This window comes from Gopherus flavomarginatus, chromosome 2 (assembly GCF_025201925.1).
Source record: "Gopherus flavomarginatus isolate rGopFla2 chromosome 2, rGopFla2.mat.asm, whole genome shotgun sequence".
Classification (NCBI taxonomy): Eukaryota; Metazoa; Chordata; order Testudines; family Testudinidae; genus Gopherus; species Gopherus flavomarginatus.
Window position 1 is genome coordinate 276,653,380 of NC_066618.1, and position 235,298 is coordinate 276,888,677.

The 235,298-nt window shown below is 43.1% G+C and overlaps 2 protein-coding genes across 4 annotated transcripts; one reads left to right on the forward strand and one right to left on the reverse strand.

Annotated features, from left to right (window-relative positions):
• The first annotated feature begins 6,203 nt into the window (after nt 1-6,203).
• Nucleotides 6,204-11,818, forward strand: CCN3 (cellular communication network factor 3). The gene is made up of 5 exons (XM_050941503.1): nt 6,204-6,275; nt 6,356-6,581; nt 7,276-7,527; nt 10,159-10,367; nt 11,176-11,818. The coding sequence occupies exons 1-5, from the start codon at nt 6,204-6,206 to the stop codon at nt 11,467-11,469; spliced, it is 1,053 nt and encodes a 350-aa protein (XP_050797460.1). The 3' UTR covers nt 11,470-11,818.
• An 81,416-nt stretch (nt 11,819-93,234) lies between these two features.
• On the reverse strand, nt 93,235-207,002 carry ENPP2 (ectonucleotide pyrophosphatase/phosphodiesterase 2). 3 transcript variants are annotated; one of them, XM_050940758.1, is made up of 25 exons: nt 206,871-207,002; nt 161,178-161,280; nt 154,588-154,743; nt 150,843-150,968; nt 148,081-148,141; nt 146,393-146,490; nt 145,465-145,544; nt 144,262-144,381; nt 135,488-135,543; nt 130,328-130,393; nt 129,593-129,665; nt 118,860-118,968; nt 115,650-115,775; nt 113,335-113,366; nt 112,417-112,544; nt 107,178-107,265; nt 106,941-107,028; nt 105,176-105,348; nt 104,829-104,877; nt 102,777-102,913; nt 102,111-102,246; nt 100,362-100,439; nt 96,926-97,058; nt 94,845-95,001; nt 93,235-93,834 (listed from the first exon to the last, which is right to left on the reverse strand). In XM_050940758.1, the coding sequence occupies exons 1-25, from the start codon at nt 206,889-206,891 to the stop codon at nt 93,664-93,666; spliced, it is 2,565 nt and encodes an 854-aa protein (XP_050796715.1). In that variant the 5' UTR covers nt 206,892-207,002; the 3' UTR covers nt 93,235-93,663. The 3 variants fall into 3 exon arrangements, with proteins under 3 accessions (XP_050796715.1, XP_050796716.1, XP_050796714.1); XM_050940759.1 differs by lacking the exon at nt 206,871-207,002 and adding an exon at nt 162,735-162,883; XM_050940757.1 differs by lacking the exon at nt 206,871-207,002 and adding an exon at nt 161,580-161,701.
• Nucleotides 207,003-235,298: the final 28,296 nt, after the last annotated feature.

A 235,298-nucleotide genomic window follows, 5' to 3' on the forward strand; every position in this document is an offset into this window, starting at 1 on the left:
GTGTATCAGAGCACAGCTGCTCCGTGTCAGATCCCGCAGAAATGATGAGCTACATGCCATTCACAAGGGGTTCCCCTGCAACAATCCCACTCGTTGCTTCCCTCCTCCCCCAACCTTCCTGGGCTACCGTGGCAGTGTCCCCCCATTTGCATCATGAAGTTATAAAGAATGCAGGAATAAGAAATAGTGACTTGTTATAGTGAGATAAAATGAGGGGGAGGCAGTGTCCCACTGCTATGATAGTCCAGGCAGTACAGAATCTTTTCTTTACACAGGAAAGGGAGGGGGCTGATGGAGCTCAGCCCCCAGTTGCTATGATGAGGACGGTTACCAGCCGTTCTGTACCATCTACTGGGAATGACCAGGAATCATTCCTATTTTCACCCAGGCACCCCCGGCTGACCTCACCTGAGGCAATCCAGGAGCACTCACGGGCTGATGGTGATGACGGCTATCAGTCATATTGTACCGTCTGCCACCAGGGAGGGGAGAGGAGCGGATACTGCTCTTCACTGCTGCAGCATCGCGTCTACCAGCAGCATTCAGTAGACATAGGGTGACACTGAAAAAAGTCAAGAAATTATTTCTTTCCCTTTTCTTTCACGTGGTGGGGGGGAGGGAGTAAATTGACGAGCTATACCCTGAACCACGCTGGACAATGTATTTGAACCTACAGGCACTGGGAACTCAGCCAAGAATGCAAATAGTTTTCGGAGACTGCTGTGGACTGTGGGATAGCTGGAGTCCTCAGTACCCCCTCCCTTCCTCCATGAGCGTCCATTTGATTCTTTGGCTTTCCGTTACGCTTGTCACGCAGCACTGTGTAGCCTGGAGATTTTTTTTCAAACGCTTTGGCATTTCATCTTCTGTAACGGAGCTCTGATAGAACAGATTTGTCTCCCCATACAGCGATCAGATCCAGTATCTCCCGTACGGTCCATGCTGGAGCTCTTTTTGGATTTGGGACTGCATCGCCACCCGTGCTTATCAGAGCTCCATGCTGGGCAAACAGGAAATGTAATTCAAAAGTTCGTGGGGATTTTCCTGTTTACCTGGCCACTGCATCCGAGCTCAGATTGCTATCCAGAGTGGTCACAATGGTGCACTGTGGGATACCACCCAGAGGCCAATACCGTCGATTTGCAGCCACACTAACCCTAATCTGATATGGTAATACCGATTTTAGCGCTACTCCTCTCGTTGGGGAGGAGTACAGAAACCGATTTAAAGAGCCCTTTATATTGATATAAAGGGCCTCGTAGCATGGATGGGTGCGCTGTTAAATAGGTTTAACGCTGCTAAAATCGGTTTAAACGCGTAGTGTAGACCAGGCCTTAGATTGTCATTTAACAAATTTGTTCACCAAAAATGCTTGCTAACAATCCTGAATTCAATTTCAATATTTTTTTTTAAAAATCATAGTTTTTTGCAATGTAGTAGGCGTGTTTGGGAAATGACACCTTTGGTTTTCACTTTTGGGTTCTGAAGCGCCGACGGGCATGATTTGGGGTTATCCCCATTCTGTATCTGGCCTTGGTTTGAAAAAGTTTATAGTTATTCATTTGCTGCTTAGGCATTTTAGCTGCCACCTTTGCTAAAGGTCCACTGAGCTGTGACCTTAATTCTACCATGTACTGGTCTTCGGGGATGCTGTACCCAAGACAGGCTCTTTCAAAATTTTCCAAGAAGGCCTCGGTGTCATCACCTGCCTTGTAGGTGGGAAACTTTCTGTGCTGTGGAGCAATAATTGGCGATGGGTTGTTAGGATTGGCTGGAGTCTGTTGCTTAGCCTTTTCTAATTCCATGGCCTGTTGGTGGGCTTTCCTCTGGAGTTCTATCTGTCTTCTGTGGGCTGCCTCGTCTTCTGCTTGTTTCCTTCGGTGGGCCACCTCTTCTTCTTCTAGTTTTCTTTTGTGTGCTGCCTCTTGGGCTGCCTGTTCTCTTTGGTAGGCTGCCAGTTTGATGCTTTCTTTCTTTTCTTTCAGCTCCACCTCTTTTTGTCTTTTTTCCAGTTGTCGCCTGTGTTCAGCTTTTTTGATTTGTTCTTCGGCCTCCATTTTTGTCTTGGTAGACATGGTTCCTGTTTTCTTGTGTTGGGGTGCCCTCCGGTGTTTATCTTCTGAACTGCAGGTTCTCTGTTGCCTCCTGAAGTCTGCCTAGCAACAGTGCCTTTAGCTAATCTTCAATGTTAAGTAAACCTGAAAAACCACTTTATTTGCATGTATATAGTGCTGGTAATGACTCCTAATGGGAGTGCTATTGCATGACAAAAGACCTGTAACAGCTCCTTAATGGCTTCTTGCTAACATGCAAGCCACAAACTGCCAGAGAGAGCAGAAAAAAAAATTTTCTCTGGTTCCCTTTTAAAACCAACTGTTTCTCTCTGCTAAAAAGCCCTTAGCAGAGAAGAGAAAAATATAATATTCCTACTGGCTTCTGGATTCTGTCTATATCCCAACCGCTGCTACTCATGTCATAACCTTAATCCCAGATTTAGACCTCAGCGTCCAAAATATGGGGGTTAGCATGAAAACCTCCAAGCTTAGTTACCAGCTTGGACCTGGTACTTGCTGCCACCACCCAAAAAATTAGAGTGTTTTGGGGCACTCTGGTCCCCCTGAAAAACCTTTCCTGGGGACCCCAAGACCCAAATCCCTTGAGTCTCACAACCAAGGGAAATAATCCTTTTTCCCTTCCCCCCTCCAGGTGCTCCTGGAGAGATACAGACACAAGCTCTGTGAATCCAAACAGAGTGACTCCCCCTCTCCGTTCCCAGTCCTGGAAACAAAAAGCACTTTCCTCTTCACCCAGAGGGAATGCAAAATCAGGCTAACAAATCCAACACACACAGATCTCCCCTGATTTCTTCCTCCCACCAATTCCCTGGTGAGTACAGACTCAATTTCCCTGAAGTAAAGAAAAACTCCAACAGGTCTTAAAAGAAAGAAAAATACCTACAAATGGTCTCTCTGTATTAAGGTGACGAAATACAGGGTCAATTGCTTAAAAGAATATTGAATAAACAGCCTTATTCAAAAAGAATACAAATCAAAGCACTCCAGCACTTATATTCATGCAAATACCAAAGAAAAGAAACCATATAACTTACTATCTGATCTTTGTCCTTACACTTAGAAACAGAAGACTAGAAAGTAGAAACTACTTCTCCAAAGCTCAGAGAAAGCAGGTAGACAGACAAAGACTCAGACACAAACTTCCCTCCACCCAGAGTTGAAAAAAATCTGGTTTTCTGATTGGTCCTCTGGTCAGGTGCTTCAGGTGAAAGAGACATTAACCTTTAGCTATCTGTTTATAACACAGGCCTTAGATTGTCATTTAACAAATTTGTTCACCAAAAATGCTTGCTAACAATCCTGAATTCAATTTCAATATTTTTTTTTTAAAAATCAATATCTTAGCCAAAAACAGAAAATTAAGTTGTTGACAATTATTTGTCACAAGTTTGGTATGGGGAAGGGAGTGGACCAGTTTTCATCAGAGAAACAAAAAATGTTGACTGACTTTCCTATAGCCCTGTTACTGCTAAATAGAGCCCTCCAACAACTGTAATATGCTCATCTTCTTACTAGTGTATAGAGCAGGGGTCGGCAACCTACAGCACATGTGCCAAAGGTGGCACACGAGCTGATTTTTGATGGCACACAGCGGCGGGCTGAGCGGCTCAGCTTGCTGCTGCTCTGGGGTTCCGGCTGCTGCCCCATTGCCACCTCGGGTCCCGGCTGCTGGCCCCACTCAGCACCCACTCCTGGCCTGTGGACCTCCAAGGAACGCCAGGCTGGCAGTGGGCTGAGCAGGCCGGCAGCTGATACCCTGGCTGAGCCACTCAACCTGCTGTCAGCCTGGGGTTCCATTCACTCAGCTGGTAGCGGGCTGAGCGGGACTACATTCAACGAAATAGGAAAACAAGAGCAACTAATGACAAAGTGCAAGAACCTAGAGCAGTGATCCCCAACCTTTTTCGTCTGGTGGGCCAGTACGCAGGTGCACTGAGAGGCCCGTGTGGGCGCTATGGCACCCGCAGGCACCACATTGGGGACCCCTGACCTAGAGAGCCTCCTGAAGCACGGCGATCATTTTGATTTAAATGGACTTGAACTGTACGAAGAATTGAGTACACGGTCATCAATGTTGCCACATGCAAAATCAGTGATGGACATTGTACAGTTTACTCATACCAGCAAACTTGTTGACATATATCCTAATGTGTATGTTGCCACTCGTATTCTACTGACAATTCCTGTAACAGTAGCATCAGGAGAACGGAGTTTCTCAAAACTAAAGCTCATTAGAAACTATCTTCGCTCTACAAGGAGTCAGGAACACTTGACTAGTCTTGCTATTCTTGCAATCAGACAAGACATCACTTTGTCTTTGTCATACGATGACATTCTTACTGGCCAAAAAAGCCAGAAAGATTACTTTAAATTAAAAACTAATCCTTGTTTCAATACCTCTTCATAGAAATTTCCAATACTATGCTGACAAATTAAAAAAATTATATTATTTGCATCATTCTGTCAAATCAGAATTTTTTCTATAGGGCTACTTGTTTAGTGCTAGTGCATCAGCATTACAGTGTGCTTAACTAAGTTAAACTGGTTTTAATAACATGCATGTGGCAAGTTTTCCAATAGTGTCAGCTTAAATTTGTGTTGCTAAGAGCAAGACAGGCACAGGGGCACCAGTTTAATAATCCTGCCTAGGGCACCATAAATCCCAAGGAGGGCCCTGCTTAGATACCATGGTGATGGGAGTAGTGTATTAGCTGGAACAGAACAGAAAACAGACAGGAGTCCAGCTTCCCAACAGAAAATACTGAGCCCAGATAAGCAACGAAGTAACTTTCATTTGACAAATGGATAAACATTAGGCTTCTCACAGATCTCCTGGGGCCTTCCTAGGACTGATCCAAGGAGCATAGCTGTTGCCAACTCTCATGATTTTGTCATGAGTCTTATAAGTGTTTTGCTTAAAGCCCCAGCTCCTGGAGTCAAGTGGATATGTGATGATTGCAGCCTTCATTCATAAATGAAAAGTAACTTTTCTAGTTCTGGTGGCTGGGAAGAACGTCAAAATGTGACCCCAGTGCACACTCATGACTCAAAAAGGAGAAGGCAAATAAAAAGAAACATGGACTCTATTATTTTTTTTTACATAATCTCATGATTTTAAGGCCAATCATTATTTTTGGTAAGCCTGACTCATGATTTTTTTTGAACATTTGAGGTTAGCAGTATAGTAGGTCATATATGCTACCTAATATTAGCTCCTGCACTGATGCTCTTTGTGCTACTGCAGCAAACAGTCCAGGCTGGAGGAAACAATAGTGCTGATCCTCTCAGAGAGCCCACCCAGTAACCTCTGGGCTAATCATAGGAAATTGCTTATTCCTTATTGAGAACTCTAGCAGCACCCAATAGATGTGACGTGTGCACACATATACAGTGCAAAAGTTAGGATGGTCCTGGAGGGACTTCTGTGCTTTGTGCCACCATCTTCCCCCGGTCCATCTGCTTCATGCCTCAGCTTTGCAGTTGCCAGCGTGAGGAGAATTTTTTGTTTTGTTTCCTGAAACTAGTGGCTGGGAAATTATTCCCTTAAACAACAGACCGACTTCTGAAAGGGCTGAGTCCTGGCCGGAAGGGGGAGGCAGGTACTCATTAAATCCCGGGTCCGTCTAGCAGGCACCTACTTCCAGGTTTTCAGTTAAAGATCTGGATTACTGTATCTGGGCATTTGGCCGCTCTAGAGCGTTAACCCCTAGACAGGCGGCAGACTGCAGACTCAGTGTCCCTCTCCCTGCCCTCCTAGCAACTTCTCTCTCGCAGATACACACGTTCTTCCTCCGTCCCTCCCTCTTTATGCACCTCCGTCACATCCCTACCCGTCCAGCTCAGGCCGCGCATTCCCAGCGCCCCGGCACCAGCTCCTGCCGCTGTCCCCGCACACGCTCAGCTCCCGGCTCCACGCCGCGCCCGGGCTGGGACAGCTGAGGGCCCGAGTCCGATGGTAGGGGAGAGAGGGGTCCAGAACCGGCCCCTGAGCCGAGGATTGGTTCCCTCGCCGCGCCCCGCCCCCGCGCTACCCAATGGGAGGAGGGGGTTTCAGAGGCGCTCTATATAATCGGCTCCAGAGGGCTGCAAGCAGGGAGGCAAACGGAGCCGGGTGGGACTGACAGCAGAATGAGGCCGACACGTGGCTGTGACCGGAGGCAGAGCCTGCCCAGCCTGGGGCTGCTGCTGCTGCTGTGGAAGGCAAGGGCAGGGCCGGGCTGGAGCTGCGGGGAGGGGGCTGCAGGGTGCCCGCTGACTTGGTCTGTGTGTCTGCCCCGCAGGTGAGTGGCCAGCCGCCGCCGTGCCCTCCGCAGTGCGGCGGCCGCCCGTGCCCGGCAGAGCCGCCCAGCTGCGCCCCGGGAGTGCCCGCCGTGCTGGACGGCTGCGCCTGCTGCCTGGTATGCGCCCGGCAGCGCGGGGAGAGCTGCTCCGAGCTGCAGCCCTGCGACCAGGGCAGCGGCCTCTACTGCGACCGCAGCGCCGGGGCCGGGCAGGGCATCTGCGTGGGTAAGTGCGGCTGCGGAGCCTGAGACTGGGTCTTGGGCCAGCTGCAACGGGGCCCGCCTGAGCGCATCGCAGCCAGAGCTGCTGGTCCCGGTGCCAGCCTGGGCTGGGTATGCTCAGTCGGGATGCTTCGGGGCTGGGCGAGGGACATCCGCTCCTAGCTGGGCTCCGCCCAGGGTACCTCGTGGGGGCAGCCAGGCACGCTTCCCTGTTTCCTACACACAGATCGGGGAGCCCCTAGAGATGGGCGTGGCTGCCCCTAACCTGGAGTATGTCACAAGGAGAAAATTTAGCCATGGGGATGCTCAGGCACCAAGGAAATCTGCTGGCTTCCTCCTCAGCTAGGGAAATATCTCCCTCTTCTCCACCTCCATGTATCTTTCTGTGATTTACATTCCTGTTTGCTAACTATATGAGCTACCATGGCACTGCCTACTTTAGATCACTGCTTGGACACCTCTTTCTGGCCTCACCTAGGGATTTCACCACCAAAGCACTGGAGTAGCAGGTGTGGCAGACAAAGTGAGCTCCTCTAAAGTGTAAATGAGGAGAAATCTTTCACCTCAGAACTGCAGTGTCTGTGTTCTGCTATAATAGAGAACATTGTTATTCTTTTAAGGAAGTGGAGCAAACAGTGTCACCTGTGTGTAGTCTTAGTTTTACATGTAACTCATGCACTTTTCCCTCTTTATACCAGTGCTTGAAGGAGACAGCTGTGTGTTTGATGGGGTTATTTATCAGAGTGGGGAGACATTCCAGCCCAGCTGTAAATACCAGTGTGCCTGCAGAGATGGACAGATTGGCTGTGTGCCCCGCTGTAACCTTGACCTGCTGCTCCCTGGTCCTGATTGCCCTTTCCCAAGGAAAACTGAAGTCCCAGGAGAGTGCTGTGAGAAATGGACTTGTGACCCTAAAGAGGAAGTGACCTTGGGCAGTTTTGTGATGGCTGGTGAGCTATTCAGACTAGCTACTGCAGTCAAATTAACCCTGTAATGATTGTGTATTGGAAATGCCTACTTGGTTATCAGACCTAGAACTCTGCTTCCAGTTCTTCTATAAGAAATGCATATAGAACATACAGAAAATAGGAATAAAAGTGGAATTGAAAAAGGCACTTAAAACACCCCCAAAGGACACCAATGCATAGCCATTTTTAACTGTAATTAGCCTCTTAAAACCCGGGCCTGATCCTGCAGACACTACCTATCAGGAACAGCAGTGCCCAATCACTAGTCCCATAAGCACTACACCTGGTAGTGTGTGCAGAGATGGGGCTGGCCTGAGAAATGATTTTATTATGGTAGTGCCTAAGGGCCAACCAAGAAGGGACCCTCACTGTGAGAAGAGTAGCAAATGGTCCCTGCCCTGACAAGCTTGCCATCTAAATAGACGTGGCAGAAACGGGGTGGGGGAAAGAGTAGAACACAAGCATAGCGAACAGTGGGATGGTGGCAAACATCATGTGACTTCTGATTCTTTTGGGGAGGGGGGTTAGCTGGGAAGTGATATCCTGAAAGGAAGGGGGATGAGGAGTAGCTGTGCAGTGAAGCTAAGGTGTAGAGACTGGGAGGAAAACAATTGGCGCAAAGAACCTATCCGTACAGGGCAGAGAAAGTCTGGTCAAAGCCCTCAAAAGCTCTCCAAGGACCAAAGGTCTCTTCTTGGACTGTATCCACCCCTACTTACAGGAGACTTTGGATGGCTTTCTCTCTGCAGTCTTCTCCCAAGGCCACATGGGGGTGGGGCAGGGGACGGGGACAGAGACAGGGAGGGGGAACCAACCACCTGAGTCCTACTGCTCCTAGATCTACAATCTTGCTGGTTTATCTATGAGACTAAGTAACATCAGATACTACAGAAGTCACCTTACCTATACTATATGCTCTTCCTAAAACTTCTGTCCACTGCAAGTGGTAACAATGGTGGAAGATGTGGTATAGACATGGTAGTTAAAATGGCACTAGCTTCCAGCAGCTGTATATGTTCGAGCTCCCATAGCTACAGCTGTTAGCAGCAGCAGGCAACATTAGGGGAAACTACTAGTGTAGATACAGTCAGTCAATGGGTCTGAAAGAACCCTCTCATTCCAAACATTCTCATTCCTCTTGTTGTCACTTGGTCTGGCAGGAAAACTGGGGAAGTCTTCAGCTCAGGTCTCAGGGAACCTGAGGAGCATTTTTAGAAAAATCAAGTACCAGTTGGATTTTCTTTTTTTTTTTTTTTTTTTTAAAGCAGCAGCCATGTACCTTCCCCTCCACCTTTTCTGAAATTATGAATGTTCTTCCTTTTTAAAACTGTAGTTAAACTTACCAGTTCTTTGTAAGGTAAACCTGCAAATCTAGAGGTAAAAGGTAGGCGTTGGGGCCACTGCATGCTGCTTTTCAGTAGGGCCTTGATCCATTCACTTAACACTGCTCAACATCAGCTCATCCATTTGAGAAAGGAAACCATATTTACTGGTTCTTGCCTGGCAAGAATGTTGAGCTCTAGTTACAGTTTAGAACATGCTCTGAAATATCTGATGAAAGGTACCGCATGATGTAAGTACAAAATATTGGCACCTTCATCCTACAATTCCTCATAAGGTTTGCTTTTTGTTGATGACAGGTAGATGCATGGACACTGTCAATATTGGTCCTGGCCTTCCTCCCTCCCTGCCCCCTTTTGCAACTGGAGATATCCCTTAGAAAATCTCCAGTTTTTTTGGAGCCTTGCTTTGCAAGAGAATAGTGGAATAGCTTCTAGCAAGAGTTGTCACAATGATGTAGCCAGTAGGTTTTCACTGGGAATCAAGCCAAGCACTCTTGACTGGCTCAGGAAATGGGTGTTCCAAGGTCACTTGGGCTCACTCTGGTTCTCTTGTATGGTAAAAGAATGTTAGCCTTCACCAAGTAACCATAGAGCTGGTAATATTTGTTTTGCAACTTAACACATACTGTACACGTTTTAGTACAGTGTCATAACAATGATAAGTCTTTGTAAGTACTTCGACTGACATCACTTTTTTAATAATTGACAAGATTGCTTTATTCCCATAGCCATAAAATCATCTAATTTACTTCCACTGCAGTTTACTACAGTTCAATAAAACGTAAGGATTGTCTTGAAATTATTTCATACCTAAATTTTTGACTAATCTGACAAAGAACAAAAGATAAACCTTTTGTAAAACATAGTCATTCACACATGACTTGCAAATCAGCAGTAAAATCCTCGTCACAACTAGCAGTGATGGGGAAGTTGTCACACTGGGCATGGAGACTGAATGATTCTCCCCTCTGGTTTAGGGTTGGGATGCATGGGAAGGGATAGTGTACATAAATTTCTGCACTAAGCAATACCCATTTTGTTGATAAACAGAGGACTTCAGTCTCCAGGGCTGTCAAGTGAGCACCTTTCAAACACCTAAATAACAAATCTCTAGTACTTAAAAGCACTCCAGTAATCCGCTTTAAATTTGCTAAGTCCCATTTCAAAGTCATAAATGTAGAGAATTTATTTTTGTCTCTGTTTGCTATGGACTCTTACAGGAATCCAATATTTTTATTGTAATGGAGTATTTGGGGTTTTTTATTTATAGCATATAGAAAAGAATCAGCTCTTGGAACTGATGCCTCTGACTCGCGTTCCAACTGTATTGAGCAGACAACAGAATGGAGTTCATGTTCCAAAAGCTGTGGAATGGGCTTTTCTACCCGCATTACAAACAGGAATCCTCAATGTGAGATGGTGAAGCAGACACGACTCTGCATGGTGCGACCTTGTGAGAGTGAACAGCTGATTGATAAGGTATGAAACCAAGCACTTGCTAGAGTGAGTTCTTTGTTGCCCTAATTCCTCCTCCTCTTCAAATACAAAATATAATGCTGGCATTTCAAGTGCATTAAACAGACACATGAACAAGCAAAGTTTGCTTTTTCCAAAACATTACAGAAGTTTTATTTGTAGGGAAGTGCTGTCAGTTAACTATGTTCCGGCATCTGTATGTTTCATAGGATTTATTATAATTAGTAACAGTTTTTTAGTTTCTAAACTTCCTGGTGCAACTTTACTGACTTCAGAGGTGTCAAAGGTTTAATGTGGGTGAGGGTTTGGGATTTTTCTTGTACATTTAATTTTCAACAGTGGGCCTGACCACAGAATAAGTATAGGTGGCTTACCAGAGACTTGTGCAATACATGAATTAAGGGGCCTGCTCTGCCTGTCCAGCACTCCTGCTGTGGGCAAGCGGGACATGCCCTGATCCCACTCCCTGGTAGGAGTGCCAGGCAAGCAGAGCAGGGAAAACTCTCATGCCCCGACCTCGCTCCCCAGCAGGAGCGAGTGAGGGGAATTACAGACAGAAGGGGTGGGGATGCGGCCCCATTTGCTCTGGTCCAGGGCCTCACAAAACCCTAATCTGCCTCTGCTAGTAATATGTCCATTGAAGTAACTGGAGTCTGACTGCTGTAGTGCCAATGAAAAGATGAGAAACAGGCCCAAGGTTTCCAAACCTCACAGCAAACTTGCACATTTCTAACTTCCTTCTGTTTTTCCGTCAGTTAGTATTCTAAACTGCCTATATGACGCATTTAATGCCACTTCATGTTTTTCTTAGAAAGGGAAAAAGTGTGTCCGAACAAAGAAGTCATTGAAAGCTGTTCACTTTGAGTACAAGAACTGCACTAGTATACAGACCTATAAACCCCGCTATTGTGGGCTCTGCACTGATGGACGATGCTGCACGCCACACAACACCAAGACAATCAAGGTTGAGTTCCAGTGTCCCCAGAGCAAAGCCTTCAAAAAGCCAATGATGCTGATCACTACCTGTGTCTGTCATAACAGCTGTCCCCAGGACAATGTTTTCTTCCAACTGTTGGAGCCAGTGTTCAGTGGAGTAAAAATATGAAATGCTTAAACCAGGTTACTTTTTAAAAAACTTTAAAATGTTTGAACAGTTTATATGAAACTTAACCCATGATCAGATGAATGTAATATATCCGGTCTCTTTCTAAACTCGTATCATTTCTTTCTGTAGTCAAATAACTCACCCTATACTTTAGGGGAGGAAAAAATGTATTTCACTAACTTGGAGACAGTTCAATTTCCTGGAATATAGTTTCATCTTTAATGTAAAGATGAGTAAGCAAATGACCAATTTCTCTCCTCCTTGGGAAATTATGCCATTGACCTCAGTGGCAACAGGATCAGTGCCCTTTATCATGCATTTATTAAAAAATCCTCTTCCTGCTACTTTATGTAAAAACTTCCATGTTCTTGTCCTCTCAATTTGCATAATGTACTAACTCTGTTTCTACAGAACAGTTCATTACAGTAAGAACAATTTGATTACTATAAAACCCTATTGAAAAGAACATTGTATTTTTGAGGCCATGTGCAGGTAAAAAGTGGCGTATCTGACTTTTTTTTTTTACTGAGAATCAAGTGCCACATGTGGCCCCAAGAATGCTAGAGAAGAGGCATAAGACACAAGGCAGATGAGAGAAACTTCACTCTAATCTCCAGATACTTAATGGCTTCACAAGGAGCCCAGTCCAAATCTTATTGAAGTTGATCATCTAATAATAACTAGTTCTTACAGCACTCTTCAAAGGAAGGTCAGTATTCTTATCCCTAGTTTACAGATAGGGAAACTGAGGCACCGGGCAGTGAAGTGACTTGCCCAAGGTCATCTGGTGCTCAAGCCAGGAATACGACCATGTCTGAATCACTGTCCAGTTCTCTGGCCATTAGACAACCCTGCCTCCCGAGTGTTACAATGTTAGTCTGCAACAGTAAAAGGTTTGTAAATTACTTTAAAGTATTATTACTCTTTCTATAAAACAGAACACAATATATGTGTATATAGAAACTGTATATATTGTAATGTTTCTGTAAATGTCTAAGCATTGAGTAAATAAAACTGAGCTGAAACTTTTTTCTTAGTTATTTTTGTTACTACCAAACTTCCAAAAAAGGAAAAGGCGAAAAGTTGCCGTTAAAATCAGACCCAATTCTTGCGAGGTGCTTGGTACACCTCTAAATCCTAAATCTTTACTGACTAACAGTGAGGTGACACAAATTCTCCATCTCTTCTAGGAACCTGTAAGGGGATAGGTTTAGAATGTATACACCTAACTGACATTGGGAAAGGATTGTGCAGCAAAGAAGAGATGGGATTAGATATACTGTCGTAAGGGTTTTAGTGGCTTTTCTTAATCTGTGACTATTGTCTAACAAGTTAATTTCCAGCAGTTACTGTGGCACACAGTTGTAAGATGCTACAATTTTCTCCTATAATTAAGAAATAACTCTTCCACTGTGGAAGTGTTGCCTTGTAATAGCAACCACTGTATAAATAGACTGCAATGGTAATTACCTATTAAAGAACCATGCTGTGGTAACATCTATGAAACAAAAACATCAGCCAGGACCCCAGAGTGTGGGGTACTGTACAGACACTGTCCCCCAAGGAACTTACAATAGGGAGATTGCATTAATATGGATTTGCATTATTTTGTATACATTGTGTTGAATTTGGTCTTGGGTCATGCAAGCTTTACAATGTGGAGGATATAAACTCCATATCAAAGCACTGAACCATATTCAGACACTTGATTGGCTAAACAGCCCCATCATTATGGGACTACTTCCATGAGTAAAGCTAACTAGGTATGTAGATGCCTTACTCTTATAAAGATCTATCATAAGTTTGAAACTTTCTCATCCAGGTCACCTTGAGGACATTGTTGCAGGACCCTAGTCTTCATTCAACTGAAGCCAGGGGAATTGGGTTGCTTACTCACAGCCTGCATGACTGAATGTACTAGTGCCAACCTACTGATGAAAACATTAATGATCACAAAGAAGCTTAGTGAAACCTTTCACTACAGCTCTTTAAAATTTTATAAGATATAATTTCTTTCATTGCTAAAGCAGGAAAATACTCTCATGTAAATATAATAAAATGCTGTGTGTAGAATCAGCTCAATAAATCTACATTTTGTGGCTTCAGTCTTAATGACTGAGAATGTAGTTCCCTCAAGTTGGAAGCTTGGGCCAAATTCTAGTCTACGTTCTAGCCACTCTACACTGCATGTGGCATAAAGATTCTGTAACACACCCTGTCTGGATTCCCACATTAGAGTTTGTGTAGGAAATGCTATGATTCCTCCCTCTAAGCCCCCAGTACCGAAGTGTGCCAAGATGGGGAGAGCTCAGAGCAGTTTGTGCTTCAGCTACTCAGTTGTGTGTGTTTAGGCTTGTTTATTAAGACCCTAGTACACTTTTAGCACTATGTAAGTTAACAAATTTCTTAAACTTCCTGCAAATTATTACCTTCATCTGTTAATTTGCAGCAGACAAGCCAAGTATTAGGTAGCAAAGTGGTGCAGTTGCCCAGGTGTGTTTTAACTTTAATTCTAAAGTGTTAACTCATGTAAAATTGATTTTAAATATTAAGAAGGAAGGTACTGTACACTTGGGGTCAGGCTTGGGTTAGGAGGGATTACAAGTGTTGGTTACAAGGTTCATAAGATATATATATATATATATATATATATATATATATACGTAGTACATAACCAGCATAGACTCAGATTGGGGTGCAGAAGTTTTTAAAATATCAGTGGATAAGTGATCTCGGGTACATCACCCATAGACTGTATTTAGAGTCCAAGTCAATACTGGTGTAGTGAATAAGCACATAGGTGGGGTGCATCCCTTGGTTCATCAGGGAAGGAAGGAAGTGGGTTATTTCCCTGGCTGGCATTACTCAAGGTGGTACTGGTGGTGTCCCATGATGTGCTCTGTGTATAAGTCTCTGGACCACCTGATGGTGTCTGACACCATGAGCTGTCTCATGAGCCAGGTGTAACATCAGCTCTGCATGCTCTCAGCACTGGCTTTGCGGGGGGGTCCAACATGCCCAGGGCTCCCACGACCAGAGTGTGGATCTGGACCTCGTAGCCCTGGGCTCTCAGGGTGTCAGCCAGCAGGGTGTATTTCAGCTCCTTCTGCGTTTGGGCCTCATGGAAGGCCAGTGACTGTTTTTATATGGCACCATGACATCCACCATTAGAATCTTCTTCTTTTCTGTGTCTAGTACAAGTAATCTGATCCAGTGGTAAATTCTGAGCAGGGAGGTTTCTATGATAACTCCTTCACTTGATTTCTGCAGTTTGACAGAAAGTTTCTTCCCTCCTCTCCTTTTTGAATAAAATTTACTTTATTTTGACATCTTGTTTTGGGATTTTTTGGGGGGAGGGGAAAGGAGAGAGAGGGGTGTGTTGTAGTTTTTTACTTTTGTCTCTTGTGGCATCATTCCTCCCTGGATTTGCTTTCCCTTCACTCTACATTAGTTTGTTCCTTCTAACAAATACTTCCCTGTGGTTTGAGCCTGTTCTGCCAGTTCTTCCAAGCAAAGCATGGGACACTTAGGTGCTCCAGGAATGGAAGTTGGCAGTTCAGTAATTGACATTGTTTATTATGAATCTGTCTGCACAAGGTTGGGCATACCAATTTAACTCTGCAGAAATAGATTTAGTTAAACCAGTGCAATTTGTGTTTGTGGAGACAAGTCCTAAAAGGCCAAATCCTCATTACCTCATTTCTTGGAGCTACCCAATCAAAATTAAATTATTCAAATATATAAGGTGGGACAACATCCAGCAGTCAGAAACTCATTTTTACCTCAAGATTCACAGGTTATCAACTCTGGGCCTCATTCAGTATATTACACTTCTTACACCCCATTGTAACTCCACTGGCGTGAAATTGGAGTAACATGGTGATTCAGGCCAATGGAATTCTGGGTGCCCCTCCTCCACTGACTCACCAGAGCTGCCATATTTAAATTTTGGTACTTAACTCATTCATAGGCAGCAAGGGGTCCCTTATAGCCAATTGCTCACCTAATTGAAAACTTCTAAAATTGGTTGCTTTTTACCATTAAAAATGGTAATAGGAAGGCTATGGTGCAGCTGGACACATGAGTGATGTTAATAGAGCAACAGGCTATCTGACATGGTCTCTCACACAAAATACCACATTAAACAAAGGTGTTTGCAGCGGCCTCTGGGACTTTCTCATCCAGGAGATTTCAGTGGAGCAGCAGGAGCATGCACTGTTTCTCCACTAATCTTGTGCTTGACCTGCTAAGATGGCCTGATGCCATGGCCATATGTTGTCTAAAGATACATTGCATAGAATAAAAGCAGGCTGCCTCTGACTGACCAGTAACTTCATCCTCTCCAACCACAGGCGTGCTCAAATGCTAAGGTAGTAATGGAAATCTTGCATTGGGCACACACACGTTCCCTCAATAGTAGGAGCTTGTCACCATACTTCTGTGTCCTGACCCGCCAAATGCTGCAGTCTCAACCAAGGTGACAGTGCAGATTTCAAGCCAGCACCCAGAAAATTTGAGTGGCAACAGCCTAACACCAGCTGCCTGATCCGCAAAGAGACAAGGTGGGTGAGATAATGGTCTTTTATTGGACCAACTTCAGTTGGTGAAAGAGAGAAGCTTTTGAGCTACACAGAGCTCTTGAAGAAAAAGGTCTCAACCACCTTGTCTCTCTAATGTCCTGAGACCAACAAGGCGACAATTGCACTGATCCATAGAGGACACGTTTAAGCAATTCTTTCTTTGGTGATTTAGGAAGTGAGAAAAAAATCCAAATTTTGTCCTAAAATCACCAAAACAGGGATGCCCTCATACACTGCTATTATAAAACTGTCCGTATTTTCAATAATTTTGTCTACCAAAGAGCAAACATACAAATAGGCTACATTTTTTTTCTCCAGTACATTCTCAGTGGAAGACACACATACTACTTACTCTCTCTTCCTCATTTTCTTCCAGTCACTTACATCTATCCCATGTGATTGTAAGGAAGTACAATAGCTACATCTGGACCCTGACAGAGAACTCCTGGAGACAAATCTCTAATCTCGGTATGTACGGTGGGGTGTTTGCCCCACAAATGCCATGAAACTGTTAGTATGGACCTGAGAAGCCAATTAACCTGCCTGAGTGCACCCGGAGGGTGGGCCAAGCCTACTTAGCGATAAAGTCCAGTCGGAGCGGGAGCTGTTTTTTTTTCCCATAAAGAGCTGGGTGAGCCCAACTGAGGAGACCTAGAGGAGAGAAGAGGAGCTGGAGTGTTCCCTCTTTGGGGAGTTGCCTAAAAGAAGGCCAAGAAGGCCAGGCAAGCCCACAAGCTTCTCCAGGGGTGATCTGAAAACCTAACTGGAGCAAGAGGTCCTGATGCCTCATAGACTTTAAGGCCAAAAGGACCCCTCATGATCAACTAGTCTGACCTCCTGCGCATTGCAGGCCACAGAACCTCATCTACCCACTCCTGTAATAAACACATAATATCTGGCTGAGTTACTGAAATCCTCAAATCATTATTTAAAGACTTCAAGTTTCAGAGAATCCACCATTTACATTAGTTTAAACCTGCAAGTGACCCATGCTTTGTGCTGCAGAGGAAGGCCAAAAGCCCCCAGGGTATTCTGCCAGTCTGACCCAGGGGAAAATTCCCTTCCAATCTGATATGGCGAACAGTTAGACCTTGAACATATCAGCAAGACCTAGAAGCGAGACACCTGGGAAGGAATTCTCTGTAGTAACTCAGAGCCCTCCCCAGCTAGTGTCCTATCACCAGCCACTGGAGATATTTGCTACTAGCAGTCAAAGACTGGCTACATGCCATTGTAGGCAGTCTCATCATACTATCCCCTCCATAAACTCATCAAGCTCAGTCTTCAAGCCAGTTAGGTTTTTTTCCCCCCACGGCTCCCCTTGGAAGGTTGTTCCAGAACTTCACTCCTCTGATGGTTAGAAACATTCATCTAATTTCAAGGCTAAACTTATCAATGGACTTTAGCCTGCCTGAATGAGAGGAGGAGTGCACCAGCCCTTGGTCTGTGGGACTGATCGAGGCCTGGAACACTGGTTAGGCAGGAAGACAGTCGAGAGCAACAGAGGGATGCCTGTGATGAGGTGGCTGCCAGCTGAGCCCAGACAGACTGAAGTTTTGGTTTTGTATATATTTCTGTTGGACTTTGCTAAGGACTCTGTGGCCCCAGAAGAAGCAGGACGCAGCAAAATAGTCTGGCTGGAAGGCCAAGGACACTCCTGCAGCCCAAGTAGGCAAAGAAGGTGAGGGAAACTGAGGCAAAATGTGCTGCAACACCACATCCAGTTGAGGGCAGCAACTTCGCTAAAACATTTTTGATATGTGCACCAATCTCTGTACAAGCTGCTGCTCTGAAGTACTAAGTCATTGCCTCTGTGCCTATGAAGCTCTCCACAAGTTACTAAAGTGAGAATCCTCTCGGTGGGAAAACAACGGTATTTTTTCCCCTTCTGCCAAAAGCAAACATTTTGAGTGAAATTTTGGGGTTGACTTCAAAGGGATCAGGATTTCATCCTATGTGCTTTTTCAGATGTTGCAATACATGATAATAACTGCAGGAATAATAGAACCATTTCCACTCTTCCTTCCCAGCCCAGGCTTTATAGTAAAGCAAGCTTTATTACCTGGGTATTATTATTATTTATATAGTGCTGCAGCTGTGCATGGCAATGTACATCCCATAAATCTAAAGCTAATAGAACAGACTTGTACCCCTCTTCTCTGCTCTGCTAGGTGCTAGGAAGATCCAGAATATGGTTAGTCCTACTTTTAGTTAATTTTTCTCTAAGCAGTCATGAAGAGTTGGTATGTATTGAAGCCTCATGCATTAGCTCAAGTCTCACAGAGCCATTTCCCTGGTCTACACTGGGGGCGGGGGGAGGGGGAATCAATCTAAGTTATGCAGCTTCAGCTACACGAATAACGTAACTGAAGTTGACATACTTAGATCGACTTACTGTGGTGTCTTCACTGTGGTGAGTCGACTGCTGCCACTCCCGTGTCAACTCCACCTGCGCCTCTCACGGAGCTGGAGTACAGGAGTCGATGGGAGAGGGATTGGGGTTGATTTATCATGTCTAGACTAGATGCGATAAATCGATCCCACTGGATCGATCGTTGCCTGCTGATCCGGTGGGTAGTGTAGTCATAGCTATTATGGTTATTCCTACCATTTATATTCAAATATCTAGTGTAGTCATCAACGTCTAAGTTACAATACTTGCTTTGAGATTTAACACAGGGCTGTAAATTAGTGCAAAATTTTTCTCTGAGAGCCACATTAATAATCTCTTAGCTCCAATATTCTGTACTCCAGTAATCTCAACAGCTGGTCTACGGATGTAGAATATCTGAACTGATATCAGTCAAGACACCTGCCACACAGATGTGAGATCAACATTGGCCCATAATATTCAAGGTTTCAGATAAGGTGCTCCTAAGGCTAAGCAATCAACACTTGAACCCCTGTCTTTAAAGGTGCCCCAAGAATACTGGGTCAACCATCTTTAAGTCCCCTTCCCTGCTGTCTGTGGAGGGCCTGGGATCTTTAAAAAAAAATCCACTCACCTGCCAATTGATAGTATCTAGATCTCTCCCTCTGAGGAAAGGAACATCAGACACTTTCTCAGTTCACAATGGATGCATGGACTCCTCACTCCACCACTGCAATACCGAAAGGTGCATTTTAAAAATAATTTCATGAAACTTGAAACAAAACTCAACTGTGTGGAAAATGTGATGCTTATTAATTTGGTAATGCATAAGGACAGTTCTTCAAGCTCTACATACAAAACAGCATGACAACAACCTGATTTCTCATGAGTATATGAATATATACATAGTTATCTGTGTCTATACATTTGGTTGCATTAAAAGATGTGTTTTGATTGTGCCTAATTTGCCAAGTGAATCAGATCACGCCGCATCTGTGATCTGTTTTCATCGTTATTTACCATCCCACCAACCTTTGTGTCATCTGCAAGCTTTGTTGGTAATTATTTTATACTTTCTTCCAGGTCATTACATATTGAAAAACATTCAATAGCATTGTGCCAAGAACCAATCCCTGCTGGAGTTCATTGGAAACACCCTCACTCATTGGTGACTCTGCATTAGATCTATCTGCACACACACATGCATGCGTACACAGACACAAATGAGGGTCTATTGGAAGTTTCATCTTTGACTTCAATAGGAGCAAGGTTGGGCACTAGAAGGTTGAATATCAATTTGGCTTCATATGAACTTTGCCTTAGTAAATCATTGGGCCAATAACCTTGACAAGGCCAATGTATTTTCCTTATTGAATTCAACTAAAGCAGTGTCTAAGGCAGGGGTTCTCAAACTTTTTTTGCTGCTCCTATCCCCTTTGAAAATATTTCGGGCTGTGATGCACTGCCCCCCCCCAAAAAAAAAATTGACCACAAATTACTGTACATACTTATAGGGGCATTAAATGAAGCATGTAATCATTATCCGTGCAGTCAAAGTCTCTGAAGCCTCTCAAAGTGTAAAGCAACAGCCTTCAGGAATAAATAGGTGGACATTTAAGAAACATGTTTTCTGGGGAAAAAAATAGACAACAGGATACAGTTTGGGGAGCTGGAAGCATTTTTCAGTGATTGTGGCAAGAATCATAATGTCCAATTTGTGGTAATAAGCACAATATTGTCCATGGACTGTGGCTTTATACACAACTATATACAAACAAGTCTCTGGAAACGTAAAGTTAGGAGTACTGATGTTTTGATAGGGGTACCTGTCATAAACAGATAGCTAAGGGTTAATGTCTCTTTCACCTGAAGCACCTGACCAGAGGACCAATCAGAAAACCGGATTTTTTCAACTCTGGGTGGAGGGAAGTTGGTGTCTGAGTCTTTTGTCTGCCTGCCTGCTTTCTCTGAGCTTTGGAGAAGTAGTTTCTACTTTCTAGTCTTCTGTTTCTAAGTGTAAGGACAAAGAGATCAGATAGTAAGTTATATGGTTTCTTTTCTTTGGTATTTGCATGAATATAAGTGCTGGAGTGCTTTGATTTGTATTCTTTTTGAATAAGGCTGTTTATTCAATATTCTTTTAAGCAATCGACCCTGTATTGTATCATCTTAATACAGAGAGACCATTGGTATGTATTTTTCTTTCTTTTTTATATAAAGCTTTCTTTTAAGACCTGTTGAAGTTTTTCTTTACTTCAGGGAAATTGAGTCTGTACTCACCAGGGAATTGGTGGGAGGAAGAAATCAAGGGGAGATCTGTGTGTTGGATTGCTAGCCTGATTTTGCATTCCCTCTGGGGGAATAGGAAAGTACTTTTTGTTTCCAGGACTGGAAATAGAGAGGAGGAGTCACTCTGTGTAGTTTCACAGAGCTTGTGTCTGTGTATCTCTCCAGGAGTACCTGGAGGGGGGAAGGGAAAAAGGATTATTTCCCTTTGTTGTGAGACTCAAGGGATTTGGGTCTTGGGGTCCCCAGGGAAGGTTTTTCAGGGGGACCAGAGTGCCCCAAAACACTCTAATTTTTTGGGTGGTGGCAGCAAGTACCAGGTCCAAGCTGGTAACTAAGCTTGGAGGTTTTCATGCTAACCCCCATATTTTGGACGCTAAGGTCCAAATCTGGGACTAAGGTTATGATATGGTGTGCAGCTGGTGGGATCTAGACAGAATCCAGAAGCCAGTAGGAATATTATATTTTTCTTTTCTCTGCTAAGGGCTTTTTAGCAGAGAGAAACAGTTGGTTTTAAAAGGGAACCAGAGAGAATTTTTTTTTCTGCTCTCTCTGGCAGTTTGTGGCTTGCATGTTAAGCGAGAAGCCATTACCAAACTGTTAAGGGTCTTTTGTCATGCAATAGCCCTCCCATTAGGAGGCAAGTACCAGCACTTATATGCATGCAAATAAAGTGGTTTTTCTGGTTTCCTTTCATTGAACATTAGCTAGAGAGAGAAAAGGAAAAAAGCACTGTTGCTAGGCAGACTTCAGGAGGCAACAGAGCCTGCAGTTCAGAAGATAAACACCGGAGGGCACCCCAACACAAGAAAACAGGAACCATGACTTCTAAGGCAAAAATTGAGGCCGAAGAACAAATCAAAGAAGCTGAACACAGGCGAGAGATGGAGATGAAAGAAAAGGAAGAAAGCATGAAACTGGCAGCCTTCCAAAGAGAACAGGCAGCCCAAGAGGCAGCACACAAAAGAAAACTAGAAGAAGAAGAGGTAGCCTACCGAAGGAAACAAGCAGAAGAAGAGTTGGCCCACAGAAGGAAGCAAGAAGAAGAGGAGGCGGCCCACCACCAAGAACTGGAAAAACAACAAAAAGAGAATGAAGAGAAGGAAAAACAGAGAAAACATGAACTGGAGTTGGCAAAAGCTGGGCTGCCTGTGCCAGCCAACCCTAACAACCCGGCGCCAAATATTGCTCCACAGCACAGGAAATTTCCCACCTACAAGGCAGGTGATGACACCGAGGCCTTCTTGGAAAATTTTGAAAGAGCCTGTCTTGGGTACAACATCCCCGAAGACCAGTACATGGTAGAATTGAGGTCACAGCTCAGTGGACCTTTAGCAGAGGTGGCAGCTGAAATGCCTAAGCTGCAAATGAATGACTATAAACTTTTTCAAACCAAGGCCAGATACCGAATGGGGATAACCCCAGATCATGCCCGTCGGCGCTTCAGAACCCAAAAGTGGAAACCAGAGGTGTCATTTCCCAAACACGCCTACTACATTTCAAAAAACTATGAGGCCTGGATAACAGGAAACAACATTCAAACCTTGGAAGAACTGAACCTCCTCATACAAATGGAGCAGTTCTTGGATGGTGTTCCTGAAGACATCACACGGTACATACAAGATGGAAATCCCAAAGATATCGCTGAGGCGGGGGAGATTGGAGCCAAATGGATGGAACTGGCAGAAAGCAAGAAAGCTACTGTCAAGGGGAACGATTACCCCAGGAGGCACACAGACCATAAACCCTACAACCGAGGACAGCCAAAGACCCCACATACCACCCAAGTAAAGCCACAGATACCCTACCCTTCAACCTCACCAGTCTCCAGTAACTCACCTCGGCCCAGTGACCCATCAGATGGAAGATGCTTTAAGTGTAATGAACTGGGACATATCAAGGCCAACTGTCCCAAGAACACCATGCGAGTGCAATTCATTACACCACCATCACACCAAAGATCCCCAGGCCCGGATGCCTCTCAAATACCCTTGGAGCGAAGGGAAAATTTGAGAGTGGGCGGTAAGAAGGTTACTGCGTGGAGAGACACGGGGGCACAAGTGTCAGCTATCCACCAATCCTTCGTTGACCCCAAATTCATCAACCCAAAGGCCAAAGTTACAATTTACCCCTTCATGTCACAAGCTGTAGACTTGCCTACAGCTCAACTGCCTGTCCAGTACAAAGGCTGGTCAGGAATGTGGACTTTTGCAGTCTATGACAATTATCCTATCCCCATGCTACTGGGGGAAGACTTGGCCAACCAGGTGAGGCGGGCCAAGAGAGTGGGAATGGTTACACGTAGCCAAACCAGGCAACCTTCCAGACCCATTCCTGTTCCTGAGCCGTCCACAGAGGCCCCGTCTGTGTTACCAGAGACCCAGACAGAGGTTGTGGACCCGGATTCCATGCCTACCACTGAAACAGCCACAGCATCTCCAGTCCCAGGCCCGGAACTGGAACAGCAACCAGCACCAGCAAGTGCAACTACATCTTCAAACTCAACACCAGAGGGCGCCAGCGAGCCAGAACTGGCAGAAGTAACAGACAGCCATACCCAAAAGGCTCAGCCAGAGCCTGAAATACCCTCAGGTGCACCAGCGGAGAGCGGTTCACCAGCAACGGAAACCACCCCATCACCTACATCGCTTCCAGAGGGACCAAGCCCAAGTCCACAGTCTGAGGAAGAACTGGTGACCCCAGCCTCAAGGGAACAGTTCCAGACTGAGCAGGAAGCGGATGACAGCCTTCAGAAAGCTTGGGCGGCGGCACGGAACACCCCACCGCCTCTCAGCTCTTCTAATCGATCCCGGTTTGTTATAGACCAAGGACTTTTATACAAGGAAATTCTTTCTGGTGGACACCGGGAAGAATGGCAGCCGCAAAAACAGTTGGTGGTTCCAACTAAGTACCGGGGGAAGCTCTTAAGCTTAGCCCATGATCATCCCAGTGGCCATGCTGGGGTGAACAGAACCAAGGACCGGTTGGGGAAGTCCTTCCACTGGGAGGGGATGGGCAAGGACGTTGCCAAGTATGTCCGGTCTTGTGAGGTATGCCAAAGAGTGGGAAAGCCTCAAGACCAGGTCAAGGCCCCTCTCCAGCCACTCCCCATAATTGAGGTCCCATTTCAGCGAGTAGCTGTGGATATTCTGGGCCCTTTCCCAAAAAAGACGCCCAGAGGAAAGCAGTACGTACTGACTTTAGTGGACTTTGCTACCCGATGGCCAGAAGCAGTCGCTCTAGGCAACACCAGGGCTAACACTGTGTGCCTGGCCCTAACAGACATCTTTGCCAGGGTAGGTTGGCCCTCTGACATCCTTACAGATTCAGGGTCTAATTTCCTGGCAGGAACCATGGAAAAACTGTGGGAAACTCATGGGGTGAATCACTTGGTTGCCACCCCGTACCACCATCAAACCAATGGCCTGGTGGAAAGGTTCAATGGAACTTTGGGGGCCATGATACGTAAATTCATCAACGAATTCTCCAATAATTGGGACCTAGTGTTGCAGCAGTTGCTGTTTGCCTACAGGGCTGTACCACATCCCAGTTTAGGGTTTTCACCATTTGAACTTGTGTATGGTCACGAGGTTAAGGGACCATTACAGTTGGTGAAGCAGCAATGGGAGGGGTTTACGCCTTCTCCAGGAACTAACATTCTGGACTTTGTAAGCAACCTACAAAGCACCCTCCGACACTCTTTAGCCCTTGCTAGAGAGAACCTAAAGGATGCTCAAGAAGAGCAAAAGGCCTGGTATGACAGACATGCCAGAGAACGTTCCTTCAAGGTAGGAGACCAGGTTATGGTCTTGAAGGCGCAACAGGCCCATAAAATGGAAGCATCATGGGAAGGGCCATTCACGGTCCAAGAGCGCCTGGGAGCTGTAAACTACCTCATAGCATTTCCCAATTCCTCCCTAAAGCCTAAAGTGTACCATGTTAATTCTCTCAAGCCTTTTTATTCCAGAGACTTACAGGTTTGTCAGTTTACAGTCCAGGGAGATGATGCTGAGTGGCCTGACGGTGTCTACTACGACGGGAAAAAAGACGGTGGCGTGGAAGAGGTGAACCTCTCAACCACCCTGGAACGTTTGCAGCGGCAACAAATCAAGGAGCTGTGCACTAGCTTCTTCCCATTGTTCTCAGCCACCCCAGGACGAACTGAACGGGCATACCACTCCATTGATACAGGTAATGCTCACCCAATCAGAACCCCACCCTACCGAGTGTCTCCTCATGCCCAAGCTGCTATAGAACGGGAGATCCAGAACATGCTACAGATGGGTATAATCCGCCCATCTACCAGTGCATGGGCATCTCCAGTGGTTCTGGTACCCAAACCAGATGGGGAAATACGCTTTTGCGTGGACTACCGTAAGCTAAATGCTGTAACTCGTCCGGACAACTATCCAATGCCACGCACCGATGAGCTATTGGAGAAGTTGGGACGTGCCCAGTTCATCTCTACAATAGACTTAACCAAGGGGTACTGGCAAGTACCGCTAGATGAACCTGCCAAGGAGAGGTCAGCATTCGTCACCCATGCGGGGGTGTATGAATTCAATGTCCTTCCTTTCGGCCTTCGAAATGCACCCGCCACCTTCCAGAGGCTGGTAGATGGTCTACTAGCTGGACTGGGAGAATTTGCAGTTGCCTACCTCGATGATGTGGCCATTTTTTCAGACTCCAGGCCCGAACACCTACTACACCTGGAAAAGGTCTTTGAGCGCATCAGGCAGGCAGGACTAACTGTTAAGGCCAAAAAGTGTCAAATAGGCCAAAACAGAGTGACTTACCTGGGGCACCAGGTGGGTCGAGGAACCATAAACCCCCTACAGGCCAAGGTGGATGCTATCCAAAAGTGGCCTGTCCCACGGTCCAAGAAGCAGGTCCAATCCTTCTTAGGCTTGGCCGGATACTACAGGCGATTTGTACCACACTACAGCCAAATCGCTGCCCCACTGACCGACCTGACCAAAAAGACCCAGCCAAATGCAGTTAAGTGGACTGATGAGTGTCAAAAGGCCTTTACCCAACTTAAGGCAACGCTCATGTCTGACCCTGTGCTCAGGGCCCCGGACTTTGACAAGCCATTCCTAGTAACCACGGATGCATCTGAGCGTGGTATAGGAGCAGTGCTCATGCAGAAAGCAACAGATCACAACTTCCATCCTGTCGTGTTTCTCAGCAAGAAACTGTCTGAGAGGGAAAGTCACTGGTCAGTCAGTGAAAAGGAATGCTATGCCATTGTGTACTCCCTGGAAAAGCTACGCCCATATGTTTGGGGACGGCGGTTCCAACTACAAACTGACCATGCTGCACTAAAGTGGCTTCATACTGCCAAGGGGAACAACAAGAAACTTCTTCGTTGGAGTTTAGCTCTCCAAGATTTTGATTTTGAAATTCAACACATCACAGGAGCTTCTAATAAAGTTGCTGATGCACTCTCCCGTGAGAGTTTCCCAGAATTCAGTAGTTAAAAAGTGTTCTTAAAATGTAAAAGTCTGTTAGTTATATACTTAGTAGTATATGTAAAGGTGCATGTGTTGTAGTAATCTGTTTATTTTAAAGTTCTAGAAGGAAATCGCCGCCAGTGAGCTTCCCCACTGTCTGCAATTTGGGGGGCGTGTCATAAACAGATAGCTAAGGGTTAATGTCTCTTCACCTGAAGCACCTGACCAGAGGACCAATCAGAAAACCGGATTTTTTCAACTCTGGGTGGAGGGAAGTTGGTGTCTGAGTCTTTTGTCTGCCTGCCTGCTTTCTCTGAGCTTTGGAGAAGTAGTTTCTACTTTCTAGTCTTCTGTTTCTAAGTGTAAGGACAAAGAGATCAGATAGTAAGTTATATGGTTTCTTTTCTTTGGTATTTGCATGAATATAAGTGCTGGAGTGCTTTGATTTGTATTCTTTTTGAATAAGGCTGTTTATTCAATATTCTTTTAAGCAATCGACCCTGTATTGTATCATCTTAATACAGAGAGACCATTGGTATGTATTTTTCTTTCTTTTTTATATAAAGCTTTCTTTTAAGACCTGTTGAAGTTTTTCTTTACTTCAGGGAAATTGAGTCTGTACTCACCAGGGAATTGGTGGGAGGAAGAAATCAAGGGGAGATCTGTGTGTTGGATTGCTAGCCTGATTTTGCATTCCCTCTGGGGGAATAGGAAAGTACTTTTTGTTTCCAGGACTGGAAATAGAGAGGAGGAGTCACTCTGTGTAGTTTCACAGAGCTTGTGTCTGTGTATCTCTCCAGGAGTACCTGGAGGGGGGAAGGGAAAAAGGATTATTTCCCTTTGTTGTGAGACTCAAGGGATTTGGGTCTTGGGGTCCCCAGGGAAGGTTTTTCAGGGGGACCAGAGTGCCCCAAAACACTCTAATTTTTTGGGTGGTGGCAGCAAGTACCAGGTCCAAGCTGGTAACTAAGCTTGGAGGTTTTCATGCTAACCCCCATATTTTGGACGCTAAGGTCCAAATCTGGGACTAAGGTTATGATAGTACCATAGTCTGAGTTTTTCTGAACATGACCTCTTTTTTGGTCCTCTGATCTCCATCTGGGCAGATATTTGAAATATGGAAAGATTTCCTGAGAATCTATGACCACTTCCATGGAAGATGTGGGAAACAGTCCAACCAAGAATTACTGGTTGTATTGTACCTCAGTGTTGTAGGGGAATCCCCTAATGCAATGTTTCTCAAACTGGGGGCCCCAACCCAAAATGGGATGACAAGGCTAGTGCAGGAAGGTCACAAGTAGGGTCACCATTCATCTGGGTTTTCCTGGGCCAACTTCTTCAGTCCTCCAATCTCCATCTTCGATTATTTTGGAAATATGAAAAAATGTCCCTGATTTTTCCTTGCCTTCAGAACTGCTCTCTGCTGCCCAGTTCGAAAGGCAGTGCCACCACCAGCTGTGATCAGGGCCGGTGCAAGGAAGTTTCATGCCCGAGGCGAAACTGCCACCTTGCGCCCCGCCCCCAAGCCCTGCGGCAGCTCCGCCCTGAGGTGCCCCCCTCCATTGCAACTCCCCCCCTGCCCTGAGGCACTCCCCCACGGTAGCTCCCTCTCCCCAGGGAGCCGTTCAGCACCTCCCCACCCTAGCTCACCTCTGCTCCAGAAGCCCTGCTGTCACGCCCGTTGCCAGGCTCGTGCCACGCGTGCTAAGCAGAGCTGTGGAGCTCTGCCCAGCTGCCGGCGCCACCGCCAGCAATGAGAGAATCGCATGGGATGAAGCGGCCGCTGCGCTGGGAGGGAGAGGGAGTCTGAGCCGAAGGCAGGCAGCCCAGGGGTTCCCTGGGTCAGCGCATGGCCAGCAGCCCGAACCCCTGGGCTGCTGGTGGCTCATTGACCCAGGGAAACCCCTGGATTCCCTGCCGACGGTGGCATGCTGACCTAGGGGAACCCCTGGGCTGGCTGCTGGCGGCGGCACGCTGACCCAGGGGAACCTCTGGGCTGCCTGCCGGTGGCTCAGACTCCCTCTCCCTCCTAGGGCAGCGGCCGCTGAAAGGCTTTAAAAAAAATTGGGGGTGCTGCTTTTTGGCTCCCCCAAATGTTGGCACCCTAGGCAACCGCCTAGTTAGCCTAAATGGTAGCACTGGCCCTGGCTGTGATGCAGAAGTAAGGGTGGTAATACCATACCATGCCACCCTTCCTTCTGCGCTGCTGCTGGAGATGGCACTGCCATCTATGCTGGGCACCCAGCTAGCAGCCACTTGCTCTGCAGCCACCCAGCTCCGAAGCACCCTGACTTTCACAATAAGCCAAAAATCAAACTAATCTCATTTCAAAATAAGGCCAAAACAAGCCAATCCCTAAGAACCCCAAGTCTCTGTCACTAGATTTCCCCCCACGTGCAGTCTGGGACTGTGGTGGGCCCACTGTGCACACCTGACTCTCTCCCTCACTTGCCCCTGCTTGCTGGGAGCCGATCAAAAAATAAAGAAGCAACAAGCTACGAGCCAAAAACTAGCCAACAAGCAACTCACAAGACAATTAAGCTGAAAACGAGCCCAATTTCTGTGTTTTGGCATGTCTGCTCAGAAGTCAACACCACCACCAGCAGTGGCGCAGAAGGAAAGCAATACCATACCATGCCACCCTACCTTCTGCCCTGATGCTGGTGGTGTCACTGGCATCCAGGCTGGACACATGACCAGTGACTGCTGCTCTCCTGCTGCCCAGCTTTGAAGGCAAGGGAAAGTCATAGACATTTCTTCATATTTCCAAAATCTACCCAGAGGGAGATCAGAGGACCTGGACGTATGGTGACCCTGCTTGCGACCCCCCGGACACTACCTTGTGACACCCTTTTGGGTTGGGATCCCCAATTTAAGAAGGCTGCACTAAGGGATGATTCCCCAATAACCCTGAGGTCCAACAAGGCCAATAGTTTCTGGCACACTGTTTCCCACAACTTCCACCTAAGGAGTCATAGATTCTCAAGGACCTTTTTCCCCAGGTTGGTATCCACCTGGTGGTAGGCTGAGTGGGTTTGTTCTAAGAACACCCACAGGAAGTCTTCGATTAGCCATTGTATTTTTTCTTTCTGTTCATGTCAGAATAATGGATTAAGGCCACTTTTTGGCTGAGCTCAAGTTCTGGTGGAAAAGGACCTCTTGGTCCTTCCGAGCCTTCAGTAGGTCCACATGGTACATCTGTGTCTCTTTTCTCTTCCCTGAATGGCAGATTTTATAATCAATTGCCTTTGCCCTTTTTACAACCTTGAATGATCCTTGCCACTTGGCCAGCAATTTTGACTTCAAGATTGGCAGCAACAACAAATCCTAGCACCAGGCTTAAATTTTCACATCCTGGCCCCATTATTCTAAGCCCATTCCTGGTTCTACTGAGATTTCAGCAGCTTCTCCCTCAAGAAAGCCTGAAGCGTCCTTGCCCTCAAACTGAACACATATTGTACCATGTTGGTTGTTCCTGGCTCTGGCTTCTCCCATGCCTGGTGGAGGAGAGCTAGGATCCTATAGGGCTGCCTCCCATATAGTAACTCAAAAGGGGATAATAGAAGGCATGGGATCAACCAGGCTCAGTGTTGGGGATCTGAGGCCTTGGTCCTCTGGCTGATCCACCAATTAAGTTCTGGATTAATAGAGTCCAACAAAATGTATACAATCCAACATCCTCACAAAAGAAAGGGTTTTCAACCCACCTCTGATTGCCTGTAAGTCGCACATGGTTTATAATGTCTCTAACCTCTCCTGCTCTCCAAGGGAGGGAAAAGGGGCCCATATCCCATCCACGAAATGGGTGGTCATTACTGGAACCTGGGCCCTCCCTCTCCACTGGGCATATGGTCAAATGCGTCTTCCATGATCCTCCAGAAGTTAGATCAAAGGGTTCTGTAGTCTTAGGTAAAGGCTAGCCCCTTCTCTCAGGCCTGGGGTAGCTGCTGCTAGCAGAATCTCTCCTGCAGCCCAGACGCCTGCTGCACCCTTATTCAGGATCTCCTGAGGTAAGTCTGTTATTCTCTGTTGTCTCTCCCTCTTCTGAGCTGTCTGGCTCTGTGAGGTGGGGCGTCAGTGCAAATGTGCCTGCCCTAGCCAAATGCGGTGGGTGGTGTGACTCCAGCTCACTCAGCTCAGCGGGGCTGTCAGTCCACTCCTGGTGTCCAGTAATCTGGACATCCTCTATGTTCTCAGGTCCAACAGGGTATTGGTAAGGGGAACCCAGGCCTGCCCCCTCCATCAGGCTACAGCTCAGGATCCTCAAACTAGACAAGGGGTCAGGGTTTGCTGACTCTGACAGTGCCCTGAGCTCCTTCCTCAGGCCTCTGTAGGCTCTTTGGTCTGTTGGCATGGTTCACCCCTTTCTAGGTGGCTCTCTAGCAGTCTGCTGACAGAAGTTCCTTTGTCCTGCCTCCTCACTCCTCTTTCGCTGCCCTGCCCTTCCGCTCCCAGCCCTTTTATCCTTCCAGCTGCTGTTAGCCTGCCAGTCAGCAGTGGCTGGCAGAGGCTCTGTTAATCCATTGGTTGCTGGGCTAGCGTGGGGCTACATATACCTCACGACAGGCTCCCTTTCAAACTTCTCCTCCAGCTTGAGCAGGTTCTTGCGGGTGTGGTGCGGCGGGATCACAGTGGCCCAGGACTGCTCTCTAACTCCTTCTGGCCCAGTGTGGGGTTCTCTTCGGCTATCCCTTAAAGCGAGGATGATGTCTGCCAAGAGGGTTCATTGGTGAGTTTTTAAGTGGCTGAGAAGCCCAGTTTGTGCCATGGAGATTTTCCCACAAAAGGGACAGGTGTAATATTGGAGAAGATATAGTTGTTGGCTGGAGTGTTGTGCCCTTTCTTTCCTCCTTTGTCACTTCTCTGTCTCATGAGTATGTCTGTTCTCCTCAAAGTGAGCTGTGGCTTGGTGTATGGCAGGGATGGGCAAAAGAGGCCTTTTAACCCGGGCCTCGAGCTCTCACCAGGGAGCGGGGTCAGAGGCTTGCCACGCAGCTCCCAGAAGCAGCGGCATGCCCCCCCTCCAGCTCCTACATATAGGGGTAGCCGGGGGCTCTCTGCACACTGCCCCCACCCCAAGCCTTGCCATCCGCAGCTCCCATTGGCCAGGAACCATGGCCAATGGGAGTTGCAGGTGCGGTGCCTCTGGATGGGGCAGTACGCAGAGATGCATGGCTGGCACCACACCTCCATGTAGAAGCGAGTGGGGACATGCTGCCCTAAGCCTGCATCCCTGAGCCTTCTCCCTGTGCCCCAATCCCCTGCCCCAGCCCTGATCCCCATCCCACCCTCCAGACCCCTCAGTCTCAGCCTGGAGTACCCTCCTGTACCCCAAACCCCTCATCCCCAGCCCCACCCAAGAGCCTGCACTCCCAGCCGAAGCCTTCACACACACCCCGCACCTCAACCCCCTTCCTCAGCCCAGAGTCCCCTCCCACCCTCTGAACTCCTCAGTCCCAGCCTGGAGCACCCTTTTGCACCCGAAACCCCTCATCTCCAGCCCCACCCCAGAGCTCACACCCCCAGCTGGAGCCTTCGCACACGTACCCCCCACATCCCTGCCCTAGTCCGGAGCCCCCTCCCACATCCTGAACTCCTCATTTTTGGCCCCACCCAAGGGCCCACACCCCCAGCTGGAACCTTCACCCTTTCCTTCACCTGAACCCCCAATTTCATGAGCATTCATGGCTGCCATACAATTTTTACACTCAGATGTGGCCATCAGGTCAAAAAGTTTGCCCACCCCTGGTGTATGGTGTGGCGCCACTGTGTTATGTTCCGCCCCAAGTCCTCCCAGTTTGTTGGGTTGCTGCCTCCCTTTTTAAGGTGTACTTTCAGCATGTCTTTGAAGCGCTTCTGCTGCCCTTCATGAGCCCTTCTTCCCTGACTTAACAGAGAGAAGAGCACTTGCTTCGGGAGGCGAATGTCAGGCATACGTACACAGTGGCCAGCCCAGCAGCTCTGTTAGCCCCCTCACGCCATACCCTTGCTCCTCCCACACACACTGCAGAGCCACAAACAGCTGATGGTGGGAGGCACAGGGAGAAAGGAGGAAGCACTGATCAGAAGGGCTCAAAGGTGGGTGGGAGGCACTGGGAGGAAGGGGGAGAGCTGATAGGAGGGTTGCCCAGCACCCAGCACTTTTTCCTCATGGGTGTTCCAGCCCTGGAGCACCCACTGAGTCAGTGCCTATGGGCTCAGAGGATAGATTGGAAAATGCATCTTCCAGTCTCTCCTTTCTAGTCCTCCCCAGCGCTTAGGTAAAATTGTCCCCTGCCCCTCCTTGTTGTGCTCACCTCCAATATGTATTGGAGCCTGTCTGTGTCTGCGGACTCTGCCAGAGGGTTTCCCAGCATGGCATCCAGGAGTTTTGCCAAGAACTTGTGCAGAGCCTGCCAAGGAAGGGAGAGCCATAGGTCAGAGTTAGGGAAGCTGGGGAAATTTCTCCTCCCTGTCAATAGCCTCCTGCCTGGCCAATCAGCATTGAGACTCTGAGAGGTGGGAGTCTGAGGAGTCTCACCAGATGTCCCAAAGGATGGCCCAGGTCGCCACCGAAGGGGATCACTCTCAGACCACTATTCCAGACCCACCTCTTTGTGAGGGCCTCCTACAATGAGAGAACCCCTCCCCTTCTCCCCTCAACATAGGTAAGAGAGGTGGAGGGAGGGAAGCAAGTAAAAGAGTGAAAAGAGAAGCAGAGAAGAAGAGAAAGGAGGGAGGAAAAGGGAAACCTAAAACGACAAACCTCAATGTCCTCAGTGATTCTATGGGAGAAAGTCCTAGGTAGGAAATGTGGATGCTCATTTTCTAGCAAAATCAGTAGTAGGAAAGGAGAAAACTCCAAAGATGTTCATCCTCATGCTCACGTACATGAATATTAATTCTCTCTCAGTCCTCAGGGAGAGACTTTGAGGAGGAGATTTACTGCAGCAAAGCCACGGGGGTCTCTGAGGTTACTCCCCGCCCTGAACCTCTGTCCTGCCTGACTGATGTCAGGGTATGTCTTTTAGGTCACCACTTCCCCCCGTCACACACACACCTTTGCCCAGTAGGCTGAGGTTCTAATACAGGCCTTTGTGATGTCACTGCCATGCCCACTTCTCCCCTGCATGGCTGATGTCCTGAGCCTGGCTTGCCCTTTTGGATACACTGATCAGAATGAAGTGCTCTCAAATGAGCTACCAACCAACAACTTGTTCATAGCCATTATTCAGCTAGTATGTTAGAAGAACTAGAACATTAGAGAAAATAAGGAACCGCACAGAGACAACTATTGGAGAGAAGCAGCAAGATTAATGAAATATGTGATAGTCTATGACTTATTTGAGAACCAAGGGACCTGAGTCCTCCCTGTCAATAGCCTGCTGCTCGGCCAATCAGCATCTTAGAGGTGGGAGTCTTAGGGGGTCTCACCAGATGTCCCAAAGGATGGCCCAGGTCACCACCAGAGGGGATCACTCTCAGAGCATTATTCCAGCCCCACCTTTTTGTGAGGGCCTCCCATAATGAGAGCAGCCCCTCCCCCTCCTCCCAACACAAACCTGCTTTGTGAAGGGAAAGAAGTAGGGAAAAGGAACAAAAGAAGCAAGAGAAAGGAGAGAGGGAAAGAGGAAAAGGGAAAGCAAAAAGGACAAACCCCAATGTCCCCAGTGATTCTAGGGCAGTGGTTCTCAGCTGGGGGCACATGTACCCCTGGGCGTATGCAAAGGTCTTCAAGGGGTGCATCAACTCATCTAGATAGTTGCCTAGTTTTACAACGGGCTACATAAAAAGGACTAGCAAAGTCAGTACAAACTAAAATTTTATATGGACAATGACTTGTTTATACTGCTCTATGTACTATACACTGAAATGTAAGTACAATATTTATATTCCAATTGTTTTATTTTATAATTATATGGTAAAAATTAGAAAGTAAGCAATTTTTCTGTGATAGTGTGGTCTGACACTTTTGTATTTTTATGTCTGATTTTGTAAGCAAGTCGTTTTAAAGTGAGGTGACACTTGGGGTATGCAAGACAAATCAAACTCCTGAAAGGGGTACAATAGTCTGAAAAGGTTGATAGCCACTGCTCTACTAGCATTGCACTTCATTATATGGATTTAAACAGACTGGCCAGATTATATAGCAAACTACAGAAAAGAGAGACATCTAGTGGTAATAAATGAATTTATGTGGAAATTACAATTTACTTATGTGGGTCTGATCCTGGAAGTAGAGGGTGCTCAACATCTGGCAGGATTCGGCCTGTAGACAATTTGGTTGATAGTAATTTCATCTTCATATGTTGGACTGGCATTACCAAGGCTGTTAGGGCAAAAGATGCCCTGACAGCTGTCTCATTCTTTAAGTATTTCAAATTATTATTAACGTGATGGTAGTACCAGGGGGCTTCAACGAAGACCGGGGACCCCATTGTGGTAGGTGTTGTAGATACAAATAGTGAGAGATAGCCGCTGCCCCCAGAGAGGCTGAAAATCTAAAAAGATAAGATGGGTAAAGAATGGGAGAAGGGAAGGATTTTTCCCTGTCACACAGTGAGGCTAACAGTCAGGAAGTGTACTGGGACCTCTTGAGACACAATCTAGGGCCATCCTTCCTTTCTTATCTTCCATCTTATCCTCCATCCTTTTCTTCAAATGATTCCTGCTCCATGGGGGAGTGGAACAATATTCTCTCTTTAGGTAGCACCATAGAAGTGTCAGGCGCTTTACAGAGACATCAGACCATAAGATCCTTGGCTCAGAGAAGTTTACAGTCTTAATCACAAAGAAAACAAACTATGATGGAGGAGGATGTGGAGGAGGCAACAAAGAACAAGAGGGAAAGGAGAACTGCTCTTGGAAGCAATAGCCATGGGTTAGCAATATCACAGTTTCAACATTTTTTCTTTCCTACAAGCATGCTGTAAATGTTTTGTTAAGTATTTTAAGATTTTATATAGCACCAATCACTCTGGCATCTAAGCAATGCAGTCAACAGGGCCAATTATGACCCTTATATGCCAGTACAGAGATTCTAAGCTGCAGTGAAGCCCAAAGGCAGGCTAAGAAAAGCTGCCATAAATTAGTTCTCAGAGCTGTTGTAACTTACATCAGGGGCTGTCTGGAAATCTTGACAGTCTGAAATCTTGACAGCACAAAGATGGCCTAAAACCACCTTTGGCCTCTGCCTTAAGCTGTATCTTCTGTGTTGCATCTCTCAGAAGAAATATTACAGAATTTGTCCCAATGTATATAAAACATTGGGTGGTTGCAAGTGAATTTCCTCAGAGAGCTTGCGGGAAGCAAGATGAAAGGAGGGATTTATTAAGATTTATTGTGGTTTTTGCTCTTTACACAGCAACAATAATATGAATAAATCACATGGGCACAGTTGGGTCCCAGATAACTATGTTTATTAGCTATATACATATATGCAAGGCCTAGCTATATACTAGAGCTAGGCAAAAATCTGAATTATGTCCCTGGAAATTTTGATTTGTGACATTTGTTTTTGTCCTGAATTGAAATGAAAAGTTGAAATATCAAAACCTCTCATGGAATGAAAAATTCTGGAAAATTTTGATCAGAATGACTCATTTAACTTTCAACATTCCAAAACGTAAACATTTCAGTTCAGTTTGTGGAACCAAATCAAAATGGTTTGTTTTGAGTAGTATCAACATGCACTTTAATGTCTCTGTGGTGCCATGATGCCTCCTGGGCATTATAGGTTGGGAGCCCAATGTCTTCTTATGGACAAGGCTACCTGGCCAGGCCACATCCCAAGGGACTCCAATGATGCACATAGTATCTTGGTCAGAGGAAGATCACAGTGCATCATGGAAGATGTAGTATGGCCAAGGAGCCCAGCCCATAGAGAAGAATGGGAGCATGCGGTATAAAAACTACAACTCCCATGAGGCACCATGATGCTTTAGGCAGATGCAGTTTAATATCAGATTGACTCAAATCAAACTGTTTTCCAGCCCAGAATGAAAATTTCATCAAAATTAAAATTTTCCAGCAGAAAATTTCAATTTTGCAGAAACTGCATTTTCTGTCACAAATCATTTCAACAGGAAGTTCTCAAGCAGGTCTACAACTCAAAACACTGCTGCTGCTTCTAAAACATAGAACACAGTGAGCACCACTAGAGAGCTAACAAACTAATTAAAGGGATGCTTCCCTATTCCTATAGATGACAAGAATTTAAATAAATACAGTAAATAAAAATACAGACTACTGTCCAATAGAAGATATTACCTCATCTATCTTGCTCTCTAATATCCTGGGACCAACACAACTACAACACCACTCAGAAACACAACTCAGAATAAACAGAGCCAAATACATGCTTTCCTACATGACCTCATCCTCCAGGGAATGGCTGTAATATCTGGTTGCCTTACATACACTAATGCAAGAGTCTTGTCCCATTTGATAATAAACTACCTTACAGCATGTAAGTTTTCAGTTTGTGCAGGAGAAATCTTATTTTGTACATTTCATTCAGGATGTTTTGGAGAAGACTAGTCACTTCCCACTTGTGCTAAACAGTATTCAGATAATTTGACTAATCATTTGCATGCAGGTTGTCTTGAGAATTAAACCTTCTGTTTCAGAACAAAAAGCCATAAAACTCTACTGGCAGGTCTACACTACGGCAGGGATGAATGCTCTGAGATCGATCCACTGGTGGTCTAGTAAAGACCTGCCAAATCGACTGCAGATCACTTTCCAGTTGATCCCTGTACTCTCTCTACCCCCAACAAGAAGAGTAAGGCAAGTCGACCCCCCGTGGTGTAGACTCAACCTAACATAGCTGGAGTTGCGTAGCGTAGGTCGACTTACCGCGGTAGCGTAGACATAGCCTAAGGCTCAACCAAAGATTAATACTGCACTTAAACAAAAGCAGAATGGTTTTAAAAAAACAACACCCTACTCAGTTATTTCTATAGGTTTTTGGAACAACTATTGGCTTTATCTCTAGTACATTTTATAAGCCTTTTGCATATGATATTATCTACCTTTTTAACTTCTGTGTTTATATTAATCACATTTTAAAGAGAGAAAATTAGGATTCTTTTAAATAAATATTGATTGATTTAGGAAGTTTAAACAGGTTTACAATTAGAATTTTTAATTATTTAATTGTAATTAGTACATCCATGACACTTAAACAGAAAGGAACCAAAAGATTAAGCAGAGAGGACTTATTTGTTCTTGGACAATAAGTGGGATTCTCCAAATGTCTAAGATGTCTCATATGGCTGCCAATACTGTGGTATCCGAGAACCTCACAGTTCTTAATTTAGTTATCCTCCCAAAATCTCTCCCCATTTTACACAACAGAGGCACAGGCAGTGAGTCCAAACAGAGCCCAAGGTCACTCAGGAAGCCAAGGCAGGGAATTGAATACAGATCTACCAAAGCCCAACCTACGGTCCTAGCTACTGGGTCATCCTGCCTCTCACCCTAAAGCCTTGTCTATACTGGTGGTGGGATGTGGGGTACGTGTAACTACATGCAACAGTTAAGAGCAAGCTGCATCCCCACTGTGGTGTGTAGCTGCACATGGTAGTGAAAGGCTTTGGCAGTGGGGAAGCTGCAAATGGCACTGCTTGGGCATGTAGAGAGAGTCTTGTAGGGTATATACCCTAAGGTTCTGATGTGTCTTGCTAACCTAAGCAGACTTTACACTACTATTTACACCTGTGCATGCAGCGTATGTACTCTAAATACCACCCTAAGTGTAGGCATAACCTAGCAGCCCATCTCGGATTAAGATATTATAATGCTTTTGGCCAAAGCACGTAAATCGGAGTCTAAGGATAGGGATTCTAGTTCCAGCTTTGATACCAATTTGTTCTGAGTTCCGTTCCCCATCTATAAAATGGAGATTACCATATTTCCTTGCCTTAAAAGGAGGATTTTAGGCTAATAAATTTCTCAATCACGTTGAAGTCCTAAGCCCAAAAATGTTATAGAGGTACAAAGTAGTACCATTAACCTCAGACCCTTAATATAGTTGCATGTAAAGATGTTTTCACAATTTACCACAAGATGGAGCCAACTGAAAATGTATCAGAAAATGATTTTAAAATTTCCTTTGCTTTTTGGGGAAAGCAGACCTGGGCCACATACAAAAGGAGGTTGATAAAGTCTGTCCTCACAAGCTTAGCAGGAAATATTAACCCTTTCACAGCTTTTCATTCTTATTGGTGCCCTTTTCTTGAGGAAGATTTTTCAAAGTCCTAATAAATGCACATTGTATAGCTTTATAGTAAACTCTGAAATCAGGCAAGAAAAGGAGATCAGATGCACCAGCTTCTATACCGCCCCTCGTGGAATGACAAAAATAGTCTATCCTACATATAAATCAAATGGTAAATGCACCTCCATACTTACCTGCAAACTAGCTCAAAGAATAATACACTGCTACATATTATTTGCTTGTGCTGTACACTGAATCCAAAATGTACCCATGAAGTCAAAACCAGAGCTATACTCTCTAAAATGATGTGCTATTCCAGAACCAAAATTCTCTGCTTCCCAAACCAGTTACAATTATCGAATGACTGCAGTGTACCTATCTGACATAATTTACAAAGCCCAACAATGTGAAAGCAAAGAAATCAACAATAGCTAAGGACATCATAAATCATACACTGCCTACATAACTCAGTCGGAGCCTGCACAGACAAGGCAGACAACGGCTAATCTATACTGCACGCTTCTTTTGGCGTTGTGTAGAGTACATTCTCAGGTAGTCCCTCAGCACAGGATTAAGTAGCAGTGTAGATGGTGAGGCATGGCTTGGCTAGACATGCATGAAGGGTGTGTACTTGCCTCCCTGTCTACAGTGCTAGTTTTAGCCATGTGGTGCCACGCTGCCTCCCAGCTGCTGAAGCCCTTCCCCACTGCAGGAAAAGACTCCAGCAGAAGGAAAAGGCTCAGGCAGCAAGGAGGAAGCCGGGAAAGGCTCTGCCAGCTCCTCACTGCTAAAGCCTTTCCCTACTGCAGGTAAGACTCTAGCAGAAGAGAAAGGCTCTGCTAGCTCCCCACTGCTAGAGCCTTTCCCTGCCAGAGGGGGAAACTCCTGCAGCAGCAGGGCCGGATTTACACCTTACATGCCCCTAGGCACAGCATCTTCAGCGCTGCCTCTCCCCCACTGCTTACAGCTGACCTTTGTGTTTTCCATAAAAAATTAAATGAAAAGAAATACAAGCACAGCCTCCTCAGGAAGACATGAGATCTTCCGCCATGCACGGCGCTCCCAGCTTGAGGCGGGGTGCAGCCCACCCGCCCCAGGTGAGGTGCAATACCTTTCCCCACAGCGAGTGGTCCCCAGGTATCTTCCATCCCTCCCGCAGCCCAGCTCAGCAGCTGTACTCTGGCTCTGCCCATGCAAGTGAAAGGGGTGCTGGCCACACCCCTCCTTCTCCCTCCCCGGCATAGGGTGGATGCAGTGGGGAAGCCGAGATTGGGAAGGGACTGGGAAGCTCCCAGAACCTTCAGCAGCCGCTCTGCCTGGCCACAGCTCACAGCGCCCCAAGATGGGCTGACTTAGATGCTCACCCTTCTCCAGCCCCACATGCTGGGCAGTCACCAACCCACTGTATGTGTTAACTTTTTAACTTTTAAGCCACTTTTAACTTTTAGGCACCCCTAGGCATGTGCCTACTGTGCCTAATTGAAAATCCAGCCCTGGGCAGTAGGGAATGACTCTGGCAGGGGGTGGCAGGCAGGAAAGTCTGAGCATTTCCTCACCCAATGAAAGGCTTTGGCAATGGGGACCCGTCGAAGCCTTTCCGCACTGCCTCCCCCGCCAGAGACTTTCATTGATACATGTAGCTACATGTGGCAATGCAGATGCCACCTGCTTTTCAGTGGCATGTAGCTACACACGCCCTAGAGGCTGCTGAAACTGGTGTGCAGTGTAGACACAGCCAAAGGCTGGGAAGGGAAACAGAGGCACAGAGTGTTGAGTAACTTGCCCAAGGTCATACAGCAGGTCAGTGCCAGAGCCAGAACAGAATCGAGATCTCCCAAGTCCTAGTCCAGTGCCGTAGGCACTAGATCACACCATTTATAGTCTGCACCTCACGAGTATTTAGACTCATATTTGATTACTTCATTAACAAAAATAAACTTTTGTGGCCCCACAAACAGTACCTGAAATTTTAGCAAGCACCAAAGCAGTTAAGGGACAAAATATCAAGTCAACTGAACTAGCTTTTGGGAAGCCATAATTAGGGACAGATAAAAACCAGATATCTCCCCTCTATAAGACACAAACCCACCAAACACTGTCATTCAGTGGCAAGAACACATAACAGGCCACCTTTGAAAGCCCTAATGAATAACTTCTAAAGAGCCCTTCATAAGAAGAACAATCTTAAATAGCCACAAGATACTAGCCAAGAGCTTAATGAAATACACAAGCCCCACATGCAAAAAGACAGGCAAAACAAACAGAAACCGAGAGCAACTCCATCCATAACAAGATGGGCCTCGTAAAGGGGAATTAACAGCAAAGCCCTCAATAACATGCCTATCGGTGGCCAAAGGTCTGCTCCCTCCCCAGCTTACAGAGCACATAGAAACCAAATTAAGCTGTGGTTATCTGATACTTCCTTTAGTGTCACGTCAGAGCACACTGACTGGGAGTCAGGAAGTCTGGGCTGTACACCAAACCCTGCCACAGACTTGCTGTGTAGCACTGGGCTAATCACTCTGTCTTTCTTCACTTCAGTTTCCCCTTTGTAAAAATGAGAAGAAAACAGCATTTACTTATCTCGCAGTGGTGCTGCAAACTCTTAAATGCCAGTCTTGCTTGTTAGCCACCTAGCTGGTAGAACGGAGTGAATGGCACTAGAGAAGTGCAAACCACTGGTTTTATCTACATTTTTCTATAACATTATTTTTTTGCTTGGTGGGGGTTCTTGAAAATGAATGACTTTCTAGAAAAACTCCACTCAGGGGTTTATTCATAGATTCATAGACTCTAGGACTGGAAGGGACCTCGAGAGGTCATCGAGTCCAGTCCCCTGCCCTCATGACAGGACCAAATACTGTCTAGACCATCCCTGATAGACATTTATTTAACCTACTCTTAAATATCTCCAGAGATGGAGATTCCAAAACCTACCTAGGCAATTTATTCCAGTGTTTAACTACCCTGACAGTTAGGAACTTTTTCCTAATGTCCAACCTAAATCTCCCTTGCTGCAGTTTAAGCCCATTGCTTCTTGTTCTATCATTAGAGGCTAAGGTGAACAAGTTTTCTCCCTCTTCCTGATGACACCCCTTTAGATACCTGAAAACTGCTATCATGTCCCCTCTCAGTCTTCTTTTCCAAACTAAATAAACCCAATTCTTTCAGCCTTCCTTCATAGGTCATGTTCTCAAGACTTTTAATCATTCTGGTTGCTCTTCTCTGGACCTTCTCAAATTTCTCCACATCTTTCTTGAAATGCGGTGCTCAGAACTGGACACAATACTCCAGTTGAGGCCTATTCAGCACAGAGTAGAGCGGAAGAATGACTTCTCGTGTCTTGTTTACAACACACCTGTTAATGCATCCCAGAATCACGTTTGCTTTTTTTGCAACAGTATCACACTGTTGACTCATATTTAGCTTGTGGTCCACTATGACCCCTAGATCTCTTTCTGCCATACACCTTCCTAGACAGTCTCTTCCCATTCTGTATGTGTGAAACTGATTGTTCCTTCCTAAGTGGAGCACTTTGCATTTGTCTTTATTGAACTTCATCCGGTTTACCTCAGACCATTTCTCCAATTTGTCCAGATCATTTTGAATTTTGACCCTGTCCTCCAAAGCAGTTGCAATCCCTCCCAGTTTGGTATCGTCTGCAAACTTAATAAGCGTACTTTCTATGCCAACATCTAAGTCATTGATAAAGATATTGAACAGAGCCAGTCCCAAAACAGACCCCTGCGGAACCCCACTTGTTATACCTTTCCAGCAGGATTGGGAGCCATTAATAACTACTCTCTGAGTACGGTTATCCAGCCAGTTATGCACCCACCTTATAGTAGCCCCATCTAAATTGTACTTTCCTAGCTTATCTATAAGAATATCATGCAAGACTGTATCAAATGCCTTACTAAAGGCTAGGTATACCACATCCACCGCTTCTCCCTTATCCACAAGGCTCGTTATCCTATCAAAGAAAGCTATCAGATTGGTTTGAAGCAGCAAAGAGTCCTGTAGCACCTTATAGACTAACAGACGTTTTGGAGCATGAGCTTTCGTGGGTGAATACCCACTTCGTCAGATGCATGCATCTGACGAAGTGGGTATTCACCCACGAAAGCTCATGCTCCAAAACGTCTGTTAGTCTATAAGGTGCCACAGGACTCTTTGCTGCTTTTACAGATCCAGACTAACACAGCTACCCCTCTGATAGATTGATTTGACACGATTTGTTCTTTACAAATCCATGCTGGCTATTCCCTATCACCTTACCACCTTCCAAGTGTTTGCAGATGATTTCTTTAATTACTTGCTCCATTATCTTCCCTGGCACAGAAGTTAAACTAACTGGTCTGTAGTTTCCTGGGTTGTTTTTATTTCCCTTTTTATAGATGGGCACTATATTTGCCCTTTTCCAGTCTTCTGGAATCTCTCCCGTCTCCCATGACTTTCCAAAGATAATAGCTAGAGGCTCAGATACCTCCTGTATTAACTCCTTGAGTATTCTAGGATGCATTTAATCAGGTTAGTGAATTACATTACTGCAAATGACAAATATTGCAGTGTTCAATGTGTGTGGGACACAGCATGAGAGCAGGGGCCCGATGTTTGTGTCTTCCACTTAATACTCTGTGGCCATGAGTTGTTACAGCAGCACAAGGAAAGGCCAGCCCGAGGTGCCACCAGGAATCAGAACCACATCACATGGCAACCGGGAACTAGAGCAACTATATCCTTTGTAATTTGTTGCTATTAGAAAGGTAACAACAATAGCAGTTGAGTGACACCCTACTTATTCAAGCCAACATCAAACAATGCACATTTATGACCTTGTGATCATGCAATTTTCAGATAGTGTCTAACGGCCTAGAGTAAACTCAATTTCAAAGAAAACAAATCTTGGCAGAAATTCTCCGAAATTCAGTGTTGATAAATGCAAAGTAATGCACAATGGAAAACTTAATCTCAACTATACATACAAAATGATGGGGTCTAAATTGGCTGTTACCACTTAAAAAAGAGATCTTGGAGTCATTGTGGATAGTTCTCTGAAAACATCCACTGAATGTGCAGCACCAGTCAAAAAAGTGAACAACATGTTGGGAATCATTAAGAAAGGGATAGATAATAGGACAGAAAATATCATATTGCCTCTATATAAACCCATGGTACACCCACATCTTGAATACTGTGTGTAGATGTGGTTGCCCCATCTCAAAAAAGATATATTGGAATTGGAAAAGGTTCAGAAAAGGGCAACAAAAATGATTAGGGGTACAGAATGGCTGCCATAGGAGGAGAGAGAAATAAGACTGGGACAGCTTGGAAAAGAGATGACTAAAGGGGATATGATAGAGATCTATAAAATCATGACTGGTGTGGAGATACTAAATAAGAAAGTGTTATTTACTCCTTCTCATAACACAAGAACTAAGGATCACCAAATGAAATTAATAGGCATCAGGTTTAAAACAAACAAAAGGAAGTATTTTAATATACAATGCACAGTCAACCTGTGGAACTCCTTGCCAGAGGATGTTGTGAAGGCCAAGTCTATGACAGTGTTCAAAGAAGAACTAGATAAGCTCATGGAGGATAGGTCCATCAATAGTGATTACCTTTTCTGTTCATTCCCTCTGGGGCACCTGGCACTGGGCACTGTCAGAATCAAGATACTGGGCTAGATGTACCTTCGGTCTGACCCAGTATCGCCATTCTTATGTACTTACCATTAGTGTAGATGTGTTAATGTCACTTGGCAAGTACTAGCCCCCTTTGAAGCAATAGCTTTGTGTATTTCCAGAATGAAGAACTCACATCCAAACCAGTTTCTGATCCAGGCATACATAACCTTCACTTCACCTCACAAAAAGAACCTCCTTGATCACACTGGGGAGGAGCAGGACTGGCACAGCACTGCTAAATGGAACTGAGAAACTCAGGCCTGGTCTACACTAGGAAATTAGATCAGTATAACTGTGTCACTCAAAGGTGTGAAAAATCCACCTTCCTGAGTGACACAGTTAAACTAGCTGAAGCCCTGGTGTAGACAGTGCTAGGCTGACAGGACAATTCTGTCAGGGGAACCTAGCTATCGCTTCTCAGGGAGAAGGCCTTCTATCAGCTTCACTAAAGCACTACAGCTGAGCCGCTGCTTTATTTTAAGTGTAGACAAGCCTTCACTTGCATTTCTCTTCCCCTTGGCCCCAACACTTCACCAATGCAGATTCCTTCCAAGTTCCCTGGGTCTGTCATCCCAATGTGCATCCAGTTCATGCAGCTTTGCAGCTTCTGTTTCCCTTAAGGATGCACAAAGTAGGCCTAGGATTCGTCCCTATGAAAAATAACATTAAAAGAAATTAAAACAATTAACAATCCAAAAAAGACAGACCTACTCCCCGGCAGGACTGGCTTTAGGAAGTGCGGGGCCCAATTCCAACAGTTTTGACAGGGCCCCGGCAGGGATGACTAAAAAAAAAAAAAGGACAAAAAAATGTAAAAAACCACATGCGGCTTGTACTCAGTGGGCAGTGCTCCGAGTCTTCAGCGGCACTTTAGCAGCGGGTCCTTCACTCACTCTAGGACTTTGGTGGCACTGAAGGACCCGCCACCAAAGTGCCGCCAAAGACCCAGAGCAAGCGAAGGACCCGCTGGCAAAGTGCCGCCGAAGACCCGGAGCGCTGCCGGGTGAGTAAAAATTAAAAAGGCGCCTCTAGCCAGGGAAGAGATTCTCACTGGGCACGGGGGCCATGCTCCCCGGAAGGTTTTAGTGAATCCAAAAAAATGCACCATTAAAGGCTGAAGATCAGTTATAAAAACAGAGTGTAGTCTTATAGACAGGCAGTGTAATCCAATGGCTCGAGCATGGGGCTGTGACTTGGGACAATTCAGTTCTATTCTTGCCTGTGCCATGTGACTCTGGTCAGGTCTCTGCACCTCAGTCACCTCCACCATCCTTTGTCTGTCTTGCCTGTTTTGGATGCAAGCTCTTCAAAGAAGGGACTGTCCATTCCCTTGAGTAAATATTGTACCTAGCATAAGGGGGCTTTTATCTCATTTGAGCAGGGGTCTCAAACTCAATTTACTTAGGGCCAGTGCCAGTCCTCAAATCCTCCCAGCAGGCCAATAATGTCACTCATGCTGCCCAGAACCTGGGCCCTAAAACTCTGGGCCCCCCCCCAAACTCCACCCCCCACCTAAAGCTCTGGGAAGGAGTTTGGTTGGGGGAAGAGGTCTGGGGTAGGGGATTGGGGTGTAGGCTCTGGGAGGGAGTTTGGGTGGGGGAGGGGGTCTGGGGTGCAGGCTCTGGGCAGGAGTTTGGGTACTGGATGCAGGCTCTGGGCTGGGGCAGGGGTGGGGGTGCAGGAGGAGAGGATGGGGTTGCAGGCTCTGGGAGGGAGGAGGGGGAGGGGTGCAGGCTCTGGGACGGAGGCAGGAGGGAGTGTGTGGGAAGGGGGAGGTGAAGAAGGCTCTGGGAGGGAGGTTGGGGTGGGAGAGGGTTTGTGGGAAGGGGAGGGAGTGCAGGCTCTGGGAGTGGGGTCGAGGGGCAGCGCTTACCTGGGGCTCCAAGGCGGGCTGGGCCGGGGGGTCTCCACACACTGCTGTCCCCAGGCACTGCCCCACAGCTTCCCATTGGCCGCAGAGGTGCTCGGGGTGGGGGCAGCATGTGGAGGCACAGTACAGCCCCGCCCCGGGACTGAAAGGAGGGGCCGGCAGATACGTAGAGTGAGCAGGCAGATGCTGCTGCTGGTAGGCGGGATCCCAGGCCATTGTAAATCGCTCGGGAGACCTGTGGTGTGGGGGGAGCTGTCATAAACAGATAGCTAAGGGTTAATGTTCTTTTACCTGTAAAGGGTTAACAAAGGGAACCAAACACCTGACCAGAGGACCAATCAGAAAACAAGATTTTTCAAATGTCAAGGGAGGGATGTTTTGGGGTGGGTGTTCTTTGTCTTAGTTCGGTGGCCCTCTCGGCTCTGAGAGTGATCTCTCTATCTCCAGGCTTTCTAATCTTCTGTTTCCAAGCTGTAAGTACAAGGATAGTAAGACAATAGGTTTATATTGTCTTTTTGTATTTACATGTGTGTAGTTGCTGGAATGTTTAAAATTGTATTCTTTTTGGATAAGGCTGTTTATTCATTTTTTTCTTTTAAGCAATTGACCCTGTATATTGTCACCTTGATACAGAGACCATTTTTATGTCTTTTTCTCTTTTTTTTTTTATAACCTGTTTGAGTTTTTTCACTGGTTAAGGCTAAGAAACGAAGGGAGGGGGAAAATCTCTTTGTGTTAGATTTACTAAGCCTGACTTTGCATACCCTCTGGGTGAGGGGAGAGAGAGATTTGATCTCTCAGTAATTGTGTTTCAAGGACTTGAAGCAGGGAATATCCTAGAGTACCCAGGGCGGGGAAATCTGAGAGGAGGTAAAGAGGGGGAAGGGAAGTGGGTTATTTCCCTTGGTGGTGAGACTCAGGGCTTCTGAGTCTTGGGGTCCCCCAGGGAAGGTTTTGGGGAGACCAGAGTGAGCCAGACACTGGAATTTTCTGGCTGGTGGCAGCGATATCAGATCCAAGCTGGTAATTAAGTTTGGAGGTTTCATGCTAGCTTCTCATATTCTGAGCTCTAAGGTTCAGATCTGAGTAGGAAAGTTACGACATGAGTGGCAGCAGTGTGGAAAGATAAGAATCCAGAAGCCAGTAGGAATATTTTCTTTTTCTCTGCTAGGGCTTTTAAGCAGAGAGAAAAAGTGATTTTAAAAGGAACCAGAGATAATTTTTTTTCTGTTTTCTCGTTGCAGTTTGGCTTGCATATTAAGCAAGGAACTATTAAGGTTGACAAAGGGTCTTTTGTTAAACTATAGGACTCTGACTGTGAGTCAAGTACCCCAGCAAAACACACATGCAAATAAAGTGGTTTTTCTGGTTTACTTTACATTTTAAAAATTAGCTAGAGGAAAAAAAAGGGCACTGTTGCTAGGCAAAACCCCAGGAGACAACAGAGATCCAGCAGTTCAGACAACAAACACCGGAGGGCACCCCAACACAAGAAAACAGGAACCAGAATGTCACGAAAACCAGAAGCAGTACAGCTGGAAACAATGGAAAAACAGATGGAACTACTAAGAACACAAATGGCCAGAGATGAGGCAACTCACAAACAAGAGATGGAAAGGCTACAAAAACAAGAAGAAGCCAACAATGCAGCCCACCAACGAGAGTTGGAAAAACAGAGGGAGGCCCACCAACAAGCCATGGCATTAGAACAGGCTAAGCAACAGAACACAGCCAATCCTAACAACCCTTCGCCAATACTTGTTCCACAGCACAAGAAATTTCCCACCTACAAGGCACGTAATGACACCGAGGCCTTCTTAGAAAATTTTGAAAGAGCCTGTCTTGGGTACAGCATCCCTGAAGACCAGTACATGGTAGAGCTGAGGTCACAGCTCAGCCAAGGGAGAGACCTGGTCCCAAAACTGCTGGAGCCCAACCAGCCACACTAGGGAGGTTCTCTGGGTGCAGATGGCCCATGGGCCAGGAGTTTGAGACCCCTGCATTTGAGGCTTCTAAATGCTACCATAATACAGATAAAAAGCTCACTTACACTTATATTTTTACCTTTAAAATGAAATAGAGATAGAACTAAAAGAACAAGCAAGAAGGGTTAAGTCAAGAGTAGGAAGCTGGGAAAATAGAAGTGAGGGATATATATTTACTTAAAAGAACATATTTGGCTCAATATCAGTTAGGGAGGGATCTCAAACACCATAAAATATTCGTCGTTATCTTCTGTTCTGTATCTCCTTTCATATGGGACACTTGCTGTAAGTGCCAGGTTCAACAGAGAAACAGATGGTGGCGAATTGCCTTTCCAGCCTCAGGATTTCTCTCTTGTGTGCCATGAAAAGGCCTAATTTCAGCCATTTTATTTCATGTTTTTAGAATCTGGATACGTTTATTTATGTCCAAATAAACAAACTGGAGGCTTCATGTCCCAGTGTACTTTAAAATACTGTATTCTATTCTAAAAAAAGAGTCCTTCCCCCTCATCCCCCAAATTCATAAATCACAAGACAGAGCAGGCGTGGGAGATCATCTGCAGCACAAGTTGGTGCCCTAAGGCCATATTATAAAACCTCTCTCTCTGCTGTTCAGTATGGGCTCCTCAAGCAGTTGATTCCAAATTCATAAGTACTGCCCTATAGAAGTCCAGTCTCTATCCCAGTCCTTGTCACTGTATATTAAATTCTTTCCCCACCCCGCTCACTGTTTTGCATTGTTCTTTGAAGTTCTGTGATGCCTTAAAAGTTCCAGGTCAAAGGGCTCGTCTATACAGAGAGTTAGCGTGTAGCAAACTGGGGTGAACATCTGCAGCACTCTAGTGTGCCGCCCACTAACTGGCCATGTGGACCATGCTACTGCACACTAAAAGTCGCCTACTGCGCTTTGACCTACTGCTATTTAAAAACTGCAGTACACAAAGAATACGGTGGCAAGTGTGACACAGCCAGTTGGTGCACACAGCAGGCTAAAATATTGTAGGTTCACAACCCGTCTTGCCTCACATTCTCTCGACATAGACAAGCCCTAAAAGTCAATTGTATAGACATGGAACTTTTTCATAGATAAGGCTATGTTAGCGTTATGATGGCATGAGCATCATAATAGCAGCAGCAAGGAGAACAAAACTCTTTGATCTCTTTAAATAAAAGCAGGGTTTTTAAATTAACTAATTTTAAGCTATATCAGTGGGCCTTTATTTTGTCTCAATTGTACAGAAACTAACAGACAGGGAAATGTAATTGTCACAATGGAAATTAGTGAGAAGCCCAAAACTTAGACTCATAGACTCATAGACTCATAGGTCAGAAGGGACCAATCTGATCATCTAGTCTGACCTCCTGCACAAGGCAGGCCACAGAACCCCACCCATCCAATTTTATACAACCCCTATCCCAGGACCGAGTTATTGAAATCCTCAAAAATGGTTTGAAGACCTCAAGCTGCAGAGACACCACCAGCAAGCGACCCGTGCCCCACGCTGCAGGGGAAGGCGAAAAACCTCCAGGGCACCTGCCAATCCGCCCTGGAGGAAAATTCCTTCCTGACCCCAAATATGGTGATCAGCTAAACCCTGAGCATGTGGGCAAGAGTCACCAGCCAGCACCCAAGAAGGAGTTCTCCGCAGCAACTCAGTACCCATCGCATGCAACATCTCCCCGCAGACCATTGAGCAGACCTGTCTGGTGGTAATTCAAGATCAATTGCCCAAATTGACGATCCTATCATAACATCCCCTCCATATACTTATCAAGCTTTGTCTTAAAGCCAGGAAAGTCTTTTGCCCCCACTACTTCCCTCGTAAGGCTATTCCAGAACTTCACTCCCCTAATGGTCAGAAACCTTCGTCTAATTTCAAGTCTAAACTTCCTAATATCCAGTTTATACCCATTCGTCCTCGTGGCTACATTAGTACTAAACTTAAATAATTCCTCTCCCTCCCTAACGTTAACCCCCTTGATATATTTATATAGGGCGAGCATATCCCCCCTCAGCCTTCTTTTGGCCAGGCTAAACAAGCCAAGCTCTTTGAGTCTCCTTTCATAAGGCAGTTTTTCCATTCCTCGGATCATCCTCGTAGCCCGTCTCTGAACCTGTTCCAGTTTGAATTCATCCTTCTTGAACATGGGACACCAGAACTGCACACAGTATTCCAGATGGGGTCTCACCAACGCCGTATACAACGGTACTAACACCTCCTTATCCTTGCAGGAAATACCCCGCCTGATGCATCCCAAAATCGCATTTGCTTTTTTAACAGCCGTATCACATTGGCGACTCATAGTCATCCTGCTATCAACCAGTACCCCAAGGTCCTTCTCTTCCTCCGTCGCTTCCAACTGATGCGCCCCCAACGTATATCCAAAATTCTTATTATTAATTCCTAAATGCATGACCTTGCACTTTTCACTATTGTATTTCATCCTATTTCTATTACTCCAGTTTACAAGGTGGTTCAGATCTTCTTGAATAGTATCCCTGTCCTTCTCCGTGTTAGCAATACCCCCCAGCTTCGTGTCATCCGCGAACTTTATTAGCACATTCCCGCTCTTTGTGCCAAGGTCAGTAATAAAAAGGTTAAATAAGATCGGTCCCAAGACCGATCCTTGAGGGACTCCACTGGTGACCTCCTTCCAGTCCGACAGTTCACCTTTCAATACGACCCTCTGGAGTCTTCCCTTTAACCAGTTCCTTATCCACCTTACAACTTTCATATTCACTCCCAGCTTTTCCAATTTAACTAACAGCTCCCCGTGCGGAACCGTGTCGAACGCCTTACTGAAATCTAGGTAAATTATATCTACCGCATTTCCTTTATCTAAGTAATCCGTCACCTTCTCAAAGAAGGAGATCAGATTGGTTTGGCACGATCTACCTTTAGTAAATCCGTGTTGCAGTTCGTCCCAATTACCATTGACCTCTATGTCCTTAGATTATAGTTCTGAACATTTCTGAACTGAGAAGAAGTTTGGATCTGGATTCAGTTCCAAATTTTTTGCTTTGGGCTGTTTCTAGCATAAGTAGTGTCAGATGATACATAAAAAACAGGCACTGACCTGCAATTCTGCCTGAAAGATTAATAACTTCTGGATAATACATACCTGAAAATGTTTGAACAAGCTTCCTAGAGCTGTATCTCTTATACTGACATTGTAAGCTCTTCAAAGCAAGAACCAGGGCTTTCTTATATGTTTTGTGATGGGGCAAGGCCAGATGGCTACAGTAAAGTACTGAGAAACAGGTATTTTAGCCCCAGGCTAAACAAATCCCTAGGACCCTGGTAACCAAATGGCAGTTGCTCCAGGTTAATGAAGGCACCTGGGGCCAATTAAGATCTTTCTAGAAGGCAGTGGAGATAGCTACTTTAATTAGAACACCTGCAGCCAATCAAGGCAGGCTAATCAGGGCACCTAGGTTTAAAAAGGAGGTCACTCTAGTCAGGCAGAGAGGAGTGGAAGTGTGTGTGAGGAGCTGGGAGAAAGAGGCACAAGGAGCTGAGAGTGAGAGGGTGTGCTACTGAAGGACTAAGGAGTACAAGCGTTATCAGACATCAGGAGGAAGGTCCTGTGGTGAGGATAAAGGTGTTTGGAGGAGGCCATGGGGAAGTAGCCCAGGGAATTGTAGCTGTCATGCAGCTGTTACAAGAAGCACTATAGACAGCTGCAATCCACAGGGCCCTGGGCTGGAACCTGGAGTAGAGGGTGGGCCCAGGTTCCTCCCAAACCTCTCAACTCCTGATCAGACACAGGAGAAGTTGACCCAGACTGTGGGGAAGATCACTGAGGTGAGTAAATCTGCCAAGAAGCACAGGACCCACCAAGGTAGAGGAGGAACTTTGTCACAGTTTGTACATTGCCTCATTGTACAATGAGCCTTGTGCTTCTATAATCACTGCAACAGAGAGAATAAATAATATAGTTAATTATAAATAAACTAATAATAAAAATCAAACCTAATAAACATTTTCACTCAAATATATGGAAAAACTGATAATGGAGGAAAGGGGAATGTGTTGCATACTTTACATGAGTCAGGGGTTACTGAAACTGTCTAATTTCTTATCCAGAGTTTTAGGAATTTTGGAAGATACAAAGCAATCCTAGATCACCTTGATCGATCGGTCCATCAGCCCGCACAGAGAGAGCACTGATCACAACACATCCCAGTCCTTCAGCCACCTGCTGGACAGGCTGTCAGTGACACCAGACACCCAATCGACATAGTGCACTGCAGTCCAGAACCCCTGAGTGCTTCACCAGCCACAGCCTCCCAAGTAGCTGGGATTACAGACGTGCACCCCCATGCCCAACCAAACCTAGATACTTTAACAGAAATACTTTGATTTCACCAAGACCTTCTCATCAGCTAACCAAGGTAAACTCTAGTTTGGGCCAGTTAAAAGCGGGCCATGGTTCTGCACACAAAGATACTGGCCAGAGCATACAAAATGAAGAGTTACTACACATCTAGAAGCATGCCCCGATCTGCTGTCTGAAATAACATAATGGCCAGGGCACATCACTCTTCTGGAACATCAGGAGAGTCTGACATCAGGGGATGTGTAGTGCTTCTGGGCCTTTAATCAAAGAGTTGCTGGAATGCAGAGCTCTTCTGCTCATTTGATGGTTTTAACCTCATGACACGAGCCTGGGCTCTGGGTCACATCTGTCCTACAACTAACAATTCAATGCATCCTCATATGGATTTCCACATAAGAATATGATTCCAAAGGACTGGACCACTCCTGGGCATTCTGTTATGGTTCCCAGGAAATTTATTCCTAGAAAAAGCTGCAGAAGAGGATAAAAATGCTCTTTTCATATGATGCACCCTATCTTTGGGTTTTATACTACTGCCAATCACTCTCATTTCAGAGGGCCTTCCATGTAAAAATCAATAGCAATAGTTAAGTCCCTAGTGGGCTTCATGGAGTCTCTGACTCTTCTCCCATTCTGAGGTAAATACACACTTTGGGGTACATTTTTTTGGTCTGTGCTATTGGTTGATTTGTTTATTAAAGGGCTTTTGTTGTTTGTTTTGTTTTTAACCTTTAACCCAAGTTTATACAAAACAAAGGCACTTTAACATTCATACTCTTTAGCCTGCCTTACCCAAGAAGTCCTCCTCCTTAAGAAAATTTCTCTAACATGGTATTTACCTGAACTATACTCAAGAAAACAATTCAGTTTCCCAAAGACAACAGAATTAATCTTACTTCTTTGTTCTTGATCCTGTTCAGTCTAATCTGCCTCTTTCCTATGTTGCAGTAATTGTCTCTCCATCATGGTCTCTGAGAGAGCCCTGAGTCAGATCATCTCTGCTGCACCACCTCACTCCCCTACTCTCTAGTCTTGCAGGCCTGTCCAGTTACCATTTCATAAAGACAGATAGTGAAAATATTTTCCTCTAAGCTCCCACATCTTGTGTTGGAAGTTCTCCTTTTGATTACCCTCTTTATAGACTGAAAACACAACCCCCTTGACCCCAGAGTAGTATTTGTGACAGTGTACCCCAGAAGGCTTTATTGGGGAGGTGCTCATAAATGTATGTAAGATATAACCGGAATAGGGTTTTGCTACATATGCCATGTAACATATCTATGTAAAGGTTTTGATCTACTGGTTATGTTTATCCTAGTTGTATGCAGGCACCATTTGTGTGTTCAAAGTTATGAACATTAGCTGTATAATTGCTTTATTTCTAAGTAGCCTTAGTTAAAACATTTGGTCACTTTTTGGGAGAGGAATGTGCAAATAAAGTGTTCAATCCAGAAGCACTTAACAGACAAAAGAGCTTGGAAGGCTCCAATCCACATAAGAAGTCTTCCTGGAGACATACAAGATACCATGTGGAAATTGGCTTCTGCCTGTAAAGACTGAGTCATGCATGGACATGTGACTTGCCCAGGTGACTCCAGAACTCCATCTTGGAGCTAGACTTTGCATAGGAGTGAGGAAGGGGGTCTCCACCCACAAGAGAGAGTCTGTTTAAACCTGTGAGAGACCCCTCCATTGTGGTCTTCAGCTGGCTAAAGAAGGAGTCTTTCCACCACCCCAGGATACTTAAAGGAAACTGAAATAAAGAACAGTAACTACAGGGGGTGTGAGTGATTGCTGGACCCAGGCTAAAAGGAGATTAGCCTGTAAAAAGGAGCATTCTGGAACTGGTGAGAATCTTATCTGTATTCAGTTTGATTAGACATAGATTTGCGCATTTTATTTTATTTTTCTTGGTAACTTACTTTGTTCTGTCTGTTACTACTTGGAACCACTTAAATCCTACTTTCTGTATTTAATAAAATCACTTTTTACTTATTAGTTAACTCAGAGTATGTATTAATACCTGGGGGAGCAAACAACTGTGCATACCTCTCTATCAGTGTTATAGAGGGTGAACAATTTATGAGTTTATCCTGCAAATAAGCTTTATGCAGGGTAAAACGGATTTATTTGGGTTTAGACCCCATTGGGAGTTAGGCATCTGGGTGCTAAAGACAAGCACACTTCTGTGAGCTGTTTTCAGTTAAACCTGCAGCTTTGGGGCAGGAAATTCAAACTCTGGGTCTTTGTTGAAGTAGACAAGAGTGTCTGGCTCTGCAAGACAGGGTGCTGAAGTCCTAAGCTGGCAGGAAAAACAGAGATAGAAGTAGTCTTGGTACATTGTTTGGCAGCTCCCAAGGGGGTTTCTGTGATCCAACCTGTCACAGTATTATTTGCTATTATTTTGTTATATTATTATTTTTTAAATTTACAGGTAGAGGGAATTGTGGTAACTCAAGGAGAGCAACATGTTAAATATATTGGCAGTCCAGAAAAATGATGCTGTGGTAACAACTTTCAGTAAATCTCAGAACAAAACAGAACAGGCCCAGCAAAATCCAGATTTAGTAAAAAGCATCATATTGAAAATAAAGCAAATCTTTATTGTGCTTTAGACTGGTTTCCACCATTCCAATTATATCCTTATTCTTAAGACACCAGCAGCCCTTGATGGAAACATGTGGGGTATGTCTACACTGCAGCAGGAAGGTGTGATTCCTAGCACAGTTAGGCAGACTCGCACACGTGCTGTTTGAACAAGTGCACTACAAAATAGCAGTATGAACGTTGCGCATTGGACATGATTCATGCTGGCTACCCACACTCACACCCAGGGGATTGGGCAGATTTGGACTTGGGTGTCTAGCTTGCGCTGTGCCTGTGCACAACATCCACACCGCTATTTTTAACATGCTAGTTTGAGCAGTACTAGTGTGAGTCTGCCCACCTATGCAAGGAATCATACCTTCCAGCTGCAGTGTAGACATACCTGGGACCCTGAGAGCCCCTCAATACCCACTGGCAGAGGGCCCACTGTACTGTACAAGTCTGTCGCATCTTATGCGCATTTAACATGCGCAATTTCAGCTTTACGTGGTTGGCAAAACCAAAAAAAAGAGAGAAAAATAACAATTTAAATACTGTTTCTGTAGAGCAGGTGATTCTGCCTGCCATTCAACTCAATGTCATTTTGACTATACACGGTTTTCACTTTACGTGCTAACCACGGAATAGAACCACCGCATAAGATGAGACAGACCTGTAATTCATTTCAGGTCTACCACATTCACTGTCCCCAACATACTTTTGTCTTAATATGTATCCAAAAAGTATCTTGTAATGTATTGTATGTAAACTGGTGATGTGCTGGTCAGGAATAGGTGTGATGTATGTGTGAGCTGCATATAAAGAGTTACATATGAGTGCGGGAAATATGTTCTTTACATGTATTTGGGAGGCAGATCATAAAGCAAGCCTGCCCCAGACAAAGGAATGTGTATTTACCTGTCTGCCTGGCTTGATTACCAGCAGAGGACAATGAAAGTACCTTTATATATAAGGCAAACAAAGCCATCAAGCGATAGAGGAAACAGCTTAGTGAGCTCACTGGAGGACAGAGTCTACATTCCCCAGGAAGTCTTCCTCATTCCTGAGGCAAAGACAATGGGCTTTGGGAAATATAAGGAGAGCAAAAAGACATTCTAGTTATCCATCACTGGGGACAAAGGGAACCCTCTCATTCTGTGAATGCTGGATTCTCCTACCAGGAAGGGCTGGAGATGCTGTAAGTGAGAAAACTGTGTAGGCAAAGACAGAGCTTGCAAGAATTAAGTTTTAGACACTAGAAAGTATATTATTTTTGTTTTGTTTGTAACCATACTTGTCTCTTTTTCTCTTGCTTAATTAATCAATTAAATCTCTGTTTTTTATTAATATATTTGTTCTTAGTTTTACACTAAACTATCTTGGTTCACATTGAAGTAAAGAGGGAGTCATCTGCTAACCTAACAGGCTGTTGTGTGCACTGTTTCTTTATAGGCAGCATACAATTTCTGTGAGTGTCACGGCAAGATGGACTGGACACTGCAAAGAGACATCTTTGAGGAACTCGGATTCACTGATCGTTGCCCTGAAGGCAAGGCTTAGATTGGCAGATGCTCTAGGCATTTGCTGGTGAGGTGGACAGGTTGGTGTGGCAGGGAGCTGGCACACAGTTTAAGCCGTAGCAAAGCATGCCCTTGCTGAGGCAAAGCGGTAGCATAGTGGCTTACAGTTTTGGGTGTTCTGAGGAAAGCATTACAATACCCATGGATTAATGTTGGGAGAGAAGTAGTGTTGCATAGTGGTTAAAGCCTGGGACTGGTAGTCAGTAGTCCTGTTATATTTCCAGGCCTGCTACTGAACCAGTGTGTGATGGTTACTTAACTTCTCCTTGCCTCAATTTCCCCATCTGTGAAATGGTTTCAGTGATAATTACCTACCTCTTGGTGGACTTGTGAAGCTTAATTAACATTTTAGGCTGAGATTTTCAAAGGAGCCTAATCAAGCATCTTCTTTGAAAGTGTTGATCTCAAATGAAAGACGCTATATGAATATTAATATTATGTCAGTGAACCGGGAGAGGGATCCTGGCAGCAAAGACCAAAAAAAAAAAAAATAATAAAATAAATAAAAAACAACAACAACCACCTGATTAAATTTGCCAAGAAGAAATGCATTACTGACACCTAGCACTACAAATAACTTGTTTATGTGCACAGCAGAGTCTTATCTCACAGCACTGCTTTCCTTGATTCCAAACAAATTGGACTGTAGTGTAATGCCCAGAATGGCAATGGCGTGCCTGCCAATGGATGTCTGTATTGCAGCATTCTATCCTGTGAGGCATGATAGGGGTTAAATATAACCAGTGTAAAATCTGATGGTGGCTATTTAAGTGATCTCAGGGCACTGACATATTTAGGAGACTCCCTCGACATGCAATGAGAATAACACCCTCTCACTTATTTTAGCGTATGGTAGGTCTGTATTATTGACCAAATGACTCAAGACCATGGATGTGCCAGAAAAAAACCAAGAATAGCAAATGAACAAATGTTTCTTACAAAGAGCTAAGTATACAAGTACAGAGCTCTCCATACCACAATGGAGCTTTTCATGTGGGATTGTGGTTCCAGCTCCTGATTGTTTTGCTCATGCCTCCCATACAGTGTATTTTTCTTCAACGTGTCTCGGGACTTGTTTACATATGAGCTTTGTGCCATGACCAGTAACTAAAATTAAGACATAATTATATATCGTAGGGCAGTGAGGAAAGGTTGGGGGATTAGCAGTAAATTTCACAACCAGTGATTCTCCTAGTTCTAATGAAAATACTTTCATTGGGCTTCTTCATTTTGCCTGCTACTTTAACTAGTTATGTTTCTGAGCTGCTTCTCCAAAGCGCAGGACTGTTGTGGATCCATGGCTTTGGCTCAAGTCCATTTCTCCTCCTAACACAAAGAAGGTGGTAGTAGTGCAGCCCAGAGATCTTTATCCACAAATCACTATGCTGAGTGGTGTCTTGTTCATTTCTCTTACACCTTTTGGGAGTCACTTGAATTCTCAGATTACGCTTTCAGTCTATCCACCTATTAAAATCATAGGGTTGGAAGGGACCTCAGGAGGTCATCTAGTCTAACCCCCTGCTCAAAGAAGGACCAATCCCCAGACATATTTTTACCCCACTTCCCTAAATGGCCCCCTCAAGGGTTGAACTTACAACCCTGGGTTTAGCAGGTTAATGCTCAAACCACTGAGCTATTCCTCCCTCCTATCTTAGTCTTTGTATAACAGATAATTTTTTCAACCTGCTGTAATATACTGAAGCAGTGCATGCACATGCACATACAACCACCTAGTACCCTGGAAGCAGAACTCCTCAACTATGTATCATCTACCCTTTACTCCAGCAAATTCTCTTTCAGCTCCAGTGGAACCTTTGGAGCTGGATAATCTGAGTTCTAGCCCACTGCCTTTGTAAATAAGCACACTGTGCAGCATAGTTACAACTATGAAGTACCTAAATGTCCATGCATTTGTTACGTATGATCGGAGCAAGCAGACACATAGAAAGAACTGCAAGTGATTAAAAGGGATGAATGAATCTGTTCAGATAATGCAAAAACCAGTCATCTCTGTCCATAACAAGCTGAGCCCATATGGAACATATTTAAGGGTTAAACAATAAAGATATTTTATATGACATTTAATTTTCACATTATTTGACACTTCCTGAGTTGGGCTTAGTAGTGCTTTTCTTTGAGCATTCCTTGCCCTTTTGGAAGCAATAACTCTTTTACCCACATAGACACAGAACAATTAAGTGACTTGCCCAAGGGTCATGCAGTGAATCAGTGGCATAGCAGAAACAGAATTTACAAGTCTTTGTTCTAAGTCCTTTCCTCTACATACCAGGCTCTACTCCTTGTATGGTCACTGCATGGCAAAGCACACTCTCTCACACATGCCCACACAGAAGAAGGAGGGAACTAGCACGAAAAAGGAAAGAGAAAAATATCTGGAAAAAAGATTACAGAAAGAAAGACACTGGATATCACTTATTAAACATTATTTATCAGAGTGGTAGCTGTGTTAGTCTGGATCTGTAAAAGCAGCAGAGAGTCCTCTGGCACCTTATAGACTAACGGAAGTTTTGGAGCATGAGCTTTCATGGGTGAATCCACCCACGAAAGCGCCTTTAAACATTATTTGTTAAAGACAGACTATAGCAATAGTCCCAAGCCCAAGCAAATTCATCCTTTATGCAGCTCCAATGGACTCAATAAATTGAGTTCCTTGAAGGATGGTCTTGGCCCACTAAATCCAATCCATTTTTGTTTGGTTTTATCAGAATGTTGCCTTACTATGGTCTATTTCTGTCCTATTTTGATCATTACAACATTTCTGAAGGGAAACTACAACGTTTCTGAAGGGAGAGGGAAGAGAGCTAGCGAGTACTGACATGAGACGGAGGAGTCATAGAGGTTTATTTTTTATACAAACTAATCCTTCCTGAGTTATGTAAACTTCCTTGATTTACACAAACACTCTGAAAGGCAAAGGTTTTCTATCCTCAGTGAACTACTGATGTTAACACTTGTCTTTCCCATACTGCCTGCTAACGCTGTTACATGCTGCTCTCGTACCATTAGTACAGGAACTCATTCTCCATCGGAGAAATGAATTTAAGGAAAGGTAACTAGTGAAGAAACACATAGAAGGGCTGCACTTTTACAAGGTGAGAAATTGGGCTAAATCATACCTTGTTCTGAAAAATTTAGCATGGTCACCTAGAACTGTGACAGAATACAATGCTGTATTCACATCCAACACACTATTATAATAATCTATGTACAAGGTATGCCTTGTAAGGTATCGTTTGAAAACTCATAATTTGCTGGTCACTATTGTCCTGATAAAATGTGTATGGCAATATTGTATGTGAAGTTGTGAGATTTCCTTGAATGATATTATTAACACATGTTCCAAACCCCACAGCCCCAGGCAAAAGTTGACAAAAAAGATCTGTCCTAAACAAAGAAATTGATGCTTGCCCAGCAAGTATCTCGTGACAGCCGGACTCTGTAGGCAGGGGCCGGATCTAGGGGGCAGAGCTGACCAGCAGCTAGTTCCTTCAGGGGAGAGGCAAAAGCACACTGGGGTGCAGTTTGGACCTGTACTAAGTGCCCAGTAATGGAGAGGCAGGCCCGCTTTGGAAGCAAGGCTGGGAGGGCTGCCGGGCAGCCAGCCAATAACCCGGCTCCTACAGCACAGAGAGCCAGGGGCCTGAGCGGCTGCCACCAGTTTCCAATCTGCAGGCTCCTGGCAGGAGGTCTCGGTTTTCAAACTGTGAGATGCATTTTTCCTCTGTGCTAATTGGAAGGCAGAAATCCGCAGGAGGGGCGCACGTGAATCCTGCATGCCTCCCCGCATTCGTCGCTTGTTTGCCCCGGGCACTAAAATAGCTAGTTACAGCTCTGAACATAAAAGTTCTCTCTCCCACTGTCTTTGTCTTCCTGTTTCTTTCTGAAGTTCTGACAATCCTTCATTTGGATTCAGCTCAGACTGGTGATAAGCAGCACATAGTGAACAAGACAATGCTCAGTAAACAAACAGCTGGATAAACATCTCTCTTGTCTGATAGAAAACCTGCCTTGTTAGTGACCAGACTTTAATACAGACATATTCATATTCAAAACATATTTTCAGTATATATAACATAACTCCTTATACTATATCTGTACATACATTTCACAATGATACTGATGCCCAGTGGGACCCCGGCTTTCATTTGAGATCTCACCTGACACTCTTTGGTGAACTGGAATGTATATATCAGACCTAAGAGAGTTCTGTAACTCCTCTGCACGTCCTTGCCAGCTAGCATTAAGAGATTATTGAACACACTCTAAGGATAAGTGTGGCCCTACTGGCAGAGGAACTGAGCACCCAGTACTCAGTGGAAGCTGAGAGTCCTGTGGCACTTCAGCATCTCTGAAAAAATCAGGCTTCTTTTACTTAGGTGCCTCTGTACAGAAACTTGTCTTTTTGTCTTCCACTGTAGCTTTCCAGAGAGCAGGGAGTCTATAGCCATCCCCCCTCTCTCCAACAGGGTAGCACATGCAACCTAGCGTTCATATTATTAAATCCAGTTAGTATTTTTGTATGTATTTTTTCACAGGTTTTTTTAAGTGCTCCCCAGAGCTTATGGGGCTGAAATAATGGGGGATTTGGTTTTCCCTGTAATATTTCAGATCTCGAATGAAGGAAGTATTGCAAGGAGGCCAGATCTGATCTCATCAGTGGCTTGTTGAGGAATAAAAAGTGGCTTTGGGTGGTGTGGTGGGGAACACATACAGAGAAATTCAACTTTAGATGGGTTTACCCGACTGCATCCCCCCAGCCATTAATATGATATGTTTGCCCTCCATTAGGATCAGCACTAAATGGTGCGTATTGGTCCTGCCATGTCTGATTGCCTTGTTACTCCTCATTTATTTTCCCCAATTGCCCTTCCAGTAACTCCTTTCCATTTGAAAAGGTTTAATTTACAACTATACTCTTTGTTTCCTGTCTTGTAGTCTTTTGGACTAAGCAATCTTATAAGTCTGTTTCCTGTTCTCTGAATTTACATCCCCATGGACAGTGGGTATAATAGGACGCCTGGGCCACAGTGACCCCAGCCCTTCCCCAAGACCCCCACCGCCTCCTCCACTCCACATACACCCCGGTCCCCACTGCTCGCTGTGTCCCTCTTCCTTGGGATAAGGGAGTGAGGAGGGACACGGAGAGCCAGCGGCCAGTGGACTGAGCAGACTTGGCTGAGTGCTGGCGCTGGTGGCTCAGCGGGTTGGGTGGGGGGGGAGCCTTCACACACAGGAGGAGCTGGCCCCAGCGGGATGGCAGCTCAGCCTGGCCCGACTCTGGCAGGGGGACCAGTGGCTCAGCCCAACAGGCACTCAGGAGCCTTGGGGGGCCAGCAGCTCAGCCCAGTGATGGGGAAGGCCAGTTGCTCGGCCCAGCCTGGCACCGGCCTGGCACTGGGGGAGGCCAGCAGCTCAGTCTGGCCCAGTGCTGGGGCTGGCCCTGTACTGGGGGAGGCCAGTGGGAGACTGGGGCAAGCCTGGCACGAGGGGAGGCCAGTGGCTCAGCCTGGCCCAGTGCTAGGGGAGGCCAGAAACTTGGCCTTGCCTAGTCCTCAGGGAGGCCAGCTGCTCGGCCTGACTCTGGTGGGAGAAATGGGCTGGCGGCTCAGCCTGTTGCTTGCTGGGGCCGGCAGCAGTGGTTCAGCCCGACTCTAGTGTGTGTGGAGGTGGACCAGGGCTCCTCCAGTCATGAGGGCCCCTCAGAGTCAGGGTGTAGGGGGCTTGGGGGCTCTGGCATGTGGGGGGTGGGGTCTTGGCCAGAAGGGATGGGGCCAGCAAGCTAGCCTCCCCAAAGCAGGGGTTCATCCGCCATGCATGTACATCTCTGTTTATTTGCACTCGTGGATATACCTATCTCTTGTATTGTTCAGAAACTAAAACTAAACTTTTAACCATATTGTTTGTGAAATGTGCATTTTCTTCTCTAGTATAACTTGAAGCATGCTAACTTTGCTAATTTGAGAAAATTTCTCTCTTGAGCTGTAGATGCAGATGGGAGGCAATTGATACAGTTGTTTTCATGTTCTCTGTCATGTCCATACATTTTTAGGGGAAAAAATCATTTTGGGAATTAAAATATTCCATTTCAATAAAATCTAAATGTTTAATTCAAATATTGGCTTTTTTATTTTATAAGGTATAATATAATCATTATATAAGATTCCAGGATTGTCACTGTCTGTCATTCTGAAGCCTATAAAGTCTCTGGAGTCAGTATAAAGCAGTGGTGGGCAACCTACGGCCCACAGGCCGCACGTAGACCATCAGGGTAATCTGTTGGTGGGCAGCGAGACAGTTTGTTTACAGTGAACATCCGCAGGCACAGCTGCCCACAGCTCTCATTGATCACAGTTCTCCGTTCCCAGCCAATGGACTACAGGAAGCTGCACGGGCCAAAGTGACATGCTGCCTGCCATTTCCCGCAGCTCCCATTGGCCGGGAACGGCGAACTGTGGCTACTGGGAGCTGCAGGTGGCCATGCAAACATAAACAAACTGTCTGGTGGCCCGCCAGCAGATTACCCTGACGGACCGTAGGTTGCCCACCACTGGCATAACGTAATGGAAACAGCTATAAGCATGGCTGAGAGTTCTTTTTGTTTAGAATAACACCAGATGCAATCACCACTGGGTTTTAAGGTCTGTTTCTGTCCAATTTTTAAGTTCAGCCATTTTGACTTTATGAATTATGCCCAGTATCTATATCAAGGAGAGTCTATTTTTTGTCAAGATCCGAATTTCTTGGTCAAGGTCAGCCAATCAGTCAAGGTCCAGACTCCAGAGAAAATAATAAAAAAAAAACAATGATAATAAGTAAATAAAAAGATTTTGGAGTCTGTTCAAAAGCATCTGGCAGTCCAGATTTGGCATGCAATCAGCCTATTGACTACCCCTGATCCATATCAGAGGTTCTCAAACTGGGGGGATGCCCCCCAGGGGGACACAATGTATTCTGGGGGGCAGGAGAAGCTTTAGGGAAAGAAAACTTACTGTGCACATTCAGAGCTGAGTGGCCAGATAGTGGCTAGGTGCCCAGCTCTGAGGGCCACTGTCAGCAGCAGTGGAGAAGTAAAGGTGGCATGGTGTGGTATTGACACCCTGACTTCTGCACTGCTGCTGCTGGCAGCGCTGCCTTCAGAGCTGGGCAGCTAGAGAGTAGTGGCTGTTGGCCAGGTACCTGGTGGTGGTGGTGGGTTTGTAAACTACTATAGACACAGACAAGCGGGTGGGGGGTTACCAAATAATTTTGAGAACCACTGATATATGCCATGCCAAGAATCCTAGATCATTGTGATATCAGAGGTGATTCAAACAATGACTATCATTACTCTACAGCTAATTTGCTTGCAACAACTTCATTGATTGTGTGAGGTGAACTGCTCTGATGGTGGATTACTTGGCACAGTGCTAGTATAAAATCCAAATCAGAATGTTTGACCATGTCAAATTGTTTGGTTCAATTTTTCTAATGAATTGACATTGACAGGAATGTTTTCATTAAATGCTATTTTCAAGGGGCAAATATTCTGCTGGAAAATTTAGACCCTTTCTAGTGTTTTATATTTATACACAGCAGCACCCAAAGGGACCCAAAAACTTCACAAATAGTATACACACAGCACAACTGAAATAGCTGTCTCTGGAGACAAGGATGGGAACTAGGTAAGACATGGCATAGCAGGTTGGCAAGGAAAAATTTTGGCCAAAAGCATTGGGGCAAATGCCTACCCTTATGAAAAATGCCAACTGTCAGCTAAGGCCTGGTCCACACTATGCAGTTAAATCGATTTAACATTGTACCTGTCCACACTACAATGCACTTTATATCGATTTAAAGGGCTCTTTAAATCGATTTCTGTACTCCTCCCCAACGAGAGGAGTAACGCTAAAATTGATATTAACATATCGATTTAGGGTTAGTGTGGCCGCAAATCGAAGTTATTGGCCTCCAGGCGGTATCCCACAGTGCACCACTGGCCGCTCTGGACAGGAATCTGAACTCTAATGCACTGGCCAGGTATACAGGAAAAGCCCCGCGAACTTTTGAATTGCATTTCCTGTTTGGCCAGCGTGGAGCTCTCATCAGCACAGGTGACTGCCTTATGAAAGGAGACTCAAAGAGCTTGGCTTGTTTAGCCTGGCCAAAAGAAGGCTGAGGGGGGATATGCTCGCCCTATATAAATATATCAAGGGGGTTAACGTTAGGGAGGGAGAGGAATTATTTAAGTTTAGTACTAATGTAGCCACGAGGACGAATGGGTATAAACTGGATATTAGGAAGTTTAGACTTGAAATTAGACGAAGGTTTCTGACCATTAGGGGAGTGAAGTTCTGGAATAGCCTTCCGAGGGAAGTAGTAGGGGCAAAAGACTTTCCTGGCTTTAAGACAAAGCTTGATAAGTATATGGAGGGGATGTTATGATAGGATCGTTAATTTGGGCAATTGATCTTGAATTACCACCAGACAGGTCTGCTCAATGGTCTGCGGGGAGATGTTGCATGCGATGGGTACTGAGTTGCTGCGGAGAATTCCTTCTTGGGTGCTGGCTGGTGACTCTTGCCCACATGCTCAGGGTTTAGCTGATCACCATATTTGGGGTCAGGAAGGAATTTTCCTCCAGGGCGGATTGGCAGGTGCCCTGGAGGTTTTTCGCCTTCCCCTGCAGCGTGGGGCACGAGTCGCTTGCTGGTGGTGTCTCTGCAGCTTGAGGTCTTCAAACCATTTTTGAGGATTTCAATAACTCAGTCCTGGGATAGGGGTTGTTATAAAATTGGATGGGTGGGGTTCTGTGGCCTGCCTTGTGCAGGAGGTCAGACTAGATGATCAGATTGGTCCCTTCTGACCTATGAGTCTATGAGACCACGCAGAACTCATCAGCACAGGTAACAATGCGGTCTCCTGAGAATAGAAAAAGAGCTCCAGCATGGACCACACGAGAGGTACTGGATCTTATCGCTATATGGGGAGAGGATTCAGTGACAACTGAACTCCGTTCCAAAAGACGAAATGAAAAAATATTTGAAAAAAGTTCCGAGGCTATGATGGGAAAAGGCCACACCAGGGACTCAGTGCAGTGCAGAGTGAAAGTTAAGGAGCTCAGACAAGCCTACCAGAAAACCAAAGCAGCAAATGGAAGATCCGGGTCTGGGCCAAAAACATGCCGCTTCTACGCTGAGCTGCATGCAATTTTAGGGGACTGCGCCACCACTACCCCCTCCTTGTCCGTGGATTCCGAGGTGGGGGTTATAATCTCAACCATGGATAAGGATTCAGTGGAGGGGGAAGATGACGAGGAGAAAGAGGAGGAAGAGCTTGCAGAGAGCACACAGCATTCCATTCTCCCCAACAGCCAGGAGCTTTTTGTGACCCAGATGGAATTACCCTCCCAGCCCTCCCAAGCCACTAGCCCAGACAGTGAAGCCATGGAAGCGACCTCTGGTGAGTGTACCTTTGTAAATATAAAACATGGTTTAAAAGCAAGCGTTTTTTAATGATTGATTTGCCATGAGGGCTTGGCATGCATTAGCAGCCAGTAAAGTTACTGGAAAAGTTTGTTAACATGTCTGGGGATGGAGCGGAAATCCTCCAGGGACATCTCCATGAAGCGCTCCTGGAGGTACTCCAAAAGCCTTTGCAGAAGGTTTCTGGGCAAGGCAGCCTTGTTCCGTCCACCATGGTAGGACACTTGACCACACCATGCATGTAGCATATAATCGGGTATCATTGCATGACAAAGCCTAGATGCGTATGGTCCCGGTGATTGCAGGCATTCAAGAAACATCCGTTCTTTATCTTGCTCTGTTATCCTCAGCAGAGTGATATCGTTCATGGTAACCTGGTTGAAATTAAGGAATTTAAGTAAGGGGACAGAGAGATGTGGGAGGGGAGAAAGGATAGCGCTGAGCTTTTTAGCGTTTGGCCAGCAGGAATCTTCGCAGCTACCAGCCACGCGGTGGGGAGAGGGGAGGAGAAAGGGAGGTGATTAGCAGTGATCTTCCATGATACCAGCCATGCGGTGGGGGGAGGGGTAAAGCAATTCTAGAGAATTGGATTGGGGATGGGAGGGGTTGGCGTCTGCTGCTCCTTGTTAAGAGGAAAGAAGCAGCACAGGGAGAAGCTATATGCCTTTTTATATGCCTTACCGTGACAGCATGCAAGCTGAATTGTGATGCCCGGACCTGCATCTGTGTTGATCGGTTACACCAGAGCCGCAGGCACTCAATACTAAAAGAATCCAAATGCAACCTTGTACTGAAATCACATGTGCTATGTAAGGTGAATAGTGTTGTTCACTGTGAAAGAGTATAACCATTGTTCTGTGAAATGTATCTTTTATAATCCTTCTATCACTATTTTCCCCCTGTCATAAACAGATAAGAAAAGTTAATAGCACAGAAGTACTTTATATCTGACTGTAAAGGGTTAACAAGTTCAGTAAGCCTGGCTGTCACCTGACCAGAGGACCAATCAGAGGACAGGATACTTTCAAATCTTGAGGAAGGGAAGTTTTTGTGCTGTGCTGTTAGTTTTGGTTGTTGTTCACTCTGGGGGCTCAGAGGGATCAGATGTGCAACCAGGTTTCTCTCCAATCTCTCCAATACAGGCTCTTATAAGTTCAGACTAGTGAGTACTAGGTAGATAAAGCGAGTTAGGCTTATGGTTGTTTTCTTTATTTGCAAATGTGTATTTGGTTGGAAAGAGTTCAAATGTGTATTTGGTTGGAAGGAGTTCAAATTGGTATTTTGCTGAAAAGATTTTAATTTGTACTTGTATACTTAGGCTGGGAGGGTATTCCCAGTGTCTATAGCTGAAAGACCCTGTACCTATTACATTTTAAATTTACAAAGATAACTTTTACTGTTTTTTCTTTCTTTAATTAAAAGCTTTTCTTGTTTAAGAACCTGATTTTTTCTTTTATTCTGGTGAGACCCCAGGGGACTGGGTCTGGATCCACCAGGGAATTGGTGGGGAGAAAGGAGGGAAGGGGGAGAGAGAGGCTGATTTCTCTCTATGTCAGGATTACTTTTCTCTCTCAGGAAGAGTCTGGGAAGGGGAAAGAGAAGGAGGGAAGAAGGTGAATTTTCCTCTCTGTTTTGTGATTCAAGGAGTTTAAATCACACAGTGATCTTCCAGGGTAACCCAGGGAGGGGAAACCTGGGAGAGGCAACGGTGAGGGAAAGGGTTTTACTTTCCTTGTGTTAAGATCCAGAGGGTCTGGGTCTTGGGGGTCCCCGGGCCAGGTTTTGGGGGAACCAGAGTGTACCAGGCACTGGAATTCCTGGTTGGTGGCAGCGCTACGGGTTCTAGGCTGGTGATTGAGCTTAGAGGAATTCATGCTGGTACCCCATCTTTTGGACGCTAAGGTTCAGAGTGGGGAATTGTACCGTGACACCCCCACTCATGCAGCTGCACATTTTTCAATCCTCCCTACTCCATCCCGAAGGCTAGCTCAAATAAGGCAGAGGAAGAAGAGGACACGAGATGAAATGTTCTCAGAAATCATGGAAGTAACCCACAATGAAAGAGCTCATCTGAGGGAGTGGAAGGACATGGTAGCAAAGTACAGGAAAGATGCCAGTGAACGTGAGGATAGGAGGGACAAACGTGAGGATAGGAGGGACGAATGTGAGGATAGGAGAGACACTCGAGATGAGAGGTGTAGGCAGGAAGATCAGCGGTGGCGGGATGCAATGCTGGAGCTGCTGCGTGATCAAACTGACATCCTCCGACGTCTGGTGGATCTTCAGGAGGAGCAGCGGGGTCACAGAGTGCCGCTGCAGCCCATGTTTAACCACCCTCTGCACTCACCATGTTCCATATCTTCCACACCCAGACGTGTAAGAATGAGTGGGGGAAGGCTTTGTGCACCAGCCCACTCCACCTCCGTGGACAGTCCAACCAAAAGGCTGTCATTACATTGAAATGTGCTTAATGGCCTTTTCCTTCCTCCTATCCTCCTTCCAAACCACTCCCGGGATACCTTGTTATTTGTTTTCCTCTTTTTATAATTACATGCTTTTTAAATGAAGGGGGAGGGTGGGTTGCTTACAGGGAATGACTTTTAATAAAGAATACATGCTTTTTAAACGATAGTAACTTTATTTCCATAAACAAGCTGTAATCGAAGGCGGAGGGTGGGTTGCTTACAGGAGGAGTCAATAAAAGGGGAGAGGTTCATGAAGGGGAAACAAACACAGCAGTCACACTGTACCCTGGCCCATGATGAAACTCGTTTTCAAGGCTTCTCTGATGCTCACCGCTTCCTGGTGAGCTCTTCTAATCGCCCTGGTGTCTGGCTGCGTGTAATCAGCGGCCAGGTGATTTGCCTCAGCCTCCCACCCCGCCATAAAGGTCTCCCCCTTACTTTCACAGAGATTGTGAAGCACACAGCAAGCAGCAATAACAAAAGAGACATTAGTTTGGCTGAGGTCTGAGCGAGTGATTAACGTTCTCCAGCGGGCTTTTAAACGGCCAAATGCTCATTCTACTACCATCCTGCACTTGCTCAGCCTGTACTTGAACAGCTCCTGACCACTGTCCAGGCTGCCTGTGTATGGCTTCATGAGCCATGGCATCAAGAGGTAGGCTGGATCACCCAGGATAACGACAGGCATTTCAACATCCCCAACTGTTATTTTCTGGTCCGGGAAGTAAGTCCCTTGCTGCAGCCGTTTAAACAGAACGGTGCTTCTGAAGACGCGAGTGTCATGAACCCTTCCTGGCCATCCTATGTGGATGTTAGTGAAACATCCCTTGTGATCCACCAGTGCTTGCAGCACCATTGAAAAGTACCCCTTGCGGTTTATGTACTGGGTGCCCTGGTGCTCCGGTGCCAAGATAGGGATATGGGTTCCATCTATCGCCCCCCCCCCCCCAGTTAGGGAATCCCATTGCAGCAAAGCCATCCACTATGGCCTGCACGTTTCCCAGAGTCACAACCTTTCGTAGCAGCAGCTTAACGATTGCTTTGGCTACTTGCAACACAGCAGCCCCTAGGGTAGATTTTCCCACTCCAAATTGATTCCCGACTGACCAGTAGCTGTCTGGTGTTGCAAGCTTCCAGAGGGCTATTGCCACTCGCTTCTCCACTGTGAGGGCTGCTCTCATCTTGGTATTATGGTGTTTCAGGGCAGGGGAAAGCAAGTCACAAAGTCCCATGAAAGTGCTCTTACGCATGCGAAAGTTTCGCAGCCACTGCGAATCGTCCCACACCTGCAAAACTATGCGGTCCCACCAGTCTGTGCTTGTTTCCCGGGCCCAAAATCGGCGTTCAATGGGTAGAACCCCCCCCATTACCAGCAGGAGCTCCAAAGCGTGGGGGCCCACGGTTAGGGAGAAATCAGTGTCCATGTCCTCATCACTCTCGTTGCCGTGCTGCCGTAGCTGCCTCCTCCTCGCCTGCCTTTGCAGTTCATGGTTCACCATAGACTGCACGAGAATGCGCGAGGTGTTTACAACGTCCATGATTGCGCTATTGATCTGAGCAAGGTCCATGCTTGCTATGCTATGGCGTTTGCTTTCAGTTCACAGGAAAAAAGGCGCGAAATGGTTGTCTGCTGCTTTCAGGAAGGGAGGGGTGAGGCTGTACCCAGAACCACCCGCGACAATGATTTTTGCCCCATCAGGCACTGGGATCTCAACCCAGAATTCCAAGGGGCAGGGGAGACTGCGGGAACTGTGGGATAGCTACGGAATAGCTACCCACAGTGCAACGCTCCGGAAATCGATGCTAGCCTCGGACCATGGACGCACACCGCCGAATTAATGTGCCTATTGTGGACGCGTGCAATCGACTTTATAATATCTGTTTTATAAAACCGGTTTAAGTTAATTCGAAATTACCCTGTAGTGTAGACGTACCCTAACACTGTAATTTCCAAACAGCAGCAACCTTTGGTCAACACCTGCTAGAGTTGTATGCAATCCAGTGATTTAGGACTCATTTACGCTGGGGGTTTCAGTTATCAGTGGCCAGCCACCAGTTTCACCACTGTCACTACACCAGTGCAAACCTCGTGTAGATAGACAAAGCCACTATAAACTGAAATTTGCCCAGGCGCAGGTCATCTCTGCTTGAAATCTGTGTAAACTGCATTAATGGAAATCACAGTTTGGGGGAGAGATAGCTCAGTGGTTTGAGCATTGGCCTGCTAAATCAAGGGTTGTGAGCTCAATCCTTGAGGGGACCATTTGGTGATCTGGGGCAAAATCAGTACTTGGTCCTGCTAGTGAAGGCAGAGGGCTGGACTCTATGACCTTCAGGGGTCCCTTCCAGCTCTATGACCTACATAGATCTCCATATTAACAGTTAATGGAAGCTTTGCCCATCTACACTAGGGGTTTGCACTGGTGGCTGAGCAACAAAGGCTGCAACTAGATAAATTCCACAGCACAGACAAGAGCTTACATGTGAAATTTGCTAGTTCCTTAGGCCATCCAACCCCCTTTTTGTTGTTAATATTAATGATTGCACTTGGCTTATCTCACCCATCTATTGAGCAGCTACCAATTCAAGATGTCCTTTAACCACCATTGAAGGCTTCCAAATTAGGGTTCTCATATTTTTATTTCTATAAACTTATTTATCTTGCCTACATACTCAGCTATAATCTCTTTCTTTCACACTCTCTCTCTCTCACACACACACGCTCCGCTCCCAGTCTTTCAGACGGTTTTATTTACTGGAACAGGTTCAATATATTTTGGACAAACTATTTCAGCATATATGTAGATTAGGGCTAGCCAAGCCTAGCAAACCAAGCTGGGTGAAAATTTCTGAATGTAACTTTTTTTGTTTGACCAACTATGATTTTGTTTGTTTGTTGTTGCTTTTGTTTCAGTCACCAAACAAAAAGGAAGCCATAAAGGAAGTTGAAGATTTGATGCTTGGCTGTTTTAGCTGTTTAAGTGCTTTCACCTACAGAGATAATATACAAATGGTTAAAGATATTTTACTCTAACTTTCTAAATCTCATCTAAATCTTAGGCTGAGACCAAGAATAGAAAATTTCAGCACCAAAGGAGAATTTACCCAAAAAGTTCTGAGTCAGAACAAGAATTATAAAAAAGGTTTCAGGCAACTGTTACTACAGTGAATTCTACTATATTATAATGTTTATAAAATCCAAATTCAGCATTGCAATGTAGGATAAATGGCTTTAGTAGCAGTGCTTCTATGGACATTGTGTATTTCTTACACCAGCAAACTGAAACTTTCATCATATGATTTGAAAAAAATATCTAATCCCCAGGGATTACTAATGATTGGTAAACAAAGCAAAGCTAGTGGTTTTTGGAAAGAACAAACAGCAGTGCTTGAGTCACCACAACAAATCTCAAGCACTGATACTGTTCAATGACTTCCTGGTGGGGGGGAAATTAGAGTGCAAAATTGCACACACCATTCAGTTTAGATTAACAAAACTTTATGCAAAAAATAAGGGAACAATCTTATAATGTTTTGAAAGGCTCTTTTATCCACTTGCTGAGTTGGTTGTAATGAGACCCACCTGATCTGACTACTTCAGTGAGTCAGCAAAGTAGCTCTACACCTTCTCACAAAAGCCTTGTTCCTGATAACTGATGTATCAAACTATAATTGCTATGTGTGTGAGAAGTTATAAATAACCTTTGCTTAATTATAATCCATTCTTAGGTTGTGCTCTATAGACTGTATACAAATTTTCAAGAAGAGTTAAGTTTGAAGGCATAGTAGCAATCTGTTAACTAGGGGGAACCAAAAGACATGTTAAATCAAAAATTAAAATCAGTATAATATTTAAAATGACCTGCAACAAAACCAGTTTCACTAATTTTCTTCAAACTGCGCAGAAACATTTTTCTTGACTTTCAGAATAAAATTAAGCAAACTTCAGGTCATTCTGAAATTACACGGTTTATACCAACCACTGCTCCACAGTCTACAATATCAAGCGTCCCTTATCAGTTGCTAAAATGCTCTATTTTATCAGAATGAGAAGATAATATTTATGAACAGCCCTTTAGCTGATAGACTGAGAAATACTGATGTTCAATTTGGGACTAATCATTCCATGTTTATTCACTGGTATTTTTCAGACCCACTCACAAGTCCATAATTATTATTCCATTTCCTTCTGTACATTTTTCTTTTGTACATTCAATAAAACAAGGCTTTAGCTCCAAACCACCTGACAATTAGACAAGAACAAAAAACCAAACAAAACATACAGCGTGGTGCAAGGCCAAACCATAGTAAGACACAATTACTTTTCCAGCATGCAGAAATTACGTACAGAAACACAAAAGACAAAATATATATTCTGTAGCTGACAGAAATAAAACCTATTTATAAAGATCAAAGATTGTTTTCAACGGTATATTGCCATTTCTGGAAAATCAATCTACATTATTTTTAGTACAGGTTAGGAACTGTGAGCAATGATTGAATTATTTGCCAAGAACATGGTTAGACAGAGAGACTTGGAAAACTGGAAACTGTGGTTTCTTTCCAAAGGAAAAGTATATCATAGTCACAGCTGGCATCACTGCATACAGGACTTTGGGCTTTTAATACATTTTATGAGAAACAACACGTTTTAATATAGAGCAGCCTATTATTATCAGGTTAACAGGAGTTATTCTTTAATAGAGATTATCCAGGTCTATCTGAAATTTCAAGACACCGAGTTGCCTCTGAAATCCTGAGATTAATCTGAAAATATTTATACTACAGCCTATGAAACAGAATGCACACAAATTTTGAGCATACCTGTCTAATAATATCAATAACAACCTCTGAACTGGGTGAAACTTTTTAGTGAATAGCCCAAAAATGAAATTTTGGTCAGCCCCAAACTATTGTCAAATCTGACACAAAGTCACTGAAAAGTTTCCACCAAAACTTTTTCTTTTCTTTTTTTTGGTGGTGGGGGGGGGAAAGATGGACACTTCAGTGGTTGGTTTGGGAATGACACTTGAGGACACAGTGGTGCCACCCTCATCCCCATTCCTGATGTACAGCACAGAGCTGAACTTTGGTTTCCCACACTGCAGTTCAAATCCCTGTTGTACATCAGGTAGAGGGGGAGGCCAGGGAATTGAACTCAAAGGTGTCTTACATCAATCGGAGTACCCTAACCACTGGGCTATGGGATATCCTACCTGAAGTCTCAATCTCTTCTGTTGAAACTGTTCCACTTTGTATAAAATGCTTGAATAGTCATTAGGCTTTGAAAGAGAAAGCAAAAAATAACAACTCTCTAGACTGGTGGTTAAAACATTTCACTGGCACAGAGGTGACCCTAGTTCACATATGTGCTCCAATGTCTATTTATCTGCAGTGTAACCTGAATATGACATTGATTGGTTTACTAGATATGGACAGATTAGATAACTAGGACGAACCCAAGTTTTGCCGCTTTTGGGGCCCAAAGTAAGATTAATCTTGTTCCCGCAAGTTTATGGTTTCTGAGTGGCCTGGCAATGTTTCTCCAAAGAACAAAAGACAAGCTGAGGGTCAGGGTTTAAGGGTGCAGTGTAGAACAAGGGGTGGAGGGAAAGAAAAGATTATAGTTCTTTCAAAAAAAGAAATATTGCTTTTCATATTAGTGCCTAGGTATGCAAAGGTAGATAAGATAATACAAAGGGAGGTATAACTCAAATGCCTAATGCCCAGCTAGAAGAAAAGATTTTTCTCTTAAAGATCCCCTGTTCTAACTCCTTCCCCTAAGTGCTGTAAAAGCTCTTACTCAAGTTCTTTTGATCCTCCAAGAACATCTCAAGGAAAATTGAGGAAAACAAGAATTGATATTTCAAAAGATGAAAAGCAAGCAGAAAAATAGATGTTGGGACAAAAGGGGTTTGTTAGGTTTGAGCCAGGGGTTATAATTGGGAGTAACTGGATGAAAATGAGCAAAGGAAAATTTTGGGAGCACAGCAGGAAAAAAAATTCCTGACAATGAAATCTTTTAGGATGTGAAATGAGATTGCCAATGGGAGTGGTGAAAACCATCACTTGTTTCCTTTAAAATTAAGCAAGAAAATAGTGTAGGGAATGTTAGCTGAGGAAGGGACAAGATGACCTAAATAGTATTTTCCATCAATAATTTCTGGTACTACGAAATGGGCTGAAACTGTACGATGCCAAACCCACTTCTCTTTCCTGTGCTTTGTTGTCATCTTCCAGAATTATAGCTTATATTCCAAATATATAAGCATACTTATGAAAAAAACCAACCTGGTCTATAGCTGCTATAAGTATGAAACATATCATATCTTTTCTTTTGCATTATTTCTTTTCTTGACCACTGTTGAGTCAACAAAATGCTCTGAGTCTCCTTGAAGGAAAGTATCTTTCATCTTTCACTGAAAAGGTCTATTACTATACAGGACCGGGGCCAGTGTTTTTGGTGCCCTAGGCACATGGCCATTTCGCTGCCCTGCGCGCTGCTCCCGCAGCTCCGGTGGACCTGCCGCAGGCGTTCCTGTGGAGGATCCGCTGGTCCTGCGGCTCCGGTGGAGCTGCCACAGGCTTGCCTGTGGGAGGTCCACCGGAGCCGCGGGATCAGCAGACCCTCCGCAGGCACGCCTACGGCAGGTCAACCAGAGCTGCCTGCCACCCGCCCCCCGGCAAAATGCCGCCCCCAAATAATCCTGGCTCCCTAGGCGATTGCCTAGGTTGCCTAAATGGAAGCACTGGCCCTGTTGCTATAGCAGTGGTGGTAGCCAAAGGTGGCACTAGTTACTGATGGTAGCAACAGTGGCATCTCTATGGTCAAATTTTCAAACAGATGAAGTTAGGTGTCTAAATCCATATTTAGCAAAGCACTTAAATACATGCTTAAATGTAAACACATGCTCAAGTCCCATTTAAGTCAGTAGTACTTAAACACGGTGCTAAAGTTAAGCATATGCTTAATAAGGGCTGTCAATAAGTTGCAGTTAACTCATACGATTAACTCAAAAATTAATCGCAATTTAAAAAATTAACCGCAATTAATCGCAATCTAAATTGCACTGTTAAACAATAGAATACCAACTGAAATTTATTAAATATTTTGGATGTTTTTCTACATTTTCAAATATATTGATTTCAATTATAACAGAATACAAAGTTTACAGTGCTCACTTTATATTATTTTTATTACAAATATTTGCACTGCAAAAATTATAAACATAAGAAATAGTATTTTTCAATTCATCTCATACAAGTACTATGGTGCAATCTCTTTACCGTGAAAGTGCAGCTTACAAATGTAGATTTTTTTGTTACATAACTGCACTCAAAAACAAAACAACATAAAACTTTAGAGCCTAAAAGTCCACTCAGTCCTATTTCTAGTTAGCCAGTCGCTGAGAGAAACAAGTTTGTTTACATTTACGGGAGATAATGCTGCCAGCTTCTTATTTACAATGTCATCTGAAAGGGACAAAAGACATTCGCATGGCACTTTTGTAGCTGTTAGTGCAAGGTATTAACATGCCAGATCTGCTAAACAGCCATATGCCTCTTCATGCTTTGGCCACCATTTCAGAGGACATGCCTCCATGCTGATAAGGCTCATTTTAAAAAAAAAAGTGTTAATTATATTTGTGATTGAACCCCTTGGGGGAGAATTGTATGTCTCCTGCTCTGCGTTTTATCTGCATTCTGCCATATATTCCACGTTATAGCAGTCTCAGATGATGACCCAGCATGTTGTTCGTTGCAGATATGACAAAATGCAAAGAAGGTACCAGCGTGAGAGTTCTAAAGATAACTACAGCACTTGACCCAAGATTTAAGAATCTGAAGTGCCTCCCAAAATCTGATTGGGACAGAGTGTGGCGCATGCTTTCAGAAGTCTTAAAAGAGTCTGATGCGGAAACTAGAGAACTCAAATCACCAAAAAAGAAAATCAACCTTCTGGTTGCATCTGACTCAGATGATGAAAATAAACATACGTTGGTCTGCACTGCTTTCGATCATTATCAAGCAGAACCTATGCATGTCCTCTGGAATGATAGTTGAAGCATGAAGGAACATATGAATCTTTAATGCCGCTGGCACGTAAATATCCTGCAACACCAGCTACAACAGTGCCATGAGAATGCTTGTTCTCACTTTCAGGTGACCTTGTAAACAAGAAGCAGGCAGCATTATGTCCCACAAATGTAAACAAACTTGTTGGTCTGAGCAATTAGCTGAACAAGAAGTAGGACTGAGTGGACTTGTAGTCTCTAAAGTTTTAGATTGTTTTGTTTTTAAATGCAGTTATTTTTTGTACATAATTCTACATTTGTAAGTTAAAATTTCATGATAAAGAGATTGCACGACAGTACTCGTATTCAGTGAATTGAAAAATACTTTTTTATTTTTACAGTGCAAATATTTATAATAAAAAATATATAAAGTGAGCACTGTACACTTTCTGTTCTGTGTTGTAATTGAAATCAATATATTTAAAAATATGGAAAACATCCAAAAATGTATGTAAATAGTATTCTATTATTGTTTAACAGCGTGATTAATCTTGTGATTAATCGATTACATTTTTTAATTGCTGGACAGCCCTATCTTAAATGCTTTGCTGCCTAGGCAGTGGACTGCTGAACTGGGGCCTAGATTTTCAGAGCTGCTAAGCAACAAACAAATGTCATTGAAGTCAGTGAGAACTGCGTGTGTTCAGCACCCTCATGACTTTAGTGTAGACAAGGTGCTGGGTTTTTCACCATTATGTTGTCTAGTGCTCCTCTGGGCACAGTGAGGTGACACAATGGTAAGAAAAGTAGACACAGCCTTAGGAAAGAATATACCCTGAAGTATTTTGGGATGGAGTAGCTGCTACAGGGATGCTAATTTAATTTATTTATTTATTGTGCCTGCTTTATTTACTGTTTTGTTTTCAATAGAATGGGAAATACAGGCTACTATATGACACCTTTCTTTATAACTAGAATTATGGAAAGGTGCCTACAGCATAAAACAGGTTTATTCGTAAATCCAAATACATAAAATAAATACAGAGGAAAAAAAAAGCTTCAATTCTTTTCTGAGAATAAATTTGCAAAATTTTCTTTTTTATGTGATCTGAATCTATTTGCACATGTTTTCAGGGTGAAATTCACCCCAGGGCCTGGCAAGACCTATCTGAATCCTTCCTCCACATCACCTAGGGAACAAACAAGGCTCTGCCATCCCTGTCTAGCTTGGACTGCTCTTTGCAAGACCTAGACAACATTTAATTGACATTCAAGCCTATTTTGAGAGTTTAAGTGGTACCTAGCTCTCCTACTTACCCACTGCAGAGCAAACAAACATTTATATTGTGGTAGCATCTCAAGATCACAGCCTAGTTCGAACCCATTGCGCTACGTGCTGTACAATTATATAATATACAGCCTCTGAATAACTCACAAAATATTCAAGCAGGGGGATTGCACATAATCACAAAGTTCTAAGGTGCTTTCAAAAGTTAAAGGGGAGGGAGCAGCACAACCAGCTCCATGAAAAGAAGACTGGATTGAGGGAGGTGGAAAGGTGCAGAAAAGGTGAAAGATGGCTAGACACCTCCCAGACAAAAATGACAAAATGGGAAAGGAAAGCTATAGTGAGGAGGAGACAATCAGAAGGGGCGATCTCCAACCCTTCATAAAAACTGCCAAATATGTGGCTCTTTTTCTGGGCTGATTGAACTTCTCCTTAATTAACAGTATATGGGTAGATTTAAAACGATGATATTAAAAGTCCTGCTCTGCTGCTCTTGTGAGCTCAAATAAATCTCCCACTGACTTCAATCAACTTAGGCTGGGTTTTCTGTAGGCATTTAGGCTACACACAGGACTTGGGGTAACAGCTACAAGAATGTTTAATAATTATTTTGACCACAGGAGGGCTCCCATGTTTCATGAATGCACCTGGAAACCCAATGAAAACAGTGAGAATAATTTGTGGCAAAGGAAGGACTAGGGTGATAGAGTTGAAACAAGAAGTTACATAAATTGGAAATGTGATATATAAACAGTTTTTCTTCTTCAACAAAACACCAAGAAGGAATGTTTCTCTGCCACTTTTGTTTTTATAATGTCCCCATAAAAAGGGCACCTACTGAAATGAGTGATGTTAGCTTGTATGTTCTCCAGGGGGACCACCACAACTTCTTGACACATGCCCTCAACAGAGGACCTAAGAGCTGCATAGGCTTTTTGTTAGTTCATTCCCCAGGGTGAATTTTAGAGGTCTAACTCAGCTCCCATTGAAGTCAATGGAAAGACTCCCCCCAGCCTCAATGGAAGTTGCAGTGGACCCAAGTTTCAGTGTCTGAGTGAAAGGCCGGCTTCCCCTATAAATTCCAGTCCCGTATAGATAGAAGTGGTCATGGTCTTTTTCTTACTTGGCTTTGAGTCACAGGGGAGGCAATACTCAATTTATTCTATTGAGGAGTTATGTTAGATCTGTATTTACCCAAGAGTTTGTATTAACCTAGTCTAACAGGTCAAGGCCTGCACTGAGAATTTCCAGTTCACACTATAGATCATTGACCTAATAGACCTGATGACTTTAAGTGGTTCCAGGCAGAGACAACCTGCATGGAGTAGACGTAAACATGTTACAAACTCTTATGAAATTTTTCATTTACAAAAACTGGTCCTGTGTTCATGGGGTGGAAATCAAACCTGGTGTCTTTTTTAAAAAATGTCTTTTAATTTACAAAAAGTACTTTGTTGGAAGGCACCAAAACCAGATTAAAGTCCATGAGTAATACCCGCAAGATAAAAGCTAGCATCAGATTCAGTATTTGTACAGTATCATTCTAAAACAAGCCAAACAGATGAGTGCTAAATTTTAATAAAGTCTTAAAGCCATGAGATACAGGTGAGCCCTGAAACTTGATTTTTGGTAGTATTATTTTGTTAGTCCTTCGTAACTATTCCTATGTCGATCATCATAGAGCACTTCACAACTATCAGTGATTTAAACCGCACAACATCCCTGTGAGTTAGTTCAGTCTTATCCTCCCCATTTCTACAGATGGGGAAACAAAGGCACAGAGCTGTTTCCTTGACATGCGTGAGGTCACCTAGGAAGACTGAGTTAGAGTGTAGAAAAGAACCAAGATCTCCTAAGTCCCACTCCTGTGCCCTAATTGTAAGGCCGTAGTTCTGAGAGGTTGAAGGGCAGGACTTTTAATGAAAATGGAGGCAGATTCTCATCTGAGGTGGGTCAATAGGCACAGTTATTCACTGTTGGGAGTTTTACGCTACCCAGTGTAAATGCTAGATTATATTACAATTTTAATTTGGGTAGTCTTTCACACACATGGCTTCCCCACACACTTTGTAAGTTTGATTACAGCTGAGCCACAATAGTAACATTACACAGTCCTTAAGGTCAGAACTAGCTGTCTGTTATATGCCCAATGGTGACTATTTCCTATCTCCTTGCCCTCTTCTGTTGAAACTTCTTTCAAAATGCTGATTCCCACCCAAAATTTCATATGCAATTCTCTAGGCAGCGGAGAGGGCTTTTTTGGTATGGAAAATCTGAGGTTAACTAGATCAGATGTCAAGGATTTGACACTTGACAGCTCTGTCACCATACTAACATCATCTCTCAGTTAGGTCTAGAGTAGACAGTCTGATCTAAGAAATTGGTTTGGAGGATGTTATTGTTAAGTTGCCTTCAGTAACAACTATTGTATTGTACTGGTTTAGAGAGGATGATTGTACAACTGTTTGTTATAGTTTGAACCCTTGACTTTTTGACTGTTTGAACTCTTGACTTTTCCATCAGAGCTTACAGTCTCAGGGCCAAATCTGCTCTCACTTACTCCTTTGTAATAGCAGTGTATCCTCATGTAACCCAGTGGAGTTATTATAGATACATCACTGCAAGGAGTATTAGGATCAGGCCCCTAGACACAGTGAACCCTATTAACCCTTAGCTGTTGATGGTAATCTATATTTTTATTTTTAAAGCCATGTCTAGCTCTTTAGAGTACAGCCATAAAGAGAGATCACTGGGGTGAAAAATGGTCATTAAGATGTTTCCTAAGAAGTCATAGACCTCTCTTGCTGGCTACTCAAGCCCCTCTCTAGTATTTCTGCTGCTGCCACAAATCCCATCTCCCCTTATCTGCCATCTTACAATGAGCTAGAGTCCAATCTGCTTCCTCCACCCTGTATAGAGGTATTAAAAACCTCACTACTGTATATATGGCTCTATTCCTATATCTCACTCTAGAAACAGGCTTGATTTGCCCCTTTACCTCATTAATGCCACACAAACTAGCCAAGAGGCCAGGCTACCACACTGAAACATGCAGTAGCATGAAAGCAGCATGCATTGCATAGTCATTTGTTGTTGATGCAGCAAAAAGCTCCAGTAATTGGTGCAGTCTTTACAACATACCAATAAAGCCCATTATATGGGCAAAAGAAGGGACAGAGCTAAGGCTGCTTGCAGAATCATCTCTCCGTCTCCTGACTTCTACACTTTTCTTTACAGTGACACGTTTCTCATCACTTTTACATATTGAAAACTTTAGGTGTTCTCAGGACAAATTATTTGGTGGCCTCAAGAGTGCAGCCACTAACTCTTGCTGGTGGCAGCTCAAATTAGCATTAGGAAAAACAAATAAATATGTACACATGCATGTCCAAATCATTGTAATTGATTGCTAGCTAGTAAGTCTGTTGTGAAAAGTGGTAACATAAGTATCACTTTTCACAGCAGACTTACTCAGCTCTGGCAAGCCTGGGGACAAATTAAGCCCCAGATCAGGGGACAGAGGAGGCAGTGGGCACCCGGGGCAATGGGAATGGGTGGCTGGAGGAGGCAGCAGGGAGCCAGAACCTGAAGCCTTGTGGCCAGGGCCCGGGGACAGAGCTCGAAGCTGCATGGGTGGACTCTGAAGCTGGCACCTGAAGCCCCACTGCCAAAGCCTGCTGCCATGCCAGGGCTGAAGCCCAAAGCCTGAGCCGCACCATCCAGGGCTGGCTCCAGCTTTTTTGCCACTCCAAGTGGCGAAGCGGGGAAAAAAAAAAAAGAGCCAATCAGCGCAGCTCAATTGCTCCGCTTCATTCTTCAGCAGGAATTTGGCAGCGGGTACTTCGCTCCCTCTTCCTCTTGGGCGACACTTTGGCAACAGCTCAAAGAGGAAGAGAGGGACTGAGGGACCAGCCCCTGAATTGCCACCAAAGCCCTGGACGTGCCACTCCTTTCCATTGGCCGCCCCAAGCTCCTGCTTCCTTCGCTGGTGCCTGGAGCCGGCCCTGGCACCATCCCAGGGATGGTGGAAAACTCACGGGTTGCCTGGTCCTCCCGCGTTGCTCCCCAGATGTCTCCAGAGAGGGGCAGGGCAACCAGTAGCAACAGGAAGGGGGAGGGCATGGCTTTGCTTCCCCGTCACAGCCCAGGAGACTGTGGCCACAAGAAGAGCCTCTAGTGGCTGCATGCAGCCATGGTGTCTATTTGAGAAATGCTACCTCTAGGCCAATTGTTAACCCTAATTTCACTTTTCAAATGTGGGTAGTTTCTAGACAAAATACATTTTCCCCTGGAAAAAAATTAAAAGTTTATTTTTTTTAACCTTATTTGCTCTAAGTGGCCATGATCCTAGCTGCATAGCCCTGTCCTTGGGGTCAGATCCTGCTCGGTAGAAAGTGGGGGCTAGCAGTCTATAAGGACAGGGCTCAGAAGCAGGCTAAGGCAGAAGAGGCAGGACCTGGGGCTAGTTTTCCTGATTGGGGGTTCACCCCCCCATGTCTCTCCTCTCCCCTTCATTCCAATTTTCTCCCCTTCCCCCACCCCGTCAGTCAGCGCTAGATTCTCTCTCTTCTTGTGCTGCAAACAGAACTGTTCATTAAATTTTACAGCTAGTCTAAAAACAAAGGTCCATCTAGCCCAGTATCTGGTCTTCCGACAGTGGCCAATGCCAGGCATCCAAGAGGGAATGAACAGAAGAGGCAATCATTGAGTGATCCATCCCGTCGCCCATTCTTAGCTTCTGACAAACAGTTCCAAGGTAAATTCTCATGAAGAACATTCCCCATTTTAGTCAAGGATTCCAACGTTTTCTAACAAGTTCCATTTGCAGGGTCAATCAATTACAGCTTGCAAATCTACTATTAATATTAGTTTTATTTCTTCACCTGCTAGGTTGCCTATGGTGAAATGTGCACAACAAATCCCAATGACCTTTATCGGCCTTTTGACCAGCAGATTCAGAAAATAATAATGATAATAATAATAATAATAATAATAATAATAATGTTATGCTTCAAAATAACTAGGGCTGTCAATTAATCACAGTTAATGCCTGGGATTAACTGAAAAGAAAATTAGCGAGGTAATTTAATGCATTAATCACATACCTCGGAGCAGGGAAGGAGTCATCGGCAGTGCGGGAGAGCGGCTGAAGTCTGGAGTCTGATGCCCCAACACCTCAACTGGGGCTGGAGCCTGGCACCCCCAGCCCAGTACCCCAACTGGGGCTGCAGCCCCGAGCCTTCAGCCCATATTTGAAAATAAAGAAAAATGCAAAAAATTTTAAATGGTATTCTACTATTGTTTAACACTGCAATTAAACCTGTAATTACTTTTTTTAATCTCACAATTAATCATGATTAATTTTAATAGCTTGACAGCCCTAAAAATAACTACTGTATGCATGAGTTGTGGACACAACATTATGCAAGAGGAAAAGTTTAAAGAGACTGTTCTTTGTGCACTGAGATTCAGTAAAATATTTAAACAGTTTACATCTCATTGGTTAGAACTTTTGACTTATAAATGAAAAGAAACAAGTGGTTTTGTTTACCACAGTTTACTGCAGAAATGCTGCTTTTTATGTCAACATACATTTGGTAAATGTTAGCTTGCACTCTGTAGTGATGGGCTGTTTGCAGTAACCTTGGGAATACTGTTCTTATCTTGTATTTACACAACAAGTGCAAAGAAGAAACTAGATTAGGTTTTTTTCCACAGTGTTTAAAATACCTTTTCTCCTGTCTTGAATGAGGGCTGAACTTTAAACACACCAACCACATATGGCCCCACTTTGAAACTGCCCAGTTAATAGATTATCATCCATTTGCTGGAAGCTTTATTCTCACAATATATACACTTTTCTTATCAGCACATATTCCATACATCAGAAATGGTGCATTAGCTCTAGGGCATTCCAAAGTAAAATCCACGGATCTCGGCTGGGCTGGAGGCTATAGGTCCACCAAGTCTGCATCTAAAGATACCCAGACAACCCCACCACTACAAAATGCTGGCATCCACGCTGGAGCCTGGATTGTTACTAAGGCTTTGATTTGTTGTTTTGTTTGATTGAATACAGGCCCCACTAAGGCTTAAACCAGCACTAATTTACTGTACTCAATGTACTAGGCTTTTGCCTCTGGAATCCTGCATTTAAATTTGATTTAAGTCACATGAGGAATATATTTTCCTCTCTCAACTTTCCACTTTATAGAATTACTACTACATGCTTTTCTCACCCTTGGCAATTCTGCCCTGGAGAGGTTTAGGATTGCAATGATCTGGGCATGAAAACAGAAGAATTGTATTCTAGCCTCCTGCATAGAACTATTCACAGCTCACTGCAGGTGTGTTGAATGCACAGCCTTGAACAAATGACAACCTCTTTGTGCCTCAGTTTCCCCATCTGTAAAACAGAGATAATAGCTACCCTGCAGGAATGGGGTAAAAATTAATTCACAACTGTAAAAGCAGCAGAAGATCCCTAGATGAAATACACTGCTCTAAGTGAAAACATTACCAGACTCTTGTAGATCAGAGGTACTTTAGCAGATCTGCAATACCTGCCACAAAACTACTTCTAGGAGCATTAAAATTCTCTAGCAGTCGCCCAAAATGTCAAAAAATGTGCAGCAGCTCAACTCTCTAGAGATTGGCACAATAGACAGGGCCTATGAAAAGTTCTTAAAGAAAAAAAGGGTTTCCCATTCGGTCTTGGAGTTGTGAGCAATATATCCAAAGCAGCATTCTCCAACAGAGAATGGTCCACCTGAGCTGCGTGGTTTCTTAAGAGAAGATGGCAGTGCTTCCTTAAAAAGGTGAATTCAAAGGTAACTGAACTCTAAAATTTTAAAAAGTGACATAATACAGGTGCACACAAATATCACAAATCCAGCTGTTCTAAAACAAGATCTCTCACGAGTCAGGCCTTCCTCCCCTTTCCTTACAGTACAGATCCTGCCAACTCCTGAATTCAAGATTCTGTGCTTATCCTGAAACAGCTGATGGCTGCAAGATATGAAATCACGTGCTTTTTGAAGGATTTCACATGTCAAGAGCTGCATTCCATCTAAAGATGCGCTGACATATTCCATTGTAAATAAATCATTGAGAGGTTGGGGACTATAGAGGGCTTGTTTTGTAATCACCTGCAGCCATACAGCAAGGTTGATCTTGCAAACATTTATGCATGTAACTTCACTCTTGGGAGTAGACCCATTATATGGTGTGGAGCTACTGATAACATTTTAATAGTCCTTTTCTCCCATAGGGAGCCCAAAGCACTTTAGAATCTGCATATAATATAGGAAACCTTTCTCCCATTACTGAAATATGCCCAGCACTGGGGTGAAACTGTTCAGCATTTTCCCAGGAACATGCTGACTGAAAATTTCACAGGCAGAGGGGGAAATCAGAACATGTCATTTCAATAAGGTAAAATGTTTTGCACTAATTTTACCACTTCGATTTCTGAGTCCAACTGAAATGAGTCAAAATTTTAAGTCAGAGTAAAACATTTTAACTTCTCGAAGCAACACATTTTGATCATCTCAAACTGAAATCTCAGAATTTTCATTTTGCAGGCATTTTTTGGCTTTGGCATGGAAAAATATGAGAATTTTCTGCAGAACTGAAATTCCCATTTCTGACCAGCTCTACAATCTAAGGAAGATTTTTCTTATAGCTGAAAAACAGTTTAATATGCAAGGTATCTGCAGTTTTCAATGCCTTACAATTCCTCAAGGTCTGGACTGCCTCCCAATAATACCAGCCGATATAATACAAATTCGGATATAACATGGTAAAGCAGCGCTCTACGGGGGACAGGATAGCATGCTCCAGCGGATCAAATCAAGTTAGATAGAATGTGGTTTCACCTATAATGTGGTAAGACTTTTTGGCTCCCGAGGACAGCGTTATATCAAGGTAAAGGTGTATATTCACAGGAAAATCCAGTAATTATACTTGTAACTCAACCCAATGTTCTGCATGTGTGTAATGCATTCCAGCACTAAGTACCACCACATAGGACATTTTATGCACTTGGATAGCAAATTCAACATTCATTTTCCTGATAGTGACCACTCTGTACACAATATAAGCCATGGCAATATAAGAACTTCGAAAGTAACAACTTCACATTTGTGATGGAAAGGGAAGCGCAAGACACACGAGGTATTTTATGCATGTTTTCAAAATGGCCCAAAGGGAGTGGAATGCAGGAGGGCTTTCCACTGGGTTGCAATAAATTGGCTACTTTTCTTAAGAGAAGCAATAGGGAAATTAAAAGTTAGCTTTAAAATGTTTAGTCTTCCTCCAGCAGGATTGTGTTACCTTAGGCCATGGCTACACTAGAGAGTTGCAGCGCTGGTGAGGGGGTTACAGCGCTGCAACTTAGGATGTGGCCACACTTGCAAAGCACGGCCAGCGCTGCAACTCCCTGGTTGCAGCGCTGGCTGTACACCCGGTCGAGCCTCGGGTGTAGGGATTCCAGCGCTGGTGATCCAGCGCTGGTCAGCAAGTGTGGACGCCCACCAGCGCTTTTATTGACCTCCGGGGTATAAGGAGGTATCCCAGAATTCCTGTCCACAACAAACCGGAAGAAAGGGAGAGCTCGGAGTTCAGCCAAACTGCTTATTTAAAAAACAAACACAGCTCCTGTTTGCTGAGCGAGCGGAGGCAGGCAGGGGAATTACTTTGGAATGTTCACAGCTGTTTGCTTGAAGAGAGAAACAGCACGCTCACACGGCAGATGGGGAGGGGGAAGTCCGTGTTGAGCAGTTGCTTATCTGGTCTGACGGGTATTTAGAAGTACATAATTTGCATTTAGTGAATGAGAGAGGAGTGGGGGAAGGGAGTTAGAACTTTTAAAATGATTGAAGGTAGGCACTGTGTGTCTTCCAGTCCTTAGAACTTGCAAGGCAGGGAGCTGAGAACAGTGTCAACTCCAAAAATCCACTCTCTCTCTCTCTCCCCCACGCTCCCTGTCACATTCCACCCCACTCCCCTCTTTTGAAAAGCACGTTGCAGCCACTTGAATGCTGGGATAGCTGCCCACAATGCACCACTCCCAACAGCGCTGCAAGTGCTGCAAATGTGGCCACACTGCAGCGCTGGTAGCTGTCAGTGTGGCCACACTGCAGCGCTGGCCCTACACAGCTGTACGAACACAGCTGTAACTACCAGCACTGCAAAACTGTAAGTGTAGACATGGCCTTAGAGTTCTAGAGGAGCTTTTCAAAGTTTCAGTTCTGTTCTAAAAAAGTCTAAGGGTATGGCTACACTTGCAGCTGTACAGCGCTGGGAGTTACAGCTGTCTTCATACAGCTGTGTAGGGAAAGTGCTGCAGTGTGGCCACACTGACAGCTACCAGTGCTGCAGTGTGGCCACATTTGCAGCATTTGCAGTGCTGTTGGGAGTGGTGCATTATGAGCAGCTATCCCACAGAGCACCTCGTCCCATTTTGGCGCCGTGGGTTGTGGGAAGGGGAAGGAAGGGTGCGGGTCATTCCGCTTCCTGTCCCAATGCCCCATGATGCATCGCTTCATATCCCAGCAGTCACTGTTTTTCTGTCCACGTTTGGTGCCATTGTGATTCTCCCAACCGTTTCTGTGCAGCGCGATTTCTGTGTAAAATGGAGCCCGAACTGCTGAGGAGTATGCTAATGAGTCTCGCCAGCACATCACGTTTGGCAGTTGAGCTATTCCTTCAGCTCCAAAGTGACAGTGAGGAGTCTGACGATGATATCGAGTCACCTGACGCATGACACTAAATTGCTTGTTGCATTCACGGAAATGCTCAGCACTGTGGAACGCCGCTTTTGGGCTCGGGAAACAAGCACTGAGTGGTGGGATCACATCGTCATGGAAGTCTGGGAATGACGAGCAGTGGCTGCAGAACTTTCGGATGAGAAAAGCCACTTTCCTGGGACTGTGTGCTGAGCTCGCTCCCACCCTGCGGTGCAAGGACACAAGATTGAGAGCTGCCCTGCCGGTGGAGAAGTGGGTGACTATTGCAATCTGGAAACTGGCAACTCCAGACAGCTACCGATCGGTCGGGAACCAGTTTGGAGTGGGAAAGTCGACCGTTGGAATCGTGTTGATGCAAGTTTGCAGGGTCATTAATCGCATCCTGCTAAGAAGAACCGTGACTCTGGGGAACGGGCAGGACATTGTGGATGGCTTTGCACAAATGGGTTTCCCTAACTGTGGAAGGGCGATAGATGGGACGCATATTCCTAATCTAGCACCACCCCACCTAGCATCCCAGTACATTAATCGGAAGGTGTATTTCTCTATGGTCCTCCAGGCGCTTGTGGATCACCGTGGGCCTTTCATTGACATTAACACAAGCTGGCCTAGAAAGGTGCATGATGCACACATCTGTTGGAACAGTGGCCTGCTCAGGAAGCTGCAGGCCGGGACTTTTTTCCCAGACCGGAAGATCACAGTAGGGGACGTTGAAATGCCCATTGTGATCCTTGGAGACCCCGCTTACCCGTTAATGCCTTAGCTCATGAAACCGTATACAGGGAAGCTTGACAGGAGCAAGGACCGGTTCAACTACAGGCTGAGCTGGTGCCGAATGACTGTGGAGTGTGCTTTTGGCCGTTTAAAAGGGCGCTGGTGATCTCTGTATGGGAAGCTAGACTTGGGGGAAAGCAGCATCCCTTCTGTTCTATCCACGTGCTGTACCCTCCATAATATTTGTGAAGGGAAGGGTGAAACATTCAGTCAGGAATGGACCTCCAAGGTTCAACACCTGGAGGCTGGATTTGCACAGCCAGAGAGCAGGGCTACTAGAGAGGCCCAGCACAGGGCTGGAAGGATTAGAGATGCCTTGAGGGAGGAATTTGAGGCTGAAAACCAACAGTAATGTTTGGTGCCTTGCATGGGAGTAAAGTGCAATGGTTACAATGTTAGTAGGAATTTGTTTTTCCTAAAATGATTTGCAGTGCCTGTTTCTTTCCTGGGCTACGGTATCTTTCACTTTCTGCAATAATAAAGACTGTTTTCAAAGCCAAGAATTTGTTTATTGAAAAGAAAATAACTTTCTTGACAGGCACACAACATTTTGGGAACCTAAAAGGGCAGGGGGGTGGGGGGTGAACTGTACAGTTACAGGTTTGAATATGTCCTGTCTGGAGCGCTGTGCAATGACTGCTGCACTTCAGGATGAAAATACTGCATGGTGATGGAGGTTGAGTGCAGAGGGTAAGGTCGTAGTTCTCAGGGCTGATTGGTGAACATACAGGTGTTGGGGGCAGCTAGTGGTGGTAAGAACCTGGATGCTGGGGAAGGGGGTTTGGAGCTGACATTGGGGCACAAGGGAAGGAGCTTTGGGACGGGGCGGGGCCGGCACAGTAGTGCTCTGCCTGCATGGCTACGAGTGACTGGATAGAGTCCGCTTGGTGTGTCAGGATGCTTATCAGCTGCTTTGTGCTTTTCTTCTTAGCTGCTGCATTTCTCTGGTGGATCCAGCTTTCCCTTTCCCTCCAGTCCTGCAGTTTTTCCCTCTAGTCCTGCATTTCTTTATTCTCTCTGGCAGAGTGATCCATAACTGCTTTCAGCATGTCTTCTTTGCTTTTTTGCGGCTTCTTCCTGAGGTTGTGTAGCCTCTGAGCAGTGGATGATACGGGCAGTAGAGTAATCAAGGACACTTTTCGAAAGGCAAAAAATGGCAACAGTTAACAGAGGCAGCATTGTTTATAATCTCACCCAGACAGTTATTCCCACACAGTGAAGGAGTTTACAATCTTCACTTTAGCATACTTATCCCATACCAAACAGAGTGCACATAACCCACAGGAGCCATGAAATGGTGAGTAAGGGGGACTGATTGCTTCAGGGATGTGCAAGGGTTTCTGTGCATTGGGGAAAGCAAACTGCTGCAGGCGGCATCTACAATGAACACTCTCTCAACATTTTCCACAGGAGTTAACCCTGGAAGATATCTCGCTGCTGTGGGTCACCTGGGAAGAGTGGGAGGGTCTTCTACAGCAATGCGGATTCTGCCCTGGCCCCTATGCAGCTTGTCTGTGTGCAGCAATGGTCCCCCCACCCCTCGCGGCACAATGGCGCGGACGCGTTAGCCTGACTGGGACAAGGACCACAGTGGCTCTCCCTATAAACTAGCACATTGCCCATGCTCTGGCTGAAACTTTTGAAGAGATTACTGAGGCCGATTACCGCGATGTGATAGACCACATTTCCATCCTGAAAATAAAAGCCGCTTACCGGTAACCCGCTCCTCTGCTTGTCCTTCACCAAGTACCGGCTGTTGCGACTGGCTACCTTCCTCCTGGCTTGAGAAGAGCTCCTGGGACTCCGGGGTGTCTTCCCCCACCCCAGTACCCTCAGTCTCAGTTTCCTCCCCCTCCCCCTCTTCTCCCCTCCCCCCACCCCCGCTCTGAAGTGTCCATCGTGGTCGTTTTGGCAGTTGGGTCACTCCCATGCATTGCGTCCAGCTCCTTGTAAAAATGGCAGGTCATGGGGACAGTATCACAGCAGCGGTTTCCCTCACGGGCTTTGCAATAGACACCCCACAGCTCCTTCACTTTAACCCTGCACTGCAGCGCGTCCCAGTCATGGCCCCTTTCCAGCATGGCCTTTGATATCTGCCCATAGGTATCGTAATTCCTACGGCTGAAGCACAGCTGTGACTGCACAGCTTCCTCACTGATGAGGTCCAGTAACTTGCCATTGCTCCAAGCTGGGGCTCGTTTGGCACATGGAGGCATGGTCACCTGGAAAGATTCACTGATTGCACTCCACACCTGGCTGAGCAAACAGGAAGGGGATTTTTAAAATTCCCAGGACATTTAAAGGGCAGGTCACCTGAGGCCAGGGCAGTAGAGTGCGAACTGATGAGCAGAGTGGCTGAACAGGCATTCTGGGATACCTCCAAATACCTCTGGAGGCCAATTACAGCGCTTTTGGTGGCCATACTGGCGGAGCAGCGCTGCATCACCAGCGCTGCAATTGTTATACCCCAGGCAGAGCAGGAGTACAGCCAGCGCTGCAGCCAGGGAGATGCAGTACTGTATGTGCCTTGCAAGTGTAGATGGTGAGTAAGTTGCAGCTCTGTAAACCCACCACCAGCGCTGCAACTCTCCAGTGTAGCCAAGCCCTTACATTCACATAGCACCTTTCGTCACAAAAGAAGTATTTTATACTCAGAAGTCACCACACCCATTACTCAAATGCAGCCACCTCGGTGATGGACTCCAGTTAACATTTAACAGCTATAAAACAGTTTAGGGCAAGGTGCGAATATCCTTTCCTGCTGCCAACACAATGGAAGCTAAAGCACTGCATATTTTGACAATGTGAAATGAGGAGTTAAATTTCACATTTCTCTACACAGAGATCTTTAAGCCACCATTGTTCAATGAAATTAAAATACAAGAGCAGGGACCCAGGCAGTCATTTCTTCAACTGGTGCCTAAAGCAGAGTGTTTTTAGAGATCTAGTACTCCATGGTTATATCTCAGTGTATTTTTCATTTGGAGAAAATGTAAAGGGATTACATCATTAAAAAATCAACCTGAAGATCAAACTCACAGTACTGGTGGTCTTAGATTCACTTTATAGGCATTCAAATTATATAATCATCATCATCAGTTTCAGGGACATCTTAACTTGAAACTGTTTTCAATCTTGCATGTCCTTTGTAGGACATGCAAGAAATTAAAGTTGGTGGTGGCATAAAGCCCTGCCTGCAGCCTACAGAAAAATAAAATACTTCCAATGCTACCAGACAACCACAAGAGACAACTTTTATGTTGCAAGAATAGAATGTTTCTCAAACAAAGCAATGTGCACTTATTTCATTACAATTATTAGTACTTCATCTGAAAGTCTTCCCTATTAAAATGCTAATGTTATGTTAATTGATAAATTAAGCTGACTTTGGCATCTGTATTAGAAGACAGAGGCCTGACTCTTGGATTATTGAAAAGTACTGCAAGTATTATCTTCAGAAAAGATCAATGGAAATATTAACCATAGGTTGTTTGAAAAACAATGGTTTCAGTTTATCCCCACACTTGCCTCCCAAGGTGCAGATTGCTACCATGAGGTCATAAAAACCTGACCCCCCCCCCAAAAAAAAAAACTCTGAAAACTGGCTCTTATCAGTAGATTTGCACTAATCTGTATATGCATACCCCTCACCCAAAGCCATCTATCCATCGTCAGTCCAAAACATGCTCCCTCTTTCCCCAACACGCTTAGCCATGCATTTGTGTAAGAGAAATACGGCAAGCCTCCACAGAGATTGAAATCCCACTCTACCCTGAAGAACAGCTTTCTAAGAATGGCAGCATGGGGTTCAGTCTGCGTTGTTTACCATTAATCTCCAGTTCAGCTTTGCTCAAGCCACCCCTCTGTATTTGACTTGAGCACCAATTGCCATCCATACAAGCTAAGCCCAGGTTTGTAGCTTAATCTGGATACTTTATGTCTCATGTTCCAGACCAACAACAGAAGCTCTGACAATCATATTAAGCCCTTGCTTATACCTGGGTGTATTACAGAGTCAATACCATCATTTTAGAATTGTGCTCCCAGAGACACCTAGGCAACACCATTAACTGTATGTGGGTTTACACAGGTGTTATGAAGGCACTGTTGCCAACAGATTTTACAGGCTAAATTGGGCAGTTACTGGTGATGATTTACGAGAAGGAAAGAATCCAGCTTGACTAAGCCCTGGGAGAGTTTGGGGTACTTGTCAGTTAGAACAAATCTACTTGCAAAGTAAACAAATTGGATCTGGAAGTCAGAGACACATGATAAATAAAGGACCCAAGCTGCCATCTTGACAAAGCCCATTTTTTAAAGCAGAACCGAACCGTAGTATAAGTGTACAGAGTTCAAGGTACCATGCAGTTGTGTGCGCACAAAGTTGTGGTGCTTACCTTCCTTGCATAGTGAGAGCAGGAAGAGTGACCCCAAAACATCCTCCTCAAAATATATGGGAAAACTCTGCAGATCTTGGGTCATCTGCATGAAGAGCTAGGGGTCGTCCTCCATGATAATTGCTGGTTTTCTTTGGCATTGGAACTTCCATTGGACTCCTGCCTGTCTCATCAACCTTCAGCACCTGGTTGGGGGGAGGGGTGGGGTGGACAAAGCAGGTTTCCATAGGAATAAATGCTTATGGAGACACCTTTAAAACATATTGGTTGCAGGGGGGGGATGGGGGGGGGGAAAGTGATGTTATCAAGAGTGGCTCCTTTTTTCATCCTCCCTCTGCCTGTGTTAAAAGAGGCATGGCCAGAGAGCACCAAAATTGCAGCATGTATATGGTGATCTTGTGTGTTTCGGGGAAGAGGACTGATGATACCACTTGGGCTCCTTGCCTACCCTCCACTGAAACTGGCCAGTATTGACCGCCTGGCCTACTACATATTATGTCCTACGCACTTAGAATCAGAAAGGGGCCATAGTACCTTCAGACAACAGAACCACACTTGCAAGCCTGACAAATTGTCTCAAGCTTTGTAAGAAAGCCTGAAGCATTCAGCTTCCAGTGACTCAAATATCCTCTGAAAGGAAAGCAAAGTAAGACATTAAAAACTGAATGTGTGGTTTATTAAGTTTAAGATTTTTTGTCTAAAGGGTTTAAATATTTGTCACATAGTTAACAGTAAATTAATGTAATTTTACATGTTCAGTATTTTGATATACAGTACAGGACTACAAACGTGGCAAAGGAGCACTGGAAAATTAATATTTCCTCAATGCAAGTATCGATTCTGCAGCACCACTTAAAAACTGTGACTAAGGATGCAAGCTGCAGTATTACAAGCACATTAAAAACCCATACCTACATTAAACATTAGAGAAACAAAACAACTGACACAAGGGCTTAATATTTAAGATTTGATACAGGATTAAAACACTAATTTTTAATGTCCTGGTTTCAAATTAATAAATATAAAAACAATATAAAAATATACACCAGTTGACAGAAGGATGCACTAAGTAAAATTAGAAAGTTAAATTTCACTTTCAAACGTATGCAAGTATGTCTTTAGGGAGAGAATTTCTGTGTAGCTTCGGCTGGTCTTTCGGAAGAAGTCCAAGCTAGTAATTTGTTCAATGTCACGCACTCGTGCGGTGTGCATCTTCAGGAGATCTTCAACCCATTTGGATTCTTCCTCTGAGCTCTGAAATGAAAACAACTGGATTTAGTTTTAGTGCAGAATCTGTCCGATCTTTGAAAGGGTCTTGTACCTTTCCTATCTCCATCAGACACATGAACTTCACATGCTCTTCCATTCAAAGTCAATTAAATGATAAATAAACAACACATGGAGGTATAGTTTGGGGTCAGGTCTCAATTTTAGGATTTGGATTCAAATGTGGCTAAAACATCTAAGAGTTGAAGTTACCTGGGAATGGCCCAATAGGTCAGAAGTCTTACAAGCATAGTTGTAGATCTCCTGGTGGGCGCAGATGATGATGCTATTGGGAAATCTGTTGCTCACTCAATATTTCTGCCATTTTATTTCAAAATCTCACCCATTTGGATTGAATGACAGTTGGGGTCATAGTACCTTCAGACAACAGAACCATGTACAAATACAGTAGTAGTAGTAGTCCCATTTCACTATAAAGATGTGAAGATTTAAGTCTAGCTGCATCTCGCAATGGACACCCCCTCCCCCACTGAAATATCTAATTGTCTGCTACCATGTAACACATTCTGTCCTGTACATTGAACTTTTCCTGCTGCGCAGCTCCAAGGTGACTTCATTAGGAGTTCTGCCATGTGTTATAACCCTATAAGTTATTTACTCTGCTGCCAAATCATTGCATCTCTATACTCCATGTAAGCATTTTCATGTTTAACACAAAACATATTTTAGGGTATGTTTTTTTTCCTTATGATAGTGAGCAGTAATAGTTCCACACCTTCTTTTGCTATGTCATGGGGGGCGGGGGGCAATAGCCCAGTGATTAGAATAGGGACCTTGGACTAGAGGCACGAGTCCTGAGTTCTGTTCCAGCTCTGCCACCAATTCCTTGTCTGACTACAGGCAAGACATTTTGGTTTAAGTTATCATAAGTGTTCAATAATCATATTTTAAAAGGTCACTAAATGGGATTTTACCCATGGCTAGGTCTGTACATACTAGTTATGGAAACTAAGATAGCAGGGCCTATTTGAACTTACATTGCAGCTCTCATCATTGTCAGGCCGGTGGGGAAGTATGTATGAAAGAACAGATAGTGGCCCATCGCATTTATCAGCGGGCTGAGTGAAATCTAAACAGCTAGTTATGATACTGTAGTAATGAGTTGGAACTGGAACTGAACTGCCCTCCACATACCTAGGAGGAAAACACAAACAAACATTTAGCAAAATCTGTTAGATGGACTCTTAGATAAGAGATTTCTTGTGCAGTGCTATTTGCATGTATCAGAGGAGTAGCTGTGTTAGTCTGGATCTGTGAAAGCAGCAGAGAGTCCTGTGGCACCTTATAGACTAACAGATACTTGCAAATTTATACCTGCCTCTGGAAATTTCCACTACATGCATCCGATGAAGTGGGTATTCACCCACGAAAGCTCGTGCTCCAATACGTGTGTTAGTCTACAAGGTGCCACAGGACTCTGCTATTTGTATGTAGTGCTGTCAGAGCACTCATTTCCACCTTCACAGACAGGTGTTCTCTTCAGTTAGAATGCAGGTAAATGTAAGTATAGAGATCACCAGGAGGCTCCAAGTTCTGCATAATTAAATACAGTTGAAACATTCTAAAATTAATTCCTACTTGTTGCCCAATAATCCTATTTACAGGACTTCATTACAGACCAGGACCCAAGCAAAGAGAACAATTCCTCAACATTGGGGTCCAGAGTCTGGATTCTTGCTTCAGCCAGGAGAATTCCTTCAGCACATAGGAAATCTTCAAGTCAGCATAGCAGCTCTGCGTCCATTTCCCCTTCTCTTCTCAGGCTCTGGAATGACGGGTGTGGCTAGAATGCCTCTGCATTCTGATTATTCCTGGAATGGCCTCACTGAAGTTGTCAGCCATTGATAAGTTATTCATAGATTTTATTGCCAAAAGGGGTCCATACAGACCACTCTGTTGTGGTGGTGGTGACAGGGCCCGCAGAGAGGTTTGACCTCTGCCATTCAAATTTCAGAGCTATTGTTTCTGGCTATCTGCAGACTCAGGCAAGCAAACAGGCTACACATTTACAAGATTTTCTTTGCAACCTTGAGGTCTCTACAAACTTTATGAATGCTGAGATTTTAATGTAATAACACGAGCCCAGGAGCTGGGGCTTTAGACATGGACCTATAATGGCTATGCCTTACTCTATCCCTGCTTCTTCATAACAGACCATAAAATTTCACTCATTAATTCCCATATGAATTCCAATGGTATCTGACTGAACTAGACTATCCCTCTTAGAAAAAATATCCAAGTCTTTAGCTTCCTCTAATTTACAGTGGGAACTGCAGTGGTCCACAAAAGGTCCCAAAATCTAGGGTCTATAAAAGATGACAAAACAGCCCACTTCACTCTCTCTCTCCTTCTCCCTGAACTATGGTGAGTGCAGCTCAGACTGTGGCTCTAGAAGTCGACAGTATCTCCTGCTATAGTCCCCATCATAAAATGAACCGAGCAGTTACTGTAGAGTTAGAGAGCACCACAGATATCGTAAGCAGATGTAAAGATTCTAGAATATACCTTCTGATCAGGGATTTCAAGATTATTGGTAGGAAAGCATTGTTCAATGTGAATTAACAAAAAACTTGAGTATTTAACTCAATAGCCTTATTGTCCTTAGCACTGCATTGCATGCTATGTAAGCAGAACGTGCTCCACACTTACAAAGTAAAAGTATTGTAAAATACTGTAGTTAGTGAGGTTCCCATCAAAGTTGCCATCATAGGAAGGATGAATGAACACTCCAGGTCAGAAAATCAACCCTACAAGGTCAAGGTAGGGAATTCTCTGGTGATCAGTAGTTCCATTGTTGTTATCTGGAACGGAGCGAATTGCTTTTTTATCCCTCCCCCGTCAATAAGGACATTTAACCCTGAGAATCCTTCCTTTAACAAGAAACTTATGCTTACCAGACCATAAACTAACCAGCAGTTTTATTGACTTCAAAGAACTTGATTCTTGGCTTCACAAGTTAGCACCTTGTACCTCAAGCCCAAATACTAACTAATTGGGAAATACTATATTTTTAGACAGTCGTTAAGAACAGTTAATACATTTAAATATAAACTCTTACTGTTTTATCTTTTCTGGTGTGTCATGTAAACCATCATAGTCATAATCGAAGATTGGTCCACTTATGACATTTACTCCATTTCGTTCAGTTGCATACCTCTTCACCAAAACCCTTTGAAAATAATTCCATACCTCTGTGCGAAGACACAAGATTACCTTTAGTGAGCAAAACAATGCTTAGATAGGAGTTTCTGGATATGCTTTATGTGCAAGGATAAAAATCCAAACCGTTCTCATTCATATTACGCATGCAGCTATGAGAGGCGTTATTGTAGAATCAGAATCATAGGACTGGAAGAGACCTTGAGAGGTCATATAGTCCAGTCCCCTGCACACATGGCAGAACAAAGTAGTATTTAGACCAAGGGTAGTCAATAGGTGGACCAGAGCCAAATTCAAAACCACCAGATGCTTTTGAATGGACCTCGAAATCTATATACTTCTTATCATTATTGTTAGTTTATTATTATTTTCTCCGAAGTCTGGACCTTGACTATACCTTGACCAAGAAATGTGGACTTTGACCACCCTTCCTGCAATTTAAGCCACTGCTTCTTGTTCTATCCTCAGAAATTAAGGAGAACAATTTTTCCCCCTTCTCCTTTTGACAACATTTTACGTAGTTGAAAACTGTTGTCTCCACTCAATCTTCTCTTCTCCAAACTAAACAAACTCATTTTTTTCAATCTTCCCTCATAGGTCATGTTTTCTAGACCTTTAATAATTTTTTTCCCCTCTTCTCTGGACTTTCTCCAATTTGTCCACATCTTTCCTGAAATGCCCAGAACTGGACACAATACTTCAGCTGAGGCCTAATGAACGTGGAGTAGAGCGGAAGAATAACTTCTGTGTCTTACTTACAACATTCCTCCTAATAGATCCCAGAATGATGTTTGCTATTTTTGTAGTGGTGTTACACTATTAACACATTTAGCTCGTGATCCACTATGACCCCCAGATCCCTTTCTGCAGTACTCCTTCCTAGGCAGTCATTTCCTATTTCGTATGCATGCAACTGATTTTTCCTTCCTCTGTAGAGACGTTTGCATTTGTCCCTATTGACTTTCATCCTATTTACTTCACACCATTTCTCCAGTTTGTGCAGATCATTTTGAATTTTAATCCTATCCTCCTCCCAAGCACTTGCAAATCCTCCCAGTTTAGTATCGTCCACAGACTTTTTAAGTGTATTCCCTATGTCATTATCTAAAATCATTTATAAAGATATTGAACAGAACCAGACCCAGAACTGATCCCTGCAGGACCCCAATTGATATGTTCCCCTTCCAGCTTGACTGTGAACCACCAATAACTACTCTCTGGGAACACTTTTCCAAACAGTTATGCACTCACCTTATAGTAGCTCCATCTAGGTTGGAATTCCCTTGTTTGTTTATGAGAAACTCATGCAAGACAGTATCAAGTCTTACTACAGATTTATTGTAGCTTCACTGAGGCTTTATCTACACTACACAGCTTTTACTGAGGCTTTATCTACACTACACAGCTTTTAGCAACATGGCTGCGTCACCACAGCCATGCCACTAAAAGTCATGCCGTGTAGTGCTGTGTGTCAGCTCTCCTACTGACAAATCTTCCACCTCCAACAAGCAGCTTTTGCTTTGTTGGCAGGAGAGCACTCCTGCTGACAACGCGCTATTCAGTGGCACTTGTTGCAGCAAAACTTTTGTCTTTGAGGATGGGAGGAGGGACAATTCACACCTCTGAAAGACAAAAGTTTTGTTGTTCAATTGCCAGTATAGACATAGCCTCCGTTTTTCTAGATCAGGGATACTCAGACTAAGGATTGTGAGTTGCAAGTGGCTCTGTAACGTGTCCCCTGCAGCTCATGATATGACGACACTGTGTGATTTAACTATTAACCAGTATAAGTTATTCACCAATCAGGATGCTTTCACTATGTTGTGAACCAATTGTAGTTGATAAAATAATAATACTGTGGCTTTTCTGGGTAATGTTGATCACTAATTTGGCTCGTGAACCACTATGTCTGAGTATCACCGCTCTAGATGAAGCCTGCTAGATTTCTTTGTGCTTTATTAATTCATTTTCTAATGAGGGATGAAGGAAATGCACAGTACCATTCAAAGGCTGGCATTGCAATAGACCTTATACAGAAAGCTTGCTGTTCCTTCTCTAGCAGTAAAAAGGAATATTCTCACACACACTTTTAATGTCCTTGGCTCTTTGTAAGCACAAAGTCTCAGTACTACTTTGATTAATTGAATAGCAAAACCTCTAATCTCTAAGGAAGGTCAAATCTAAAAGAGCATGAAAGGCACATTCCTTTCCGTGAGGTTCCCTCAGATATTAATCTAATTTCTGGAACTAGGTGGACTCTGCAATGACTTAGTTATATTGTAACATCTGACAGAAGGGCAGTGTCTTCTGAAGGATGTAGATAGATTGTCCATTATGACAATCTATCAATACTTTTCCTCCCTCAACCTATAATCATCTTCATTTATAAAAGATGGGACACACACAGAACTCCCAAATCTATTTAAAAAGTAAAAGAAAAGAACTAACCACAAGCATATGTAACTAAAGCGCATTGTAATGTTTTTAACTGATGTCCTGCTCACTCAGACATCCTCCATTTTCTTCTATTATACATTTTAACATCCTCTGTACAGCACATGCATACTTCAAGTACTACAGAAATCATGACTACCATCAACCCCTCCACTGGTGAACTCTGTGAGATGTTGGAGTCCCCAACAACAAGTCATAATAAAAAAAAGAATGACACCACAATATTAGCAATTTATGGTTGTTTGGTCCTATGATTATGTTCCTGGAAACAGCATTTTTATAAACCATGACTTCAGAGTGGGTAATCAGTAATGATTTTTCACTGTCTGATCAGGTAACTGTCATTCTGCCCTCTTTGCTCAAGCTCCTTACGTATATCACCACTTGTTTCTATCCACAGGCTTGCTAACACCCTCCTTTGGTTTGAAAAGCATCCCAGAGTTTTGAGGTTTAGCCAAACCTCTCTGGTCTAGAATTTGGGTTGAAAATCTCACAAGAGCTACTTGTTGAGCCTCTTCCAAGGCTTTCTGCTTCCAGTCAAGCCAGAAATGCCACCAGAATAGCTCGATAGTTTGCTACCGCCCACCAAAACTAGGAAGCAAAGTAGCACACAAAGGAAAAAAATGTTAATGGGTTTCAGTTAGATTTAAGTCAGTTCACTTTTTGTTTAGATGCATTTAGCTTCATCTGTGATAAATCCATTTGGTCCACCTGTATTCCTATATATGTATTCAGAGAGGCCAGCTGAAAGTTATCCAATAAACCTCTAAATCAGTTCATTCCATTGTTCAGCAGCCGCATGATTTTTGAAAGATATCTATACCAGTTAGCTAAGTGGGGTGCATGGAATCAGATGTAACCCACAAGAGTATCATACTTACTTTTGAAGGCAGGATACATTGGAATGATATTTGTTATTAGAAAGGCATCATATTTAGCTTCTGCAGAAGAACTTAGTTCTGAAAGTCATAGAACAAGATGTGTTAACATGAAAGTTCCTAGTAGAAATCTCAGAGACTCAAGAAAAATAAATTAAACAATTGCAAGCAGTAATCAAAAGAAAGATTATCTTCTAAATGAAACTCTGGATTAAACTAAAACACAATTTCTTGTTACTTTACATGACAGATGGAATGAGAACAGAGAGGTTTTGTCCTTGTTTCAATCTTCCACCAGCTAAATTTGTTTCTATTTTTGTACATTTCCAGGAGGTGTGATAGTTGTGTGTATTGTTTTGAAATTTTTTTTAAAAGTCTCACACTTCCAAGGCAGAATAGAGTCTGTTCAGAAAAAAAATCAAGAAGTGATTCATCTCTCTACTGCCTTTAGTTCTGTAACATACATACGCCTTTTAAAAACCATTTCAACCCTTCCTTTAATAAGTCAGAGGAGAAGAAGTCATTCCCCAAGTCTGCAACCATCTGCTCTGACATTCATTCTGACTGGCATATCCAGCCATTCCCCAAAGACTGAAGAAGTGGTAAGCAAGTCAACCAATAGAGCCTAAGATAATAATTTGTACAACATGCATGAAAAATTCTTGCTCTCCCTTTACACACAGACAGAAATCCATTCACATTAAGTTTTCAGACTAAACAATTTTGGTTGTGACATGTACTAATACTTTATTAAAACTTATGACAAATACATTCAGACAGTAGCTGTATTTCTCTAGGATTTTGAATTGAAGACTCCTGGCCAGATGCTCAGCTGATGTACATTGACTTAAAGAGGAGTAATGCCAAATTTTGCCAGCTGAGGCTCTCTCCCTTCATCATTATTGCATACATAAATACCAGATATCAAACTATTCAACCAGTATTTTATGGCACAAAATGTCTCTTTTGTGATCATCTTATTTCATATCCATGGATTTTAAGTTCAGAAGGATCACTGATCTATGGCCCGGGTTAAGCATAAGGTTAGCTTATGGAATTCCAGCCTGTAATTTCTACATCAAGCTCAGTTTCTAAGAAATGCTGTAACTCACATAAAAGAAAGACATCCAGACTTGACTTGAGTATTGCGAGAGATAGAAATATCTGCCATATTGGTAAGTTATTCTAATGGTTAATTACGCTAATTGTTAAATATTTATATTTTATTTCCAGTTTTGAATTTGTCAAGTTTCAAATTTAACTTTCAACCACTGAGGTCTTGTTTTGTCTTTGACTGCTGGACAAAAAAGTCCTCCTCCATTTCCAGACATCTTTCCATGTAAGTACTTCTGCACTGATCAAATCATTCTTTTTGATAATAAAACAGATTGACTGACTAGATGAATGTATATTTGAGTTACTGAACTTTTCAGAAGCAGAGACACACACCTGAAATACATACAGTAGTCAAAATCATGTACAATTAAAACAGAGTTACATTTAGCTGATAACAGTTCTATTGGTTTACTGCGGTCTCTCCACAAGAAAAAAAAACAACAGTAATACTGAGGCTATCAAATCTCTCTTCTGGACACTTAAAAACCCTCAACCCTTACAGACCTTGTGCCTTCTTTTTCCTAGTAAAAAATTTCCCTAACAGATGAGAGGAAGCTCAAAAATCTCTAGGGAACCAAAAGTCACTGCATATAGAATATCTCCTTTATATTCTACAGACATCCTATTTAAACTTACGAGGAGGAAAAAGGAATCCGTAAGTCATTTGTTTATCTGCTCTGTAGGCTGAACAGCTCTGACTGTTTCCTGGAGAAATGCGCAGATCAGGCCTCACACAGTTAGACAGATGCTCAGGGACACCAGATACCTCTGCCTGCATTGAAAGGCATACATGGAATCAACTGTAAATATCATTCCAGGAAAAGAAGTCAAGAACAAGAGAGTGTGACTTGTTTAGGCCTAACATCACTAAAGAATGTTATGTGAAGCATAATGATTTCAAATAAATCAACAGGTAAGATGAAGGATCCTCTATAATATAAAATATATCCATCAACCTTTATAGTAAAAACGTGTTCCTTGAGACAGAGAGTCTACTTCAGCAATTTAGAAGTAGGAATTACCACTGGAAACAACTTGATAAACTAGCTGATTAAACTAGACATTCTGTTGCAGAAAAACAAATCCTGGGTTAAGTGTTTAAAAAACAACCACCACCACCACAGCAGCAGCATATGGTCCTTAAAATTCCACTTTTCATGGAGAGTGGAAGTGCTCTTTATAATGGAAATCTACATTATTCCAAGCAGGAAATTCCCTAAAGGAAAGGAAATTTTAAGACTCCAGAAATACAGGTAGCAGTGATCTTGTATGTCATTTTTCGAAAGCAAAGATAAATCTGACCTGTTTTGAAATAGTGTATGATGTCCAGAGAGGCATCAGAAATGTTTCACTGTAACCACTTTCAAAGTCTTGGTGGTGTAAAATATTGTACTTGGTACGATAAAGCACCGCAGGGCGTCCATACAGGAGGTGTTTCTCTAGAAATTGGAGGAAGTTACATTAAATTATATGGAATATCAAAGAAGAAAAAACCCAACCAGAATCAATATGTCCAATACATGCCCATTTAAAAGGCAAATCCCCTGTGTAGCACCTAGTCTAAATAACTGAGATGACTGCTACAGAAATACTGTAGTTTAGACTTAAAAGGTTAAAAAGGAGAGAAATTCTTCCCATCCCATCCATCCCCCAAACACAGAATGGCAGTGGAACTACTCAGATTCCAAATAGCCATAGGGGAAGGTGACCAGATAGCAAGTGTGAAAAATCGGGACAGGGGGTGGGGAGATAATCGGAGCCCATATTAAAAAAAAAAAAAAAAAAAAAAAAGGGAAAAAAAAAAAGCACCAAATATCAGGACTGTCCCTATAAAAATCAGGACATCTTGTGACCCTAGCCTTGGGGTGGGTGGCTCAGCAGAGGAACTACCAGACCTGCAGCTCCATTCTGGTTTGCTCACATGCAAGTAGCCCCCAAGATGCTGGGCTCACCTGCATACAGAACCATGCCTCCTCCAGATAGCAATGGTGAAACTTGACAAAAATGTCAATTTCAGCCAGGAGCTATGAGTCCAGGGGGCCTATTCCTTTTTGGAAACAGCCTGCCTCAGTGTTTCAGAGAAGGGAGACAGATTTGCAGTTTGAGAGAAAATTACAAAAATCTTGGTTTTATTCGGATTTAGAATAAAACCAAATTAAGAAAGGTCAACATGTCCCGCAAACCAGAAATCCTTCATTTTGGCCAGCTCTAGTTCAGAATAAGTGTGATTCAAGTGTTCCATGTTGGATTAACAAATATAGACAACTTAAATATGATGATTGAAATTGACATAGGTGCTACAGTAGCCAATTTCTGAAGACATGTACAAGAACAAATGTATTCATAGTATACTAAGAAAAAACTGATAAAATGTTGGAAAAAAGTTATGACCAAAGCAAGATCAAGGTTTCAGGATGCCTGCAAGTACAGTGGTACTTGTTTGCTGTTACCATTCCTTGGTACAGAATGAAATATTCCTTCACTAATTAGCAGAAACTGGTTTAAGACAAGTTGTAGTAGCATGCCTCCCATGCACCACTGTTAGATTCCATAGTGAAAAGAAAAATTTAATTCTATTTTTGATGTGGACATTGGTTTAGTGACAGGCATAACAGCAGAATTACAGGTAGTTAAAAATGCCATACCTAAATTTCATCTGGTGCCTTATGCTTTATGATGATAACCTATAGAAAAGCAATTAAACTTGCAGAAGCAGGGAATAATTTTACATGTAAAGAATGACCTGCACAATTGTTTGTATTACTAGAATTAAGGAAAGGGAAAGATTTATGAAAGCTATACCAAAAAAAATAAAATTGACTGCAAATGCCTGACTGGAGGTAGCTCAGGATCCAATTGCAAAAAACCACAAGATTTGCTAAAGCAGCAGGGAAAAGTTTACAAAACTTGGTCCAGTTCAAGCTAACACACACGGCTAATGGAATTTTAGCAAGATTCTAGAAGGAAATTGGACATTTATATTGATAAGAATATTCAGAGCTATTCTAGTTAATGCTAAAACATTTGGCAAGGAATACAAAACAATATGCTTCAACCATTTTGAGCCCATCTCTATTAAGGATTAGGATACAATTATCCTACATCTGTTTAACATGCAGTTTCTTGCATCTTCTTCTGACCACTGTCAGAAACAGGATGCTGGGCTAATGAACTTTAGGTCTGATTTAGTAACTGCCAGACTACGCTTCTAAAATCTACACAGAGACAGTACAAGTGTATGAGTTCACTGTATTTTATAAATTCCCATTAGTTTGAATGTTGGTTGATTTTAAATGTAGTAAACCACCACTGAAAATGAAGAAAATAAATGTTTATTAACCACCATGTCCTTACCTTCTGTTCCTTTGACATGAAAGCGCTTATTGAGTTCATCCAACTTGTTCTTTATAAAAAAGAGTAAAAAAGATTAGCAGCTGAACCATAAGAGCATTCTCTGACATCTCATGTTTACTATTTATTTAGCAAAGTAATACTGGCACTGTAACACCCTTATTGTGAAGGACACATTACACTAAATATTCCAAAGGGTATGACAGACTCTTAACGGCATGAAGGATCAAACGGATACTTAAACGTTAGAGCCTCCTTCTCTTAAAGTGAGAACATGCAATATCCCCCTAACCTGGAGTACAAGACAGTTATCCTTAATGACACCAGTTTGAATAAATCCATTAGTCTACCTTGTCATCACATGTACAGCCCAAATCAAATTCAGATGCAGAAAATGCAGTGACAGGATAGAGCGGCCTTGCGACTTCATCTGGCATGGTCGGTTTAAATGCATTGTTCCTCAGCAAGTGATTTAAACTTCCATGGGTTCCATTATTAGGAGCGGGCTTTAATCCAAGCAGATCTGACAAGACATCAAACACAGAAGCAGGGTTCTAAAAAACTGTAACGGTCCTACGTCGCATACATCAGTACACAGTGCCCATTTCCTAGATGGCTAGAAACAAGACACCAGCTACTTTATACCCATCAAGTAGAAAGAGTTACTTTTAATTTAACCAAAGAACTGTGCTAAGCCTTTGTCCACATCAGAGAAACCTGTTTTGCAATTAGACAGTGTTGGAAATTCCCATGATAGGAACAATAAGATTTAGTATTATAGCTAGATGGAGAAACTATTACTACTGAACGTTTTTATTACCGTAACTCCTAGGGCACGTTTACATGGGGGGTTGAGAGGGGCAGGGAAAACACCCGCAGCAGCGAGTCTCAGAGCCCAGGTCAACTGACTCAGGCACGTGGGGACCACACTAAGGGGCTAAGAACACTCACTCATGGAGGTGGGAGGGGTCAGAGCCTAAGGGAGGGAAAAATCTACAATGCTATATTTAGCCCCATCAGGCCAGCCCTGCAAGCCCAAGTCAGTTGATCAGATGTGCTGCCATGGGGTGGGGGTATAGGGGGTTGCAGAGTAGATGTACCCCTAGAGTCTCCAATGAGGATCAATGCCTTAGAGGGCAAACCTGCAGCATGCTTGGTTAAACCCGACAGTGCTATCAGTCTTAAAAAAATACTAAAAGTCAAACTGATATACAGCATTTAACATCCCCACTAAAACATACTCTTTGGAATCTTTCATCCAGGATTTCCTGGTACTGTACAAACATTAAATAAGCCACCTAACACCACTGACAGACAGGAAAGTTCAATATTGCACACATTTGGAGAAGAGTGAACAGACACAATGAGCTGTTATTGTGATTTTTACAAAAGGCACATCATGTTAATGACGATAGTTCTGTTCCAGTGTGATCTCTCGACTGGTTCATATCTGAAAGGAAACGTGATCTACTAGTTAAAGCAGGAGACAAAGTAAAAAATGATCTTGGTTCTATTTCCAACTCTGCTATTGACTTCTGAGACCTCAAGACCAATTAGCCTCCTCATCTATAAATGGGAATAATTATTAAACACAGAGATGTGTTTCACGTTTATAAATTAATATCTGCAACTTTTTCTGAAATCCTCAGGTGGAAAGTTTAACTGAGAAAGGAAATGTACATTAAAAACAGGATCATAAAATTTATATTCATGCACTGCCATATCTAGCTTCTCTACTTCATTGCTGCAGTAAGAGTTCCAAAAACAATCACCACCAACAAGAGGCACAGTAGTGGCAAAATAACGCCTGTGCTGCCACGCATGAGATGCGGGGGCAGAAGCTCTCTCTGGACACAAGTCTAGCTCCCATACTAGATTGTAGCCCTCTGTATTTGATATCTGAGGAGCTGCCAGCAGAAACACAATGTGAATGCACTCCAATTGTTGGAGCAGAACAAACACAGGCCTCTGTGCATTCTGTCCTTCCATCCAAAGGGCAAGTGACAGTGCAGTGCTGGGGAGAAGGCAGTAGCCCAGAACAGAAGCATAAGTTGTGCGTACACCAACCTCTGAAAGCTTTGTTGGCAAAAGTAGTTTAGAAATGGAATAGCTTACCACACATAACGTTGTAAAGTTCAATATTTTCAAATGGAGGTACTTTGGCCTTGTGCTTGAATGTGGGACCATAGCCTACAAAGACAGTCTTCAAAGAAGAGAGAAACATGGTAAAAGTAGTAGGTTTTTTTGTTTGTTTGTTTTAAGAGAGTTAAAGCAAATTCCAAGACTTCAAGTTTCTCCCTCCAACACACAAACCCAATTACCCTCGCAAAAAGGTTAGTTTGCTGCTTATACCTGCATACTATTGATCTTGTTGTCATATCCATGATCGCCATGGAAGAAGCATTTTCCTGATAGTTTCTTATAAACATCCATGGATTTCCTACATTGAAATGTAAAATCATAAGAATTATTGCTGACCTGACAATGTAGTTTCAGAAGATTAAAATTTAGGCTGCAATTTTCAAAAGGAGTTGAAGGGAAGTAGAGCCTAACTCCCTTTGAATGTCATGGGGATTTGGGCACCCAACTTCTACAGGTTCCTTTGAAAATTCCAGCCTTAAACACACAAAAACAGTGAAGTCATCTCTCAATTATACAGAAACTTTGCCCTAAACTATCCCAGAGCATTTCACAAACTACAATTATCCCCAATACTGGAGTGGATGCACCAGCAGGACACACTACTTGGGACAAGAAGTGAATACCATACCCAAATGAAACTCTAGGGGGAAGTTAGGTAGGAAGTTCTCCAAAGAGAGGACAAAAGGGGTTATAATTTTGAAATGTATTAAAATGTTAAATGAGAGTTAATTTCTCTTTCCCAATGATGCTCCCTCAGCATTAAATATATTCCACCAAGGAAGCGATGGATTGGGACAAGCACATGGGTCCTCCCATTACTCTCAAAAGTCTTAAAACTGATTTTTGCTCACTATTTTAATAGGTGTATTGTGACATCAGTTCTTAACAGAAATCCCCATTGACAACTAAAAGTGTTTCTGCTTAAATGGATGGCGCAATATAACTTAATACTATGCTATTATTAAGAGAATGAAAAACTTGAGACATCACCTGCCTGGGATATACTTGAAAAGAAACCAATGCATATGGAATAACGAACATCAGCTATTGTTAGCCTTGGATAACTTGCCATTCCCAGGTAGAAGCCCTTTCCCACTGGGGACACCTACAGATTGAAGCTGTTTAGGATCTTGTTGCCCTAAATCAGTAGCATTCTAACAGATGCTTCTCAGAAAGTCAGAAAGCACCTTTTTAATAAATTACAATGCTATTGAGTCCTTTTCACCTGCTTACTCTTTCACTTTGTGGTAGGCAAAGAAGAAACAGACCTGGAGAGAAAATGGGAGAAACTCAGAAGGAAAAGAAACATATGAAGAAAGTAAGTGGTAATCATAGAAATATAATGACTAGCTTTGTTACACACTAAGATTTATGAGCAGCATCACAGGGGCTGCCATCCTAAAAGTCAGTTTGTACACCCATTAGATGATGTTCTCTCAGAGATTTGGCTTTTGTCCTCAAAACTGGAAGTGAAGTAATCAGACCTGTAACTATTACAGAAATAGTCTTTTCCTGGCTATAAACATGAATTACAGTTACATTAACAGAAGAGAAGGGTGCACACATTAAAAGGTAGCAGTAGCAAATAATGCAGCCAAAAGAAGTTTGAACTGAGATGAAAAGTGAAAAAATCTTGAGTAAAATATTCCTATTACCTCTCTTCCTCATCCCATATGTAGAGCTGTTTGGGAATCTTCTATTTTTATTTATTTATTTATTTATTTATTTATTTTTGGTCGGGTGGAGTGGTGGTAGTCAGAAAATGATGATTGGTCTAAACCAGTGGTTCCCAAACTTTAATGACCTGTGAACCCCTTTCACTAAAAATGTTGAGTCTCTCAAACCCCCTCCTAAAAATGAATATTTCCAGGGATTTTCTCCTTTATCTGAGTATAAATTAGAAAAGCAGTGCTCCTGGAAATATAAAATTTGTTCTTATGACAAGCTTATTACACATTTATTACACTAGTCTACAATTTTTGAGAAGTCGTCTGCTTCAGAGATAAAATGTGATATTTATTATGTATTTTGATGTGCTGAATTCAAATATGACAATTAAAACAACTGATTGGCTACTGTTTCTAAGATATTTTAAGTTTTTACATTTTATGTCTATGTATATTGTGTAGACAGTAGAGTTTTAATCATAAATTGTAAACCTAGGTCTTTTCACGTGTTTATGGTTGCTTTACATGATAATATTTCACCTGTCCTGTTTATGTAACACTTTAAAAATCAGCAAAAGGGCTATATAAATAAAATTTATTATGAAACAAAAGGCAAAAAACTATTATGTACATAGTTTAGTCCTATTCAGTGTCTACTCGGCGCTTCTTGGCTTGTCTCTTGTATTCATTAAATGGAGCATCTCTTGTCACTGTCCAGCAATAGTCTGCAAGCATTGATGGGCTCCATTTGCCCTGATAGCCTGCCAGGAGATTCCATTGCTGTAGTCTAGAGCCCAACAGCTCTGCCTTACTCTTGGGTAGTTCCAAATCCCTGACAAGGTCATTCAGTTCACCTTGTGTTATGAGGTGTGGTTCAGAGGAGGAGGATGGGAGAAAAAGTGGGTCCTGTGACATTGATGGTTCAGGACCAGAAGTTTCATCCTCTTCCTCGTCTGACTCAAGTGAGAATGATTCTGGTGCATCAGGAGCCGGCAGTCCTTCTCCGTGGGGTACTGGGCGTATAGCTGATGGAATGTTTGGATAATGCACAGTCCACTTTTTCTTCTTTGACACACCTTTCCCAACTGGAGGCACCATGCAGAAGTAACGATTGCTGGTATGATCTGTTTGTTGGCTCTCTCCAAATCATTGGCACTGTAAAAGGCATAGATTTCCTTTTCTTGTTCAACCACTGGCTAAGATTTGTTGCACAAGTGTTGCAGCATGTGTGTGGGGCCCATCTCTTGTCCTGATCTCCAATTTTGCAGCCAAAAGAAAGGTGATAGGCTTTCTTAACCATAGTGGTTATACTCCGCTATTGTGATGCAAAAGTCACTTCACCACAAACATAGCAGAAGTTATCTGCACTGTTCACACAAGTACGAGGCATCTCTGCTCACTTTGGCTGAACAGAAATGCGTCCCTTTGCAAAATCAAACACTGACAAATAAGAGAGCAGGACACTGTATGATTTCTAGTGCTGATATAGGGCAATTTGTTCAGCAGAGTGATGTAAGCTTCGTTAGGATTGCATCATCCATGACTTCTAGGAATAACATGACACAATACATATCATGTATGACGCAATACCAGCTTCAGATTGCATCATTCATTGTTTTGCCTCAAAAGCAAGTACTGTCCAAACCCAGTCATAGATTTATTCATCGATCCACTCAAAGATGTATTTTAGTTATTTCTGGTTTAAATGGAGATCCCTTCCCTTTATAACTCACTTATCCTCCGCCATTCCCAAGTCAAGGGTCGTATATACTGACCCAATAGCATATCTTGAAAACTAGAGCCAATCAACAATTTTAAGCATCATTTTCATTCTCAGTAACCCAGAATTAGTAAAGTTGGACTACATTTATTTCAGAAGCATTTTGGCTGTAGAGCAGTGTTATTAACCATGACAGTATTTTTATTACATTACGAAGACGGCAACACTCTTCCAAGATCTCACTTTTGTAGCTTGTATCACTTTGAATAAGCCTGTTATAAGACGAGGCTCCTATGTTTCATTAAGGAGCATCAGATGTGAAACAGCATGAAGGTATTTAAGAAGCCAACTCAGCGTTCCTCCTACACAAGCTTTCAGATCTTGAGCAGTCCAGGCAAACACCACATGTTACAACAAAACTTAAACTTGTTCTTCATAATAATTTAAAAAACAATACTAGCTGCCTATTTAATTTAAAAAACAGCAAAAAATATCCACCTCCCTTTCCTATAAGGAGTCTTGCAGTTTAAACCTCCTCTGTGTGATAGATATGCTTGCTTTGATCTGCTTAGCTCTTGGAAGTCCAGGGGCTGTGGGCTGCTGGCTCCCTGTGGCCCTGGGGTCCCTATGGACAGCTCTGTCGGCCATTAGGAATTTTTTTCCTGAGAACCCCAGTTTGGGAAACATTGGTCTCAAGACCGGCACTAGGGGTTTTAGCGACCTAGGTGCACGGCAATTTTGCCGCCCCGCGCCCTGGTCCCGTGGCTCCGGTGGAGCTGCCACAGTTGTGCCTGCAGAGGGTCCACTGGTCCACGGCTCCGGTGGAGCTGCCGCAGTGGTGCCTGTGGGAAGTCCACCGAAGCCACGGGAGCAGCCGACCTCCTGCAGGCACCACTGCGGCAGCTCTACCGGAGCCGCGGACCAGCGGACCCTCCACAGGCACGACTGCAGCAGCTCCACCGGAGCCGCCTGCCGCCCCCTCCTGCAAAATGCCGCCCACCAATAATCCTGGCGCCCTAGGCGATTGCCTAGGCCACCTAAATGGAAGCGCTGGCCCTGATTGGTCTAAACCAAATCTTTTTGTGGGAACATACCAGGTTTCGACAAACAGCTTTTGTTAGGAAAGGTTTCACAGGTCAAAACCAAACAGACACATTGACCCCAGAATAGCCAACAGCCTAGTAGTTATGGCACTCAACTGGGAGTTAAAAACCCAGGTTCAAGTCCCTAGTCTGAATCATGAAAAACCTGGAAAGGAGGCCATGGGTTCATCCTGATGTGGAACAGGAAAAATAGAAAAAAGGAAAAAATTCTATACTTCAAGTTTTGCAGAACAGGAAAACTGCCTCCTGTCTAGCCCTACATATATCAATAAAAATTGTTAAAATGGTAAACCTAAAACCAGAATTTAATTCTTTGAAATTTGAGAACCATCATCAGAAATTGTAGAAAGAAGACTTGTCATCTTGCCTACCGGAATTACATCCACTCTGAAAAGGCAACTGGGATTTCCCATTCACTGCTTTAGTAGAAAGATCTTTGCATAAATACAGGAAGATTAGCACAAGAGTCAAAGACACTTATTAGACAGGCAAGGTGGGTATCCTGGGACCGACACAGCTACAACATATTGCATGCAAAGAGACTTATGACACACTGTTAGACTGGCAGCAACATTTTCAAAGGAGAACTACAAATTCTTAAAGTCCATCACAAGAGATGCCAAGAACATAAATCTCTTCTGTTCTCTACCAAAAAAATACAATGACTCAGCTTTATGAATAAAAGACTAGCTGTACTTGATTTAATATATCGTTTTATCAACAGGTCAAAGAAGATATTTTAAACACAAAAGGATGTTGACAGTAGAAAAGATGCCTCCTTTTCTATTGTCTTTAAAAGCAAAGTAATGGTATAAGCTGCCTGCCTCTCTAAATAGGATTATTTTTTTGCCTGGCTAACTGCTAAATAGCTTAAGAATATTCAAAAGTACCAGTAACTAAGCTAGAGAAGGCAGAAGAGACCAAAAAGGAAAAACACATACAAAGATACCACAGTTTACCTTGCCACATGCCATCTTCTGTCCACCAGTAAGTGAATATCCTCAATTCTTCTGTTGTAAGCATAGTGCAAACGCTTGGGAAGGTGCTGTTTCAAATAAGGTTTAAAGTGCTGGTCTGGCTTTCTACACTGAAAGACAATTGTAAGAAGCTATATTGTTTCAAGTCATCATCACTAGTGTGGCTTCAACCACACAATCTGTTTGATTTCAGAGTTCAAAGGTTACGTATAGTAGACATATATCCCAGATCTTGCACAACAATCTAAAGGATCATATTTGTATCAGTGCACTATTTATACAATGCTTCCCTAAGGACAGGTGAGTTTTGAATTATGTTCTATGCACATCTGACACCTTTGTTCTCGCCACAGAGTGTTTTTGCAAAACTCCCCCGCATTTTCCTCAGTGATATGCAAAATGGTTCATATCTGACCAAAGCTTAATTTCAGAAGACTCCCTGAATACTGAATGATAGCCTTTCCAAAAATGTATTTAAATCAGTTTGGCCTCTACATCAGTATATATTTAAGGGGAATTTCATAAAAGCAAGGTTAAGGTTGAGGGATATCAAATGGATTTTTACTGCATCTTCCAAGTACTACTAAAATGTTTACTCATAAAAAGGTTACTTTCCATTTCTGAAGGAAGGAATAAATCAGCTCAATTCAGGGACTCAAGACCATCAGGGACATTCTGGCTGTGTACTACCCAAAAGGGTTATAAAAGCTACTACAGCAGCAAACAGTGGCACTCATGACAAACATTAATCCCTACTCATGAAGGGCCCTATTTATCTATCTTCAGCCTAATGGTCGTTTTCTGACTAAAGAGTGAGCAGGGAATGCTGAATAAATCCCCAAATTAACATGTGAAATGAACAATACGTAGACAGATAATATGCCAGTGCTAAATACTTACTGTGAGGTTGGCAACAATTACTTTAGGGTCATCTGTTAAAAGAGACAGACATAAAACAGTCATTTGTTTATTGGAGTTACAAGGCAAGCACTCTCTTTTCAGGAATCCAGGCTGCTTTTAAAAGCTATCCTATCTTAGCAAAATGTATTAGTTGATGTGCAACAACACACCTTTAATGTGCCTTTCCTTAATTACCCAAAATTTTTATAGCAACATTGATCAGTGTTTTATACTTTGGACCTGAAACTAAATAGTCATAGAAATAAAAATTTTAAACTTATGTCTTGAAAATCATCTATCTAATCTAACAAAGTAAGCAGTCATATCTGAGAATTTGCAAAAGCTTTCTGTAAGAGTGTTTAAGTGCAAGAATAAGCATCTTTATAAGCAATAATTAATAAGAAAGCTGTGGTTCTTTTGGCTGCTTTAACATTACACACAGCTGAATAAGTCACTAAATGAAATAACTGAAAAAAAATTCTGGGCAAGCCTTGGGACTTTACTCTATGTAAGCTGTACTACCACTTGGACAACCCACATTAAATTCTCAGTCTCACTGCTTCCAGGGCCAGCAAACAGCATTTCTCAGGCCCTGGAGGAGAAAACAGAGTTGGAAGAAAATGAAGAACCTTGTCTCTCAACCATAATATTTTGGCTGCTTAAAGCATGATATTGATTGGCTTTGAAATGAGTCATGTTCAGTCTCAGGTACAATTCACAGGCACATCTATTTCAAAGATGCGAGAATGAAGGTAGTGTTAAGGCATGAAATAGTGGAGGAGGGAGAAAGTAGTTAGGTAATCTGCCATTTAAAGTTTTGTTCCAATTCCTGGGAAAGTGCCTATTTATTTTGTGTTTGAATTGTTCATTTATAAGCAATTACAAACATTCAGGAAGAAGAGGATAGAAAGAGACCCATAGAGGAGATGAATGCATTCAGAGGGAGTGATAGCTCAGTGGTTTGAGCATTGGCCTGCTAAACCCAGGCTTGTGAGTTCAATCCTTGAGGGGTCAATCAGGGATCTGGGGCAAAAATCAGTACTTGGTCCTGCTAGTGAAGGCAGGGGGCTGGACTTGATGACTGTCCCTTCCAGTTCTAGGAGATAAGTATCTCTCCAATTATTATTTTATTATTTTTATTATTTAAGTGAGGGTGAAAAACAACAAAACAAGACATAGAGGCATTGTGCCAGGGATTAGCAAGGGACTTCTCTTTGGAAGTTCTCACCATGCCCCAATCAAAGGAAAATAACTTGCTCAACATCAGGGAAATTGAAAGAATGATTTTCCTCATGCTATTTCACTTATCTTTGCATAACAGTAAAATATGGTGCATCTAATTATCTGTAGAACTTTAACATGGTAGTGCCTGATCCCACTTCTAGTGAAAACTGCAGCAAAATTCACTGGAGTCAACGAAGGGACAAAGTTCTCAGTGGAAGATACACAAAAATATTCACTCATATAGGCGATAATAGGCATGGGAAGACCTTTAAAAAAATTGTAACTGGAAGTTTACTAATAGTTTAGGTAGAATCTGCAAAGAAAGAATTTAGTCTTTATGGTAGTCCATCAAAATCACAACACTGTTTATTTTTGAGTGTACTGTAAAATACTTGCATCTTATGACGTGAAAAAATTAATTTTATGCTCTAAAAAGCTTAAGATACACATCAGTGAAACACTGGTATTTGAAAACAGATCTTTACCCATGTCCCTTAGACAAACATCAGAATACATTGTTCATAGTTAAACCTTTAATCAAGGTACTGATTTTAACACATACCCATTGGCTCTGATGTACTTCTGGATTTTCTAATCTTGAAATATCTCAATCTGGTCTTTGCAGAACCAGATATCTTCAAGAAAATTATCCCCAGAATGTTTCAAATGGTCTCATAATTTAGCACTCCAAGCAACTTAGAAGCATGCTGCAAATAACCCAGCTTTTTCATATACTATCACCAAGCCCCATCTGCTCAAATTCACGTTTCACAGTTTTCTCTTACTCACATTCTGCCTTAGCTGTGCATGGCTGCCAAATATCTAACACTGTTTTTTGGCCACAAGAATTGGAGAACTAATGGATTCATAATTAAAACTACCACTTGACCAGTCAATAGGCCCTAGTCAATAGACTATATTTAATAATAATTAAAAAATTCTCACTTAGCATCCAATTCTGCAAGGTGATGAACCCCTTCAAGTCTCACGATCATTGATAATGGGACAGCTTGTCTGGATATGTGCTACTCTACCTTAGAGTTGAAGAATCTTGGCCTCAATATAATACGATACTTGTATAATCAACTTACATTTCAGATTATTATTAGATCGAGGGCGAATGCGTCCTAAAGACCCAGGCACCAATACGATATCTTCTACATTAGTCAGATAGTTACTCAAAAATTCAGTTCTTTCACAAGTGGTGTCCTCCATTCCTGTGGAAGGGAAATAAACCTCCTTTAATAGAGAATTATATCATGAAACAAGCTTATTTCTAAAATACAGGCATCTCTGGCTTCAGAGAAACCATTCGAAAACAAATATTTCTTCTTTATATACTCTTTCTGTTCCTCTCTTCCTAGCAGGTAACCTAACCTCAAGCTTATGGAAAGACTACACTGTCATGAATTAGTCATCAAGAGTGGTCACTGGAACTATTCCACCTGCCAAGGAGCTGTCAGACACATGGACATCTTTGTTTGTTTTCAGGTTTCACCAGCATCAAGCTCTTTTAGTTAGTCTTCTTGATGGCAGCACTGATAATCACCAACATTAGACATTGTTTAAGAACCAAATTGTGGCTGGTGCTTGTACCTATGTGCACAACAGAAATGCCAGTCACTACCCTCCAGGGAGTATACACTTGTTATACATCCAGTTTTAACTCTCAGAAGAACTAATGTCAGCTCCTAGTTTCAAAGTTATTTTTAAAATACAATTTAAAGAGAGGAGACACAAACACACAAAGGTATTGTATCTTGGTGGTGTATTCTAAACCATCTGTAGGTACAGTGAACAGAGTTGTTTTGTGTCTCAATCTAATTGTTAGTAAGTAAAGCTCAAAAGCCTCTAGACAAGGAATGACTATGTTTGGAAAATAAACTCTCCCCAAAACCTCAGCAGTCATCCCCTCCACATCAGGGAGGAGACATAACTGGTAGAGCAATGGTCCCCAACCTTTTCGTGGCCAGTAGCGCATTCATGTTTTCAGAAGAGTGTGGCGGACACCAACAATTACTCACAGGCCCAGCTCCAGGCACCAGTGTAGCAAGCATGTACCTGGGGCAGAACATGCTGTGGGGCAGCATTCCGTTCGTTCTGTAGAGTTGGAGCATTTTTTTTGTTTTGTTTTTTGGTGGCAGTTCTGGGCAGTGCAGAGAGAAGCCGGGAGTACAGAGAACACTGGCACCTGCAGCCCCAGAGTAGTCTGTCCCCAGCAGGCGCAGGGCCCCGGCTTCTCTCCCCTGCTGGGCACTCGTGCCTGCCGGGGACAGAGAACACCAGCGCCCACAACCTGCAGCCCCAGAGTTCTCGGTCCCTGGCAGGCACAGCGCCACAGCTTCTCGAAGCCGGGGAGAAGCCGTGGCCCTGCGCCTGCCAGGGACCAAGAACACCAGCGCCCACAGTCTGCAGCCCCAGAGAAGCCAGAGAAAAACTGCAGCCCCGCGCCTGCCAAGGATCGAGGACATGGGCGCCCGCAGCCTGCAGCCCCAGAGTTCTCTGGCCACGGCTTCTGTCTGACTTAAGCTGCGGCCCCACGCCTGCCAGAGACCAAGAACACCAACTTCTCCAGGGCTGAAGGCAGTGGGCGCCAGTGTTCTTGGTCCCTGGCAGGTGCAGGGCAGCAGCTTCTCTCCAGCTTCTCCGGGGCTGCAGATTGTGGGCGCCAGAGAGAAGTCGCAGCCCCACACCTGCCAGGGACAGGGAACACTGGCTCCTGCAGCCCCAGAGTTCTCTGTCCCCAGCAGGTGCAAGTCCGCGGCTTCTCCCCCCTGCTGGGCATTAGGAGGGCCTCGTGCCTGCCGGGGACAGAGAACACCAGCGTCCGCAGCCTGCAGCCCCAGAGTTCTCTGTCCCCAGCAGGTGCAAGTCCGCGGCTTCTCCCCCCTGCTGGGCATTAGGAGGGCCTCGTGCCTGCCGGGGACAGAGAACACCAGCGTCCGCAGCCTGCAGCCCCAGAGTTCTCTGTCCCCAGCAGGTGCGAGTCCGCGACTTCTCTCCCCTGCTGGGCACTAGGCGGGCACACATAAATGCACCAGCGGGTGCCATGGTGCCTGTGGGCACCGCGTTGGGGACCACTGTGGTAGAGAAACCTGTAGCACTGTGCTGTACCTGTTTTGTAGACAGAGAGTGAACTTTACTGCCCAGGCCTGTTAATCTGGCACTTCGTTCACACACACAAAAAAATCTTCTGAATAGCACGGTATCCCATAGCAAATCATGACTCATTTAGTGTACTATTACCCTAATCAGAGACCTTTATTACCCCCACTGACTACCTCAAAACATACCCAAATGATCTCTATTTTCCTTCTTTCTCCTAGAGTATTTTTCACTGGAGTTGCTGTCTTTACGATTAATTCTTATTGTGAAGTTTTCCCTAATTTCCAAGTGACAGAGACTTTTCAAGTCACAATTTTCCATTTCTGGTCATTCTGCCCATTTTTGCCACTTATTCTCTCCTCAATCCAAACTCTCTCTTGGGGGCATTTCTCCTTCCTCCATAACCCTTCAAAGCTGGGCCCAGTCTCTCATAACTACCCCAACTTTGTTCCTCTGTATCTGACCAGCTGTCCTCCTAATTGCCATGGAAACTTACTGTTCCAAAATTATTCTCCCACTGTCATTAAAAAGGGGATGAGGCTTCTATACCATTTTCCTGCCAGATAACCTACTAAAAAAGACATAGGGACAGACTGTAGCTCTTCACACTTGCTAGGGAGCAGCTAGGAGAGATTGTACATTATTTGTGTGGATCATACTCCAAAAAACAACAGGATTAATTCTGAACGAATGTGCAAACAGTAAATCAAATAGTTAAAATAAGAAGGAATTCCTCCACAAAGGTAATTATCAGGCAAATTAAATGTTGGGTTTACATTGTCAGTGTCCTGTGAATAAATATTTTTACTTTTTAAAATAGGATATTCATTTAGGCTCTGATCCAGTAAAGTACTTGGTGGGTGGGTGGGTGGGTGGGTGTGTGTGTGGTGACAAAGAGTCCTGTGGCACCTTATAGACTAACAGAAGTATTGGAGCATAAGCTTTCATGGGCGCATACCCACTTCGTCAGACATGTGACATGCGTCTGACGAAGCGGGTATTCACCCACAAAAGCTTATGCTCCAATACTTCTGTTAGTCTATAAGGTGCCACAGGACTCTTTGTCACTTTTTACAGTTCCAAACTAACACAGCTACCCCTTTAATACTTTAAGCACAGTGAAGCTCTGGAAATTGCTCAAGCATCAGTTTCTACCCATATTTACATACTAAGAAAGGACAAGTAAGAGTTTTTACCATGGTCTCCAACAAAGATAACATTGACACATCGATGTAGCTTCAGCTGCTTCAGTCCATCCATTAATTGTCCTAAAGTCTTGTCAATATCCCTTAGGGGATTTATCATCTACACAAAGTTTGCAGAAAGAAAGGAAGTTAATCACCATAACAATGCTCCCTCTTTCACTACAGGTGGAGCTTCCTCAGCAGAATTCTGGTAGGTTAACTTTCCAGATCAAAAGGCAGATCCTTGGCTGAGTAGTTATCACCCTGACCTAATGATCATCTCCTTTCCCATGAGCTTGGTTTGATTTCCTTGAGGGAAAGGTATACAAGTCTTCTATTGGGATGTTGTCAGATGACTACAAGAGATCATTGATCCTATTCCTACCCCTCCAACAGACCCCCTAAACATATAGTAAATCTGCCTTTGCATTTACCATATTAGAAAAATGCATATGATTGGAGAAGATTGGGCGGGGGAGGGGGAGGAGAGAATTGATTTAAATGCTGTTCTTCAAATGGACTTGAGCTTTTCAGTTTTTCTGAACACCAACTATGTAGTCATGGTACATAGCTTCAATCTCAATGTTCATATGAAAATCCCAAGCCACTGTGAAGGGTGCTCCAGGAGGTATCTGGTGCTATGATGGAAGACTGAGGGCAGACATTCTAAGTAGGAGGAGGAAAAAAGGCAGCTTCAGCTTGCTAGCCAAGGTCTCTAAAGGATCAAGTGACAATTCTGGCAAGATTTTGAAAAAGGATGGTATAAATACATTATTTTATAAAAAGGCAAAATTATGACAGCATTCCAACAAGTTACAATTCTGAGCAGGAACAGAAGCGAGTGCAATTTTTTTTTATTAGATGATAAATACTTTGAATCTCTGTACATTTTAGATAAAGGACAGTTTAAGAAAAAAGAGAGAGACCAACATTTGTTTGTCACAATATGCTGAATATCTCATCTGCATACTTAACTGGATCAGTTAAATTTAGAAAAAAAACAATTTTGTCACAATCTTGACTCAGAAAGGTAGATTTCAACAATTTCCTAAGAGAAATTTCCGCTTACAAATGTCAACCTGACCCTAATTTAAATGTTTTGCAAACTCTCCTTCTGCATGAACTGCCACCCACCTCATGGAGTTGTAGATTCTGAAAATAATCAAGACAGGAAATTACAACTCATATGAGGCACGATGGCGACTCTGCCACAGGGAGAAACCACTGTGCACCACAGGAGATGGAATCCAGCTGGGGAGCAGGAAGAACACAGAACTACAATTCCCAGGAGACACTGTAGCAGCTCAGACAGAGAGAAAAGACTCTAAAACTAAATGCTCCTATTTAGGAAATTATGAACATTTAGTTTCAGTCAAAAATAATTCAGAATGATTAATCAACATTTTTCAGAACTTTTCATTCCATGAAAAATTCCACTATTTTGACTTTTCGTCCCAAACTGGGACAAACGCCTACTGTTAAAATATTAGATTTTTTCCATGAATTGGACAGCCCTCAATACTTTCTATGGTCCACAGTCTTCTGGGAGCTTTCCCCTCCTGAACTCTGATGGCACTGTGCTTCTTACAGAAACGATGCAGATTCTCCAGAGACGGGCTGAACATTTTGAAGCAGTTCTCAACTGTGCCTCAGTCATCAATGATGAGGCCACTGACAAGACGCCCCAGGTTGCAGCCAATGACTCCATGGATGCTTCACCAGAAGAGGACGAAGTGAATAAAGCCATCAACCAGCTGTTAAGTGGCAAAGCCCCAGGGTCAGATGCCATACCAGCAGAGGTGTACAAAGTTGGTGGACCCATGCTGCTACAGAAACTCACCGAGCTGTTTCAGTCCTTCTGGAAGCAGGGATCCATTCCACAGGAATTTAGAGACGCATCCATCGTGCACCTCTATAAGAGGAAGGGCAATCGCCAGGTATGTGACAATCACCGTGGAATCTCGCTGCTCTCTACAGCGGGGAAAGTTCTTGCACGGGTTCTACTGAACCAATTGATCACTCACCTGGAGCAGGGCTTACTGCCAGAATCACAGTGCGGCTTCCGCAAGGGACGTGGGACTATTGACATGATCTTTGCTGCGCGTCAATTACTGGAGAAATGTCAAGAGCAGAATCGTGAACTCTGCACAACTTTTGTGGACCTCATGAAAGCATTCGACTCTGTCAGTCGCCAGGGCCTGTGGAGGATCATGTCGAAATTCTTTTGTCCAGACAGATTCATACAATGGTACGTCAATTTCATCACGGTATGAAGGCTTGTGTCCTGGATGACTGTGAAACATCTGAGGCCTTCCCAGTCACCAACGGCGTCAAACAAGGGTGTGTTTTAGCACCCACTTTGTTCAGCATGATATTCTCTGCCACTCTGACTGATGCCTTTCAACACTGCACTGAAGGAGTAGGCCTGAAGTACAGAACCAATGGGAAACTCTTCAATCTGAGGTGACTGCGTGCCATCACCAAGGTGAAGGAAACTGTACTTCGAGACTTTCTCTTTGCTGATTGCGCTCTGAATGCTAGTACAGAGCCAGAAATGCAAGCCAGTATGGGCAAGTTTTCATCTGCATGCAACAACTTCGGTCTCACCATTAACATCAAGAGGTCGTGCACCCAGCCAGCTTTCCACGCTCCATACTCAGAACTGTCCATCACTGTAAATGGACAGAGACTTCAGGCAGTGGACCACTTCACATACCTGGGCAGTACGCTTTCCCGAGCAGCGTCAATCGATGATGAAGTAAACTGCCAAATTGCTAAAGCCAGCTCTGCATTTGGCCAATTGCACTCCAATGTCTGGGAACATTGAGAGTTCAGCCTACCAATGAAGCTGAAGCTCTACCGAGCAGTGGTGCTTCCAACTCTGCTGTACGCCTGCGAGACGTGGACTGTTCATCGCAGTCATGAACGAAGGCTCAATCACTTCCACATTTCCTGTCTGCGAAAGCTTCTAAAAATCAGATGGCAGGACAAAGTGCCCGATACTGAAGTCCTTACCAGAGCCAGTCTGCCGTCAGTTCACACACTGCTGATGAGAGCCCAGACCAGATGGGCCAGACATGTCGTGAGAATGTCAGATGAGTGCATTCCTAAACAACTCTTCTACGGAGAACTCACCCAGGGAAAGCTCTCCCATGGAGGATAAAAGAAGCGGTTCAAGGACATGCTGAAGACCTCTCTGAAGTCCCTTGAGATCAACACCACCACATGGGAAACCCTCGCACTGAACCGTCCAGCATGGTGCAGCCTCATTCACACAGGCAGTAATACCATTGAGGCGAGGCGTACTGCTGAGGCTGAAAGAAAGCGTGAGCTGCACAAGTCCGGAGCTGCCCGCACATCGACAGTGCCATCACATGTCTGCCCGACGTGTGACAGGACGTTCGAAGCCCAAATCGGACTGATCAGTCATCTTCGGAAGCACAGAGTCCGGTCATCGAACGAATGAGTTGTTGAGGTCTTCATTGACAACGATGGACGAACATCAATTGTATCTCATGAATCATGTAAGGAAATTAAGTCTTATTTCAGCCTCTAAATCGTAACTCTGCAGTTAGAAAACCTGGGAACTGCAAATCCTCTTGGATTTCACATGAACGTTTTCTTGTGGAACAGGTTTATGCTGTTCTTAAAATGGAGCAATAGTATTTCCATACATGATAAGGAACCACAAATCACAGTACTTTTCTAAGGTCCTATATCCACCAAACTTCAGCTGGGGATTTGCAAAGATGTTTTTGATACTATGAAAACAAACTAATCGGGGAAATCCTGTTTTTAAATAAAAAACCCAAAAACTACAAAATAAAGCAAAAAACAAAACCCCTCACTACCACCAACCCCTCCCCCACACACACACTATTTCACATGATCACAGCCAGAGAACCTCAAATTTAGTTCCTTCACCTTCATTATTCTCACCGAGTTCTCATTTAAAAAGTTTTATTTATTTCTGAAACAGACTAAGGTTGATACTGAATGTCATTAATATGTTTATGTGAGGATATTCTAAGTGGATGTGGGACTGCCCTGAGACCATATTCTTGTCCAGATATAACCTCCAAGGAGTTATCAGTAAAAGAATAAATGTCTTATGTGTACCTTTGCTCAGATCTCCACTACCTCAGATCTTTGTAAAGTTGTGTGGAAGGCTTTATTTTTCAAGATAGGTGTGGATATCTGAGATGCCACCAAAAAAACCAGTTGACATTATTATAAAAGAGAAACGGGTATGAAATGCAGACCAATGTTACAAGATAGTTCTTCAGAAGAACTCATGCTAGAACCTATTTTAGCCAGATGCTGATGTATGAGAGAGGAAAGGATTTAACTCCTAGGCACTAGTCAAGTGGTACATCCCATTGCTCTCAATGAGCATAAACAAATGCTAGCACTAGATCTGCACTGGATGTGAACGATAAATTTGTGCTAGAATAAGCTGAGGTCTTTGAAGGCTTAGTGAGAAATCAACTACTGGGTCTGCACGGAAATTTGCATGGATGGATGAAATATTCATCCAGAGAAGAGAAGCCGGCGTGGAGGGGGAGATACATGAACTCCCACTATTAGGCCACTTAAAACATATTTTATGCCAAAAAGAGTAGGACCTTGAATTGGCAAACTACTCTGAAAAGGGGAACTCCTGTGTAGTTTGTTGAAGGGGCCATCATTCATGTAAGAAGATTATCAGCCTCCCTCTTGAGTAGGCTATCAATGATCATGGTATTGTGGGAAATGGCAGTTTCTTACACTTGATGACTGATTCCCTTCCCCCCACCCTCTCAGTTCCAGGATGAGTTTCAGAATACCCGATTAATTTCAGAAATATATTTTTTTTAAATCAGGAATTGAAAGCTACTGGAAAGAGTTTCTATTGCTCCTTTTTGAAAATGTACTGTGTCAAGATTTTTGCTTAGGTCCCACAGGAGATATTTTTAGGCCCCATGAACTGGGTTACAATAAGTCTAAAATCCCTGAATGGAAGGGATGCTGAAGTGGTCCAAAGCTCCTCCCAAGTTGTCAGTTAGTGGCAGGTGGAGAGATTTTGTTTATTAAGAATCATCCTTTCTCCTCTTAATCTTTTCCTGGTGAAGCAACCTCCAACTTTGACCTTTTTGAAGACAGAGACTTAAGTACCATCATAAGGCATTACTGCCAGACCCAAAATCATGGGTTCAAAAATCATGATTTGCATGCCCTTTATCTCATCCCCCCACCCCCCAAAAGTCTCAAGATTTTTCAGCCAGCCAATGAGATTTTTTTGTGCATGCCTTCTGGTTTTTGAGCCTTCAGGTTACACTCCGGTCACATTTTCAACTTTGCTCCAGAGCCACAAAGACTAGAAACTTGGTTTTATTTTTAAAAAAATAAATAAATAAAGAGATTCTCACAATCACTTGATACCAGGCAATGGGGCTTAAAGAAGGACACGCAATATTGTGAGACTCATGACAAAAATCTAATGGTTTGGTGACGCTGATAAGATCTTCCCAGAGCTATGTTTCATGCTCCCTCTGTTTGATGGATTTTTAAAAGGTCCTAAAGAGGCTTTCCCTAGAGTGAACCGAGTCTAAAATAGGAAGAACATAGTTCCCGAAAGACTCAATATATCCTGGCTACTTTGCCAGAAGTGATCTTTCAGTACAGTTATAGAAGGTCTGTTTTGGAATTCCCAAACTGAAGTACGGAAGGGAGTCCAAGTTGCAAAAATTAAGCTACATAAGAGCCTCAAACTGACACTTCGGTCACAAAGTTTTGGAACACAGGTAAACTTACTTTGTTCCGACGGGATTCCGCAGAATACTGATCCACTCTATGTACTTTTCTTCTTTTCTTTGGAGATGCAACTCGTCTTTCCTGTCTCCTCTTAGGAGTAATCTTTCTCTTAGGTCTCTTAGGCGGAGTAAGAGGTGAGCCATAACTACTCTCCTGTACTGGCGGAGACAGATGTCTGGACTCAGAGAAATCCTGACTCAGCTATCATCAGATACTATAGTGACCTGCGTCATCAAATTGAAGAGCATGAAGATCAACGCTTCTTCAATAATATAGGAGTTGGTAAAGGGACAATTTAGAGGTCTCGCTCTACAGAGGAGCTCACTAAATTGTACTTGAAAGTGGGATAGTTACTCAAGCAACTAACATAAGAGCAAATGAAATTGGTATTTCAGGAGGTCAATCAGGCCAATTTTTATGAATACATACTGTAGTGTTATGAGTATTTCTCTTCAAGTGTAATTCAGTTCACAAAATATACAAATAAATATACAGAATATGTAACAGTATCACCTTCACATTTTTTGTGGTGTACTTTTTTTTTGTTTTTGGCGCAAATTCTTGTGTGGGGGCGGATGTTCGTGAAACATGGAACATTTGACTTGCTGGTTACCAGTTCAGCTGGAAGCATCTGTGTACTACAAAGCCACCATTCAGTGGCAATCTTAGAAAAGAGTGCATGATTGAACCAACAATAATAATTGTTCTGAATAATCTAAGAATTTGTTACGGGCAGCGTGAGAGAAATCTGCACTGCTGCTGACTACCCTGTACTAGTTGTATGGATAAATTGAGGACATCAGTCTCCAGAGCTGTCAATATGGCATCGTTTGTGAGCAATACATTATCTATTAAAATAAGTCATTTGAAATGGGTTTATTCATTTTTTGTATGTGAATCCTATGAAAGAGGAGACTGGAATAGCCCATGTTCCTTTTACCAATAAGCCCCACTTTAAAGATATGCAGGGTTGCCAAGCACAGCTCTCAGTTTTGGCCTGTTCTGCACCTGCGAGATGCTAAGCACCAACACCTTCCATCAATTTTCATGGGAGTTGTGGGTTCTCAGCACTGCTTAGGAGCATCTGTGAATGGTGTGAGATGACACCTATAGGGAGATAATACAGCTAAGTACGCAGGTAAGGGGAAATGGAACCTGCTAAATGGGCTTGAGGAAAGGCAGTGATTTACTTCTATCTGCTTTTCCAGTTTCTCTGTTGTTCAGTCAGAGTTTTATGAAAGAAACAAAAAAAAAAAAAAAGTGTTACCATCTGCCATGCTGTTTCATTGCTTCCAAGGCAAGCAGCTGGAAAGGAGATTCTAGTCCAGTCTCATTCGTCTCTCTCCAGAAAGGCATTTTAATAAAGCAGCACCAGAGTTTTCTTTTTAAAATGTTTCAAGCTTTGTGCAGTCCTGATGAGAGGAGCAGCAGGGAAAGGAAGGATTCTCATTTTACGCTGTCCCTGAATAAACTCAGCCAGAGCTTGACAGTGCCAGACACACACTGGCCAGTGCAAGAAACCTAGATATTTTGAACACTTAAAAGAGCCGTCTCAAGATGGCATGTTAGAGGAGCAGCAGGAATAGAGTTTAGGCATGACAGGTTTTGATCTACTTAGATCACTTACAGTAGTATGTATATATATATTTTTTTTTTTCTTTCAAAAAGTTAGCTAGGATGAAAAGCCAAGTTCTTGTTAACCAGCCAAACCTTAGCCTCATTTGAACAGAATCGGAATAGGGTTATTTCTTTTGGGGAGGAGGGTCGGGGACCCCTCAGGAAGATGAACAAATCCATCCCCTCTTTCTAGACATAACAAAAAGGTGGGAACTAGCCAGCCAAAGCTCTGCCTCTCGTCCCAGAAGGACAACCCATCAGTGTCACTGCAGAAGCACAGAAGGGAAAAGAAAAAAAAAAAAAAAACGGAATTGCGGAAATAACCAAGGGCAGGCACACATTTGAAATTTCTCATCAACACATTCTGAAAATAAAGCTTTATAACAAATTTCCTAGTTCAAAAGAGCTGTTTGTGAAGGTCTCATTAAAAACAATGTTACACTTCTAGCGTAATCAACTTCACTTACGCTGAAACACCTAACAAACAAAATATACTGCAAGTTATTGTAGTCAACTTATTGGGCAAAATCCTGGTTCAATCAATGGAACCAGAATTTCACCCACAAATTTTGAGTGCTTCTACTCCTTTTTACTCCTAAATTTTAATGTACTGTGCACTCAGTGTATAGACTGTTGAGCACTTCCTGCAAGGTTTCCGTGTCAACTGAAGTCCCTGGGAGCTGAAAATGATCAGCACAAGGCAGGATCAAGTCTTTAAAAAAAAAAAAAAAAAGAAAATAAAATCCCCCCTCCCCAAATTCATAATTTTATAGCTAGTGAGTTAGTAAATTACATTAAACATCCACTTGACATTGCAAGAGGTGTGTTGAATATTTCCCCCCCCAATCCAGAGACGTCAGCAGCAAAGCTGCTCCTCAACTTAGTGAGTATGAGGCAAGAAGAGTTCACTATAAGGAGATTTTGACCTGAGGGGGTGGTAAAAATACCTCTTAAATACACTACACAATGTTCAAGAGCTTGTTTCCAAGCTCCAGTGTGTTGCTCAACTGCCACAGAGGAAAAACTGGTCAGAACCATTCCAAGTGTCTAAGTTCTGCCAGTTCTGTACAAAGAAGAATGATTTCATGCAGAGGTCATGCTCCAATTACTAAGGAAGCAGCTTACTGGGGTCCCACTGAGGGGTTCCTTCCCAGCTGATTTATGAGATGTTCATGGCTCCCAGAAACTGAGGGGTAGGGGGAAGAAGCATCAAGATAAACATAATACTTGCTAGGGGCATGATTTCAGGAGGGAGGAGCTAGAGAGTCTTATACAGCTGCGTGTTTGTTTTTAAATCCACATTTACAAAATCATGTCTCATCATTGTAAATTTGGGAACTGAAATATGTTCGTCCATAAAACAGCCTGTTCTTCATTCAATGAAAGTCAATCTGTGAAGCTATTTAACAAAAAAACCTCTTAAATCACCCAGCTTTAGTCATACAATTACAGGCTAGACTTTAGATAATCTTAGAATTCTTCTGGATAGCTATTTTTTATCATTTTCTAAAAGATCCAATTAACTTCCTACATTGCATAGAGAAAGGGTTAGCTAGCGACTCTACCACTGGGAAACATCTTAATCCCACACGGTACTGAGAATCTCAGCTCCTAGTGACTGAGCTAAGCACCTCACAGCGTTAGGTCCTAAGAGAGCTTGTCCAAAGAGCCTGCTTAGAGCTCAAATTTGAAGAACACAGGCAATTTCACCTTCAAATTTTGCTTTACCGCAGCGAAAAGACACAATGAGAAAGTGTCTCTGTTCTGCAGAAAGCTACACTCTAAAGTTACTATTTTCTTTTAGTTTGATGCACAAGATTTGTTAGTCCTATATTGCCCATTAATGCCAACAATGAGAAAACACATGCAGACAGTCAAACAGCAAATATTTTGGTTTTATAGATTTTAGATGGTAAGTTATTTGGACCAAAGAGTCTTTATTCTGCCTGGCACCGCACTGATGACATTGCTGATGTATAGTTATTTATTAATAATGGCTCACATTTTGTTTTAATCACATGCATATATTATAGCTTATGAGTCTGCAGCCAGACTGTTACAGCAGAGATATTGCCTTCATCTACAGGCATGACAGATATTAGGGAAGGGAATGCTGACAGAAATTTTTTCAAGTTTAGAGATTTTTATGGAAAATTTCTGAACAAACAATGAGAAGAGGTTAACACTGAAGTTGAAATGGAACCCTGAACATTCTAAAAAGTGTTTTAAAGGATAGTTTCTAAGTGCACCCATCTCTAACAGGAATAGATACAAGGATTGTATGCAAACAGGTTGAGAGATTATACTGGACATATGCACCCCTTCAGTGCACTGTGAGAATGGGGCTATTAACGAAGTGCTTTCAGCAACTCAAGAAGTGCAGGTACCTGAAATAACTCCAAAATGTTAAGTGCTGTTGCTTTTGTAAAAAGTTGCTTGCTTTAAAAGTATATATATTCAGTCTTAATTTTAAGAGTCTGATCTGGCGCTTCCACAATTTGCACTGAATTCAGTGAGAGTGTTTTGCCTGAGTAAAGTGTCCAAGATGAACTGCCAAGTGTTTAACTATTTAGGTGTAGAACCAATATTGCCTTTCCATATCCCCAAGATAGCTTTTTGCACGTTCTTAAAAATGTAGTAATTTGGTAAGTAACCAGTACAATTCATGAGTTCTGAATCCTTTGTCACCACTCCTGAGCCTGCACCAGTGGACAAAACAGAGTAGGGACCTTTAAGCACCTCTGGGAAGTAATGGATTTTAAAGCTCCCTATCTCATGCTATTAGGACACCTATGTCCATTTCAGAGGGAACGGTACTGGAGGGCTAACCAAACCGCTTGTTCATAGACTGAATATTGAAAACCACAGTTTTCCAACTCTAGAATAGAGTATTATTCAGGCTTCTTCAGATAGTCAACTTTTAAAAAAAATATTCAACCTCCCCTGTCACCCAAGGAAACACACCAGAGAAACAAAGAACGTTTTCTCCTGCTCTCTCATATAGGGTATTTTTTTAAGAAGGGTAAATTGATTGAGGAGCACTACATTGTGCTGTTATACCAGCTAATTTCACACCTGAAACCTCTGCCAATCAAATACCTACATCCATAATGTGAACTTTATACAGAGGGACAGTTCTTAATGTCAAAATGACCCTTGGTCTTAAGTTCTTGTTTATTTTCACCAATCGTCTTCCCCTTCTGACAGATAGGAAGAGCACTGAGAAATAAGAAAGCCACCTCAGTTCAAGAGTAAAGTGTTAGCAAATATTCCATAGATGGCATGGTTGATCCTTGAGATGTGTAACTTTTATACAGGAAAAAAACTGTACTAACCTCAGAGCCAAAAGGACCATATCTGTGACCAGCAGCATCTGGTTGTTCGGAGTAGAAAGCATAAACATAAGGCCTGAAAGAAAGATTTTGTTCAGAATCGTCTGCCTTCAAACACAAAAGAAGAAGAAATTGCCAGGTCATGCTAAGTCAGCCTTTCAACTATTGTTTGCCATATGTAAAAAATTGTTGCTCAGTTAGATGTTTTTGAAAGCATGATTAAGCAATTATTTGCTCCAGAACTTCATTAGATATCAGAACACATGCAAGGAAGCACATAGGGCACAGTTGGCGGAAACTCACTCTCCCTTAGTTCCGTAAGAAGGAGAGATCACGGTACCAGCTCACATGGGTTATGCAGTCTGCAGCATGTGAGAACTTGTGTAATAAAAAACACAATTAAGATCTTGACATTTTCCCAAGCCTCAGGGTGCAGCTTCTGCATTTACCACTGCCTAGAAGTTTATTAAGCCACATTAGACTAAGTAGCATAAAACGGCCAACATTAATCCATGTAATTAAATGTTCCCCGATAATCAAAGGACATTCGCATCAGAGGTTTCTTGAGGAGGATTGAAACACTGCTGGTTAAAAGCTAAGAGCTACAAAGAACAGTAATACTGAATGCTGGCAAGAATAATTTTTAACACTAACATTCCATCTGTTTCTGCAGCTCCAGCTACTTTTAAAGAGAAGATAAGTTAGAAGTTTACAAAAAAAGAACACTACATGAATTACCTTTCATTGTCTGGTAGGGTGAGCCACTGCAGTATTGTTAATATTCTGCGTTCATGGGGGATGACGCTAGACCGCAAAAGAAAAATAGGTTTAGTTATTGTTGTGTACAGAGAAAATAATCATTAGGTATACCATGAGCTAAATCTAACACCATAATCAGGCCCTATCATGGACAAGTCAAATATTCTTTTTTTGCTCATTAACATTCAAATTTCATTCCCACTTTGCAACTCAAATTACTGCACAACTCCTGCAACTCCATGTATTTTACTGAAAAGATAGTCCGATTAACCTCTATTTCTCATTTGAGCCACGACTCTCAAGGAAATGGTTCATTTGTCTACTATTCTATGTAACAGTGGATAAGGACTCATTCCTGCAAACTTCTACTCATGTGAGTAGTCCTTGCTCCTAACGGTAGTTCTACTGAAGTCAACAGTATTGCCAGCCTAAGTAAGGACTACTCATATTAATAGCATTTACATGATCTGCTCCTACTACTGCTGGGACTTTTCAGCTTGGAAAAGAGAGGAGTAAAGGGGATATGATAGAGGTCTATAAAATCATGACTGGTGTGGAGAAACTAAATAAGGAAGGGTTATTTACTCCTTCTCTGAACACAAGAACTAGGAATCACCAAATGAAATTAATAGGCAGCAGGTTTAAAAACAAATAAGCGGAAGTATTTCTTCACACAATGCATAGTCAACCTGTGGAACTCCTTGCCAGGGGATGTTGTGAAAGCCAAGACTATTACAGATCAAAAAAGAACTAGATAAGTTCACGGAGGATAGGTCCATCAATGGCTGTTAGCCAGGATGGGGAGTGATGTGTCCCTAGCCTGTTTGCCAGAAGTTCATTCCCCCTGAAGCACTTGGCTTGACCATTGTGGGAAGACAGGATACTGGGCTAGATACACCTTCAGTCTGACCCAGGGTGGCCATTCTTATGAAGTTATTAGAAAGGCTCATATTGACTTTAGTGGGAACTGAATCAGGGCTTAAATTGGTATGAACCAGTTTATCCCTCAGATATGTAACCCCCTTGGGGTTCAGAGAGCATGGCCTTTTAAATCTTTTTCCCTAAGGGGGGGAAGTGCTGATTGTTCCAGAAGGAGGAAGTGCTGTTGTGGGGAGGTGGAGCAGAGAAGGGGAGAGCAAGTGTGTGTGTCTCTGGACATAAAGGGCTGCAGCAAGCAGGCCCTCACAGAGTGAAGCAGCCAAGAACCTGCCTGAAGCCTGGGAAAGAAAGTGGCGGGTCAGGGAAACCTCAGGACAGGAGCCCAGGGGGAGCACTGTGCTGGGGAGGAATCACCCAAAGGATGACAGACCAGAGCTGGACCCAGTATCGCTGCTGTCCAGAGCTGTCTGAGGCGGTGAGTACTGGGGCTTGTGACTTTGCATTGGTAATAAAGAGGGAGGTGGTTAGCTAGTTAAGTGAGGAGGTGGTCACTCTGTGTGGCTTTGCAGAGTGGCAGAAGGCGGCACTGGCGGGGTTTGTTGGGGAAAGTTTACTGGCGCCAAATATGATCAGGAGCACCTAAGACTCACTAGTGGACTGGAACTTTGCCCAGGACTCTTGAACTCCACACAGACACATTGCTTGGCGCCTGTCCTTTCAGACTGTGCTACCACTGGGCCTATGGGGACTTGTGTTGAATGCAACCCTGTTTTACTGCTCCCCCTATAATTCCCCATGTTACTTTCCCCCTCTCTCATCCCTCTGAATAAATATTTCCCTTTCCTATATTCATTGTACTCTTCCGGTGTGTGCATGTTCACTCTGGGGGGTTTGGAACAGGTGCCCTGGGGTAGAAGGGACTTTCCCTGCTGCATTCCTACGTGCACCTTCTCTTGGCTAGAGCTGCCTGCAGAGCAGACTCCATCTTGGCCACAAGGGCACTAAAGTTACAGATGCATTTAGAATGCCATCATTCAATCAGCACCATGACGCTCACAATTTTGAAACTCTCATTCTGCTAAAACCTCCTTAAGAATACTGAGACTTCCCAGTTGGATAGCGAGACTAAAAATTCTTCTTCTAGTAGATATTAAACAGAGTTGTTAATCTTTAAAATGTCTCATCTTTTTGTATTCAAAGACAAAAAGCTATATGAAACTGGAGTTTAGATGTATATTGGTAATTTAAGGGTATAAACATTAGAGGAATGTAATTTATCACAAAAACAAGCATTACAAATCTTAACTCTGAATTTCTTGGATTAAGCTTAAGTCCCAACACTCTAAGGTATGGAAATGCACAGTTCAGACACCCAAACAGCCATAACTGTGCATGGTGCCACTACAGAGCAATGATCACACAATTATGACTAGTGCATAATTGTGTAACCTATTCTGGAACCACAGACACTAACTGTTAAAGCAGCATTTCTCTTTTTGGCTCATCGTTTCACTACATGGCTGTTCCCCTATGCTGTCAAAGTCCACAACAGGTGATTGAATTCTCTGTAGTACAACATTCAACAGCTTCTCCTGTACAAGTAAATTCCAGTTACGAAGAATGGAGAGGGGGAAAAAATTACCATTAATCCTAATGGTAATTTTCCCTCAAATTCCTCAAAATATAGTGAGTTTATCTATATGGCAAGTTTGAAGAGTCTGCATCCTCCATTATGTAAATCATTTGGGAATAATAAAGGGTTTGCTAAATTTCTTAAGGGATGACTTACAAATTCTCAAACAACGTTAATTCTGGGCCCAAAAGCGCACGCGCTATAATTCTGGAGAGCATACACACTCTTCAGACATAGTGGCTGAATCTTTACTTCCAGAATTATTTCAAGTTTGCATTTTTAATTATGAAACCACACAATAGATTCAAAATAATGAGAATTACTTAAAATCATTAGTCACCCTGCCCATTGTGACTATTTAGTGGTAGCATATTTTCCTAGGCAAGGAAAATAGTGAGGTCCCTTGCTCCTAAGCCAGCAAGTTAGAACTCATGCAGATTGGGATGGGGGCATGGCAGAGGGAGCTCCTGTCTATCACAGACATTTTCATAGCTGTCACAGATTAAGGGATCTCATTCTTTCTTAAGAGTAAGCCCTGCAGCCTCACCGCCTCAGAGACTAAACCTCTAAGCTTCAGCACTCCTGCTTCATACCATGAGCTCTGCCCACCACCACCTGAGAAACTCCTAGGCCTTATCTACACTGCTACTTGACAGTGCTGAAACTTTCTCACTAAGGGGTGTGAACCCCCCCTGCCCCCAAATGCGATGCAAGTTTCAGCACTGTAAAGTCGCAGTGTAGACAGCACACCAGCACTGGGAGCCGCACTCCCAGCACTGGTAGCTACTCCCCTCATGAGGGTGGTTTTTTACAGCGCTAGGAGAGCTCTCCCCCAACACTGGTGCCACAACGTTGGTAATGAAGACATACCCCTAGTCAGAGACTTTTACTCTCTTCAGGGACACAGGCACCTCAGCAAGTATTTGCAGTTACACCAGGCAGCCTTTCCAAAACAAAGCAGAGTTCAAGTCCTTAGCACAGTTCATCTGGTGACACCAGAGCAATCTGCCAGCCATGCTGCTATGGGCTCCATTTCAATCTCTGTGTCCCTTTGTCTGCCCAAGGTGACAGCAGTCCAGCCTTTCCCAAAGGTCAACTCTTTATATCCTGCCTGTCACCTCTCAGACCTTTGTTCTCGAGCTGGCCTCTGTTCAGCTTTCCTGCTGAGAGGCTGGGAGAAAACCTCCTTCCTCTCGGTTGTTGATTGCTAGGTGTCAATGTACTGTCCACCAGGGATTTCCATGGTCTTCCCAGATTTTCCATTGTCCTTGAATGACGCAGTAAGTCCACCACAGACATCTGGGCAACACACACACACACACACACACACACACACACACACACACACACACACTTCACGTCTCCTGCACTGCCCCAAGAGCAGATTTAACCTGGTTACCCCCACTGGGTAGCAATGCAAAATACAGAGGGAAACTGAAGCACATATAGGATTCATAAAAAAGATGACAGAAAATCCCCATTTAATCAAAATAGCACATATCACTGTGATATTCAAAATTAAAGAGCACAATTCTGGTGGAAGCCTTTAATCAAAAAATGGGAAAGATCCATTTAATATTTCAATCTGAACATAGTCTGCTTTCTTCCAGAAAGGAGTTCCACAACAGGACCTCTGCTGCCAAAGTTTGGCAGAAGAAAGAAAACGAGGTGATCTCATTTCACACTAGTAATCCTTCAAAGCTCAGAAATTATACTTATCCAGACATTTTCAGATAGAAAGATTGCTGGCTGAATGCAGGATTAGGCAGTAAACAAGAAAAACAGCAGGGAGTCTCAGAATGGTCTTCTGGATTGGAGAAAGGGGAAGAGGATATTTTATCCAAAACATGAAACAATCTGTCTTTTAAAAATGAATGTCCATTTGAGGGGGAAATTTCTGAATTAGTTAGGCTGCACTGCTGGCACATTTTCATCATGCCAAAATGCTGTAAGAGCTTGGAGGGCAGAAGAGGCTCCTATAAACACCTATCACATCCAAGGGTTAAAAGAATATGTTGCTGATAAGGCCTGGTCTACACTTTAAAAAGTTAGATTGACATAGCTATGGCATTCAGAGGTGTGAAAGATGTACACAGCAGAGCCCATTAGCTCTGCCAACTTAACCCCTGCTGTAGACGCAGCAAGGTTGACAAGACTGCTTCCTTTGACCTAGCTGTGGGAAAGTGGAATTCCTACAGTAACCAGGAGGGAGGGGAGAACTACACAACAGGCATTTAAGAGAGATGAAACTACAGTACCATAGCTGCGCCACTGTAGCGTCCATAGTCTAGACATGGACTGAGACTAAGCTGCCAGATAATTATATTGCTCAACTTCAGCTGAATGTTAACAACATAACCACACTTATTTTCAACTCAGGAGCCCTGCACAAAGAGGTCTTCAAGATCTGGACCAAAGGTAAATATCGCATTGTAATATATTAAACAAAATTATAAAGAAACCACAGTGGGAGATGGTGTAGGAGGGGTTTAAAAAAAAAAAAAGGCAGTTTTCTTTGACTGGGAAGATATTGAATGTTTAGAGCCAGGGAAACTAATGAACATTTACTTACACCAAATTAAGTCTGAATTATTTGCTACAGGTCTCCAGAAATAAAGGTCACTTACACAGACCAGAAGAATGACCCAGCTTTCACCCCTTGCTTGGTAGCAGTAATCCATATCTAATGAGGAAAATATAAAAGGATTATAATAGTACTCAAGTCTTGATTTAAAAAGGAAAATTAAAAAGCAAACTTTTTCAAAACATGTTTTCCTATCATAAACAAGAAAGTAAAGTGTAGCCTTTAGAATCCCATCTCATATCTGAGCATTTGTAAGAGGACATGCTGTTCTATACAGATTTTGGGGAAGTGAATTATTGTTTAGTCAGCCATACTGAGGTATGCAGTGTTATAGCCAAGTGATCCCAGGATATGAGAGAGAGTGTATTAGTAAGGTAATATCTTTTATTGGACCAACTTCTGTTAGAGAGAGAGAGAGACAAGCTTTTGAGCTTACAGAGCTCCTCTTCAGGTCTGGGAATTATGAAGAAGAGCTCTATGTAAGCTCAAATTGCTCGTCTCTCTCACCAACAGAAGTTGGTCCAGTAAAAGATATTACCTCACCCACGTTGTCCTGCAGCCATGTGGAGGGTCAGATTACACTTTTCTTCCATGTCACCTTAAATCTCCATTATTACTCTTTAACAGGAAGTGATGTAGCTGTGTGGCCTACATGAGGCATTTCGAGCCATTGTAGCCATCAAAGGACAGCAATATCCCATCTTGGCCTCTTTCTGATCAAAACTGGGAGAACACTAATTTAGCAAACCTCTGTCAAAAATGTGTTACCTCACTCAAACTAGAAGACGTGCTTGGAAGATTTATTTATTAATATACCAACCAACCACACTTTGGCTGAACAAGAAATAGTTCCCAATGGCCACGTATTAGAAAATACCTTTCTTAACTCTGAACCTTCTGTGTCAATATATGTTCATCCTGATCTTAAAGATGGTTGCCTGTGCATGAATTATTCCACAGCCACATCCTGCGTTTTCTGCACACATCTTACTTTAGTCTTAACTGAATTAATTTAATGAAGTGTTGAAGTGCTATGACAATGGAGATTTTTATATTGGAGACTACTGTAGTTAAACATTTAACCTAGGTATATTGTTGTTCTCATTACACAACGATATTAATAAGCAGCTTCACGCCTCCTTTCAATCCACTTCTCCCCTTGAAAAGCTCCATAGTTGATGCCTGCACCCACAATGCCTCCAAAACCTTCTCTCTCAATTTTTCGGTTTCTTTACTGTTTATTTACAGTTCAAAACAAGTGGTTACACCTGCCTATTGTTGGCCGCAAAATAAAGATCAAGTCCTCCAACAGTAGCTAAAAGTTTTTTTTTGCCAATCCTAACTATGATTACTGCTGAATCTAACCATGACCTTGTCTATTTCTAGGTAGTGACTCTAAGCACACGCACCAAGAGAGACACCCTCCTTCTGACCAAGTAGTTTTGACAGACTAATGATTAAGACTGGCACACTTTGCCAAGGCATCCTGCATATTAGCTGAGAGGTTGATAGTTGGTTTTAATTCTGATCCTTTGCCCATCGTCTTTACAAAAGTCCTGCTGAATGGCATACTCGGATCAGGGAATGTTCTGTGAACACCAGTTTTGCTTGGAATAGGAGACTTAATGTACAAGACCTGCCTACTTTTCAGTGTTATGCTCACGTGAAGCCTGGTTCTGAAAACCCTGTGTGTGAGAGACGCCCACTGAAGTCCATGGGACTTCTACATTTAACAGCCTTACAGGACTGAGTTTAAGATGTGGCAAGAGACAGCCCAGCAGAGTTAAATCCTGTACCTTATAACTGTTCTGTGAATAGATACAAAGGTAGCAGGGGCAGTGGCAGTCCAAGCTTCTCTACACTGTACTCGAGCAACCTGTCCTATCACAGAGAAACTAGTTCTGCCTCCATGCCTACCTAACATTGCAGTCTCACCAATTATATTGGTATTGGAACATGGACTCAGATCTGAAATTAGTCCAACTCCTCCTCAAACAATGAGCACTCAGAAGTCATTAAAGACTAACTACCCATACAGTCAATATTTGAACTGACTCCTTATGGAAAGGGAAGCGGGTCTCAATCAGTTTCTTATCCTTGGCCGACTACCGTCACGACCTTGTAACATAAATTTAGCTCTGTGCTACACCAACAGTAAAATATTATAGGATCATTTGAAAAACTACTTTGGTTTATTTTTGTAGAACTAAAAGGAAAAAGCTTGCTGTCATGCAATTTCATGCCCAGATCCACAACAGCAACAAAAAATTGGATGCAATATTTCAGGGCATCTGAAGGGGAGATTGCATGGTCATCATATAGATGCAGAGTTTAATATTAAACACCAAACTAAGTTTAGTATTGAAGCAGACATATTAGACTGAATTCATTGCCCTGAAAGAGCAGAATATAATTCCCCTCCCGCAATGGATAACACAATATAATTAAATGGACATTACGAATGATTTTATTCTAAATGCCAACTGACAACAAAAATAAGGCGGACATCGTATCCTTCCCTCCCTCCAGAACAGCAAGAGTTGAGGACAAAGCATAAGGGTTATCTTTGAATGTCCTCCCTTGCTGGTTCGAGTCACAACTTTAAAGTTATATAAACCTCAAAGTTCCTGTAATGTACCTATAAAATTAAATGTATTTTACAATCCTCTCTGGCTAGCATGTTTGTTCAGGTCAGTTATCCCAAAGTTTGCTGTTTTTGGTTTTGCAAGGTCAGCACTGTTGTGGAAAATTGACCACATGGTTGATTTTAGATCAGACAGCCCGAGACTCCTTTATTTCATACAAGCATATATGCAGGGAGAGACAGCATGACCCCACGCAAGAGGCAGGCTACTCTGCTTTCTACAAATCTTACCAAGCTGATAAAGGTTAAAACCGCAAAACGTAGCACGCTGGTTACACACATTAATTGCCTTATTGGGATATAATATCAAAAACAAGCAGGCTGACCATTTAATTTTCCCTTTACAGTTTTTCTCTGTTATTGTCAAGTCTGCTGTTTGACTGTTCTAACACTTTTCGTTGTGGTCTGGTTATACAAAGACAGCCGTCAGAACTTGGCATGCCTTGGGACCCTCTGTCTTATCACCTAGTTCCCTTCTCCAGCTTCAGTTCCCCCTATTTTGGGCCCTGACCACATTTTCCTGCCCCTGCATGCCCTTTGTACAGATAAACAAGCTTAGCTGCTGCTCCATAGCTTTGCTCATTAGGCCTCAGGCCTAAGGGGGATGGGGGTTTCCCTGACAGCACCATTTGTGAGTTTAAGTCATTTATTTGCTATATGTAAATACACCAGTTTTAGCTGCTAGTGGAAACCATATTATGTAATATGCATATCCCTTATATCACACCACAGCCTGTATTGCAAGCTATAGTAGGTCTACAATATTAAAGTGCCCTACTAGCACAGAGGGGAGAGGAACAACATTCCAACATTATCCAGTATTCCCTATTACTGTTATCACAAGAATTAGAGTATGTTTAATTTCTCCAGTTCAGAAAAGTCTGTTGTATTAAGGACCCAAAGATTCAGCTCTAGTGCAACAGCCAGTACCCAAATCCAGTAGAGAAGATAATATATCACACTGTAAACATGCAAAATACTTTAATGCCTTTAAATACCTCTGAATTAAATACCTCTTTTCCTTTTATTAAAAGGTAGACACAAAGAGGTTAAGTGAATTGTTCAACATTACACAGGATATCAGTGGCAGCACCCAGGAACAGAACCTAGGAGCCCTCAGAACTCCCGGTCTCCTGGTCAAACTGCTAGACAATACTGCCGTTGTGTATGTACATTATTACAAGGAAAATCAATTGGCATGGCTCCTGGACTAGATTGTGAAAGCCAGCAAAGTGCAACATCTATCTACTTTTAATCTTTTGTGGAAAAATAAGTTCCAAATCGCTTCATAAAGCTTGCCCAGTATTTGTTGCATTATGAAAGAACGAGCAAAAGCACATCCTAGGCCAAGGCCAATATAAAGTAAATGCACTGCATTTTGGCTCTTGTGGGATCACTGTACAAACACTTCTTCTGCAAGCTGGCCAAGGAGGGAAATTCTGGTCAGAAGCAGAGGTACTGTATACACCATCTGTGGTTGAGGAGAGGCAAAGCCTGGGTGGGAAATCCCTTTCTCATTAAGAAATGGGCAGGGGGAGGGGAGGAGGGAAGATTGCACAGTAACTTACAGGGTTTCTGAGGTAAATAAATGCATTCAAATTTGGTACAGCTATGTAGAATTAAAACCAGAGCTGTTTCATATGTATATTTTACCTTTTGGTAGTAGATACATTAAACCCTTCCCAACCATGCACCCTTTATCTGATTGAGATAATTATGTGACTAAGAGTAGTTTAGCGCAATTGCCCTCTGGCACAGTCAGACGTTTTTGGTGTCAGAAAGCTATTACCTAGTAATTGGCTGAGACAGGGTCAGACAAACAGGGTGGATTTGCCAATTTAAAGCCAAAAAATGTTGCTTATGGAATTAAATTCTTATGGATATCCATTTTCCCCCTATTGACCATGAAGTAACAGGAAAAATGTCATTTTAAACGATTGACAGTCCTTTTAAAATAGAAAGGCTGGATGCAGCTTCCTGCAGATCCCCATCTCTCTCCTTTTATCAATACTGTTCCTAGGCTGGTTGCAAGAGACTATTTGAGTCAACTATATTCTCCTTATTCCCTCAGGGAATATTCCAGCTGCCTCCATACTCCCAGTCCCTGCTAGCCTGAGCTTGATCCTTTGATAGCCAATACAACATATTCCTATTAAACAGAGGCAAATCTGATTTGTTTCAAAAATAGAGATTGCTTAGATGTAGGACTTGCTATATAGCCCTGAAACTGACATAGTTCTAATCTGTGTAGTACTTGGGCCTAATGTCTAGGGACTATAAACACAGCATTAAGACACAACAACATGTATTTCAGTGACTCATTAATATACAGCAGCTAAGAGCAAGGAGGCAGTTTAGGAACATGATGTTCCTTTTGGAGCCTCAGCTGGCCAGCAGCACAGTTCAGGGCTTCTCACCAGGCCCTTTTGAACTCTTACTTCAAGTTAAAAAAAACACACAACCCAAGAATTGTTAAATGCTTCTAGTCTCAATTTAAAGTGAAAGTAAAACTTCAGAAAAAGCCAGCCAGCCATGACACAGGGGACAAATCCAGGCCAATGGCCAGAAACGCTAGAAAAAAAAGAGAGCCTATGCGGTGTACTGCGGTTTTTAATACAGCCATGATTTAAAAGCTAGTGGACAAAAAGTTGGAAAAGTACAATGCCTTTTTTGGAAGAAAGCATGCGCCTACTGATTCCTTCACTGCAGGATAAATGGTATTCACCCATTTGAGTTTACGCCTGAAAAAACAGGAAATTTTAAAAAACTTCTACAAATCAGATTTGGCATTGAATGAAGATTTTGAGCTTCATTAAAAAAAGATCAGTGCTGTACACTGAAAATGAAGCTTTTAAGATTATAAGTCATCCAGAAGGGTTTATCCTCTCCCAAGAGAGACTCCAAAACAGTGGCAAATTTCTCTGGCCCACGACAAAAATCCTGCCATAGGTCCTGGAGATCCAGCACACTTTTCATTTTTATTACTCATTTCTATTTGATTTTTTAGACAATTTATTCCTGTAGTGTAGCAGATGCATTGGTTGATAAGGGAAGGAAGGGACTAGTCTACTGACAAGGCTATGTGTGATTTGCATGGTTGATAGACCATATAAACTATTCTACACAAGAAAATACACCATCTGATCAGTATTTTCAACAATGAGTAAGGCTTTGATTACTGGTTGAGAGACATTTTAGATTTGTTCTTATGGTTAGACTAGATGTCAAAACACTGAGAAGGGAACTGCGAGCATCAAGAATCAGTTTTTTAGTTTCTCCTTTGAGATCACTGGCCCAGATGCCCACTATTTCTATGTGGATATCAACTAGGGGTAAGAGATTTTATTTGCACACAGATGGTACCATGTGCCACCTTTTTAATAAATAATAATAAAATCTTGTTTTCAGTACTCTGAGAACTAGGTTGCTGAATTCACATGATCAGGTTTTAAATGCCGCTTACTGTATGCCCTGAAGTATTTACAAAAACTTGCATATAGTTTCTTTTTTACATGCCCTCAAGTTACCTTCCGATAAATACTCCCTTGGAAATAAGAGACAAGTTATCTGTCAAATCCCACTGATTTCACAGGGTGATCTGTGTGTGTTCCCATGAGATGCTGATCACTAAAGTGAACTTTTTAATGATAATTATTACACAATCATCCAAAGTCTGCATTGAACCAATTCTCGACCCTACCATTCCACCCAGAATGGGTTATTTCTGAACCATACACAATTCAAGTCACCCTGCCCCATAATTCCATAATCTAAAGCATGTAATGCTCAGGAAGCTTGCCCTGACATACATATTTAGTTTTTCTCTCTTTATTCCTAATTTCACTCTTCCACCTTGAACAATTCAGCTCCGTCATTGAGTTTTACATCCACCAAATATTTAGAAAATGCAGTAGGCTGACTCTAGATGGGAGCAGGACTAAGCTATAGAATACTGGTTACTTATATAGAGTTGTAGAATATCTTTCCTCAGCAACACCTTTCACCATTTGTATTTTGCTGGCTGCTCTCTAAATTTCCTTGAGTTTGCTAAAAAGATTAAAAACTCTGAGGTATCCAAAATTGTATTTGATATTCTGGTGACCTCACCAGTGGCAGGCAGAAAGGGTCCCTTCCACCCTGCATATGTAATGCCTTTGTACATGTGGACTAAGTCATTTGGGTTATTCTGGCCATCTTATTTTCCACCCTCTCCGCTGCTGGGTCTCTGTCAGGGTTACTGCTTTCACAAGCCTCTCCTCCCTCATTGAGTATTTTTTTAAACTTCTCTAGATCAATCACATTATTTCAGTATCCTCAGTAGTGTTTGCAACACCGGCCAATGCCATCTGAGAGTTTAACTCCGTCAGGACACTAGTTGTTCCATAACTCCCCCATAATCATGTCACTACCATTTCTCATGGCCCTGTGTTTAGACTCGAGTCTTCAGCCACTTTTTATTGCCAGTAACAATATTCTGGGACACATTTGCAAGAAATAGTCGGTCTATCCCACTCAACACAGCAGGTGATGTGGCATCTACAGTGCTAAATCAATCTACAGCACTTAAGTGGTCTTTCATATTCAAGCACTGTATAAAGCCGGGCCCTGTCTTGTACATTTTTCCCATTTTGGAATTAAAAAGAACTGGTGGCAAATATTTAGGTGGCACCTAATTCTCATTGAATTTCAATGCAAAATAACTGCTTTGAGGTCCCTTTGAAAACTACAGCCTTACAGCTGAAGAACTACTGGCTCAGGGTAAAGGTCCAAGGCTAGTTTAAAATTCAAGATATGACGTTTTTCTTGGGAGATATGATCTTGTTCAACTGGAGCATGAATTAATTCAGGGAAGTGTTATGCAGGAGGTCAGAGTAGGTGATTATAACTGTCCCTTTGGTCTTAACATTTGTAGAGAGAGTGTGTGTGTGAGATGTTACGTTTCATCAGTCTCACACACAAAACCAGAACTTGTGTTGTATTGAGAACTGGGCTGGACTTGCAAGTTATCACTTTTAAAGTTGGGGGAGGGGTTTCCTGGTCCTGCTCATAAGCCAGAGGGCTCTGTAGAAAAAAGTGTGAAAGAAGAGCCAGTCTGAAATAAAAAGAACAGGAGTACTTGTGGCACCTTAGAGACTAACAAATTTGAGCATAAGCTTTCGTGGGCTACAGCCTACTTCTTCGGCTCAAATAAATTTGTTAGTCTCTAAAGGTGCCACAAGTACTCCTGTTCTTTTTGGGATACAGACTAACACAGCTGCTACTCTGAAATAAAAGTCCATTTAAAGGTAAGCAAGATGAGTTTTGTCTCACTGCCTTAGGGAGCAGCCTATTCACTCTCTCTCTGATTCTGGGGTCTTGTGTATTATCGTTCTGAATTCTAAGAAATAAAAGTAGCACTGTGTTACAACCTTCCAACAAGGGTATATGTTTTTATCTAATTCTGTGTATGTATGTTTATAATAGAACTAAAACCTGACAAACTTGTAATGTGTAAATTAAAGGAAAATACTATAAAAATCATAGAACTGTATGGCCAGAAGGGACATCGAGAGATCTAGTCCAGGGATCAGACCTCAGTAGCAAAAGTTGCTATCAACATTCCCAAAAAAGAAAGAGTCACAATAGTGTGAATTCATTATTTCATTTACTATTTTATACACATAGACACACAATATTCTTCTCACAGAAAAATGACTGACCAAGTGTTATTTTGGAACATAGTACCCAGAGTGGTTATTAATTAAATCACACAGTGTTTTAATATCACATGCTGCAAAGAGCCACAGGAGACACATTAAAAAGCCACATGTGGCTCTCGAGCCTCAGTCTTAGTATCACTTTTCTAGTCCATTCCCCTACACTGAGATAGAATTATATATACTTTGGACATGCACCACACTCTGAAAATATACTGATTTGAGATAAACTGTGCTGCCTAAAACAAGATATTTCTAACTACAACTAGTTCATACTTATCAGCAAGAGCCATGTTGCATAATCAATGGTTTTACTATTCTGAAAAGCGAGAGCCAACTCAAAAGTTACATTAAAATGACAGAAGCTGGGCCAGATGTCAGGAGATTAGGTTAAAATTGTTCACAGATGTATTTTTATTGTTACTATTATTGGCTGTATTCCAAAGCAGAGGAGGGGAAAAAAAGTCTGAAACTTACTGGTTGACCTCCCCACCATCTGTGACTGAATTTCTCTCGCCCTCGAAGACTGAAGCTGGCATCAAATATGGGGTCATACATTGAATTGCCAACAATTCCATGTGATTCAGGATAGAGTCCCTTTGTGCAAAAGTAGATTAATTAGTGAACCTTTAGTACATGTAAAATGCAGTTGTGCAGAGTTAACCACAAATATCAGTAAATTCTTTAAGCATGGAAACTGGGTATGCCTGTAATCTTCACCTGAATTAAGAGATTTTAGTTTTAAGATTAAAAAAAAAAGTCTAGTACCATAGATATTCATTAAAGCAGTATGAGATAATTTGCATACCCTGATCTTGTCTTAAAGCACAGGTACTCCAGCAGTTAGCTACATTAAAGTTTTTTCATACTGGGTGAAATACATTTTTGCCACTTAAGTAAGAAAATAAGTGATTAAAAGATCTTTTAAAGCAGTACTTTCAGTTCATCTTTGTAAAATATTCTGGGGACAGTCAGTGATCCTTTGGGGACAATAATTAATTAATAAATAATAATATAGTTAGCATTTAAATATCATGTTTTACCTTCAGATTGCTTAGCAAGCGTAACTTAATCCTGAGCACTCCTGAGAGATGAGTAAGTATTATTCCTAGCATGAAAAAGAAGGACCTGAGGCAAGTCAGCTAAGTGACTTGCATCCAAAGCCACAGTGGGAATTAATGCCAAAGTTGTCATTAGCACACAGGAGTTCCTGGTTCATAGCCCTGCACTCACACCAGGGCCATCATCAAATATGTGGGCCAGATAATAAGCTGGTGTAAATGTGCATAGTTCCACTGACTTAATTTCAGTGGGAAAAAACACCACCACCACAGATTTACATCAACTGAGGGTCTGTTCTTGTGATTTATTTCCATAAGAACTGTAAGTTGTAGTTACAGAATAGAAGTATGAATTACTTCATTACAGGAGCGGACAGGGAAAAAAGAGCAGCAGGCTATAATAAATGCTTTGCATTTATACTGCACATTTTATCTAAGAATCTTAAAGTACTTTGATGCTTCCCCCACTCCATTTGAAAAAAAAATTAAATACAAAAAAAAGTTACTGACCACGTTAACCAGTTTTTATTTAAAAAATTCCTCCCTCACAATTCCCAAGTTTGTAAATGATGTGCAAGTCCCTTTAATTATATTCAGGAAATCCCCCTCAAAGACTTACAGTAGCCAGGGTGTACAAGTTAGGGAAGGTTTTTGTAGGATATACAGGTCTCATATAGGGAGAATGTGTTCCACATGATCCTGAAAGTACAATAGAAAATACAAGTGTTTAAAAAGTGGGACTATCATACACTGAAGGCAGAAAGATAGGAAGACCTTTGCTTAATTAACAAATATCAAGAAACATGTTTGAACCTTATTTAAATAAACACGACTCTACGGCTTAAGCACAGAGTCCAAAACGCTAAAGCACACATATTAAATAGACACGCATGGCCTAAAACATGACAACCCTTTCCCTCGTACAAATAGATGTATAAAACTAGGTAGATTGAAAGAAAGAAGTGCTTCCCTTTTAATTAGTCCTTCAGATCATTTTCACTCCAAGTTTGCCCATATTGGCAGTAAAGTAACTCCAGAAAATTCATGCTAGTTTCGGGTGACAAACACACAGTATTAATCAGTCTGAAACTGTAATTCCAGAGTTGTCACAGGAAAATTTTCACCAGACTTCCCATTCGCATACAATAGTGCACACAGTTGCTGCTACACGTGTTGAATTCAAGATCAGGTTTGTTTAGCTAATAAAACAACATAAAAAAATTGCACCTGTTCTGGGAGACTCTCCCAAAAAACCAATGCACTTCTGCCATTCTTATATTATTGTTCTGCACTGCTCCAGCCTGTCTTTCAGGCCTAATCAAATTGCACACCATTTAAGCCAATGGGACTTTTGCCATTTGACTTCATTGGGAATAAGAATAGGCCTTTAGATTGTTAGACCTTTGGGCCAGAAAGCCAGCTGTGTTTGATGCAGCTCTTCTACTGCCCAGCACCTTGTTGGTTTATGGTGCTATATAAACAATGAAAACAATATGAGAACAAGAGATTGCCCTGTTTGTTTGTTCTAATAAAACAGATTTACTTACTTAGTTTTTCAATGTTGGGCATGACCTTACTCCCTTTCTTCATGTATGATGCACGGAAGCCATCGACAGAGAAGATGATCAAAGGAGGGCGAACAAAACTGAAACAAAGGGTATGTTAACATACCAAGAGTTGAAAGGAGTATTTCAAAAACTATTTCGTACGCTCATTTGGTTAGACTAATGAAAGTTTAAAACACTACAACAGTTAGAACTTCATAAATTTTAGAGTTAGTAGATCAGTATAGTTTAGTAATATTTATATTTCAGTAACACCCAGAAGTCCAAAATCAGGCTCACGTTCCTATTGTGCTGGTACTATAAAGGCCCATAACAGACAAGGTCCCTGTCCAGAAGAGTTTACAATCTAAGAAGGTAAGTTATGTACAAAGGGTTGGATAAGAGGAATACGGTCAGATACCTACATTTTACAGACATATAATTGCAATTAGAACAAAACAAAAACCACACATACCACAAGCATAAATCTTTTCTGTTTTTGTAAAGAGCAAGGGTCACAGGACGTTTAATGTCCACATACAGCATGTGAGAGAGACCAGCTGCTCTAACACGGTAAAGAAGAGGAATACTCATTTTGTTATTCTTTCATAGAACAAATGGCTACATTGCTCCTCTTGAGATGCAAACACAGCCAGGATGTATAAGTATCTCAAAGCTCATGCAGAGGCAGAGAGAGCAACTTCTTCAAACGTAGGTGCCCAATATTAGGTATTCACAGTGAACTCATTCTTAGGTACCTAAAGTCTTAAGCTCTCATAGCTCCCACTTAAATAAATGGGAGCTGTGGATGCTCAGTATTTCTGGGAAAGAGTCCCCATATTTAGATAGCTACATCTAAATTTAGATCTTGATTCAGCAAGTTACCTAAGCACATGCTTAATTTTAAACATGTGAAAAGTCCAGGGATGCCAGAACAGGGGTCCATTCCTCTCACTTTTTACTGTCCAGAAGGAGGAGCGACAGAAGGAGAGGGTAGGGCCTCAGAGAGAAGGAGCAGCATGGGGACAGGGCCACAGTTCAGGCACCGGTGGCCCCCACACTTTTAGGGACTTTCCGCTGCACCTGAAACAGTCCCATTGGGGTCAATGAGACTAAACATATGCTTAACTCTATTCACATGCTTAAATATCTCGCTGAATCATGGTCTAAATCAGTTAAGTTTCAGAATCTAATCATAAGCGTGGGAACTATGGGTGCGGAGGAGGGGCTGCAAGTTTTACTCAGGGCCCCATGCTCAGGCCCCTTGGCCCCTCTTCAAGTCCCCTATCCCAGAACCACAGCCCTGCTTCTGGCCTCAGCTCTGGAGGCAAGGGAGGGGTGAAGTAAAAAGTTTTGGGACACCAGCTTTACAGTTTCCACTGGCTTTCAGCACTGCCACTATAAAAAGTGTTCCAGCGCCACTGAACCTTATTTGTTTTTAAATACTGCACAAGACAGGTACCTTTGGATGTAATGTTTAAAGAAAATTGGCCTGAAGGGTGCTTGTATCAGGTCTGATCCAATGCTTATTGAAGTCAAAGGAAAGACTTCCACTAAATTAATTGGGTATTGATTCAGGTGCATGCATAAGTGAGTGAAGTGGGCAAGTTTATCAACCTATAGCTACTGGCTATAAATTTAGTCAGCTCTTAACACGTCTTCCCCACAACTTCAAAATAAAATGCACTTACCCAGCTGGGCATTCAGGAGATTTTATCTCTTCACAGTCATCATCCACCCAGTGAGTTTCTCCTACATGGAAAGGAATGTCATCATTTTTTAGAACAAATTGTCAAAACAGTTACAAATTGTACCAGACTACCAAAAAACCCCACCCACACGACACACAACATGTCATACTGTCACACTTTGTGGGCAACATGTTTTTACACCCATTGCTCTCCTAGGTATGAATGTGCTGATTACATGCCAATGTTCAACAAGAACATCTGAAGTACCAATTAGCATCTGTTTAAAGCATGACTTAAAAATCTGAGTAAAGGGATTTCCTCTTGATCTTATGTGCAAGTTTTCACATGGTTTGAACATTTGGAAGTTCTAGAGCACAAAAGCAGCAACCAGTATGAAAGTATAATGCTAACAAATTCAGTTTCATAGCCAAGCTGGAACTGATCCCCTTTTGAACACTGCGTGACCACAGTGTTAGGTTGTGGAGTCAATTATTTTCCACTACATTTTTTGCTACTGTTTCCACTGCACACTCATTGAGACCTGGGACACACTTTGTACTGTTACAGGACAGAAGAAAGTCAGATCATCAGACACTGCTACTTGCTTTATGACATTGGTGTTATGAAAAGGAATTGTACTTCCTCAATTAAAAAAAAGCAGATGCACAGAATACAATTTTGAACAGCAGCAATCCCATTTGGCCCTGATAAGGGAAAGCAAGAGAGACGGAGGAACTCAAGAAGGAGATCTTGGCATAGGCAAGAGATGTGAAGTATGTGTTTGAGTGGAACAAGAATTAAAATCAGAGGGGTAGCTGTGTTAGTCTGGATCTGTAAAAAGCAACAACGAGTCCTGTGGCACCTTATAGACTAACAGATGTATTGGACCTTAAGCTTTAGTGGGTGAATATTCACTTTATCAGGCGCACGTGGTGGAAATTTCCTGAGGCAGGTATAAGTATGCAGGCAAGAATCAGTCTGGAGATAATGAGGTTAGTTCAATCAGGGAGGGTGAGGCCCTTTTCTAGTAGTTGAGGTGTGAACACCAAGAGAGGAGAAATTGCTTTTGTAGTTGGCAAGCCTCCCTTGGTGTTCATCTGACAAAGTAGGTATTTACCCACGAAAGCTTATACTCCAATACATCTGTTAGTCTATAAGGTGCCACAGGACTCTTGCTCTTTACAAGAAGTAGAGTGCACATTTAATAGTAAAAAGTAAAGTAAATTTGTAACCAATAATATGGAGATGCTGTTCTTATGGAAAGGTCACTCCTGTAACAGAGCCACGGTCACAGAGCTCTTTTGCTATTGGCTAGCTAAATGAAGAGTATGTTCTATGTACATTAATAGAAGGGATGGCTTTAACTACTTGTTCTGTCCTATCTTTTTCTAAGGAAAGGCACCTCAAAAGGCAGGAACCGGGAACTACACCCAGCATTTAACCACAATTAATCTGCTAGGGTTTCTTCAGAGTTGGGAAGAATGCAATCTGCTAAAACTTACTGGAGGAGGCATATTTAGTTTTCCTTCCCCACTGCAGAACTGGAGATGAGGAATTAGTCTCTGCACTCAGTTACGCTGGTATGTATCTGAACTATCCTCCTCGCCTTCTGAAAGTATGGAGTTGCTTAGCAGAAAGGAAGTGGGGAAGAAAACAAAGATTCCAAAGAAAAACCCTTTTCTGAAAGTGAGTAGTTGTGGAGGCTAAGCATCAACTGAGATTGATCTCTGGGTAAAGCCTATTGAATCATGCAGAAGCTTATTGAAGCAAGGCCAGAGGACCCACTCAGATAGAGGAGGTAGACTTACACAAGGCAGGATTTGTTCCAACAGGATCAAGATTGCTATGGAATGGAGGAAGGGATAGCTCAGTGGTTTGAGCACTGGCCAGCTAAACCCAGGGTTGTGAGTTCAATCCTTGAGAGGGCCACCTAGGGATCCAGGGCAAAAATCAGTACTTCATCCTGCTAGTAAAGGCAGGGGGCTGGACTCAATGACCTTTCAGGATCCCTTCCAGCTCTATGAGATAGGTGTATCTCCACATATTTATATTTAAGCCTTCACAGCCAACTCATCACCCTACTGTGGTAATGATTATTGAAGCTATTTCCATTAAAAACAGAGTTACCTGTAATTAAGAGAACACAAAGAGACCATCTAATCCTGAGTGTACCTACTCTAGGTAGCCATGTGTTCCTATCACCCTTCCCTTGTCCTCACCCCATGAATCTCTTTTATTTTGATGTAAGACAAGATGCAAGTACTTCAGGACAGAGACTCTTATGGTTTGGGTTTTGGTTTGTTTTAAATGGAACACCCCGCAAAGCTAAGCTGTGGTCCTTATTGAGGCTACGAAACAGTACTGTATTTATCATATTACAATTGAGCACATCTAAACTATTTGTTTTTGTTTTACAATACACTGCAAAGGTGTTTTAGAATCCATCTCAGCAGGCAGAATCCTTTCCTTCTCCACTCAGCCTGTCAGTATCACTTCCAACTGACACAAAGCATTCCCACCATCACCAAATCCGAAACACACTGCTTCCACAGAACTGACAGCACCTGTGAGCCTAGGGCACAAGAAACTAAAACTGCCTCCTCATCCCCAAAAGAACAGAAAATGAAATGTGTATGGTGTGGGGGAGTGGCAGGATGGAGGCTCTTTCACAAAAAACAACAACAAAAAAAAACAAACTTGGCATTACCCACAGGGCTGGCCTCTATCAGTTCAGGATAGATAAAAGTGACAGAAATATGTACCTTTGCATACAGCTTGATAATTAGTACAACAGTCTCCTCTGGTCAAGCAGTCTTCAGAGCAATGACAGGCATTCTCTTCATTCCTTGCCTCTCCACAGCGATCTTTGGTACATTCCCAGCCTCGAGCTAAAATATTCACACGGTAAGTGAAAACATTAAAGAAGATATTTTTTAAAAGGGTCCATAGCACTCAGTTGACCATCCCAGTAAAGTTAGCCCAATCATTACCGTTGGCTTTGGAAATCTGTGATCTGCACAGTGTTTGAAATCGATAGGTTAACTATAAACAAAAAAAAGATGTGAGCCATAGACGAGTGTGAAGTTTTGAGTGCTTCCCCATTCACAAGCAGGGAGTTTTCTTACTTTCTGATCCGGTCATTTAAGCCACTTTCCAAACTTAATACCAGCAAAAGCATCGCTAAAATATTGTTAAGGAACTTCTCTTCCCTTCTCCACTAACCCCCGAACGAAGGATATGGTGAGGGATCTGGAGCATAAGTTATGAATATTAGCACGTCTCATATACAGCACCCCCACGCCCACCACACACACTACTAGTAGCTTTAGGAATCCACTATATTCAATGACCATTACATCTATGGAGGGATGTAAATGGGAGCAACATGGCATGCAATTGGGGCTTTTACTTATGCCAAGCTCCTCAACACATGAGATACGAAGATAGAAGGAGCCCCTTTATCAAAGCTTATTGCAGGGGTCGGCAACCTTTCAGAAGTGGTGTGCCAAGTCTTCATTAATTCACTTTAGTTTAAGGTTTCGCGTGCCAGTAATACATTTTAACGTTTTTAGAAGGTCTCTCTCTACAAGTCTATATATGATATAGCTAAACTATTATCATATGTAAAGTAAACAAGGTTTTCAAAATGTTGAAGAAGCTTCATTTAAAATTAAAATTCTGATCTTACGCAGCCGATCCACTCGACCTGCTGCCAGCCTGGGGTTCCATTCACCTAGGCCGGCAGCAGGCTGAGCAGGGCCTGTGGCTGGGACCCCGGCTGGCAAGGGGCCAGCAGCCAGAACCCCAGACCGGCATTGGCCTGAGTGGGACCGGCGTCCGGGACCCAAGACTGGCAGTGGGCTGAACGGCTCAGCTCGCTGCTGCTCAGCCCACTGCTGGTCTGGGGTCCCGGCTCTGCCCACATAGAGTGGGTACCTACCTTCTCCCTGGTTTTAGCCCATTCCCCTCCTCTCTCTCTGCACTGAGCTGAGGGTGGGGGTGCACTGAGCACAGGGCTGGGCTGTAGAGTCTGGCCAGGAGCTGGAATGTACGAGGGGGCTAAAGGTTGGGGCAGGAGGTTTGGGTGTGGACGCTTACCTGGACAACTCCCATTTGGTGTGAGAGGTACAAGTGGGAATGGGGTGGGGCAGGAGCTACGTTTGGTGCTCAGGGTGGGGATGTTGGAGTGCAAGAGTCAGGGCATGGGGTGTGGGGGAGCTGGGTATGTGTGGGGGGTGCCGGAGTCAGGACTGGGGTTGTGGGAGGGTACAGAGGTCAGGGCAGGGGCCTAGCGGATGTGGGGGGTGCAGGACGCAGGACAGAGAGTGGGGTGGGGGTTCAGGAGACAGGGCAGGGGGCTGGAGTCGTGGGGATGCTCCCAGCCCCCTGCCCTGAGTGGCTCACGGCAAGGGGTTGGAGGGGATATGCCCTAATTCCATCCTCCATCCCCAAGGCCCCATCCCTGCCTCTTCTCCAGAGCAGCAAGCAAGCTGCTGTTCCTGCTCTGCTTCTGCCACTCCCTCTCCAGGGGCATCAGCTGTTCGGCCGCAGGGAGGGAGAGGAGATGGGGCAGGAACCCAGCAGACTGGGGGGGAAGAGGAAGGAGAGAAGAGAGCTTGGCTGCTGGTGGAGGCTGCCCTGCAGCAGTAGCCAGCAGGACCAAGCTTCTGCCCCCTGTCCCTGCAGGAGAGAGCGGTGGGCGGAGGCAGAAAAGAGTGGGCTGGGCCAGGCAGGATTTTTAATGGCACGCTGCTGCCTGCTGGGGTCCTGGCTACCGGCCCCGCCCAGTCTGCTGCCGAACCCAGGCTGGCAGTGGGCTGAGCGGGGCCGGCAGCCGGGACCCCGGCAAGCAGGAGCATGCCATTAAAGATCGGTTCACATGCCGTCTTTGGCACACGTGCCATAGGTTGCTGACCCCTGGCTTATTGGGTGAGAGTCTGTGCTGCACCCCAAAAAGGCACAGTACAAAACTTGCTGTCCAGGGCAAGGTGGCTTATAAGCGACCTTTGCACTCTTCCAATCCCGGGGAGGCCATCCACATAATTAACAGTCCTGAAGGCCTGTCCCAGTTGAGCAGCACAGGCGCTGACTCTGTGGGTGCTCCGGGGCTGTAGCACCCATGGGGACAAAATGAGGGGTGCTAAGCACCCAACAGCACCCCCTTTTTAGCTCCCCCTATCCCACCCCAGCACCTCCTGCCCACTGGCAGGCCCCACGGATCAGCACCTCCCCCTTGCTCCTCAGGCTTCCCATCTACCATGAACAGGTCAAGGCCAACACCCAGTTCCTAGCCCCCAGAGCTATGTTCAATTTTCCAGACCATATCAACTCTCTCTTTCCCGGATACCAAGCAGTTGAAGTTATATGGTGACCTATGGAAGTCTGGGTAGGTCAGAATGTTCAGACCTGGCTCAGAGCTGTATGGAACTATCATGTTCATATAAATGAAATAAATTGGGCATTGGGGGGCGGGAAGAGCGGGGCAATAATTTGTGCTGGAAATTGGGGATATTCCTGATTCCATTTGAAACACTAGTCATCTCTTTTGGCTGCTCAGGTAAATGAAATTCTTCACCAAAGACTAAAGTAACAAGAAGGATTTCAAAGGCAGGAAGACTGGGCACCTATATCAACCTAATCTCTGTACCAATCCAGCTACATGTTTTTTGGTACAGTGAATAACTGACATACATACACAATATTTTAGGAAACAAAACAGTAGCTTTATGCTCTGCCATGAGGAAGTGTGATTTCCAAAAGGTGTTAGTAGAGACAGCCTCTCTAAAAATGTCCACACCCATGTATCAAGTTAACAACAACAAAAAACAATAGTGCTATGCTTTCTACTCCCTAGTGTCCAATTAAATGAACCTGAAAGGTTTCATCAGTGGACTGTGTATGCCCTGACATCTGGAAATAGGTGTCTGAAGTAATAGCAACCAGCACACTCCTTCACCTGCAATTCACTGCCTAGAGAGGACCTGCACAACATCTATGCACCAGTTAAATCCCACTGATGCTGTCAGGGCTTAACCAGTGCATTAATCTGTGTGGACTCCTCTGTACAGGCATGAAACCCACAGTATGAGAATGAACATTAATTCCCTAAGTACTCACCATTATTAGGGAGAAAGACAACATCTCAGAGTTACCACAGTTACTTCCTGTTCTAACTAGAGGAGAAAACTTTAGTATCTCCGTGTGCATAACTGTTCGTGTTTTTACGTGGGGCACTGCAGTAATATGATTTACTTTTTAGGTGGGATCTAATGTAAATAGAGGTGCAGGGTGCTTCCTGGAAACCAAGGCCGAGGCAAAGAAAACCCAGTAACTGGGGAAGATACACGGACCAGTGCACAAATTAAAGTAAGTAAGCAAGGACCACGCATTGAGAAAGGCTGAATGTGTTCAAAGACGGGATGAGTAAGGCATGCCCTGACCATTGTCATTAGTCCATAGCCAGCTATAAGCAGAGTATATAGATACAGAGGAGTACAGCTCTCATACCTATCTTTAAACATAGTTCATCGAAGTCGAAGCAGCAACTGTTGTAGCTCTTGCACAGGTTGTCACAACGGCAGCCCGGGGGCTCAGCCTCTTGAAGCTCAAAGCATCTGCTTTTACAGGACCCAGAAGTACTGATCCAGGGGGAATCTGATAGGACTGTGTGGAATAACAAACAGGGCAACATTTGTCAGGCCATCAATGGCTGGTGAGTGATTGCTTAAACTAGTGCTACTCTGAGTAATGAAACTTCAGCGGCCCTGTTACAGCAGAGGGAGATGAACGGAAAGGAAAAGGAGAAGCACCTTGGGTGTTGACAGAAGCAAAAGTCTAATTAACTCAAAAAAAAAAAGTTCCTCTTTGGGGGGCGGGGTAAGCAGTACGCTGTGATAATGTCCTGCAAAGAACTGCACCTGGCTTTAAGTCCATAATAATCAAGCAATCATTAGCAGAAATAAAGTCTCAGAGGCTCAGTTATGGGAGCTTCAAATACTTCCCAAAAACAGGCCTTTGCAGTTAAAAACTGCATGACATTTTCATGCTCAACTGGGCAGTTAGCACGGAAAGGAACCGCAATTAGTCTACATGACAGTCAGCAGGATTCTTTTTACTGTACTGTAAGGTGCCACATCAACACCACAGTGAAAGGAAACTGTATGATACTCTACTCAACAAATTGAGTTAGTGGCCAATAAAGTGAGGAAATGCTTTTTTAGTGGGCTTCTGTAGAGCATTAAACTATAAAAACAAAAGTTTCAGCAATAACACTGACTCAAACTGTAAACCATTCATAAAGCAAGAAACGGAGTCCATTAATAAAGCAAGCATTAGACAGCAAGCATTAGAGTCCATTAATAAAGCAAGCATTAGACAGGGGGTCCCTCACTTGGGGGTGAGGGACCCCCAAGTGGGACAAAACCTATACTCTCCTGGCTAGGAGTATCCGCTATGACACCAAAATATGTTATGGGGAGGCAGTTTGTGACTCCATGGTTAAGGGTGCTTTATGACATGGGCTAAAAATAGAGCATATATTCAAGTTTTTCTTCCTAAGTATATGTTTTCAGTATGAAGTTTCATAGTACCTTTTGATTTTTTTTTATTCAATTTTTAAATAGGAAGTATTTGAAACCAGTTGGGGGCCGAAGTTTGTCAGCAGCAGTCAGACTATTTCTTGTTGAAATATCTACATAAAATTAATAGGGCATAAATCTTAAGTAGATCTGATTTAACAGGTACTTTTGGAAAATATTGTGGATTACGGGCCATTTTCTGCTGCTGTTCTACATAGCTGAAAGTTTATCAGTCAGCAGAATGGGGGGAGAATAATCTTCCCCAAACAAAATCATCATCCCAACACTTAGTTGTGGGAGCATACGGTAGGCATAGGTGCTGGAACTTAGGGGTGCTCCTGCACTCATAGCTTGAAGTGTGATTTCCATTATGTACGAAGTTTACGGTTTGGTTCAGTGCATCGCAGCACACACACACACACACACACACACACACACACACAGTTCCAGTGCCCCTGAAGGTAGGAAGGCTGGAAGGTACTCTTCTAGGTTTCGAATGAGTCACTTGGTAAAGGCAACGTGGAAAGACTGGAGAAGCTAGGGGACAGTTAAGGTTGTGTGGTATGGTAGTGTAAGGTATGTGCACATATGTGGGCAGAAAGTAACATTAGATGGTGTAAGTTAAGTAGGGGGTGTGTGTGTGTGAGAAATATATTCTATGTAAGAGCATGGGAGTATCCCTTCAGTTAGGAACTCCATCAGCATTCTCTTGATGAAGCCATTTAAAAATTTTCAATATTTTGGCCATTTAAAATGCCATAGGGTTAAAACTTTGTATGCATGTTGCCAGCACAGATATATGAGTTTTTCCTTCAGTTACTGAAATCAGTCCTCTTGTTTGTTTCGGCAGTGGCCACAACCGAGCAAAATTCTATGCTTTACATTTGTTTCTTCTTCCTATAATCCCTAGTACAAAACCAGATGAATTCTGAAAGATGTAGTTTTACCAGGAGTTTACTAACAGAGGGACTAATTGCTTCTGGTGTCTGGAAAAAAAGTATGTTTTGAATCAACCCTTATTTTCAGCTTTAAACAACATGTGAGCTTCTGTATTGTTCCCATCAAAACCACAAATGATAATAGAGCCTATTACTCCACAATAGGCATTGATATGTAGATCATGTGATTCCTAGTTAATCCTGGTGTCCTTTTTAAAATCATTTGGGCTCGATCTGCAGAAGTGCCAAGCACCAGCTTCTCTCACTGACGTCAACAGAGGCTGTGGCTGCCCTGGGCTTATGAAAAACAATCAGATCCATCTGTTTGAAACCAGAGTATGTATGTCAGCTCAAGTTTCCTACACAGACAGGACACTGGAACCTCTTTGAAGCTGTAAGAAGTTTAAAAAAAAAAAAAAAAAAAAGTGTCATTACTGCACTAATCCTTTAATCCAGTACGACAACTAGACTTTAGAAGGGACATCTACTTCCAAACTCAAATTTACGTCCTCTGCACAGAATTGCCTCTCTCTCAATTTCTTATATATTAAAACACTCCAAATTTATGGGAGGACTTTTGAGATTGCTCTAAAATTTAACACATGAAGATTCGTTTAAATGAATATTAAGGGCCTAATTTTCTGAAACATCCAGCACTCATTTAGGTACTTAGAATGGACAGATTTTCAGAAATGGTCTGCTATCAGTCCCATTATTCTCCACATCAGCTGCTGAGCACTTCTGAAAAGGAGTGCTGGACACTTTTAAAGTCTCTTGCTTCTTTATCTTACATGCCGCATGTTTGTTTTTAAGGCCCAAGCCCCAGATATGGCAACTTTGAGTGAGAATCAGTGATGTTATTTCAGAATGCTTCATAATATTACCATTGCCCTACTCATTTCAGTGGAATTAAGTTACTTTCAATGGGGTCTTTGCATAGTGGGGAGACTACTCCATAACACTGTTGAAAACCACACACCAATGTCTATTTACAAAGGAAAATTTGGTGAGTCCTCCTGCATGTTATATAAGCAACTGTCTGTCAGCAGTGTTTGAAGTAGTATCTCAATGACTTAGTGTTAGCTCTGGGGAAGAATAGTTTCCATTATCTTCTAGGTAGGAAATCATTCAGCTATAGATCTTTTGTTATTTTCCATGCATCTGACAAATATAGTATATGTCTTTGCTACTCATGTGACAAACTGTAGATCACAACTTAACAGCAGCTTGAAATAACATCTGAGTTAACACATTGGTTATAGCCATGGGTTGAGTTACTGTAAGACCCTTCACATCATATCATCAAGAGGACTCATTTTAACACCCATAGCCACTGGATATCAAGACTGTTCAATGGTTTGCTTCAGCTGACCTTGCTTTTGAGGCTGAACCACAAACTTGCAGGTCATACATCCAGCTGTGGCATGGGTACTGATGTGTGCAGAATTGTTTGAACAAGTATTAGCAGCAGTGCAGCTCCTATAAAGCTGACAACTAAGCAGCAGGTTTGAGTTGTCAGATGCTCTTGCATTGAATATGAAGTTATGAACTTTTCTGAAAATTCCTAAATTATCAGGAGCTTCTAAGCCACCAAGGCTGGATCCTGCTGGAGAAAGAGAGGACCGTGGCTGCCTTTGAACTTCAGGAGTTTTTCCCATTTAACACTAGAGCTGCTTATATTTTTTTTGGAACTTCAGTCTTTGCAAATTAAGCTCAAACTATTGTTGTTCTTTAAGGAGAGCTTTAGGTGAAGTGGTATACCACTGATTAAGGGACTAAATCCTATGGAGGCATATTGCCTTTTGTTCGTTATGTAAATGATTATGACAACACAGAGCCTGGAAATGCTATATCCACCTAGAAGAGTGCCATATCAAATTGGCTGGTTTCACTACATTGGATTATGTGGTCAAAATGCAGTCCGTTTGCAACAGACCGACTGCTTCCAGTAGGACTTCCATCCGATGGCAATTACTCAGGCATGTTTGCATTATCCTTAGTAGAGAAACTGCATGGTAAGAATTAGGCAATGACTACATATACGTAGCAAGAAAAACAGTTTTGAAGAGTTTTGGAGCAGCACCAGCATCACTGCATATTATTTATACTATATTTTGCAAAGTGCCTTTGAAATGGACAAGATTTTAATGTGAGACCATTTAAAGTGTATCATAATTGTTCTGGTACAAGAACAATTCCATGATTAGTTGGATGCTTAAAAATACACATTTGATCAGTATCCAGGCTCCCACATTCACAGATCTAAGAAACAGATTTTAGCTCCCATCCTGCCAGTAAAACCAGCCTGTTGTGCTTAAGTAATATGGTTCAAGAGGATACTACACCAAGACTACACATTCTGAAGCTACTTAACAACAGGTCTAGAAGACCCATACTCTACCTAAACTTACGGTAATAGGTCAAGTTAAGAAAAGGCAGAATCAGTTATTAATTTCTCCTGTTTTGGGGCGACTTAGGTCCTTGGATGTTATTTTAATTCAGCTATTTGTTGCGTACAAATACTGACAGCTTATGAAATATAAAAAAGTTCAGTTTAACATCATTTAGATGAATGTAATAAAGTCATGACAGTCTGAATTTATAAAGCAGCACTAGAATGACAAGGTTTGGAATTTGAAAGTGCTATAGTACACACCAGTTCAGACAGACACCACTCATGCACAACAATGAATGGAGAAAACATTTTTTTAATCTTAAATTTTTCCAACAGCTATGTCAATCCTATAAGATTATGATGCAGACATCAAAATACATATGCCAAAACTCAGTGAAGTTGAAGGAGAACCTGCAGCAATCTTTTAGCTTGGCATTTCATTGCCCTGTGTTTCTAAGTAGACTATTTCCATATGCAGTTTCCATTACGATTAGTGGAGTCATAAGTGATTGAGAATTTCAAAGACATAAGTAGACTCCTTTGATCAGAGCATTTAAAATTTGTTACCAGTTAAAACAAGTTTACTCTTGTCAAATAATATCCTAGAGAGATGCCTTCTTTCATTTTGAAGGGAATGGTTCCCTCTTCACCTGAGCAGGGACTTGAACCCTGGACCCTCAGATTAAAATTCTGATGCTCTATTCTTGTGCAGGGTAGTTTCCCATCATAGAGGGCAACTGAGCTCTTCCATTTATTACATTTGTACATAGAGTCTATTATCTCAAAATTTTACATCTCGTTTCCATTATAAATTAACTTTGATCTACTGGAAGTAACTTGGTTGACATAAAAAACAAGAGCAGATACCCTCATTTGCTGTCTCTTATTGCTATATTCCAGACAATTGGCTGTCCTTGTACTGATCAAACCAAAACAAATGACAATATGTATGTGGAAACCATGAAACACAGGTCTTACTATTACTGCTACAAACATACCAGGCATACTACCTTAACATCTGAGGAGAGACATGCTAAGAGGAAAGTAATAGGAGCCATTTATGTTTCTGCAGCAAAAGCAAGAGGTGCTCTTCTTTATGCAAGAAAAAATCCAGAAGCAACATCCTTTTCAGTTACCTAAATGTCCTTACTAAGTCAGCCACACTGATAAATGTGTTGAGTAGACACCAGTTCTGGGGAAGGAAGGTGAGAGGGAACCTAACAAACTCCTTACTGGGAACACAACTTACTCAAGTCACTGTAAACAAGCAATTTCTTTATGAAAGTTCTCATCCTATTGTTATAATTGGGTATTGTAAATGAAACCCTTTCATTTCAGCTATATTAACCAAGTCAAAGTCAATTACCACAAGCTTCCTTTTTCATGCCAAAGGAAAGAACAGAGACATAAATCAAGACTACTTTCCCCCCCTTCAAAAAAAGACAAAAATGCCTTTTCCATTTTATACGTTTTTCCACTTGGAGCGTGCCTCAGGAGACAAAAATCCTATGTTTCCCAACAAAATATAAACAAAGGTCTCTGTTGTGGCATGTCCTCTCCCTTTTCCACCCAGAAGAGAAGGATGTGAAACTGAAGAAAAAAAAAAAAAACATGACTGACAGCACATCTGCTTCATGCAGTTCCCAACATTAACACCTGCTGATCTCACCCCTTCCCTCCTCCAGTTGGTTGTCTGGTGTCTACTGTTCACAAATCAGCATGACTAGCAGATACAGAAATCTAAGAAGCTATTCTCAGTGACGCTAGACTTGAAATGACCCTGACCAAACAAGTACTGCACAAATTTCTTCTCTAGCTCGTTGAATGAAAATTGTGCACTTGGGAATTACCTGATGAAGTTACATTTATTTTAATGTACTAACTGAACCTATTCAGTAGGCTCTATGAACAAAAAGTCAGGCACAGTGTACAACAATCAATTGCAATATCAGACTAAGTTAACTCTAAAATAAGCCTAATTCTCCATAGTCACATGCACACAGAGCAAAAGTTTAAGTAAACAGGTAACCTATAGGTGAGTCCCAAAGGTCAACAGACTCAGGCTTGTTAACATACCGGTACTCTTCACTATAACCCAGAACTAAAAGGAACAGAGGGGGAGTGGTTTCTAACCATGGTATATAACATAAGGTTAGTGAGATGTACAGTTTATATCATTTACTGTACCTGAGATTGTGCCCTCATCCCAGTCTTCAGATCTTCTGAATCGATTTGCTGTAAATCCTACACAGACGTTAACTCCAAAGGCAAAAGCAAATAAGGATATTACCTGCAAAAGTAAGAGAGCAAAATGATCAAACTAAGCAAAACTAGAATCCAAATTTAAGAGTATTATGACTGAAAAAAGGAGGGACCAGATATATTATTTGAGTTGCTAGTCACTACAGTTCCTATTACTGGAATAGTAAATGACAGCCACAATTTTAGAGTAATCAAAACCAGAAAGGGACTTATGAATAAAACATCTGATTTAAAAGCTCAAATGTTTCTTTTTATAGGAAGTTTTTCAGGAGACACTGGTTAATCCTCCTTTCTACACAAACATGCTCTTTTCCTTTCCTTCCCTACCTGATGTAACTGGAAACAGCTTTGCTTAGCCATACTAGAGAATTCTTGAAAAGCCTTCACAGTATGCTCTCTTTTTCTTTATATTGAGTGCAGTGCTGTTTGCTCCGTGAGTTCAGTCTATTAGCTACAACTAATCCCACCTGGTGAGGTTGACAGGCTCATTTGATTTGTCCAGGGTTGATTTCATCATGTTTCACTCACAAATCGCAGCTCTGAGTGCAAGAAGCTGCAGGCATCATCCTCTTCCCCCCACCCCACCCCAAAATGCACACACACACTTTTATGTGGTTTCCTCATGTTACTGTGGCCAATATCAGTTCATGTTCATTTTATTCTCCTCACAAAAGTAACATGGTTAAAAAAGAAACCCATGTGTTTTCATCTTCCTAGAACGGAAAAATCTCTTGGGCTAGGGAATGAAAATTTCTGTTGCCATCTTCAAACATGAGAAAACTTGCAAGCGAGGATTTCAGTGCAATTAACTTTTAGAGAATTAAAAAAAACCGCACACACAATAACTCCGCTGATTTTGTGAAAGAGCCGCAAGGTTTTCTTACTGGTTTGATAAACTCAGTCACTGGTCTCACACTTGGGAACTACGTCTAAAGTTTCCAAACGGTTCTCATTGCAGAATCCCCAGCAGAGTAGTGAATTCTGATAAAGTTACTTTTCCAGCATTGGGATCCCTTGCATTGCTATACAATGTACTTATGTAACTGCTCGCAACTGCATCCACGCATGTTGAAAACCCAACATAGCTAAAAGAACGTGAAATTTCAACCTCCCCCTTCCTTATTTGCCTTTTAAAAATATATGTATCACAACATTTAGAGTTCAGCAGCTCTGATAAGCAGCTCTCTCTGCAGAGCAGACGATAACGGAGCATGGAATTATGATTCACGCTGGTGGTTTAAATGTTATTTGCTAAGGCAAATTATTTACCAAGGCAAATTATTTACCAAGTTAGTTCACCACATTTTTTATCTCCTGAAAGCGTCTTTTACTAACAACTATACTTAAAGGGACAGAGTCACAATTTGTCAGTCTAACCGCGGACTTTCCTAGCTTCCTGGAGAGTCATCACATATTAGAGGGTTTGCACGAAGGAGTCCAGTAAGACTTTTTTTTTTTAAATAAACCAGTTTAAACACATACCATAGCGCTTCCATTAGAAGCCGCGCTCAAGCAATAACCACTCTCACTTCGTAGCCTCACCTTCCTAGGCAGGGCTAAAACCCACCCTTGTTTACTAGCCACACCTTATCGCACAGCCCTTAACAGAAGCCGCCCTCGATTCTTTTTCATGCGGGTGTGAACAGAAAGCGGTCTCCTGGCGCTGCTGTATGTTCGCCACGCAAACCACAGGGGGCGTAATCACGGGGAGCGGAAGCCAAGGCGGCTTCTGTTCTCAATGAAATGTTGCAGACGATTGAAAAAAAGAGACATGCTCGATTTACTCCACAGCCAGTGCTAAACCAACCGGAGCATGCGTGCTACGGTGCAAGGTCCCTGAGTAGATAAGTCAAGAGTCGAGCCCATATTTTACTCTGCCCCAGTTTGGCTGGTTTGAAAATGACGTGGATGGTCGGATTACAGACTGCACTGCATGCTGAAGTCCACTTCTCCATCCAGGCTTGCGCGGATCCCTGCAGCGAGGTGCTGCTTGGCAACATTTTAACAGGGCTCCCACAACAAAGTTTGCCCCTAGCCCGCGATAAATCTTGTGTGCGCGAAAGTTGTGTCATGATGTGCCTGCGCTCACACAGAGCAGGGGGGAAGGACTGAGGAACCGATTCATTTTTCTCCCTCCCCACGGAAACAAAAAGGCTTTCTCATAACCAACCGAGGAGGCATCACCTCTTGGCAAAGCAACTTGTATGAAGCTGCGCTTCGCTAGAAATGTTTCTGTTTTGTTCCTGAAAATATATACTACGTGACTGATAGAACAAGACACGATGTTCAGCTAGTGTAACTGGAAATGAGAGTGAGTGGAACTTGCAAGGTGTCCTTTAAAGAAACCATTCTCCCATTTGATGCAATCTGCTGCAAATATGTGCTCTTTGGAGGTGCTTTCTGAGCACCCAAAATAAAAGGCATCTCTGGCTGGGGTGATTTAGTAATTAACCGAGAGACGGTGAGCTAAATTGGGGCATTAAAAATCACGCCAATTTAGTAGCACTATTTTAACAGGGAGCTCCTAACCTAAGAGCATCTGATTATCTGTTGTATTCCTTCATTTTCTTTGTTGATAGGGACACAAAGTTCCAGACATAGCTGCATAAACAACTGCAACAGCTGAAGGCAGTACTCATGTATGAGGGTTTACAGATTTTAAAGTTGCTAACGTGCTGCACTTAATTTCAGAATCTAAACCCATAACAGAAGGAAGAAAAGCAGCTAATCCTTTAATCTATTCACCACACAGCACACATTTTCAGAGGTGCTATCCTCGTAGACCTATAGAATTTAACATCTTTAGCTCCTGTTGCAGTTTGACCTTGACACAAATTTGGCTAAGTGGACCATATAAAAACACTTGGCATTTCTAAACGCTGTTGTACAATGTAATCCATGAACATATTTTGCTGTGTAACAATAGCAATGTATCGTAAGAATTATAAGAGAAAGCCGAAGTCATCACAGAGCAAATTTGTAACAGACACTGCGTGTCAAAATTAATGAAGTCCTTGGTCCAGTGGCCAGGACATGGGACTGGGATTCAGGATTTCTGAATTCTATTACAATCTCTGCTACCGACTCACCCAGTAAGTCATTTACAATCACATTTTCAGAACTAGTTTCTGATTGTACGGGCCCAAGCTGAGACACCTTTGGCCTGATTTTCCAAGATGCTGAACACCTGCAGCTACCCTTGACTTCTGCTGAAGTTGTAGATGTCTCAGTACTTCTGAAAATCAGCTCCAATATGTCTGAAAACTGGAGGCCCAGAAAACTGAAGTATTAAAAATCAGTGACCACATTTTTAAATATTGGATTTGGGGCAGAGGGGGGGATTTGAAACTTTGTGTCTTATGGATAGATCCTAAACTGATGTAAATTGGCATAGCTCCACTGAAGTCAATGGAGCTGCGCTGCTATACACTAGATGAGGATCTGAGTTTAAGTTTCCTGTTTTGTAATGTGAGTATAATGCTGTTTACCATCCTTCATCATGTCCTTTAAGATCTATGGGTGGTAAGCACTGTATACTCCTGGGGGAATTGCAGAATTTTGCAGAAATTAATGTGGTGCGTGCAGGACTTCCTTTCCCCCCCACAGAAATGGCCTGCAGTGCTTCTGGCCACCACTAGGGGCCTCTGGACTTGGCAAAGCCCAGCTCATGCATAGAAGACGCTGCCAGGGGAAGGAGGAGGGAGCGACAGAGTGCCTGGCAGCTGCAGTCCCCAGCATGCCCTGAGGAAACTCCATGCAAGCCTGGGACCAAGTATTAGGCTGTTTTCCCCTCTGGATCCCTAAGCTCTGTGGGAGAAGTGGGGCAGGTGTCTGGGCTGGAGGGGGCCATGGCTGGGCTGTGGGTGGGATAGGGTGCAGGTATCTGGGCAAGGAGGGTCCATGTGGCTGGGCTCTGGAGGCAAAGGGGTCTGGGATCTGAGCTGGGGGAGGAATGGCTGGGGCTGGTGGGGACGGGCTAGGGGTATATTGGCTGGGGGGCATTGTGGTTGGGCTCTATGGGGGAGGGGTTGTGGGTGTCTGGCCCCCCAGCTGGGCTCTGGCAGGGAGGGAAAGGGGCAGAGAAACAGGAACTGGGTTGTCATACGGGTTTCTTTAACTCTCCGCTCCTGAGGGAATTTTTGTGATGTCTGTATTGTTGCCGATATACTTGCTGATAGGTATTTTGAAATAAATTACCAAAATAATTGAAACTGGTGTGATTAGGTAGTGTTATTTTGACAAATAAAAGTTGCAGAATTTTAAAATATTTGTGCAGAATTTTTAATATTTTATCACAGAATTCCCCTAGGAGTAACTCTAAACGTGCTAATTTTATCATTTATTATACTTTTTCTGTGATATTGGCTACATGTTTTCTAGTAGTTCTGATCTGATCACACATTCACACTGATAATCTGACAGTCGCTTTTTCTGTAATGAAGATTCTGCCTCAAAGCATCCTAGTAACACAGGAGGAATTCATTAACATGAACAAAACTACTAATCCTTATTTAAGCAGGGGTCTTCAGCAATTAATTGTCATTTTACTGGGAACACAAGAATAACTCCACCAATCAAAAAACACACATTTTTTAAAGACAGAAAAAAAGCATAAGTAATGTATGAATAAGTTATTGTGTATGACCAGCATTATCTAATGGAAAGAAAAATACAGTGCAGAGGTACAAAGAAAGTCTTACAATTAAAATGAAATACATTTTAAATTAGTTGCATAAGAATCCACAGGAATTAATATTGCATCTATAAGCTACTCTTATTGAGTATTTGAGGTTGAAGTATAAAGTCAGATGTAACTGAATAAGCAAAAAGAAACACGCAGAAGATAAATTTCAAGAATTTAGGACGCTTCAGCATGTGAGTAACTGTACTCATATGTCTAGTCCCATTGCATTCTACTCATATGAGTAAAGTTACTCACAAGCTTCAGTGTTTGCGGGATTGTGCCCTTAGCTTTTTTCTGCTGTTTAACATACAGCCATGTTACTGCTTACTGTATTACTCCCAGAATGCAAAGCATTAAATTAGCACTGTGACACTGCACCTCATATTCTTCATAGTGATATTATTATGATATGATTATGGCATAATCATGATGCATTGTGTACAAGACAGGTCATGTAAGGTATCATGGGAAAAGTTATGATTTGCTGAATATGATTATCCTATTTGTATGCATGTATCACTTTTGTATCTGAAGTTATGAATATTGACTATGTATCTGTATTTCACATATAGTCCAATCCGGGTGACACCCAGTAGGCAAGACCCTTCCAGTCTAAATAGCTGGTTGTGAAGGGCCCATTCAGGGTAATGAGCCATTAGGGAAAACAATAGGCCTTAGGAGAAGCTTATCCCCCACCCGGTGAGCCCTCCTGTGGATGTTTCAGCCAGCCTGTAAGTAATGGCTGCTATGACTCTGCAAGGGCATGCGACCAGCCCACATGACTCTGGACTCCATTTTGGGGATCTGTATTTTTCCGCAAACTGGGCTGGGAACTGCTTTTCGAACAAAGGATTTCCACCATATGCTAAAGCTATATAAGGTGGGGAGTGACATTATCTGTTGTTCTTCACTCCCCACACAAGAGAACACCTGGAAACATAAGGAACAAAGACTGAACTGGGGGAAGTGCTGGACCCAGGCTAAAGGGATTTCTAGCCTGTGTATGGAAACCAGGGGATTCCAAGCTGCAAAGCAAGTGAAGATTGTGCCTTGAGAATCTGCAAGCCTGCTTGTATCATCAGTCAGGGTGAGAGATTACTAGTATGGTAAACTTAGTTTGTGTTTTGTTTATTTACTAAGTAATCTGCTTTGATCTGTTTGCTATCACTTATAATTATTTAAAATCTGCTTTGAAGTTAATAAACTTGTTTGTATTTTAACCTGAACCAGTGTGCCTTTAAGTGAAGTGTCTGGGGAGAGATCTCAGCTTGGTTACCACAAGTGTGCATATTCCTCTCCACATTGAGGGAAGGACAGATATATTCATGAGCTTACACTATACAGATCCCTGGGCAGTGCAAGATGATATAATTTTTGGTTTATACTCCAGACGGGAGTGCGTGCCTGGGGAGTGGGGAAACTGCCTGGGGTCTACTGCTTACACTCTGCCCAGCTGGGTGAGTGGTGCCACCTGCTGTCATTTTGGGTGAGGCTGCCTGTGTCAGTTGTGTACAGCAGACTGCATCCCAGGGTGACAACTCATCACAAGCCCCTAGGTCGCTCTTGAAATGAAACATTAAGATTGTAATAATCCAGCAGAATGACTAGGATTTCTTTTCTACCATTCAACAGTATTACCATAAGAGATGCAATATATAAGAACTTGTATAAGACATTATTAATAAATACTATATCTTAACAACAGGAGAAAATCCTGTGAAACTAGGAATGTTTGTTCTGAATCACAGAGTAACAGTAACAGTATCCCCTCATACCAGTCCTAGAGGGTGGACAGGAAGCAGCACTCACTAGGAACTGTGATCATCCAAAATGCTAGATGCATACACGAGAAACCAAATTCAAACAGCCCATATTTAAAAACTACATAAACTCAGTCCCAAAGTAAGATCAGTTCTCCATTTCCTTCCCCCTCAAACAAAATCCTTGAGTGATCATTCGGTGAGCCTACCAATGTACTTTGAAGGTCACCAGTTTCAAGCTGTGACTGACCAATTATAGAAGCAAAATCCAGAGATAAGGGCACCTCATTAAAAACACCCTGTTCCACTCCTTAGATAAGCAAATATAGGTCATGTTAGCAAAAGCAACACAACTGAAGAAGTAACATACAGCAAGAAAAGCAGATTCTTGGGTAGCCAGGACCCTAACCATATTTATAAGGCTTCATTGATCAAAATCAACACCTTGGATAACACCCGAATAAGCCAGAGGCCTACAGACTCAATTTCTCTCTCCCGTTCATCTAATATTAGGAATGTAGTTGGGGTAGTGGTTGCGACAGTATCAGATCTAGAAGAAGAGATGGTGAGATGTCTAGAAACAGGTAGTGGCTGGGGTGTAAGCAAGCCAAGAGTTTGGAAGAAATTGGCTGGAATGAGAAAGGGCGTAGGCAGGAGGTGGATGTGAGCGGGCAAAGTAGTGAATGGGGTGGAAGTTTGCAGTGGGTTTTTTTTGTTTTGTTTTGTTGTTTGTTTCTTGAGGGAGGCTATACAGAGATTTTATTTAATCAGGTTTATTATTTACAGCTGAGATCATTTTCACGTACTATTTAGCTACCCCACATGGCTACATTATTTCCAAACTAATTTAAGATCTACAATATAACAGTTCACTCAACACATAAAACAGCTCTTCATAGAAAAAAAAATGAAAATTAATTGTAGAACAGTAGTGCATACATTTTACTCCTGAAAAGCCAGCTTTATTTTAAAACACTAACATTTGGAAGATTGGATCTCTGAATTTGAGGAGCTCAAAGATACACATTTGTGATTTTAAAATTATTTTGGTTAGTAGTCATTTCATAGAATTTATCTTTAAAATGTACTGGAATTCACCTATGTTTTTAAAAAACTGACACTGGTGAGAGGTAAGAATTAATATATTAGCCATCAAAAATTAAATACAGCTGGCTTCCTTTGTACAACTTTAGCCAAAAAAGCTCCCCATAGTGAAGATTTAAAGGATTCCATATATATGTAAGTATCAGTCAGTTAATGCTTAGAGGTAATCTACCAAATTAGGCACACTTCCTTTCACTTTCATGTCAACCAAATTAATCTTGATAGGCAAATGGTTCTGAAATTAGAAAGTTTGTTAGGATACTAAAACATATTTAGATACATGAATAGCAGGTAAAATAGTGAGCCACAGGTAAGTACGTGGGTATGTGGAAAGCCAAGTTGCTTTGCCCATCACTGATATACATTACAGCTGTCCTCATTTCTGCAGGGTGTGTTTTAGCTAAGTCTGCACAGGCAGGAAAACTACTGCAATAAACCAGGTCCATTCACCTTCCAAGTAAATAAGAGATTCATGCTTTGGTTTGCATTATCTTCTATGTGTAGGGTCCTCCAATGGTAAGAAGCTTATAAGCAGGATCCCAGCTCCTCCTACGCAACACTACACAGGCACAGGTACATGCAGCATGCCCAGCAGCTACATGGCAGCAAATGCCAGTATTGCCCAGCTAACATATCATGATTTCTTGTAGCTTCTTTACAACTAGAGCCTCACACCCCTCTGAATAAATGTCCATTGGTGGGTCAAACTGCCATACAATTGGTGCTGGCCGTTTTGCAGCAGCTGAGGAGCACACAATAATTGTTAGTATCTTTGAACGCTTAGTATTCTCCCAGCGTGTGAAGGAGAGACAAGGACTGAGGACAGAGTGCAGGATGCATGAGGAGGATTGGCTTTAGTCTGTGCAGAGCAGTTTGTTAGCAGGTAATACACCAGGATCCATGGTGCGGCTCGTTTTCATACCTGCATAAGCTTCAAGGAATTTACAAAGGGTGGCTATGTCCTAACAGGTCACACAGGGTACATAAGAGCTGTTGCAGGTTGTGGATGGAGAGGAGTTTACACCTTTTCAGCTCAGAAAGATAATGCTGTAGAATATAAATACAGCTAACGATATAATCAATGACCTATATACTTGATAGATTGGTGTAAAATGTTAGGGCACGTGAAAAACTTCAGACAGCTAATAAGCAGAACCATGAATAAATTGAAAAAATACAAACTAATCATAAGAAGGGCATGAGAGAGACCTAAAGTTCTTATTGATATGTTAATAAGTTGAGCTGGGCAGAGACAAAGAGAAGCCATTAGTGGAGATTGGGAATGTAATGTCACATCCCAGGGTCATTGGAAATGGTATGACAATTAGAGAAACATCTGCGGTTATCTTTTTCTCTTGCATGCAACATTTTGTAAAAATTATATGTATTCTATTCTACATAGATTCCTATACTGGGTTCACCACCATAGCATCTGAGCAACTTTCCAAAATGTGTTAAGCAACATGATTAATCGCTTCTCGGCGAGCTAAGATCAAGCGTAGTATCTATCACATGTAGTTTGTTCTCTCACCCTTTCTCCCCATCCTGAACACAGCAGAGGCAGGAGTTGAACTCTGTACCTTTGATAGCCTAGACAAGGATCAAAACTCTGTGCCAGGAAGGCATTTCAACTAAATTTTAATTATATACATTTATCAGCCAGAAATATACGTTCACACATATATATATTTATAATTTTACCATAAATTAATAATGTTACTCACTTTTTCAATTATTTGCATTATTCTCAAGAAAAAACATCTATAATTATTTTACCAAACCCTCTGTCAATTCATAAATATGTTGATATTTCCCAATTAGAAGTATCCTTTGAAAGAAAATATTTAGCTACCAAAATTAAGATATCAATAATAATAATAATAATACATAAAATCCTCAACAAACCATGGGTGAAATCCTGGTTCTACCAAAGTCAATGGCAAAATTATCATGAATTTGACCCAATATATTTTGTTATGTGGCCAATATAAAGTTAATATTGCATATTCATTTCTTTGCTTTTAAGTGTTTGGGGTTTGTAATTGATACCATTGGTCAGCATCTTGTGTGGCACTTAGCAACCATAAGTTACCTTCAAAACGATTGTTTGCTTTTCAAAAATAGCCAAAGGAATGAATTACATAAGCATACACTCTTAATAACATACATGCATTATATATAGTACTATGTAACTGTCCCATGGATGTAATTCATAAAATCATGTGTCTGAAAAAAGGACTGTCAAGCAATTAAAAATTTAATCGCGATTACTCACCCTGTTAAACAATAATAGAATATCATTTATTTAAATATTATTATGGTTTTCTACATTTTCAAATATATTGATTTCAGTTGCAACACAGAATATAAAATTTATAGTGCTCAATTTATATTATTATTTTCATTACAAATATTTGTACTATAAAAAAGAAACTAAATAAATAGTATTTTTCAATTCACCTAATACAAGTATTGTAGTGCAATCTCTTTATCATGAAAGTTTAACTTACAAATGTAGAATTATGTGCAAAAAATAACTGCATTCAAAAATAAAACAATGTAAAACTTTAAAGCCTACAAGTCCACTCAGTCCTACTTGTTCAGCCAATCCTCAGACAAACAAGTTTGTTTACATTTTCAGGAGATAATGCTGCCCACTTCTTGTTCACAATGTCACCTGAAAGTGAGAACAGGCATTCACATGGCACTGTTGTAGCCGGTGTCACAAGATCTTTATGTGCCAGATGCATTAAAGATTCATATGTCCCTTCATGCTTCAACCACCATTCCAGAGGACATGCATCCATGCTGATAACGGGTTCTGCTCGATAACCATCCAAAGCAGTGCAGACTGAAGTAAGTTCATTTTCATATCTGAGTCAGATGCCACTAGCAGAAGGTTGATTTTCTTTTTTGATGGTTCGGGTTCTGTAGTTTCCGCATTGGACTATTGCTCTTTTAAGACTTCTGAAAGCATGCGCCACACCTCATCTCTCTCAGATTTTGGATGGCACTTAAGATTCTTAAACTTTGTGTCAAGTGCTTAGCTATCTTTAAAAATCTCGCATTGGTACCTTCTTTTTGTTTTGTCAAATCTGCAGTGAAAGTGTTCTTATAATGAACAACATGTGCTGGATCAGCAGCCAAGACTGATATCACATGAAATATATGGCAGAATGAGGGTAAAACAGAGCAGGAGACATACAATTCTCCCCCAAGGAGTTCTGTCACAATTTTAATTAATGCATTTTTTTTAACGAGCATCATCAGCATGGAAGCAGATCCTCTGGAATATAGCCAAAGCATGAAGGGGCATATGGATGTTTAGCATAACTGGCACATAAATACCTTACAATGCCGGCTACAAAAGTGCCATGCGAACGGACTTGTAGGCTCTAAAGTTTTACATTGTTCTGGTTTTGAGTGCAGTTATGTAACAAAAAAAAATCTACATTTGTAAGTTGCACTTACATGATAAAGAGATTGCACTATAGTATTTGTATGAGGTGAACTGAAAAATACTATTTCTTTTGCTTGCCATTTTTACAGTGCAAATATCTGTAATAAAAATAATGCTATAAAATGAGCACTGTCAACTTTGTATACTGTGTTGTAATTGGGATCAATATATTTGAAAATGAAGAAAACATCCAAAAATATTTAATAAATTTCAATTAGTATTCTATTGTTTAACAGTGCAATTAAAACTGCCATTATTCGTGATTAATTTTTTTGAGTTAACTGCCATTAATCGACAGCCCTAGAAAAAAGCTGAAAATGGGGACTCTTGTTTCTATGCACTGTGTTGCAATGAGCAATGTTGCTGGTTGGACATGTTCCCCACATCTTATGTGCAGAGCTGCCTTCTGGCTGGAGGCACAACCACCTCTTGGTTACCATCCTGCCATAATTCCAACATTCCATCTGGTTCTCACAGGGCCCTGGGATGACTGAACCTGGCGATATTCTAAAACACAAAGAGCTCTCAGCCATGCTTGTAGCTGTTCCCATCATTTCACACTGACTCAACAGACATTCTACCTGCTGGAAGGTTTGTGCTGATTTGTGCAGATGGTGAATGAGAGGCTACGTGTGGTAAGGGTTATTGTGCATGCTAGTTGTGTTGATTCATGTGTGGGTTGAGTTGTTCTGGGAGAGTTGTGTGGATGGTGAAGGAGAGATATGTGTTGCAATGAGGAGCTGTATGTGTTTGGAGTTATTGTGTGTGTTTGTTGTGTGGGTGGTTGTGTAGGACTGTGGCAGTTGGGCCAAGTAATTCACCAATTGTGCAGTGTCCCTCATACAACCAAAGATACTATTTCAAGAAAATTTGCTATAGAGTAAGGGTGGTGATTGTTTGAGTTATCACTGATATTACAGTAGTGTAGGACTTGTCATGGCACAGATACATGACTTACAGAAGCTGAAAGCTGGGACTGTCACATGGGTATAATTTGTAAGGTCAAAATGGCTGAAAATTTAAAAAAACCTGTATGGTAACAGAGCACAAAACTCATTGATGATTGAACCTGGTGATAGTCTAAACAAAAAGAGCTCTCACTCATTCTTGTAATTGTTTCCATTACTTCCCACTGATTCAATGGATTTTCTATGCTTCAGAGTGTCACACAGAGTGACAATCCTGGAATCTTATTATACAAAAATGTGTGTGAAATACCTTATATTTAGCTATAGCTGTAATGCACCATCATTAATTCCTGATCTGAACTTTATGAATGATAAAGCTTAGAGATCTAAAGATCTTAGCACCATAGAGACTAAAACAGGGTAGATAAAACATAAGACACAGCAAGGCCAGCAGCACCATTATGGTTCTGTCTAAAGCCTGCTCATCTCTTCTTGCCCAGGGGAGGCTAATAAATTGAGTCCCCAGGCTCACAGAGTGGCCTAGTGCCTCAGCAAAGGAAGCTGTTGATAGGCCTTCCTATTTTCCCTAACTTCCCCCAAAACAAGTGGGAGGCCCATCCAACTGAATGCAGTGCATTTTGTATTTGTTCTGACTGGGTCTAAACTAGCCAGTATAAGCTCGGGACACATTTACAGGACACCTGGTAGCTTGCTTCACAAACATGGCTCCTGGAACAGTGCTTAAAGTGGCCCGAGAAAGGTGGGCGGTCTATCTGGGAGCCGCAGCTTTGGTAAAACTGTGATTAAAGTGCACCCCTCAGTGACCCAGCTTGATTTTTACTTTATTTTTCCCAGCCAGGTCTGCAAGCTCTTGTGACTCCCTCCACTTTAAGCACTGCTTGGAACACATATTGGAAAGGTCTAGGGCTTCCCACCAGTCTCCCTGCAGAATGTGCCACCGGTAAAAGAAAAAAAATCTAGTCAGTCACAGATAGGGGACAATTAAATGCACCTTGTTGAAATAAGAAGCCCAAATTGACTGGTAATGAACAGCTGACTTTCATCCGCCAATCAAGCCTCAAGACTGTAAACTCTTTGGGCCAGGAACCATCTTTTTGTTCTATTTGCACCTAGCACAATGGGGTTCTGGTCCCATGACAAGGGCTCTTAGGTGCTACAGTAATACAAATAATAAATAACATTAACAATAATTAGGAAGAGAGGCGTTTCTCTTTTTTCTAGAGGCTCAGTTTTTGAAATCTGAAAAGTAACGAATTCAGACTGTAATCCTTCCTCTCTCAGGGGGTTCTCTGAATTGCCAAGGTATACGCACACCAGGCAGTGCTTCCTATCGCACTTCGACTGATACAGCTGTAGTACTTAAGCGCTCCAACTGCCTAGGGTAACCCAGGCATACCACCTCTGAGACCCAGGGAACTGTCTCTCCCTGGCAATCTATATCACTCCACAGCAAGAGGAACATTCAGCAGCAGATTCATCACACTAACCAATAACAGCTCATCCAATTCATCACTAGGTCAACCCAAATAATCAGAATATGACAGTATTCACAGCTGCCAAGTTCTCTGCAGCTGTGTGTGTTGTTTCTGACAAACAAAAGTGAGAGAAAGCTTTAATTTCCCACTCCCCACACAACAGGCAAGGGAGCCCAAGCCCTTTCCAGAGCCATTGGTGCAAATGGGAGGCAGAAGCCAATCCCATCAGACTCCCCATAAGAAGGTGATGCTGGACTCCTCTCCCACACAAGAAAAGAAAGACAAACAGTGAAAGGATTTGAAATGTAAAGTATTAAGTCGGGATTTCATTTTAACAACATTCCTTGTTCCCTTTCTCTTTAGCTGGAGAGAGTTTTTAGAAGGAAAAACCCATTGTTTTGACAGTTTTTATATGGTACCAAAGATAGTAATAATTGTCCTTTTGGGAAAAAGAGAAGAAGTTAGCTGAGATGGGCTGGACCTGTTGCTGTTGCGGTTGTTGTTAAGTCTGATCCTGTTTCACTCCAAGTAGTGTTTGGGATTCAGCAGGAGTCAGTAGACGTAGCGATGACATCGGGGTCCCTCTCTCTGGCCTGGTTGAGTCAGGATGTCTCTCAGCCTCAGCATAACAAAGGCCCAGGGTCCTGGGAGACGGCAGCAATAATTGTGATGCTCTTTCCAGCAGTCAATTTTATCCCCAAAATCTTACTTTTTTTAAGGAGCCACAAGTAGAATGGTGGGCAGAATAACCCACCCCTTCATTATTTTGTCTATCAATTAGGCCTAGTTTTCAACACATCGGTTTTGGTTCACTGATTTTTAGTTCCACACTTTTCTTTTTCACCAAGCATAATCATAACACAGACCTTGAGTTATAGTGGTAAGCCTTTTGTTTGGACTATTTCAGTCTTCCCTTTGTAACTGTTCTCATCAGCATTTGTCATTATAAATTATTGTGACATCTTATGAACTTTCACATACTTTTTACTGTAGAGTTTACAATTCGGGTAAATTTGTATGCCTAATGATTACAATATGACCCAAATTACTGGGCTTGAGCTACTTCAGAAAGAACTTTCACAACTGGGATCAGGATTGAGGGACTGAGGGCTTGTCTACATCAGAAAGTTGCAGCGCTGGTGAGGGAGTTACAGCGCTGCAACTTAGGAGGTGTACACATCTGCAGGGCACCACCAGCGCTGCAACTCCCTGTTTGCAGCGCTGGCCGTACTCCCGTTTTGTCTCGGGTGTAGAGGATCCAGCGCTGGTGATCCAGCGCTGGTAATCAAGTATAGACACTTACCAGCGCTTTTCTTGACCTCCGTGGAATAAGCAGGTATCCCAGCATACCTGAGGAAGCCTCTGGTAATCAAGCTGGTCTCCTTCCCCGGTTTGCTCTCGCGTTCCCCGAACCCCGAGCAAGCAGGTCTCCTTCCCTGCGGTTTGCAGGGTGGTTCGGGGAACGCGAGAGCAAACCGCGGCGAAGCTGGTCTCCTTTCCCGGTTTGCTCTCGCGTTCCCCGAACCCCCGAGCAAGCAGGTCTCCTTCCCTGCGGTTTGCAGGGGGGTTCGGGGAACGCGAGAGCAAACCGCGGTGAAGCTGGTCTCCTTTCCCGGTTTGCTCTCGCGTTCCCCGAACCCCCCTTGAAGCCGCCCAACAGCGCTGCAGTGTGGCCACATCTAACACCACTTGCAGCGCTGGTTGCTGTAAGTGTGGCCACTCTGCAGCGCTGGCCCTATACAGCTGTACTAATACAGCTGTAACAACCAGCGCTGCAAAATTTTAGATGTAGACATGGCCTCAGAAGACCCGCCCCCCGCCCCAGTTGTGAATGATGAACCAGTCAACAAGGAAAAAGTGGCTAAAGAAAAGAAATGAGTGAGAGAAAGAAAAAAAGGGATAAGTCAGAGGATTTACTAGCAGCAGTGAAGGTGGTGAACTAGATGGGAATCGCAAGTACTGGTGATAGCTGAGATGGCTTGACCTTCTTTAGATGGTACTAAAATTTGCAACTTAGAATGTCTACTCCATCTTTACTGTGTGCTGATGGCAGATCATCTTTCAGCTTTTGGAGGGGCAGGATTTGAATCTAATCAGGATTCAGGAAACAAGACTGTTCCAGGTGTGGCATTTTGGGAGTTCATAGGAATTGAACGAGAAACCCATCTTTTTGGCCCTCAGAGCCTGATACTTATGGTGGAGTAGGGATACTGTTTTATACCAATGTGGTATCTGTGGAGAGGATGCTAGCAATTGCAGCCAGGAATTGATTTATTAGTTGATTTCTGTTGTATGGATCTGATGTATCATTGCATCACCATCAATAGCTCACAACACCAGAAGCTGAGGAAGGATCTTTTTATAGAAGTTGCTTCTTTTTTACTGATGTCTCGACAATTGTCTTTTATGAGGATTTTAGTTGTTTAGCTGCAGTGATTGACCAACTGAAAAAACCTAACGGGTTTGGAGCTGATGAAACTTATTTACAAACACTGTGTGCTACCTTTGGATTAAAGGATGTTTTGGGGCATCCTCATTAAAGGAGGGGACATTTACATTTATTAGAGGGCAATTGGGTAGTCAATTGGACAGTGTGTATGTCAGTGATCAGACGATGTGCGGTGCAAACTGTAGTATTTTCCAACCACTGCTTGGTCCAAGCTGGTGAGTACAGAACAGTGACTTTTGGCCATGTGTATTGGAAATTAAATACTTGTTCATTTAATAATATAGTAGCAGTTAGGAAGTTTGAAGGCATCTTCATGGAATGAGAAAGGGTTGAGGAGTTTTATGCATCCCAGATGGAATGGTGGGAACTGACAGAGAAGAGCTTACTGACCTTTCCACATTCCTTTTCAAGAGGTCTTTATGCATCTGATTACAAGCATTACTTAGCATTGCATAGCCATTTAAGAGATCTTCATAGTTGACTGCAAGCTGGGGAATGCAAAGAAATAAGGGGCTCAGAGAAAGTTAACAGAAGGAAATGGTTCCACACCAAAGAAGAAAATGATATCAGCTAAACTCACAAAGGACTTTAGGACAAAAGGTGGGGAAGCCTCTTCTGATATATTTGCAGGGTGTAAGGAAAAGAGAGCGCAGCAGAACATGGTGGGGCTATGGAATTCTAGCACTAGGCAGGTCCACAAGAACCCTACTGGCATGGTGAGGCTAGTTCTGGAATATTACAGTGAGGTCTTCTGGGGACAAAGCCTTCCTTCTTTCCAGAACAGCAGTTTTTGGATAGTATCACAGGTTTTCCAACATTGGCAGATGAGGAAAGAGGACTCGCGTGAGGCCAATGGAGGAAATGGGGATTTCGGGAGCATCTTGTCACTGAAGAAGGGAACTTCCCTGGAGGAAGATGGTTTGACAGCTGAATTTTGTTAGAGGATGATGGATCCCCTCTCTATGGTGCTCTCATGTTTTCAGGAATGCCTTGACTAGAGGCACATTGGGAGCTTCCTTTTATGAGGTCCTTTTGATTGGGGGGCGCAAAAAAGGGGATTAGGAAGATACTAGGAATTGGAGGCCTATTGTCTTTTTGAACACTGATCACAAAATCTTGGCTTCCACTGGGGAAAATAGCAGGGAGATTACTGCATCCCAGTCACCCTAATGCAGTTAAAGATCGCAGAGTGGCAGACACTTTGTGTAGTTTGCAGGAAGTATTTGAAATGGGATGATAGGAAGACTGCCTGGGTTTTGTTTTAGCCTTGGCTCAGGCCAAAGTTTTTGATAGAATGAATCTGCTTTATTTATGGTTGGTCCTGTCTCTGTATAGTATTCCCCCACCGCTTATTAACTGGCGGCAGCTCTTTTGTGTTCATGCATTATGCATCTCTTTAGTAAATGGGTGGAGAGGAGATATACTCTGGGTTATGGCAAGTCTGTTCCTTGATTCCATTGCTATTTTTCTTTGGACCCTTTACTGTGGGCAGCACCTGGTAATTGGATTTTGGGGTTTAATTGTGCAGATTAAGAGGGAGAGGAATTTCACTCTTGTCAATTAAAATTTTTGACCATGATAATGATGTCATAGTGCTGGTGGGCAGTACAAGAGTGTGACATTCCATATCTTGGGGGAGTGTGCTGTACCCCCCATATTCCTCATTTTCATATAATCCTGATCTTACATATAAAGCACACCTTGTAAGGTATTGGGGGGAAAGGTTACGATCTGCTGAAAGTCATTTCTCTATTCATATGTGTATATCATTAATGCATATGAAGTTATGAAAATTGTGTAGTATGGTTGTCACTAAAACATACTGTAAGTTGGGAGAATCAGCCAGATATTAGCTGCCCAGAGGCAACAGCAAGGAAAGTAACCAACGCTCAGGTGAGGTGTCAAACAACCCATGAACAGCCATTGTCCAGCAAGGGAGCTACAATGCAGTGACTCACCTGCATGAGGCCACACCAGGGGAATTCCTCAACCTTGCTTGGAGAGACCAATGCTCACCTGACTCTGAAGGGGGAAAGGAGAGCCATGAGGGAGAAAAGGACATGATAAGAGGAAGAGATGTTTGCCATGCTCTTCCTTTCTCTTCAATATACACCTACAGACACCACACCAAGCGACTGAAATGCTGATCAAAGGGGAGAGCTTGGCTGAAGAGCAACCAGCCATCCTATAGTGAGAAGCATCTAAGTTTGTAAGGGCATTGAAAGTGTTAAGATAAGCTTAGAATGAGTTTTGTTTTTATTTAATTTGACCAAATATGACTTGTTATATTTTTACTTATAATCACTTAAAATCTATCTTTATCGTTAATAAATCTGTTTGTTTATTTTACCTGAAGCAGTGTGTTGGTTTGAAGCGTGTCAGAGACTCCCCTTGGGATAACAAACCTGATACACATCAATTTCTTTGTTAAATTGACGAACTCATATAAGCTTGCTGTGTCCAGGGGGCATAACTGGGCACTGCAAGATGGAGGTTCCTAGGGCTGTGTCTGGGATCAGAGATATTGGCATATGTCATTCTGTTGTACAATCCAAGGAGCAGCTTACATGCTAGAGGCTGTGTGTGAACAACTCAAGAGTGGGAGTTCTCACAGCAAAGCAGAGTAAGGCTGGCTCCCAAAGTCAAGGATTGGAGTGACCTAGCAGATTACCATCCAGATAACACCAGAGGGGAATGTCACAAAGAGATAGGGACTTTTTTTCTTTGACACTTTACGTAATTATTCATCTTCAGATTACCATGAAGAAAAGCAGGGCTTTGTGGGTGGGGATTTTGAGGGATGTTGCTCTTACAGAGGAGGTGCAGATTGCGACGAGCGTCCCTGAATTATAGGTATTTGTGACTCACCTTTGGCAATGATTCAGCAGCCGAGTTGAACTGGGAGAAGTGGTTCACCTCCTACCAGGTTAAGGCTATGAAATAGCCTCTGACATTGGCAGAAAGGGTGATATTAATTAAAACATTCCTGCTTTGCTTTTGCATTTATGTGGTATCTGTGTATCCTCTCCTGGAAAGTTGTTGGTCAAACTGCTAGGGTTATTTTTTTCAAATGAAACCTAATGAAGAGAAGTATAGTCTACTTGCCAATTTAATAAGGGGCTTGGAGGATGGTCTACCCTGAAGCTTTCTTGATGGTCTTGGTTTTGGTTTTTAATTTTTATAGTGTTTGTACAGCTGCGATTACTGGGAAATGTCGCAAGGGAGGAAATGGAGTAACCGGTGAGGAAAAGGGGATGTTACCCTGTAGTGGGGTGACTGCCCTACTCCAAGAGAACAGGGATTGAAAGCAGCCAAGCTAAGCTGATTGAGGAAGCAGCCACAGCTGTGATAAGAGGACGGAGGAATCTCACTCTAGCCCTGGAGTGGGAAGGGTTAGCTACCTGGGAGTAAGGTATCTGAAGTGGAACAGTGCTGGGGAAGGGAAAAGGGAGCTGGAGAACTCTAGCCTGGAAACCCCCAGGCTGCAGCCCTTAGGGAAGGCCTACAAAAGGTAGTGGGGCTGCAGAGGGGCAGCCTGGGGATAGGCAAAGGCAGCAAGTGGCCATTGCAGACTGCAGTCTGCCCTAGAGAAAGGGGGCTAGCCACTGAGGCAAGGTGGGTTTAGAGGGTTGGGGTTCCCATGGGAGGGGAGACCCAGAGCAGGGGCTACTGTTCGGGCAGAACCCCGAGGTAAAAGGCACCGGGGTCCGGGAGGGACACAGGGCCAGCGGTAGGCAAGCTACTGGCCAGCAGAGGGTGCGCCGCGTGCTGGAAAGAGCTAATTCCCAGGATGACCAGCAGGAGGCGCTGCACCAGTGAGTCTGACCTCGCTACAAACCCCTAAAAAAGTATTTTTTTTTCCTGCAACAGCCCAGCAGGGTCCTGCTCACATGAAACTTGCTTTAAGATGCGTTTGCCAATGACAAATTCAGACAATGGCATGCCAGTATGGTGGCTCAGTTTGAAAGAGAGCTGTTCCAGAGGGTGCTTAAGGAATATTTAGCAGTACTGACTTGCCTAGAAGATTCTCAGTGTGGCATTGTAGTTCCTTCAAAATAACAGAGTTCCCGTCTGGTACAGGGATATGTGGTGGCAGGTATCTCATGGTAAATTCTTATGTGAGAGATAACCAAGAAGGACATACCTAGAAGATAAAGGCTGTCTCTGGGAAGCCCACTCCGGAACAGAGGTGACAATGGAACACTTATTATTCTGCTCCTCTAATGTCTGTATTTGGGATTTCTTGGCTTTGGAACCCAGAGTCCATGTGGTTGTGTGGCAGACTTAGGGACAACTGGCTTCTGGACTTTTTCAGCCATCAGGGGACTCAGCATGCGTTTCAATAAGGAGAGAGACACATTTGCTGCATATTTCCTTTGAGTCTCCAGCAGTGTGAGTATATTCAGCCTCCATTCAAGCACAGAAAGACACATCTGTAACTATTCAGATTGCAATTATTTGTGCAATTGTTCAGTCACTGTCAATGATGGAGAAAAAATGACCTAGTTCAGCAGAATGATGGGTGGCATTGGGGGGGGGCTATGGTAATAAATAGATCTTCCAGTTTTCAGGACTAAGTCTGTGGCGGAGAGGGTTGGATGGTTTCTTTTTGTGTCTGTGACTTGTTCTGATTGTGACTGTAACTTTTGTTTTGAAGATTTTATTTCAACAACCATGAACAGAGAGAGAGAGAGTGGGTGAAGGGTGCTGCCTGGGTGGTCTTGAGACACCTGAGTGGGTGTTTGTGCAGTTGCATAGATGGTGCTGGTGTAGCTAGGTGGGTGAGTGGGTGGGTGCCTACGAGGTACTTGGGCAGCTGAGTGTATCTGGGGGGACGTTACTGCAGTTGGATGTGTGTGGGCAGGGAGTACTTGGGGATTGCTGAAGCTGCTAGGTAAGGTGGGAGCTACCTAGGAATGGACTCTTCCTAACTTTTGTCCTGACACCACATTCCTGTTCCCACCAGGCTGCTGTTCTGTGGTGGGTGTTGTTATATCCTTAGGGGCCGCTGGTTTAGAAAGAAATCACTTGAGGCCAGACAGCAGACAGCTAACAAAACTACCATTTATTTAGAGACACAGAGCTTGCCTAACCGGCCGAAGCTGGCTGGGCTATCCCCTAATAATCTAACTCAGTTGCCATAGGAACAAAACCCATGACAACCAAATACACAACAGGTGTAAATCACAGGAAGAGGAGGCAGGGAGATAATCTGGCTGCTTGTTCGTCAGACTCTACGGCCTGGTCCACACTACACAGTTAAATCGATTTAAACAGCGTTAAATCGATTTAACTCTGTACCCGTCCACACTACAAGGCACTTTAAATCGATTTTAAGGGCTCTTAAAATCGATTTCTGTACTCCTCCCCAACGAGAGGAGTAACCCTAAAATCAATATTACTATATCGATTTAGGGTTAGTATGGACGGAAATCAAAGTTATTGGTCTCATTCCTTTAATGTAGCTACCCAGAGTGCACCGCTCCGGAAATCGATGTTAGCCAAGGACCATGGATGCACACCACCGAATTAGTGTGCCCTCGTGTGGACGCATAAAATTGATTTTATAATATCGGTTTTATAAAACCGGTTTTAGTAATTTCGATTTTATGCTGTAGTGTAGACGTAGCCTACAGTAGCCCCTGGTTAGCTGGAAGAAACGACTGTAAGTCAGTCCTTGCTGGCTGCTTATTGTCCAGTTGGATCAATGAGAATCCAGCTGTGCTGCAGGCAGGTGTGATTTGGGGGCAGCAAGTGTGAATGTAATTTGGCACGGTTGAGTATCACACTGTGTAACTGAAGGGACCTCAACCACATATTATGTGTGACATGCTTGACATTAGACATTGTTCTTTGTCAGTAAACAAGATCTCAAGATTTATTTTATTTTTTAACGGAGAGACAAAGTATTGTAAAAAAAGTTGTCTAATTTGCTTTTTTAATATTCATTTCTCATTATTAATGGTGTAGTTCCAGGCTTTATTGTAGCAATATACATCTAACTTTTCCAAAATACTATTAGAACTCATTAAGAACATATGAACCACAGGGCTGGCTTACCGTGAGGTGAACTGAGGTGGCAGCCTTAGGTGCCAGATTGCGGGGGCGGGCACCACTAGGATCCAGAGTGTAGAAAATTGTGTCTGCTGCTGGTGCATATGTATTCTCTCTGCTCTAGATGAACAGAGATGGTGGGGTGGTGTGCTTGAGGAAGGAAGGCACAAGAGACATAACAGGCAAGCAGGAGAAAAGGTGAGAGGGACTAAGAAAGCAGCAGGAGCTGCAGGGACAGAGAGGAGGAGGAGCCTCTTCTGTACATCTCTAGCACCCCCAGGAGCCTAAACTGATTAACACCAGATTCTCAGGGAGCTTCCTGTTTCCTGCTGCTTCCCTGAACCCACTTGAGGAGAACAGGCAGTCAACTAAAGTAGTAGGAGCCAGTTAGGCCCTTAAGATGCTGATATCTGCCCTCACTCAGGCCCTGCTACCAGCCTGCTTATTTGTTCCCTTCAACTGAGTGTTGAGAGCCACTCTAGCTGTCACAGAACAGCAGTCATGAGTGAAAGAGGAAAACGCCCCACTGGGGCAGCATTCAGAAAAAGAAAGCAAGCAAAAGAAGCTTTTCCATCTATGCAGGAAGGAGCACTCTTGAGATACATAGGCCTGGTCTGCACTATGCGTTTAAACCGAATTTAGCAGTGTTAAACCAAATTAACCCTGCACCCGTCCACACAACGAAGCACTTTATATCGATGTAAAGGGCTCTTAAAACCGATTTCTGTACTCCTCCCCGACAAGGGGAATAGCGCTGAAATCGGTATTGCCATGTCGGATTAGGGTTAGTGTGGCCGCAATGCGACGGTATTGGCCTCCGGGCGGTATCCCACAGTGCACCATTGTGACCGCTCTGGACAGCAATCTGAACTCTGATGCACTGGCCGGGTAGACAGGAAAAGCCCCGCGAACTTTTGAATTTCATTTCCTGTTTGCCCAGGGTGGAGCTCTGATCAGCACGGGTGGCGATACAGTCTCAAATTCAAAAAGAGCTCCAGCATGGACTGTACGGGAGATACTGCACTTGATCGCTGTATGAGGAGACAAATCTGTTCTATCAGAGCTCCGTTACAGAAGACGAAATGCCAAAGCATTTGAAAAAATCTCCAGGCTATGATACAGAGTCCACAGCAGGAACTCAGCACAGTGCTGTGTGACAAGCGTAACAGAAAGCCAAAGAATCAAATGGACGCTCATGGAGGGAGGGAGGAGGGACTGAGGACTCCAGCTATCCCACAGTCCCCGCAGTCTCTGAAAAGCATTTGCATTCCTGGCTGAGCTCCCAGTGCCTGAAGGGTCAAAAACATTGTCCCGGGTAGTTCAGTGTATATCTCGTCAATTTACTCCCCTTGTCCCACCCCATGAAAGAAAAGGGAAAAAATCGTTTCTCGCCTTTTTTCACTGTCACTGTATGTCTACTGCATGCTGCTGGTAGACGCGGTGCTGCGGCACTGAACAGCAGCATCCCTTCCCCTTCCTTTCTGATGTTAGACAGTACAAAAGGCTTGGAAACCGTCCTCATCAGCCTGTGAGTGCTCCTGGCTGTCCTCGGTGAGGTCGGCTGGAGGCCCTGGGCAAAAATGGGAATGACTCCCTGTTATTCCAGGCAGATGGTACAGAAGGATTGAAAACCGTCCTCATCATAGCAACTGGAGGCTGAGTGCCTCCCCCGCTTCCTTTCATGTCTAATGAAGATTCTGTACTGCCTGGACTATCATAGCAGCAGGAGGCTGCCTCCCCCTCATTTTATCTCACTAAAAAGTCAGTGTTTCTTATTCCTGCATTCTTTATTACTTCATCACACAAATGGGGGGATAACTGCCATGGTAGCCCAGGACGGGTGTGGGAGGAAGGAAGCAACAGGTGGGGTTGTTGCAGAGGCACCCCCTAGAATGGCATGCAGCTCATCATTTCTGTGGGATCTCTGGGGCTCTGACCCGGAGCGGCTGTGCTCTCTGGTTCTCTAGTAGACCTGCCCCATATTCTAAGCAGGACTGACTCTATTTTTAGACAAAACATAAAGAAGGGAATGACCTGGGGAGTCATTCCCAGTTTTGTCCATGTGCCCCCGGCCGACCTCAGCGAGGCCAGCCAGGAGCACCCATGACAGCAGCAGATGGTACAAAAGGATTGATAACCATCATCGCCAATTTCCAATTGCAGATGGTGCAATAGGGATGGTAACCGTCTCTGCTACCTTGCAAAGGCGAATGAATGCTGCTGTGTAGCACTGCAGTACCGCGTCTGTCAGCAGCATCCAGTACACATACGGTGACAGTGACAAAAGGCTAAACGGGCTCCATGGTTGCCATGCTATGGCATCTGCCAGGGCAATCCAGGGAAAAAGGGCGCAAAATGATTGTTTGCCGTTGCTTTCATAGAGGAAGGATTGAGTGATGACATTTACCCAGAATCACCTGCGACACTGTTTTTGCCCCATCATGCATTGGGATCTCAACCCAGAATTCCAATGGGCAGAGGAGACTTTGGTAACTATGGGATAGCTACGGGATAGCTACCCACAGTGCAACGCTCTGGAAATCAATGCTAGCCTCGGTAAATGGATGCACACTGCCAAATTAATGTGCTCAATGTGGCCACGTGCACTCGACTTTATACAATCTGTTTTTAAAAAAAGGTTTCTGTAACATCAGAATAATCCCATAGTGTAGACATACCCATAGACACAAATGTTCACAGGGAGCCTTCCGGCCCCAGTGAGGATGTGAGTGATGAGGAGATGCCTGGTCTTCCAGTTAGTCAGAGTGCAGGTGACCTAGCAGCTACTGCAGCATCCATATCTTTATCTCAAATGGATGTAACCATGCACATTCCTGAAGAAAAGTGTAGATCAGAGAAGAGTGTGATGGAGGCATAAGAAACAGCTGCTGCTGAGTTTAGTTCCTTAAGTCTAGATGATCCAGGAGTGTGGACCCACTTGAGCATTAGCCTGAAAGACTTCCTTGTACTGCATGGGCCACAGCAAGTGAAAAACTTCATGTTCCCCAAAGACAATGAAAGTTTCCATCCAACACATTACTGGTGTGAAATCCCCAATGGTGTCAAAGTGGAGAAGCCATGGCTTATGTACTCAAAACCCCAGAATGCTGCATACTGTTTTCATTGCAAACTCTTCCAGTCTAATGTTCCAGCCACATTGGGTTCTACAGGAACAAAGGACTGGAAAAATCTGGCTAGAAATCTGGCATGCCATGAGAAGGCAGCAAATCACCAGAGAGCACTTCATAGGTGGAAAGAGCTTGAGATGAGCCTAAGGTTAAAGGCCACCATAGATGATCAGCATCAAGAGAAGATTGCATCAGAGTCTCTTTACTGGCAAAATGTTCTGAAAAGGCTCATTGCCATTGTGAGAATGCTTGCTACTCAAAACATAGCACTGCATGGCACTTCAGATCAGTTGTATGTGCCAAACAATGGAACTTCCTTAAAATTGTGGAGCTGATGACTGAGTTTGATGCTGTACTCCAGGAGCATCTAAGAAGAGTCACCACCCAAGAAATGTACACACACTACTACCTTGGAAAAACAATTCAAAATGAGATCATACAGTTACTGGCAACAAAAGTCAAACAGAAGATTGTGGCAGATCTGAAGTCAGCAAGATATTACTTTGTTATTCTGGACTGCACACCTGACATCAACCATATGGAACAAATGACTTTATGGTGCATTTTGTAACAACAGAATCTAGTGAAAATGTCCCTGCAATGGTGACTGTCAGAGGGCATTTTCTAGAATTTATTGACATTGATGATACTGCAGGAGCTGGTATGACAAATGCGCCTCTTAAAAAGCTGGAAGATATGGGAACTGTGATAGGGCTACGATAATGGCGCCAACATGAGAGGAAAGAAACAGAGGAGTGCAGACACGGATCTGAGAATTAAACCCTTGAGCTTTTTTTGTCCCATGCAGTTCTCGTTCATTGAACTTGATGCTGCATCACTGACCACCAATTTTTAGTGAGGCTGCTGAATTTTTTAATCTAATTCAAAGCATCTATGTATTTTTCTCTGCATCAACTCATCGATGGCAAATTTTGAAGCAACATCTGGGAACATCCTCTCTGACACTGAAACCACTGAGTGCCACACAATGGAAAAGTTGAGTGGAGGCGATAAAGCCTATTAAACACCAAATTGGGAAGATAGATGATGCTATAGTTGCCATTATGGAGGATAATGCTATGACAGGAACTGTTCATAGAAGAACAGTGGCAGAGGGAAATGGAATCACCAGAAACATACATAACTTCACATTTCTGTGTGGCTTAGTGTTGTGGCATGAAATACTGTTTGAAATAAATGTTGTAAGCAAGAGACTCCAAAGTTGACCTTGATATATCTGGAGCAATGGAACAACTGGACAAAGCAAAGTCATACCTACAGTCTTACCAGTCAGATGAAGGATTTTAAAATGTTCTGAAGAGTGCACAGAAGCTGGCAGAGGAACTTCACACTGAAGATATTTTCCCACCCATTCAAGACGACAAGAGTCACCGTAATTTTGATTATGAGGCATGGAATAATCCCATAAGAGATCCCAAACAACAATTCAAAGTTGAATTCTTTAACCTGGTGATAGATTGTGTAATACAGTCAGTTGAAGAACATTTTATGCAGCTTCAGGAACACAACAGTATATTTGGGGTTTTGTATGATATTCCAAAACTCCTCACTATACCTGAAGAAGACCTACACCAGCTATGCAGGGCACTAGAGAGAGAGTGTTGACACATGATGACGTGTGATACTGATGTGAATGATTTAGGTGATGAACTGAAAGACCTTTCAAGATATGGTTCAGAAGGATCAACTCCAAAGGCTGTTCTGGAATGTATGTGCACAAATAAGATGACCACCCTCTTTCCAAATGCTCTTGTTGCTCTACACATACTTCTAACACTTCCTGTAAAAGTTGCCAGTGGAGAACGCAGCTTCTCCAAGCTGAAGTTAATAAAATCACATATACACTCCACAATGACACAGGAGAGGCTGGTCGGCCTTACAACCATCTTGACAGAGCATGAGCTGGCTCAGACTGTGGACCTTCAGCAGGAAGCAGTTCAAATCTTTGCAACCAAGAAGTTCACAGAAAGCACCACTTTGATTTTTCAAACAGATAAAAATGCCAGAGTTTACTATACAGACAAGAAAAGTTACATTTGCTGTTCAGGCATTTGAAAGTTAAGTGTTACTTAAATTTTTTGAACAAGGCATTTTAAGTTGTTAGTTCTCCTTTATTGGGGTAGGTAGCAGAGCAGTAACATGAGAGGAGTAGAACAGGAAGAAGGCAGAATTGAGACCTTTCAAAGTTTTTGCCCAAGCCAGGAGGCATTCTTGTAGTTCTTTGCTGAACTCTTTCACATTTATCAGTATCCTTAATGTTTGGATATTTTTTTTAAAATTAACCCTAGCTCTGACTTTCCTCTTTTTGTAACACATCTTGTGGGGACAGCTATGACAGTCCTGTAATGTATTTCACCTTAATGAGTGAGATGTACTCTCATCCTCACCTCCATTTTATCATAATTTGTGTCTGGGAATCTATTCAGGCCTGATTTCAACTGACAATATTTCTAAGGACTGTCTCCTCTCTACTGGTAAAATATGGATCTAAGTAGGGTTGCTTTATTTACTTTTTATTTTTACCCTTGCCAGACAAATACAAGATTCTATTCTGTAACTTTTTCAAAAATTTATTTGGCAATTGGATCAAGAAATAATGAACAAAAGTCATTTTAATTAATGTGTTTATAATATTCCAAGAATGTGTGGTACCTTTCTATCTAGCCCAATAACTTTTAATTTGACTTAAGAAATATAATTTTAGCAAAATATTTGTCTTCCATTTGCCAAGGTACAGCATGTATATACATATACTTTATGGTGCTTTGGACTCAATTACAATTAAAACAGGATTTTCTTGTATCTTTTTCCTCTTTTTACATCCCTTCTGCACATATTTTTTGTTCTAATTCATTCTGAATGCAGAGGGTTTTCCAAAATCTTAATTTAAAGGGAGGGGGAACAATCACAACGCATAAGAAATGGTATCCAAATAAAGCACAGAATCATGCTCTGATTACCCTATTAGATCTCTTGATTTTTCTTTTCTTTCTTTTTTTCCCCACCAAAGGGTTAACTTTAAGGGTGAAAAGAAAAAGTGAGTGTTGGACTCCTGGTCTGTTTCCTCAACATAATTCAGATCTGAGGGATTTATTTTCATTTACCTTAACACTATCAATTTTGTATAAAAAGCTTGTAGTTATCTCCATAATTCTTGCATGTAATTTCCAGTATGCCCTTTATGAAATATTCCATTTGACCCAGTCAAAGGCCTTGAACTCAGATTCTGCACCTCTGAAGATTGATCCCAAGGCCTTTGAGTGGGTCAAATGGGAGTTAAATAAATAAATAAATAAATAAATAAGGAGTGGAGAAGGTGCCTAAAAGCCAACTTTCCAACTCTCTGATACTGGGACTGGCCAGGAGCTAAGTGCTCTGTGATTAGGGCCAGTGACCCAGGGACAATCACCACGGAGCAGGATCTGGCTCCTACCTATTTACATATAATGATACAACCTTTCAAAGTCTTTCCTGTGGGATAAATTAATGTATTGCAATGGAACATAGTCATGTTGCTATGCAACATCACAATGTGGTGATGTTACACGTAGTGTGAAAGCTGTTGTGAATCCCCTAAAGCCTGACCACACATTACAGGGGCAAAACTCTGAATCAAGGCACTGGGAATTTTGCTTGCATGGCATGAGTCTGCAGTCTCCATTAATGTCCTGTAAACTTAGCCTAAAAAAGGAGGAAGTTATCCATGAGATGTGCATGATCCTGCAGAAATCAGGACTGGTGGCAAATATAAAATTTCCTCTGCATTAGGGATAATCCCCAATTTCAGCCACGCCACTGGCCCTGCTCCCACTCCACAGCTCCCTGCCCCCACCCGCTGCTCCCGCCCTCCCCGCTGGCCCTGCTTCCACCCCGCAGCTCCCTGCCCTGCTCTCTGCCCCCGCCCACTGCTCCCGCCCGCCCTGCTGGCACTACGCCCACCTCACAGCTCCCTGCCCCTGCCCACTGTTTCCAGCCACCCCGCTGGTCCTGCTCCCACCCCACAGCTCCCTGCCCCCACCCGCTGCTATAGTTGCAAACCTGTAGTGCATACAAGGAAAGCTGCAATTTGCACCCAAAATGGACAGTAATGGAAAGTGAAGTCAGAAGGAACTGAAGTAACTCTTAACCCAACCATACAGATTACATGTAGTACATATCCATCATCATCAAAGTTGTTAACCAGCAATGAAACCTTTTTGGTCTCGGATGAAGAAAAGATTAATAGGTTGCAGTCTGATCTTTTTTTTTTTAAACTATGTTTAGTCAGGAAATGCATCTGTAAGATTCAGAAAAGCTTGAGCTCTCCCCTCAGTTTTGATGGGGCTGAGATAGATGCCTTTCCTCTAGCAGAAGTTCTTAAAAAGTTTAATTTTAGGAATCACAGGGTTTGATTTTTTTTGTTTTTTCCCCTTGACAAAAAATAAATATTTTACACAAATTACTTCTTTCACTCCCAATTGTAACAGAATAGATTTTTCTTAAACCTCTTATGCAGCTATGATTTTTTTTAAGTGTCTCACATATTTGGTCTCTTATCTTTCTCACACCAGCTGCTATGCTAATTGGCTTCTCCCTAATTATTGTTTTGGCTTCTTCCCAAAGGATGCTCCTACAGATCTCTCTTTATCATGTATTTCAAAATATAATAATAGGAATTTCCATAATACCAGAATTGATCAATAATTCAGTCAGTTTCAGTATCTTCTCACATCTGGAATTGGCCTCTCCCAGTAACAGTGGAAAGGATAGAACTTTGCCAGTAAAGAATGTACTTGCTCTTTAGAATTCTATACTATTGGACTAAATTTCTTCCTGAATACAGCTAGTCACTGCCAGAGGAAAAGACTTGATATGAAGCAACCAAATATGAAACGAGCATAGACACTGAGGATTTACCATAAACCACTGCAATGATATTTAATACTTCATTATAGTCTGCTTTCTTCTCTTGGTACTGATCCTTTGCCCATTGAAGTCCTACTTAGAACAACAAATATTAAAAATAAACAAGAGTTTGGGGAGATAAAACCTAACGCTTCAGGCCCTAAACCAACATGTAGCTATTGGTGGGTGGGAAGAAACTTTCTTTTGGGGCAGGTCTTCCCATAATTCCCTATTGAAGGTTTTCTTGCACCTTCCCCTGAAGCATCTGATACCTGCAACTGTCCATTATGCATCTGACGAAATGGGTATTCACCCACGAAAGCTTATGCTCCAATATGTCTGTTAGTCTATAAGGTGCCACAGGACTCTTTGTCCTGTATGGGTTCCTGGACCCTTGCTCTGATGCAGAATGGCAAATATTCATCAGCTGAAGTCCCACTGAGCTAGGAGCTCTCCTACATGTTGCAGGACAGAAACTCTACCCTAATGCTGGCACCTTTTCCAGCAATGGAGCTCTGTACGTGTAAACCTGGCGACACAACTGACTTTCAGTTTGCCAGGTGTTTAGGCTAACCAAAGACTGGAAAGGTTCATAAAAAGGAAATTTCATAAAAGGGTTTGATCTCATTAGATTTTGGTCCAAATTTCAGACCAAAGAGGCATGTATATATCTGCTGGTGCCTCAGATACAAACTCTTACTTTTGATTTGGAGGTATCTGATCTGTTAGAAGATATTCATAGAGAATTGGGGTTGGAAGGGACCTCAGGAGGTCATCTAGTCCAACTCCCTGCTTAAAGCAGGACTAATCCCCAGATGGACTTTTGCCCCAGATCCCTAAATGGCCCCCTCAAGGATTGAATTTACAACCCTGGCTGTAGTAGACCAATGCTCAAACCACTGAGCTATCCCTCCCCGCAACACACATTTTTAATGACAACACAAATTGGAGGGGACAAATGGGCAATGAGCAAGGGAGAAAGAGACCACTGTGTAAGTGTAAATACCCAATAATTTCCTTCTCCCTGGAAAATCTGATAATATAGGCTTTTAAATACAGCTGGGGAGATCTCTGTCTTAGAGGCAGGCAGAGCTATCTCAGCAGATGGCCGATACTGTGGAATCCACTCCCAGAAGTCTAGAATCACTGCAAATCTCACCATCTTCTGGTTGAACTTGAAACCCATTTCTTTTACCCACAGTAGAAAACCAAACATCAGTACACATCACAAAAACCAGCCTGACTGAGACTACAAGGGTATAGAGAGGAAGACAGAGAACCTTTATTGTGGTTATTTCTTTGACATGCCAATATCACAGCAAGGACCATGTTATAAAGGTGCACGTGGGAAAAATATATTTTCAGTTACACTTGGCATTTCAATAGCACTTCTGAAGTTAGTTACTTCTTTGCATATGGAATTTTCTATGCCATTTTCCCTAAATAGGTGTTTTATTAAACTGCTGCAGGGCTTGTAGAACTGCAAAAGAATCATTATTTAATCTATACCTTTGCAGCAACACATTTAGGGTGAAATTCACCCCAGTGCAAGACTTGCACACCATTTAAGTTTTCAAAATAGGGCTGAATGAGACTTAAGTGCTCCACAGGCTTTGTGCTGACCCTGTGTACTGGGGTGAATTTCACCTTTAAAGGACGTTTTAATCTTGACACAACTTCCTCTTGCAAATGCCTTTTTGAAAGAAAATAAATCATTTAGTGCAGTCAGCCACCTGCAAATGGAACAGGTAAGAAACATTCAACACATTAATACTGTGAAATGTATTTAGGAAATAATTTAACTGCAACCAGTATTTCTGCATCTATGACTGTTGGTAGCCATCTTGCTGAACATGACATCTATTCAATGTCCCTGCATAGTGTTCTTGGCCTCCCTGCTTAGGCTGCAAATAGGTGATGCTAAGCATGGATGTTATGATATGGACAGCATACTCAGAAGTTACTAAAGAGCAAACAATCATCACCCACCTGGGCTGGAGGCAGACCAGTATCCTGGGGGTGAAAAGCTCTGTGTCCAATTAATAACTGTCCAAGCTTTGTTCCTTTAAATTAATAATGCTTGTATATTAAGCAATTATCCAGTAATACCAAGTCTGACTACAAAGCTAAATGCAGCAAAAATAAATAGCAATGATTGCTTCAGTTGTGATTCAGGTATTAAATCACAGGCCCATTTCTAAATATAAGGCTTCGCTTGATAACTACAAGTTATATTTCTTTTGGTACCCTTGGTATGTCTGTACCGTCCTTCCAACATTTCATCATTCAATAGTTCTTAGTAATCATTCTTCATTACCACACTATAAATGCCTAGATAGAAAAGTAATATCCCAATGATGTTCCATGCTATGAACAAGTATCCAGGAGGTAGCCGTGTTAGTCTGTCCAACAGCCCTCCAACCTGAAACAAATACTCACCAGCAACTACACACCACACCACAGAAACACCAACCCAGGAACCAGTCCCCGTAGCAAACCTCATTGCTTACTCTGTACCCATATCTACTCTAGCGAAACCATCAGAGGACCCAACCACATAAGCCACACCATCCAGGGCTCATTAACCTGCACATCTACTAATGTGATATATGCCATCATGTGCCAGCAATGCCCCTCTGCCATGTACATTGGCCAAACAGGACAGTCCCTATGTAAAAGAATAAATGGACACAAATCGGACACCAGGAATGGTAACATACAAAAGCCAGTAGGAGAACACTTTAATCTCCCTGGACATTCAACAACAGATTTAACAGTAGCTATGCTTGAACAAAAAAACTTCAGACACAGACTTCAAAGAGAAACAGCAGAACTAAACTTCATTTGCAAAATTTAACACCATTAATTTGGGCTTGAATAGGGACTGGGAATGACTGGCTCATTACAAAAGCAGCTTTGCCTCTCCTGGATCTGACACCTCCTCATACATTATTGGGAGTGGACCTCATCCACCCTGACTGAATTGGCCTTGTCAACACTTGTTCTCCACTTGTGAGGTAACTCCCTTCTCTTCATGTGTCAGTATATAATGCATGCATCTGAAATTTTCATTCCATGCATCTGAAGAACTGGGTTTTTTTACCCATGAAAGCTTATGCCCAAATAAATCTGTTAATCTTGAAGATGCCACCGGACTCCTTGTTGTTCATGCTATGAACAGAGGAAAAAAGACAAAGCTGCGGGAAAGGGAAGAGATCGATCCTCTGTGAAATATGAAATGTTAACACAGCACATGCTCAGTGCTCAATATTTCCAAATGTGAATCTGCTTCCGCATTCTTGAATAGTGAACCACAAAATCTAAAAACAATTCCATGTTACTTTTTAATCATTTAAGAGAGATGAGCCATTCATCAAACAGTGTGTGCGTTGAACTGTGTCACAGCTAATTCAGTCCAATGCCAGTTTTTTTCTCATTACACCAAAGCCCAGAGAAGGGAAATGTAAGAACAAAAGGGGTGGGGGGGAGAACCCACAACATCCTGTTGGAACAGTACTCACTGTTTTCTCAGGGAAAAACAAGTACACGCAATATTTGGACAACAAAATGTGCTCTGTTGGTTGGTTGTTTTTTAAATCCTGCATCACAGTATACAACTGAATTATATTTCAAGTTCTGAAGAACTGCAACAGAAAATAAAAATGTAGTACCTACAGAGTTAGCTATGTGACAGTGAAAAAGAAACTCCTGACAGCAAAAATACATGTGTTTTTATGTTATTGAGGCTCTGGACTTTATTTACAAGTAAAGAACACTAGAATGTCTGTTTTAAATTAATCTTTGCCTGGCAATGTAAGCCAGTGGGTGGAATGGAGATTGTAGTATTTCCAGGATTTAAGTTTGTTAGAGAACTCTGATCACTCTTAAATGCTCAGATCTGTTTATTATTTAAAGGTGGTAAACATTGATTTTAGTGATGTTTTGTTTCTCTACGTTCATTTTTTGTTATCAAACCTATAAGATTTTCAGAAATAATCTGCTCTTCAATTTTCATTATTTCAGGTGCGATGCAAGGAAAATATTTTTACATTGCTCAGACTTTGCAGAAAACAATTATTCAATTGTTTCCCAGGAAATCCCTTTGAAACAGACAATAGCAACCCCTTACTCAGTTAAAAATGATATTTGCTTAGCCTCTATGTGCTTCTCAGTAATCTTCACCTCTTTTTTCCAGGCAGCACTCTATCCCAAGAGTTTGCTCTCTTAGCTCTTTCTCAGGGTCATGCTACAAGTGCCTTTCTGGATGTCCTTGTCTTTCTGCTCCAACTCTGGTGTTTCTGTCTGCTTCTCCCTCACACACATTCACAACTCCATTAAAACAGTATCCAGCCTCCAGCATTTACATTCAGCCTCAATGAAACTCCTACCCCACACAACTCAGTTCCCAAACAGTCCTCCATGTGGCCTGTGTTTGAGGTAATGGCTCCTTTGCTTCAGTAATTTTCCTCTAAAAGAAGCATAACTACTTCTTACACTTATCCTGAATGACGGACAGCTAGCATGCTCACTGCTTCAACAAGGTTTCACCCCATCTCCAGTATTATAACCGCTCCCCCCCACCCCCATGCATCGCCCATGCCCATTGTCTCGGTGGAATCCAAAATGGTGATGCCATGAGCAGATAGCTCTCGAAGGGACCTCCTGTTTCATCGAGTTTAGTCCCCTGTTATCACAGGCAACCTGGCTGAATAATCCCATTCATAAACTTGTCAAGTTCCATCTTAAAACTAGTTCAGTTGTATGCCCCCACTACACCTAGCAGAAGGTTGTTGCAGAACCCCACTCTTCTGATAATTGGAAATCTCCTAATTTCCAGCCTCAATTTATTCATGGCCAGTTTATACCCATTTGTTCTGGTTCCAGCATTGTCCTTTAGATTAAATAGCTCTCCTCCCTCCCTCATGTTTAACACCCCCACTCCCCCTTCCCCGGCAAATGTGTTTATAGAGAGAAATCATTTCCTTTCTGAACCTTCATTTTGCTAGACTAAACAAGCCAAGATCTTTTAGTCTCTTCTGGTAAAATAAGATCTCTATTCCCCTGATCATCCTAGATCTTCTCTGCATCTGTTCCAATTTAAATCCATCTTTCTTGAACCTGGGTGACTGGAATTGTACACAGTATTCTAGATGAGTTCTTACTAATGCCTTGTGCAATGGCATTAATATTTCGCTATCTCTACTGGACATACCTATTTGATAAGTCCTAGGTTCACATTTGTCTTTTTCACAGCCACATCCTATTGGTGGATTATAGTCTTCCTATGATTTACTAATTCACTCAGGTCTTTCTCCTCTTCTGTTATTTCAGACTGATTGGCCAAATCTTGTAGCAGAAACACTTGTTATTAGTCCCTAGTGGCATGATTGATCTTTCATTTTCTACTATGCCCTGTCCGACCCATCCCAAACAAAAAGAAAAAATAATTTTCAAATGACAAATGAAACAAGTTTAACTACTGATATCATGTTTTTCTCTCAGGACAAAACCCAGATGATACCTATGCCCACCTCCCACTGTTCCCTCCCCCACCCATATTTTATCTTTAAATTTCAAGTTTTTCTACTGAGACCAGAAACCTTTTACCATGGTATTTCTGTGAGGATGCTACATTCCAAGGTAGCTGTATTTGCCATGTGATCTTCCAATCACATACTACTCTGATAGGAGTTCCCCTCTTTGGGAAGCTTTTAGCTGGTTTTGAATCAGTTCCAGTGGATGTATCCAGAACCCTTGCACTTCTACAAATTATAGGAAGAGATTGAAACAGCCATCTCTTCTTGGGCCCATTCGTTCCTTTGAGTAACCAATTCCCTGCTCTACTACTCAGGACAATATTACCTTTTACCCTCCTGGGACATTTCACTCCATATTCTTTATGAAAAATATACTTATGATATTAATATGATGTAATTGAGATGTACTTTATGCAAGATGGCTTAAGTAAGATATCACTGGAAAGGTTATGGTTTACTGAATGTGATTATCCAAGTATCATTTCTGTATCTGAAGTTAGGAATATTGACTATGCATCTGTATTTCAACTATGCTACTTTGGAAAAGCCAGACAGAGCCGATGGTCCATCAGCGAGGACAATGGACTATATAAAGGCTTGGCCTTCCTGCGGACCCTCCATGCTGCCATGACTCATGGATGCTGTGATACTACAGAGTCAGGTGGTCTCTGTTACTAAAACATTACCTGAGATTTCTTGTAACTTTTCCACTGGAAGGGAAGGGGGGAGAAGTTTGGGAAACAAACAAAGGACTTCCGCCTTATGTAAATCCAATATAAGGATGGGGAGGAAGGCAAACAGAACTCCTCCTCTCCGTGGCCTGTCTGCCCAAGAGGAAAGATGGCTAAAGCCACCTGAAGGGAACGCGGAGGGAAGGAGGAGTCCAGACTGAGACAGAGATCCAGTCTGAAAAGGAATATAACTGGAACTCTGAACCACAGAAACTTTGCAACCTGCCTAAAATAACATTTAGGGTAAGAAATTAAATTTTGTAACCTATTGCTTAAGTATATTGAGCTTATCTTGCGTACTTTGGTTTATTTGCTCAGTAATCTGCTTTGTTCTGTATGTTATCCCTTATATCCACTAAAAAGTCACTTTTCTAGTCAATAAATTTATTTCTTCTTTATAATATAACCCAGTTTATGTAATTTCTCACTGGAGAGGTGGGGAGAGCAAGAAGTTGTGCACATCTCCCTGCACATTGAGGGAGGGAGCGAATTTCATGAAACCTTTGGGTTTGTCCCCCTTAAAGGGAATGGGAACCAGGATGTTGGGGCAAGCCCCTAAGGCTGAATCTTTCAGAGTGGATCTCTGTCTCTGTGTGCAGCTGGGTGTGTCCCTGCCTGTGTGCTTGACTGGAAGAAGCTTGTGAGCCTAGCCCAGCAAGGCCAGGTAAAGGGACCCAGGCTGGCAAAATAGGCTGAGTCAGCAGCATCCCGGCACATCAGGTGACACCCCAAAGGGCCCAAACCTGTCACACCTCCCAGCAAGGCCATCTGAACAAGACATCAGTATTACTGTGTTTGTCCACAGGCCTCCCTGTGACTGTGAAATCATAGACTGCGGTTCTTCCTACCACCTGGTAAGTTGCTTCTCTGAGGATCCCTGAATCTAAAGAGCTACTGCAGTGATGTTAGTCCATCCTTACCGCAAACTATCTTCCACACAAATAGTGGTGAAAATGTTCCCTAGATTTAATCACGCCCAGGAGTTTCTTTCAGGTGATGTGATAATTTCTCTCCAGTGAACTTAGACATTTGCTATAATTAACCAGCTCAAGTCCCTTGTGTTCTTGTGTCAATACTGCCCCAAAACCATAAGTATGACTATCTACATCCAATATCAAAAGAGGTTTTTAAACATGGGTAGGCTGAGACAGGACAGTCACAAGAGTCTTCAACTCTGAAAACGCTAAATCATGCTCTGCTGACCACTGAAACTGTTTCCCTCTTTCACCGAACCCACAAATAAACTTTCTATAACAGGAGCAGCATCCTATACAAGTCTGCATGTCTGTGAGTGTCTGTGAGTTCTTCACAGCCTCAATTTTCTTTTTGTCAGGGGAAATTCCCCCTCACTTTTGTGTCCTCAAGGTTAATTACCTGTTTTTGAAAAAACTCCCATTTCTTTAGTATCGATTTCAGATTGGCAGTATTAAGCTTATCACAGCTCATTTGTAAATAAGTCAGTTCCTGTTCAAAGGTTTTAGCATGGACCAAAATACCACGTAGGTATAACAAACAGGCTGAAAGTGGCACGCCATGTAATATTAATTGTCGGGGCACTGGGTGCCTGGGACCCCTGTAATGAACAAGTACTTAGGGCCTGTGGGGTGGGCCGTCGCTATGCACGGCTCATGAGACGTTTGATGGTCTCGGACACTATCCGGTGGTCTAGGGACATTTACATAGAGCACATCACCAGCCACCGCCAATACCAAGAGTGAGTCAGCGTGGCTCTGTGCACCCATGGGGGGGTGGAGGCCTATAAACCCCCCTACTGAACCATATCCCCTAAGCCCTAAACCCACCGAACTAGATTCCACCAGGTGAGGGTCATCCTGTCCCCATTACCCAGCCTGCTTACTTATACCCATGACTGCATGTAACTCACTGTATGAGCAATGTACCCTCACTGCTTCCTTACTGCTTCCTGATCCCACCCACCGTACACCCCGCATTGGGGACCTTACAGACTGTATATGTTATGTGCTAACCAATTCCCAAACACCAGCTTCCCCCTATACTCTGTATGTTGCCCCCAATGACCAACAACTGACGCTTTGAACTCTTTGTATCATCTTTATTTAAATATTCTCTAATAAACTTTTAATTCTTCTCGTTAGCTTCTCATCTGTGGCTGAGGCATTATGCAGGCTGAAAGTCATCACTTTAAATTGCCACACGCCATGTCCTGCTGGGAAAGCAGTCTTCTTCCTGTCCTTTGGATCCACTTCCACTTCCCAATACCTACTTTTAAGACCCAATGTGGAAAACCCAATTGAACCAGCTACAACATCCAGCGTATCATCTATTCATGGTGTACAAGAGCTCACCGGGGCTCGACCGTCTCTGGGGCGGAGGGGAGCCACACCAGCTCACTACACACCAATGGGTCCAGGGAAATAGCCTGTCCAGGCATCCCCCTCGGTAGCCCTTGTGGTAGTCCGCAGCACTGTGGTTATGTCTGGCCCCAGCTCCGGCAGGACAACAACCACTGGGTCAATCCTGTGTATTTACAAAAACTTCAGAAAGTCCTGGTTACCTGAACACAGTAGAAACCAAACAGAAGGCAGTTTTTTTGTTGGCTATTCCAAGCCTCTTTTTTCAGCACTCTACCCCAAAAGTTCTCTTTTAGCTTTCTCTCAGCGTTATGCTGCAAGTGTTTCTTTAGCTGTCCTTGGCTTTTTACTGCATTCTCTGTCTGTTTCTGTGGTGTTTCTGGCTGCTTCTCTCACACACATTCACAGATGCATAAAACTGCTTTCTGTGTGTTTGCATTCAGCCCTCTGGTCACATAGCTCAGCTTCTGACCAGCCTTGCATGTGTCCTGTGTTTTGGGTGGTGGCTACTATTGTTTTCAGCTATATTACTCCAAAAGGAGTTTAATTGCTTCTTGTATTTATCCTGAATGATGTGTGGCTGTTACACCCACTAGCTTCAATGGGGTTTTATCCACCCAGAATAACACTATATTTCGTTTATAGCAAACCATGTGGAATGATCAAAGTGAGCTAGAACTGGTTGGAAAAAAATGGCTAATATTTTTGGTAAAAAAAAATATATTTTCCCCCAGTTTTATATTTGGCCACAGATTTTCACGCTGAAGGAGTACAACTAATACAAGGAAGGCTACCAGACTAAACTTCAAATGATGATGAAAATTTGTGCAATGACTTGTTTGAAACAGTAGCTACTGGAATGAGTGAACACTGACCCTTTTCTATGTGTTGGGGCAGTAACTTTTTGTAATCACCATGTCCGGTGATTGGAGCCAGGGAATAAAATTTAGTCTCGTATCAGAATACCTGTGTCACACGTGTACTGCATTGTTCTTATTAAAATTATTGTCAAGTGTGGGATATACCTTGTGCTGTACTTGGTTCTTCTCACAACAACAAGGTAACCAAATATTATTACAAGAAGCTGTACTGTGGTCTCTTTGACATTCCCAATTTGACTAGCTGGCTGTTCCTGTACTCTCTTGTTTATAACGTTAGCCACCTTTGAGGAAAAGATGAATTCCTACACTTTCAATGTGGTGCACAGGGTTGTAATAGGCATTTTTATGAGTCAGCCTGCTACTGAATCTTAGGTACACAAATAGCGAGTCTGTGGAGAGATTATACTATCCCCTTGTTCCACTTGTCTTTTTTCCTCTCTTTTAAACTAGTAGTGGTGTCATGTGCACATCTGGCAGAGCTGCAAATAGCTACCCCATTCAAGAACTAGCTAACACCCCTGCACACACAACTTTCCAAATTTAGGGGCATTCAACAGCATATAGAATATTGGAAAACTGAATTATTCTGATATTCCACAGACTATGTTGCTTGTGCATTTTCATAACCAGGACTGTAGAGTGAGCAGCAAGTGCGTTGGTAGGAATTCACTGCCATGATGATGGTAGCAAAACTGGCACAAATGTGGCCATGCAAAGTATTGGTCAGCTATGTTTGACTACATTGGGAGTGGGTATTAATAGAACTGAAAGGCTTTTTACAAAACAATGTATTGATGGATGATTAAAGATTTTGAATATAGTCATTTCTACTCCATCTTTTTCTCTTTCTTTACCATTATTTGTTGAGTCAAATCAGTGTGATTAGCATGGTATCAAACCTGATCTCTACTTCAAGAACCTTACAAGTGAAATATGACAGTTTGGTGTAAATCTAAATAGATTACAGGGAGCTCCTTAAATCAAGGCACTGAAGCACAATGCATGGTATATTCAATTTCACCGTGAGCTTTATTGATTCTGTCTGCCCTGCTATGCTATTTACAAAGCACTGACTAAACTCCAGTGCTTAACTTGTGCCAGGGCTGAGCCCCAACACCTCTAGGCTTAGCAGTTCATAGCCGCAGCACCTGTGGGCTTGCTGCATCAGTAAAAAAATTGCTTGAGCCCTGGAACCTCTTTCAATACAAATTAAGCACTGTGAAACTCCTCAGATCCTGCCCCAGCACTACACTGGGCTCACTATAAAATCCGGAACCAATTATCTGAAGGCAACCTGTTCTTGGAGAATCTGGCTTTGCATGTTCAGCAATATCTCACATACTGACTTGGAGCCAAATTCAGGTCCTAAACATTTTTACTGGGTAGAATGGACACAGGATCCTGCAAGAGTTGTGAGAATGTGGGCCTGTGTTCAGACAAGCACTGCCACATACTCTGCCCCTTTGTAGATTAGTCCTGCAGTGCAAAGGAGTAATCTGCAAGAGATGCTAGGAGATCAGGTCAGTATGTCTTTAAATATGCAGCCTATGGTGCTTGACTCAGGCCCCATCCTGGAATGCCTTTCATGGTTTATGCCTCTGTTCTACAAATTGTGTGGAGTCAGGCCTTATGAGCACATATCTATGTGCAGCCGGAGCTCTGAATTTTGGCCTTGGAGACTAAAGCCTACTAAAGCCTAAATTAAGATGGATATAATAGCCAGGACATTGGGTTTTGAAAAATGCCATGGGATCTTTAACTTCTGGCAGAAACGAGCAGACAAGACCTCAGATGAATGTGTCATTCAAAGACTGAAGTAGAAAGTAATCAGGTCCCTGAATACTGTGAAACAGGAAATTGTAATGGGGGGATGGGATATGGTTGCAACATGAGTAAGGATTTCAGCAGAAGAAGGGTCAAGAACAGCGCTGGCAATGTCCCAGAAATTATATGCAGACTTACACAGATGGTGATATGGGAGGAAAAAATAAGGTTAAGTTCAAGGATGACTTCAAGATTTCTACTTTTTGGAACAAAGTAAAGGTTTACATGAGGAGAGTGATAGCAAAGTCTGCAATGAGACCAAGGGCTTGTCTACACTACCTGTCTGATCGGTGGGCAGCAATCGATCCAGCGGGGGTTGATTTATCACGTCTAGTATAGATGTGTTAAATTGACCAGTGAGCACTCTCTCGTCGATTCCAGTACTCCACCAGAACGAGAAGCGCAAGCGGAGTCGATGGGAGAGTGTCAGCTGTCGACTTACTGCAGTGAAGACACTAAGTAGATCTAAGTATGTCAAATTCAGCTTCGCTATTCACATAGCTGAAGATGCATATCTTAGATCAACCCCGTGCGGTAGTGTAGACAAGAGAACTTTCTACCCAGGCAGTGGTTGATTCATTCAGTAGTAGGAAGATCTGGGATAGCCAGGATCTGGCAGAATCAAAAGATACAAATATATTGGAGACAGAAGTATCAGAGAGTGAGTCCAGGCAGATGTAAAAATGTGTGTCCTTTCTTTAGAGATGATGGTCAGCAGTTGAGGCTACCCATGAGACATCTCAGAGAGACACTATAACATAGAATGATAGAATCAGTACTGGAATGGACTTTGAGAGGCCATCTAGTCTAGTCCCCTGCACTCATGGCAGGACTAAGTACTATATAGAGAGAAAGAACAAAAGTTAGGGCTAGAATCTTGAGAATTCCACAAGGGGAGGGTTGGAGGAAGGATGTGAATCCTCCACCAGAAATTTAAAAGGAGTAGCTAGGTAGTATTAAATGCATGACAGGCAAGCGCTGGGGACACCAGGTTTCTGCTTCAGTAGTGCATGGAAGGAAGAGCTATCTTCAATAGCATAAGATCAGACCAGGACTAGAAGAGAGAGGTTAACTGCTGTGGCTAAATTTCCATATTTCTCTTTTCATCAAGATTACATTTAGAGCTAGGATTTTCCTGTATAGTACCAGCAACCAGAATTTTTGCAAATAAGCATCTTCAAGAAAAATGCATAATCTTCCAACTTTGAGAAGATACTGAGATTTTGATATTAGTATTTTTTCCTGAAGCAATTATCATTTGTCATGAACTGTTCTGAATGACAGAACTTTGAAATTATATGCAACATCAAAATGTAATCTATTTGCAAATCAGTACTTCTATATGCATCTGGCCCATATGAATTCATTTGGCATGCATAGTGATATCTTCACTGTTCTCTAGCATTCTGGATTGATGAAGAACAAAATTCATAGATCCATATATTGTAAGATCAGAAGGGAGCTTTTGTCATAAACAGATAGCTAAGGGTTAATGTCTCTTTCACCTGAAGCACCTGACCAGAGGACCAATCAGGAAACCGGATTTTTTCAACTTTGGGTGGAGGGAATTGTGTGTCTGAGTCTTTTGTCTTTGTTTTCTGCCTGCCTGCTTTCTCTGAGCTTTGGAGAAGTAGTTCTGTTTTCTAATCTTCTGTTTCTAAGTGTAAGGACAAAGAGATCAGATAGTAAGTTCTATGGTTTCTTTTCTTTGGTATTTGCATGAATATAAGTGCTGGAGGGCTTTGATTTGTATTCTTTTTGAATAAGGCTGTTTATTCAATATTCTTTTAAGAAATTGCCCTGTATTGTATCATCTAAATACAGAGAGAACATTTGTATGTATTTTTCTTTCTTTTTATATAAAGCTTTCTTTTAAGACCTGTTGGAGTTTTTCTTTACTTCAGGGAAATTGAGTCTGTACTCACCAGGGAATTGGTGGGAGGAAGAAATCAAGGGGAGATCTGTGTGTTGGATTGCTAGCCTGATGTTGCATTCCCTCTGGGGGAATAGGAAAGTACTTTTTGTTTCCAGGATTGGGAACAGAGAGGGAGATTCACTCTGTTTGGATTCACAGAGCTGGTGTCTGTGTATCTCTCCAGGAGCACCTGGAGGGGGGAAGGGAAAAAGGATTATTTCCCTTTGTTGTGAGACTCAAGGGATTTGGGTCTTGGGGTCCCCAGGGAAGGTTTTTCAGAGGGACCAGAGTGCCCCAAAACACTCTAATTTTTTGGGTGGTGGCAGCAGGTACCAGGTCCAAGCTGGTAACTAAGCTTGGAGGTTTTTCATGCTAACCCCCATATTTTGGACGCTAAGGTCCAAATCTGGGACTAAGGTTAAATCATCTAGCTCCGGTATAACACAGGTCACAGATTTTTACCCAATTACCCAGCGGAAGTGTGCATGTGTGATGTGTATTTTACAGTACTTGTGTAAGCTATTTTATTAGTAACAATATGTTGGCACTGGATCAAATTCATTGTATATAACTCCGTTTACTTCAGTGAATCATTAAATTGGTAAATTATATTTAATGATTAAAGCAGAGACTGGGCGTTAGGTCTGGATTTTTTTCCAAACCTGCCACTCACTGATTATGTGATCTTGGGCAAACCACAATATCATTTTACCTCATTCTATCCCTCTGTGAAAAGTAGTACCTCCACCTCCACAGTCTTAATTCAATTAGTACTGGGGAATCAAATCTGACATCCTTGGACAAAATACATTATATGAGTACACTTACTAACAGATACAGCATTCAAGAATGACACTACTATAGCTATACATATTGGAGTCATTCAAACTTAGCTGGCATCCATTCTGAATGTTTGGAAACCTGGTCACAACATGATTTTATACTCTCAGACTGTAACCATTGTGTTACAAAAGTTGCATCCTCTGAAATGGAGAAAGTGTTACTAGCCTAAATATTAGTACATCAGAGGAGTATTTTTTTTTGTCAATGTGTTTTCTTAGCATCCAATATAACTCTGGCCATGCTCATTTAGATGAAATTACTGTCTGATGTAAAATGCTTCTAATTTCAATATAGGAACTTCTGTGGCTTTCTACATGTAGTTCAGTGCCACTAACTGTGAACTCAGTCATGCTATTGTTAGGAACAGTGCTCTGACCTTTCTTCACTATCTGCGGCTTTTTCCTTCCATATGCCCAGTCATCTCCCCCCTACATGCTATTCTCTCTCCTCCTCACTCCACCAACACACAGTATCCAGTCCAAGTGTAAGGAAAATATTGCAACCCTAAATTTGCACAAGATTATACCATAAACAGTGAGGGAAGAGGGACATTTGTGAAAGTTACAAAATAACCTTGACAGAATTCTGTTAACACAATCTTTTGAACAAAGGACACAAGTACTTTCTTTTCAATAGAAAGATATAGATGTGTTTAACTGTCTCTGTCTTTTTAAGCAGAGACATTACTGAAATGCTTCACCCCACAGAGCTCAGCTCAGTTTTTGTCTATCACTGATTTAATGACAATGGCCACCATACAGTTTAAATACATCTTGATTAGTAACTGAAAGGGTGTTTGTATAGTTGATTAGTAATCAGATATCAGAAGGAAAAGATTTGTTTTGCAATCCAGAGGGACGCAATGTATTATTTCAAACAAATCAAAAATGTCACATTCAAAACAGTACTATGTAGAACTACAAAGGAGGAGCTGTTTTGATCATGCCTTATCATCTAGGGTAATCATTTCCCATTTGTAGAAGAGTGATAGGCAAAAAAATTTAACAGCTGCTTGAGGTTTTATCACTCTGGGTAAGGAAATTCACACATTTCCCCAGGAAAAGCTTAGGTAGATGTATCTTTCATGGAAACATCATTTAGACAGATTGGTTTAAATAGGTCCACTATTTATACAAATTCAATCCTCAACAGCTGTCTAATGTTGGTTAAAAAGCCAAAATCTATGTTTGTTTAACTCATAATTGGTTTATTTCCATAATATTGACATTATAGGGAAAAGGTGCATTTAAAACACCAGCCACTTTAACTGTGCTTGGCCCGGATGCCAACTTTAACAATGCTATAAACTAAAAAAGATATGAAAGTGAAAAGGCCAGGACTACCTCTGCTATGTATAATAGGATTAGTATAAGCTAATTACTCTTTCTGCATTAAATTATACTTCCCACCTAAGTTTCAATCTAAGGCATTTCATCATAATGTCTAAATGTGGTATCTAAAACACCTGAAACTTGTCAAAATCCCTGCTGTGTAATACTACAATGTAGCCTCACTTTATCTGTAAATTTCCTTTAACAATACAACACTATTTTTAAGATGCTGTTATAATACTTGGGAAAAAAAGAAAAAAAGTATCCTACCGTACCAGTTTGTATTTCTTATCCATGAGTTAATAGGAGTTTAGATCACTTTTCTTACAGTCACAGCAATAGCTCTTCCCTTGAAGTCAGAGTGAATTGTGAGAGGTGCAGTGATCCTGGCTTGTTTTGTTTGTCCACTGTATCGTTTGCTTTTGAGATTGATCCAATGCAGATGAAGTCAGGGTGCCAGCTGTCCTTGGAGGACAATGGCTCGATTGGAAGATGCCTTTGGAACAAAAGAGCTGTTTCCAGGATTGATTTTACATGCACACATGTGACCTTTGCCTCAAATGACTCTATGGAAAGTGTCATCACACTAAACGAACTGCTTTTAAATGAATCACTCTGACGCCCGTCAGTAAGGCCCTTTAACCACATACACATTCAAGAGAAGTCACTCTGTGTAGAGATAGCAATGTGATGCAAAGTTCCTTTTAATCGTTTCACAGAATTAATTAATGGTTCTAATTATTTTATGTCTCTTTCAAGATCCTTGGCTAAATTCTTCAAACTTGGGTGCTTAAAGTCAGGCACCTAAATCCATATTTAGGTACCTAAATAATGGTGCTCTGATTTTCAGAAACTCTGAACACTCTCAGCTCCCATTCATGGCAGTGGGAAAAGCAAATTTGGCCACCTTTACTACGGTGCATGAATATAGATTTAGGTGCCCAACTGCAAGCATCCAGATTTCAAAATTATGGCCCTTGGTAGTTGTTGTTTTTTAATGACTTTATTGTATAGAATTTTATATTAATTCCTGCACTGCACATGCATTTTTAAACAAATTCATTGTATCCAGGCATTCATTGAACTAGATTAATCAGAAATTGGACAAATCCACGTTTTTCCTGTTTATGGAATATCTGTGGGAAAATGGTTTGTGAGCATATAATTAAAGACTGTTATGCATATGCAGAATGAGAGAGTCAAATTAAAGTTGCATAGGCAATCTTAATTGTGGCATTTCCAAACTTCTGAGGGCTGGGCTTTGCAACTTTAATAACATTCCTTTAACATAGTTTTTGTGGGCATCATATAGATATAGAAATCCGATTAAAATATTGTTGCATTTGAAAATTATTCTGCAGTGCCTACAACCTAAACATTTCAGCATGGCAATAATTCATGAGAGCCAGCAAGTGAAATAGAGGAGAAACAAATTAACTCGAACACTTTGCAATTACAGCACATCAGTGCTTTTCCGCGGTACAGCTCAAAGTGCTTTACAAAGGTGGACAAGCCATTTTAACCCTGTTTTACAGATGGAGGAAAATGGGGCGCATAGAGGCCAGCCAGCAAGTTAATTTCAGAGCCAGGAACACAACTCAGGGAAGGATGTCTTATCTGCAACTATTCTCATTTTCAGATAGAAAGAAATGCAAAAAATAAACACTCGGGACCAGTACTGAAAATTAAATTAGATTTTTAAATATTTGCTTTAATAATATAATGCTTATTAACCAAGAACTTTGTATTATAAATAATGTACACTTACTGTGACAGTGTCCCCATTAAGCTTAAGCCAAAGCCTACTGAAGCCAACAGAAAGCCTGATTATACATTTCCTCCCACTACTAGAAGGAAGGAGGACTGAAACAGATACCTATGGGTTTCCCTCCCATCTAAATTAGCATCAAAATACTTTCCACTAAAATATGTAACAATAACTATACTTACTGTGAATATGGGGTAAAAGACTACCCCAAAATTTTCTACTGCATTCCAGACTTTAAGGAAGGATGGCAAAGACTTGTAAATAGCATAGTTTCATAAAGCCAGAAGAGACCATGGTGATCATCCAAGCTGACCTGCAAGTAACACAGAGCTTAGGACTTCCCTGAATTAACTGCTGCTTCAGGTTCAGTGTCTGTGGTTGAACTAGGGCATATCGTTTGGGAAAACAGTCAATCTTGATTTTAAAAGATTGAATGGAGATCCAATGAGAAGTGAGCGACTGAAAACACCTATTGAATCAGCCTGAGCTTCTCCCCATCACATGGAGGATTGTTCTCTGCACTACATGTTCTAATGTTTTTTCCAATTAAGTTTTAAAAGTCCTAGGCAGTAAGCCTCTGCCACTTCCCTTGGAGACTATTGCACAGCGTAAAACAGCTCACTGCCAAACTATTTTTTGCTTGATCCTGCTATTCAGCCTAAATTTTCAATCTCTTAATTTCATCACATGCCCTGATCAGAACAGCATTTAATGGCTTGTTAATGGGACTTGATCATGTGCTTAAACTTAAGCATATGCCCAAATGCTTTGCTAAATCCAGAACTATATCCTCATGTGTCAGCCTAAATTGTTTCTCTATATTCTGGGTGTTTATATATTTCCAGCATTTGTAGACATTTGTCATATCCCTCCCCAACAAAGTTACCTTTCAGGCTGGAGATAATTAGCTTTTTAAATGTTTCCTTATGTCAATATTTGTGCTAGACTGATGTGTAAATAGCTTAGTGGATTTTTGTACATATTTTAATAACATAGCATCTTGATCGCATAATTGTTTATTTCTGCTTCTTTGAGCAATATTCAATTAATATAAATCTTAGTTTCAACCCATTCTCATTTTATATAAGTTAATGCAAAATATTTTATGAAGCAAAAGCCTGACTATGCTCCTGTTGAGGCAATCTCAAAGAACAAGACTAGATCTCAGGTAGAATAGTGTTACGTAAGCTTGTAGTAAACACAGTTGAAAGAGATTTTATGAGAATGCTCTAACTTCCTGAGACAGTTTTGAATTGGACAATTTATGGTGTAAAATGAATGTGTCCCCCTATAAAATTATCGTTTTTAATATTTGAAATGGAAAAAATAACTGTGTTTCCATTACGGTACCTTAGAGCAGTGAATCTCAACCACGGGTCTGGGACCTCCTAAGGGGCCATGAGTAGGTTCAGGGGATCCACCAAGCAGGGCCAGAATTAGACTCTCTGGAGCCTAGGGCAGAAAGCCAAAGCCCCACCTCCTGGAGCTGAAGCTGAAGCCTGAGCAATGTAACTTTGTGGGGGGCCCTGTGGTATGGGGCCCCAGGCAACTTCCCTGCTTGCTATCCACTAACGCATGGGCGGGCAAACTTTTTGGCCTGAGGGCCACATCAGATTTTGGAAATTGTATGGAGGGCTGGTTAGGGGAGGCTGTGCCTCCCCAAACAGCCAGGCATGGACCGGCCCCGGCTTCTATTCAACCCCCACTGCTTCTCACTCCTGATAGCTCCCCCCAGACTCCTGTCCCATCCAACCTCCCTGTTCCCTGATGCCCCCCCCGGGATCCCTGCCCCAGCCATCCTCTCCCACTCCCTGTCCCCTGACAGCCCCCAGAACCTCCACCCTTGAGTGCCCCCCACCGCCCCATCCAACCCCTCCTCTCATTCCTGACTGCCAGCTGGGACCCCGTCCCATCCAACCACCCCTTTTCCCTGTCCCCTGACTGCCCCCAGAACCCCTACCCCTGACTGCCCCCCACCCCCTATCCAACCCCCTCTCTCTTTCCTGACTGGAGCCCCCAGGAACCCTGCCCCCATTCAATACCTGTTCCACGCCCTCTGACCACCCTGACCCCTGGCCACCACCTTGACCCCAACCACCACCCAGAACTCCCCTGTCCTCTATCCAAACCCCCCTGCTCCCTGCCCCCTTACTGCACTGCCTGGAGCACTGGTGTCTGGCTGCCCAGCTGGAGCCAGCCATGCCACCGCGCAGCACACAATACCAAGTCAAGCCGGGCTCTGCAGCGGCACCACCCCAGGAGCTCGCAGCCCCACCACCCAGAGCATTGCTCTGGCGGCGCAGTGAGCTGAGGCTGCTGGGAAGAGGGAGCAGCAGAGGAGGGGCCAGGGACTAGCCTCCCGGGCCAGGAGCTCAGGGGCTGGGAAGGAGGGTCCTGTAGGCCAGATGTGGCCCGCGGGCCGCAGTTTGCCCACCTCTGCCCTAACACCAGCTCTGGCTTTTGTATGCAGAAAAGCAGTTGTTGTGACACCAGTGGGCCGTGGAGTTTTTATTACATGTTGGGGGAGGAGAGGGGACTCAGAAAGAAAAAGGTTGAGAACCCCTACACTAGAGCACAAGTAGGGTTTATTCATTTATTTATTCTCTGACTAGAAAGGATGTTTTCTTTTTATGCAATTGGCTGCAGAGCTAGTTTTTTTGGGTACTGGGAGAAAAGTCTTGTTATATAACAGATAACTGAAATTATTTCATGTATCAACGGCATTAGGCTGGTGATGTATTAAACAGATGTATTAGAAAGCCAAACAAAAACAAAGTAGAGGTTCCAGAAAGTAATGTTAGATCCAAAGATTACAAATGATAGTCTTTATCCTGTAAAAGGATCCATCTCTAGGGAGGTCTACTGACGTAGATTGCAGACCCTTCAGGACAGGGACCATGACTTCATATGTAGCACGGCATGGATGTTATTGGAATCCTAATCACAAATAATAATAATGCAATCCCATTGCAGGATTCAGTATCTAAAAGGTGTGATCCTGTGAGGTACTGAATGTTGAGGGCATGTGGCAGGTTAGAGCCTGAGGCCCAAATCATCATAGGTATGTATTGAAATCAATGGACGTTAGGTACCTACGTACTTTTGGGGATCTGGACCTGTGGGCTTAATTTTCAGAGATGCTGAGCAAAGTTCTACAGTTCTAACTGAAGTCAATGACAGCTGACAGTCCTCAGAGCCTCTGAAAGCCAGGCTCTTAACCACTTGATCTTGCACAGTCAGAGGGAAGTTCTAAATACTTAAATCAGGTCACTTGTTAGATGCCTAAACATGGATTTCAGGATCTAACATGAAGCTTCTACTTTTGAAATCTTGTTTACATATGTCCCACTACGCTAGAAATTCAGAAACGGTGAACATTGTTTATCTGACTCTTTGTAATCCTTTTATTTTGGTGTTTGTTTTATATCTGTATTGTGGTAAACAAAATACATCAAAAACACCATTCCAGCTGTCAAGTATGTCATGGAAAAAATGAAAAAAAAAAAGTACTTTTGCAGAATCTGCCTTGCAGATATTCATGAATAAAAGATTGTGACTTATAAAGCAAACACACAACTTCTCTATAATATTAATCTGTTCCATATTTCATTTTTGGAAGTGAATGATGGTTGAAAAATATCCTTAGGGTTTATTGAATGTATTGCTTAACCCAGCCACTCACCCCCTGAGCAGTGGAACGTGGTGTGGCTCTGCTTCATTAGGAGCCTTTCATAGCTTCTATGCCTGGGGTCAGTTTCACCTACTGTGAATAGGTTTATGCATGAAGAATGGATTCTTAGATTTTTGTGGCTGGAACCGTACAGCAATAGGTAATACTATACAAGCACAATTCCAAAGTCTGAGTTAATAGAAAAAAATTATTCTGATCTGGTGCCTTTATAGGCAAGGTTTGAGTCATATCCATCCCGTAATCTGAATGGATGATGATGATGTATAGTATCTATTTACTTTGGCATGTTTTCCACGGGTGGTGTATGTCTTTATTTTACTATGTTGTAGCTAGGGATCTGTTAGTTCTTTAATTTACAATAGTTTACCATTTATCCATAAATATTTTCTATGGTCTGAAACATTTTTTTTAATTTACTTTTTCCACAGGGAGACAGATTGAGTTATTCTTTATCTCCTGTTAAGAAATGGCTTGTAACAAATATAGATCTTTGCTCTTAAAAATGATCAGATTCTGATGTCCTGTGGCAAGGAATTCCACAGCTTAAGATCTTCTACCAAAAAGTCACTGGTCTCAACTTCTGAAATTTCACCCTGGGCTCTGTTCACCCACTCTGTCACAGTGTTCCCAGTGGCTAGACCTTCAGATGGTGCAAAGTGGTGCAGTTCCAGTGAGCTATACCAATTTAGGGTCTAGTCCATTGAGTGCAGCTAACACAGTGGGTCTTGAATGGAGAGATGGTCTATATGATAAGAGGAGCTGGGGAGGGGAGCTAGGGAGGTCTAAGGACCTTACAGCTTTGTAGCTGAACAATTCTGCACTGGTGCGGGGAGGGGGGAGGGAAAGTGGCTGATTTTAAAGGTTGCTGTCATTTGTAAAATCTATGAATTTGCTGAGGGTAGCTTGAAGACTGGTTTACCTCTTATCACTCTAAGTATTATACTGGATGTTCCAGGTCAGGGGTAAGGTCAGAAAGGGAGCTGCAGGTCAGGGCAGCATGGGAGAGTGGAATAGTACTGGCAGCTGATAGGATCCTAGGCCCCTGTTGATTCTATAGCTAACATCCTTATCCCTTTGATCTGATCTCTTCCCTCCCCCTCACCCCCAATCTCATTATTCTCTGCAAGGAGGCCTCACAGGCAAAATGTTGCCTCCTTTTATTGTTTTTTGTTTCTTTCCAAGGCAAATATTTCTGGACTGCTGATCCTACCCCCCTTCCTCCCTATCCCATAGTCCTACCCCCAAACAACCTTTCTATAATCTAGAGCAGACACGGGCTGAATCAGCATCACACACAGCTTTAAAATTTCAGATCTTGTGCAATATGTGCAAGTGTTTTAAATGAGATAGATAGTATCCTATATAAACTCAGGATTGTAACCAGGTGACCTAGTAAACAAAACATTCAAGAAGTTTGTTATATAGAACTGGGCCAAAAAGGGAAAGTCACAAACTTCAAGGCTGCCCTTATCAAGAGTAGAGAATCCAGTGGTTAAGGAAAGTTTTAACAATTTTCCAGTAAAATGTTTGTTGTCAATGTCGGAATCTGCATATGTAACTTAAGGAATTGGAGAACCAGTTTGGTGAGTATAAAAACCACCCCAAACTATAAATTTTTCACAAATCAAACATGACACTTCTGTACAGGGTTGAATAAATTTGGTTATGGAGCCTTTCTATCTCCCTGGCCTCGCCTCTTTCTGCAATAGGACCCTTACCCTTACTGGGGTCTCCCCAGTCCCCCTCTCTCTTTGTAATCTCATCCTCCTGACCCGACAACCCTTCAAAATCTCCCCTGTAGATTTCTACAGTGTTCAATGACCACGGGTCGCTACTACTATAGCCAGAGAAATTGGGGTTACTTTACAGAAATTTCACATCAGCGAGCAGAGGGTAGAGAGTTTCTCTAAAAGGCCCTGGAGAGCTACTTTCAGTGCTGTGTACTGGACACCTCAGTCCCAGGAAAATATCAACAAAGTAAAGGTAATTCAGAGAACAGTAATGATAATTAAAGGGCAGAAGGGATTGATTTAGGAGGGAAGACATAGGTTAGATATAGGTATGGGAAGATATATGTGTATATATGTACAACTTACTGTAATTGACATGGAAGGGGAGTTGGAATGATAACAACTGACAAGTATCTGAGGGATGTAAGAACCTAGAAATCATTTTTGGTGGTATAAGGTGGGACACTGAGTAAAGGGAAAATTTCCAAATCGAGGGACTGTGGAACAGTCTCCCAAAGGAGATGGTGGAAGCAACAGACTGTAAATAGTTTAAAAATAAAGTGGAGCAAGCACTTGAGAATGTACTACAGGGAACCATCCTTCCCAGGAATGTATAAGATAACCTAATATTGGGGGTGGGGGCTCCTGATTATCACAGTGCTCTGGATTTCCTAAACAGAAGGGAATACTTCCAAGACAGCTTTCAAAAATATGAATTTATACCATTTTTAAAATAGGGCCTGATCCAAAACCTGTTAAAATCAACAAAAGGCTCTCCTTGGACTTCAAAGCCCATAGTGAGTTTGCTGCTGCTGAGAAGTGATGTAGTGGCAGTGGAGACCAGCATCCTCTACTTAGAACAAACAGGTACACTGCCTACCACTGCTTAGTCAATGAGCCTCAATTAAGAGGCCTGGGGGCAAGAGGGGAAAGGAGACTCCATGCTTCTTCAGTCCTTGTTTCTTGTTCAGAGGGGAACAATTACAGAGGCAGGGCTCTTGGGTTCTACACACATGGACTGAGATCACCAACTTGAATTTCATATTTAATTATTTGAGGCTTTCATAATCTGACTCCATTTGATTTGCAAAATTTGGTTTATGTTCCTGCTCACAATTTATGGTCTGCTTCTGATTAGCTATAACATCTGTGCCCTTTTATCAGACCCCCTTGTGTTTTCCTCACTGAAGCTTTTAGAGGGTGGTTTTCATTTTAATCTTTTTATTGTATTTTAAATGGTTTTTTATTGTGATGTACATCACCCTGAGTGCTTTGGCAGCGCATGTAAGGCGGGGGGGGGGGAAGGTGCTTTAATAAGAATAAATTATTTTGTGCAATAATGAAGAATAGGACTTTTGAACATTTGGTTTCAACTTGAAGGGATTCTCTTCCACATGAGAATCACTGTGAGGATTTTCTTTTTCTATTATTAAGTTCTAACAAAGCAGTGCTTTGTTAAAAGCTGTAGTTTTTCTCTGTTTTTTTTTTAATTTCTTCACTCTATGATCATGTTTGTTGTATTCCTGCTGTTTCTCATTACATCATGAAGCACTTGATACATGTGAAAGTTACTCTATTGATATTCTTTTACATTTTTAATTACATCATTTGGGGTTTTTTCTGGGTAAGAAATAGTTATTTCTTTTATATCTAATGGTTTCTGGAGGAAAAATAGTTCTATAAAATAAATCAGTACTTCCTCTCTATAAACACATTTAAACAAATATGCAGATTATTACAAATTGATTGGCTGCATTCACAGCTGAGTCAGATCGTTCAAAAAAATTAAGTCATGAGTCACAAAATGTATTCACCCTCCTTGGAAAGTCTTCCTTTCCATGGCCCTGATCCTGCAAACCTGAGAAACTTTACTCCCATGAGTAGTCCCACTGAGTTCTGCATGAGAGTTTGCCAGAAGCAGGCCTAGATTTACAGGGCCACTTAAACCAACATACCCAGTTTTGAATGTTATTTTTCCCCATAAGCCATGTCACATTAAACCCTTTTGCCACCTTGACTTCATCGATTTAGTCCCTGCCTTGCTGCTCCCTTAAGCCCCAGTTCAGCAAAGCATCAAGTGCTTTGATTAATTGGAGTATACTGAGGCATGTACTTAAATGCTTTGCTGAATCCGTGCCTTAGTCACATTTCCTCATTAATGCCTATTTTCATGCAGCGCCCTACATGCTTGAAACAGTCTTCCACTTCCTGTCTGCCAAGCCCTCTCACTCCTTCAAACGCTTTCTTAAACCCAGCTTCTTCCAGCCATCCTACTCACACTCACACCTTCCCTCACTTGAGCTATTGCCTCCTTTTCAGGGGAGAGACACAGGGCCACCCGGGGGGGGGCAAGTGGGGCAATTTGCCCCAAGCCCCACAGGGGCCCCCACAAGAGTTTTTCCTGGCCCCTAGAGTGGGGTCCTTCACTCGCTCCGGGGGCCACAGAAAACTCTTGCGGGGCCTGGGCCCCTGGAGCTTCTTCCGCTCCGGGTCTTTGGCGGCAATTCAGCAGCAGGGGGTCCTTCCGCTCCAGGACCCACTACCAAAGTGCCAGGGTCAGGCCCCCTGAATCCTCTGGGCAGCCCTGGAGGGACTTGTCTTATTAAACTCAATGATCTTTGGGGCACTATTATATTGTGCTTTGTAAAGCACTATGTACATTGATTTCAGCAGCAGACAAATAATTACCCCCACCACAAACCAGCAAACTACCAGTCTAGGCTGGATTCTAATCGATGACCTTGAGATAGAGGACCAGATGTATATCTGTGTATATCAATGAAGCTCCACTCACCTCCAGGCAGTAGAGCTGCATCATTTTATATCAGTTAATTTCAACACTGTATTTCCATTACCAGTCCTCTGAGCCATGAAGTCTTTCTTTTATAGCTACTTCTCTAAAGCTACATCTCAGTCTTTGTGTATGAATAAGCACCCCAGTACAAAGCAAATCTAGTTTGATCTTATTTTTAGGTATCCTGTGAAGTTAGCTTAAATTACAGTAAAGACAAACATATTTTGGTTACATAACATTCAAGATGAAAAATGCAGGGGAGATAGCAAACTTTACAATGTTTTATTTGCACTCAGTGAAAACACGTAAGAGTAAGGGCTTTTATTGATGTTTGCACTTCCAGATGACAGGAGTCAAGGTAAAAGTGCCTTGTTTGTCTTCTTATCACCTTTCCACTGTGATACAAAAACAGGAATCAGTTAATTACTCCAGACACCTAAGGGGTCAGATTGCAACATGAAGGGTTTGGAGCCTTTTCCTTGTAAATGATGTCATGAAAAACCTTGTATGTTTCCTTCCTCTCTGTACATGTGTCTTTTATGAGCAGATTGTTAGATTTGTGAGTTGTTTATGCTGTCAAAGTTATGGCTACTCATATTCACTTCACTATTTCATATAGACCAAGATTTTAAAAACAGGTGCAATGTTAGGCTCCTAAATCCCTATTTAGGCACCTAAATAAGTGGACTGATTCTCAAAAGTACTGAGCACCCAGAATCTCCCACTGGAGGCAAAGGAGTTAACTAGGTCTTTTTTCCCCTGTCTAGCCTCTAACTCAACCCAGCCTCACTTATCCACTGTCCTGTACAAATTCTCCACTGCCCCCAACATCATCAGTTTCTTGTTTCCTATGCATCAGTTGGCCCCCCCAAACCCAAAAGCCTCAATTCATTGCCCCTTACTCAGGTCCATATAAATTATCCTTCTCTCCAGACAAGCCAATCAACATCTGCCCCAATGTGCATTGTTCCCCCTTTAGCCCATCTATCCATCCATCCATTCATCAACTGTACACCAGCACTCCTTATCCATCTTGCTCTCTACCTTCCCCCGCTCCCCAGTCAAATGTTTCTCTAGCCCCATCCCTTCCCTCACAGACTCCCAAATGTCTGATTCCATCCTTCATTTTCCCTGTTGCCTCCCCAGCTAATTCTCTGGTTTCCACTCCTTCTCCTGCCCCAGCCGGCACCACACCTCCAGGCATTATTAAATAACCCCTGTGGATTGTGAGCTCCCAGCACTAACTGAAGTGGCAGGGGTGTTGAATCTTAAAGATGTCCTTTCTCCCAAAGATTTCTCAGCTGTTTAAGCAAAATAGGTGTTAACAAAAATAAATAAACAATCTAAATTAAAAAATCATTTCCCCTTTCAGTTAATCAGGTTTCATTTCTTCGATGCCAGTTCTCCGGCAGACATGCCAAACTCACGAAAAAAATGCAGAAATTGGGCTTTTTTTATTTTTGGCTTAATTGGCTTGAGAGTTGCTTGTTGGGTAGTTTTTGGCTTGTAGCTTGTTGCTCCTTTTTTTAGATCGGCTCCCAGCAAGCAGGGGCAAGGGGGAGGGAGAGTCAGGGGTGCACAGCAGGCCCACCACAGTCCCAGACTGCATGCCAGGGGGATCTAGTCACATAGAGTTTTCGAGACCTTAGGGATTGGCTTGTTTTGGCCTTGTTTTGAAATGGGATTAACTTGATTTTTGGCTTATTGTGAAAGGCGGGGTGCTTATTTACTGCGTTAAAATTGTCAAGTGTGTTCTCTGGGTGGTCATAAAGATTCCCAGGGGAGAAAAGAATTAAAATTTTAACATAAAAACAAACAGGAAATTTTTTTTAAAAACTAACAACTTTTCAGGGTGGCTTCATTCATCTAAAAGCAGCAAAATAGGGCACAATCTCTTTTCTTTTCCTTTTTAAATTATCCATAAGGCACTTACAGTTCTTGAAATTGAAGAGCTGACTGGTAACCTATTTAATTTGTTGAACAGCTTCCTGAGAGTTTAGGCTTGGGATTATGTTGTAGATACATGTACATTTGTCTAGGTAATCCTTACCTTATTTTTAAACTTAAAAACTGAAACATACTCACCTGAAAAGCTAATAATTTGATGTTCTGTTACAAGAATTCACCCCACTGTTCACCAATGAGAAAGCTAACTAATCGGAGCATCCCCTGGAACCATACAAATAAAACAGTAACATTATAACTTGAAAAGAGCTAGGGAGGTATTGTCTTCCTATAGCAAAGTGTCAGTGTCTTGCCCCTGTGGCTCTCTCTAATGTTTTCCCCATTCATCTAACACTGGAAGTGAGAATCCAAATAGCTAAAGCAGAACTCCGGAGGAAGGCAAACTTCCAAAGCTGTTCCATGAAAGGCCCCTTCTGGCCATTAAAGAGTTTTATGGAGACTGCAGCCATCAAACCTTAGTCAGCCTTTTGTATCTGTCTTTCATCAATCGAATTCCAAGATGTCCCTCCCACTAGGATCTGTTAAAGACCCCCTGAGGGGTCACAAATCCCTGGTTGGGAAACCCGGGACAGGACTTCAGCTGTGCAGAGCATCCCCCCCATCTGAAGCTCCAGCTTGTAACATCTTTCAGCTGGAACAGCAGTTGGCAGATTTTTGTACACTATAGGCTGCTGCAAAACCAACTTCCCTCCCTGCCCCAGCCCTTCACCTTCCTGGAACCTATGAGTGGGCCTAGATTTGTGAAAGAATAATATTAAGACAATGATAAGGAGAGATTATAAAACTCTCTCCAGTGTGATAAATTGGTCACCTTTCCCTTCATTTTATAATATGGAGATATACCTATCTCATAGAGCTGGAAGGGACCCTGAAAGGTCATTGAGTCCAGCTCCCTGCCTTCACTTGCAGAATCAAGTACTGATTTTCACCCCAGATCCCTAACTGGCCCCCTCAAGGATTGAACTCACAACACTGGGTTTAGCAGACCAATGCTCAAACCACTGAGCTATGCCTCCCCTGTTTTTGGAGCTAGGCTGTTTATTTCCCTCTACTTGGTTGGAGGACTTTACACTACATCTTAGGCATTGAGTTTTTGCTTTCTTTCCCCCATTGCTTAGCCTGTGAGAAGCTGGATCTTTAAACACTGATAGTCTATTACTAATATTAACCAGCAAGTAAGAGAAAAGGACATGATAGGGAGATTTAAAGTGCTTAGAGTCTCAGTGCAGGAGGAGAAAAACCCTTTCACAAGGATGTTTTATAACAGATACTGTAAGCAATCAAGATGCTCAAAAAGAGCAATGGCAGCAACTGAGCAAGTTTTTAATAGGAACCAGACTGAACTGTGTAAAACAATGAGATAGATGGGCGAAACAGTGATTTGGCAGAAGTTCTGATATTCCTTGCCAGGGGCTTTCCCATAGAATCATGGTGAAACCAAATAACCCTGCCTCATTAGAAACAAGGTTAACAACAGGCACATCAGTAACTCAGCTGGGCCATTCATGCAGAAAAGGGATTCTTTCATAAGTCTCACTGTATTTACTGCACTGTGAACTTATGCAGAATTTGCCTCCCTACCATCAAACCATGTTTCAGACTGTGGATGTAGCAATTTAACTTAACAGCTGAGTTCATATGTCATAACAATAAGCATATGGCTTGACAAAACCTGCCTTATAAGTGAACGACTTGAGTCTATCACTATTGAGTTTCACAAAGAGAAGGTTAAGGGGCAACTTGATTAGTCTATAACAGGGGTGGGCAAACTTTTTGGCCCGAGGGCCACATCTGGGAATAGAAATTGTATGGCGGGGCATGAATGCCCTCAAAATTGGGGTTGGGGTGTGGGAGGGTGTGAGGGCTCTGCTTGGGGGTGTGGGTTCCGGTGTGGGGCTAGAAATGACGAGTTCAGGGTGCAGGAGGGAACTCTGGGCTGGGGAGTGGGGTGTGGGGGGTCAGGACTCTGGCTGGGGATGGGGGCTCTGGGGTGTAGGAGGGTGCTCTGGGCTGGGACCAAGGGATTTGGAGGGCGGAAGGGGGAACAGAGCTGGGCAGGGGGTTGGGGTGCAGGTTCTGGCTGGGGGTGGGGCTGGGGATGAGGAGTTTGGGGTGTAGGAGGATGCTCTGGGTTGGGACCAAGGGGTTCAGAGGGTGGGAGGGGGATCAGAGCTGGGGCCGGGGGTTGGGGTCAGGGGAGAGGCTCAGGGATGCAGGCTCTGGGTGGTGCTTACCTCAAGCAGCTCCCAGAAGCAGCAGCTATGTCCCCACTCCGGCTCCTACGTGGAGCCACAGCCAGGCGCCTCAGCATGCTGCCCGTCCACAGGTGCTGCCCCTGCAGCTCCCACTGGCCACAGTTCCTGTCCAATGGGAGCCGTGGGGCAGTGCTTGGGGCGGGGGCAGCGTGTAGAGCAGAGCCTCCTGGTTATGTGTAGAAGCCAGGGCGGGGCCATGCTGCTCCTTCCGGGAGCCGTGTGGAGTGGCCCCCGACCCTGCTCTCCAGGAGCGCCAGAACGGGGCAAGCCTCAGACCCTGCTCCCCAGCAAGAGCTTGAGGGCTGGATTGAAATGGCTGGTGGGCCGGATCTGGTCCATGGGCCATAGTTTGCCCACCACTGGTCTATAAGAATCTACGTGGCTAAAAAATATTTAATGGGCTATTCAATCTAGCAGAGAAAAGTATATCATAATCTAATGGCTGGAAGTTGAATCTAGAGAAATTCAGACTGGCAATAAGGTGTACATTTTTAGAAGTGAGGGTTATTAAGCATTGGAACAATTTACCAAGGATCATGGATGGATTCTTTGTAGCTGACAATTCTTAACTCAGGATGGAATGTTTTTCTAAAAGATCTGCTCTAGGAATTATTCTGAGGCAGTTCTGTGGCCTGTGTTGTACAGGAGATCAGACTAGATGATCACAATGGTGCCTTCTGGCCAGGGAATCTATGAATAAAATGATCTCTAGTCCTTAACCACAGTGAATACTGGATCCAAAATCAGAGAGCTAGGAATTCCTAGCTCCCAGTCCTGTGCTCAGTGCACTGAACACAGAAACCCTTGTGCTCCAGCCCTGACTCTACTAGTCACTGCGTGGGCTTTTACAAGTCAATCTACTTGTGTCACTTTTCTCCCCTGTAAAACAGAGATGAGGATTAGTGTGCGTATAGCACTGTGAAAATACAAAGCATTGCCTAAATACAAAACATATTACTAATGCTACAAGATATTTTTTCCCCTTTCACTTATATTCCATACAGAGAAATCCTCTTTCACTGTCATCCACAGCGAATGTGAACCATACAGCATATATAGCAAGGAAGGCCAGGTTTTTTCCCCCCTCAGTAATGACAAAATGTCACAAGCCACATTTCCAGAATTGGAAATGTTCATCCAATATCTTAGATCATGGGCTCTTAACTTGGGGCCTCAAGCCCATCCTCCCTTTCTTTATGTCTAGATGCAGGAGAGGAAGGGTGTCGCAAAAGCTTTTTTCAAGGTTGAGAAGCAGTGTCTTCAAATGATGTAGCTAACAATCAACAGCAGCTGTATAGCTAAGGTTTGAGTTTGGGGATTTTGTTCCAATAAACCAGCATGACCCAAGTGGGAGGTTACAGCATGAAAAATGAATATTTAGTTCCAAGTCTGACATCTCCAACTTGTACAGAAGTTTCCAGAAAACAAGACCATCACTCAAAATGACACAGGGTGCTACATTATATCAGTATCTCCAACATGCATTAACGCAAAAAAAATTTAAAATTAACATTGGTGTCTGATGTGACTCCAGTAGAACTCTCTGCTGAATCTCAGAATTGTGCTAAATTTGGTATAATGTCCAAAGAGAAAACCAGTCATTTTCCTGAGAAGTCCATCTAACCTTTTGCAATGATTTTAAAGCAGCAGGATGCAAAAAAGGATGGCAAATAGCCACTGCTGTGAATTACATTTAATTTCAGCTCCAAAGTTGCTTGTCAATGAGTGATCGAATACTGAGAAGACACATGGTGCACAAGATGCAGTGCAAGGGTCAAACGCAGTTCATGGAGTCATAAAAGGAGGCACCTGGCTGCCCTGTAAAGGGTGAGGAGATTGCTAGTGATCAATTGCATTTCTGCTACTTCAGGTAAATTCAAATACAAAGCAAGTGCTATTAATCATCACAGAAGACACAAATTCAAGCAAATGTCATTGGTGTACTTTTAATTTTTAAATGTATGTAAATATAAACTAGCTTCAGGCCTCGTGCTCCTAATAAGATCCCAGCATGGCCATGTGAGGACTAAAGGCTGCGTACTCCTGGACATGTGCCAAGACTTTAATATGTTAGGCACCCAGGAGATGTGGGTCCTACTCCAGGGTCTGACATTGACCTCAAGCAAGTCTCCGTGCCTCTGTTCTGTTCCCTTTCCCACGCTCTTTCCCTCTCCTGGCTATACCAACCATGTGCTCTTCCAGCAGAGACAACTCTTAGTGTTTGTGTGCAGCACAGTGGGCCCATGAGCTTGGTGCTGCTGTATTAGAAATCATAAATAATTATGCACAGAAAACCACAGCGTCAAAAGGACATTATTAAGGTTGCAAAGTCAAACACCTGATAGGGTGCAAGGCTGTATTGATGGTGGGCTCTGAGCAGATGGGCTGAGTGCTGAAACAGTGAACTGAGCGGGAGCTGAATTGAGGGTGCTGGGTGGAGACAGAACTGAAGTGGGGACACAGGGGGTCCAGGATTAATTGCTGGGCTGGAGATAGGCAGATGTGGGGGTGAGAGCTCTTGCGGTAGGAACCAAAATCGCCTTATCCAGTACATGGTGGAAAATGGGCAACACTTATTGTCATATGCACACACCCTGGGGATGGGCAGGGGGAGTTCAAAAATCAAGAGCCTCACCTAAAACACACAGTATCATCTTTTTTTGAAAAGCTCATGTTTTTTGGGCCAGCTCATGATTTGTGAGGATCTGACTCATGATTTTTGATTTATTGAAGTTGGCAATACCAGTGCAGCCGGATTACATGTTCACATACTGTTCTTTGCATAAGACCCCTGCCTCATTCAGTGCACAAGGTGAACGGTGCTCACTGAATGAGCAATAAGTCAATATTTTGTTTCATCTTCATTGTTCAGTGTGTGGCCCCAGACTTTAGTTACTGCACTCTGTTCAAACAGCAAAGCCTGTCTTGAAGACAGAATTGTAAATTACCTCATGAGCTTTTCTATGGCACCCAGCATCACTGTAGTGGCTATACCGTTCCTTCCCACTTCTCCATTCAAGTCCAGCAGCTCTCTCCTTCATCCTGGGTGGGTATCAGTGGGGTGAGGGGGGATCACTAAGAGCACAGGACAGACTCTCAGCTCCAGTGACTGGTCCCCTGCATTGCCAGTTCACAGAATTTTATCATGACTCTAGTCACTTTGGGGTATTTTTTACTTCTCAGGAAAACACAGTGAAAGGCCCCCACTCCCAAATTTTCCCTTGTTCAGAATGGCCACCATCTCCTATTACTGTCAATGGGACTGAAGCCAGCAAGATGGCCACCATTTTGCCACAGTCTGTCTGCATACGGAAGTGAGTCTGCCTTTAGTAAAGCTGGCTGCCTCCTTCCTCTGTTTTCAAATGAGATTGACTTCTATATTTGGGGAGGCAGCTCCAGGCAGGCCAATGGGGCCATGCATGGGGGTGTGCAAATTCTGTGCCTGCCCGAGGCTTGCAGTTTGGGATGGCAATGGCAACACCTCCTGCCTCTTCCAACCTAGGCCCAGGAATAGAAGCCATGCCCACAGGGAAAATGGCTGCCACACTATGGTTCAGGGAGCTAGACAGAAGAGGGACTGTGAGGAGCAGCAGAGACACTGTGAAAGGGGGGTAGCGAGGAGGAGCAGGTCACTGGGGGGAGGCTGAACAGGAGGCAGATTTAGGGGCTGGGGTGCGGCAGATGTGGGGGGCAGCAGGGAAACTGAAGGGTTCAGAGGACAGTGATCAGGTGGGAGATGGAGGCAATAGAATGGCAGCTCCCTCAGCAATGGTAGGAAAGGAGAATGCCTCCAAGCAGCCAGGAAAAGGCAGTGTCACAGACTAGTCATGAATCATAGGATTTTGGCACCTGCAGGAGGAGCTTGTGCTAGAGGAAATGCCTCTGATCCTATGATTTTTCAGGGCTGTGTACAAACCTGCTGAGGGTAAGGACTTGAACCAGCCCTGTCACTGAGCCCTGCCTTCAATGTACAGCTCTAAAGCAGTGAGAGGGGCCTGGCAGTGAAAGGAATTGAGGAAAAGCTGCTACTGGGTCTGGGGTCCTGGACCCAGCTCCCTGGGACATCTCCTCTACTTGAGATCTTGGCAAAGGAGAAGCCACAGGGGACAGCAAAGCAGGGAATGGGGAATCTGGGAGGTGGTGCTGCCAGGTGCAGGGAAGCGAAGAAGACAGTAATAGGAAATGGATGGCAGTTCCCTACCTTAGGGGTGAGGATAGGGTAAGGGCAGTCTCCAGCTGAGAGGCATGTATTTTTGTATGCATTTAAAGTTGACTTTTCAACCTGAAATGATCTCTCTCTCTCTCTCTCTCTCTCACACACACACACAGGCAGAAGCATAGAGCAGAGTTAAAAAATCAGAAGACAGACTAAAAACATGGTTTGAATTATTAAATTCTCATGATTTGTGAGGCCATTCTCATGATTTTTTTGGAGAGATGGGAAATCTGACTCACAATTTTTGAACTTTTGAATACTGAACCTTACTCCAACCATGAGCTGCTGGGACAGCCATTCCAGAGCAAGTCCCTTTGTGCTCCTGCAATCCTGGGCTGCAGCATGCTAGGTTGCTCTGTGGGGATGACACATGTACAGTCTGGTCAGCACTAGGAGCTGTGAAGAGAGGAATGGAATCTTCTGAGAACTTAAATTTAGTGCTAAACTCTAGCAAGTCTCTACTGAGCATGTGCAAACTGCCATTTTTAAATGGTTATAAAGGCTGAATTTGAGCAGATTTTCACAGGAACAGCAAAGGCCACAACCTGCCAAATTTCTAGGCCCTGCTCCAAAGTGTGGGTGAGGGGCCATGGAAGGGGGAGCACTAAACCATTTCAAAGAAAAAGTCACCAAAGATTTTTGACGTTGGCAAAGATAGAGGTTATTTAGCTGTAATTGGAGGTTCTTCAATACCCTATTTGTATTTCACACATGGGTATGCAGGCACACCATGGGCCTGAAACTGGAGATTTGTAGCAAGTAGTGGCCGTTGGTCTGAACCGAAGAATAAATGGCAACACAGGCTGATGCCTTTCCAGATCCTTCTCTTACAGTGAATCAGATAATATCTAAAGCAGAGGAAGAGGAGGACAGATAGTGGAATACAGATAGGAACCACACACATCTCAAAGAACCTCCAGTTACAGGTAAGTAACCACCATTTCTTCTTTGAGTGCTGGTTCCTATGTGTATTCCACACATAAGTGACTGGTGAGCAGTATTTAAACTGGAGGAAAATGTGAGGATGCAGTTGACATGGGTGTCTGTAATACTGATTGCCCCAATTCTGCATCTGATGAAGAGATCTGAACTAGGGTATAAAGCTTTGTAAAGATGAGGATGGAGCTCTAAGTAGCTGCCTTAGAAATGTCCAGTGTTGGTACCACAAGAAGGCGATGCAGTTGAGGTTGCTTGTACTCTTGTAGAGTAGGCCCTCACCACTGGGGAAGGAACACCTGCCAACTAATAACATACAATGATGCTTCCAGACATGCACTTACAGAGTCTTGGGGCAGATAATGTTTCTCACACTCAGCTATTGTGGCAAATAAGTCTCAATGTTTTCCTAAATGGTTTCATTCTTTGCAGATAAAAGACCACAGCCCATCTGACATTGAGGAAATGCAGTCTCTTTTTCTTCACTGGAAGCATGAGGTTTTTGAGAAGTATACCAATAAATGAAGAGGTTGGTTTGTGCAAAACTCAAAAACTACCTTGGGGATGAATACTGGATGGAGGTGAAGGAATACTTTTTCTTTATCAAATATAAACAGGAGTACTTGTGGCATGTTAGAGACTAAAAATTTGTTTGTCTCTAAGGTGCCACAAGTAAAATTTGTTAGTCTCTAAGGTGCCACAAGCACTCCTGTTCTTTTTTGCGGATACAGACTAACATGGCTGCTACTCTGAAATTTATGAAATATGGTGTACAGTGGATCAGCCATGAGCTCTTCCAGTTTGAGTACCCATCTGGGCTATATGATGGCAACTAAGAAGGCAACCTTCATGGAAAGATGTGACAAGGAACATATTACCAACAGTTCCAAAGATGGTCTGGTAAGACCTGAGAGTACCATACTGAGGTTCTCATTGCAGTGTGGGATTCAACACTTGTAGGGAGGTCCTAATGAGATCTTTCAGGAAACGAATTATGGTTGAGTGTGTGTGGCACTCTGTACCTCAAAGCAGCACTCTTGAGCCCCCATATTCACCACTGTCACATAATTATGACATGTTTTGTATTATATGTATGCCTTATGAGATACCACTTTAAAAGTCTTGATCTGCTGAACATTGTATGTATTCTCGTTGTATGTGAAGTTATGAAGTTTTGCTCTCTGTGTGTTGGTGAAATACGTTGTGAGGTAGGGAACACCCACAGCCAGCCTTTCCAGTACAACAGTGGGGTAGCCAGACATGCTGATGGCCCATTGAAGGGAATCCACTTTCCCAACAGCCATGCCAGAAGACTTCTCAGAAAGAGCACATAGATCATGGAGACTGTTTGACCAATGGGAGCAGACCCTCATGTCACAAGCATAGATCTTTCCAGCAAGCTGGAAGAGACTATAAAAGAGAGAAAATGACATCATGACTTGGCCTCTGTCTCCCCTCCCTCCCAAGAACACCTGGAAAAAACATCTGGAGGATAAAGACTTTGAATTGGGAAGAGTGGTCCCAGGCTGAAAGGAGTCCCAGTCTGTGTACTGAGGAACTATACCATCTGTCAGGGTGAGACACTGCTTGATTCAAATCCTGTTTAGTTTATAGAACTCAGACTGCAAATTTATTTTAGTTTCTTAGGTAACCAACTTTTATCTCTACACTTGCTACTTATAAGCACTTAAAATCTGTCTTTCTGTACATAAAAAATCTGTTTTATATTTTACCTAAACCAGTGTGTTTTGGCTGAAGTGTTTGGGAAATCTCACCTCAGGTTACAAAGGCTAGTGTGTGTCCTCTCCACACTGAGGGAGGGGCAGACTGGGTAATGAACTTCTTTTGGTCAGGCTTCTGTGGTGCAAGGCTGAGGAGTTGGGGGGAAAGTGGCTGGAGCCTCTTTACTGTTGGTTCATGAGTGGCTGGGAGAAGCATTCATGTAACTCAGTTGGTTGTGTCCCTGCCTGTGAATGTCTGTATAAGTGCACTACCAGTGAGAGGTTTGTAGCTTGGAAACAGCATCACAGCAAGAGAGGGATACCCCAGCCTGGTGGGACACAGGGCATAGCGGTCCCACAGTCCAGTTGTACTCCAGGGACCCTGTCACAGTGCGTAAATTAGAATGGCTTTTCACTGGAAGGTGGAAGGCACTGATCACTGCCAGGTGGACCCACAATGAGCTAATGGAAAGTCCTGCCATCTTGTGGGACAAGAGTCTAAAATAGCAGGAATATCCGGTGATTCTGGTGATACTGTTTCCATTGTGTCCAGGATGAGAAATGCCTCTATTTAGCTATCTGGCACTTTCTGCTGGAGATCTTTCTGCTGTGACTGAAACAGTTTGGAGCATCACTGAACATGAATATTCCAGGTCTGATGCCCAACCAAATACCAGGACATAAGATGCAGAGAGTCTAGTTTGGAATGTTTGATGTTGCCATTCTCCTGAGTTAACAGAGCCAAAAAGGGCTGGATCCTGATGGGAGGATGGATTGACATTTCTAGGAGGACCAGAAACCAAAATTGTCTGTGCCAATTGAGTGTGGTGAGGATACCCCTGGCCTTGTTGTGATGAATCTTACACAGAACCTGAGAGAGAAGGTGAATGGGAGGAAAGATGTACCTCAGATTGTCTGTCCAGGATAACAGAAAGACATCACCTCTAGAATCTCAGCCTAATGCAATTCTGGGATAGTAGACATTTAACTTCTTGTTAAACTTGTTAGCACCAAGATGATGTTCCTCACTAAGTGAAAATTTTGTTCAAGATGGAAGGTCTGTGAAGAAGCATCTGATGTGCATTCTGGCCTCCTGGAAGTGACCTGTGCCTTGTGCAGTGTTATTTTCCATGTGGACTCCCCACTCTATGAGGGATGCATTTATAACGATGTCTGCATTGGGTGTGGATGAGAGGAAATGGACTGCTTGCACCTATTCTGGTTTTGTCCACCACACAAGAGAGGCTCTGACTGTTTGGGGAATTGTTATCTTGGTATTCATGTTGTCCTGGTCCAGAGAGTAGACAGATCAGAGCTAGGCCTACAGGCAATGAAGGAGCAGCCTGGGAAAAGGCATTATGTAATTACTTGCAGCCATGTGGCTTAGGAGGGAAAGACAGAACCAGATTATGGTGCGAGCTCCGAGGGTGAGTTATCACAGGCTGTTTGTGGCCTGAAATCTGTCTCTATGAAGGTAGGCTTTCGTGGAAAATGAATCTACGGTCACTCCTATGAAGTGTACAGGTTTCATGGGGTTTAAAGTGGATTTTTCTTTGATCCCTGATGATGACAGAAGATGAAGTAAAAACAGGGATGCCAACTGGGCCTCCTGGCTTGAGGTGCCCGTTAGGAGCCAGTTGTCCAAATGTCAGAAGATAGTGTAGCCATTGCATCACATGTGAGCTGCCGCTACAGAGAAGTCCCTTTGTAAAGACTTTGCTTATTGTCACCAGCCTGAATGGGAGTACTCTGAACTGGTAGTGCTTCTGTCCTACCATGAATCAGAGAAATTTTCTATGGGGCTGGTGAATATCCACATGCAAGAAAGCATCTTTCATGTCAAGAGTCATGAATGATGTTTTCTGCTCCAGAGAGGGAATTATCAATGCCAGCGTCACCAGGTGAAATTTTAATTTGCAATTAAGGCCTTTAGTTGGTACAGATCATGAATTGGTCTCCATCCTCTGTTTTTCTTGGGAACTAAGAAATATGGGGAGTAGAAAACCCTTCCTTTGGTGCTGGGATGGCACTTGTTCTGTAGCCCCTCACTGAAGAAGAGAGTCCACTTCCTGATGAAGGATCTCCTCAAGAGAGTGATCCCTGAAAAGGGATCAGGAAGGGATTTTGTGGTAAGGAGGTAAGATAAACTTGATCGTGTCACTGGAATGGATAACCTCTAGTACCCACCTGTCTATTGCTATTGTCCTCCCATTGTGGGGGGCAAGAGGGTGTGACATCAATATTTGGATATGGTTCTCAAGCGTCCCATCGAAAGAAACACTTGGGTGGGATTAGACAGTGGTAATAGATGTGGAAGACAGTGCATATCTGGGTCTTTGCCCCTCTGTCATTTACATGGTGGTTCATAAGGCTGTTGGTGATAAAACATCTGAGGCAGTGGTCTGGGCCTATAAGTTTCCTTGTGATGTTTTCTCTTCAGGGTTGGGATGTAAATGACTAGAGAGCAGAGAGTTGTCCTAGAGTCCTTGAGAAAGTGAAGCGACTTCTTCTCAGTGAAGAGATTAGTGTCATCAAAGGGCAAGTCCTCAATAGTTTTCTAAATATCCCTGGGGAATGCTTTAGAGTGAAGCCATAATTCACACCTCATAACTACAGCTATGGTGAGGACTTTAGATAAGAATGTAAGAACATCCATACTGGGGGTCAGACCAAAGTGGCCAATGCCAGGTGCTTCACAGGGAATGAACAGAACAGGTAATCATCAAGTGATCCATCCCCTGTCGCTCATTCCCAGCTTCGGCTGCAGCTACTGCCACCTGGAGTGATCTCTGAGCCACCCACCTGCCTTCTTCATCAATGAGGGCCTGAAATTGAGCCCTATCCTCATTGGGAAGTTTCTTTCTGAATTCCAGAAATTTGGAATAATTTGTGAAATTATACTTCGCCAACAGTGCCTGGTTACATTTCTTGCCAGAAGGTTAAAGGTTTTAGGGGCCTCAGCAGTTAAGTGCTGGGTGGGTAAATAGAAATGCTACCCCTTTGAATGGCATAGTGTTTTCCAGTCCTTTTTGGAGAATGGGCACAGGAGACAGGAATATGCCACACAGTCCTAGCTGGTTCCAAAATGGCCTTGTTCACTGGGAGGGCCACCCTACTAGGGCCAGAGGGTTACAGAATGTCCAAGAGACTATGCTGGGTGTCACAGACCTCCTCAAGAGGGATCTGGAACTCAGCTGCCACTCTCTTCAAAAACTCCTAGTACTGCTTGTGGTTATCAGGTGGAGAAGGGGATGACAGAGAAATTGCTTCATTGGTTGAAGAAGATGACACACCCATTGGGATAGTCAGATCTGACCTGACTTCCTCCTCTGTGAAGTCAGCTGGCATTGGCTGGGAGAAAAAGGCTGGTGCGATTCTTACACTGATCTAGGGAGTCTAGTGTATGGATCCCAAGGAGCCCAGTAGGAAGGATGACCACGGGGGAGAGCCATAGCATTGGGTACCAACAGCCTCTTGAGTAGTCATAACCAGGAGGAGGACAACTGCAAGAACTCCTATGGGTTCTGTCCAGGCTTGTCTCCCTCAGAGGGGAAGGCTCGTCAGGAACATCAGATTCGTCCAGTGCAAAGGTAGGTCCTTGTTGTACCGCTAGTGCCATTGATACTAGTGGAATAATGCTCCAGCTAGGAGACATGGTAGGGGAGGATCATCTTCTCAGTGTTCTTTCTTCTGGTGCTAAAATGTCTCTGAGAAGGACCAGGGCCAATAGGAGAGGACAAAAATATCCTCTGAGAGTTTGAGAAGTCTCTGAGGTTGGGACCAATGGACTGGTGTTTTCCAGTGATTTGGCATGCATAGGATCCCATCTGGAAGATGTTGGAACCGCTGAATGGAGGTCCATTGTGCAATTCCCAATCAGAGCCAGTGGAATCTGATCTTTTGGTCTATGAGATGGAGCCATAGATGGTACCACCAGATCCTGCTCCCTTGCGCCTTCCCTTCCTGGATGGAAGATTTATGAAGGCCTAATTCTTTAAGAGCCATGCATGAGGACTTACCCTACTTGGACCAAGAAAGGGAAGGATCTGTTTTCTTAGACGCAGATCTGGATGCCTATGTTCTATCTTTATGCCTATGTTCATATCCCCTACTTTCATGAGAGAGTTTCTTAGGCTTTACGGTTGTGGTTTCTGCTCCAGAGCTTGTGCTCACAGAGGTGCTGCTCACTGTCTGAGGTGTCTGTACAGGTGGTCTCCCCTGCCCAGGTCCGACTGGGGTCTCACGGCCTTCACAAGGAGGTGTTTCTGCAGATGGAGCTTTCATCCCTCACAGGTGCAGGCAGAGAAGGAGTGGTAGATGCTGCACTTGGCAGCACTGGTGGAGAAGGAATGGGGTCAAGAGATACAGTTTTTAAATCCTGGAATTCTGAGTATAGTCCTCTGCAAAGAGAATTTGCCTGAGATGGTGAGGAACTAAACTACTATCCTAGTTATTAAAAAAAATACTAAAAACACTGAAAACTCTAAACACTAAGTCTAAGTTTACTAAAAACGATTTACAATAGATATATTTACAGATTCTGAAGTAAAGGAGAACTGTAACGTGTGGCGTCTCAATGCGGAGCACAGAAAATTCTCGCACAACACAGCTGTAAGCAAGTAAAAAAGCTTCTTCTTTATTTTTACTTCTACTTCCTTATATAGTTGATTTCAGTTACATAAGGGCTAGCCATGCATACTGACGTTATACATACTGATCATATAATTGGACAAAAGCATACTATCACGCGCGCAGCATGCACAAAGCAACAATCCTGTAGGCACCATAAAAGGTCCTGTTTACTGTACTATGCAAGGTCAGATAAAACTCAGACAGTCACATGATTATAGCAAGGGTCCCAGTATTTTTCCAGACTGACTTGACAAATTGCGGCCTAAAATACACGATAGTTGCCCACAATTCCCCCCTTTTTATTAAATGCAGAGTCTACAAGGCGCTGCAAGCTGCGCTGAATACACTGAATTATGCAAGGAATAAAAAGTATCAATAACAGGATGCCCAGCAAAACAATAATAAATGTATGAGCTAAAGACACAAGCCAACTGGGCCAACCAAAACCTGCGAGCCAAGCCCACAGGGGATCATTATCTTGTTTTATGCTCAGCGCATAAGCCTTAAGCATAGCAATTTGCTGTTGAATACGATTACTATTATCAGTCAAATTAAAACAACACATTTCCTTTACAGCTTCACATCCCAAATGTTCTTGCAACAACAAAAAATCAATAGCTGCTCTATTATCCAGGACAGCATGCCGCAATTCCTGCTGTTCCTGGTTCAATAATCCAATAGCACTAGATGTGGTATTAATGGTTTTAGCCAATAGACAGGCAAGCTCGGCCAAATTTCTCCCATATCCTACTGCCAACCCCGGAAGACCCACCAATGAAGCAGCTAAAGAAACATATTCAGCCTTACTAAGCAGGGTCACATTCCCATTACATTCAGGGGTCAAAGGGGAAGCACTTCGTTTAGCTCGTGAGTGGGTGGTTCGATCAAGCAAGGTTGCTGAAGGCATTATAGGAACCAGGCGACTAAGGCAACATTGGGTAGTAGACAAATTGGCAGGAATATAATTAAATGTACGGCTTCCACAGGTAAAAAACCACCCACTAGGCAAAGGGACATGAGCATAATTACTGGTTACATTTTGAGGGGTTGTACAATTCCAGCGTATTGGCCCAGTGCGCAGGCAGCCTTTTACTGGGCGATGATTGGAACAATTTACCATGCGCGCACACGTATTATTGGGATGATTGGCAACAAAGGGGGTATAAAGTTGCACAGCGTCCGGGGGAAGAGAATAACTGGGGGTACCACCCCAATTAAACAGCTGGTCATATTGTATTATAGATTCATTGGACGCCGTCCGATACCATTGCAAATTACACAAGCCAGAAGTTTTCGGTATAGGCAAATCTTCCGGTGCTTTACAAACAGGCACAAGGCATGTGCCCAACAAGCCATGCATATCGGGTGCAACAGTTAAGCAAAATTCAGATTGATTAAGCACATTAGCCAGTCGCACCCAAATATTATAGCGCAAGCGCTGTTCTAAATCCGGCACAGCTACAGCAGGCATTAAAATCACACAAAACAATAGTCCAATTATCCAACACATCTTGATCTCAAATGAAAAGAAAACGAAGGTCTGGAGTATCGTCGTCCTGGTTTGTGTCCTCCGGGTCACTCGGCGGGTCACTCGGTGGTTGCTCCGGGTTACTGCGGGCAAGCCACGGTCGAACCCACTTCGCGGGCAGCCATCTAGGACCTGTAACAGTAGAAACACAAGCATAACCCCTTCCCCATGTTAATAAATCTGCGGGACCTTGCCACTTTTGATCTGTATAATCAAACCATCGGACTTGTGGACGGGGCAACTGACAATCTTGGCCCGTGGCACCAGCAAGGTGCCGCATAACTGGTGGGACATTATGGGGTCCCACCTGTAGCCAATTAAGCACATATAAAGCCTTTAAAAGGCGAGCATGGGGTGTACGGGACAATGGATCAGCATCGGGGGCAACTCCCCCCTTTTGTTTTAACAAAAGAAGTTTCAGGGAGGCATGAGAGCGTTCCACAATAGCTTGGCCGGTGGAGTTGCCAGGCACACCGGTAACATGGGAAATTCCCCATAGAGAAAGAAAGTGAGCTGTACGACGAGAAATATATCCAGCACCATTGTCAGTCTTAATGGACGCGGGAATGCCCATAACAGCAAAGCAAACCTGCCAATGTTTGATAACATCTCGGGAGCCAGTACTGGCCAGTGCTGTTGCCCATATAAATCCTGAAAAGGTATCCACTGTGACATGAACATATTTGAGGGAGCCAAACTCAGAAAAAAGGGTAACATCAGTTTGCCAAATCTGTAAGGAGGACAAACCGCGAGGGTTAACACCGGAGGCAAGAGAAGGGGGTGAAACATGTTGCTGACAACTAGGGCAAGAGGCCACAAGGGCACGGGTAGTAGATAATGGAAGCTTAAATTGTCTGGCTAAGGCACGGGCGGACTGATGAAAAAAGTCGTGTGAGAGACGAGCCTGAGCAAAGGAATCAGGAACATGGACCGAACCAACCAATTGGTCAACAATGGCGTTGCCCTGGGCCAGACCATCTACAATACCAGAATGACTGCGAATATGAGTAATAAAATACGGACAGGAACGAGCATCAAGTAAATGCCAAAGTTTTAAAAGGGCCTGCCACAGGACAGGATTAGGCACTTGTTTCAAAAGAGAACGTTCCAAGCGGCTTGTAACACCCACAGCATAAAGAGAGTCACTAACAATGTTAAGGGGGGTGGTAGGCCACTTGGCAAAGGCACGAATAATGGCTTGAAATTCCAAAACTTGCAGAGATCCCTCAGCGACCACCATTTCATGATGCCAGGCACCGGCAGTATACCACAAAATGGCGGCGCGAGCCATTTTACCGCTCGCATCGGTAAACACAGTAAGTCCCTGGACAGGGGAAGATTGTCGCATGACAACCTTTTCCAAAGGAATGGTCACTGATAAAAGGCGGTGAGAAGGATAGTGATTGGTAAGTTGACCAGTATAACTCAATAAGGCAACAGCAAAAGAAACATCAGTGGCAAAAATGT

Bases quoted from the DNA above. Each gene is read 5' to 3' on its own strand.
- ENPP2 (XM_050940757.1), bottom strand. From the start codon at position 161,612: ATGGCTAAGCAAAGCTGTTTCCAGTTACATCAG. The intron at 112,545-113,334 runs GTAAGTATTTAG...ATTGTCTTTCAG, and splicing joins TAATTGTTGCCAACCTCACA to TGTAGAAAGCCAGACCAGCA. The intron at 93,835-94,844 runs GTAAGTTCAAAT...TTTTCATTTCAG, and splicing joins ACAATGATGAGAGCTGCAAT to AGCTCAGAGGAAGAATCCAA.
- CCN3 (XM_050941503.1), top strand. From the start codon at position 6,204: ATGAGGCCGACACGTGGCTGTGACCGGAGGCAGAGCCTGCCCAGCCTG. The intron at 6,582-7,275 runs GTAAGTGCGGCT...TCTTTATACCAG, and splicing joins CGGGCAGGGCATCTGCGTGG to TGCTTGAAGGAGACAGCTGT. The intron at 7,528-10,158 runs GTGAGCTATTCA...TTTTATTTATAG, and splicing joins GGGCAGTTTTGTGATGGCTG to CATATAGAAAAGAATCAGCT.